We start from the raw sequence: 288358 nt of genomic DNA on the forward strand, positions 1-288358 counted from the left end.
TCAGCAGAGCACCATCGTTTGCTCCTGTATGTGCGAAAACGTTTCCCGTCCCGGTCCCCGAATTGTTACCTGAGGAATCCCGCGAGATTGTGCTAGCTGGAAGTTCATCATTTGCGTGGAGTAGCTCTTGGTGTTGTACGCTACAGCCGTTAACGCCACACGGTGCTGCTCTGCATCTGCCTCCATGATAACCAAGACACTTCCTGCACATTTTTCGTTCGTTTACGAAGGCTCTTCTTGCAGCCACAGTGGTGTTGAGGAATTTCGCGCACTGGTCTAAAGATCCGCAGCTCTTACCACATACTGCACAAGCCGTCGTCGGCAATTGTATTTGACTCATCGGGTCCAAAACACCATCACTTTCCTCTTGTAGAACCGTCGCGTTGCAGTAGGTAGGGTGAACTCGGCCTGTACCGTACGGTTGCTGTTGGTCGGGTCTCGCTGGCTGGAACCGCTGGGGGTGACTACGACGGGGCTGAAGCTGCTGCTGGTACCGATGTTGGTTTAGTGATGTTTCCGGCTGTCGCCGCGCTACGTTTTGCACTTCCGGGGATGGCGTCATATCGATGACATCACATAGATCACTGGCTAACACACTAATCCAAGTTCCGAATTCAATCATCGTCACCTCCTGCATCGTTTTTCTTGTTCGTGCCCAGTCGATGCATAAGACGGGGGGCAGCTTCCTCACCAGCTCCTTCAGCAAGGTCACGTCATACATATAGGCCAATAACCCGGTCGCATTTACCGCTCTAACCAAATGCTTCACCGCGAAACCGAACTGCACTACAGTGGAGAGGTCCTCGACCTAGGGAGCCGCCATTCCTCTGATCTTGCGGATCATGGATTCTACGATCAAATCAGGCCTACCGTAAAGTGAACGTAGCGTCTCAATCGCCTCATTCAACCCATCTGGGAAGGACAACAGATGCCCTACTGCGTCGAGTGCAGGACCTTTTAGTGCGTGTAGCAGACGAGTCACATTTTCATCGTCCGTGTAACCACAAGAGGCTGTTGTGCGGTCATAGGCCGTTATAAAGACTAGCCAGTCATCCACAACTCCGGAGAATATTGGTAAGTCCTTCGGTACCGGCTGGCGGGCCGCTATCTGACTTTGGCTCAGAGTAGTACTGTGTATTAGTGGCCGAGTGTTGTACTGTGTACCGTGCATTGTGTGGCCGTAGCCCTCGTGTGAAATGGGTGTGTTCCGCTGTGCCCTGTATGTCGTGCGAACGTAACCCGCGTGTGGAGTGTGTGCATGGTGCGCCGTATGCTCGTAGTGCAGTGCGTTTTCGGGATGGGTCGCATATCCTTCCTGTTTCCGGAGCCTAGGCTGCACCGCGTAGTCCGGTTGTGCCGCGTAATCCAATTGTGTCAATCGTCCGTACGGTGCAACGTACTTCGATTGTGTCGCGTATCCTTGTTGCTGTACGGGTGCCTCATACGTCGCATGGCCATGTTGTGTTGCGGAGTGCTTTAGTGTGCGTGTGTTACTCTCGTAGAGGTCATGGCCCTTCGCGAATTGGCCCACCACAGGGCTACATTTTTGACGGGCGGTCAGCTGCATAGAATTTTCCATACCGCGGATCCACTCTTCAAACTCGGCCTCCCGCCGGACGGCAGGAACACTGTTTCCCAGAGGCTGTTCGACGGGCCTTTCGCCACCTAGATCGTCTTCAATGTCGAGCAATCGCATCTCGTGTTCGAGAATAAGGCGCCTCCTACGCCGTTCTTCACATGACGTCGTGGCGCGCCCGACGCGTTCGATATCACCTTCTGATGCGGCGTGCACGACGCGTCGTCTGTCCCCTTCTATCGCAGCGTCTTCGACGCGTTTCATGGCCCCTTCCGACGCTGACCACGTCTCTTCATTATCTCGTATCGTGCTCTCCGTGCCGTACCCTTTCAACTCACCCGCCTTACTCCGTACCAGTGTATGAGGGGTCTTACTTCCTGCTTCGAGAATGCGCCTCTGGGTGTTCTCTTCCGACGGGATGAGCTCGTGCCGATGCATTTTTGCCGCCTTACTTTCAACGCACTCATAGGAGGTAGTGGCTCCTGCGTTGGTTACTTCCGACGGGAATGCAGCCGCGCGCAATGGTCTCGGGGTGGACGCTCCGCTGAGGCCGCTGGGAACGTTCTCGCGCTCTATCTGCTGATACGCCCCTGGGGTAGCTGGTTCCCCCCTCGGCATACGACGCGCTGACTGCTGCTCCATTGCACTCTTCACTTAACCGGGCACGGACACTTTTTAATCGAACGCGCGATTTACTTGTTTTCGATCCGCGAAACGAAATACGATACCTTTAATCGTTAGACAATTTAGTTCAGGCTAAATTTTTTTGGAATGTAGGAAAATGAAACCAACGCAGAAAAATTTCTTTCCCAAAACGATTTATTTAGTTTGCCAAAAAATTTGTCAAGATTCCGCGAGTGGTTTGAAATGGGCGCAAATCTTATGCTGCGCTCTTTTTATAGCTTTTCCCTCGTCACTTCGTGTCCTAATCGGCTTGCGCTTCGTGTCCGTTAACCCTCCTGGTTTAATACAGGTCGTTCAGTACCTGCGCTATGTGACAACAATTATCGTAAAGATACTTCCGTCCTTCTCAAACCTGTGTTGGGGTAAGAGGTGGGACTTATCATCATCATCATCATCATGTGCCTTAAGTCCTTGTACTGCTGTTGGGTCCGTCCCACTCTTGAATACGCTGCCGTCGTTTAGTCTCCACCCGGTATCACTGCCATGGCAAGGTTAGAGAAAGTCCAACGCAAATTTACCCGTATTGCCATTCGTCGCTTCCTTCCCGACCAGTCTTCTATTCCTCCATATCATGTCCGTTGTCGCCTGTTTAGTTTGGAACCTATCCAAGCCAGATATACTATCATCCAGTCCCTTTTTGTTGCCAATCTTCTCTCCTCTGACCTTGATTCCCCATCTCCCTTATCGCGTATACTCCTTTATTTCATTTCATTTCATTTCATTTCATTTATATAATACAATATCCGCCATCAAGGCTAAATATAATAGTCTTAAAACTAATTTAATACTAACAAATAAACAAAATAATTCATGAAAAACTAAGCCTAACTAACCTAGTCTTGACCTAGCAAAAAAGAAAAGAAAAAAAACAAGAGTAGAGCGTAGAGACTATCATAAACTTAACAAAAACAAAAAAAAGAGAGTAATAGAAAACTAAGGAGAATAATTAAAGGGAATTAGAAGAAAAAATACGGTTACGGAAAGAGTTAAGAGAGGAGTCGAAATCAAAGAGATAGTAAAAGTGGTTAAACAACCTGAAACAGGACAGAAGAGGGTCATTGAAAGTATAAAGAGTATGACGTGTTTCAATTGACAGAGGATCACGTGGACGAAGAGAACGAGAGGGAACATACAGCGAGATGGACGAGAGTAAATCAGGAGCATCAGTAGCAGAAAGTAATAAGCCACCAATAAAACATGCCTGAAACACTTGGCGGCGGAAGCTTAAGGAGTGATGATTGAATAACTGCAATCGCGTTTCATAGGGAGGTAGTGAGGCAGCACCGAACAAACGACGAAAGGCAATCCTGGTAAAGAGGCGCTGAATGCTTTCAATTCTCGAACAGCCATCAATAGTGGGAGGATTCCAGATGATACTTGCATATTCAAGAATAGGCCTTACCAAAGCACAATAAAGGATTCTTAGGATGCTTTGATCTCTAAAAATAGAGGTAAAACGTAAGATAAACCCAAGGGTTCGATTTGCTTTTAGTAGCACCTCATCAAGCTGCAGTTTAAAGTTAAGACGACAGTCAAGTATAATACCAAGGTCACGGATGGACATAACACGAGAGAGGGAAGCGCTAGAGAGAGTATAGTTAAATAAAATAGGAGAAAGAGAGTGAGAGAAAGAAATAACAGAACATTTTTCGGGACACAGGCGAAGTAAATTGGATGAACACCAATGAGCAAATGCATTGAGGTAATGCTGAAGTCTCAGACAATCAGAAGAAGAAGACACAGGTAAAAAGAGTTTGATATCATCCGCATAAAGGAGATGACCATCAGGAGGTAAAACATTACAAACATCATTGATGAACAAAGAAAACAGAAGTGGACTTAGCACACAACCCTGAGGGACACCTGACGTACAAAAAAACTCCTCAGATAAGTACGACCCGGTTTTAACCCTGCATGATCGATTACTTAAATATGAGGACAGCCAGCTAATAATGCCATCACCAAAACCAAGTTTAGACAATTTAGCTAATAATAAAGAGTGAGGTAAACTATCAAAAGCAGCATGAAAGTCGGTGTATATTGCATCAAGTTGGGTACCGGCCTCAAAAGATCTAAAAATATTGGAAATAAAAGACATGAGATTAGTTGAAGTAGACCTACCAGGCATAAACCCATGCTGTTTAGGGCTAATAGCTGAACTACAACTATGAAGTATGGTTGGAAGGATACATAGCTCAAAAGTTTTGGCTGTGGCGCAAGTTTGGGTTATCCCACGATAATTAGAAACAATGCTACGGCATCCCTTTTTGTGTACCGGAAAAAGCCAACAGGATTTCCAAAGAGCAGGAAAAACCCCAAGAGAAAGTGAAAGGTTGAAAATTTTAGCAAGGTGTGGAGCAAGCACGTCCTTATAGTTTATTAAAACAGAGGCAGGAATGCCATCTGGACCAGGAGTAAAAGAACGTTTCAACCCAAATAACACCTGTACAACTGTTTCAGAGCTAACCGAAATATCGGAGAGATTAATTAAGTTCTCTGGCGTGTAGAGTAGCCCACCCTCAATAAGGTTAGGGTCACTAACCGGTGGCTCAAACATTTGGGAAAAATGTGCAGAGAATAGCTCACAGATCTCAACAGGCGTAGAGGCAGTTCGAGAATCAAGTACCATTTCATTAGGTAACGTATTGCACCCTCTTCGAATCCTAACAAATTGCCAGAAGGATGCTGGATCAGAACGGAAACGCGATTGCAGTCTACTCGAATAGGCCTCAAAACGAGCCCTGTTGTATAGTCGATGCGCAGAGGCAGCGTACTTAAATAAACGAAAGTTGAAAGCAGATCGGTTCAGACGATACCTCCTAAGATATTTCATTCTATCCTTTTTCAGGTTGCGAAGAGTACGATTGGACCAGGGAGGATTAGGAGGGGAACGAAAAATAGGTGTACATGAAAGGAGTGCAGAGGTTAACAAAGCATTAAACGATTGAACAGCCTCGTCGACCGATGTACATTGATAAAAAAAAGACCAGTCGGAACGAGATAGAATTGAATTAAGTTTACGATAGTCTGTGAGCCGAAAGTTATAACGAACACTCAATGAATTAGGAGCAGAAGGTAATACATTCATAACCCTACTAGCCCTAAATAAAGAAGACGGTAACGCAATTTCTAGAGCAGGATGATGGGCATCCTGAGGCAGGAGCAGTGACGAAGCAGGATACACAGAACAACAAGCAGCTGCCGCAGAGTTGGAGAGCACCAGGTCCAAATAATGATTTAAATGGTTATGCACCCCGTTCAGCTGATAGAGTTCATGCAGGTTTAACATATCCAAAAAGCAGGAACTGGATGTATTCGAAGAAATATGTGGCACATAATGTCTTATAGCTGAAGATGAATCTGGCCTTACTGCGGTAGAAAGCGACCACCCTAACGCCGGTTGATTGAAGTCGCCAAGAAGGATAAGATGATCATTCGGTTTCATTTGCATGTATGCATCGCTGATGAAAGCAGAAAGGGATTCTAAATAGTTGCGGTCGCTGCTCAAATACGGTGGCACATAAACAATCCCCACATAAAGACGAAACTTAGAAAAAGAAACACGTATACATAAAGCTTCAAGCGTGGGTTGATTAATGTTAAGTGCCACAGAAGGATATCGAACGGAACATGCAAGTAGCACACCACCCCCACGCGAACGTTCGTTGTTTAACCTGCTTCGATCACAGCGGTATATGTTGTTGGCATCACTATCAAGGACCATGTTGGATGGAATCGATTCATTTAACCAGGTTTCAGTAAGGGCAAGCATTTCAAACCCTGATTCATTCGCAGAAAGGCGCAATTCATTGTATTTGGTGCGAAGGCCTCGAACATTTTGGTAATATATCACAAATGGGTCTATTAATTGTGAGCTATCCGTTTGGCAAACGGGCTGATCTGTGGTGAGCGGTTCGTGTTGCTGAGATTGGATTGTGATTGAAGCCCCACCCCCGGTGATAACTGAGGCGGTGTGGGAGGAAACTCCAGTTGAATAGCCTCTAGGATCTCGGTCATCTGGGATGGTGATAGAATCACGCGCTGTGGGGGTGGCGATCGATGTTCCAAAAAATGATCCGGATGAGCGGTAGTTTTTGGCACAGCTGAAGAGCAATTTTCACTATTTGTACGATGCGAAATAAGCTCAGAAGGGTCAAATCGAGCCCTTTCATGTACACGTTGCTTTGGTAGGCCACGAGCAACACCCTCCGTCTCGACCCTTACGCCCCAGAACTCCCCTCTACATAGAATTTCGCCGAACCCGTTACGGCCAAAATGACCCACTCCTACGAGCGTTAGCCACCTTCAATGACCACTCCGATCTCTTCGACTACCATATCTCACCCTCGCGTTTCCGCTCCCTCCTTCGCAACACTATCACCCTTCCCACTCCATAATTCGTTAACCCGTACATTCCTTCCTCTCCTTAGTTTTTAAGCAACATATTGTTAAGCCTTTGGCGGACAATTTAATTAAATAAATAAATAAGTATCAATTAACCCGCTGCGCAAAGCGACGGAAGACGTTATGGCGTTCTGAGAATTTTATCATGCCTTCCTTTTCTCTCCAACGGCAAATTTGTCAAGCAGGTCGTCGAGCTGCCCGTCCCTGGCTCCGCCTCATTCCCCTCGCCTGAGCGCGCTGTCGAAGGTTTGGATGTGTTGGTGCGTCAGACGGCCAATCGCTGTCAGCCGTCGTCCGTGCTTTTTCCCTCCATAGCGCTATCTCTTTCTCGCGTGTGGTCAATGCTCGCGAGCTGTTGTGGCGCCTAAAAATGCCGTTAACAAACATTTCGGCGATGAAGTTGCATTTTCACAAATCAAACAAAAAAAGCGCAATAAGTTAAATTGCTGCAATGTAAAAATGACTAACGAATCGCTAGTTTACACTGGAGGGTTTGCTGTGCAACGCGCTGAACCCTAATTCGCATTGACACGTTCAGCCCGGCGCTGATTTTCGCACTTTCCGTTCCACCAGCATCAAGAACGCAACCTGATTGTAAAACCAGCATCCTGGATGGAGGGGCGGGGGGGTGGCCATGGGACCCCTACGATCATTAGTCACAGGCCCTAAAATTGTTGTCGCCATGGGGGGAGGGGAGGTTCAAATGGTTCTCCAGCCACGGAGCCCTAACGACCATCTTTCCGGGGCCCCTGGTCGTTAATACATTGTCCACTTGTAGAGATCATCGGCGACCGCCTAGTCCGCCTACCGTTAGGTCCGCCGCTGGTTCATGACGGTGTTTTTTTTATCGTGGAGGTGCATCCTTCCCCCTGCCTGCAGCGTATGCATCGGGCAGGAGACAGTGTGGCAGTACCCCCGTCGTGGGTTCTAACCGCGTATGAACCGTCCGCCGTAGCAAGAGGTGACTATCCGGCTACGTCGTACTCAAGTGCTGAAAAGGCCGGCATGATCGCGTTGGCTATTACGCAGTCCACACCCGGGTCCACATAGCATAGCAGTCCACACCCGGGTAAGAGTTTGTTTTGACTTTGGTGCTGCCGGGCTACCGCTGTGGCACGACCAATGCACGGAATGCAATCGACCAAAACATGAACCTACCGATCCGAACTCATTCCAAGGCATTGCCGGCAATCGGCGTCATGATAACGACTACTAACCAACAAGCCACCAGATTCTGGACGGACATGTGCAGCACCATACGCGCACCGTAATAAACAAATCCAGAATCCTCTTTTGTATGGATTCAATTCGAAATGTTGTTTCCACTTGCGTCCGCTAGCTGAATTGGAAATAAATGTGCAACATATCACACGCACGTTTGCTTAGATCGTGTGTCTTTTTAATACCCCCAACAGCAGAGCCGATCGCAAAGATGCCAATGCCAATGGTTGTGTTGTCTCTCAGGTAGCGAGATCGAAAATGCATGGACTTTATAGCCGCAGCGGATGAAAATGTACCCATCAGAATCAAATAGTTTTGGGGTTTCCAAACGCACGCACACACACAAACACACAAACACGCGCGCGCAAACTCAGACACAAACACGCGCGCGCAAACTCGCACACACACACACACACACGCGCGCGCGCGCGCGCGCACATGCATGAACGCACGCACGCCAGCACGCACGCACACACACACACGCACGTACGGGCGCCCGCGAGCATGAAAGCGCGCACGCCAGCACGCACCCACGAAAGCGCGCTCGCCAGCACGCACCCCCGAAGTCGCGCAAGCACGCACTCCCCCCCCCCCACTAGACCACCCCCCCCCCCACTAGACCACCCCCCCCTCCACGCATGATCGATTACGGCTACCTTATCGGTAGAACGGTTGGTTCAGCTTTCTTGTAGCATCCTCATCCCTAGCGCCGGGCGGGGTGGGGGATCGCGACATGATAGAGTGAACGGCCACTTTCCCCGCGCTGTGTGTGTGTGTGTGCCGAGACACAAAAACTCGAGAAAGATTTCGGCACATTAAATAAATATATTTTTAGTCACTATACACTGTGCTTCATGATGCTTAGAAGGTCGTTGAAGCATTAAACATGTTCAAATTAAAAAATATTAGATTAGTGTTAGACGTTCTCCTACGCTTGTTTTAAATAGGCTTCTTCACCCTCAACTGGCAGCGGCATCGAATGGTCTCATCAGCAGCGGCACGAAATAAAATAAACCATCAATACACCGATATCACTTTGAATCCCAATCCAGCTTCTCCCACAGCGTCTCAAGGTCACACACAAATTAATAAATGCTAACACCCACCAATAACAATACACAACCACAATGCACATATGAGTATCAACGCATACACCACAACAGCCAATCAGCGGGCGGCGGAAGAAGGCACGGGCAGAAGCGCAAGTAAGGCAGGGCAGGGTGAGGGAGGGAGAAGAAGCGGACGAAAAAATGGGCGCCATTTTTTTAAAAATTTTTGACCGTTTTTTTTTTGCTCCGCCGCCATAAATAGTTCGTCCATTTCGCCCACAGATGGCGCTAAACTTGCTCGACCCACCGCGGGAATCGCTGAAGTCCAGCGCGGGAGACCAGGCCAAATCTGCGCTGGCCAGCGCAGATTTTGGTGCATTTTCTGCGCTGGAAACTGCTCGAATTTGCGCAGCGGGAACAGTCGTTTAATTATACTGCTCGATTTTTCCCCCGTATTTGCCTATATGCGATATCGAGCAGTCGTTAACTGTTTTGACGATCGTTTATTTTAACAGGAATGAACAACAAATGAACTCAGTTAAACCAAAATGAGCTTTAAACGACTGTTAAAAAGAGTTCATTTATTCGCGATGCCGGCTAGTATTAGTATTTATATTTAAGACATACAGGTGGTTATTTGTTACTATTTGTTACTTCAAGTAGCAGTCGACTCTATCGAAATGATTCGCACAAATCTCGCGTTAGCTAGTTTTCTTTAACACTGTTTATTTTGTAATTCACGAGCGTTAAACAATTCACTGTTCTCTAGCGGCTTTAGCGTACGAATGGGGTCAACAGCTTTCGGACGACGGCACCACGATCACTACGGATTATCCAGCTTCACGGACGTTAAATCGCCACGATCCTTCCGAGAACTGTTTACATTTCACTATTAGCGCCACCTGTCGTAGTCTAGCTGATCTAGTTACGATGACCCAGCTAGCCACCGATGCGTTTGTCGCAACACTATTACTATTGCCATTTACCAGTGTTTAACGATCATATATTCGTGGGAATAATGTAAAAAAATTTTGCAGCATAATTTTGTAAAAATTATAATTTAATGCTTCCGAAACCTAATGCAGAGCTACATCATGTTATTGAGGATTTGTTAGTAACATACATTCTAGTTCTTGGCATTTCTATTCTACGCGACAGCCGACAACAGATTTCTCTTATTATTTTTGCGGTAAGTGTATTAAGGTCTTTGATAATTGAGCTGGTAACGGGTAAAATTGGAAAATATCCTGAGTTTAATGTCAATCATAGACGACAAAGTGACTTTTGGGTAAGTATGTCGGTATTGTAGGTAAGAAAAAAAAATTAATGAAATTCTATACGGGAAAATTTATTGATAACCGTTAATGTTATTCGCGTCCGTGTTATGTGTTTTTTTTATTTTAGAAGAAAATTTGTAATTTTTTCCAATGATATTTATGACATAATTATCACCTCTTGAATTACAAATGTCTCGAAATTAATGCCAGATAGCTCTATAACACAGATGGCAGATAGGCCTGACATATAGCATTCTTTTTTCTACCGTTTTGACGTTACAAGTGACGTTCCCGTTCAAGTTACCGTTTGCAGACTGGATTCCATGAAGCAAAAATTGGTACATTAAGGCTGGAACAAGAAGCTGCATTAGCTATATTTTTCTAACTGCTCAAGCTGTCAAAACACACAAATTTAACCATATAAATAAATTAAACCGTTGTCTATGTTTGTTATTGAGGTTGAGGTTAAGAGGTTAAGGACATCAGTTTACCATCAATCTCATCTTTCATGTTTAGCCGGTATCCAACAAAAATATGGGACGAATTGATTTTGAAGAAGAGCTGAATTAGATTGTTTACATTTACTCCATCTACTGACTGCATCGGTTATGTGTCAAACACGGTGAACAAAAACAAAAAAACAAGACGAAATCTCCATCGACTTGACAGCTATTATCTTCTTCTTCTTAGTAGGAACAATCGTTGTTGGTCAAGGCCTGCCAGTACCACTAATGGGCTAGGCTTTCAGTGCCTTATTTATTACCATAGCAGGATAGTTGGTCCTATGTATGGGGGCACAGTCCATTCGGGGTTTCAACCCATGACAGGCATTTTGTTAATTCGTATGAGTTGACGTCTGTACTAGTGTTGGGAATTTCGTTGAAAAAAAGGAACGGAACGGAACTAGTTCATTTTTCAACAAGAACGGAACGTGAACCTGGGGTGCAAAAGAACCGACCCAGAGCTTAGAAGCCAAACTGTCATCCGGAGGGGGGGGGGGGGGGGAATTTTGCTACTTGTTACAGGATATGAAAAGGCGTTTCTTCAATCTGAAATCATATCTGACACCAAATCTAAATGGGTTCAACCGTTGCCCAGTAAGCTACCAGCTGTACCAGCTGTGCTATTATAAAGCATGCATTTATTATCTAGCATTTTTAAAACTTTTTAGATGCGACGACCATTTTCGGTCAAAGCCTTCCTGTACCACTAATAGGCTTGGCTATCAGTAACTTATTAAATGCCCATAGCAGGATAATCATCCCGGCGTATGGGGGTACGGTCCATTCGAGGATTTAACCCATGTCGATGTTATTGAGTGGTACGAGTTGACGATTGTATCACGAGATTGACTAATTATTTGAATTTCACTTACTATTTAAAACAAATTGTTTTTTTTTCACACAAATCGTTTACAAGATCACGGCACTCACACGGTTGTCGAATGGAATAGAATGCTTCGAATCGAATGGCCAAATATTGGAATCATGCCGAGTGCCAAGATCAAGTGGATATCGTGGCATAAAAAATAAATACATTTTATTTTTCGTTGTTCATACTCGCATATTATAATATATCTTTTCCAACGCTTTCTGCCATAAGAGTACAGATTTTAATTTTATAATAGTTATTTGTCTAGTTAAGACCAGCTAAATTATAACAAAAACTATAATAGATGTTACAAATTGCACGATAATACCAAATGCAACACCATTTTTGGTTTCGCTTATCACGATTTTTATAAACGATACGCGACGAAGTGCGATGAATATTTCTGTAAGCACAGGCAACATATACTGGCAACAGGCAACACATACTGTGTGTGAGAAAGAGTGAACAGTTATCTTGCATGCAGCAAGCAACAGCCGGACAAAGCCGGTTTTTTCAAAGAACGGAACGCACGAACGTTAGCACCAAAGTGGGTTTATTATACAGGTGGGCTTATCCCGAACAATTTGATAGCCGTGCTGTAGAAAAATGAAAACGAAATGACAGGAGGGGATTCGATCATTTGTTGTTGTATGCGTGAGAATTCCAATGGCTGTTTTGGTTGATGTGTCGTAGTGTGGGTGAAAAACTACGTATCACAATCGAATCCCCTTCTGTCATTCGTTCGTCCAATATGGCCTTCCCGCCAAACCTATAAGCCCACGTAGTCCTTATACCCACTTTGGTTAGCACCTTGCTAACAATATTGAAGCGGCAAAGATCGGAACGAAACGGAGTGAACGAAAAGAACGAATTGAACGGAATGAACGGAAAGAACGGAATGAACGGAAAGAACGAAATGAACGGAACGGAATGAACGGAATGAACGGAACGGAACGATTTTGTATAAAGGATCGGAACGGAACGGCCTACATAAAGAACGGAACTTTTTTACTAGGTTCAGACCGGAACGGCCAACACTAGTCTGTACCACCAGATCGGCACTCGACAGACCCCGCCGTGCATTTGACGGCGATTTTCGATGGCGCGCGAGGACTCGCACGCCATACAAGTTCACAGCCCCAGAGCCCTCGCTTTAAAAAGCTTGCGATCCTAGACAGTTTTTTCGCCCATAATATTAGCAGTTATAATAATAGCATCCCGAGGTCAGGAATAACGGTACGATTTGTAGCAAACTAAACACTTGAATTTTGACATTTTATTTTGAAAAAATCCACAAAAATTGAAAAAGTGATCACCGCGAAAAAATTATTTATGAATAATAAACAAAAAATATTTAAAATACCATAAGATTTCGAGCAGATGAAACTGCTCGCAACCCTCGCAATGTTTGACAGGATTAACCGATAACAAATTTTCGACTCGTCATATTCGATTCAAGTGCTTCGGACAGAATTGAGTGATCTATATAATATTACCTAATATTTAGTACAACAGGAGCAGTCCGGTGATTTATAAATCGAATAAACATATTATTCGGTTTTTACAACGCCAGGCAGTTTCGACTCCCAACTGGATCGTCCACTGGCAGCAAAAATTGACTAGCCGGCTGTGTGGAAATGATGTGTCTCGAAAGTCTGAATAGGTTGTGATGCGATAGTTTAATATTTGACACGCAATAATAATAAGTTAAATTAGTATTTACGCTAAACAAGCGTCATTATCAGAAAAAAAATGCATTTTACAGATAATAAATTTTTAGAACGTGGGCGACAAACCCAAGAGTGAATGAAATGCCACGAAAAAGGGTCACCTACAAATTCCCACACTAGTTTAAACGCGATGTTCTAAGGTATGACGTCGATACTCAGTGAAGCAACAGGATTGATACAAAATGATGTCAAAACATGAAAGAAACGGTGACAGAATGAGACGTAATGGGTTTTGGAAAAATGCTCTCAGTCATTCTTTTACCATCAGCGCAACAACTTGAGGGCTTCTGTGCGCAAGCGCCCACACCCTTCCCTATCCCGTATCTGTTTAGGTCGAAAACTCACACCTGACGCTCATTTTCCATTTCAATCTCTCAGGTCTACTGACTATCTGAGTGAGTGACCGTTCCGGTATACCTCCTACGTCTCATAATTGAAACACCCTTCCTCCTAGCAAAATTTGAACACCTCATGCACCAACTGTCCTGATACTTAGGAAGGAGTTCTTTCCATATTTTCCTTGGATCAACAGATTGAGTGAGCGCAACAGTATCAACATGATTTTCTTTTTATGACTCTCGTAAATGAACATTTTGAGCTGTCTCATTCTTTTTTGTTCTGGTTATATTTTCTTTTCTGATTCGACGACTAGCGGGTCAGTGTACGAATTGCTATTTTGTAAAACGATTACCATGTGAATATAAAGAATTAAACAAAAAATATAAAATAATATGTAATTTCATTGAGGGTTATTATGTTGTTTGCATGCAATGGTGTAGAAAAATGGTTATTAGTTTAAAACAACGAGAATGGTTAAAATATGAATGGTCATCTGCATTTTTATGGCGCAGAGAGAAAGACCCTATATGGAAAAAAATAATTAAAATGCGACAGATTTTTTTTTCTACTCAGGAGGGGAAACGACTGTAAAATAACATTTTCAGACATACTTTATGATGGTCTTGGCAACTATTATCTGCATCTGTTTGCACTGGATTTAGTATGCGTATATATATATTTGAGAGAATATACATCGGTAGGTGGATAATTATCAGGAGAGCAATTGTAAACCCATTCATTTTAGAAATGGTATGTAGGGGAAGTAGGGGTGATTTGGTTCCTGGGTTTGATTTGAGAACATTTAAATAAAAATATAAATGTATGTTTTTGTTGCACCAAGACTGAAATGCAGGTATCATACACCTTCATGGGGTAAAATCTACACCAAGTGGGATGATTTCGACACATTGGTTATAAATATTTAAATAAAAAATAATATAATGGCCGGTTGTATTTTATTTTGATTCAACAAAGCAAATTGTTCACAACAGTTAGAAGGAAAAAAAGCTCAAAATAGTATTTACATGCGAAAATGCAGTTGCATTCTAGCCTTGTAACCGACATTTCGTTACAAATAACATTGAATCAGGAATCCACCTTGTAGAAGCTGTGGAGGTAGAAAAGCGGTGTTTGAAAGGAAAACTTCGGATTCATTTAATGCGAAGTTATTGCTATAAATCTCTTATTTTTATTTGTTGTATTTTATATTTCTATACCTACTCCAACATCGGTTATTGCGATCCATTACAAGCGGTTCCCTAGGTCGTGTAGATGATACACTATTTCTCATAGTAGTGTAGATGCTGAAACGACTGCTCGATTGGAAACGGCTGTTAATTCGTATTGCATACGCTCTTGACAATCGTTTATTTAACGACGGCATAGGATACGTCGTTAACATTTACAAATGAACTCAATGCGATCGTGATGCCAAACTCGAGCAATTTGTAACGAATCTGGTTATTTTTAACGGCTGTTAATTTCAAACCATTTCTTTTGCGATATCAGAAAAATATTTTTAAATTGCCATGAGAACTTAATCGATTCAATGGATACAACGCTTATCCGATAAAACAAAAAGGACACACAAACCTCAACAACGATATTTTAGCAGAACCGGAATGTTTGCTGTTGTTACCTAAATTTGACGATCGTTTGTTTATCGATGACCTAGGACCAGTCGTTAAAATTAACAAATGAGCTCAATGTGTTCTTGATGCCAAATTCGAGCAAATTTTAACAACTCCGGGTAACTTTTAACGATTGTTATATTATAACCAATCGTTTCGTGATGTCTGCCTTGCTTTTGGCGTATTTTAAAACAAACCTCTGATCTGGTTACGCAATATAACACGAAATAGAACTTTTGAAACGGAATCGTGCCAAATTTTCAACTCAAGTCGAGTTTGAGAATATTTTATTGGCTTCCATTTCCAATAGTTTTAAAATAATAAAATAAATAACAGAGAATAGTAATCACTATGGCATTGATATTATTTACCTCAAAACAAATCTATTTAATCTTCAGAATTGATTATCTGTAAATGAAGTGTTGTTATTTTATTCATACGTACTAGTTCTATAAGTTTAAATTTGTCGGAAATATTCTCACCAACACTATCTTCAAAGTACTTGTAGTGATATCTCAATGACATTTGCTCGAAATTGTTTTCCCATATCTGCTCGATTAGAACTCGATACGCTTTAAATTGTGGATTTGTGTGTGATCAAGTGTGTTGAAATTGCCAATATTTGGTGTGTTTGTAAATTAGACGTTCCTCTATCGATGGACGATGCCATTGGACGAGGTTATTTTTCATTCATAGATAAGGTTTTTTTGATGAAAAACAAAAGCTAATTATGAGACGTTATTTTATAAAAAACGGATATTATTTAAGTATAAAATGGGAACATGGCCAACTATAACGATAGGAAACATCATTTCCAAGCGAATCTAGAATAAAGTAGTGAAAAAGCCGCATCACAGTTGATTTTAAAGGACTTTTCTGAATTGCCTTAAACTGGTGCAGTTTAAAGGAAGTTTAAGGCTCCAGTTTGAAGGAATTTGCTCGAATTGCCGATTTTTCGTGCTTGAAAATGTCAATTGGGATCATATTATCAACTACAGTAGAGCTCCGTTTATCCGGGTATCTGTTATCCGGCTTTCCGTTTATCCGTGTTATTGAGAAATGACAGTTCAATGCAAAGGTTACATTACGTTCTGAGGGGGATATTAGAAAAAGGTGAAAAACAGCCGAATAAAATGTACCCAGATAAACGGCGCTCCACTGTAATCATTTGCTTTCTCTTCCATACAAAATAACATATTTCTTGTGTTGGATGCAAAAAACTAAATTGGTCGTCAAAATCTATCCCTGAATGCATTTAGTTGCGAAAGCATGTATTTTGCTGGTAGCGTCGTACCATTTTTGATATATCAAGTGCTACAGTTGTGCTATCGTCTGAGACGATAAATTTATAATTTGTATGGTAACATATTATTTTGCAAACCGAAAGCTAGGAAAAATTTATCGAGACGTGCATCCTAAATTGCAGTATGCCTCAAATTGCCAAACAAATTTTAGGAGATGCATTTAAAATACGCATTTAATGTAAGAAATTTCCTAGAAAATCAAAAGAAATAATCTGTTTTATCTAACTTCACTGAATTAACCCCTTTTTTACTTTTGGTCCATTAAATTTTATTATACTGACGTTTGAATGATTTTCTTGAGTTTATTTTAACACAAAACAGTACTTAGTTTTCCATAGCAGAAAACAGGAATATTTTGCTTCAAAACTATCAAAATATCGTTTTAAATCCATTTCCCACTAGGTTTTTGATTTCCAGAAAAATTTGCTTGAATCGACAATAAAATCGAAAGAAAACGTAGACACTTTCATGTATAAAACTCGCCTACTTGACACATTTACATGGAAACCACGTAACCGAAACTATACGCGGGATACTTTAGTTGCAAAGTAGACCTGATTCCACTAGCAATATTCAACTCGCCGTCGAGACATCTCGATTACGAGAATAAGATAAACGTGATAATTTGACCGTGTTTGAAACAATTAAATTGTAGATCAGCAGAACATTATAATTTGTAATTGTCAGCTAAATTTGTAATTCAGGATAGGCCAGTCATAAGTCATAGAAAGCAGATGTGTTTCAATGTGTATGTGGGTTATTATCACACTTTGATAAAAAATACTTTTTATTGCGGAAATAGGACCAAAGAGAAATGAATTACATTATATTTGTTCCATTTCATACAGATTTAGGTTTAACATTAAAACATTGAGGTTGTGTAGTCTCTTACAGTTTTAATAACAATAAAAATTATCTAATGATATCCTAATATTCAAAAAAAATAATTCTTGTTATAAAACCATAGATTCTTCGGCCACTATGTAATGGAAAGGCACCGTTTAATTTGAAACCCCTTTGTAAAAGAGCAGAAAACATTTCACAAAAAAATATAACTAAATTACTCTTAAATTGTCATTTTAGTGCAATACCAATACTAATGATACTACCAACACACCTATAATTCACCCTATATTTTATCTTGAACAATATTAGAGCTCGTACAAGAAATATGGTGAGTTCTTGAAAGACTTTTTTTTACACGAACAGAATAACGAAAACACTCAATCGAAAAAATCATCAGCGATTACACTATGAACATTTTGCTTCTCGACATACCCGCTGAGGTCTCATTCCAATGCCCCTTTCTTCCGCTAACTGGTCAAGGCAGTGAAGAGAATTGAAAGAGAACTCTCCCGATCGTTTGTCAGAGCGTTTGGAGAAACCGTAGAACCCACCATTCAGCGAGAGTAGCACTGAGAATACCATCCGTATGGAAGTTGGGAGCCAGCAATGGTAAAACTGCTAAACTTTCAGTACGAACAAAGCTGTTCAATGTTTAAGACCGAGACACTCGTGCAAGTCGGGAGTTGCAGAAGGGGTTTGATGAATTGCAAGTGCAAAAAGCAACAGGATAACTGAAGGCGGTAGTCAAACTGACCACACTGCCCATATTTTAGTTACCTACCCGATTGAAGAAACCTTAGTTGCAAACAATACACGAAAAAGTGAGAAGGCACTACTAAAGAATTCAGTGGTGTTTTATTGTCTTCCGCTGTGTTTATTGAACTCCAATCAACCTCGGTGTGTGAAAAGTATCAGTATAGCCCGAAAAAAAGGACGCGGGGGTGTTCGAGTACGTGTCTATGCGTATGTGCATTTGCCTGTGTGGAAAAATATGTATATGGATATTCATGTATATGTGTGTATATATATATATATATATATATATATATATATATATATATATATATATATATATATATATATATATATATATATATATATATTTATTACAATGTATTATATAGTGAGTAGTGTGTGAGTGCGTGCGTGCGCGTTTTTATGTGTGTATGTGTTTTTTTCTTCATATCACACACTTCTATTCCCATTTCATTTTCAAAATCAAACAGTGTCGCATTCAACAAGTTTTTTTCTAAGAGTCTAATGTTATAGTCTCTTGGTAGTGGTATTCTCATGTTTTGCTTGGACTTGCTTTGATGTTAGGCTTTTCGTTTTATACTTCAACGTTACGTGCGTATCATATATCATTTATATATCATATCGTATATCACTTATGTATATATATATATATATATATATATATATATATATATATATATATATATATATATATATATATATGTATATATATATATATATATATATATATATATATATATATATATATATATATATATATATATATATATATATATATATATATATATACATATATATATATGTATGTATATATATGTATTTGTATGTATATGTGAAAATATAATTTAGTCACAAGATCATTATTTTAACATGAGTATAGTTTAACATATATTCTCATTTAAAAACTTTCTGATATAGGTTTGTCTTATGAATATGTTCATTCGTGTTAACATGTTTTTCATAATATCTTTGTATACCTTCCACGGAAAGTAAAGTTTTCTGGAATACAGAAAGAAATGACTGCGAGACACTATTTATATGAATAAAATGTCCCATTTGTTCAAAAAGATTGAAGTTTTAATGAGAAAAGGGATGCCAGTTAAGTAACTCTTCAGCTTACAGAATTTGCTGTAGCAGTATTGAATTAACACACTAACTCCCAAGAAACGGTGTAAGAAAATTCCTGTCCTATGCGCATGGAAACAGTGGAAAAGTTCAGCAAGTTTGCTGATCTGCGTTCCACATTCTGTGGTGCTCTGCCAGTATCGATCTGAAATCAAAAACAAGGGGGAGAGATAGCATGCCGGAACCTGTAGATACGTTATGAGGTGTAGTAGAGCATGTTGCGTTTGGAAATTTGTATGAGTACGAAAAAATGTGTATGTGTTTCGAACAGAAAGAGAACAGAAAGGTAGCAGGGTGTTATGAGCAAGAAGATTTTGGAGTATATATATGTTTGTACCATGTAGAACATAGTACATCCATATATATATCAATATATATATATATATATATATATATATATATATATATATATATATATATATATATATATATATATATATATATATATATATATATATATATATATATATATATATATATATATATATATATATATATATATATATATATATATATATATATATATATATATATATATATATATATATATATATATATTTAGCGTTTTGTTCTTGCTGTTGCACGTTGCACCTAAGTTTGCGGGACAGATACACAGGTATCACGCGAAACTTTAACGGTTATGACGGCGACGCGAAACAATAGGCAATTTCTTCGACGCACACTCAACACTTACTAACACATACACTCACAACGAATTTAAACATCACCGAGCTGCTGGTCATCACTTGTACCAGGTTAGAACGGCAGACTTCTAACCTGCAACTCACGTTCAACTGCAGGTGTTCCTTGGCGAATCGAGGGCAGTGAAAGATGACGTGATCCACCGTCCGCCCGCGTGTGTTTTTTTGTCCAAGGAGAGAAAAATCTTCGTAAGACACCGTAAGACATGAGGAATACACAGTATGTGTGTGTGAGTGTGTGTGTGTGTGTGTGTGTGTGTGTGTGTGTGAGTGTGTGTGTGTGTGTGTGTGTGTGTGTGTGTGTGTGTGTGTGTGTGTGTGTGTGTGTGTGTGTGTGTGTGTGTGTGTGTGTGTGTGTGTGTGTGTGTGTGTGTGTGTGTGTGTGTGTGTGTGTGTGTGTGTGTGTGTGTGTGTGTGTGTGTGTGTGTGTGTGTGTGTGTGTGTGTGTGTGTGTGTGTGTGTGTGTGTGTGTGTGTGTGTGTGTGTGTGTGTGTGTGTGTGTGTGTGTGTGTGTGTGTTTGTGTTTGTGTTTGTATTTGTGTTCGAGAGGGGCAAAGATGAGCCTGTGACTGCTTTACATACGTACTGGCTATATTTACGCCCTCGAAACAACGATTTTCTTACATGTTCTTCTTGGCTGGTGCGTGCGTATGTATGCACACTGGCATTTGATTTTGCGTATGGAAATCGAAAATTCTTACCAACGTTCTTTTTATTAGTTGTTCTATGAATTGACAAATTGAATTCTTATTATTCTCAAAACTCGTTTTACAACATTATAACTTGTTCAGCAGTAGTTTTATACACCTTCTACATTTACTTGGGCCTATTCATTATGATGACTTTGGTTTTCACGAACGTTATCTTAATCTTAATAGATTTCACCTATTTCTACTGATTTCCGAGTAGTTATGAGAAAAATGAAACTTTGAAGGGATTCGTTTTTTCGAATCTCAATCCAGGTTAAGATTCGAAACTGTGAATCCCAATCCCGAACCCAATGTGGTAAGCTGTTTATGGTAGTTTCCAGGGGGGGGGGAGTATATCTGAAACAAGAGGCGTTGACGTTGTGTGCAACTTACTTACTTATTTTTACTTATCCGGCGATACTACCGCTACTACCGTTACACACCTAGCTGTCATTATAACGCCTAGTATAGCTTGTCATTATAACGGCTCCTCCATTGTCCATCCACACATACGGAGCATAGGCAAGTATCCTTCTGAGTATCTTCCTCTCGATCGCAGCTGAGAGGGTTTCGTCAACTTTGAACAGTGTCCATCTCTCAGCGGCGTATGTGAGTTCCGGTACTAAATGGCTGCTATACAGTCCCAGTTACGTCCGTCGCGACTGGTTTTTTGAGCTGAACTGATTTTTCAGGCTGTAGAAAGATCGATTGGCAGCCAGCATCCTTGCGCGCAACTCAGCCTTCATGCTGTTTTCGTTGCTGACCTTTTGCCCGAGATAGGTGAATTGTGGGATGACTTCAAAAGCGCGTTTACCTATCTGTACGACACGCCTACGTAGGTTTGGATTATTGATTGGTAGCGCCGCTGATGTTGCCACCATCAGTTTGCTCTTTGCCTCGTTTATCTGCAATCCGAGGCTCTCTGCCGCCTGCTCAATCCCTTGGTAGGCTTCTGCTACATAGGAGAGCCGCAGACCAATGATGTCTATATCATCAGCGTATGCCAGGATCTGGGACTTATAGAAGATGGTTCCCGTAGTCTCCACCCTCGAGTCACGGATGGCCCTCTCTAGCGCCAGGTTGAATAGGAGACAAGCAAGCCCGTCCCTCTGGCGCAGACCTTTGTGGTAGCAAAAGGTCCTGAGAGTTTTCCATTTACCCTCACCTGGCAAGTGACGTTGGTCATAGTCATTCTTACTAGCCTTGTCAGTTTGGCCGGGATTCCAAATGAGCTCATAGCGTCATACAGTTTTACCCTGGCTATGCTATCATATGCGGCTTTGAAGTCAATGAAGAGATGGTATGTGTCGTTTCTGTATTCAGCCATCTTCTCTAAGATCTGCCGCATGGTGAAAATCTGATCAGTGGTTGATTTTTCGTTTCGTAATCCTCTTTGATAGTTTCCGACTATCTCTTCGACGTGCGGGACAAGGCGATCCTGAAGGATCAGGGAGAATATTTTATAGGCGGTATTCAACACCGTAACACCCCTGTAGTTGTTGCAGTCCAACCTGTCTTCCTTCTTGTATGTGGGGTAGATGATGCCGAGATTCCAATCACAAGGCATCGATTCGCTATCCCACACCTCAGCAACAATTTGATGAATCTCGTTTTCTAGTCTTGTACCTCCATTCTTGACCAGTTCAGCTGCAATTCCGTCGGTTCCGAGTGTCTTGTTATTTTTCAGCCGACGGATAGCCTTTCGTGTTTCTTCTATGCTAGGTGGCAGTAGCATGACACTATCTGCTAGTGGCGCTTCTAGCTGTTCGTTAAACTGGTCGTTGAGTAATTCATCAAAGTACTGAGCCCACTGTGAGAGGACCTCTGGCTGGTTATTGACCAGATCTCCATCCTTGTAGCGACAGCAGGCGTACAACGTTGTTTCGGTGAGCTGCTTGGTAAAACTTTCGTGTTGGCCCGTACGCCTCTCTGGTTTACTCGAGTTCCCGCATGTTTGGCTCTTCTCATGTGAGTTTCTTGGAGCGGTGAACTCGTTTCTCTTCGCGTATGAGCCGTGAGTATTCATCTGCGCATGCCCGTGTTGTGTTTTACTTTTAATTATTAAACATTTCATTTTTTTCATCATAAATAGTTCAGGTATTTGTTGAGATACGAGGTATCTTTTTACATGCGGATTCAGAGATACGCGGTTTTGTAAATTTGCTACTTCATTGAGAAAATTGTACTTGTTTGAATCATCAATTGTCACATTTTAAATGGTCTTATAAGATGAGATTTAAAAATCTTTTGATCTTCTTTATTGTTAGCTTTGTTCAAAATCAAATCAAATGGTCAATTATTTGGCTAAAACTACTCATTACATGCAACTATACTCGGGATTTACCAATATTTTGGATGGAAACTGCGTTGATATTTATCTCACCGCGAACGGAGATCAGCTTGGGTTTATTTTAATTGTGAATAAAATGTGTTAAACTTTATCTGTATGTAAGTGCTTCGTGTACAGATTCTTTCAATACGGCTAAAAATACTACCTTCGTGCAAAAAAAAATTGGCGCAACGGGTGGATACTTAGTTCACTTCACATAATGCGTGCATGATTTCCAATCGTGCAAAAACATTAGGCCTTCAACTTAGGCGGAAATTAGAGATACGCAGTTTCGTCTCAGTCCCCATTAATAGCGCATCTCGGGGACAGCCTCTTCTTATTTCAATTAAACTGTCAATTAGTCTTGTAGATAATACGGGATGAATGTAAAAAGATTTAAGTTTAATACAGTCAACTCTCTGGATGGATTAATCTGAGAACTCTCTTTTTTGAAAACCCCCTCTTGTTTCACAATTCCATCGCTTCTGAAATAAGCGAGCGTTGACTGTAAAAGATGATTTATTTCTCTGCTTGAATGCGTTCAAGAAAAAGTTAATTATACAATATATTTACGGAATAAAACTGGCATTCATTATGCTAAACTGTAAGACCCATAGGACGTAAACATAGGATTGAATCCCGGAGATGTTATGTCAAGTGACAAATTTCTTAAAATGCTCTAGATTCCACCACCTGCTCTCCTCAAAGCACCTTACTAAACAACTACATCTTGTTATGTTCATAACACAAAAGTCAAGGTCTGTTGAGAACATTCTTTTAACCGTTTGAACTATTCCATTATATGACTCGAAACCCTGTATCTATAGACCTATGAAATGAGTGAAAAAAAGCGTCGCGGCGAACGTTTCCCAGGAATGAACGAGATCACCAGTACAAAGCGGTCAATCCATGAGTTTCATCAACAGAATTTATCCTTGATATCGAGGAATTACATCAGGGTACAGGGTACATCAACAAATCACATAACGACATATCTTTCAAATGTGGGAGAACACATTAAAACAGTAAAATGTTTAACATTTTGCCCCCCTCGTAATATACTACATGGGTGACGAGTTTGGTCATCTCCAGGTTTGAATCTGATACTCAACGATTCTCTGTATTACGAATGAAGGAGGAGAGAAAGAACGAGAATGCCATGTGCTTAAGTACGTACTGTAATGAAACATAAGAGAGATAGAAATAAGTGGAGGAATTATCGCTCTCATCGCTCTCGTGCCATCGTGCTTCATGCTCACTAGAAATACTGCGATATCAAGGAATCACTGCAAGAGCTAATCGAGCGAGGCTCTCAAACACAGCGTCAACTTTGCTGTGTTAGATTGAGTGTGTTTTTTCTAGGAGAGAAAAGTCTTCATAGACACCCAGAGGGAGAACACAGAACCCTAACCTTGGGAAATGTTAATCTAACCCTAATGATCTAATGATAATAACAACAACCCTTGGTCTTTCGCACCCTCTCGCGGAATTATCCACCACACGGCATTTATTCGCAGGAGGGGCAATACTGTGGCCCTCAGTCTGTCATTTCACACGTGATAGCAAGAATTTTTACTCACGAATATAACACTAACTACGAATTTCACCAACCCAAACACTTACGCCCGCCTGTGCTCGACTAGTTTGCCACTGTCGCTCTAGCTTTGTCACAATCAGTCGTATTATCATGGCTGTAGTTATCAACATAGCGTCACTCTTCAGCATGAACTGTATCAAATTTGTTAAGCTTATCTCCATCCCATTTATGGTGTTAAGCTGCGGACGCTCCGAGATGACTCTGGGGCATCAAAATATGACGCGCTCCGCTGTCTCTGCAACGTCGATACATGATTAACACTGAAATTTGAGCAAATCAACTGCTAAAGCAGCCATGACCGAAAAGGATCGGCGTGACATAAAAGTCGACATCTCTATGCTTCTTGGTCAACCATGTTGCCGCATCCGGGATAAAGGAGAATATACGCCCCTCTTTTGCTGCGATATTACAATCATTCTGCAATTTTCTCATCGAATCTGTCCTTGTAGGATTCTTCACTATTCCACAGAACGTGCTTTCTCGAAAGTTCACTGAGTCCTTTTCGAGTGTGGAACACAATGGCGTAGTGTAGGATTGCGCAATACACTTCCTCTTCTTCTTCTTCTTTGGCACAACAACCGTTGCCGGCCAAGGCAATCCCACTGGTAATTTGGTTTGGCTTTCAGTGACTTTTGTTACCTTAGTAGGATACTCAAGTCCAACGTATGCGGGCACGGTCTATTCGAGATTTGAAACAATCACGGGCACGTTGTTAAGTCGCACAAGTTGACGACTGCAATAGAGATGGGTATTTCGGTTCTTTTAAGTGAACGAGAGAGAAGCGAGTCGTTCATTGATGTGAACGTATTTTCTGTTTATTCGAACTTCGCAAACCTGTGAAGTCTTGGAATCGGTTGAACTACAGATTAATTCGTTAGTCTGATCGCAGAAAAAGTATGCCAATTTGACCCTAGAAAGCGATTTACTCAAATATATTAAAATTGACAATTTCTTGTTTTTCTTCTAAATTTGCGTATGTTAGAAATTTTTCTGCTCATTATTTCAAAATGATTTTGAATATACCCAAGCGCCACAGATTAAGCTGCTTCACTAATTTGCACTAGTAAAAAAACGAAAGATGCATAGTTTCATTAGTTTGCTGAATATATGGCGTTTCATATCTCATTACAGGGTTTCACAATTTATCTAAAGACCGCGGGACCCCTTCCCGAATCTAGCTTAACCAATGCCAAGACTGCGGTATGGTGCTTGAAAACGCTGATGAAAACGTTGATACCTGTATTCATCGGATGCAATGCTGAATCTGCGGCACACTGTTTCTTTCTTTGGGCATTTCTCGAACACGCTGTTCACCTTACGGACATGCGGTCAAGCAAATTGTTTACACGTATAACCCTTGTATACAACAGTGTTCTGAAAACGCCTAACTATTCTTTTCTGAGATAAAGATAAAGTTGAGATAAAGTGTGAAACCCTGTATTATATTGCTATCTTTTTTTGCAATATGATTCACCTAGCCTATCTATATACCTGTATACCTTTCTAACTTTCCAAGCAAAAATCTATAAAAATAACCGTGGGGTCAGACACGCGGGTATCAACACCAACGAGCTTTACTCAAATCTCACTTGCTTCAGTCCTAATGATTTACATTAGCGTTAAGTATGTCAACAATCGCATCGCCGTTCTAGTTCTAGCGGTGCGTTCAATGCGAAACTATATTATTATTATTATTATTATTATTATTATTATTATTACTGGCTGGCCCGACAAACTGAGTTATTCCGAAAAAAAAACTAAAATATTCCATTATTGCTTTTTTACTTGGGATAGTTATATCGTGCGCGTATCCCCTCAGGATCCGATCATCGAGTGTAAACCGCCAGGCACCTTACACCAAGTGTCAAAGTGCTGTATACAACACAACAACAATCCTGCTCTTTGTATGGGAGTTAGAAAATCATTATTAAATTAAGTTTAGTGTAACATCTGAATGATTTTTAAGTCTAAAAACCTATTCTCATACCACCATAAGGTGTGTGCAAAGTTTCGTTGAAAATGATCCAGCCGTTTCGGAGTTTGCTCGCAACAAACACCGTGACACGAGATTTTTATATATATAGATTATAATAATAATAATAATTATTATTATTATTATTATTATTATTATTATTAATTTAATCTTCAACGGGACGTATGGCCTAATTAAGATGTAACAGTTCATTACAAAAAAAAACATAACAAAACATGATTTGCAGCGCAATTCACTGCGGCCATGGCAAAAGCCGGAGACGTTCTTTGAAGCACTGAGTCGAGATGTCGAAATCGAAGCAGTCCGAGACAGTATTGAAGACAGCCGACATGCGGAACATAGGGTCAGACCGACCAGCGCTGGAACGGGGTTGAGCGAGCCGTAGAGTTTCTCTACACCTAAGTGTTCGAGATGGTGCATAGATATCGACTCCATGCAACAAAGGCGATGAGTCGATAGAGCCATTTAGCAATCCAGCGATGAAAGAACACTGTGCATTGCGTCTTCTAACCGAAAGAGGTTCAAGGCCTAGAAGACGGCACCGCGCAGCATACGGAGGAAGATTATTGCGATCCTGCCAGGGAAGTAAACGTAGGGCATATCGCGTGAGATTACGTTGAATCGCCTCAAGTCGAGCAATTGAAGAAGCAGTAGTTGGGCTCCAGACTACGCACGAATATTCCAGAACCGAACGAACGATACAGTTGTAGATAGCTTTGATGCACATGGGGTTGCGGAATTCATTAGTTGCCCGGATAACCACGCCAAGTAATTGAGTCAAGCAGGACGCCCAGGTCTTTGGCATGATTTTGTCGATTAACTGCAGTGCCGTCCATGAAGTCGATATAGCAGTACAGAGGGACGCATAAAGCTATCAAAACGAGGAACGCTCCACTGGTTGGCTATCCCACTAACTGATGGCGCCACCGTCTTTTTTTGTTATTTTTAGAATGCACCAGTCGTTTGCCGTCTGCTAAACGAAATAATATTTAGATTCTTTTTAGGTTGAGAGCTTGAGCCGTTAATAACCTGTTTAGTGGCCGTTTAGTGGATTTGTGGCACTTAGGATGTTTGCACTCATTTTCATGTCTTTTTTTAATTTGGATGCATCAAAATAACCAAAACTTTCTTTCTTGAGAACCGGCTCATTCATTCTTTTAACGTGAACGGAATGAACTGTACGGTGCTGGTTCATTTGGTTCAATTGGTTGTAAACTGAATTTCATACACACTGCTGTTCAAGGTGCATTAAAAATATTAGGTGGTGGAAAAGGCTCTTTGGGAGGTCGCCATAGTTGAGGGACTTTATGTAATTTTAAAATCGTTAACCATTAGCTTCCACACACAAAGCATAGCAAATACAACATATTACTTTGTTAGTACGTGCATTTTTGTAGTAGTAGTAGTAGTAGTAGTAGTAGTAGTAGTAGTAGTAGTAGTAGTAGTAGTAGTAGTAGTAGTAGTTTATTTGGATTCGTAGCAGTTAATGTAATTATGTTTTTACAAATTTTTCTTATGATAATGGGTTCGACTCTTAAGCTTTCTTTATTAAAGTTTTCTGTTTAGTATTTGCAGGATTTTTCAATTTTGATTTGATGTTGAGTAGTAGCGTGGGAAAAATTCATAAAAAACCCACAATTTTTTTTTAGAATCTATCTTACCTAACTATGCTAACTAAACTAACTAACCTAACTATATAGCTATAGATTCTTTCAATGAATTCTTTAATTGTAGCCATATTTGTAATCTTATGAAGCTCTCTTGTGTTAAACCATGAATGGACATTAATTATAATTTGAAGGATTTTGTTTTGCTTAACTTGTAACGTTTTATGATGATACAGAGCGATTCCTTTCCAGGCTGGTGCAGCATATGTGATTATTGGTCGAAAAAATGCCTTATAAATAACTAATTTATTTTTTAAATGCAATTTCGATTTCCGGTTGAAGAATGGATTCTTAGTGTTAACCATTTTGTCTAATTTTATAAGGGTATTCTCAGTGTGTACAGGTATTCTCGTAGTACAGTCGTCAACTCGTACGACTTAACAACATGCCCGTCATGGGTTCAATCCCCAAACAGACCGTGACGCCATACGTAGGATTGACTATCCTGCTATGGGGGGGAATCAATTAGTCACTGAAAGCCAAGCCCACAAGTGGGTACAGGCAGGCCTTGACCGACATCGGTTGTTGAGCCAGAGAAGAAGAATTCTCAGTGTGTATCTTGAATGTAGAACGCTGTTCAAAGTGCAAACCAAGGTATTTTATACTCCTTTTTCATTGTAAGTTTTCTTGCCTCATCACTAGATCTCTTTGGGGAAGTCTTCTCATACACGTATTCCTTGATAAAAAGATTGATTCTGGCTTGGCACTATTAGTTTTGAGCTTCCGGTGTATACAATATTTAGCATACGCCTCTAATGCGATGTTAAAGCGGCTAATGATTGTTTAAGGATTTTCCGCTTAGGACGAGATAGCGAAATCATCAGCACAAAGGAAATTAGAACAATAGCCGGCATCGCGAATAAATGAACACATTTTAACAGTCGTTTAAAGTTCATTTTGGTTTAACTGAGTTCATTTGTTGTTCTTCTTCTTTCTTCTATGGCTCAACAACCGTTGTCGGTCAAGACCTGCCTGTACCCACTTGTGGGCTTGGCTTTCAGTGACTAATTGGTTCCCCCCAATAGCAGGATAGTCAGTCCTACGTATGGCGGCACGGTCTATTTTGGGGATTGAACCCATGACGGGCATGTTGTTAAGTCGTACGAGTTGACGACTGTACTATATAGACCGGCAAGCAAGGTGGAATGTATAATGAGGTGTAGTTATAGCGCTTTTGGCGATCCCCCCCCCCCCCCGGGGCTCCGATTTTGACAGATGGTTTTCCGCTTGTATATGCATTGATGGATTGTTTACGTGTTGCATGGTCAATATTTGGTGGAGATCAATTTGGGTGAATATTTTAGTTTATTAGAACACAGTCCGTGATTTAAAATGGAAATTTTTCTTCGAGAACTTAAAGCGTTCGCCAAATGCGGAAAACTAACTGTCAGTTTTCTTCGTCGATTCTTCTTCCACCTAGCTGTCAAAACGGGCTTATAACTTGACCTGATATCTTTACGGTCCTAGCCGGCAAGTCATTTGTTGTTCATTCCTGTTAAAATAAACGGATGACAAAACAGTTAACGACTGCTCGATATCGCATATAGGCAAACACGGGGAATAAATTCGAGCAGTATAATCACCCGGCGCTCTAGCACCAATCGAACACGACATCGAACATAAAAAATGTATGGGATTTGACATGTTTGTCTTGTTTGTTTGTTTGTGTGTGACAGTGCACTACCTTATGATTACGGCAATTATCCGCAGTACGCGATACTCGATATACGTGAATTCGCAGTACGCGATTCCTGTAAATTTGACAGCTCCATGTGTTTTTGCAATTATTTTAATTTTTTGAATATGTTATGCTATTTTTGAATTTCTTTAATGTTCTTAATGCATTTTGCATTAAATTTGTGCAAAATATACCTATTTTATAACAAACAACTTAAATGAAAAACTCTGTGGCGATATTTTTCAACCCTCTAACCGGTAGTGTAAACTATTTTTCCATAGGAATCCGCTATACGCGAAAACTCGAGATACGCTAATGCGCTCTGCCCCGTACGATAGCGTATATTGGATAATGACTGTATCCCGCTGCGCAAAGCGACGGAAGAAATCATGCCGTTCGGAGAATTTTATCATGCCTTCTTTTTCCCTCCAACGATAAATTTGTCGAGCAGCTCGTCGAGCTGCCCGTCCCTGGCTCCGCCTAATACCCCTCGCCTGAGCGCGCTGTCGAAGGTTTGGATGTGTTGGTGCGTCAGACGGCCAATCGCTGTCAGCCGTCATCCGTGCTTTTTCCTTCCATAGCGCCATCTCTTTCTCGCGTGTGGTCAATGCTCGCAAGCTGTTGTGGCGCCTAAAAATGCCGTTAACAAACATTGCGGCGATGAAGTTGCATTTTCACAAATCAAACCAAACAATCGCAATAAGTTCAAACGCTGCAATGTAAAAATGACTACGGAATCGCTAGCGCACGATACAGGGTTTGCTGTGTGACGCGCAGAACCCTAATTCGCATTTACACGTTCAGCCCGGCGCTGATTTTCATCAACTTTTCTATCCGCCGGCATTTAGAACGCAAGCTGATTGTGAAACCGGCATACTGGAAAGCTCACTTGCAGTCCCTGGGGCATGTCTTCGTGCTGAACGTGTTAAGCATTAAACATAACTTTGTCACCCTAAGGTTTTGCTTTCGTATGCTGTAGATTACACAGATATCCTGAGCCGACTGCGCATGGGTGCGAGTGTGCGTTTGTGAGCAAAACTGTCGCCGAATGTGTTTTCTTCCGGAATGTTATGATCCATCGGTCAAAGAAAGGAAGGTGTTCATGAAAGGCGGAAAGACGAATTGATGCCCCTGTCAATGTTAACTGATAACCGGGAGCAGGAAGATTGAACGATGTACTTAAATTACCGGCGGATGGTGGGATGGGGGGGGTGGCCATGGGACACCTACGATCATCGGTCACAGGCCCTAAAATTGTTGTCGCCATGGGGGGAGGGGAGGTGCTAAGGGTTCTCCAGCCACGGAGCCCTAACGAACATCTTTCCGGGGGCCCTTGTCGTTAATACTTTGTCCACTTGTACACATACAGTATACTACAGCCTAGAGATCATCGGCGACCGCCTAGTCCGCCTACCGTTAGGTCGACCGCTGATTCATGACGGTGTTTTTTTTATCGTGGAGGTGCATCCTTCCCCCTGCCTGCAGTGTATGCATCGAGCAGGAGACAGTGTGGCAGTATGCAAGTTACCCGCTGGATAGGAGCGGTCACGCGGCAACGCCATCATTCCGCACATCTGCATGTCGGATCGGTAGGTTCATGTTTTGGTCGAGTGCATTCCGTGCATTTGTCGCGTCACAGCGGTAGCCCGGCAGCAACAAAGTCAAGACAAACTCTTACCCGGGTGTGGACTGCTATGCTAAGTTCTTTTTATAATTTTTTTTTTTTATTCAGGAGTAACGGTCACAAAAGGCGGTATTGCTGAAGAGTAGAAAATACAAAGGTAGTTCATGGCGCTACAATCCATATTGGCAGGGAGACATTTCCTTCTCTGAGCCATGGAAGGGCACCTTATCCCGGGTGTACTCGGACGGTTTGGTTTTGATCAATCCAGTCCATGATTTTTGGTCCTTTAAGCGTGGCGAAGGTCTACATTAGGCATGGGCAAAACGATTCTTTTCACCGAACGCGAACGAACTAGTTCGCTCACCAAAAAGAACCGAACGCGAACGACGATTCTTTCGTTCTTTGTTTCATGAGGTTTTTATTCACAAAGAACGCTCGTTATCTTTTTCATTTACCCACCATAGACGCATACTGTAGCCAAAGAAGTACTCATTCTGCGGTTGAAACCAATCATTTAAAAACATTAAACACTCGGCTGTCTGGTCAACACAATCCATCGCAAAACCGACCAAAAACTAGCATGTAAAAAACTAATACGAGCAAAAATGTCTCCTGCATATATTGTACCCCATGCCTTATACACACTTAAGGATTCTATTTTAAAAAACTACTTAAATATGGATCAACATGATGAGCGCAATCAATTCAGTTCAGTTCATTCGCGAACAATGACTAATCCGTTTGAACGGGCTCGATCTTTTGAATTGTATAGGTATAATTTCCATGCCAACAGAACACAGATCGAACACCAGTTCGAACGCGTTCGATGAATTCAGTTGTGTAGGTACGATTTACACACCAACAGAACACAGATCGAACACCAGTTCGAACGCGTTCGATGAATTCAGTTGTGTAGGTACGATTTACACACCAACAGAACACAGATCGAACACCAGTTCGAACGCGTTCGATGAATTCAGTTGTGTAGGTACGATTTACACACCAACAGAACACAGATCGAACACCAGTTCGAACGCGTTCGATGAATTCAGTTGTGTAGGTACGATTTACACACCAACAGAACACAGATCGAACACCAGTTCGAACGCGTTCGATGAATTCAGTTGTGTAGGTACGATTTATACACCAACAGAACACAGATCGAACATCAGTTCGAACGCGTTCGATGAATTCAGTCGTATAGATACGATTTCCACACCAACAGCACACGTATCGAACACTGCTGGACAAATTCGACGGCGTTCGAGGAATTGAGTTGTATGGGTACGATTTCAACACCAACAGGGTACATTTTGATCTCTGACGACCCGTTCGCACGGTGCGAGAAAGAGCGAGAAAGCAATATGATTTTGCACGTTTTATTACCACATTTATGTGTGCCGTCGAACACTGAACGGAACGTTCGAACGCGTTCGGTGTAGTCAGTTTCTTCCAAAAGTCCTGGTCGTTCTTTTTGTTAAGAACCTCGTTCGTTCGTGCACTTTACCGAACTGTTCGAACGGTGCGATTCTCGTTCATTTTACACATGCCTAGTCTACATCATTCGGGTTTCGACGATGTCTATTCCAGTTCAATATTCCAAATGGCATTGGGGGGGTCTGTATCGTTTGGAATCCAGGCATTTCGTTAAATCCATCCATCCGAAGTGGTCCGAGTGTAGTCCAGTTTAGTGGCCCAAATCACATTGCGAGGGTCTGTATCGTTGTAGTCCTTTCCATCAGTGGTCCGAGTGACATGGCGGGGGTCTGTATTGTTCCAGTTATCTAATAAATCCTTGCAAGAACATCGTTCAAGCAACGATCTTCTGTCTGCCGTCAATGCCGATTACTCAGCCATACACATTGCACTCATTCATTCTTACATTCATGCATACATCCATCACAAACATACAAGCGATGTACAACATGTAACACATAGACAAACAAGAGGAAATAACATAGGATGCAAGATTGCTGTTGCCAACAATGTTGGTTGGTTCACAGACATTTTGCTTAAGGAAAGTTACACAGTTAAGCCGTTCTCTCTACAGAAATCGAATATGGCCCTTAGGAATTCCCAGTCCGATGCCGCTAATATATCCCGAATCGGAATATCAGTACATTTTCCCAGTTTTTCGACCGCATCCAGCAAGGCAGGTCGAGCAGACTCGTATTCCACGCAGGACCACAAAAGATTATCCATGTCGTGGAATCCAAGCCCGCAGCCACATACCTTGGAGTCGACCAGTCCTATACGCTGGAGATGTGCACCCAATGCGAAATGATTAGACCTAAGTCTAGACATCATTCGAATGAACGCACGATTGCCAGGGGTGTTATGGAACCAAGGCTTCAAGCTTACACGAGGAGTGATTGTATACAGAAACCTTCCGGGTTCATCCGAGTCCCACAGATTTTGCCAACGTGCCATGCAAAACGCCTGTGGGGCCTGCAAGTACTCATGAGGAAGGATAGGCCTATCAAAGAAAGACCCTTCTGCAGCTCCCCTTTTGGCCAAATGGTCTGCCTGTTCATTTCCTGGTATACCACAATGAACAGACAACCATACCGGAGATATGCGAAACGACTTTTCAAACAGTGAGCTTAAAACCTTTACAATTTCTTTCACAAAATGGTCTGGGCTCTTAACAGCCTTTACGGATTTTAATGCTTGAATAGCGCTTAAGCTGTCTGAAAAAATTACATATTGATCCGCAAGGCATGCACTTATCAGTAATAAGGCATAAAAGATTGCGGCGAGCTCCGCTACATATACTGAGTATGGTTTGCGTAATTTAAAGAATGCTTCGGAGCACGTGTTGTATACACCAAATCCAATGCCCTGCTCTGATGAGGATCCGTCAGTATAAAAATGGTTACTGTTAGTATGGCCATGTTTCTCCACAAATTTGCTGGGAATTGTCATCCGGCGAAGGTTATCGGGGATACCTTTAATTTCCTCCTTCAATGAGGTATCTACACTTAAAATGGAACTGCAGGACTCTGGTAAGCTGGCACTAGTTATACTTTGAGAAGTACTAGGGTGCACCTGTAAGGAAACAAAATCATGATAGACCTTCATGATTTTGCATTTAGAACCTATCTCTTGCAGTGTTTCAAAGTTCTCGATTATCAAGGGATTTGATACTGTAGAGCGGACGAAAAGGCGAAGCGATAGTAGCTCAAAACGTAGCTTTAGCGGCATCACTCCGGACATCACTTTGAGTGACATGTTATGAGTCGACTTCATGCTACCTAGCGCGATTCTAAGACAGCGATACTGAATCCTCTCAAATCGGATTAAATGCGACTTGGCTGCCCAGTGGAAGCATATGCAACCATACTCCAAGACGGACAGTATCGTAGTCTTATATAGGTTAAGGACGTCTTTGGGGTGTGCACCCCACCAGAGTCCGGTAATCGTTCTGAGAAAATTGATTCTTCTTGTACACTTCTGTACCAGATAGTCAATATGTGTCCTCCATACATTTTTGCTATCAAACCAAACCCCTAGGTATCTAAAAGATCTGGCAATGGATATCTTTTTACCATATAAAGAGATATCGACCTTTGGGTCAACCAAATTCAAGCGTCTATTACTCTCAGTGTTGTAAAAGAAAGAGAATAACAGCATTTCCGTTTGCTCTGGAGAAAACTCGACACCTAGGTTTGAGGCCCATACTTCTAAATTGTTGAGTGTGGTTTGCAAAGGACTTTGAAGGTCGGCGATGTTTTTGCTGGCGACTGATACAACACCGTCGTCCGCCAATTGCCTTAGGTTACAGCCAGGTGCAAGGCATGCATCAATATCGTTCATATAAAAATTATACAACAAGGGGCTCAAACAGGACCCTTGTGGTAGTCCATAGTAACTGACTCTCCGAATTTTCATGTGGCCATTGTCGAAATTCATTGCCTTTTCCGAAAGGAGGTTGAATAAGACGTTATTCAGTCTTGGGGTTAAACCCGCAGATTCTAACTTTTGACACAGAACATTGACTGATACTGAGTCAAAAGCCCCCTTGATGTCAAGAAATGCAGATGCCATCATTTCTTTACGAGAATGAGCCATCTCGATTTCGGACACAAGCAGCGCCAAGCAATCGTTGGTACCCTTGCCTTTGCGAAAGCCAAATTGGGTACTTGACAAGAGGCCTTTGGATTAAAGCCAATTGTCCAGTTTAAAAAGAATCATTTTCTGAAATAATTTTCGCAGACAAGATAACATTGCTATCGGTCGAAATGAGTTATATTCTGATGCCGGTTTACCAGGTTTCAAAAGGGTGACTACTTTCACTTCTCTCCACTCCAACGGGACGGTGTTAAGCTCCAACATAATGTTGAATAATCTCAATAGCCGTTTCCTCGCCAGATCTGGCAGATTATGGAGCAATTTGTTCCGAATCTGATCCAGTCCTGGGGACTGGAATTGTTGCTGGAGTACACAGCAAGCGATAGCTCAACCATTGAGAACGGTGAATCCATTTGCGGATCACTCCCATGCTGCTTGAGGAGGTGCTTGAGCGAAATCAGGGCAGACTTTTTGTGCAAATGGCTCTAGCCATGCCCCAGAAACCCTTTCGCTCTCGTTTGTTGCTTTGCTGTTGCGCATCCTTTTCGCCATGCTCTGAAGCTCCGTTAGCGAAGTGGAAGGCTTGAGGTTTTTGACATACAGTATCGGACATTAAGATAGGACCCTTTTTTTCAATGCACCGTGCACTTGTTTTGCCACGTTACTCGTGTTTGTGTGTGTGTATGTGTGTGTGTATGTGTGTGAGTGTGTGAGTGTGTGTGTGTGTGTGTTTGTGTGTGTGTGTGTTTGTGTGTGTGTGTGTGCATGTGTGTGTGTGTAGTAGTAGAAAGTGAGTGTGCTTTTTAATGTGTATTTGCAAGTGCGCGGGTTTGTGTCTGAAAAACATAGCTTGCCATGATGTCATATTGCGTTGAAATTATTCTTATTATGTGTGTTATCATGTGAAACATTGTGCGTTTACACTTGGATAAAAACTAAAGTTTGCATCGACAGCAGCCCTTGTTCCTCGGACGAAAACGCAGGTGTGCTGTTTCATGAATGTGAATGCGACACCGGTGCGAAATGGACACACGCACAATAGCAATGAACTCGGCATTCTCTCACAGGTGTTTCTCCAGTGCACGCCATTGAAAGGCCTTCGTGCATCTCTGCGTTGCACGTTGTGTGCGAATGGTAAACTTTGTGCGTGCATTGAGCTGGCGCGCAGTTGTTCTTTTCAATGGGCGTTTTGTTTCATGAGCGCGGCAGTATTCTGTTCTCGATTTTGAAGGGAAGACGCTTACTCGCGTACTCGTTGATAGTTTTTATCCATGCGATGTTTTCGCTGCTCGACAACGATGTAATTCATCGCGTATAGAAGTAGAACGCAGGCAGAGCACGGGATCAGCCGTGTCCAAGTTTTTAACCAGCGCGTTCTTGACGGTCCAAGCAAGCAATGTTAGTAACAATGGGTCGAGGTAAACGTTGTACCGATTATCAGCGCCATATGTAAAAGCGAATGGCTGCTGCTGGCATTAAGCGCAAAAGGATCGAGTTCGTAATGGAACGATCGCGCACTTTTGTGGCAAACGCGCTTCGGACAACCGAAACGTGCTTAGACAACTGAAACGCGCTTGGACAACCGAAACGCGTAAGTCAACCGGTCGTCCTCAGAAGACCACGGCGAAAGAAGACCGTAACATTGTTAATATATCGAAAACACACTGATCGTGAGGGCGGTGGTCCTGCTTATCACACCAAAAACCTAACCCAAAACACAAAAAAGCTACTTACAAATCTATCCGAAACGACCTACTTGTGAAACAAACACACACATCAATACACATTCAAACATACATCCACACACACACACACATGCACACACACATACACACACACACATACACACACATACACACACACACACACAAACACAAACACATACAAACCACACATAAACTTGGCCCAACGGGTGCACGGTGCGTTAAAAACCCAATGCCCTATCTTTCTGTCCGATACTGTACCTCGGCCAGTATGACCTTTTTTTTGCTTTAAGCAAGTTTTTGCACCTACGCTCCAGGCCTCTATAATGAACGTATAGATCCATGGAACCGGTGTCTCTATACCTGGAAAAAGCCTTCCGCTTCGCTGAGAATGCCGCTTTACAATCCGCGTCCCACCAAGGAGTGGGTGGTCTTTTAAAAATCCTTGCCTGGGGGGGCGGCCTCGTTTGGGCACCGAGGGTGCACTCGTTTATCTTCATAACGAGATTTGTATACTCCTCATTTACGGTGAAAATCGGGTTTTACGCGATTTAGCAAAGCGGACATTTGGTCGCCGTATTTCGTCCAGTCGATGTTCCTCGTTAAGTCACAATTAGCGGGGACTTGATCGACTGTGCGACTCCTCTTGATAATCGAGATCTTTATTGGCAGATGGTCGCTACCAAGCGGGTCTTGGATTACCTTCCACATAGAATCCAGCCCTAAAGACGACGAACAAAGAGAAAGGTCTATTGCGCTGGGTCGTGCCATAGGTGAGGGCACCCTAGTTGCTTCACCAGAGTTTAGAATTGTCAAACTGTGTGTGTCGCAAATATCCCTAATGATTGGTGCACGATTATCGTCATGCGTGCAACCCCAATCTGATCCATGGGCGTTAAAGTCGCCCAGGATGAAAAATGGTTTCGGTAGTACCGTTACTACTGTCTCAAGATCCTTGTTGATCTTCTTTGGATCCAGATTGGCTCCCGGTGGGATATAAATTGAGGCAATAGAAACGTCAAGATCCCCTAGCTTTGCCTGTATCGCGACGTATTCGATTACCTCGGGTGTGGGGAGGGGTATTCTGCTGAAGCTGTGACTGCTACGAATACCAATTAACACTCCCCCACCACGCCTATTGCTAGTTGGATCATGTCCATCTTGACGAATAATATTATATCCCGGGAAGGTAATATTTTTATCGGGTGAGAGCCAAGTTTCACTTAGGGCAAATGCATTACAATTATATTGCCCTAGTAATACCTTAAAATAATCTATTTTACCCAAAAAACTTCTGCAGTTCCATTGTAGTGTAGTAGTCATTGGAGGCATTAATCATCCAAACGGACCATCATACTTAGACATGGCCATTTTGATAACCATTGCCTGACCATTCCTCTTAGGAAAGGAAATACCAGGGGAATCAATCCGGTAAGGGGTTCCGGGAGGTGGAGGGAGTCAAGGAGAGAGTGTAAAATCTCTGTCAGGCTTGGGAGGGATGGCCTGGAGAAAGATCTGGGTTCGCTAGGGAACGCCAGTTTGCTGGGATTGGAAGGGTTACGGGAACGTGGATGGGTGCGAGCGTCACGGGGGGGGTTTGGAGCCCTGGGGTTGGCGTGGGGTCGCGTTGTCGTGACGTCGAGTTTAGTCGTGCCTTTTTGGGTGAAGCTTTAATATTTTTTTTATTGTCTTTTTGTTTGGTACCCGTGTTGTATGCAATCTTTTAACTCCATTTAATGGTGACATATTGGGCAACGGTTCATTACCCTCCAATATGGAAAGGTTATCGAACGGATTCACACTTGAGGTGGACTTCAAAACATCGGCGTACAATCCTCTTGTATTCTGCAAGACGGCCCGTTTGTGTTCTGATTGTTTTTTTCGGTACACAGAACACAACGACAGTTCATGCCATTCCTGCTTGCAGTGAATGCATTTCTGAGTTTCGGCCTTGCATTCGGATGTTGAGTGCGATCCCTTGCATTTGCCACACTTCACGGAGTTTGTGCAGTAAGGCTCTGAATGTCCAATCTGGCTACATTTTGTGCAGCATGCTGTTTTTTGCACAAATGGTCGACGGATGGGCACTCTGAGTCCTTCAATGTACAGCATGTTTGGCATGACTGTACCCTCGAAGGTGATCCGGAGTCAGGAAGTCTCACGGAACACCTTCTTTCCATCGACCGCACTTGAAGCGTAAAGTTTTTTTAACTTCAAGGACCTTTACCCGAGGGGAAGATTGGTGCAGAAAAGCCCCTTGTCCGTACTTTAGGATGTCCTCTAAGGGGTAATCTAAGTCATCAATGACACCGACGACTTCCACCAATCCACCGGGACGGTGGATTGGTATAGGACGGATCGGCCGCAATAGCATTGGCTTGCATCCGGTCGTTTGCGGTAACCCGCAGCTTGTTTGGACGCGGGCGAATAATGTCTAAGACACCAGGATAATTTTTATAAACAGATGCCGTAATTGCTCTTACATCGTGCTGTTTATTTTTCGGCATGAAAAATACATCATGTATCCCGTTATAAGATGCGGGATACGCTCGGAATCTGGGATTCCCCTTCAACGATTGACCCATCAATTGATCACGGGACGTTGAAGGTAAGGGCTCGTTACTAGCCTTTTTTCGCATTCTGTCCTGGATCGGAACTTTTTCGCTTCACTGTAGTAAAGCCCTCCTCCGATTCATCCATCGGCTCCGCCTCCATGAGAGAGTCGGAGCGAGAAAAAGAAACCCAACTGTGTGACGAGAAAGGATAGGTAAACAAGAGAGGATCACTTACCACAAATAGACACACGAGAGCGAGAGTACACGACGAACGAGCGCTACGCACCTGTCCGACGAATGCGCTCTACACTCACAAACCTACACTACAGTACACACGCAGCGCGTATACACGCGCTGCACACAACTCTACGCACTACTCACTGTACGCACTATACACTACGCACAGATCGCTTTCCGATCGTTCTCGCACGTATTCCCTTGCAGTGCGTATGGTCGAGGTCAGTGGCTTGTTGCCCGGCAAAAAATCCATCCACTTGGAGCGCGTATCGATCACGTCTGATTCGCTTCGTGGTTGGGGAAAGAATGATTCTTTTTATTATTATTATCATTATTATTGGCGTAATAGCCAACGCGATCATGCCGGCCTTTTCAGGACTTGAGTACCACGTAGCCGGAGCTGGTGACTAACCCCTTTCTACGGCGGACGGTTCATACGCGATTAGAACCCACGACGGGCATGCAGTTGTGCGGAATGATGGCGATGCCGCGGGCCCACTCCTATCCAGCGTGCAACTTGCATACTGCCACACTGTCTCCTGCCCGGTGCATAAGCAGCAGACAGGGGGAAGAATGCATCTCCGCAGTAAAAAAAAACACCGTCATGAACCAGCGGTGGATCTAAAGGTAGGCGTACTAGGCGGTCACCGAAGATCTCTAGTCTGTAGTATGCCGTATGTCTGCAATTGGACAGAGTATTAGCGATAAGGACCCCCCGGAAAGATGGTCGTTGGGGCTCCGTGGCTGGAGAACCATTTGCACCTCCCCTCCCCCCATGGCGACTACAATTTTAGGGCCTGTGACCGATGATCGTAGGGGTCCCATGGGCACCCCCCCTCCTTCCCCCCAATCCGCCGGCAATTTAAATATACTGTTCAATCTCCCAACGGCTGTGTGCCAGTACCCCCTCCTCCCGGTCATCAGCTACCATTTACAGGGGCCTCAACTTGTCTTTCCGCCAAGGGCCCCCGATTTCCCTACTCTGCCACTGTCATGAACCCCTTCCTTTCTTTGACCGATCGATCATAACATTCCGGAAGAGCATAGATTCGGCGACAGTTTTGCATACACACATGCGCAAACTGCTCAGCATATCTGTGTAATTTACAGCATACGAAAGCAAAAGATTAAGGTAGCAAAATTATGCTTAATGCTTAACACGTTCAGCACAATGACATGCCCCAGGGACTGCTAGTGAACTTTCCAGGATGCCGGTTTCACAATCAGCTTGCGTTCTAGATGCTGGTGGAAAGGAAAGTTGAAGAGGTTCTGCGCGTTACACAGCAAACCCTCCAGCTTGAGCTAGCGTTTCCTTGGTCATTTTTACATTGCAGCAATTGAACTTATTGCTCTTTTTTGGTTTGATTTGTGAAAATAAAACTTCATCGCCGCAATGTTTGTTAACGGCATTTTTAGGCGCCACAACAGCTTGCGAGCATTGACCACACGCGAGAAAGAGATGGCGCTATGGAAGGAAAAAGCACGGATGACGGCTGACAGCGATTGGCCGTCTGACGCACCAACACATCCAAACCTTCGAAAGCGCGCTCAGGCGAGGGGTATGAGGCGGAGCCAGGGACGGGCAGCTCGACGAGCTGCTCGATAAATTTGCCGTTGGAGAGAAAAGGAAGGCATGATAAAATTCCCCGAATGCAAGGTGGAATGTATAATGAGGTGTAGTTATAGCGCTTTTGGCGATCCCCCCCCCCCCCGGGGCTCCGATTTTGACAGATGGTTTTCCGCTTGTATATGCATTGATGGATTGTTTACGTGTTGCATGGTCAATATTTGGTGGAGATCAATTTGGGTGAATATTTTAGTTTATTAGAACACAGTCCGTGATTTAAAATGGAAATTTTTCTTCGAGAACTTGAAGCGTTCGCCAAATGCGGAAAACTAACTGTCAGTTTTCTTCGTCGATTCTTCTTCCACCTAGCTGTCAAAACGGGCTTATAACTTGACCTGATATCTTTACGGTCCTTGCCCGTATGCCATAATTTCTTCCGTCGCTTTGCACAGCGGGAATAACAAATGAACTCGCGTTTGCGATGCCAAATTCTAGCAATTGTTTATTTTGTTATTTTTCTCGACTAAACCATTTAAACTTATATTAAACCATTTCTTACGCGATGCCAGCTATTTTGACGGGGATGTATACTTTCTAGGATAGTAGACCATGCCTGATTCCATTCCAGAGTCATCAACTACTCAATTTTCCGTTGAAGAAAATAATAATTGTTTTGGTATGAAACATCTAATCTGGGTCTTTGCCAGTTTTTTGTAAATTTGTTTCTAAGTTTTATGAAGGTTTTTATATGATCAGGAAGTATAATGTTATATTTAACAAGAATCACGGTCGGTATAGCTCTGTCATGTGTTCTGGTTATATATGAAGTAAATTTTTTAATCATTGCATCGGTTTCAGATAAATTATGAATATTGAATAAATGCGTTGAGGTTAAGTCAAAAGATTGATTATTAAGGGATTTAAAATTGTTCCAATCTGCTTTGCTATAGTCAGGAACCTTATAATTAGGAATTATATTTGCTTTAGAATGGTAAATTGTAAAGGAAATCGGTAAATGATGGGAAGCTAGCGCTGTGAATAATTTAACTGAGAAAAAAGGTTAACGTTATTAGTTAAAGCTAGGTCAAGTAGGGGGCGGTCCCGTGGTACATTCGTCAACTCCAATGACTCAATAACATGCCCGTCGTGGTTTCAAGCCTAGAATGGACCGTCCCCCCGTAGCACGATAGTCTAAGGGCGGACATTAGGCACAAATAAAAAAAATGTATTATTCAAAAATTAAGTAGTACTACTAAAAGTAGGATAGTTACTTAGTATAAATCCAAAAAGTCACTTTTTTTCGTCGATTATTTTTAAGATATGAAGATTTGAACTAAAAAAATGCAAAAGAAATGTATTTCATTTGAAATATTAGAGAATGTTTTTACTTAAATTTTAATTATATCAAAGCAATCACCCATGGTCGAAAGCACGACTTTTCGTAAAGGTTTTTTTCTCCTCTCTCACGTAGTGTTATTCAAAGTTTTGTTTTATTATCAAACAATTGAGATTTTATATAAAAAAGTCAAATAAGCCCAAGCATTATACATCACTGAAAGTTTAGACACTTCGCATTTTTTTCCTGTAATCTCCTGTTCTTGAAACTTTGCAAGTTATTGAATCAATGTGTTGTTAACATATTCTGAAAATTTCAGCTGCCCCTAGCTGCCCCTTTTGAAGTTATTAGCTTTAAAGTTGAACCATCCCATCCTATTTTGGAGAAATTCGAAGGAGTAGATGCAGAGGAAGATGATGAGTAAAATAATTCCCTAGATTAAATTTGTGGTAGTGTAGACCAAGTGAATGAAACGCATATGAGAGGAACTGAATAATAGGAAAATATTGTAACGTTTTGGAGTGGTTTGGTAATGGAGAAATGAAACACAATTCCGTACTAGTAAATAAAATGAAAGTAGAGCAATGAAAAAAAATGTTGCTGAAGTGAAATAGATTGTTTGGCTGGATCGAGCTGAATATATTTTCAAACATTTGTATGCTATAAAACACACACACTCACACACACACACACACACACACACACACACACTGTGCGTAGCAAGGATTGCCTATCTGGCTACGTGGTAATGAATAAAGTCTCGAAAGCCTGTATAGGCCGGCATGTCTACCTAGGACGTTACGCCAAATAGAAGAAGAAGGTCAAGTATTGATGAATTTCTGTAGGGGTCTCTAGGGACATAAGTTTGTTTATTTGGGTAATAAATAGAAAATTGACCTCTTCGTGATTTCGCAAAAAGGATTTTTCCTGCTTGATTACGAGAAGCACAATTTCACATTTTGTGGTGAGCATTAAGATTACCACAGATGAAAAAATATCTTCTCTTGACGTTAGTTTTATAATGTCATTTTTGAATACCTGCATATTAACATTCGAGCCGGGATGATATGCAGTGATTAATGTTAAACTATTTTACTTCGTGAAAATTGTAGCTCCTATTGTTTCAATTATTGAGAAGTTTGAGTGTTTCATCAACTGGTGTTTCATTTTTTTACTAACAAGAACCATCACTCCTTCTTTGAGGCCCAATAATCTATCTAGTCTAAAGCTACAATATCCTGACATGTTAAACACGTGCACCGGTTTTAGGAACGTTTCCACTAACATCATGTGATGCTGATATTGTTTTCATTTAAAAAATGGGTCAACTCTGTTTTTTAGTAACAATGCCGTCGGCATTCTAGTATGATACTCGTACGCTACCTTCGAAATCCATCACGGGAAACAAAATTTTGCAACCACTTGGAAGATTGCTGTTATCTGGAGTTTGCTTCTGCATCAATATAGCTTTTTGAATACTTTCTCAACAATGGAAATTATTTGTTCTACGCAAAACAGCTCCTCAGGAGCCGTAAATCTTTCACCCTGACCTATGCGCGTTGGTATCGAATTAGATGTGTGTTGCGTAGGTTTGTTTAATCGTGAATTTACTTTGGAAGTTTAGGAAAGTTTCCTAAGGTCGGTCGATAGCCTTTCGTAATGTTTGTAATGCGTTTTGCTACAAACGGGACGTTTTGGACAGTCCAAACAGCCCGGTGTGTGGTTTGCTTTGCAATTGGCGACGTGCATTTTTGTATGGATTTTATCGAAAAAAATGTGTGTGTGTGTGTGTGTGTGTGTTTTCGTTTTTGTTTTTGTTTTCTCAACGTAACCTATTTTCTAATCATATTTTAACCATTTCCTTCCACAGGCACATTTACCTTTCCCAACAAATTTGTTATTAACAAGTTGCAACTCGGGTTTTTGCAGTGATTTACAGAACCTCACGATTCCAACTTTTGTTGTGTTCGAAACAATTTGCTTACAGTGCATTTTTGTTCATATCTTCATGTTTAAATCGTGCAAACCGTGTGCGGCAACTATACCATCTTCAACTAGCTCTCCTATCAAACGTGCAACTATCATCTCGTATTCCATTAGTTTTGAAACAAACAACCGGTACACATTTTATTTATTTGGTCTCACTTTTGTTTTGGTGTCAAAACGGTAATTTGAAGTTCATTCAAAGTGTGCGATTTCAACTTATCACCGCTTTATGCCGTCAATCTAGTGTATCAAATTAACACCGTTTTCTAACTACAAGTAACATCAGCAGTATTGACCCATTTTCGTACACAACAACAACAACTAAGGATACTAATAATGGATACGGTTTGGGCTACATTTGTGTTATTCAATATCGTCATCATTTATGGACAAACGTGTAAGTAGATATTTATTTATTTAAAAAAATTATATAGATACAGTGTCGGACAAATCGATAGGACCACTTATCAATTTATTATTCACTTATCATATTTCATGTTTTAAAGTGAATCAATCTTTACCAAACTTTCATGAAAGCTTTATTAGAATGTTTACTTTAAGAATGTTCTTAAAGTTTGGTGAAAAGTTAAGAAACAAAAAAGTTATGATAAGAAATGTAAAAATAACCCAAAAATTATGCGCCAAAATAATAGGACCAGTTCAGAAAATTTTAAAATTTTCAAAACAAAAACTAATTTTGTGTGACGTTATTCTATAAAAAATATGTATTTTTTAAATATAAAATGGGTACATGACCAACTATAACGATAGGAAACACCATTTCCGAGCGAATCTAGAAGAAAGTAACGAAACAGCCGCATCACAGTTGATTTTAAAGGACTTTTTCTAAATTCCCTTAAACTAGTTCAGTTTAAGGGAAGTTTAAGGCTCCAGTTTAAAGGAATTTGCTTGAATTCCCGATTATTCGTGCTATAAAATGTCAGTTGGGACCCCAAGTGACATTTGCTCGAAACTGTTTTCCCATATCTGCTCGATTAGTAGCCGATACGCTTGAAATTGTGGATTTGTGTATGATCAAGTGTGTTGAAAGGGCCAAGATTTGGTGTGTTTGTAAATTAGACGTTCCTCTATCGATGGACGATGCCGTCGAGCTCATTTTTCACTAGTATCTCTGGGTTTTTGATGAAAAACAAAAGCTAATTTTGGGTGACGTTAATCTATAAAAATTAATATTATTTAAGTATAAAATGGGAACATGACTAACTATTTCCGAGCGAATCTAGAAGAAAGTAACGAAAAAGCAGCATCACAGTTGATTTTAAAGGACTTTTTTCTGAATTCCCTTAAACTGGTGCAGTTTAAGGGAAGTTTAAGGCTCCGGTTTAAGGGAATTCGCTAAGCTTCACGGACGTTAAATCGCCACGATCCTTCCCAACTGACATTTTCTTCTTCTTCTTCTTTGGCTCAACAACCAATGTCGGTCAAGGCCTGCCTGTACCCACTTGTGGGCTTGGCTTTCAGTGACTAATTGATTCCCCCCCATAGCAGGATAGTCAGTCCTACGTATGGCGGCGCGGTCTATTTGGGGATTGAACCCATGACGGGCATGTTGTTAAGTCGTACGAGTTGACTGACATTTTATAGCACGAATAATCGGGAATTCGAGAAATACTATATATATATATATATATATATATATATATATATATATATATATATATATATATATATATATATATATAGCGCGGAGCCATCGCGTTGGGACGTAAAAGTTGAGGCTAGAGAGCAGCGCCGGTGAGTCAATGGAGTTGTCCAGCAGTCCCGCAACAAATAACCTCGCGCGCACATCGATCGTCCTAGTCCACTTAGATCCTCCAGAAGCGCAAAGCGAACCTCGTGAATCTGCGCTGAATGTCAGCGCCTACACGTGTGATCCAAAACAGCCAAAGTCATACAAAATCATGAAAAAATCTGCGCCCTCTCATTCCAAATAGTTATGTTTAGGCATGGGCAAAACGATTATTTTCACCGAACGCGAACGAACTAGTTCGCTTACCAAAAAGAACCGAACGCGAACGACGATTCTTTCGTTCTTTGTTTCATGGGGTTTTTATTCACAAAAACGCTCGTTATCTTTTTCATTTACCCACCATAGACGCATACTGTAGCCAAAGAAGTACTCATTCTGCGGTTGAAACCAATAATTTAAAAACATTAAACACTCGGCTGTCTGGTCAACACAATCCATCGCAAAACCGATCAAAAACTAGCATGTAAAAAACTAATACGAGCAAAAATATCTCCTGCATATATTGTACCCCATGCCTTATACACACTCAAGGATTTTATTAAAAAAAAAAAACCACTTAAATGTGGATCAACATGATGAGCGCAATCAATTCAGTTCAGTTCATTCGCGAACGATGACTAATCCGTTTGAACGGGCTCGATCTATTGAATTGTATAGGTATAATTTCCATACCAACAGAACACAGATCGAACATCAGTTCGAACGCGTTCGATGAATTCAGTTGTGTAGGTACGATTTATACACCAACAGAACACAGATCGAACACCAGTTCGAACGCATTCGATGAATTCAGTTGTGTAGGTACGATTTACACACCAACAGAACACAGATCGAACACCAGTTCGAAGGCGTTCGATGAATTCAGTTGTGTAGGTACGATTTCCACACCAACAGCACACGTATCGAACACCGCTGGACAAATTCGACGGCGTTCGAGGAATTGAGTTGTATGGGTACGATTTCAACACCATCAGGGTACATTTTGATATCTGACGACCCGTTCGCACGGTGCGAGAAAGAGCGAGAAAGCAATATGATTTTACACGTTTTATTACCACATTTATGTGTGCCGTCGAACACTGAACGGAACGTTTGAACGCGTTCGGTGTAGTCAGTTTCTTCCAAAAGTCCTGGTCGTTCTTTTTGTTAAGAACCTCGTTCGTTCGTGCACTTTACCGAACTGTTCGAACGGTGCGATTCTCGTTCATTTTACACATGCCTAGTTATGTTCGTTAAACATGTGTGCGTATCAGGTAGCAGCATTTGTACAGCTTACCTGCCGTATGCTGCTGTGATACCGAGCGAGACGCATAGACAACGCATCAAAAGGACATGTGTAGCCGTGAGGAAATTTTTCTGTGTCTCTTTTGCCTTGTCCTTGCCGTTAGATCCTGATGAGTAAAGCATGCATACCTTTCGGGTACGTTCGGGGTATAAGCTCTGTCCCTCTCATGTTAATAGTGAAGATAGAATCGTATGCCATCAGCTCTGCCTTCGGGCGTGGGCAGGCCTGTGGACGCCGTTTGTTCGCAGGCTTTGCCTGCCATGTCCACGTGCTGCATTTTTTTACCCGATCGGTGTTCAACTTCAAACACAAAATCTTGTAAGAACATCACCCACGGTAACACTTCCTGCGGCACTTCAGATTTTTTCAATGTACACTTAAACGCTGCACAGTCAGTAACTAATTTAAAAGGACGACCCAAAAGATACTGCCGAAACTTTTTAACCGCTAAAGACACTGCTTTAGCCTCGAGCACGTAGCTATGTTTGATGGATTCCGATTCACTTGTCTTTTTACTCCAAAAATACACTGGATGCAATTTTCCTTCTACCCATTGTAACAATTTTGCACCAAACCCTGCTTTTGAAGCGTCTGTATGTAGTTCCGTTTTTGCTTCGGGGTCAAATAACCTTAACACTGGTTCTTTTATAAATTCCTCCTTTAGCCGTTTTAAGGCTTCCTGATGTATCTTTTTTCAACAAATCCGTAAGCGGCCTGGCGATTTTCGAATAGTCTTTTACAAACTTCCGGAAAAACCCCGTTAATCCCAGGAACGCTTGCACTGCTTTAACGTTCTGCGGTATACGAAAATGTTTCACTGCATTTATTTTTTCCACACTTGGCGATATCTGTCCAGTTTTCACCCGATGACTCAGAAACGTTATTTCCCTTTGCATGAACTGGCACTTTTTCCTTTTGATGTTCAAACCGTGCTCTGCTGCCACTTTTAACACTCTTTTCGTTTTCCATAAACATTCTCGTTCGGTTGAGCCAGGGATAACCATGTCATCCATGTACAAATCCAGTAGATTGTTTGTAATTAGATCCCGAAACACATGATTGACATACCGGATAAACACTGCGGGCGAGATACACTAACCAAACGGCGCGCGATTAAACTCGTACAACCCTCGTCTCGTTGCAAACGCTGTATATTTTTTACTGGTCTCTGCTACCGGCACATGGAAAAATCCATTCTCCAGGTCCATAATAGTGAACCATTGTGCACATTGTAGTTTTTGCACGACATCATCGATTACTGGTATCGGGAATCCGTCTTTCAAAATCATCGAATTCAATTTCCGATAATCGACACACACCCGGTTGCTCCCGTCTTTTTTCTTCACTACAACTATACGGCTCGCACAATTCGATACAGAAGGCCTAACAATACCCTCTTTAAGCCACTCATCCACTTGCGCATCCACTGCTTCAGATTCCGTAAAAGACAATCTGCTTGGTGGGTGGCGGAACGGCATTATCTGTCCGTCTGGAACAATTTCCAACTTTACTGGACACGTTTCTTTTTTCTCACTGCAGCTGGTTTTGTTGTATGTCTCGATTAATGTCATTATCTCGCCCCGAAATTGAGACGGGATAACCGGTTCCATTGTCTCGCTGGCGCACATTGTGTTCATCACTTCGCTTAAAATATTGTTCACATGTTGTTGTCGTTCCTGTTCTTCTTCATTTCTCTGTATCCCCAACACTTGCTCGTTTCTTCGTGGCTCGATCATGACCGTTTCGTTGTTAATAATGTAATTAACTTCTTCTTCTTCTTTGGCTCAACAACCGTTGTCGGTCAAGGCCTGCCTTTACCTCTTGTGGGTTTGGCTTTCAGTGACTAATTGATTTCCCCCCATAGCAGGATAGTCAATCCTACGTATGGCGGCACGGTCTATTTGGGGCTTGAACCCATGACGGGCATGTTGTTAAGTGGTACGAGTTGACGACTTTACTACGAGACCGGCCAATGTAATTAACAGAATGCAAAAAATCCATACCTACGATAAGGGGTGTTCTAATCGCCTCGTATGGTACCAGAATCCACTGCACTTGATATACCCAATTGTCTATGTTTACGGCAAGTGTGGCTTCGCCGAATCCATTTTAAGGCACTCCACCTAGCCCTCTCAAAATGTGGTTCGATTGTTTCCATTGTTTGAACTGCGGTGGAAGTCCCGCGAAAACATCTTCACGCATGAGTGATACCTCGCTCCCGGTGTCGATCAGAGCCACATATTCCTTCCCGCACACGCTCACTTGTTTTGTTGGTAATTCTTTATTTGATTCCTGGATCTGACCTCCCATCACGCTGTAGCTATTTTTATTACAGTTTCGAGTTAGGGTAAATGTACCAATAGTGGTGCAATTTGTAGTGGTACCGATGTGTTTTAATGGATTTAAAGTGTCAGGAACAACAATTTCTGAATATTTTAACACATAGCAATTGGAATATGTTTTATCTTCGCAATCACAACCATTTTTACCATGAAACACATTAAATTTACGAAAAATTACATATTTTTGTGATTGCTTCGTTGTACCTATAATGGTGGTATGGTTCCTATAGTCGTCGTATTGTGTTCCTATAGTGGTGGTAAACAAAGATGCATCAAAAACGGTGTATAATATCAATGAAACTTAGTTTCGAAGCTGTTTTCGTATGAATAGCAACGATTACTGCCATAATGTTGGTTTCTTGCGTAATTTGATCGTAAAAAATGTATAAATTTGCTTGATGAAACTATTCACTAAAGTACTGCATCACACCTGTCGTCAACCTACACCCGGAAGAGTGTGCTTGATTTGAAGTCATTTTTTCATTCAGCCAGATAAGCGAATTTTGGCCTGTTTTTGGTAAATTACCTACATAAAAATCATTTCTGTTGCTAATTTTAGTGAAAACAGTACCTCATGCCAAAAATTTCCTCGAAACAATCTAAAACGACCTGCATTTATTGATTTTAGAACTATAACCACTGTAGGAACATGCCTGTTTTGTGTACCTATAATGGCACTATGGTAAAAAACACTTAAAAATGCATAAATATGGTGAAAAGGCAAATAATTTTAGTAAAACAATAACATTACATAACAGTTATGTTGAAAAACTAATAATAGCGTGGTTATGTGGTCGTTTAGAACGTTAACAGAAAAATGAGTTTCGTTATGAAATCCTAAGAATTTTGGAAAAATGTTGACCCATTTCACAAAATAATGGATTTTTCGATCACTAAGCAACGGAATGGCCTCATTTAAATTTTAAACCCTTTGTAAAAGGCTAAAGAACATTTAACACTAACTTAAATAACTTAATTATTTTTAATTTGCCCTATGAACCGCATTTTAGAGCAATAGCACCACTATTGGTACTACCACCACTATAGGTACATTTACCCTATATGCCCCACGCCTCCACATTTGAAACACTTTACCGGAGATCGCTCATTTGTTCTCGGTTCAATAGCGCGCGTGTCAGCTATAGTGATGGGCAAAACGGCTCCGAAGCCGGCTCCGGAGCCGGCTCCGCACCAACGGCTCCGGAGCCGGCTCCGCTCCGACGGCTCCGGAGCCGGCTCCGCTCCGACGGCTCCAGAGCCGGCTCCGCACCAACGGCTCCGGAGCCGGTTTTAACACAAAGGACCAAAAGAACTTTTTCAATGAAGTTTCAATCGAGGAAATCCGTAAATAACGGAGTACGTCATGTTTAAAATAATTTATCAAAAAAATATCGATTAGTGTTGAATATTGTTAAGAAAGACGAGACTAACGAATGCTACACAACGTCATGCATGTCAATACTGCAATCATATCGTGTGTTAGCTTCCACACGTGCGAGAATATATATTCATTTTTCAGTACGCTATGATACAATGATGTCTCCATGTCTCCATCCGCTATGATACAATGATGTCAACACTTCGCTTAAAATATTGTTCACATGTTGTTGTCGTTCCTGTTCTTCTTCATTTCTCTGTATCCCCAACACTTGCTCGTTTCTTCGTGGCTCGATCATGACCGTTTCGTTGTTAATAATGTAATTAACTTCTTCTTCTTCTTTGGCTCAACAACCGTTGTCGGTCAAGGCCTGCCTTTACCTCTTGTGGGTTTGGCTTTCAGTGACTAATTGATTTCCCCCCATAGCAGGATAGTCAATCCTACGTATGGCGGCACGGTCTATTTGGGGCTTGAACCCATGACGGGCATGTTGTTAAGTGGTACGAGTTGACGACTTTACTACGAGACCGGCCAATGTAATTAACAGAATGCAAAAAATCCATACCTACGATAAGGGGTGTTCTAATCGCCTCGTATGGTACCAGAATCCACTGCACTTGATATACCCAATTGTCTATGTTTACGGCAAGTGTGGCTTCGCCGAATCCATTTTAAGGCACTCCACCTAGCCCTCTCAAAATGTGGTTCGATTGTTTCCATTGTTTGAACTGCGGTGGAAGTCCCGCGAAAACATCTTCACGCATGAGTGATACCTCGCTCCCGGTGTCGATCAGAGCCACATATTCCTTCCCGCACACGCTCACTTGTTTTGTTGGTAATTCTTTATTTGATTCCTGGATCTGACCTCCCATCACGCTGTAGCTATTTTTATTACAGTTTCGAGTTAGGGTAAATGTACCAATAGTGGTGCAATTTGTAGTGGTACCGATGTGTTTTAATGGATTTAAAGTGTCAGGAACAACAATTTCTGAATATTTTAACACATAGCAATTGGAATATGTTTTATCTTCGCAATCACAACCATTTTTACCATGAAACACATTAAATTTACGAAAAATTACATATTTTTGTGATTGCTTCGTTGTACCTATAATGGTGGTATGGTTCCTATAGTCGTCGTATTGTGTTCCTATAGTGGTGGTAAACAAAGATGCATCAAAAACGGTGTATAATATCAATGAAACTTAGTTTCGAAGCTGTTTTCGTATGAATAGCAACGATTACTGCCATAATGTTGGTTTCTTGCGTAATTTGATCGTAAAAAATGTATAAATTTGCTTGATGAAACTATTCACTAAAGTACTGCATCACACCTGTCGTCAACCTACACCCGGAAGAGTGTGCTTGATTTGAAGTCATTTTTTCATTCAGCCAGATAAGCGAATTTTGGCCTGTTTTTGGTAAATTACCTACATAAAAATCATTTCTGTTGCTAATTTTAGTGAAAACAGTACCTCATGCCAAAAATTTCCTCGAAACAATCTAAAACGACCTGCATTTATTGATTTTAGAACTATAACCACTGTAGGAACATGCCTGTTTTGTGTACCTATAATGGCACTATGGTAAAAAACACTTAAAAATGCATAAATATGGTGAAAAGGCAAATAATTTTAGTAAAACAATAACATTACATAACAGTTATGTTGAAAAACTAATAATAGCGTGGTTATGTGGTCGTTTAGAACGTTAACAGAAAAATGAGTTTCGTTATGAAATCCTAAGAATTTTGGAAAAATGTTGACCCATTTCACAAAATAATGGATTTTTCGATCACTAAGCAACGGAATGGCCTCATTTAAATTTTAAACCCTTTGTAAAAGGCTAAAGAACATTTAACACTAACTTAAATAACTTAATTATTTTTAATTTGCCCTATGAACCGCATTTTAGAGCAATAGCACCACTATTGGTACTACCACCACTATAGGTACATTTACCCTATATGCCCCACGCCTCCACATTTGAAACACTTTACCGGAGATCGCTCATTTGTTCTCGGTTCAATAGCGCGCGTGTCAGCTATAGTGATGGGCAAAACGGCTCCGAAGCCGGCTCCGGAGCCGGCTCCGCACCAACGGCTCCGGAGCCGGCTCCGCTCCGACGGCTCCGGAGCCGGCTCCGCTCCGACGGCTCCAGAGCCGGCTCCGCACCAACGGCTCCGGAGCCGGTTTTAACACAAAGGACCAAAAGAACTTTTTCAATGAAGTTTCAATCGAGGAAATCCGTAAATAACGGAGTACGTCATGTTTAAAATAATTTATCAAAAAAATATCGATTAGTGTTGAATATTGTTAAGAAAGACGAGACTAACGAATGCTACACAACGTCATGCATGTCAATACTGCAATCATATCGTGTGTTAGCTTCCACACGTGCGAGAATATATATTCATTTTTCAGTACGCTATGATACAATGATGTCTCCATGTCTCCATCCGCTATGATACAATGATGTCAACACTTCGCTTAAAATATTGTTCACATGTTGTTGTCGTTCCTGTTCTTCTTCATTTCTCTGTATCCCCAACACTTGCTCGTTTCTTCGTGGCTCGATCATGACCGTTTCGTTGTTAATAATGTAATTAACTTCTTCTTCTTCTTTGGCTCAACAACCGTTGTCGGTCAAGGCCTGCCTTTACCTCTTGTGGGTTTGGCTTTCAGTGACTAATTGATTTCCCCCCATAGCAGGATAGTCAATCCTACGTATGGCGGCACGGTCTATTTGGGGCTTGAACCCATGACGGGCATGTTGTTAAGTGGTACGAGTTGACGACTTTACTACGAGACCGGCCAATGTAATTAACAGAATGCAAAAAATCCATACCTACGATAAGGGGTGTTCTAATCGCCTCGTATGGTACCAGAATCCACTGCACTTGATATACCCAATTGTCTATGTTTACGGCAAGTGTGGCTTCGCCGAATCCATTTTAAGGCACTCCACCTAGCCCTCTCAAAATGTGGTTCGATTGTTTCCATTGTTTGAACTGCGGTGGAAGTCCCGCGAAAACATCTTCACGCATGAGTGATACCTCGCTCCCGGTGTCGATCAGAGCCACATATTCCTTCCCGCACACGCTCACTTGTTTTGTTGGTAATTCTTTATTTGATTCCTGGATCTGACCTCCCATCACGCTGTAGCTATTTTTATTACAGTTTCGAGTTAGGGTAAATGTACCAATAGTGGTGCAATTTGTAGTGGTACCGATGTGTTTTAATGGATTTAAAGTGTCAGGAACAACAATTTCTGAATATTTTAACACATAGCAATTGGAATATGTTTTATCTTCGCAATCACAACCATTTTTACCATGAAACACATTAAATTTACGAAAAATTACATATTTTTGTGATTGCTTCGTTGTACCTATAATGGTGGTATGGTTCCTATAGTCGTCGTATTGTGTTCCTATAGTGGTGGTAAACAAAGATGCATCAAAAACGGTGTATAATATCAATGAAACTTAGTTTCGAAGCTGTTTTCGTATGAATAGCAACGATTACTGCCATAATGTTGGTTTCTTGCGTAATTTGATCGTAAAAAATGTATAAATTTGCTTGATGAAACTATTCACTAAAGTACTGCATCACACCTGTCGTCAACCTACACCCGGAAGAGTGTGCTTGATTTGAAGTCATTTTTTCATTCAGCCAGATAAGCGAATTTTGGCCTGTTTTTGGTAAATTACCTACATAAAAATCATTTCTGTTGCTAATTTTAGTGAAAACAGTACCTCATGCCAAAAATTTCCTCGAAACAATCTAAAACGACCTGCATTTATTGATTTTAGAACTATAACCACTGTAGGAACATGCCTGTTTTGTGTACCTATAATGGCACTATGGTAAAAAACACTTAAAAATGCATAAATATGGTGAAAAGGCAAATAATTTTAGTAAAACAATAACATTACATAACAGTTATGTTGAAAAACTAATAATAGCGTGGTTATGTGGTCGTTTAGAACGTTAACAGAAAAATGAGTTTCGTTATGAAATCCTAAGAATTTTGGAAAAATGTTGACCCATTTCACAAAATAATGGATTTTTCGATCACTAAGCAACGGAATGGCCTCATTTAAATTTTAAACCCTTTGTAAAAGGCTAAAGAACATTTAACACTAACTTAAATAACTTAATTATTTTTAATTTGCCCTATGAACCGCATTTTAGAGCAATAGCACCACTATTGGTACTACCACCACTATAGGTACATTTACCCTATATGCCCCACGCCTCCACATTTGAAACACTTTACCGGAGATCGCTCATTTGTTCTCGGTTCAATAGCGCGCGTGTCAGCTATAGTGATGGGCAAAACGGCTCCGAAGCCGGCTCCGGAGCCGGCTCCGCACCAACGGCTCCGGAGCCGGCTCCGCTCCGACGGCTCCGGAGCCGGCTCCGCTCCGACGGCTCCAGAGCCGGCTCCGCACCAACGGCTCCGGAGCCGGTTTTAACACAAAGGACCAAAAGAACTTTTTCAATGAAGTTTCAATCGAGGAAATCCGTAAATAACGGAGTACGTCATGTTTAAAATAATTTATCAAAAAAATATCGATTAGTGTTGAATATTGTTAAGAAAGACGAGACTAACGAATGCTACACAACGTCATGCATGTCAATACTGCAATCATATCGTGTGTTAGCTTCCACACGTGCGAGAATATATATTCATTTTTCAGTACGCTATGATACAATGATGTCTCCATTGAACCGTTAGTGCGGAGCCGTTGGTCCGGAGCCGTGGGTGCGGAGTCGGCTCCGGAGCCGTCGGAGCAGAGCCGGCTCCGGAGCCGTTGGTGCGGAGCCGGCTCCGGAGCCGTTGGTGTGGAGCCGGCTCCGGAGCCGTTGGTGCGGAGCCGGCTCCGGAGCCGTTGGTGCGGAGGCGGCTCCGGAGCCGTCGGAGCGGAGCCGGCTCCGGAGCCGTTGGTGCGGAGCCGGCTCCGGGAAAAAGTCGGAGCCAGCTCCGGAGCCGGCTCCGGAGCCGTTGGTGCGCTCCGAAACGCCCATCACTAGTCAGCTACCAGTCGTTTCTTGGTAGAACAATCCTTCGCCCGATGCCCCGGCTTACCGCAACTGTAACACTTGCGCACACCTTCTTCCAACCTCGGCTCTTGCTGCACACTGTTCTTCTTTACCGCACTTTTCTTCTCTGCTCTTTCCATCAGCACAAGTTCTTCTTTTAATTCGGCTAAACTGCGCGCTCGATAAAGGGACGCACGCACTTTTGCATCGTAAGACACACCATCCACGATGTACTCAACAACGCTACTATCATCGATTTCCGTGTCACGAGCTATGCGCTGCATCTCGTACACGTATTCCAACATTGTCTCTTGCGGACGTTTTACTCGTGCCATAAGTCGCCTATGCACGTCACTCGACCGCACTATTTTTCCAAATTCTTTAACACTAGAACCGCCGGGCTTTTCAACCTCACTAGAACCGCCAGATGGGACAATTTTGTCCCATTAATTATGTGTAAATATTTGGACATGTTTATTATTACCTAAGGATTTCTTGTGGATAGATAATTAATAAACATTATAATTAGGTATAATGAAGCTTCATTAGTAACTCAATCAATGATAAAATCGAATTGTGATCATATGAACCGCATACCAAATATATCAAAGCCAGTATTCTGTAGAATAATATAACATTACAGAGCTTCTAGTGATAAACTCCTTATGATAATTATATTATAGATAATTATTGCTTACAGGGTTGAACAACAGTAAATTTAGGCTTATAGCTATAAATTATTTAAACAATCAACTGATAAGTAGGGTTTTTATGATAAGGAAACAAGTCTAATGTTTAAAGTTGTTTGAGTATAGACAAACGTATATGACTCGCTTTAGAAACATTACAAAAATTCGATGTCAACACAGCTCTAAATGGTCAAAAGAAGAGGACAAGGCTTTTTTTCGAAAACAAAAGGAACACCTAGATTAATTATTTCAAACATCTAAAACACATCTTTGTTCCATCAGAACCTGGCTCACATGAAACATGAAAGTTTTTTGCCTAGCTTGATAAGAAAATCGCGTCTAGATATCTTTTCTGTTGTAAGTTCTTTGCACAAAACCCAATCATTGATTCCCGCCAAATCCAGAATATTAAAAAAATGAATGAACAGGCCATCTTCTACTAGCACTTTTTACGGAGCACTGTCTACGCATACTTTCTACCCAGTGCTTCCAAGCTTGCAGAAGCACATCCGTCACTCGTTGACAGCAGATATACCAGCCACTACTAAGTATTTTGCCTATGGGACAAAAATGTCCCATATGGCGGTTCTAGGATAAAAATGATTTTTTTAAAGAGCCATATGGGATACAATTATTTTTATGAGCGCATTCGAAAGATCGTTCAAAATAAATAAAAGTCAGAAAATTTCAATGGTTTGTCACGACGGCAAGCGGAATAACACACCTTTTTCGAGTGCGATGGGACAAAAAAGTCCCATCGGCGGTTCTAGTGTTAATCAGCTTCAATCTCATAGCTGCATACGATGTTATGTTTCTCTCCGTCGAGAGAAAACTTCGCGCAACACCAACCATTTTCCGGCGGCACATGATAAACATTTGTTCATCGGTCCAATGCGCCATACTTGCCACTCCTTCAAAATCATCAAACCACACCGCAATATCTTTGGTGAGGTCATTACCATAAGGCTCAATACCTTCTTCCACATCACGGAACGAATAGGGCTGCACAAACGGTGCATGTGTTTCCCTTTTCGCAATTCTTGGCACCTCCGCCCTTTGTGACACCACCTCTGCCACGATCGATCTTGTCTCCGCGGTAACAGCAATAGGACCACCCGCCGCAGTCGTCCCACTGTTTCCCGTCTCGCTAGCCTCCGATTCCGCATCCACGTCATAATAACCCAACGCGTTAATTTCCCCGGAATTTTCTTCGCGCTGCTCATCGCTCGTTATACCGAAACCGGTACGCCAGGGAACATGCTGAGAAATACCCTCGTGCCGTACGTGGCATCTTGACTAGCACGTATGTCGTCGACTATTTGGATAGCTTTGGAACATTTGAAGAAGCCAGTCGAGTATCCAGAGAAGTCAGGGGAATTTTCTGTAATGGTGGGTTCGTACTTCGGAACTGGGTTTCCAACAATCCGGTTGTTTTGGATCGGTTGGGCGGCGAAAGCTCCAGTCCCGGTATGAAGAGTTTGACGTCTACGGCGGATGATGGAGAATGTGTGCTCGGATTGCGGTGGAACCCGAGCTCGGACCAATTGTCCTTTTACACGCAGGCGTGTGTGGGAATGGCGGAGATATTTGAGATGGAGCGTACCCCTACCTACCGAGAAGTGCTCAAATGCGTGATGTCACTTTTTGATCCGCTTGGACTGTTGGCAAATTTTACCATCCATGGAAGTATCTTGATTCAAGACCTTTGGCGAGGTGGTACCGGTTTGGATGAAGCCATCAATCACGGTAAAATGCGAGATTGGCGTAGATGGGAAGACGTTTTTTCTCTGATAGCCCGGCTTTGGATTCCGAGGAGTTACTTCCCGGAGGCACGAGAGAAAGTGTACGAGAATGCGGAGCTACACTTGTTTGTGGATGCCAGCCAGCTAACGTACGCATGCGTGCTGTATTTACGGGTCATCGATTCTGCAGGAGAACCGCATTATACCATGCTATGAGGTAAGCCAAAGGTTGCTCCTCTGCAGCCCTTGACGATATCGAAGAGGGAGTTACAAGCCTGCTTGCTAGGTGCACGGCATCTGAAGTCCACGGAACAGCATCACCCGATTCCTGTTAAAAGACGGGTGCTCTGGACGGACAGTACGGTGGCGCTATCAGGGATACATGCCGACCCTAGGAACCACAGGCCATTTGTCGCGAATAGAGCTGCGGAGATTCAGGAAAACACCAACGTGAATGAATGGCGATGGCTGCCCACTCATGACAATCCAGCAGACGAAGCTACCAAATGGAAAGGGCGGGCGAACTTTAACTGGGGTGGCATTTGGTTCCAGCGTCCCTCATTTCTGCTGCAGGATGAAGAGTCTTGGCCGACGAGAAGACTCGTTTCAACTACTCCGGAGGAAGAGATACGGCGGGTCAACCTTCACCGCGAGAAGTCGAACCCTGGACACTTCAGCCGCCTGGAAAGGATGACCAGGACGTTGGCGTAGATTGTCAGGTACGTGGATAATTCGATGAGAAAGGTGGGAGGAGCCCCTCTACACCTTGGGATCCTCTCTCAAGACGAATTTGAGAAAGCCGAGACGATTGCGTGGAAGCAAGCGCAAGGAGTATTTTTTCAGGATGAAATACGAGTCCTGAGTGTTAGTGAGGGAACTGGAAGGAGTACTTTGCCTTAGGATAGTCCTATCTATGGCACCTTACCCTACGCGGATGAACGTGGTGTTTTGCGCATGCGAGGACGGATTGGAGCAGCTCCGGAACTGCCATATGATGCCAGGTACCGTATTGCCGTATTACCGTATTAATCGTATTACGACGCGACGCATAACTCACCTGTTGGTGGACAAATTTCTTCGCCGGATTAGACACGCCAATAACGAAACCGTGGGGAACGAACTGAGGCAGTATTTTCACATACCAAAGATGAGACGGTTGGTTTTGAAAGTGGTGCGTGTTCCGTCATATTCGACGATCATTGCCCCAGATCCCCCTCATGGCTCCATACCCGAAACAACGGCTCACTGCATTCGTGAGGCCGTTCACATTTGTGGGACTAGATTACTTTGGACCGCTTCTGGTGAGAAGAGAAAGAGCACAAGAGAAACGATGGGTGGCGCTTTTCACATGCCCAACCATCAGAGCTATTCATTTAGAAGTTGTTTAATATGTTTAATATGTTTATTGATTAATCCATCGGGATCTTGAAGATCCTACATGAATGTACTTAAATTAGTGCTTATAGACTATATAAGGTACATAAATCGATAGGAGAGAACAGGTGCACAAGAATAGAAAATGTATTTTGAAAATAAAATTATTACGTAAGTTGTGTCCTGAGTCTATCTCTAAAAACATTCTGTGGTATGTTGAAATCAAATAAATCAAAGTTACTTATGAAAGTTCGACACATAGCTGACATAGGATCGGACTGGCCAAAACGAGTTCTATAATGAGGGACGGATATGAATTGACGTGTACGTAGATTCCTAGATGGCGCGTTAAATTCTATCGTAGCTAATAGAGTAGGAGCATCAATATGGTGGTTAAGTAGTCCTGATATAAAAAGGCATTTAGCTATCTCACGGCGTTTTTTCAACGACTGAATCCCTAAAAGCGGACACCGGGAATGGTATGACGGTAACACATCTGTTGCCATGGTAAGAGTCTTACAGCATATCTAGTCGCTTTTATTTGGATGGCCTCGATTCGATTACTCCATTGTTCAGTACAGGGGTCGCTAACAATACTGCCATATTCTAACACTGATCGAACGTAGGCACAGTAGATGGTTTTTATGGTCATAGGATTACGGAAACCTTGCGTTGCCAACCCAGTAGTTAGTTCCCTCTGGATACTATATTCTCTAGGTGATCGTTAAATGTTAGACGTGTGTCGAGAATGATCCCAAGGTCGCGGAATGTATCGGTGCGTTCAACGGATATGTTATCGATCTGGTAGTTGAATCGTGTGCAAGACCGAGAACGGTAAAAAGACAAAACACAACATTTTTCGAAACATATCACCATTGCATTATCACGGCACCATATGCTAAATAGGTTGATGGCGTGTTGAAGATTGATGCAGTCATTGGTATCGTTGATAGGAGCGAACAGCTTAACGTCGTCGGCAAACAGAGGAAAACGGTGTTCCGCTAGCAATTGCCCTACATCGTTTATATAAAGAATGAAGAGCATCGGGCCCAAATTGCTGCCTTGAGGCACTCCTGAGGTGCCAAGCACCTCTCTAGATGTATGGTCGTTTACCTTGATCTTGTATGAGCGTTCTGTGAGGTAGGAATGCAACCACTTAACTATTTGTTCCAAAAACCCTAACTTCTGCAATTTGGCGATTAAAATGTCGTGTGAGATGTGGTCAAAAGCAGCTTTGAGATCGGTGTAAATAGCATCCACTTGACCTCCGGAGTCGAGATTACGTTTGCAGAAACTAACGAATTCAGTAAGAATCGTTAATGTTGAACGTTTGGGTACAAACCCGTGTTGGTTATCCATAATGTCATTCGATGTAGCGGAGAGCATAGGGCCGTAAAGCAGAAGCTCAAAAGCTTTTGATACCGCACAAAGTGATGTGATACCGCGATAGGTTGAAGCACATGAGCGATCCCCTTTTTTAAATATTGGTACCATCCACGAGGTCTTCCATAAGCGTGGGAAAATACCGGAACTCAGTGACGTGTTGTATATGTTTGTTAATACAGATGCTAGGGACTGATAGCATTTACTGATGATGTAACTCGGAATGCCATCGGGACCAGGAGCTGTAGAGGGTTTAAGGCTTTTGAGGCACTTTTCTACTGTGCGTATATCAAACGTAGGAATGGTATAATCAATCATGTTTAGAGGTGTGTAAGATGTGGCCCTTGAGATCACCGTTTGATCTACAATTGGGGTGGAGAAGGCATCGGAAAATCGTTCAGCGAAGATGTTGCAAATATCTTCGGGTGACGTGCCCACGGAATCATTATATTTGATTGTGCTTGGAATTACGTTTGAACGTCGTCTGCTGTCAATGAAGCGCCAAAATTTTGGGGAATGTCGGAGAAGGTACCTTTCGATTGAAGATATATATTGCTTATATCTTGATCGGTTATACTGACAGTATGCATGTATCGCGTTGTTACGATTTTCCCTAGTGATATTACTTCTCATAAAACGGTGTCGACTAATGGCTTTGTTTTTGGCTCGTTTGAGGATGATAAGCCTGTTATTAGTCCATGCTGGAGAGCGTTTCTGGTGCATAATTGGTGTACAGGATTGTAGAGCATCTTTCATGAAAATCGTGAAGGCATGAACAGCGTCGTCAACAGATGGAAAGTTGGAGCAGTTAAAAGTAGAACCGAATAGAATTATTCTTTCCTCCAGTTCGAAGATATTAGCCTTTGAATAATTTAATCGTTGCTGATATGTGTTGCTTGGATGGGAGCTAGACGCATGAGGATCATAGTAACGTATTGACCATTCGAGTGCAGGATGATAATTGTCGAGCTTGAGCAGAGCCGGTTCGGATTTAGACACGGCAGAACAGATCTCAGCGGGGTTGGAGTTAGCAAAAATTAGATCGAGTTGTCGGTCTATGGAATTTCTAACGTTGCTTAATTCATAAAGGCCGTTTGCTGCCATACCATCGATGAAAATATGATTATTTCGAGACTTAGATGACGGTTTATAGTACATGAAAGTGGAGCGCAATGGTACATCCTCGACATCGGCTGGATTGAGTTTGGACAACGTAATGTCCCAAGTTGTGAGTAGTCTTTCCACAGATTCCTGTATTCTGGCAGTGAGACGCTTTGTGGCCAGGAGAGGCGCTGCTATCGAGGTGTTCAGCGACAACGGGACGAATTTCGTGGGAGCCAGCCAGCAGCTAAGGAAGGAAATCGACGAGCGCAACGATGCCTTAGCTGCGACCTTCACCAACGCGAACACCCGATGGACATTCAACCCCCCAGGCGCACCCCATATCGTAGGGGTGTGGGAACGTATGGCGCGATCGGTGAAGGCTGCGATGAGTACGATGACGGAGCTTCAGCGTACACCCGATGACGAGACGCTGCTTACGGTGATAGTGGAAGCGGAGGGAATGATCAACACACGCCCTCTGACGTACATCCCGCTGGAATCGGCGGATCAGAAGTCTCTTACTCCTAATCACTTCTTCCTGGGCAGCTCATCGGGAGTGAAGCAGATGACACCGACTAGCCTTCAGACGGGGTTACGGAGCAACTGGAAAATGGTGCAACATATCCTGGACGGAATTTGAAGACGGTGTATAAGAGAATATCTTCCGTTGTTGGCTTTGCCGCGCCAAATGGTTTGAGGCCGTGAGAGAGATTGAGGTAGGAGACATGGTTCTGATAGTCGATGGTGGTGTTAGGAATCAGTGGAAGAGAGGGTTAGAACGAGTGGTTTCGGGAGCTGACGGGCGGACACTACTAGTGATGGGCGTTTCGGAGCGCACCAACGGCTCCCCTACGGGCAAAGAGCGGGTAGTTTTTATCATGGTGTGCGTAAAAACCTAGAGTTAAGCCAATGGAAGATTTCCTAGGCTTAAAAAAGGGGGAGGGAACGGGTACCACGGTTCTCTCCCGCTTCCATACAAAATACACGGTGCGCTCTCTCAATGCTCGCGCGAGCATCCTTTCGTGTGCTTGTGTTTGTTTCTTTTGTGTTGCGCTGTGTGCGTTTCTTTCGTTCAGCGATCGCTCATACTCGCTGAGTATTTTTTTGTTATCTAGAGCTAAACAAAAAAACAAACACGTGTAAATCTTTTTTTCATCACTTTATTGAAACATTTACATAACTTTACACGATTTCACACATTTACATACACAATCGATGCAAACGTTGAAGTGGCCGGATATCTGCGTAGATCATTTTGTCACACGTTGATTACTGTAAAAAAAGTACGAAATAAAGCTGCGCGATGTACATAACATGCATTACAAATCATTCGCGCAGCTTCATTTCAATTCGCACAACACTTGAACACTTGAGCACTTTACAAAATCATAACACCAATCGTCCAGGACTTAGAGTGACATACGTGCGGCCGCTCGCTGCGGATCCTTGAGCTGTACTGACGATTTCATGTGGTAGCAAGAATGAGAGCACACAGAGGAACTTTCGGTGCAGCAGTGCATGCGAGACACCGATATCAGCACAGCGCTGCGAGCAGATCAAACTGAGTGCACTGGCGGAAAGTAAACGTACACACTTACACATGTGTAACTGTGTTAGTGTCAAGAATGTGTATAAACCAAAACGCGCTCTCGCATCCTTGTATTTTACACCGTTTCTCCGCTTAACTCTAGGTTTTTTCGCACACCATGATAAAATATCCCGCTCTTTGCCTGTAGGGTCCGGAGCCGGCTCCAAAATTGTCTGGAGCCGGTCGGAACCGTTTTGCCCATCAATATACACGACAAGCTTAGGTACGAACAAACACAGGGACGCTCAGTAGGCCGGTAGCTAAATTTGCCTTATTAGAGATAAGAAAGGATGACCAATAGCGTATTGGTCACGGGCTGGGGGATGTTACAAAAAGAACCTAGGCGAGGCCTGCAACGATATCTACCGAACCGGGCGAATAGAAATGATCGGGCGAACTCGATCGTGGCCGTAACACGATGAACACCACACGTGTGTGGGAGTGAGGGCTCCAGAGACCGAAAACTAAAAGGTTCGGGTTCAGGATATCCCAGAGCATTCGGCAAGCGTACGAGCAGGGAACAAGTTGGAAGAAAGCGATAGGCGAACCTTTTTTGTAGTTTTGCTTTGTTTTACTTGGTTTGATTAAAATAATGTAGAAATCTTCAATACTAATAAAAGCTGGCATGAGATTTACTCACATAATTTCAATCACAACTGCTTTTCTGACCAACATCTCCTCCGGAAGTCTTGCTGAAGTTTACGGAAGTTACAGCCAAGCATGAGGACGATGCTGATATCGAAAAGAACTGATCCTGAATGATGTCGTCATGTGATGCGTGAGGTTGAATCAATCTCATAGTGGGTGTAAGTACTGCTCCCGCTGATCGACATCTCCTCCAGAAGTCTTGCTGACGTTTACAGAAGTTACAGCCAAGTATAAGGACATGTCGATCGGGATGAACCTGAATACTGAACGACACCACGATGATTGTTGTTCAACAGCTCAGTAGGCTACAACCGATGCCACAGCACTCGAACATGACGCGGCGGTAGAGGGTGATAGCGGGGTCAATCCATAAAGTGGCGGAAGGTAATCCACACGGTCAATCGGAGGTGATGACAACACGGCATGCGGTGCACATGCAGTAACAGAAATTGTTAGAAATTCTAACATGAAATTAATAACCACATTTTTTAGGCTGGTGGACGAGTGCCAAAAACTTAGTTTTTTATTGTACACTGGTCGAAATCGTGTTAGAGAAAGGCCGAAAGTTGACACCTTTCACCTATTTATATGTTTTTGTCCCTCATAACGCTGACAGTGCCGTGGAACCTTATAAATGTTCCAACAGAAGTGATGCGAGAAGCTTTTCCAGAATTCCAAGTATAAGCGATGATAAAAGAATAGCCAGCGGCCGTATTCATACTAAATGGCGGCATCGTCATTGCCATGTAAGATGAACAAGATGGCGGCCACACTAAATGCAAGTGCTAGATGGCTGGTGTCTTTGGGGTTGCAGGGATCGAGATCGTTGAGGCTGGTGAATCTGGCGTGATCTGGCCTAGCCATGAGGCAATCGTTGCCTAAACATCGAATTGGCTGCCTATACCGGCAAGCACACACATAAGATTCTCGTTTTATCGCATCGTGATGGCAGATGGTCGACGATTCCTTCGCTTACACTCACACTGATAGCACGTACTACATTTCGCTCCGCGTTACAGGGTTTTCCAATTGAGTTTAGACTAGCAGCATACTTTTTTTGAATAGTCGCAATAGATTCTTGACTAGCATCCTCTATTTTTGATTACGAGCAATGGATTATTCACTAGGAGCAATTGATTTCAGCAGGCCGATTGCTGGCGCGGAGTGACCAGATTGTTTTTAGAGGTTATCGGTAGGAAATCTAAAGCAAATTCGGTAATTTTCGGTAAAAACAACTTTTTATTCACTCACAAAATTTATTAAATTCTAATTTTACGTTGAACGGTGAATACTTAGAAAAACATTTGATTTTTGGTTAGAAAAATTGAGTTATAGTGCGCTCAATTGTAAACCGATATTCGATCGAAAATCGATAGAACTACATATGGTCACTCTGAAAAACTTGCCCAATCTAGCTTTTGGTTAGGTTATGCCTGTGGGTCCACTACTGCATATTTCAATTCAGCCGTTAAGTGCTTTTGTGTTGTATTGTGCATTAATAAAATCAAAACAATAGCACCGAAAACCTATCAGATAAAATATATCTGACTTTGTGGATGATATATAGTAGTAAAACAAGTGATTTAAACAAATGGGCGGATGAAATTAAATATTATCCACAGATTATTATTCAAGTCGATCTGTCACACCGGATGTTATAAACGCGTCGCTCTTAGGCTGTCATGCAGGGATCTGCTGAAATCAATTGCTCCTAGTGAATAATCCATTGCTCGTAATCAAAAATAGAGGATGCTAGTCAAGAATCTATTGCGACTATTCAAAAAAAGTATGCTGCTAGTCTAAACTTAATTGAAAAACCCTGTATTTGCGTTTTGTGCACTTGTTTTCGCAAATCCCGATCTGGTTCTATCATTGCACTGTGTTTTGATTATCAGTTGTGCAAGCCTCAATAAACTGTTCATATACTCAAGTGCTCGAAGCCTGTATAAGTGACATAAAGTGTATACTCCTTGGCGCGGTGAGCCTATTGAATCGTCATGGCTGATCACTGTTTGACCTGCGCCCGTGCTTCGTCATCCGAGGAACTTACTTACACTTGCGACGGCTTCTGCAAGCGATGGGCTCATCGTTCGTGTCTTGGTGTGAGTAGTGCCGCAGTCAAGGATCTCATCAAAGAAGATTCTCAAATTCTGTGGCTTTGCCACAATTGTTCGGAGAATCGCCGCAACGGACACTCAGTGATGATTGCTGAGCTAACGGCGGCACTCACCGATCTCAAATCTCAGCTGTCAGCTGAGTTCCAAACACGTATGGATGCTGCCGCGGAATCGCTAAAACGCACGATGCTATCCTCACTCGATCAACACACAGATACTCGTCCTGCTTCACACACTTCTACATTTACCATTCAACGCAAGACATCGACATCCAAAGCACCAGTTCTTTCGTCAACACCAGCCACCGAACTTAGCAACCCGGCAAAACGTCGTTTAATGGACCGTTCTCCGCCGTCCGTTGTCGCCACCTCCCCGCTTCTAAATGGCACCGCACCCATCGCCACTTCAGCTCATGCCGCATTGCTCCTACCACCAGAAATGCCTAAATTCTGGTTGTACTTGTCGCGCTGCCGCCCGACAGCCACAATCTTAGAAGTGGAGACTTTCGTCAAGGAGCAAATCGGCATCGAAGATGTCACCGTTTTTAAGCTGGTGCCACTTAACCGCGATGTCCGCACTCTGACTTTCTCTTCGTTTAAAGTCGGTTTGTCGCCGGATTATAAGGAGAAAGCATTATTATGCTCATCGTGGCCGATCGGAACTGTCTTCAAAGAGTTCACGGATCGTAGGAATGCTCCTATTTCTACATTGTCGGCAAATCTCCTGACCACTACCACTACAGCACCAACAAATACACACGTACCTGTCACCACAAACACTGATGTATCTATTCATATGGAAACAAACAACAACATTACTGCCTCCACCAACAACACTGCAGTCTCGACGTCACCTCCTCGATCATCACAGCAGCAATAGCAACACTACTTACACACTCGCACTCTAAATCTCCGTTAAAATTTTACTATCAAAACACTCGCGGTCTCAAAACCAAACTTTCGGATCTTCGCATCTCTCTCGAAGTTGTGAGTTATGATGTCATAATACTAACTGAGACATGGCTGGACGATTCGATTCCTTCATCCCTCTTCTGTGACCGAAAGTATACCGTCTATCGTTGTGATCGTTCAAGCGCTAACAGTACCTGCTCTCGCGGCGGTGGTGTACTCATTGCCTGTTCCGCTAAGCTCTTGTCGCTGCACATTGAAGTATCCCAATGCTCGTTAGAACTTTTATGGATTCAAATAAAACTGAACGGTCACTCACTCTTTGTTGGTGGTGTGTATTTACCTCCAAACCTCAGCTCGAATACTGACACGTTAGACTCATTCTTCAATACAATTACATTAATACAATCTCGCATGAAAGATAGGGATTTGTTTGTCTTATGCGGTGATTTCAATCAACCTGGACTATCGTGGTTTCAAAATGAGGATTATTTCGCACCGCTTGCCGTTAACCCTGCCTCATCCTACTTTATAGACGGATAAGCTGAATTCAATCTGCGTCAACTTTCAGGGGTCGTAAATATTTTTCGGAGGCCACTAGATTTAGTTTTTGTTAATGAGTTAGTGACATATTCATGTTCACCAGTTTCTTGTAGTATTGACCCTATTGTTAAATAAGATCATTATCACCCACCTCTGGAATTCGTAGTAAATGTTCCTTTACCGCATAATGGTAATAATGTTAGAGATAACAAATCTGAGTTGAATTTTCGGAAAATGAACTTAGAAAAATTTAGGGAAATCATAACCAACTCTGATTGGATTTTTTTAGAAATAAGAACCGACTCTTCCTCCACTGTGGACGTAGCGGTGGAGCAATTTAGTAATATTGTTAAGGCAGCTCTCCCTTTATGTTGTCCTCGTTCTAAACCCTCCTCTCGCCTTCCTTGGTACGATGCTACATTGCGGTCATTAAAGGCGGATAGGACACGTGCCCTCAAAAAACTCGGTTCAACTCCTTCTGAGTATAATCGTAGAGTTTTCAAATATGCCGCTTCTGCTTTTCGTATTTATAATCGGGCCAGTTATAGGTTGTATCTTGGAAGGCTTCAATGCATGTTATACCGTAATCCTAAACTTTTTTGGTCTTATGCCAAGAAGCGTCGTAATCCCTCTTCCCTTCCTACTTCCATGTCGCTCGGTTCGGTCACTACGGACAATGCTGCTGACACCTGTTCCCTATTCGCTGAGCATTTCGCCAATAGTCTGTCTAGACCGGAGAGTCAACCTTTGACAGAGTCTGAGGGCATATGGCCTGGTTTAAACTCCGTCGCATGGGCTGAGGGTATTGTCAATGTTACAGGGTTTACCTAGCCAATCGGGCATCGCCAAAGCGTTATCGGGCGCCGTAAATACTTATTCAGGCAACGTAAACCCTCAATCGGGCACTGTCATTTCTATTCGGGCCCTGTTCAGTATGAATCGGGCAAAGTCAAGAATGAAAGCGTCCTACTCTGGATCGGTGGCTCCGATGTTTTAGATCCATTAAGCTGTCAAATCGGTGGCTCCGGTGTATAAGATCCATTAAGCCGTTAAATCGGAAGCTCCGGTGTGTTTGATCCATAAAGTATACAAATACAATGTTGCGTTTTGTTTCACTAATTATTTGTTACAAAATTTTATACAGTTAAGGTAAATTTCTATTTAAAATGTTTAAAATGACCCTTACATAATAATGATTTTGAAGTCATGAACATTTAGCGGAATATGATTTTGCGAATTTGTAATTCATCAATCTGTGAATATAAACTCAGTCGTGTGTGCTTACAGTGAGTGGAATTAGTTTAGGAGCATTTCATATTTATCCTACGTGATATGCACACATTTTATTCATAAAAAAATATAGAAGTAGTAGAAAAAAAAAATTAGGTTGGTTTCAGAAGGTTGGATGTGATTTTTTAGAGATTAATTGAAATCTAAAGTTATGTAAAACTGGAAAAAAAAGAAACTAGTTTAAATTTTAAATTTATGTAATGTGTTAATCATTTTATTTATTGCCATCACTGTACTCACGATTGAAAAGAAGGTAAATATTCTTCGAAAATTCAGCTATTGAATATTGAGCGCGTTTAATGTTGTATGAAAAACACTGATCGGAGACAGTTGCTAACATTTTTATAACTTCTGTGCTGTGCTATTTTTGCTATTTGCGTTGCTATTTTTGTGGAACACTGATACTCGTTGATACCAAAGCTGCTGTAAGTACCTACAAACGGATGTTTTCGTTTAAACGTTTGTTCTTAATAGGTTATTTTATATTACAGATAATGTCGGAACAAGAAGAGCACCAAAAAAGAACCTACCGTACCACCACTAAAGCCGATAGAGAAAGAGTGATAGCTGCCCATGAAAATGGAAATCGAGTTGGAGCAATTGCAAGAATGTTAAATATGAAGCGACAAACAGTTGCAGGGATTATAAAGAAGTTCAACGAAACATCTGTTATAGAATCCGGTCTTCGTGGAGGAACAAGAGCCAAAAAATTAAGTACAGAACAAGAAGAACAGATCAGAGCTTGGATCGATGAAGATTGCAGCATTTCATTAAAAAAATTGGCAGCTAAAGTGCATGAAGCATTTCAAATTACAGTTTCAAAAACAACAATAGCTAAAGTAATCGAAGGCTTCAATTACACGCTAAAACGTGTACATAAAGTTCCCGTTAGACGAAATGTTGACGAAACAATAGAATCCAGACGGCAGTACGCTGTAGAGTACACAACGCTAGGAGGCAGATATCCCCAATATGAAGTTATATTCATAGACGAAGTGGGGTTCAATGTTTCGATGAGAGATACTAGAGGGCCCGGGAAACCGGCAGTTAAGGAGTTACCAGCACTACGAGCACGAAATATTTCGGTGGTATGTGCTATGAGCCGAAATGGAATTGTGCATTACGTGTCTCGAACACGTGCCATAAATAAGGAATTTTTTGTTAGTTTTATAGATGAGTTGCATGATAAATTGGAAGAAAAGCTAATAACCAATGCGATATTAATATTAGATAACGTAGCATTTCACAAGTCTTATGAGGTAAAACAAAAAATTGAATCATATGGGTACAAAATCATGTACTTGCCACCATACAGCCCGTTCTTAAATCCGATAGAAAATATGTTTGCCCAGTGGAAGCAAATTACAAAACGAGCCAATCCTAATAATGAAACAGAATTAATGCATACAATTGAAACAGGAGCCACTCTAATCACATCAGCAGACTGTGAAAATTATTACAAACATATGTGGACATACCTTCCACTTTGCCTAAATGGCGAAAGAATTGATACATGATCGCGAATTATTAAATTAAAATAGCTGAGAAGCATAAAATCCACATTGCTGTGAACTTCATCTACAGGTGATAAATGAAACTACATATAAAATGAACTTTTTTTTATTGAACTACTATTTTTAAAATCGAACATTGTTTCAATAAAACATCTGTTTTGGTGACCAGCTCATAGTATTTTTTTTAAATATTACATAATTAGTGAAACAAAACGCAACATTGTATTTGTATACTTTATGGATCTTATACACCGGAGCCACCGATTTGACAGCTTAATGGATCTAAAACATCGGAGCCACCGATCCAGAGTAGGACGCTTTCATTCTTGACTTTGCCCGATTCATACTGAACAGGGCCCGAATAGAAATGACAGTGCCCGATTGAGGGTTTACGTTGCCTGAATAAGTATTTACGGCGCCCGATAACGCTTTGGCGATGCCCGATTGGCTAGGTAAACCCTGTAATACAGTCTCTGAAGCTCTTAAAAAACTTAAGCCATCCTTCTCCCCTGGACTGGATGGAATACCAGCCTCGGTTTTAAAAAAGTCACCTTTTCTATTCGTCCCTCTATTGGTAAAATTGTTCAACCTATCTTTGTCCTCGTCTTCATTCCCTTTACTGTGGAAGCGAGCATGGCTAGTTCCCATTCACAAAAAAGGTAACCCGTCTGTCATTTCCAATTACCGTGGCATCTCAATACAATGCGCAATAACCAAGGTATTTGAGCATATTATCCATACCTATGTGTTTAAACTCACCTCTTCTACTATTATCCCTCAGCAACATGGCTTTTTTCCTAACCGTTCTACAACAACTAACCTTATGTCCCTCACCTCTTTCGTATCATCCCAGTTAGAGTCAGTTAAAGAAGTTGATACTATTTATACTGACTTCAAATCTGCATTTGATCGTATTCCTCATTCCTTACTTCTAAATAAAATTTCACAACTTGACGTCAATAATCTGTTTGTATCTTGGTTACGTTCTTTTCTATGTGATCGTTCCTATAGTGTGTAGGAGGCGAGCTGAACGTAGGGACATAAGGACGTAAGGACAGCAGACACAGATTCACGTGTTTTTCTGTTAACAGTTCAGCGTGAATTGACTTCTTTATTATTTTTGTTGACAGTTCACATCTTTTTGACATTTGTATAAATGCAAAGGTATGTACATATATGTCATTTGACGTTTAATGCCTACACATGACAGTTCGGATTCTGTTTGTCTACAAGTGTTAAATTTAATGATATGTTTTCGACTCCCTTTTCATGTAGTGCAGGCGTACCGCAAGGTAGTGTTCTAAGTCCTTTGCTGTTCATAATTTTTATTAATGATGTCCGTACCACCCTCCCTCCTGAGTGTTTCCTCTGCTAAGCAGACGACCTAAAAATCTTTCTCCCAGTTTCGTCTCCTAGTGATTGCATTTCCCTACAAAATATTCTTGATCGTTTTTCGTCTTGGTGTTCTAGTAATTCCCTCACATTATGTCCTGATAAGTGTAACGTCATTTCGTTTAGTCGTTCGCAGTCTCCAATCACTTACTTGTACGTCCTAAATTCTGTACAAGTCAATCGTGTTTGTGTCGTAAAAGACCTCGGTGTCTTGCTTGACAGAGGCCTCACCTTCAGCCACCACATTGACTCAGTTGTCAATCAGGCGCGGAAAACATTGGGTCTCCTAAAGAAAATTGCTTGCGATTTCTCCGACCCAATGTGCCTGAAGACTCTGTTCTGCTCTCTGGTCAGATCGATTTTGGAGTACTGCTCAGTAGTCTGGTCCCCTACAGCTCGAACCCACGTGGAACGTATCGAGCGGGTGCAGCGATCGTTCACCAGGTTTGCTATATGTAAAATCCTGGGTAGATTGTCCTCCCCCATACCTCCTTACGAGGGCAGGTGTCGGCAGCTTGGCCTGGAACTATTGGAAAACCGCCGTTCCCATGCCCAATCCACCTTTATTGCCGCATTACTCCTTGGTAATATTGATTCTCCTTCCCTTCTTTCTTCTATCCGTTTCTACGCCCCTAACCGTGTTCTTCGAAACCGCCCTCCCCTAGTGATCCCTTCCCGCCGAACTGCAGTGGGCCGTAATGACCCCCTTCTTCGTGCAATTCGTCGATTTAACTGTGTATATTCTATGTTTGATTTCAACCTTCCCTTATCCTGTTTCCGATCCCGCATCAGAACCCTCCATAATCCCGTGCTGCCTAAATTTTTAATTTTTAAATTTTAGATTCTAATTTTCTAAAAAAAAAATTTTCTCAAATTTTTAATAATTTGTGTTAATTTTTGTTAGGTTAGGAACATAGGTAATAAGTATTATTTAAGTATTTGTGTAACCAAAAGGTAGACAAATAAATATGAATATGAATATGAATATGAATATGAATATGAATATGAATATGAATATGAATATGAATATGAATATGAATATGAATATGAATATGAATATGAATATGAATATGAATATGGTAGCGTCATCTCACACACAAACACACAAACTCTTCGATTCACAATGTTGTACCGTGGTGGTTTCGACAGCAAAGCAGGTGCTGGCGATAAGACGTATCCCACTTCTGAGATGTAAAACCTCGAGTTTTATCAATTTGAATTAAACATTGAAGTTATAACAAAGGTACAAAATCGCAAGGCAGAAGAATAAACAGAAGCCTGAATGTGTTGTCAGTACAATCATCCGTAAACGAATGATCTTTACAGGGATTCTTCTTCTTTGGCTCAACAACCGATGTCGGTCAAGGCATGCCTGTACCCACTTGTGGGCTTGGCTTTCAGTGACTAATTGGTTCCCCACCATAGCAGGATAGTCAGTCCTACGTATGGCGGCACGGTCTATTTGGGGCTTGAACCCATGACGGGCATGTTGTTAAGTCGTACGAATTGACGACTGTACTACGTGCCGAATCTGACAATTGCTAATCGAAGGCGAAAATTGTGTTATTGAATTGGACAGAGTAGCTTACACCATATGACGTGTGAGCAAGTGGTAGACAACGGTATCTATTCAAAACGACTATTGTTATAAACAAGTGGACAGTTGTTTATTATGCTGGTAAACCCTGTAATAATAATGTCATGAGATTTGGCGCGCCTCGAACGCGGTGTTGTATGAAGGCTGTTGATGAAAATACACTATTCATAGACACACTTTTTCACATCTCCAAATCAAGTGTAATATTTTCAACAAACTTACCTTTGTGCTTGAGGTTCAATTATTCGCCGACTTTGAACGCTAGTGCACACAGTGTCGCACTTTTGAAGAGAGTTGAGGAACAGCTGGCGGTAGCAGCACACATCGGAAATTTATCAAGCGCCAGTTTTAGTTAGAATAAATGTCACATAGCACTAGACACTTAGAAAAAGACACTTACACATTTCGTACGAAGCCAACTGGAGCCACCCGGAGTCACTAGTAAACAACAGGTGCCATCGAAGACGATTTGTTTGTATCGTCAGAGCCGCATGCGGCCGTCCTGAGTCGTCTTGAACTGTCTGGAGCTACTAATCTGCAGCCGGAGCTGGCACCGGACCGCTGTAGATAGCTCCGACAATTCCGGTTACCGACTAGCAGCTCCGGATGGCTCCAGTAGGTTCAGGTCGCCTGCAGATGGTTCCTTACAGCTCCGGATGGTTCCAGGTGGTTACGGACGGCTTCAGATGATTTCGGGTGGTTTCAACGATTCTGATGGCTCCGTTCGCCGAAGCCTGGACCCTTCTTGGTGTAATACCTTCCCGCTGCGCAAAGCGATCGAAAACTTCTCAAACTCTCGCCCAATGTAGCTAGAGTGCTAGAATAATTATAAAGCGAGGTGAAAGGATGGGGTAGAGGGGAAGGAGACGAGAATGATAACTTGGGTGTGAACTATTTTTCGGCCGGTATCATTTTTGCACCAACACGGTCACGTACCGGAGCTTTTTTTATTAGAAAGAGATATACGCTTCAATCAATCAAGAGCTTTGACTGTTTCTTCGGACGTTTCTGCTCGCTTTCTCGATCGGTTTCGGCAGAAAACGAGCTAGAAACCGAGCTCAACAACTGCTCGAATTTGTTGTGCGGGCGGGTTGTCAGGCCGTATTCCATGATCGTGAAGTCATGCATCAAACCAAGGTGGAATTAAAAATATCAGGTGGTGGAATCTCCTCAGTCAGACAGGCTTCTGTTAAATTACCCATTCGAGCAGTTTTGTGTCTTTCATAACAGTAATTTAAGAGCAATTTAGCGGTACGAAGTGATGTCGTTTGTTGTCAGTGAAAAGATGTAAATTAGAACAAGAAATGTATTGTTTTAATGATCTTTTAGTGGAAGAAGACATTGGCGGTGAGTTTAAAACTATACAATGTAAAAAACAGCCGAGAAATTGCATTTATTAGTGCTATTTGTGCACCACCTTCTCCGGGTGAAGCGGCTGTTCATGTCGAGTGTGCTTAAAAAATACATTGTAATCGTTTGTATAAGTTAAGGACAATGATTGAATAAAAGCATTTAACTGTAATATAATACATTTCGTGTTTTTTATTAACAATTTGGCCGACAAAAATAAAAATAAAATAGAGGAAGGAATAGGATCTGTTAAAACTGCTCGAATGGGTAAATTAATGACTGCTAATTTGCCATTAAATTACTCTTAAATTACCGGTAATTTAGCGGTAAGATAGGGGTAAATTAAGTCCGATTTGTCTGACTGGGTAGAGCATTTTGACAATTCGTCACTTGACGTAAGGTCCTCAGGATTCAAACATTGTTTACATTTTTTAAATGGTTCATTTTATTTTTCTACCACTTTTTCTCGATGAAATATTCTTTAAAAATATATTTTGGGCTTTGGAAAATGTATATTATATGTGACGCGAACACAATTAATATAATTAAAATTTATATATTAACAATAAAATCAACTATCACGACACACGTCTGCTCGCAACCAAGCCCGAATCAAGAGAGAGCGATCTGTCCATCTCCCAAGCCCTGCACGGCTCTCCGAATTCCAATTCTAATCAATACGCTCTCATTACACAATTACACCTAATTAGCCGCCTTCCTAGCATCATGGTCCGACACTAGTCATGAGCGACACTAGTCAGGGGAGTACAACTCGCAGCCACAACAGTAACGACCAAGCGTTTTACGGGTGGCGGAAGGTTAATTGGCTGTGTTAATAAGATTTAGCACAATTCGGGAGAGCACACAAATAATTATACGCAGAAGTCAGTGGCTTACGTCTGTTCAGTTCAATGTCGCGCCAAGAAGAGAGCTTTGTTCTATGACAGTTCATCTTGCACACCGGGTGCTCCAGCGGTCAAAGCATAATGCGTTTATACTGCTGCGTTCGGGGTTCGGGTTGAGTGCACAGTGGGCGATATTAGTCCGGACGTTACACGAGTATATATTTACCATTATAACATAAATTTAAGTGTGTTATTTTGTGTTATTCCGTAAATTTATTGTGTTTGTGTATACGACATTTTTGTGGATAAAAACTAAGAAATTACATATTTTTTAAAATTTTCGCATTAATTCCTCATTATCTACGAGTCGTATGGACAATTTACATAAGATAAGAAATCATACTCACATGATTTTACATTTCGTGCATAAACAAATCATCAAATTTTTTGTTAATATATCTCATTTTTTTGATAACATCAATAGAAACACAAACATGCACGTAGTAACAAAGAAATATTTTCTATTTGCTATGCTTTGTGTGCGGAAACCATTGGTTAACGGTTTTAAAATGACGTAAAGTCCCTCACCTATGGCGACCCCCCTAAGGCCCTTATCCACCACCTGATAAAATTAATCCACCTTGTCTTCAAACGCTTGTGGGTTCAACTTCACCACTAAATAAACGCCACATTTGACGTCTAACTGAAATACTAATACCCTTCTGAACTTTGTTCTATCGTAACTAAACAAATGATACCCCCAACTTGATCCGTTTGCTGTATGGAGTTTAGACTTTTGTGTGTCCCACTGCGCAAAGCAACGGAAGAAATCAAGGCGTTCGGAGAATTTTATCATGCCTTCTTTTTCTCTCCAACGGCAAATTTGTCGAGCAGCTCGTCGAGCTGCCCGTCCCTGGCTCCGCCTCATACCCCTCGCCTGAGCGCGCTGCCGAAGGTTTGGATGTGTTAGTGCGTCAGACGGCCAATCGCTGTCAGCCGTCGTCCGTGTTTTTTTCCTCCATAGTGCTATCTCTTTCTCGCGTGTGGTCAATGCTTGCGAGCTGTAGTGGCGCTTCAAAAAGCCGTTAACAAACATTGCGGCGATGAAGTTTTATTTTCACAAATCAAACAAAAAAAGCGCAATAAGTTAAATTGCTGCAATGTAAAAATGACCAAGGAAACGCTAGCTCCAGCTGGAGGGTTTGCTGTGTAACGCGCAGAACCTTAATTCGCATTTACACGTTCAGCCTGGCGCTGATTTTCATCAACTTTCCTTTCCACCAGCATCTAGAACGCAAGCTGATTGTGAAACCGGCATCCTGGAAAGTTCACTAGCAGTCCCTGGGGCATGTCATTGTGCTGAACGTGTTAAGCATTAAGCATAATTTTGCTACCTTAATCTTTTGCTTTCGTATGCTGTAAATTACACAGATATGCTGAGCAGTTTGCGCATGTGTGTATGCAAAACTGTCGCCGAATCTATGCTCTTCCGGAATGTTATGATCGATCGGTCAAAGAAAGGAAGGAGTTCATGATAGTGGCAGAGTAGGGAAATCGGGGGCCCTTGGCGGAAAGACGAGTTGAGGCCCCTGTAAATGGTAGCTGATGACCGGGAGGAGGGGGTACTGGCACACAGCCGTTGGGAGATTGAACAGTATACTTAAATTGCCGGCGGATTGGGGGGAAGGAGGGGGGTGCCCATGGGACCCCTACGATCATCGGTCACAGGCCCTAAAATTGTAGTCGCCATGGGGTGAGGGGAGGTGCAAATGGTTCTCCAGCCACGGAGCCCCAACGACCATCTCTCCGGGGGCCCTTGTCGCTAATACTCTGTCCAATTGTAGACATACGGCATACTACAGACTAGAGATCTTCGGTGACCGCCTACCGTTAGATCCACCGCTGGTTCATGACGGTGTTTTTACTAGCTGAATTAGAAATAAATGTGCAAAATATTACACGCACGTTTGCTTAGATCGTGTGTCTTTTTAATACCCCCAATAGCAGAACCGATCACAAAGATCCAATGCCAATGGTTGTGTTGTCTCTCTGGTAGCGAGATCGAAAATGCATGGACTTTGTAGCCGCAGCGGATGAAAATGTACGCATCAGAATCAAATAGTTTTGGGGTTTCCAAACGCACACAATCACACACACACACACACACACACACACACACACACACACACACACACACACACACACACACACACACACACACACACACACACACACACACACACACACACACACACACACACACACACACACACACACACACACACACACACACACACACACACACACACACACACACACACACACACACACACACACACACACACACACACACACACACACACACACACACACACACACACACACACACACACACACACACACACACACACACACACACACACACACACACACACACACATACATACACACACACACACACACACACACACACACACACACACACACATGCACGTGTACGTGCACGCACCCGCGAAAGCGCGAACGCAAGCACGCACCCACGAAAGCGCGAACGCAAGCACGCACCCACGAAAGCGCGAACGCAAGCACGCACCCCCATCGGAACCCCCCGCCCCCCCCCTCCCTACACGACCGAGCACGGCTTCCTTGTCGGTAGAACGCCTTGTTCAGCTATCTTGTAGCGCATCCTCATCCAAAGCGCCGGGCGGGATGAGGGATCGCGACATGATAGAGTGAACGATTACTTTCCCCGCGCTGTGTGTGTGTGTGTGTGTGTGTGTGTCGAGACCCGAAAACTCGAGACAGATTTCGGCACATTAAAAAAAATATTTTATAGTCACTATACAGGGTGCTTCATGATGCTTAGAAGGTCGTTGAAGCATTAAACATGTTCAAATTAAAAAATATTAGATTAGTGTTAGACGTTCTCCTACGCTTGTTTTAAATAGGCTTCTTCACCCTCAACTGGCAGGGGCATCGAATGGTCTCATCAGCAGCGGCACGAAATAAAATAAACCATCAATACACCGATAACACTTTGAATCCCAATCCAGCTTCCAGCAGGGGGAGTGCGTGCTTGTGCGACTTCGGGGGTGCGTGCTCGCGTGCGCGCTTTCGTGGGTGCGTGCTGGCGTGCGCGCTTTCATGCTCGCGGGCGCGCGTACGTGCGTGTGTGTGTGTGCGCGCGCGCGCGCGTGTGTGTGTGTGTGCGCGCGCGCGCGCGTGTGTGTGTGTGTGTGTGAGTTTGCGCGCGCGTATTTGTGTGTGAGTTTACGCGCGCGTGTTTGTGTGTTTGTGTGTGTGCGTGTGAATGGAAAACCCCAAAACTATTTGATTCTGATGCGTACATTTTCATCCGCTGCGGCTACAAAGTCGGTGCATTTTCGATCTCGCTACCTGAGAGACAACACAACCATTGGCATTGGCATCTTTGCGATCGGCTCTGCTGTTGGGGGTATCAAAAAGACACACGATCTAAGCAATCGTGCGTGTGATATGTTGCACATTGATTTCTAATTCAGCTAGCGGGAGCAAGCGGAAACAACATTTTGAAGTGAATCCATACAAAAGAGGATCCTGGATTTGTTTATTACGGTGCGCGTATGGTGCTGCACCTGTCCGTCCAGAATCTGGTGGCTTGTTGGTTTGTAGTCGTTATCATGACGCCGATTGCCGGCAATGCCTTGGAATGGGTTCGGATCAGTAGGTTCATGTTTTGGTCGAGTGCATTCCGTGCATTTGTCGCGTCACAGCGGTAGCCCGGCAGCAACAAAGTCAAGACAAACTCTTACCCGGGTGTGGACTGCTATACTAAGTTCTTCTTCTTATTATTATTCTTATTATTATTGGCGTAATGGCCTACGCGGTCATGCCGGCCTTTTCAGGACTTGAGTACCACGTAGCCGGAAAGTCAGTTCTTGCTACGACGAACGGTTCATACGCGGTTAGAACCCACGACGGGCATACAGATGTGCGGAATGATGGCGGTGTCGCGGGCCCACTCCTATCCAGCGTGCAACTTGCATACTGCCACACTGTCTCCTGCCCGGTGCATACGCAGCAGGCAGGGGGAAGGATGCACCTCCACCATAAAAAAAACACCGTCATGAACCAGCGGTGGATCTAACGGTAGGCGGACTAGGCGGTCACCGAAGATCTCTAGTCTGTGATATGCCGTATGTCTACAAGTATTAGCGACAAAGGCCCCCGGAAAGATTATCGTTGGGGCCCCATGGCCACCCCTCTTCCCCACCCATCCGCCGGCAATTTAAGTATACGTTCAATCTTCCAACAGCTGTGTGCCAGTACCCCTTGCTCCCGGTCATCAGTTACCATTGACAGGGGCCTCAATTCGTCTTTCCGCCTTTCATGAACACCTTCCTTTCTTTGACCGATGGATAACATGCCGGAAGAAAACACATTCGGCGAAAGTGTTGCACACACACGCACGATCACACCCACACGCAGATGGCTTAGCATATCTGTGTAAGCTACAGCATACGAAAGCAAAAGGTTAAGGTAACAAAGTTATGCTTAATGCTTAAACGTTCAGCACAATGACATGCCCCAGGGACTGCAAGTGAGCTTTCCAGTATGCCGGTTTCACAATCAGCTTGCGTTCTAAATGCCGGCGGATAGAAAAGTTGATGAAAATCAGCGCCGGGCTGAACGTGTAAATGCGAATTAGGGTTCTGCGCGTTGCACAGCAAACCCTCTATCGTGCGCTAGCGATTCCTTAGTCATTTTTACATTGCAGCAATTGAACTTATTGCTCTGTTTTGGTTTGATTTGTGAAAATAAAACTTCATCGCCGCAATGTTTGTTAACGGCATTTTTAGGCGCCACAACAGCTTGCGAGCATTGACCACACGCGAGAAAGAGATAGCGCTATGGAGGGAAAAAGCACGGGCGACGGCTGACAGCGATTGGCCGTCTGAGGCCGCGGGGCCATGGGGATTCTCAACGCTCATTTTCTCAAGCACTCATGAGTGCTTTAGAGAAAACCTCGTTCTCAGCGTTTGTCGAATCGGAACAAAATCGGTTTTGAGAATCTTTGAGAATCTTTGAGAAAGTTGATGATGCAGCGATCGGCTAACTGAAATATGAAAAATTGTGCTATTTGTTCATCAGAAATCATTTTGGAAAATGTATTCAATGTTTATAATTAAAAACGTTAAAAAATATGCGATTAAAAACTGTTTTTCTATTTAAAGCTCTAAATAAAGCTTGAGTGTCTATATCAGTCTCTCAGGGTGAGAAAAAACTGACGACGGCTACGGTTAAACCTCAGGCGAGGGGTATGAGGCGGAGCCAGGGACGGGTAGCTCGACGAGCTGCTTGACAAATTTGCCGTTGGAGGGAAAAAGATGGCATGATAAAATTCTCCGAACGGCATGATTTCTTCCGTCGCTTTGCGCAGCGGGCAGAGCGATCGAAAACTTCTCATACTCAACCTGCAAACATATTTCACAGCCCATGGCTGTGAAATATTTCGCATTCAAAATTGTTGCAATTCAAAAGCATGCATCATCATCATCATCATCATCATCATCATCTAATATTTCGAAATTTTCAGCGCTGAAATTTTTGGATTGAAATATTTCTTCGATCGGAATCCAAACGTTTTCCCTGACATTTCTGCTCGCTTTTTCGATCGCTTTTCACGGAAAGCGATCGAAAATCCGAGCTCAAAACTGCTCGATTTTGTCGTGCGGGTCTTGATCGATTGAAGCGTTTACGGTCGCTCGAGAGAGCGCGCTGTGTTTATGTGTTTATCTCTTTCTGACAAAAAGCTCCGGTACGCGACCGTGTTGGCGCAAAAATGATAGTGGCCGGAAAATAGTTAACACCCACGATCTCCTTCTCCCCTCCTTCTCCTCTTCCCCATCCTATCACCTCGCTTTATCATTATTGGTTCTTGCTCTCTAGCTACATTGAGCGAGAGTTTGAGAAGTATTCGATCGCTTTGCGCAGCGGGTGTGTATGCAGCGGTCTCATCCGGTTTCAGTATTTTTTTTTTTTACTGAAACGGTTCAGTAACAGAATCTTTAACCGGTTTTTAGCATGTAAGTCAAGGTTTTACTAACTTTCAGAAAAATAATTTACTGAATGCATTTCAGTAATTTGCCTTTTCCTGTAAACCAGTAAATTAAGTGTCAAATTAGTCGTTTCACTGGATATCAGCGAAACAAATAACTGAAAATGCAGCAATTCATTCTGTCAAAACGACCTGTCAGTCAGAACATCAAAACGAAACAATACGGGGCCCACTTGGTCGTGATGCTCAAGAAGTTGATATGGTACGCGCTTACAGAGACCCTGGTAAAATTTCAGGTGAGATTTCGGCTTGCGGTATTAATTTGAAACAATTGACACTCGTGTTTTTGTGTAAGAGCGTTTCTACATGCACCGAGAAAGCAGCTGAGAAAATAACTGACAGCATACTTTGACAGCGACTGACAGCATTTTCGGTGAGAGAAATCTCCTCAGCATGCAAAGAACGATGGAGCTGAGAAAAAATTAAATTGGCAGTTTATGACGAACGATCAATTTTAGTTTGCATTTTTGCAGTCTAATAATCGTAGAGATATTATTAGAAAGTAAAAGTAAGTTTTTTGACCTCAGTTTAGCGACTAAAATGGATTTTTTCAACATCATTTTAAAAGCCTCATCTCGACGCATTTCGGAGCTTCTACACACACCGGCGTGAGAAACCGGTAGTCAATTTTCTCACAGCCATCTCTCACCTGCAGCCTCGGTGTATGTAGAAACGCTCTAACATCTTTGCACAACAAAAACCATGTATGAACATGAAATGAGGGACTGGCAATCTCTACGCCTCAATAAAGTACTCAATTTTAAAGAAATGTTTCGTCACTTTTTAACCGTTATCAATCAATGAAAAATCAGTAATATGAGAATAGCATTACTGTGATTTCATTAAACAAGCTGTCATTTTGGTGAGCACCGAGCATTACTAAATGATTCCGTAAACATTATTTTTACTGAAAAGATTACTGAATTTTCAGCTAAAAAAACTTCGGTATAATTTTACTGAAGTTCAGTAAAAAAGTGTTCTGTGTACGGTTTGTGCCGGTACACACATAGACAATTTTTGCTTACACGTGTAGCTATGAAGACTGCAATGTTCGTCGAACGCGCGTATTGTCACATTCTTCCGGTATCACGGTATTAATACACGATGCGCAATCTCAGATTTCGCATATGTTCGTTTTATCAAAACATATGTCATTTCGCGTAGTCAACTCTGAGCTTTAAACGTCATTTCCATACAATTTCAGATTGCGCCAAGATTGCGTATAAATTTTCAAGATTAAATGTCCGAGATATATAAATTTATTTTGACAGATAAATATATCAAACCGATCCGTTTGACAGATAAATATATGCGCAATCTGAGATTGCGCATCGTCTATTTAGTCATAGATGTGTGTGATATATTTAGTCATAGATATATATCTGTGAATTCACAGAAAACACTTTCCTTTGTGCCAGGTGCCAGATTTTGAATGACATTGGGGTCCTTTCTGTTTTAAGTTGGTAGGCTGAAATTTCAGGCTGTCAGCTGTTTGCATTTTATAGCAGTTTTTGAGCTGCTATCTAAGTATGTATAATATAGAGGTGGGCTTATCCCAAGGTGTGTGCACTTAAAAGGCTGATTTTTATCGCTTCTGTTTTGAATGAAGATTTTAAGACTGTTTTATGTATTCGCCAAGCCTCCAGAAAGCTTGTTTGAACAAAATATTTCACCCATCCTGTCTGTTGGAACCTTATAACAGCGGCTTAGGGTGGTTCCAACGACCTGTCAATATTATCGTTAGGAAGAGAGAAAAAGAGGAAAACAGAGGAGAAAAAGAGAGAGAATATGCAACAAAATAGCATAAAAAGGGTTCGGAAGACAAACCGCGGGAGTATTACCAAATAACCAGCGGAATAAAGAGACCAATTTTTTGGCAACATCTTACGAGTAAAACTAAAACTATCGAAGTGTTCGGCATTAAATTATTTTTCCGCTTGGTTTTCTAAGGCCGCGGGGCCATGGGGATTCTCAGCGCTCATTTTCTCAAGCACTCATGAGTGCTTTTGAGAAATCCTCGTTCTCAGCGTTTGTCGAATCGGAACAAAATCAGTTTTGAGAATCTTTGAGAATCTTTGAGAAAGTTGACAATGCAGCGATCGGCTAACTGAAATATGAGCAATTGTGCTATTTGTTTTTCGATAAGCACTTTGGAAAATGTATTCAATATTAATAATTGAAAAAAAATAAAAAAACCTGCGATCTAAAACATATTTTCTATTGAAAGCTCCAAATAAAATTTGAGTGGCGTTATCAGTTTCTCAGAGTGAGAAAAATTAACAACGGTCACGAGCTCGCGTCTGAGAATAAGTTTTGAGTACTTGAGAAACTTAAATGAGTGTTTGAGAATGTTTTCTCAGCTTGAGGAAGCCCCATGGCCCCGCGGCCTAACACTGTCAAAAAGTGATGTTCAAATTTGGCTTTAAAAACTCATGCTATAAGACCACCTGGACCACATACATTTTGATTCTGGATTCGATCACCAGACTCCCCAGATGAGGCCACCCAGTCAGACAAATCGAACTTAATCTACCACTATCTTACCGCTAAATTACCGGTAATTTAAGAGTAATTTAATGGTAAATTAGCAGTCGTTAATATACCCATTCGAGAAGCTTTGACAGATCCTCTCAATTACTCTATTTTGTTTTATTATTTTATTCGGCCAAATTGTTAATAAATAACACGAAATTTATTATGTTACGGTTTAATGGTTATATTCAATCATTTTCCTTGACTTATACAAACGATTACAATGTATTTTATTTTGGCAGACTCGACATGAACAGCCGCTTCACCCGAGGAAGGTGATGTACAAATAACACTAATAAACGCAATTTCTCGGCTGTTTTTTACATTCAACAGTTTTGAACACACCGCCGACGTCTTTTCCACTAAAAGATCATTAAAACAATACATTTTTTGTTCTAATTTACATCTTTTCACTGACAACAAACGACATCACTTCGTACCGCTAAATTGCTCTTAAATTACTGTTATGGCAGACACAAAACTGCTCGAATGGGTAAATGAACAGAAGGCTGTCTGACTGGGCAGACTCTATAATGCACCTTGGGATAAATGTAAACACCACATTGTGTTGCCATTTTTTTGAGCAGGTACTCGAATCTAATTCTAGCTTAGAGCCAGGTGTATGGATATTAGGAGGTGAAGTGCTTCAGAGCAAATTGACAAATCACGACTTATAACAATATATAACAATATATACAATATAATACACGATATAACAATACTATGATCTCTGGTATTAAAATCGGGAAGGGCTGAAGGGGGGTATAGAAAATTGTATGCAATTTGACATAACAATTCTCAATGATGGTGCCAGGCTAATGTGCTAACAATTCACCTTCTTAATAAATACACCTTGGCATTGAGGCTACAATAATCTAGACTGCAAATTGCAGGCTAGTTTTTTGTGTGGTTTCGTATGGAGTGTTTACAAGATGTCAGCCTCCAACAGCCAAACTCCATACAAAAAGCTGACTAGAATCGTGAACGGCCCCATTGGCAGTTTCCCGCTTTTTTTGTTTCTATCTTGTGAATCGCGTCTAATCGCCTCGCAATAATCCGGTTTCAGAATGCTTGGGTGTAGCTAGTGTAGACAATACCAAAAAAGAAAATAAATTTTAACATGTTTTAATACAAACTAAAAAAATCACAGAAAAATGAGTGGCGTTTTGGATAAGATGGATGAATGATTGATTTGTGTTGAATCCTAATTGTTATTTTCTAATTTTTTGCAGATGGACAATCAACAGTCAATGTTCAGCTCGTATTAAGAAAATACGTGGAAAGGGGTAGTGCGGTGGCACTGTATTGTGAAAACGACGTATTACCCGATATTTTGTACAAAGTAAGCGATCATGTCTTGTGTATTTCATGTTGATAAAATGTATGTGTTTGTTATGATATGTATACATAAATAAATAGATAAATATATATAATAAAGAATATATATATATATATACAGGTCAAGGCCTGCCTGTACCCACTTATGGGCTTGGCTTTCAGTGACTTATTGATTCCCCCCCTAGCAGGATTGTCAGTCCTACGTATGGCGGCGCGGTCTATTTGGGGATTGAACCCATGACGGGCATGTTGTTAAGTCGTACGAGTTGACGACTGTACTACGAGACCGGCTCATATTTATATTTAAGGATGGCTCTATCCCGATAGGTCGACCCTATCGGGATAGAGCCATCCTTATATGGCTCTATCCCGAAGGTGCTGCGGACGCTCATGTACTTGAAGGAAGCAAGCCAAGTTTGGACAGTCCTGGAAGTATGCTTAGAATCGTTGTCTTGCATAAACATCCCAGACCGAGGAAGGTTTTTCCTAGCGTGTGATAGCAAATGAGTATCAAGAATATCTCGATACCCAAACCGATTCAAATTACCGTGGATTCGAACCAACGGACCCATCCCATAGTAGGAGAAGCATCCCCACACCATGAGACTACCACCGCCATGCTTAAAAGTTTTGAAGCAGTATTTTGGATCAAGAGCACAATTAACAGGGCGCCGAACCAACCTGCGTCCGTCCGACCCCTGTCGATTGAATTTCGACTCGTCTGACCACAAAACCCTGTGCCAATCCTGTTCATCGAAGAACATGTGCTCAATTGCAAATAACACCCGTGCGTTTTTATGCGCAGGTGTTAAATTGGGCACTTTGAGTGGCACTCGCGCGAGTAGCCCGGCACTGACCAATCTTCGCTAAACTGTTCTCGGCGTCACCGCCAATTTCAGTCTGCCTCGGATCTCTGGTGCCGAGCTAAACAGATGTTTCTTCGATATGTTAACAATCATACGGTCTTCCTCCGCCGTGGTCTTCCGAGGACGTTCGTGTGACTTGCGCGTTTCGGTTGTCCGAAGCGCGTTTGCCACAAAAGTGCGCGATTGTTCCATGACGAACTCGATCGTTCTACGCTTAATGCTCGCAGGCGCCATTCGGTAAATGATGTGGCGCTGATAATCGGTACAATGTTTACCTCGACCCATTGTAATAAAAATTGCTTGCTTCGTTCGAACACACACACACACAAACACACACACACACACACAAACACATATATATATATATATATATATATATATATATATATATATATATATATATATATATATATATATATATATATATATATATATGTATATATATATATAGTGCTATCTCTATAAACTTCTCAAGTTCAGAACGATGGAGTCTATCAGCTGTTGCCTGTATCGCAGCAATAACAACAACAACAAATTCTGCAGTTACAACAGCAGATTTAGCAACTACAACAGCAGATACAAATGTTGCTCTCAGCACAGCCCCTGCAGCAACAGAAAGTGCAGCAGCGGCAGGCTCCGCAGCAGGTTCAACAGCATCAGCCTCTGCAGCAGGTTCAACAGCATCAGCCTCAGTAGCAGATTCAGCAAAAACAATTTCACTAGCAGGTTCAGCAGCGAACGCACCAAGAAGCAGCCGAAAATTCAACAACATGCAACAGCGTCACACAACACCTGTAGAAAATTATACCGGGTGTGAAAATGAGAGGAAAATTGTGATATTGGGAGTAGGATAAAATAACGTGTAGGCGGTTGATTTTACATTTATAATTCATTATATAGTTTAGCTAATCTTCCTCTAATTCCCTGTTTATATTCTAGCCTTCAACTGTTGTCTGTTCCTAAAGGCACGGTCTATTCGGGGCTTGAACTCATGATGGGCATGTTGTTAAGTCGTACGAGTTGATGACTGTACCACCAGACCGGCCGTTACATAATCCCGTTACGATAATCCCATAATTCATGCCATAATAAAATATAATTCAAATAAAATACATAAATAGAAATTCAAACAACACCCCTGTGCATGAATTCGACATGGACACATAGCCTTCAACGTCATCACAATTTTTCGCAAGAAACTGGAACTCATTACCTTTCTAACAGATCAGGATATCGATACAATGACCAACACCGAAACACACTTAAAGCCAAACCTAAGCTTCAGTTTGTCAGGATATAGTTTTATCAGACTGGACCGACCTTCAATGCGAAAAGGACGAATTGCTATTTTCGTGAAGAGAAACATCTAATTTAAGGCGCTACCTTTACCAAATGTAACGTTTGATGAAGCTGCTGGCGTTGAAATAACTTCAGATCAGGGTAATTTATACGTTTATAAAATTCAATTTATAAGTTTTACGCTGTATACTGTCCCAGACAAGCCAAAAAGTCGAATGGTACCATCGCTGCGCTTAAACAAGACCTAATACTGCTCGCTGGTCTTAATCGGAACCTGATTATATCCGGAGACCTCAATGCGAAACATGTGAACTGGAGAAATGCTCGCAGAAATAAGAACGGTGAAATACTTTTGGAGGTGCTGCAAACAGGCCTTCTATCAATGTCTTTCCAAGCGTCGCCAACCTTCATAAATGGCAGGAGTTACTCAACACCAGGCTTCTTTCTATCTAACATGGAGAGAAAATTAGACGACCCGACAACGGTACAAGCACTATTATCCGACCATCTTCCAATAGTTGGGACCATCTCTGAAGTAGCCAGAATCAACACAAGATGACGAATAAATTATCGTGAGGCTGATTGGAATAGATTTGAATCATGGGTGGAAACCTATATCGTAACAAATGCTCCTCTCAACAACTTAAGCGAAATCGATGCAGCTCTTGTGAGTATAACGAACATCTTCAAAGATGCTGAGGTTCAGTCTATTGTCTACTGTTAAATCTCGTGAACAATTACTTCAGATTGACAGTGGTACTAAGCGCTTCATTTCTTTGAAAAACTATCATAAGAAGTGTTTTGCACGTTCAGGAAATATGTCTCACTATATTCTGTATAGCTCCTAAGAAATGAAAACTTTGCAAATAGTATAAGAAATTTAACAAAAGTTTCCCATCCATTAAAGAAAGCTGTTTAAGTTCTCAAAACTCGTCCAAAACCAATTCCTCTTCTCACAAATGATGCAAGGGTACTTTTCACTCCCAGCGAAAAGGCAAAAGGGTTAGCAGAAAAGTTTGCTGCAGCTCATGTAACTGGAAGCAACCTGCAAAGCACTCATGAACAGGAGGTCACTTTAGCTAGATCTAGGATCATGGAGGCTCCAATCATAGTGCCTGACTCTGAACTAACTTACCAGTCAAGAGTTGTCTCAATACCTAAGATACATTCCAAATTTCAAGGCACCAGGAATAGATCAAATTTTCAACATAATGTTAAAACCCGTAGGAAACAGAGCTATCTACCTCATTTCAAATATTTTTAATACCTGTCTACGGCAGGGATACTTCCCCAGGGATTGAAAATCGGCAAAAGTTTTACTAGTTACCGTGGAATCTCATTGTTATCAGTGCTGAATAAACTGTTTGAGCGAGTTATTTACTCCAGAATTAATAAATTCTGTGAAGAGGGTAGTGTGCTGGCTGAAGTGCAGTTTGGCTTTCGCACTGGTCATTCCACCGCTCAACTATTACAGCGTGTTATTAACATAATCAACGAAAAGAAGCGCTCTAGTTGTTCAACAGCTATGGCGTTGCTTGAAATTGAGAAGGCCTTTCTTAAGTATGCCATAAGTAAGTATTGTATGCCATTAAGGCTTACTGTATAAACTAAGTAAGTATAACTTCTCGGTTTATATGGTAAGAATAATCAAAGACTATCTCGATGATCGTTGCTCTGAGGTTCACATTAGTTGTGAAAAATCGCAGTGGTATTCCAACGGAGCAGGTTTTGGGTCCACTTTTGTACAGCTTGTACACCTCAGATCTTCCTGATCTGTTGAACAACACTCAACTATGTCTTTATGCTGATGACACTGCAATTCTTTACTCACATAAGGTAAGATCCTTCCTAAAGGGTGCTCTTCAGTGAGGACTTGATACGTACACAAAGTACCAACAAGACCAGAAAATTCAAGATATTATAACACGCTGTAATATTTGAGCGGTGGAATGACCAGTGCGAAAGCCAAACTGCACTTCAGCCAGCACACTACCCTCTTCACAGAATTTATTAATTCTGGAGTAAATAACTCGCTCAAACAGTTTATTCAGCACTGATAACAATGAGATTCCACGGTAACTAGTAAAACTTTTGCCGATTTTCAATCCCTGGGGAAGTATCCCTGCCGTAGACAGGTATTAAAAATATTTGAAATGAGGTAGATAGCTCTGTTTCCTACGGGTTTTAACATTATGTTGAAAATTTGATCTATTCCTGGTGCCTTGAAATTTGGAATGTATCTTAGGTATTGAGACAACTCTTGACTGGTAAGTTAGTTCAGAGTCAGGCACTATGATTGGAGCCTCCATGATCCTAGATCTAGCTAAAGTGACCTCCTGTTCATGAGTGCTTTGCAGGTTGCTTCCAGTTACATGAGCTGCAGCAAACTTTTCTGCTAACCCTTTTGCCTTTTCGCTGGGAGTGAAAAGTACCCTTGCATCATTTGTGAGAAGAGAAATTGGTTTTGGACGGGTTTTGAGAACTTAAACAGCTTTCTTTAATGGATGGGAACCTTTTGTTAAATTTCTTATACTATTTGCAAAGTTTTCATTTCTTAGGAGCTATACAGAATATAGTGAGACATATTTCCTGAACGTGCAAAACACTTCTTATGATAGTTTTTCAAAGAAATGAAGCGCTTAGTACCACTGTCAATCTGAAGTAATTGTTCACGAGATTTAACAGTAGACAATAGACTGAACCTCAGCATCTTTGAAGATGTTCGTTATACTCACAAGAGCTGCATCGATTTCGCTTAAGTTGTTGAGAGGAGCATTTGTTACGATATAGGTTTCCACCCATGATTCAAATCTATTCCAATCAGCCTCACGATAATTTATTCGTCATCTTGTGTTGATTCTGGCTACTTCAGAGATGGTCCCAACTATTGGAAGATGGTCGGATAATAGTGCTTGTACCGTTGTCGGGTCGTCTAATTTTCTCTCCATGTTAGATAGAAAGAAGCCTGGTGTTGAGTAACTCCTGCCATTTATGAAGGTTGGCGACGCTTGGAAAGACATTGATAGAAGGCCTGTTTGCAGCACCTCCAAAAGTATTTCACCGTTCTTATTTCTGCGAGCATTTCTCCAGTTCACATGTTTCGCATTGAGGTCTCCGGATATAATCAGGTTCCGATTAAGACCAGCGAGCAGTATTAGGTCTTGTTTAAGCGCAGCGATGGTACCATTCGACTTTTTGGCTTGTCTGGGACAGTATACAGCGTAAAGCTTATAAATTGAATTTTATAAACGTATAAATTACCCTGATCTGAAGTTATTTCAACGCCAGCAGCTTCATCAAACGTTACATTTGGTAAAGGTAGCGCCTTAAATTAGATGTTTCTCTTCACGAAAATAGCAATTCGTCCTTTTCGCATTGAAGGTCGGTCCAGTCTGATAAAACTATATCCTGACAAACTGAAGCTTAGGTTTGGCTTTAAGTGTGTTTCGGTGTTGGTCATTGTATCGATATCCTGATCTGTTAGAAAGGTAATGAGTTCCAGTTTCTTGCGAAAAATTGTGATGACGTTGAAGGCTATGTGTCCATGTCGAATTCATGCACAGGGGTGTTGTTTGAATTTCTATTTATGTATTTTAATTGAATTATATTTTATTATGGCATGAATTATGGGATTATCGTAACGGGATTATGTAACGGCCGGTCTGGTGGTACAGTCATCAACTCGTACGACTTAACAACATGCCCATCATGAGTTCAAGCCCCGAATAGACCGTGCCTTTAGGAACAGACAACAGTTGAAGGCTAGAATATAAACAGGGAATTAGAGGAAGATTAGCTAAACTATATAATGAATTATAAATGTAAAATCAACCGCCTACACGTTATTTTATCCTACTCCCAATATCACAATTTTCCTCTCATTTTCACACCCGGTATAATTTTCTACAGGTGTTGTGTGACGCTGTTGCATGTTGTTGAATTTTCGGCTGCTTCCAATCGCTGCTGAACCTGCTGGTGAAAATGTTTTTGCTGAATCTGCTACTGAGGCTGATGCTGTTGAACCTGCTGCAGAGGCTGATGCTGTTGAACCTGCTGCTGAGCCTGCCGCTGCTGCACTTTCTGTTGCTGCAGGGGCTGTGCTGAGAGCAACATTTGTATCTGCTGTTGTAGTTGCTAAATCTGCTGTTGTAACTGCAGAATTTGTTGTTGTTGTTATTGCTGCGATACAGGCAACAGCTGATAGACTCCATCGTTCTGAACTTGAGAAGTTTATGGAGATAGCACTGGCATGGCACTATCAACTGCATCTGGAGATAGTAGTGAGAGCTGTAACAGTTGGTATGGCAGGCGATAAAGGTGCGCTCCACAAAAAAGGATTAATCAACGCTGGGGTCGCAGGCTTGGGAGCCGGTTTATACTTGTTCTTATTACTAGGAGCTTGCTGTTTTGCTGTTGCACGATTTTGGACGAATGCGACGCGTGTTTTGCAGTTTTTGTTAAAGGGGCTGTGATTACAGTTGGCGCACCGGCGCTTATTTTCCTGCTCAACAAAACAATGCTTTGCAAATGTGATCCACCACATTTTAGACAGCGTGTTTTCATGGCGTAATTAGTTTGGCCATGTCCAAAACGCAGGCAGTTTCTGTATTGGATGACGTCATCTCGTTTTGACATGTAACGTTCCCACTGCATGCTGATCGAACCTAGCCGAGATACTTGAGGCACGCCAGGCTTGGTGATTGCTCCTTTGACAAAGGACACAAAAAAGTTCTTGAACGAGGCTAGCCTTGCCCGTTCACTGGAGAGAAAGCGCACTTCCGCTGGTTTAGGCAGCCCTGCTTCTTGCGTCCACTGTTATACCGTTTCAGAGTTTTCGAAACGCTATTTTTTCACAATAACTTTGAAGAACTTGTCTCCAGGAAAGTCATGCGAGTAGAAATCGCGTTGAAGTCCGGTGAGGCGATTTTTGAATAGTTTCCTTTTAACAAAACAAACCTGGCAGAAAGTTTACAAGAGTTTACCAACGCTGTAAGTGTATCAAATTCCTCCTCCGAAAGGTTGAATGCAACAATCGGAGGGATTTTTTCTTTCATCTCACTCACACTAGTCCCATTTTGAGGAAGGTCATTCCTTGAATCCGACGGTTCAACAAAAAAAAAAAAAAAACACGAAAAGGATAATTGGGTGTTTCTCATACATTGATGTACACAAAGGATATCCGTGTAAAAAAATATTCGACCGCATGTCCTCGGCGCGGAACAGTGTGTTCGAGAAATGTGCCGCAGATTCAACATCGCGTCCGATGAATTCAGGTATCATTAACGTTTTCAGGTATCATCAACGTTTTCAAGCATCATACCGCAGTCTTGGCTTTGGCTAAGACATATTCGGGATGGGGTCCCGCGGTCTTGAGATAAAGTGTGAAACCCTGTAAGCTAAGATATTTTTGTCTAGAATATATATATTTATTTTTTTATATACTTTTAAAGATATAATAGGTATCTAGTCTTCAAAGTTCAAGCTAAGAAATGAAAAACCAACATAAAAATCCTTTTCTGCTAATCCTTCTCTTTTATGCAACCTTTCGGCACGTTTAGTAGACATAATCAGGAGACCGTTATCAAGAAATTTTCATGGCTACCATTTTCATATCACACCACATGACACAGAGGCAAGTGACGGCATATTCGAATCGTTTCCGACACGTGGATGCAACGAGATTTAGAAGACGGAACACGAGGTGCAAGAAAGTATAAGCAACTCCTACCCTTTGGAGTGGCGTGTTCCAAGCGGGATTGTTGGCGTATTATTGCACCTATCGAAGGTGCTTACTTGTACCTTCCGGAATATCTCCAAAACTCTGGGTCGCTTATGGATGGCTACAGCCCAGGAATGTTCAGATTGACTCTTACTAAGTTCCACGCCTCGTGGCAAACGCGTCATCCAATGATTTTTTTTGTTCAATTATTTAAAGCAATTTGTACACTTGAATAGCTTCTCTACTGAATCACATAGATTACAATTTTAACGTAGTTATTTTATTTTTATCAAATCTGACGAAATTATCTTGATCCCTTATGCGTGGAAATACATTGGAGAAGCCAATATTACGTCGAGTAATACGAGATGTACGGCGACTTCATTGTCGTATCAAGCTCGCCAAGCTTTAATAGATAGGCCATGCTAACAGGTTGGCTGATAAGTCCCCGGTCTGACACATAGATGGCGCCGCTAGTATTAAATGTATATTATTTTTATATAGTACCAACCTTCAAACGATTCGTGTTAAAATTTAACGTCTGTATGTCAATTAGTTTGTGAGACAGAGCGTCTTTTGTCAAGCAACTTTTGTTATTGTGAAAAAAATGGAAAAAGACAACGCAACGTGCGAAAAGTCATTGAAAATGATGGCAAAAATTCATGAATTGGGCTTCGAATTGCTTCCCCACCCACCGTATTCTCCAGATCTGGCCCCCAGCGACTTTTTCTTGTTCTCAGACCTCAAAAGAATGCTCGCAGGGAAAAAATTTGGCTACAATGAAGAGGTGGTCGCCGAAACTGAGGCCTATTTTGAGGCAAAACCGAAGGAGTACTACCAAAATGGTATCAAAAAATTGGAAGGTCGTTATAATCGTTGTATCGCTCTTGAAGGGAACTATGTTGAATAATAAAAACGAATTTAGACAAAAAAATGTGTTTTTCTTTGTTAGACCCGGGACTTATCAGCCAACCTGTTACATCCATGGAAACGGACGACCCAGTCCGTAAACTGTTCTTTGGAACAGTGGCGGATTTAGCGTGTTGACCCTAAGGCCCAAAGCGGTAAACGGAGTAGGGCCCCCCTTAAGGTGTTGAACGAGGCTGGGGAGTGATTAGCTTTCTTCACGTGGTTTTGGATCAAGCACACTTTAATGTTTTGCCTGGGGTTTTGCTGGGGTAAGGGGGTTGGTCGGGCTCACTCCTTATTGGGCCCCCTATAGTCTATGAGTCCCTTAGTCCATGGAGCCTCTATCGTTCACGGAGGCCCGCAATGAGACTACTGTACACACCATATATGCTGGACTTTTCATCTACGGGGCCCGCTGCGGTCACTCAGTCTGCTTACCGTTAAATCCGCCATTACGGAGGGGGCGTAGTAGGTTTAATTTGAAGTGGCCAGATGGCACGGAGGCTTCAGCCATTAAGGCCAGTATAATGAACTGGCGAGGGCGAGAGGCCGTGAGCGGATTCGGACACTCCTTATTGCACGAAATAATTGTACAGCGTTGTTTCAATAAATTTGTTTGCACGAGAACGTAAAATACAGACGTTTACGTATCCAGCGTTCGCGGTGGCTGGAGTTGATGGGCGTACTTAGTACATGGCACAGGACAAGGGTCAGTGAAGGCGGCAAGTGCAGAAAGGATTCGAACTTCGTCATCCAGTTCATACAATTTTGTTTCATCTAAACTTGTTCAGCCAATAACCCGTTTTACATTTTACCTCTAAAATTTGAATAGGTCTACCGTCAGTACTGTCTAAGACCACTTCAGATTCTTGACTAGATAGTCCGTAACTAAGCCAACTTTACTATTTTATTCATTCCGCAAATCAACACCTCTAAACGTAAACAAAAGTGTGAATGACAGATAGCAAAACCAATGGCTACTCGAATCTGAAAGACCCAAATAACCAAATCGGCCTTAACCCACTGTAAAGCTACTTCAAACCCACGTGGATAAGTTGTGGTCGATTCAGTCGTTAATCCACCAAATTTTAGAACAATTGGAACTGTCAGTTCCGATCATATGTATTGACCTTGCACGCGCTTGGCTCATCTTTTCCAAACATGTTGACGAGAAAAAGATGGATCAAGGGGCTAAGGTCAAATGCTGAACATGATTTTAAAACATCTATTACTTTAACTCATTCACTTACATCAAAGCATAACTTCGGCATTATTATTTATAAATAAACTGTGCACTGACCAGCGAAATGAAAGAGTCCATTTGCAAGTCAACAAACACACACATCCACATCTTACACAATTATGTTTCACAACAAATGAACTTAAACACACACGTTTTATTGCTTCATTGCACAATTGTACACATTTTGGGATGATACATGTTGAGTAAATGAATTACCCGTGCATAAAAAACTGATTTTAACAAATATTGAAGTGGCCGCTTCTGTAGATGTGTGGTTTAACCCACCAAACTGACATTTTTTTGGCTTTTTTCAATGCAAATGGATTTTTAGTACAAGAAATTGGTGGCGTTTTCAATATCTTGGTTATTTGGGTAGTTATCCACCAGTAGAGAAAATTATCCACCAGTGGAAAACAAACTCCACCGGTGGATCGAACATATTAACCGATCGTATAAATTTTATCGACTTTCGTTGGCGATCAGGCCCAATGGTAGAAAATACATATGCGTACGAAAAATGGATTGGGCGGCAAGGAGACGTATAATTTATCTGTGAAGCTTGTATTGCAGGAAAACTCATTTGAACGCAATTTGTGACAAGTGAAGATCGAAGATCCAACAGATTATTGGAGCTTGTTCATTCTGATATTTGTGACCCTAGCACTCTTGTCGGTTTTGATGGTGAAAAATACTTTATTACCTCCATAGATGATTGGAGCAAGTTCAAAATGGTGTTTTTACTCAAGGCAAAGAGTGAATCTTTTGAAAAATTTCGTGACTTTGAAGCCATAATTTCTGCGAAATTTGGATAAAAAAAATCTAATTTGCGGTGTGATAACGGTACAGAATACACAGTATTAAATTTTTGATTTTTGCTAAGAAAAGGGAATACAAATCGAGGTTGTAGTTCCTTATACGCCGGAACAAAACAGTGTTAGTGAGCGGAAAAACAGAACCCTTTTAGAAATGGCTCGTGCTATGATGAAGGACTCCAATGTGGAGAATAGGCTTTGGGGGCCTGCAATCCAAACAGCCACTTACTTAACCAATAGATGTCCTGTGAAGGCTTTAGCTTCCAATTTGACACCATATGAAATTTGGAGCAAGGCAAAATGAAATGTTGACAAACTTAGAGTTTTTTGTGTAAATGTTCACGTGCATGTTCCAAAGGAAGTAATTGCACTACCAAGCCCAGTAATGGGCCGCAAGAAGCACATTATTGTCAAGAGGCGACCCGTTGTCCCTCTAAATGTGTTTCTTAACTTAGTGAATAATACTGGGAACTCATCAAAGACCGGAAGACAAGCCGATCAAAACTCTTTCGATGTATTAGAAACGATCGATGATCAAGAGATCAATACAAGCAGAGAGGTCATAAGCCCAACGACAAAACTACCACCACCGATCTTTATCTCAAGCACAATCGTAAGCGACGTGCACAAAAAAATAATCGCAGCTAGTGTAGTGATATACACCACCGCAGTTACAAACAACGGCACTCTGGTACGCACCACTACCAGTAATGATTTTAGAGCGGTAGTAAACTACCTAAAACATCGAACGCAAACTTTCATATGTAGGAACTGGACGAAGAGAAAACAACAAAAATAGTTTTGCTGGGCCTTACCGGTAAGCCAATCGAAGAGGTCACACAAATACTTAAAGATAAAAAAGTCACACCAGTGGCGATCAAAAAACTGGGCATAAAAAAGAAGCGGTACGACGACCAAGCTGTGTACCTTTTACACTTTCAACGAGGCTCCGTGGATATGAAAGTGTTGCGTTCGATAACAGCATCTGAGCATCAAGTAGTGAAGTGCCGCTATTTTTCAAACAACAATTCAATCATGCTGTTGCCAAAGCAGTTCTGAAAGCCGAACTAGACCACCACGATCAGCCAGGTTAAAGCCGCTCCCGAATATTGAGCGAATGAAAGCGAGTGGCACCGCAAGAAGAAGTGGCCAGTTGCGATCAAGAATCGAGAGAAAGAACACGGGATTTTTTTAACGCGCGTGTGTGCTAGAGAAAAATAAATACTTTTGCTGGATTAAGGCAAGCAGCGAGATTAACGCGAGTCTTTTATTTTATCACTAGTGCGTTGTTAAAGAAACCGTCAATATTTAGTCGCAAATTTCTACATTAAAAAAATCCCCTGTGTTTATTGTGTTGAGCATAAGCTCGGATTAAGAGCAACACAACGTATCTAAACTCGGATCAAGAGTAGCAGTACGATTAGTCTACAATCCAGGGAGATGACGTGGCATACGTGTGAGCTGTTAGAGGATAGAGCAAAACCATCAACGTCTCCAAACCCAACGAAGACAACCAGAAGCTTCCCTATGAGTATAGCTCGTCAAAATATGTTGCTAAATCTGTTAGCTATAGAAGAAACAATGGAACTGGCCGAGCTAGAAAGACGAAAACAGTCAACAAGACGTAAATATGAGGTCCTGCTGGCTGAATTGGACAAAATGGAGTCGCTGGTAGATTTGCCACGGATCCGTGCCACCACGGATCACGCTATTTCCGCGTGGATTGAACCTGAAGAGCCAAGGCACGTTAGGCGGCAACCGGGAGAGCCAAGGTTCATTCGGTGCAAAAAACCCGAGCTCCATTCCACCCCCCCACTCCATTCTTCCAAATGCCTCTGAGGTAACTGAAACGTTTAAATCGACCAGCTTATTATAGCTTGTTTGTATGTGCGTGAATCTGGAGAAAATCAGCTTTTTTATTAATCTATGAGGATGATGTGCTTTTGATTGGACAAATGCAACAATTGTCACTTATACTTCTTTTAAATCTTAGTTTTTTCACAAACTAAGCAAATGCTTTTGACACCTGTTTAAGTTCATGTAAAGACTTGTTTGGACGACATACAAGACTATTCCCTGTTTCCAACCCTTCGGGTTGTGTCATGTCATTTGGTGCATTATCATACCCTTCTGATTTGCCACTGCTAAGATCGTTCGCAAAGTGTCAAGTCTAGTAGAGGGTGAATATGTTTCAAAATAATCAAAACCTTATCGTTGGCTAAACCCCCTCGCCACCAATCTTACTTTATAGTGATCTTCAGAATATAGTGTGATTAAAAAATTTTGGAAATTTAAAATATGCCAGCAATATGCCATATCGTATCGAAAGCCTTTGTTGAATCTAGTAATACCAATCCGGTTGATTTTTTTAAATTCCTTTTAGCAACTATGTCACTCTTTAGCCTGTCTAGTTGATGAATTGTAAGTCCTGGTTGGAAATCATATTACGATTTTTGTTATCTGTGTGCTTTCTTAATTTGTGGGACATTATTGTCGATTGTGGAGGGATTATTGTTAGTATTTATTGGATGGTATGTGGGTGAGTCTGGATGAAATATAGAAAATTGACCTTTTTGCTATTCATCAAAGACAGATCATCAAGATCTGTCTAATCGATATGATTTATAGTTAGCGACTTTAAATGTTTGACCAGGTTGGAGAAATGTTTCACACACTACCACAACATCAATATTATATTTTGCTAGATAAATTATAAGATCCCCTTTTTTTTTGTTGGTAATGCTATTAGCATTTCAGTATGAAATTACAACGTCGGTTTGACTTTCCATCACGGAAAGCGATATTTTGAACAATCTTGAAGACAGTGGTCTTGATCCTAATGAATTTGATCCTCCTTATTTGTACAGTTTCTCTAGCAAGAGAAAGTTTATTTAACAATTTCGATTATTTGATCGGAATTAAATAGATCGTTTTGGTTACTGCTCGAAGTTTTGGCGTAGGAACTAGCACATTTAACTTTGTGCTTAGGTATAACTCCATCCGTTGAGTTCTTAGCCACCGCACAGTTTGATAAACCATGATGTTCGGCACATTTAACGCACATTGGTGAACGGTAACAATTAGCTGCTACGTGTCCAAAGTTTTGGCAGTTCTTGCACTGCGTGATTGAATTGCTGTTTGAAAAATAGCACCACTTTACTACTTGATGCTCAGATGCTGTTATCGAACGCAACACTTTCATATCCACGGAGCCTTGTTGAAAGTGTAAATGTACACAGCTTGGTCGTCGTACCGCTTCTTTTTTATGCCCATTTGTCCTTCAATACCAACCAGTGTCAACTTAGATTGAGAATCGTTTGCAAATGCTAAAGGATGAAAAATGCAATAGGGTGGATAAGCTATATCGAGAACTAATTGGATGCTTAATGTATGGAACTTTGACAACTAGGTCGAACTTGTGTACAGCAGTGCATTATTTTAGCCAATTTCAATGTTGCCCCACAGACCAAGATTGGTATCATCTAAAACGAGTATTGCGCTACGTGCATGGTACTTTGGACATCGGTTTACATTTCGAAGGTAATGAGAATCTTTCAGCTATCGAAGCATATTCGGATACTGATTGGGGAAACAATGCGATCGATCGGCGTTCGCTGACTGGCTATGTTTTCAAAGTTTACGGTAGTACGGTGAGTTGGTCAACAAAGAAACAAACAACATTTATATAATCTTCAACAGAAGCAGAACTTATAGCATTGTGCATGACGGCATGCCAAGGCATTAGGCTAATACGATTGCAGGAGGATCTTGACATCAAACTGGATATTCCTGTACTGTACCATGAAGACCAACAATCGGCGATTCGAGTCATGGGCGAGGAAAAGGAAATCAGTTGTCTAAAGCATATAGATATCAAGTTTCACCTTGTGCAAGATCTCATCCAACGAGGAATCATCGAACTGAAGTATATACCGACAACTGAACAAGTGTCGGATATTATGACGAAGGGTTTACCTGTAAAGCCGTTGGTTCTACATCGCATGGGTTTGGGTTTATAAGCACAAACGATAATTTTAAGTTGTCTCTGTAGGAAAGATTCCCTTTTTTAAATATTCGTTCCACTAGTCGATAGACCCGTGGATTTTCCATAAAAGATTTACGACTTTAAATGTGCTTTAGAGGAATAAATAACATTCGCCGATTTTGTGTTGATGTCGTTTGGTATTATGATTTCATTCGGATGAAAATAAAATAATGTTGTAGCATGCACATGCACATGCTATACTGTTTTCAATCAGTTCACACACATTTCTTATTACACTTAATAAACACAAAATTGTCAACACAACACAACACACAAAAAGACCAAATTCCAACCACTCAAGATACCAACACAACCCAAACCACATAAATAACCTTACGTCAGGAATTGTAAGTCAGCAGAAAAACCCTTATCCAAAAACACTTAAAACACACAAGCGACACACAACCCCGGAGGTGCGAAAAAACCTTACCCAGCACAAAACGCTTCAAGTGGGTAAAGCGTAAAAACACAGCATTGCATAATAGCAACCAACAGTTAATAAATAATGAAATAGGAGACACCGTACCTCGTGTGTACAAACAGAACCGTAAGCGTAGGAAACAAAACACCGCGTAAGCGTCAGAACCCAGAACTGACCTTACATAATAAGCACAACCATATGTAAACTCAAAACTTGACATTCAGCATAATTGACACAAAATAGAAAGTAAAGTAAAACCAAATCTAACTAAAAGGAAATGAATCGTATAAATAAAGATGTAAGATGAGACCGAGTGCTGCTCAGTTACACACAGTACGCACAGTGACACGGTTCAGTGGAGCCGTTCAAGTCTTATCGTAATTCGCACAAACAACACAAATATGTTAAATTAATTCATTGTGTCCACTCGTTACCTGGAGCCCTGATGGCTCCCAGTGATCATCCGAAACTAACGCTTTGTTTTTGACGAATTGACCTCGCGAGTGATGTTTAATCCTTCTGCACCGCTGCTCTAACAATTGCAACCTGATACAGAATATTACATGGCGACCGTGACTTTTAAACTGTAATCTTCGGATGTGCAAAAAAAAAGTGACGAATGAAACCTCAAACACGGACAAAAAGTGCAAAGTGGAAACGTTTTATAAAAATCGCAAGTGCTTCTGAAATGACTTGGAAAGTGATTAATTACCAACAATAGTGAGCTACGAGTGAAAACCAATCATTTTCAAAATGGGAGGCAAGGCTGCAAAACCTGAAACAAATATAAAAGGAGACCATGATCTCACAATAGTTCAAACTCAGAATATTCATACAGAATATCATCTGACTCAGGATTTAAAACTAAACATTATTTTAGGGCTGCTAATCACCCTGTGCATTGTTAAAATAGCGAAAACTTGTTACAAACACCTTCGTAACCAAGCGCAAAAACACGCTTTAAAAGTGCTTACGCTACCAAAGTAGCAACGTAAACATTGAATCGAGAACAGTGAATGAATGATATACGAAAAAGGTGATATGCTATTTGACCCACAAAAATAGGTAAAGGCTGTAGGAAAGTACCGTAAGTTCACCAATGCAGCTATTGACCGCGATTATGAAAAACAATTATGCGCGTATGAGAACCTACCTCAACGTGTAAAAACACTGTGACCAGCGGTATGGTTTGGAACAGCCGTTCCCAACGCGGAAGACGAGAAGAATAAGGCAAAAATGGACGGTTGCTCACTGTCGGACAGACAGGTGAAAGAAGAGATCCCTGGGCCAAGGGACAGCAGTTCACCGAGCACCGGGAACAACGTAGCACCGTGAGCAGCAACAACAACAAATGTATTTAAAAAGGTACCGTACACATGCAATTTTTGCGGATGAAGCTGCATAAATATGCAAAAGCTGTTAGAAAAAATAGAAATACTAGATAGAACGTATGATCAGGTTAGACAACTAAACAAATGCTATAGGCTCTGCGCGTTAACCACACTAAGAAATAACACTAAGGAATTATATGACGAAATACAAGAGCTTCTACGAAAGCACGAATTATCCATTAAAGACGAAATATTAACAACCTTAGTTAAAAAAAGTAGACACCTATATTACGAAATAAATAAGTGCATTAAAATACATTTCGAAAGACATCCAGATTCGTTAAATACAACATTATCATAAAACCAGTTCGACATAACGATAGAAACTAAATCTGACAAAATGGCTGACATTATAGAACTAATTAAAATCACCACTTCTCTCATATCAAAGTATGATGGTAATGAGAAAGATTTAAAAGGTGTGGTGTCAAATTTAAATGTATTAAAGAAAATAGTGAAGCCGGAGAATAGGGAAACAATAATAGAGCTAGTATTAGGACGTCTGACAGGTAAAGCGCGAATTGTTGTAGGAGAAGCCCCAAACTCAATAGAAGATATAGTTAACAAACTACAAGACAGATGCAGCATAAAGGTAACACCAGAAATAGTAGTATCCAAAATGGATAATACGAAACAGACCGGAACAATAGAAGATTTCGGAAGCATTATAGAAAAACTAACGCAGCAACTTGAAGAAGCATACATAGCGGAAGAAATAACACCAGAAGTAGCCAGGAAAAAAGCAACTAAGTCTGGAATTAGCGCATTGAGTTATGGACTTAAGGATGGCGAAACCAAAATAATAATGAGATCAAGTAAATTCGAAACCCTGCATGAAGCAATAGAACAAGCAGTAAAATTGGAACTAGAAGACAGAACGAAAAAAGGAAAGAATGAACAGACAAAAATTTTACATTCAAACGCTACTAGGAACAATAGAGGGTATGGTAACAACTACCAGGGAAGGAACAATTACAATAGATTCTCAAATAATAATAATAATAGGTATCAGACACAAAACCCACCCAGGTTCCCACCCGCAAGATATGGACATAACAATAACCGAAACAATAATAACTACAGAAATAACAACTTTAACAACACTAGAAATCAGCACGCAAATCGACAAAATAATTCCAACAGAAATCAGTACGTACAATCCAATCAGAGAAATAATAGCAATTTGCAAAATAATCGAGCGCCTATTCATAACACAGTAACAGCCGAAGAACAGAATAATTTTTTAGGGCAACCTCAAGCATCGGAAAATACCCAATACTAACCATAAATCCTGATGCAGATAATTTTGTTAAAGTAAAAATAGAAATTACAAAGGAAATCTATAGCACACTCATCATAGATACCGGAGCAACCGTATCCGTACTTAAAGATAGTAAATTAAAACCAGGTTGTAAAATCAATACATCAAAAAAATTAACCTTGATAAGCTCAAGTGATCATGAATCAGAGACTTTAGGAACTGCTATGACAACAATTCACTTTGGCGATTATTCCATTATGCACGAATTTCATATAATAGAAGATGTAGAATCCATTTTTTCCGACGGACTATTAGGAAAAGACTTTATAAAGCACAGATGTATTGTTGATTATGTTAATTGGATGATATACTTCTCATCTGATAACGGATTGAGTTCACACCCAATAGAGGACAATGTAAACGGAAATTATATTTTACCAAAACGAAGTGAAGTAGTACGAAAAATAAGTATACCAAACTTGACAGAAGATTCAATCATCTTATCACAAGAAATCCAACCAGGGGTATTTTGCGGAAACACAATAGTCTCAAAACGTAATCAGTATATCAAATTCATTAATACCACAGATAAAGATGTTTCTTTTAACATAAAATCTTATACACCAGAAGTTGAACCATTAAGAGAGTATGAGCAATTACAGAAGAAACTTGACACATCTAAGGAACGACTTCAGAAAATTCATAACAAAATCCATATAGAAAATATTCCACAAATAGCAAGAGAAGAGTTAGAAAATCTTATCACAAAATTCTCGGATATATTTTGTTTAGAAGATGAACCGGTCTCTACTAACAATTTTTATACCCAGGAAATTTCATTAAAAGATAATATTCCTTCTTATATACCAAATTATAAACAAATACATTCACAAACAGAGGAAATGCAATCACAGGTAGAAAAGATGTTGAAAAATAACATTATAGAACATTCTGTTTCATCATATAATTCACCGATACTATTAGTACCGAAGAAGTCAGGTGAAGGAAAAAAGAAATGGCGTTTAGTAGTGGATTTTCGGCAATTGAACAAGAAAATTTTACCAGACAAATTCCCTTTACCTCGCATAGACACGATACTAGATCAGCTAGGAAGAGCCAAATATTTCAGCACATTGGATTTGATGTCAGGGTTTCATCAAATCAAACTTGATAAAAATTCGAGAAAATACACAGCTTTTTCGACACCTACAGGCCACTATCAGTTTACAAGAATGCCATTTGGACTCAACATTAGCCCAAACAGCTTTCAAAGAATGATGGCTATCGCTATGGCTGGTTTAACACCAGAGCTAGCATTTGTATATATAGATGATATTATAGTTACTGGATGCAGTGCACGGCATCATATCAGTAATTTAGGTAAAGTTTTTGATAGGCTAAGAAAATATAACCTTAAACTAAATGCAGAAAAATGTTGTTTCTTCAAAACAGAAGTAACGTACTTAGGTCATAAAATAACAGATAAAGGAATTTATCCAGACGACGCGAAGTTTGACACAATTAAAAACTTCCCGATTCCTACTAATGCTGATGAAGCAAGACGTTTTGTCGCATTTTGTAATTATTATCGTAAATTTGTACAGAATTTTGCTAAGATAGCTAAACCAATTAATAATTTGATTAAGAAAGACGTTAAGTTTGCATGGACTTCAGAATGTCAAGCAGCTTTTGATACATTGAAACAAAGCTTACTCTCACCCACAATTTTACAATATCCAGATTTTAAAAAACAATTCATTATTACGACAGATGCATCGGATATGGCATGTGGTGCAGTGTTATCACAAATAACAGATGGAAACGATTTGCCAGTCGCATTTGCGAGTAAAAGTTTTACACCAGGAGAAAAGAATAAGCCAATTATCGAGAAAGAACTTACAGCTATACATTGGGCAATTAATTATTTTAAACCTTACGTATATGGACAAAAATTTATAGTTAGAACAGATCATAGACCATTAGCATACTTATTTGGTATGAAAAATCCTACTTCTAAGCTTACTAGAATGAGACTAGATTTAGAAGAATTTGACTTTGAAATAGAATATTTAGCAGGTAAAGCTAATGTTGCGGCAGACGCACTATCAAGAATAATCCTTAACTCAGATGACCTAAAAGCATCAATACCAAAATCCAAAACGATTTTAATGGTTAATACAAGAGCCATGGTTAAGAAAAATAACGCACAAACTGATATAAACAAAGACGAACCAATCGCAACAACAGGGACTGATCACCCCGCGATGTGGAAAACAGATAGACCTTTAGAAGTGAGAAAGGTACTAAAAATAGGTACGCAGAGAATTAAGAACAACGTTGAATTCATAATATACAACCATTCATACAGTAAAGCACTAGGAAAATTTCTTTTGAGAAATGATGTAAATGGAAGTCAAGCATTAGAGTTTGCTCTTCTAGAAATGTGCAAAATCGCGAAACAATATGGAAGAAATAAGCTAGCATGGTCAGAAGAAGATCATTTATTCGAAGAATATTCCCAACAAACTATTAAGGAAATAGCCAACAGAGCCATAACCAAGTTTGAAATAATCCTGTTTACTCCAACTAGATGGATAACAACAGAAAAAGATAGGCTGAGAATAATTTCAGATTATCATATGACCCCTTCGGGAGGACATATAGGCCAGTACAGACTGTACCAGAAAATAAGGGAAAAATATAAATGGAAAAATATGAAAGATGATATCAAGAAATACGTACGAAATTGTAAAGCATGCATAGTTAATAAGACGACTAGACATACTAAAGAAAAAACAGTTGTAACTACAACACCGACAAAACCATTTAACATAATTTCAATCGACACAGTAGGACCTCTAACAAAAACTAACAAAAACAACAGGTATGCAATAACCATACAATGTGACTTAACGAAATATATCGTAGTAATACCTATCCATAACAAAGAAGCAAACACTATAGCCAAGGCATTGGTAGAAAACTTCATCCTTACATTCGGAACATTTATAGAATTAAAATCAGATCAAGGACTAGAATATAACAATGAAATATTACACAAAATCTCAGAAATTTTAAAAATCAAACAAACTTTTAGCACAGCTTACCACCCACAGACAATAGGATCATTAGAGAGAAATCATAGATGTCTAAACGAATACCTAAGAAGCTATACAAACGAACATCATGATGACTGGGACGATTGGACAAAATTTTACGAATTTGTTTACAATACAACAGAACACTCAGACACAAACTACACACCATACGAACTAGTATTTGGTAGAAAAGCGAATTTACCACAAGATATATTTAAAACAAAAATTGAACCAGTTTATAATATTGACCAATATTATTTCGAAATGAAATATAAACTCCAAAAATCAAACGAAATTGCCAGAGAAAATTTGATAAAAGCAAAAATTAAAAGACAGCAAACCTTAAATAAAGATACAGTACCACTTATTATAAACTTAGGAGATCAGGTATATTTGGAAAATGAAAATAGGAAAAAATTAGATCCAGTCTACATTGGACCTTTCACAGAAGTAAGTGACCAAGGGCCTAATTGCGTAATACAAAATAATACAACAAAGAAAATCTCTACAGTACACAAAAATAGATTAATTAAGTACACAGGAGAATAACTTCAATCATTGTAATTCATTACGTTATTCTATTAAAGGGGGGAGGTGTAGCATGCACATGCACATGCTATACTGTTTTCAATCAGTTCACACACATTTCTTATTACACTTAATAAACACAAAATTGTCAACACAACACAACACACAAAAAGACCAAATTCCAACCACTCAAGATACCAACACAACCCAAACCACATAAATAACCTTACGTCAGGAATTGTAAGTCAGCAGAAAAACCCTTATCCAAAAACACTTAAAACACACAAGCGACACACAACCCCGGAGGTGCGAAAAAACCTTACCCAGCACAAAACGCTTCAAGTGGGTAAAGCGTAAAAACACAGCATTGCATAATAGCAACCAACAGTTAATAAATAATGAAATAGGAGACACCGTACCTCGTGTGTACAAACAGAACCGTAAGCGTAGGAAACAAAACACCGCGTAAGCGTCAGAACCCAGAACTGACCTTACATAATAAGCACAACCATATGTAAACTCAAAACTTGACATTCAGCATAATTGACACAAAATAGAAAGTAAAGTAAAACCAAATCTAACTAAAAGGAAATGAATCGTATAAATAAAGATGTAAGATGAGACCGAGTGCTGCTCAGTTACACACAGTACGCACAGTGACACGGTTCAGTGGAGCCGTTCAAGTCTTATCGTAATTCGCACAAACAACACAAATATGTTAAATTAATTCATTGTGTCCACTCGTTACCTGGAGCCCTGATGGCTCCCAGTGATCATCCGAAACTAACGCTTTGTTTTTGACGAATTTACCTCGCGAGTGATGTTTAATCCTTATGCACCGCTGCTCTAACAATTGCAACCTGATACAGAATATTACAATGTATTTACAAAGATAAATTCATCTTACTTTCTTTTCAGGTAACCTTTCTCAAAGAAGACAACAAAATATTTGAATATATTAAAGGACGTAGCCCACCATATCGAAATTTTAGCATACCAGGAGCTGAAATTGATGTGAGTATTTAGCAAAATTAATTAACACAAGTTGACAAAGCAAGCAACTGTCACCAAGTGATAAAAACTTATTAAGTTCGGATCAAACAAAGTGGCCTAAGAATATTTATTTTGCTAGTGATTTCCAGAGTTATTGGAAGCAAAGTAGAGAGAGCATAACGTATAACGTCTCGGATAACGCAGATATCTTTTCCAGCTGTTATAACTCGTGGAAGGAAGACACATGTGTTTCGTTCGTAGTTCAGACACAGAGTGCCGTTTATTCTCACTGACAGCTGTTTGCTACCCAACTAGCAGTTTCTGTCGATGGACAGCTGTCAGACGTATATGACAACTCTCTCCTCCTAACAATATAAAGTGATTACTTGCTAAAGTGTGAAAGACAATTCATATTTATATTCTAAATTAAAGTAATAATCCCTAATCACGGTATCGAATTGGTGGTTGTCGAGTTCTTGTTGATCTCCTAACTTGAGTTTGAGATTCTTCTCCACAAGCTAAATCTTCATTGATATTATCAGATCTAACCATCTCCGTTTCTGAATCATGAGGGAGTTGAAACTCTTCCATCCTATCTGGCAGATAAACTGATTCATCTATCCAAGGTTCTATGTTTTGGTTACTACTATGGTGGATTGATATTTCTTCAGGACCAGATCTCATTTGGTTTATGTGCCTTTTCCACATCCTTCCATCGTCTAATCGTATTTCGTAATGCAGTTTTCCTAGCTTCTTTGTAATCGTTCCAAATTTCCACTTTTCGGTCTGGGAAAGGAAATCTCTTGCTGCTACTCTTTCGTTTGCTGCAAATGATCTTGTCGTTTTGTGTACTACTTCGGGATTGGATTTCTTTTCGATTTTTGGTACCATAACATCAAGCCGAGACCGTATCTGTCTGTTTAACATTAACCGCGAGGGACTTTCCCCTGTGCTTGGATGAGTTGTTTTCCTGTACGCTAGCAGTATGTTTTGTAACTTTTTTGGAATTTCAGATTTATGGCATTGCATAGTTTTAATTTTATCTTTAATTGTTTGTACATATCTTTCTGCCTGACCATTTGTTGCGGGATGGTAAGGAGCTCCTGTTTTATGGGTTATTCCGTTAGATTTTAAGAATGTTTGGAATTTTTCTGACATGAATTGTGTACCTCTATCGGTCACTAAAATTGATGGCAAGCCAAAAGTGGCAAAAATTTCTCGCATTTTGTCTATAGTAGTGTCTGTATTCATATCCGGTGTTATTTTTACTTCAGGCCATTTGCTGTACGCATCTACTAGAATAAGAAAATATATACCCATAAATGGCCCAGCGTAATCCGCATGTACTCTTTCAAAAACTGATTGTGGACGCTTCCATACATGAGTTGGTACTTTAGGAGGATCTTTTCTTACTTTTGCACAAGAAACACAGTTTTTTGATAATCTTTCTATGTCGTTATCCATATTTTTCCACCAACAATAAGATCTAGCAAGAGATTTCATGCGTGATATGCCGAAATGGCCTTCATGAAGTTCGTCTAAGACTCGATTTCGTAATTGAGGTGGAACGTAGACCCTAGCGCCTCTCATAAGACATCCCTTTTGAAGAGAAAATTGTGTCTGGTCGATTCCAAAACGATCGTTAATGGATACTGTTCTCCCTGAATTTAATCCGTCTATTAGTAATTGAACATTTATGTCTTTGCTAGTCTCTTTACTAAGTTCTTCTACTGATACGGGAAGATTTTCTATTTGATTTAGTTCAATTTCATCGGGTTCTTCTGTATCCTCCAGCTGAATGTCTCGGATTGGCAATCGTGACATTCCGTCAGCATTTCCGTGTTCTTTTGATGGTCGATATCTAATCTCAAAATTGAATGATTCTAGAAATACAGCGTAATGTTGCATGCGAGTTGCTGATAGCGTTGGCAAACCTTTCTGTGGTGATAGAATTTGAGAAACTGGCTTGTTATCGGTTATTAAGATAAATTTTCTTCCATAAAGATATCGGTAAAACTTTTTAACTCCGAAAATAATCGCATATGCTTCTTTATCCACCTGAGTATATCTTTGTTGGGTTGGTGATAGTGTTTGAGATGCGTATTGAATTGGATATTCTTTGCCATCTGGATAGATGTGACTTAAAACGGCGCCAACTCCGTAGGGCGAAGCATCTACTGCTAGAGCTATTGGTAAGCTAGGATCGTAGTGTACCAAGATCCGTTCAGATTGCATTTCCTTTTTGATCCATTCAAATGCGTCCTGGCAACCTTCATGCCATTCGAAAGGAATTTCGTTTTTAAGTAAATTATTTATGGGATAGATCTTTTCACTTAAATTTGGGATAAATCTCGCGTAATAATTCACAAGGCCTACAAAAGCTCTTACCTCATCTTTGTTCCTTGGTTTTGGCATTAGTTGAATGGCAGTAATTTTCTCCTTTATTTTGTGAATACCGTACTTGTCGATCCTGTATCCACAGTCCACATTCTATGCAATCTGCAAGGAAATTACATTTGCTATCATTCACTCTCATATTATGGTCTTGAAATCGTTTTAAAACAGTGCGCAGTCTTTCCACATGGGTCTTGTCATCAGGAGCTGTTATTTTAACATCATCTAAAAATACAGAAACGCCTGGAATTCCTTGGAGAATCTGTGTGATTTCTCTTTGGAATATGGCTGGGGCAGAAGCAACACCGTACATTAACCGTGTTGGTCTGAATAGTCCCATGTGAGTGTTCAGTGTTAAAAATTCCTGATGTTCAGGTTTAACTGTCATCTGTAAATATGCCTGCGCTAAATCTATTTTCGAGAATTTTTCTCCCCCAGCCATGTTAGCAAAAAGCTCCTCTATTGTGGGCAAAGGAAACTCGTCTATTACCAAGTTTTTGTTCACCGTTAATTTATAATCTCCACACAATCGTACACGGTTTCCTGATTTTTTTACGGGTACTATTGGTGTAGCCCATTCACTGCGATTGACTTTTATTAAAATTCCTTGATTTACTAAATCGTTAATTTCTTTCTCGACACTTTCTTTTAATGCAAATGGTATAGTACGATTTTTTAGAAATATTGGCAACGCATTTTCTTTTAGGATAAGAGATGCTTGAATATTTGAAATCTCTCCTAATGACTTACGAAAGACTACCTCGAATTCTTCTTTTAATTTTTTTATCACTTCTTGATTAGTATTAGAATGGGTGACAATTTGATTTACGTACGAGTTCCCCTTACTTAATAATTCGTTCCAATCAAATTTCAAATCTCGCATCCATGTTCTTCCTACAATAGGTCCTCTTTTAGACTCTACCACAAATAGTGTTAATTTTGTTTTAGCATTTTCCACTATAACACTAATTGTACCAAATAACTTTATAGATCCTCCACAATAGCTTTGTAATTTTATATCTGATTCTCTAATAGGGATATCTTTAAAACATCTTTGTTTGTCGTTCATACTGATAATAGAAAACGGGGATCCTGAATCTACTTCAAATTGAATTTTAGTATTATTGACTTTTAGTGTTATGTATATTTTTGCGGTATGGTTTGCATTTTGGTATAAATTGTTGATCAAAATTGAGTTTACCTCTTCGTTCTCCTCGCTGTCTTGATGTTGTTCATCAATTAACCTCACACTTTTGCTTCTATTGTTCGTGCGACAGACGCGCTGCAAATGTCCAATTTTCCCGCACTTTTTGCAGACGGTTCTTTTGTGCTTGCATACATATGCAAAATGTGATTCTCCACATCTATAACACTCGACGTTTTTCTTCGTTGTGTTGCTCACGATGTTTACTTCTTTCACTTCAGCACCTCTGCTATTCAGCACTTCAGCACTTCTGCTATTCAGCACTTCAGCGCCATCTCCGGCGGCTTCCATGGCTAAAGCAATTTGCTTAGCTTTTTCCAGTGTTAGATTTCTTTCTTCAATCAGCCGGTTGCGTATTCTTGGATTCCGTACACCAAAAACTAGCTGGTTCCTGAGCGCCTTTGTCAAATATTGCCCGAAATCACAATTAGCCGCCACTTTTTGCAAAGCCGTGATGAACTCCGTTACAGTTTCGCCTTCAGTCTGAAGTCGTTGACGAAACTTCCATAGTTCCACCATTTCGAGGGGTTTCGGGTCGAACAGCTCATCCAAACACTTCACTATTTGTTCGTATGTTTTGTCTTCTGGTTCTTCCGGAGAAATATGATCACACAATAAATTGTATGAATCAACACCCATGTAATGCAGAAGCATGGCTTTTTTATTATTCGATTTAACCTCAAATACCGACATTGCTCCTTCGAAGCGTTTCACCCAGCGGGCCCATTGCATGAGCCCTTTGTTAAAAGGTTCCATATCGAATTTTGCCATTGTGGTGCGTTGTTCACTCTGTGCGATGTTCTGCTTTGTACCACTGCTTGTTGGTTTCTCTTCGATCATGACACTGTCTCCACTTATACCCGATTGTTTCAGCTTTTCTTTAACTGCGTACCGCTAGCGTTCCAGGGTTCTCAGAATTTGTCACTCGTCGCCAATTGTTATAACTCGTGGAAGGAAGACACATGTGTTTCGTTCGTAGTTCAGACACAGAGTGCCGTTTATTCTCACTGACAGCTGTTTGCTACCCAACTAGCAGTTTCTGTCGATGGACAGCTGTCAGACGTATATGACACCAGCATACTCTTTATTTTCTTCCACATATACTTTTATACTTTTCCCACATATACCTTTTTTAATACTTTTCGAAGGATCTTTTGAGGATTTACTCAAATTGTAATTATGTTGTCCATTGAATTTTATTTTTAATCTATATATATAAAAATCTCGTGTCACGGTGTTTGTCGCGAGCAAACTCCGAAACGGCTGGATCATTTTCAACGAAACTTTGCACACACCTTATGGTGGTATGAGAACAGGTTTTGAGACTCACATCATTTTCAGAAGTTGCACTAAACTTAATTTATTAGCAATTTTCTAACTCCCATACAAAGGACATCATTGTTGTTGTTGTATACAGCACTTTGACAGTCGGTGTGAAGCGCGGTTTACACTCGGTGTAAGGTGCGGTTTACACTCGCTGTGAAATGCCTAGCGGTTTACGATGCTGTCACAAATATCCATAATGACAAAACAGAGATGGAGTACTTTAGTTTGGGAATAATGAATTAAAAAATACATGCTATTTCGCTTTGTCCTGTTTGCTATTTAATGTTCCAAAACGAACAAATATGCTTGCTTTAATAATTGTAACATAAACATGTTTGGTTACTGATGTTAAGCTCGCAAGTGTAAACAACATTTTTCGTTATGGTGTTTTTTTTTCGGTCTGCCCGGCTGCGGTCTTTCCCGAGGTCAAACGATGTCTGTTTGCGGTTTGGACTTACGAACATCGTGTTTTTCGCATGGACAATTATATGTGGCATGTTTCGCGTGGGTAAACCTTCCAATCTATACATACTAGCTAAAGAAAGATTAACCAAAAATATCGTCCATTCATTAGCGCTTCGAGATTTGCATTAGAGATTCATAGTAGTTATATGTGTGTGACAAGTATGTAATTATTTGCATGTAAATAAATCAATCTACGTAATTCTACACTGTTTTACTGTTCCAAATTATGTTCTTAAACATATTATTTAAGTAATTAACGACAATGACATCAATGAAAACAAATAAAATGAATAAAAAATTAAATGTGAATTTAAACACCTATATTTGCAACTTAACGGACTGGCAGACGAAGGCGAGAGACCGTGAGCGGTTTCGGACACTCCTGAGGCAGGCCAAGACCGCAAAGCGGTTGTAGTGCCGGATAAGTAATTTGCAACTTCAAATACTTAATCGGCAACTAATAAAATGTGGGGTAAAACTAGGTTTACCGGGCCAGCTAGTTTAATTAATATATTAAATTTTTTTTTTATCGTTCGCAAAAATTACAAATTTTATTCTTCCTTCCCCCCTAGTGCAACAAACTGTAACGTTAGAAGAAACTCCTACTCAAAAATACGTAACAGTATCTCAGTGTGCAAAATGTTATTCCATCGATCTGATATTTTATTTCCATCATAATAATTTTAAATTTCTTCAGCATGATTTTCAACAGTTGATCCAGAAAACTGAAATTCGATGGGATATAGGGGTATCATATCAAATTCCGCCGAAATTTGGCAGAAATGATCGCATCGGGTTTCGGCGTCATTGCTTGCCTCTGCACAACCAGTGGCCACGGTTTCTGCCTTATATGTTTGTTCGTGTTACCCAGCTACTTTTTCACTGTTTGGTCTGGTGTATCCAAACTATCCGTAAGTCTTCATTTTCAGCTTACTTTGGATCCTATAGTCGTTCAGGGTTTTCTGCTATTCGGAATCGGGCTTTTTTACACTCTTATTGTTGTTTAATATTTCCAAGATGTCAGAACATGCTTACAGGGTTTACCAGCATAATAAACAACTGTCCACTTGTTTATAACAATAGTCGTTTTGAATAGACACCGCTGTCTACCACTTGCTCACACGTCAGATGGTGTAAGCTACTCTGTCCAATTCAATAACACAATTTTCGCCTTCGATTGCACAACGGTCGGATTCGGCACGGTTTCATGTGGTTGTTGTATAATTAACAAAATTAATGTTTTGATTTATTGAAATGTATGGTTTATACTGCATATCACTTGTCACTTGTCACTCAAAGCGGCTGGTTGTGCTCTCTCACTCTCCTATTTCCAAGTTGATTTTTTACCGCGATTTTCTTGTTGATTAAGGCTTGAATTGTTTTAGTTCGGTTAATTTACACTCGCGCGTTCACGTATCCCAAATTTGTGCGGCACCTGTGAATTGTACGGTTCAACATATAAACATTGCAATCCGCCTGCGGTTGTTGTGATCACTCACTGTTCAGTCGAACTTTGGTCTATTTTGCGATGGCGTCTGTGATCTGTAAGAAATTTGAAGGTGCTATTAGCAACGATCCAATTCCGTGCTTCGGTCTTTGTGAACACTATTACCACGATAAGTGCATTGGACTTTCAACCCCGCTCCTGCGTGATTTTAAGAAGTCACAACATTTATTCTGGGCTTGCGCGGATTGTGCTCAGCGTTTGCGGGCCGTTGACACTTTACGCTTCTCGCACGGCCTTTCTCGTGATGCTGCCTACCTGTTGGAATCGTTGCAGTCCGATTTCCGCGATACCTCACGTTCTGTGTAGGCGACATCAGCTGGCTTGCGACTTGAACTTTCCTCTTCACTGGATTGTTTTAGAAACGAGATAGCTTTGATGAAACAGGAATCAGCATCGTCAATTCGTTCCGTGAAAGATTTCATCGACTCACTTACTGCTTCTCACTCATTGGAACGCAACTACTCACAGGCTCCACTACTCACAACGCTTGATGAAGTTAAGCATGGCATCAAGGAGCTTGATCTCATGCACCGTGAGCTTCTCACTTCCTTCAACTCACTAATGAACAAGCTCAACTCTCATCTTGCCACGCATACCACTACATCGAGTGCTCACCATTCTGCGATTCCTGCTACGCACTCAACGACCACGATTCCAGTTGCGGCCTCTAAGCTCACCCATCAAGCTGTTGGTGAGAATTCTTCTAAACGTCGATTGTTGGATCGCTCTCCCGACCCATCGCCTACCAATACCGTTACACGCGCTATGCTTTCATCGGGCACAGGGTTGTCCTGCAATAATATTACGACCGTTCCTGAACGCCCACCCCGTACTTGGGTCTTTATCTCCCGTATTGCTCCTGATACTCCGATTGAAGCGATCCGTGAAATGGCCTGTTCTAACATAGGGACAGATGACATCTTGGTATATAGCCTTGTACGACGCGACCGGGATCTTTCTACGCTCTCCTACGTATCTTTTAAAATTGGTGTACCGGATTCGCACCGGGCTATTGCTTTGGCTGCTTCAACCTGGCCTCGCGGGATCTCTTTTAAGGAGTTCATCGACCTAAATCCCCGCACCGTCAATGTTTGGCGACCCACTACTGCAGCATCCCTTGCACCTCCTGCGCCTATTAATCGTGAATCGGATCATCCTTCCTCGCCACCTTCTATCAACCACACGACACAACTGCGAAACGCTGATTTCACTATTTCGCCAGATCATGGCCCTATGAGCTTGCCTTATACGCAGTACTTTCAGCAAGCGTAAACCGGCTGATCCGGCTGAAGATTCTCATGAACTACCGACTTTACCCGAATTGATGGAAGCTAACCCTGCATCTAATACACATAATCCGTCCGACTCTCTTTCGCCGTTAATAACTTGCAGCGAGAGCACTCCCGGCGCATCTCGCTCTCTCATTCCTTCGATCGATCAACTAAACATCTACTATCAAAAAGTATGAGGATTGCGCACAAAACTAGACGAGTTACGCCTCTCTGTCTATCTGAGCTTGATATGGATGTGTTTGCATCGTGCGTTAATCACTTCATTCCTACTGGTATATCTCGTGAAAATGTTTCTCTGCTTGATGGAATGTTGGTAAACGGTTTGCCGCATTTATCTGGCATAAAAAATATACGCGGAAGTCAATTGGACCTTCTATTTGCCAATACTGCCAATGTTATGCCTTCTTGGAGCGCTGCTCCCCCGTCATAGCTTCACCTGTTCCACTCGTCGCGCTAGACAATCATCATCCTGCTCATGAGACAAGTGTGCTCCTTACGCACTCTCGCCCTGCATCCTCTCAACGAATACCTACGGCTCGTATGTTCAATTTTAGGAAACTGGACTACCAAAAGCTTCATCATATTTTAGCCGGTACCGATTGGTGCTTTACTGATGATGACATAAATCAAGCTGTAGCAGCGTTTACTAATGTAATCACTTCCGCCTTCCCTTCCTGCTGTCCTCTCCTATCCTGTCTACCGATCCCGTCTTCGCTCCTTTTCCGTACCATAAACTCCTTCCTACTCCTTCGTGAATAATTGTATACTATAGTCAGTAAGTACTATTGCTGTAACCCAACGTGGCCGAGCAATTAATAAAATAAAAATAAATAAATAAATAAATAAATAAATAAATAAATATATCTTGAATAAAAGAAACATGTTTGAAAATGTTTTGTTTTTGCAAAATTTGTCAAAACAAAACAAACTGTGCCGAATCTGACAGTTGCTTCGATCGCTTTGCGCAGCGGGTATCAATCCAAAAATTTCAGCGCCGAAAATTTCAAAATATTTCATTTCTAAATTTGCAACAATTTTGAAAGCGAAATATTTCACAGCCATGGGCTGCGAAATATGTTTGCAGTTTGAGTTGGAGAAGTTTTTGATCGCTTTGCGCAGCGGGATGTCAAGGAAAACGCTTGGATTCCGCCAGAAGAAATATGTTAAATTTTATGTTTTTCATATAAATTTGTTACACTGCTGAAAATTTTATAGAAAAATATCACAAAACATTTTCACCATGTAAATAACGCTTATAATTCTTTAAAATAAATCAATCAGTATTTTTATCCATTTTAATTAAGTAAATCCAATCCTGTCGTCCCTCCTAAATTTGAACTAAGTTTAAATCAAATTTCAAGAAAAGTGAGTAAAGCTGCCTTATAATTGATAACAAATCATCCAATAATGATGTAACGAATGAAATCCAATACCAACGGCAGAAAATATCAAAATTCAGAACTTTACCATCCTTGAATCGTAGAAATAAACGTCTTTAAATGCTTGACAGTTGTATCTCATGGTTCTCATTCTCTCATGAGGAATTCGTCGTTCGAAGCCGGTACTCGTCCCGGCGGTTAGAATCCACGACGGACATGCAGATGTGCGGAATGATGGCGGTGCCGCTGGACCGCTCTTATCCAGCGAGTAACCCGCATACTGCCACACTGTCAGCGGGAAGGATGCAACTCCACTATAAAAAACACCGTCATGAACCAGCGGCGGACCTAACGTTAGGTGGACTAGACAGTCGCCGAAGATCTCTATTCTGTAGTATGCCGTATGTCTACAAGTGGACAGAGTATTAGCGACAAGGGCCCCCGGAAGGATGGTCGTTGGGGCTCCGTGGCTGGAGAACCATTAGCACCTCCCCTCCCCCCATGGCGACAACAATTTTAGGGCCTGTGACCGATGATCGTAGGGGTCCTATGGCCTCCCCCCCATCCGCCGGCAATTTAAGTATACTGTTCAATCTTCCTACTGCTGTGTCTCAGTACCCCTCCTCCCGGTCATCAGTTACCATTGACAGGGGCCACAACTTGTCTTTCCGCCTGTCATGAACACCTTCCTTTCTTTGACCGATGGATCATAACATTCCGGAAGAAAACACATTTGGCAAAAGTGTTGCACACACAGGCACGCTCACACCCACGCGCAGATGGCTCAGCATATTTATGTAATCTACAGCATACGAAAGCAAAAAAAGCTTAGTATAACAAAGTTATGCTTAATGCTTTACACGTTCAATTCGATGGCAAGCCCCAGGGACTGCCAGTGGACTTTTCAGTATGCCGGTTTTACAATCAACTTGCGTTCTAGATGCCGGGCTTCGAACGACGAAATCCGTTCGCCGCGATTGTCAGAAGGTGCTCACTTGGCACTCAGTTTTAAAATAACGTACCATTGAGAGACCGTAAGAAGCGCGTGAAAGAATGAGTTCTACCAGCCGGGGTCGAACGTTCCCGTTTGTATGGGGAGAAATCCGCGAGGTTTTGCGCTGCGGATTTGGAACGAATGTTTTTTTCAATGTAACGTTTTGCTTTACATTTAGCTTTAAATGTTTGAAGTGAATTGAACTTAGAGGTATGTAACATTTTGAAAATGTTTTGTGATCTATTTCCAATAAAAAAAATTTTCATCAGTTTTGAAAATGTATATAAAAAAACATAAAATATATCGGAATATAAATATACATACAAATATCTATAATAATACAGTGAAATAAATACATTATATATATAATTATAAGTCGTGGACAAGAATTCGTTACGTTTATTCGTCACAAAGGTCCGAAAATAAAAGAGGACGATCCTCTTACTGCAGGTCGCTGGCGGTCTTCTTCTTTATCATTATAGGATAAATGCGCTGAAGGCGATTTATCCGTGTTGTTTAGGATTGTGGGTTTGATCCTATAATTATATATTTAAATAAATCTTATATATATAATATTAAATATACATATATGTTATATATGTTATATATATAATGTATACATATATATCATATATATATATATATATATATATATATATATATATATATATATATATATATATATATATATATATATATATATATATATATATATATATTTATATATATATATATATATTTATATATATATATATATATATATATATATATATATATATATATATATATATATATATATATATATATATATATATATATATATATATATATATATATATATATATATATATATATATATATATATATATATATATATATATATATATATATATATATATATATATATATATATATATATATATATATATATATATATATATATATATTGCGTACCGGAGCTTTTTTGTCAGAAAGAGATAAACACATACAGCGCTCTCTCTCAAACGACCGTAAACGCTCAATCGATCAAGAGCTTAAATCGTTTTTTCGGACGTTTCTGCTCGCTTTCTCGATCGCCCGCTGCGCAAATTCGAGCAGTTTCCTGCGCAGGAAATGTACCAAAGCCTGCGCTGGCCAGCGCAGATTTTGGCTGGTCTCCCGCGCGGGACTTCAGCGATACCTGCGCAGGCCAGCGCCGGGTTAGCGCCATCTGTTGACGAAATGGACGAACTATTTATGGCGGCGGAGCAAAAAAAAACGGTCAAAAAATTTAAAAATATTGGCACCCATTTTCTCGTCCGCTTCTTCTCCCTCCCTCGCCCTGCCTTGCCACACTTGCGCTTCTGCCCGTGCCTTCCGCCGACCGCTGATTGGCTGTTGCGGTGTATGCGTTGATACTCATATGTGCATTGCGGTTGTGTATTGTTATTGGTGGGTGTTAGCATTTATTAATTTGTGTGTGACCTTGAGACGCTGTGGGAGAAGCTGGATTGGGATTCAAAGTGTTATCGGTGTATTGATGGTTTATTTTATTTCGTGCCGCTGCTGATGAGACCATTCGATGCCCCTGCCAGTTGAGGGTGAAGAAGGCTATTTAATACAAGCGTAGGAGAACGTCTAACACTAATCTAATATTTTTTAATTTGAACATGTTTAATGCTTCAACGACCTTCTAAGCATCATGAAGCAGAGTGTATAGTGACTATAAAATAATTTTTTTAATGTGCCGAAATCTGTCTCGAGTTTTTGGGTCTCGTCACACACACACACAGCGCGGGGAAAGTGGCCGTTCACTCTATCATGTCGCGATCCCCCACCCCGCCCGGCGCTAAGGATGAGGATGCTACAAGAAAGCTGAACCAACCGTTCTACCGATGAGGTAGCCTGAATCGATCATGCGGGTCGGGGTGGGGGGGGGGGGGGGGGGGGGGGGTGGGTTCTCGTGGGGGGTGCATGCTTGCGTTCGCGCTTTCGTAGGTGCGTGCTTCCGTTCGCGCTTTCGCGGGTGCGTGCCCGCGTGCAGGCGTACGTGTGTGCGTGTGTGCGTGCGTGTTCGCGTGCATGTGTGTGTTCGTGCTCGCGTTCATGTGTGTGTGTGTGTGTGTGTGTGTGTGTGTGTGTGTGTGTGAGTTTGCGCGCGCGTGTGAGTTTGCGCGCGCGTGTTTGTGTGTTTGTGTGTGTGCGTGTTTGTGTGTGAGTTTGCGCGCGCGTGTTTGTGTGTTTGTGTGTGTGCGTGCGTTTGGAAACCCCAAAACTATTTGATTCTGATGGGTACATTTTCATCCGCTGCGGCTACAAAGTCCATGCATTTTCGATCTCGCTACCTGAGAGACAACACAACCATTGGCATTGGCATCTTTGCGATTGGCTTTGCTGTTGGGGGTATTAAAGACACACGATCAAAGCAAACGTGCGTGTGATATGTTGCACATTTATTTCTAATTCAGCTAGCGGGCGCAAGTGGAAACAACATTTTGTAGTGAATCCATACAAAAGAGGATTCTGGATTTGGTTATTATGGTGCGCGTATGGTGCTGCACCTGTCCGTCCAGAATCTGGTGGCTTGTTGGTATGGAGTAGTTATCATGACGCCGATTGACCGGCAATGCCTTGGAATGGGTTCGGATCGGTAGGTTCATGTTTTGATCGAGTGCATTCCGTGCATTTGTCGCATCATAGCGGTAGCCCGGCAGCAACAAAGTCAAGACAAACTCTTACCCGGATGTGCACTGCTATGCTAAGCTCTTTTTATTATTATTATTATTATTATTATTATTATTGGCGTAATAGCCAACGCGATCATGCCGGCCTTTTCAGGACTTGAGTACCACGTAGTCGGAGCCGGTGACTAACCCCTTGCAACGGCGAACGGTTCATACGCGATTAGAACCCACGACGGGCATGCAGATGTGCGGAATGATGGCGGTGCTGCGGACCCGCTCCTATCCAGCGTGCAACTTGCATACTGCCACACTGTCTCCTGCCCGGTGCATACGCAGCAGGCAGGGAGAAGGATGCACCTCCATGATAAAAAAAAATACCGTCATGAACCAGCGGTGGATCTAACGGTAGGCGGACTAGGCGGTCACCGAAGATCTCTAGTCTGTGATATGCCGTATGTCTACAAGTATTAGCGACAAAGGCCCCCGGAAAGATTATCGTTGGGGCCCCATGGCCACCCCCCTTCTCCACCCATCCGCCGGCAATTTTAGTATACCGTTCAATCTTCCAACAGCTGTGTGCCAGTACCCCTTGCTCCCGGTCATCAGTTACCATTGACAGGGGCCTCAATTCGTCTTTCCGCCTTTCATGAACACCTTCCTTTCTTTGACCGATGGATAACATGCCGAAAGAAAACACATTTGGCGACAGTTTTGCATACACACGCACACTCACAACCATGCGAAGGATGCTTGGCATATCTATGTAATCCACAACAGACGAAAGCAAAAACTTAGTGTTAGAAACGTGTTAGAGCGAATTAGGGTTCAGCGCGTTGCACAGCAAACCCTCCATCGTGTGCTAGCGATTCCGTAGTCATTTTTACATTGCATCGATTAAACTCGTTGCGCGTTTTTGGTTTGATTTGTGAAAATGCAACTTCATCGCCGCAATGTTTGTTAACGGCATTTTTAGGCGCCACAACAGCTCGTGAGCATTGTCCACACGCGAGAAAGAGATAGTGCTATGGAGGGAAAAAGCACGGACGACGGCTGACAGCGATTGGCCGTCTGACGCACCAACACATTCAAACCTTCGACAGCGCGCTCAGGCGAGGGGTACGAGGCGGAGCCAGGGACGGGTAGCTCGACGAGCTGCTCGACAAATTTGCCGTTGGAAAGAAAAAGAAGGCATGATAAAATTCTCAGAACGCCATAACGCCTTCCGTCGCTTTGCACAGCGGGTTACATTTATCCCAAGGTGAATTAAAGAGATCAGGTGGTGGAATCTGGAATCAAAGTGTATGTAGTCCAGGTGGTCTCATAGCATTTTTATAACCAATTTTGAACATCACTTTTTGACAGAACGAGTGAAAACTTTTGTTCCAACGAGCTTTCTGGAGGCTTGACGAATACTCAAAACAATCTTAAAATATTCATTCAGAAGCAGAAGCGATAAAAATCAGCCTTCAAAATTAATACACCTTAGGATAAGCCCACCTGTATAATATACTCACATAGATAGCTGATTGAAAACTGCTGTACAATGCAAACAGCTGAAAGGCTGAAATGTCAGCCTACGAACTTACAACGGAAAGGGTCCCATTATTGGTTCTTGCTCTGCAGCTATATTGAGCGAGAGGTTGAGAAGTTTTCGATCGCTTTGCGCAGCGGGTAGGCACAAATTGATAGACACCTCAATCCGATACAATGTATAAATTGCACCTCATATCTATAACCTTTAACCTTCGTTTCTATGACCAAAAATACACCCTCATCTTTATGACCATCTACCCGGGTAGGTAAAAGATTTTATAAGGGAATTGGTATTTTTATTGGTCAAAAAGTGTCTTATTTAAATTATTCTATGCAGCTATAACAATACTTATTTGTATGTTATTAATTTATGACGAATGGCTTTTAGTTACATAACTTGAATGCATAGCAATTAGTTCAATGGACACTAATACACTGCCATGTTTTCCTGACTGTCGGGGCAATCATTTCAATTTATCTGATTTTAGAAGAATATCAAGAGCTAGAAAACTTTTGGAATAGATTCTATAAATATAACTACATGCATTGCTATACATATCATTACAAAATTAGCGACTAATTGAAACCAAAATCCTTTATTGTATGTATTACCTACCCGGGTAGGTGGTTATAGAAGAAAGGGGTAAAACATGATTTTAGTTTTTAAAGCACATTCAAATAATTTGAAAATTTCTGAATTATTTACCACTTTTTTTAAAACATGTTTCTCTAGGCAATCTAATTTTTTTGGATCGGTTCGATAATCCCATAAAAAGTTATCATAAAAAGAATAAGCAAAACATACCCGGGTAGGTGGTTATAGAAATGAAGGTTAATTAGGACAAAAACACATTCCAAAACCAAATGTACTAAACCCATTGAGTATAAATAAAACCAATTCCGTCTCGTTAGCCAACCGGTCACATCAAGCGTTGGTAACAATAATGAAAATAAAGTCTGTTTTTTCTATCATTCGAAAGATCCACTTCTTTCTGAAGTGTAAGAAAGAAAGAAAAATAACTCGCGCAACATGATCACTACAGGCGTAACTGTAGCAAAGTTGACAAACAGAGAACGCATAGCAACTTATCGCTAAAAGCGCAGTTTACGCAAAGATCGACGAACGCACCTGTTGTCACGTGAAACTTTCCAGAACTTTTGTAAAAACACTAAAAGCGCCTATGCTCGAAATGACAGATACCTCACTCCGATACAATATTTAAAATGCACCTAATTTCAATAACCTTTAATTGGGACGAAAACACATTCCAAAAAATCTTTTGAGTATAAATAAAACCAACTTCGACCGTGGAAAATTAGATTTGTTCGGACTGTCAAGATAGGACGTTACGCTGCCTAAAAACTTCGTCTTCCAACTTGTTTCAAGAGTTTAATTGTGTTCTCCTACCCACGGTAAGGCTTCTAAACTCCATGTTTCCAGTAAGGGAAACTCCTTCTGGGTTTCTATGGTCGGCTGGGCGATCTAGTGTTGAAAAGTCCGCTTCGACCAAAGTTTTATTCTACCTCGATACATGTCAGCGAAACTATCAGGCCTATTATATTGCGTTCGGCATTCGAGAAGATTCACTCGCAAGTTCATTATGTTCATTTTCGTATCGTTTTGCTAGCGACGTTCCGTTTCGAGTAACTCATCGGCAGATTCGAGTCGACGAAGTAAAAATCGGTACCGTATTGCTCGAACAGAAAGGTGCATTCGAGAGATTTTCTGCCGACAGCTCAAGCTGTCGAAAACGCGCAAATTTAACCTCACAAAGAATTTAAGCCACTGTCTACGTGTGTAATTAAGTTTGACATAAGTTTATCAACACTCTCATCACTCTTATTTACCCCATTTTCATCAAAATTATGGAAAAAAATGATTTTAAAGAAGTGCTGAATCCGTTTGTTTACACTCACTCCGACCGTCAGTTGCTTCGACCTACTGTCAAACACACTAATGCTAGAACAAAAATGTCGACGAAACCTTCATCGATTCGAATGGCGAAAACGATACCAATTTATCTCCCGCTCGACTCGAGTGCTTCCGACGGAATCGAATGTCATTCGAGTAAAATAATAGGCCTGTATGTCCCTTTTTATATTAATCTTCATTTCTATAATCACCTACCCAGATATGTTTTGCTTATTCTTTTTATGATAACCTTTATTGGATTATAGCATCGATTAAAAAAAATGAAATGCCCAGAGAAACATGTAATAAAATAATGGTGAAAACATTTCTTTTTTTTTAAGTTTTTTAAAAGTACTTTTAAAAATAACATCAACTTTTACCCCTTACTTCTATAATCACCTACTTGGGCAGGTAATACTTACTTACTTACTTATCCGGCGCTACAACCGCTTTGCGGTCTTGGCCTGCCTCAGGAGTGTCCGAAACCGCTCACGGTCTCGCGCCTTCGTCTTCAAGTCCGTTATCCCGGCTTTAATGGAGGACGCCTCCACGCCATCTTGCCACCTCAATTTTGGCCTACCACGCGTCCTCTGTCCTTGTGGACGGCCTAAAAAGACTTTACGGGCTGGGTCATCCGTTTCCATGCGTACAACATGGCCAGCCCACCGGAGCCTGGCGAGCTTAATACGCTGTACGACAGTGAGGTCGCCGTACGACAGTGAGGTCGCCGTACATCTCGTATAGCTCGTCATTATAGCGGCTCCTCCATTGTCCTTCCACACATACGGGGCCAAGTATCCTTCTGAGCATCTTCCTCTCGAACGCGGCTAAGAGGGCTTCGTCGGATTTGGACAGTGTCCATGTCTCAGAGACGTATGTGAGTACTGGTACTATATAGGTACTTTATAGTCCCAGCTTCGTCCGTCGCGACAGGTTCTTTGAGGTCAACTGCTTTTTCAGGCTGTAGAATGACCGGTTGGCAGCCAGCATCCTTGCGCGCAACTCAACTTCCATACTGTTGTCGTTGCTGACCTTTGACCCAAGATAGGTGAATTCTGGGACGACTTCAAAAGTGCGTTCACCTATCTGTACATCACGCCTACGTAGATTCGGATTATTTATTGGTAGGTCCGCTGATGTTGCGTCCCGTCACCCTGGCGCAGACCCTTGGTGGTAGCAAAAGGTCCTGAGAGTTTTCCATCCACCCTCACCTGGCATGTGACGTTGGTCATAGTCATTCTAACTAGCCTTATCAGTTTGGCCGGGATTCCAAATGAGCTCATAGCGTCGTACAGTTTTACCCTGGCTATGCTATCGTTTGCGGCTTTGAAGTCAATGAAGAGATCTCTTCGACGTGCGGGACAAGGCGATCCTGAAGGATCAGGGAGAATATTTTATAGGCGGTATTCAACACCGTAACACCCCTGTAGTTGTTGCAGTCCAACCTGTCTTCCTTCTTGTATGTGGGGTCGATGATGCCGAGATTCCAATCACAAGGCATCGATTCGCTATCCCACACCTCAGTAACAATTTAATGAATCTTGTTTTCTAGTCGTGCCCCTCCATTCTTGACCAGTTCAGCTGCAATTCCGTCGGTTCCGGGTGTCTTGTTATTTTTCAGCCGACGGATAGCCTTTCGTGTTTCTTCTATGCTAGGTGGCAGTAGCATGACACTATCTGCTAGTGGCGCTTCTAGCTGTTCGTTAAACTGGTCGTTGAGTAATTCATCAAAGTACTGAGCCCACCGCGAGAGGACCTCTGCTACTGAGCAGGTAACCTTAGGTACAACGTTGTTTCGGTGACCTGCTATCCCTTGGAAAACTTTCGTGTCGGTCCGTACGCCTCTCTGGTTTGCTCGAGTTCCCGCATGTTTTGCTCTTCCAAAGCATGCTTCTTAGAGCGGTGAACTCTTTTCTCTTCGCGTCTGAGACGTGAATATTCCTTTACGCATGCCCGCGTTCTATGCCGTTGCTGTATTGCTCGGTATGCAGTATTCTTACGTTCGGTCACTTGTCTGCATTCATCGTCGAACCAGCCAGATTTGGTGTTGCCACGACGTGGTGGGAGTATATTTCTTGCACAGTTTATTATTTTTGTTTTTAGAGCGTTCCACCTCTCGCTCGAAGTTTCATAACTGTTTTCTGGTAGCAGAGACTCGTCTAAAGCGGCTTTGAATTCCTGTTGGACAGTAAAGTCCCTTAGAGAGTCCGTGTTGAGCCGAGGCTGCGTGTTTTCTCCGCCCCCATTGTCGCGGGGGCGGGCGATTCTACAACGTATCACTTAGCCAACCAAGTAGTGATCGGAATCGATATTGGCTCCTCGATAAGCTCTGACGTTTAACAGGCTCGACTGTCGTCGGCGGCTTATTAACACGTGGTCGATCTGGTTGAAGAATTCTTCATCCGGGTGCGCCCATGTAACCTTGAGGATTTTCTTCTTGCTTTAGTTTGGTACTTCCTACAACCAGATTGTTCGCTGCGGCAAACTGGACCAATCTACTACCATTATCGTTACTGTGCTCATGCAGACTGTGACAGCCAGTGTATTGGCGGTACATTGGCTCCCTACCGACTTTTGCGTTGAAGTCCCCCAGGATGATTTTGAGGTTTTGCCTTGGGCACGCATCTATAGTTCTAGCGAGGCGGCCGTAAAAAAGGTCCTTCTCCTCTTCCTCTTTCTCTTCGGTAGGGGCGTGAACGTTTACGAGGCTTATAGCGAGTTCTCTAGCCACCGAATCTCTTGTAGAGCTACGAGGTCCATGCTCAGTGTGGCTAAGGCGTCATCAAGTTGTTTCAAGGCTCCGGCTTTGCTAAGAGTGCGTACGTTCCATGAGCCCATTTTAATCGTTGTCCGGGGGCATTGCGTTTGGTCGGTATCGTTAAGTCCGTTTCGTATCCTTCTGATGCTTTCTGTAGTCAGTTGTTCCATGAGACTGGGTGTCTGGCCCTGCGCCCACGTGGCCGTTTTATTTAGCGTCGGGTTGCCCCCCCGACGTTCAGGCACCCGGTTTCCCGGGATACCCACCCCCCTCCTGGTTCCCCATATGTAACCATCCGTCCAAGGGGTTGGATCTAGCCCGTGTACACAAGCTAGGATATATGGAGGCACATGTTACCACTCTGCACGACGAGGACGTGTCGGAATAGGAGTTGGATGGGAGAGCCTGTGTTATCTCCCGGAGGGTTTCGGATCCCATCCCATTACAGAGCTAGGGTAGGTAATAGATACATTAAAAGATTTTGGTTTCGATTATTCGTTAGTTTTGTAATGATATGTATAGCAATGCATGTAGTTATATTTATAGAATCTTTTCCAAAAATTTTCTACCTCTGAATATTCTTCTAAAGTCACATAAATTGAAATGATTGCCCTGACAGTAAGGAAGACATGGCGGTGTATTAGTGTCAGTTGAAATAATTGCTGTGCATTCAAGTTATGTAACTAAAAGCCAAATATCATAAATTGATAACATAAAAAAGTAGTGTTATTTTTTTATTCAGGAGTAACGGTCCAAAAAGGCGGTATTGCTGAAGATTAGATAATAAAAAGGTAGTTCATGGCGCTACAATCCATATTGGCAGGGAGACATTTCCTTCTCTGAGCCATGAAAGGGCATCTTATCCCGGGTGTACTCGGACGGTTTGGTTTAGATCAATCCAGTCCATGATTTTTGGTCCTATAAGCGTGGCGAAGGTCTACATCATTCGGGTTTCGACGATGTCTATTTCAGTTCAATATTCCAAATGGCATTGCGGGGGTCTGTATCGTTTGGAATCCAGGAATGTCGTTAAATCCATCCATCCGAAGTGGTCCGAGTGTAGTCCAGTTTAGTGGCCCAAATCACATTGCGAGGGTCTGTACCGTTGTAGTCCTTTCCTTTAGTGGTCCGAGTGACGGGCGGGGGTCTGTATTGTTCCAGTTATCTAATAAGTCCTTGCAAGAACATCGTTCAAGCAAATATCTTTTGTCTGCCGTCAATGTCGATTACTTTTAAGCAATACGGCCTTTTTAGACCGTTACTCCTGAATAAAAAAAATAAAATGCCGATTACTCAGCCATACACATTGCACTCATTCATTCTTACATTCAAGCATACATTCATCAATCACAAACATACAAGCGATGTACAACATGTAACACATGGACCAACAAGAGGAAAAAAGATAGGATGCAAGATTGCTGTTGCCAACAATGTTGGTTGTTTCACAGACATTTCGCTTGTGGAAAGTCACACAGTGATTGTATATAGAAACATTCCGAGTGCATCCGAGTCCCACAGATTTAGCCAACGTGCCATGCAAAACGCCTGTGGGGCCTGCAAGAACTCATGAGGAAGGATAGGTCTATCAAAGAACGACCCTTCTGCAGCTTCCCTTTTGGCCAAATGGTCTGCCTGTTCATTTCCTGGTATACCACAATGAACAGGCAACCATACCGGAGATATGCGAAACGACTTTTCAAACAGTGAGCTTAAAACCTTTACAATTTCTTTCACAAAATGGTTTAAGCTCTTATCAGCCTTTACGGATTTTGATGCTTGAATAGCGCTTAAGCTGTCTGAAAAAATTACATATAGATCCGCAGGGCATGCACTTATCAATAATAACGCATAAAAGATTGCGGCGAGCTCCGCTACATATACTGAGTATGGTTTGCGTAATTTAAAGAATGCTTCGGAGCACGTGTTGTATACTAAATCCAATGCCCTGCTTTGATGAGGATCTGTCAGTATAAAAATGGTTACTGGTAGCATGGACATGTTTCTCCACAAATTTGCTGGGAATTGTCATCCGGCGAAGGTTATCGGGGATACCTTTAATTTCCTCCTTCAATGAGGTATCTACACTTAAAATGGAACTGCAGGACTCTGGTAAGCTGGCACTAGTTATACTTTGAGAAGTACTAGGGTGCACCTGTAGAGAAACAAAATCATGATAGACCTTCATGATTTTGCATTTAGAACCTATCTCTTGCAGTGTTTCAAAGTTCTCGATTATCAAGTGATTTGATACTGTAGAGCGGACGAAAAGGCGAAGCGATAGTAGCTCAAAACGTAGCTTTAGCGGCATCACTGCGGACATCACTTCGAGTGACATGTTGTGAGTCGACTTCATGCTACCTAGTGCGATTCTAAGACAGCGTTACTGAATCCTCTCAAGTCGGATTAAATACGACTTGGCTGTCAAGAGGAAGCATATGCAACCATACTCCAAGACGGACAGTATCGTAGTCTTATATAGGTTAAGGACCACTGAGGGCGCACTCGTTTATCGCCATAACGAGATTTGCATACTCTTCATTTACGGAGAAACTGGGTTCTACGTGGTTTAGCAAAGCGGACATTTGGTTGCCGTATTTCGTCCAGCCGATGTTCCTCGTTAAGTCACAATTAGCGGGGACTTGATCGACTGTGCGACTCCTCTTGATAATCGAGATCTTTATTGGCAGATGGTCGCTACCAAGCGCGTCTTGGATTACCTTCCACATAGAATCCAGCCCTAAAGACGATGAACAAAGAGATAGGTCTATTGCGATGGGTCGTGCCATAGGTGAGGACACCCTAGTTGCTTCACCCGAGTTTAGAATTGTCAAACAGTGTGCGTCGCAGATATCTCTAATGATTGGTGCCTGATTGTCGTCATGTGTGCAACCCCAATCTGATCCATGGGCGTTAAAATCGCCCAGGATGAAAAATGGTTTTGGTAGTACCGTTACTACTGTCTCAAGATCCTTGTTGATCTTCTTTGGATCCAAATTGGCTCCCGATGGGATATAAATTGAGGAATAGAAACGTCAAGATCCCCTAGTTTTGTCTGTATAGCGACGTATTAGATTGCATCGGGTGTGGGGAGGAGTATTCTGTTGAAGCTGTGACTGCTACGAATACCAATTAACACTCCCCCACCCTGCCCATCATTTGTTCGATCTTGTCAGGCTTGACGAATAATATTATATCCCGGGAAGGTAATATTTTTATCGGGTGAGAGCCAAGTTTCACTTTGGGCAAATGCATTACAATTATATTGCCCTAGTAATACCTTAAAATAATCTATTTTACCCAAAAAACTTCTGCAGTTCCATTGTAGTGTAGTAGTCATTGGAGGCATTAATCATCCAAGCGGACCATCATACTTAGACATGGCCATTTTGATAACCATTGCCTGACCATTCCTCTTAGGAAAGGAAATGCCAGGGGAATCAATCCGGTAAGGGGTTCCGAGAGGTGGAGGGAGTCAAGGAGAGAGTGTAAAATCTCTGTCAGGCTTGGGAGGGATGGCCTGGAGAAAGATCTGGGTTCGCTAGGGAACGCCAGATTGCTGGGATTGGAAGGGTTACGGGAACGTGAATGGGTGCGAGCATCACGGGGGAGTTTGGATCTCTGGGGTTGGCGTGGGATGGCATTGTCGTGACGTCGAGGTACCTTTTTGGGTGAAGCTTTAACACTTTTTTTATCGTCTTTTTGTTTGGTACCCGTGTTGTATGCAATCTTTTAACTCCATTTAATGGTGCCAGATTGGGCAACGGTTCATTACCCTCCAATATGGAAAGGTTATCGAACGGATTCACACTTGAGGTGGACTTCAAAACATCGGCGTACAATCCTCTTGTATTCTGCAAGACGGCCCGTTTGTGTTCTGATTGTTTTTTTCGGTACACAGAACACAACGACATTTCATGCCATTCCTGCTTGCAGTGAATGCATTTCTAAGTTTCGGCCTTGCATTCGGATGTTGAGTGCGATCCCTTGCATTTGCCACACTTCACGGAGTTTGTGCAGTAAGGCGCTGAATGTCCAATCTGGCTACATTTTGTGCAGCATGCTATTTTTTGCACAAATGGTCGACGGATGGGCACTCTGAGCCCTTCAATGTACAGCGTGTTTGGCAGGACTGTACCCTCGAAGGTGATCCGGAGTAAGGAAGTCTCACGGAACACCTTCTTTTCATCGACCGCACTTGAAACGTAAAGTTTTTTAACTTCAAGGACCTTTACCCGAGGGGAGGATTGATGTAGAAAAGCCCCTTGTCCGTACTTTAGATGTCTAAGACACCTGGATATTTTTTATATACGGATATCGTAATTGCTCTTACATCGAGCTGTTTATCTTTCGGCATGAAAAATACATCATGTATCCCGTTATAAGATGCGGGATACGCTCGGAATCTGGGATTCCCCTTCAACGATTGACCCATCAATTGATCACGGGAGTTGAAGGTAAGGGTTCATTACTAGCCTTTTTTTCGCATTCTGTCCTGGATCAGGACACGTACCCGTGTTGCCTGCCTTCTCTCCTCGTTCTTCCTTTCATCCAGCTTTGCCTTCGTCGAGTGGTGTGCACGCGTTAAAAATTCTTCCTGCTTGCCTCCTTTTCGCTGCTCACACATACTGCGCTAGCGCGCAGTCGTCGCATGATCGTTTCTACCTTCCTGCCGCTTCTCCTCTGCCAGGCGCTAACACGTTGGAGGATCGTTCCTGTCTTCCTGTCGCTTCTCCGGCGCTAGCGCGTTGAATGATCGTTCCTGCTTTCTTTCCTCTCCTGTTCTGTTGTTGTTGCTGCGAATCGTAAACAAATAGAGAATTTTGCTCGTGTACGATCTGCTTCATTTTGCATTTGCTCGTGTACGATCTGCTTCAGCTCTTCATTCTTGTCCAGTTTTCGCTCTAGAGCGTATAGCCTCTTCGTGGCCATTGCTATGCTATCAAGAAGGATTACGTCATCAGGTTTCCATAGCAGACCAGTTTCGAAATGATCGTTCCGCCGCTCGGTCGTACTTTCAAGTAGTTGTCTGGCTCGCACTATTTCTCGCTTTTCTGGCAGAAATTCGCTGTAGTTGGTTACAGCCACTTTTTCTAGTGTGAAGTATTGACGGAGCATTTCGTTTAACGTTGTGTCGCTATCGTCGATTTGCTGCTGCTGAACGCTGTGTACGAAGCTGGCCGCCGGCTGGCTTCTCGCGTTTTTAGTCGCATGAGGGCCGTAGACCGCCCATCCTAGCACGGATTTTACGGCGATCGGTTGCCCTGGCTGGCCGGATCGGGTTTCCAGTGGTGCCATCAGGTCGACGTTTTCCAGGCCTATCAGGATTCTCGGAAATCCATCCACTCGTTGTTCATCTGGTAGACCCTGCAAGTCACTTATCAGCGAATTAAAATCAACCTGTTCCCAGAATGGAACTACAAGCAGCACTTTTGGGAGCGAGGTTAATGCGAACTATTGTGGACAGCCATACACTTCCGATCAACGGGAAGTATATCCACACAGACTCAGAGGTAGTACTGGCATGGGTTAGATCTCCCTCTAGAGACTTCAAACATTTTGTCGCTTGTAGGATCGGCGAGATTCTTTCGCTAACTGAACCATCAATGTGGCGACATGTTCCTACGAAAGACAATCCGGCCGATTGTTTAACGAAATGGGGAAAAGAAACTCAGAAACTAGAGTCAAATAGCCGCTGGTTCAATGGACCAGCATTCCTCTACCTTCCACCATCGAAATGGCCAATGCAAAAAACAGTAGAAGAGACCCTAGAAGAGCGAAGAACTGCCCACCTATTAACGCATCATCAAATTGGCGAACAACCCTTCATAAAGGAAGAACGTATTTCTAAGTGGAAAGCACTACTACGAACTGTGGCAATGCTTTTTCGATTTGTAGCTAATTGTCAACGCAAGGCAAACAATCTACCACTTGAGACCATACCAGCAACAAAAAGACAAGCACAGCATATAAAGCGAAATGTGCTATCACACCAAGTCCCAGTTAAAACTGAAGAATATAGTAAGGCAGAACTAGTGTTGTGGCGCATGGTCCAGCAAGAATGCTACCCAAATGAAGTGAACCTTCTGAATGGAGATAAAAAGAAGCAAACCCTACCAACTAAAAGCATCCTTCACTCATTAACATCCGTGGCAGACGAATATGGTGTGATACGCGTCGATGGTCGTACAGCAAACGCAGAATATACTGCATTCGATACGCGTTTTCCTATCATCTTACCGAACCAACACCGCGTAACCTGCTTGTTGATAGAAGATTACCACCATAGACTGGGACATGGAAACCGAGAAACGGTTGTAAACGAGGTCCGTCAGCGTTTTCATATACCAAATCTGCGGGTACTAGTTGATAGAGTAGAAAAAAACTGCCAACGCTGCAAAATAGCAAAAAGTAAGCCATACACTCCTAGAATGTCTCCCCTACCCGTGGAACGACTCACCGCTTGGGTACATCCCTTTAGCTACGTCGGGGTCGACTTTCTAGGACCGGTCGACGTCACGAACGGTAGGCATAACGAAAAGCGATATGTGGCAGTGTTTACCTGCCTCGTTACACGAGCCGTGCACCTTGAGATGGTGTACAGCCTCTCAACCGACGCCTGCATCATGGCCATACGGCGATTTGTTACACGTCGAGGTACACCAATAGAGATTTTCTCTGATAATGGCACCAATTTTGTGGGAGCGAGCAACATCCTTAAACAAGAGATATCGTCAACAATTTATAAATGTGCCGATACAATTACCAATTCCTGCACAAGTTGGTCCTTCAATCCGCCGTCTGCACCACACATGGGAGGTGTCTGGGAGCGCATGGTGCGAAGCATGAAAGCAGCTATGCACACTCTAAACGATGGTCAACGGTTGAATGATGAGATATTGTTGAGCGTGTTAGCTGATTCGGAGAATTTGATCAATTCCAGGCCGTTGACATATACGTCGCTTTCGTCAGATGTAGAATCCATCACACCAAACCACATTCTACTCGGAAGTTCAGCAGGCGCCCAGACTCATATGCGCTTCTGTCCGAGTGTAACACAAGCACTTAGATCGCCCCACTTATCGCCCCGCCACTTATGGGATCGTTGGGTAAAAGAATACTTCCCATCGCTAAACAAACGGCCAAAGTGGCACGACGACCAGGTTCAGCTAAAGGAAGGCGATTTGGTGTTTGTAATTGAGGGAGATCGAAAAGAATGGACTAGGGCAGTAGTCGAAGAAGTCCATGCAGGACGAAACGGGCGGGTAAGACAAGCGATTGTTCGTACAGCAACCGGAAAACAACTAAAGTGATCCACGGTTAAGTTAGCTGTATTAGATGTGGAAATTAAGGAAACCGAATAGGAGAGAGATATTGCACAGCTAAAGTAAGAGATAGTTTACGGATCGCGAGAGCACATGGAAAAGTGAACACGGTATGACAGCAAGCTTGACGGGTAACCAGTTCACGGGGTGGGGTGTTGCTGCGAATCGTAGACAAATAGAGAACTGTCACCGCGGCTGACAGCAAAACATTCAGCATTTGCGATCGCGAGAGATTCTACACTCTCTCGTACAGAGGGCACTGTAACGGGTTCCGATACGGTGAAGGCGAATGACCTCAGGATCGGGAATCGGGTTCCTCGCCATCGCGATTGCTTCAGTAGCATCACGACAGCGAGCGAATATAGTTGAAAAAACTTTTTAAAGGTATACAAAAACCGCGATACAATAAAGTTTCCACCCAAAGCGAAACTCGGCGTTTTAACCATTTTTGATTCCTACGAAGAAGTGAATACTATATCGCTACGCGATTAATTCGGGAGCTAACAGTTGTTTTCGGCACTCCTAAGGATAGAGGGAAATATTACCTACTTTGCCAACAGCTGTTCAATTTAACACCAAGCACAATACTTACCAACCAATTGAATATTGCTTCTATCGTAGTCCGTGCTCACTTCCGTTCGTGCGTGTGTTATGATTTCTTTAAAAAACGAAATTGATTTTATATTACAATTATCAATGCAATTCAGTTTGATAAAGATTGATATAAACCTTTATTAAAAACTGTACTTACCAAATAGTTTTTCCGTACTGGTTTCACGCGAGAGAAAAAAAAAACGGGTACGCATTGTTGAGTTAAGCTTAATAAAAGGAATAAATCCAACAAACGCAGTGGTTCCGTTCTTGCTGACGGTCTAAGCTCAACCACAAAGTTCATTTAGGCGGCGCTCTGGGACCAATCGAACGAGACAAACAAACACGACTCTGTTCGATAGGTGCTCTGTCAGCTGTTCGATGTCTTATAGACCTGTCATGATGCACTGCAATACGCCTATCTTATCAACTCGAAAATGAAGCATTTTCATAGTTTAAATGAACATCCATCTGCAGGGGGAAGATTCAACAAGTAATATACTAGTTATTCATATCAAAAATAACATAAAAATCATTCAAATTTATTATTGAAAAATGTAAACAAACGTCCATGCCAAAACACATACAGTGCTTATACATGCATTGTGTACACGTAATAGTTTTATACGTTTCAAACCTGTATATTGGATGTTATAATTGATTGTGAAGCATTGCAAATATTATTGATAGCTATTCTAAATATTTTGTACGCAATTTTAAGAAGAAAAAGAGACAAACTACGTAAAAAAAACTTGAAAATGTCCCGCATTGAATTCTATCTACTGTAGCTGTGAAGCGTTTGACAGCCAAGATACTCACAGCACAGGTGGGTATCGAACATCACAGACAGAATCAACTGACATGTTCGACTCGAGGTTTGTCTTGTTTGTTTGTTTGTGTCTGACAGTGCACCTCCATATGATTATATGGGTTTGTTCGTGTCTTATGTCGTGTTCGATTGCTGCTAGAGCGCCGCCTTATTGGCTGATCAAGATATTTACATAGTACAAGTCAAGGTAACAAAATAAGGAAAGGTGTGAACGCAAAGGTTAATATAAACTATAAGGTGTTCACACTACTGTCAGATTAGGCGTCGGTACAAACTCCAACACGCATTGACCCAAGCGATTCAAAACGCTCCAAAGTAGTGAGGAAAATAGAATATGAAGTAGCCTTCTACTTCCCGTTCTACTTTGGTTGCTTAAAATCAGAAGAATGTAGAACATGTAGGTTCCAGGAAAGAGCAAAAAAATGAGTTCTCGAGAGTGTTCAACACACACACACACACACACACACACACACACACACACACACACACACACACACACGCGACGACTCACGCACGCTTACGTTCTGTTCTACGCCCTCCCCCCCCCCTCCTCTCACTCGCCCACAGATCTTTTTTTAGATCATCACACCACTTCTCCATCGACGGCGGTCGATGTGACGATATGTGTCGTCGCGTGTGTGTTGTCGATTTGGTCAGAAAAACTTTTTCTTTCACACCAAATCTCTGACCTGGAGTGTCGGCGTTCCGATTGAACCATCGCGACTTTGATCAGTGCGCGCGGTTAAAACGACCTTTTGTATTGTGTTGTACGTAGCGTGCGCGCCAAAATATTAAGAGTGCGCGGAGAGTGAATGTGGTTTTTTGGGGGTGGGGGAATGAGATACAGAGACAAATTTCGCTGCACATTAACACATACATTCTCACTGTACGGGTTGAATTGCGAACTCAGTTTTGAGAGAATATACTCTTGCGCTCGCGCATGAGTGCAAGCAAGCCCGGCATACAGGATAGAGGGAGACAAACGATTATTTTGCTCCAAGCTTTCTACTTTTGTTCCGTTGGGGACGCGTCCTACCGCTAGTAAACTTGATTTCACACTACCACATTTTCATGTGAACGCGAAGGAGTGCCTTCCTCGTGTGGCTATACTGGTATTTCCCGATGTACGCCATACTCGATATACGCGATTTCTCTTTACGCTTTTTTTTAACTGACGGTTCTTTGAGTAAATTGTACTAATTTGAGACATCGAATGTCAAATGCAAAAGAAATTCTCTTTTGGTTCAATATTAAAAACCATTTCAAAAGGTATAAAATTGTAATATTCAGTTGAAATCAAATCAAATAACTAATTTAGTGGCGAAAACCTACTACTTCATGCAAAATTATACGAAAATTAGCTATAATTTGACTGAAATCCTCGAAAATCGACTTACGCTAACATTCGAGATACGCTATTGCCACCGGTCCGCATTGATAGCGTACATCGGAGAGTACAGTATCGGACAATAAGAATGGACCTCTTTTTATCATCGCACCGTGATAAAAAGCACTTGTTTTTTCGTGTGTGTGTGTGTGTGTGTGTGTGTGTGTGTGTGTGTGTGTGTGTGTGTGTGTGTGTGTGTGTGTGTGTGTGTGTGTGTGTGTGTGTGTGTGTGTGTGTGTGTGTGTGTGTGTGTGTGTGTGTGTGTGTGTGTGTGTGTTGAAAGTGTTCTGATAATGTGTGTTATCATGTTAAACACGACAGCGACAGCGATGCGAAATGGACACGCGCATAACAGCAATGAATTCGGCATTCTCTTACAGGTGTTTCTCCAGTGCACGCCATTAAAAGGCCTGCGTGTATCTCTGCGTTGAACGTTGTGTGCGAATGGTAAACTTTCATGAGCGCGGCAGTATTCTTTTCTCGATTTTGAAGGGAGGACGCTTACTCGCGTACTCGTTGATAGTTTTATCCATGCGATGTTTTCGCTGCTCAAAAACGATGTTATTCATCACGTATAGAAGCATTACGCAGGCAGAGCACGGGATCAGCGGTGTCCAAGTTTTTAATCAGCGCGTTCTTGACGGTCCAAGCAAGCAATGTTTGTAACAATGGGTCGAGGTAAACATTTTACCGATTATCAGCGCCATATCTAAAAGCGAATGGCGGCTGCTGGCATTGAGCGCAAAACGATCGAGTTTGTAATGGAACGATCGCGCTTTTGTGGCAAACGCGCTTCGGACAACCGAAACGCGCTTAGACAACCGAAACGCGCTTGGACAACCGAAACGCGCTTGGACAACCGAAACGCGCAAGTGAACCGGACGTCTTCAGAAGACCACGGTGAAAGAAGACCGTAAAATTGGTAATATATCGAAGAAACATTGATCGCGATGGCGGTGGTCCTGCTTATTACAACAAAAACCAAACCCAAAACACAAAAAAACTACTAACAAATATATCCGGAACGACATATTTGTGACACAAACACACACACACCAATACACACTCAAACATACACACACACTCACACACACACACACACACACACACACACACACCAATACACACTCAAACATACATACACACTCACACACAAATGCACACAAACACACACACACACACACACACACACACACACACACACACACACACACACACACACACACACACACACACACACACACACACACACACACACACACACACACACACACACACACACACAAACACATATAAAACACACATAAACCTGTCCCAACGGGTGCATGGTGCGTTGAAAAAACCAAGGCCCTATCATTATGTCCGATACTGTACCTGTACAATGATACAAAGAGCGGGCGAGAGGAGAACGCTTGCGTGAACGATTGATGTAGCAAGCGAAATTGGAAGTCCCAGAAAAGCGAGACGCAAGAGTTTCTCTCCAACGATGGAAAGGGATGAGCTAGATGAAACATGCGAATCGTTGATGTGACACAGCCAAGTCGCAAGCAAATACAGACCAACATCCAGAAGAGCGAGGCAGAATGAAAAATTTTCTGAATTTTAGAATGAGAAAAATGATAAATACACATAAAAATCGTGCGATAATGCGGTTGGGGAGACACACAAGCGCGAGAGTACACGACGAACAAGCGCTACGCACCTGTCCGACGAATGCGCTCTACACTTACAAACCTACACTACAGTACACACGCAGCGCGTATACACGCGCTGCACACAACTCTACGCACTACACACTGTACGCACTATACACTAAGCACAGATCGCTTTCCGATTCTCGCACGTATTCCTATGCAGTGCATATGGTCGAGGTCAGTGGCTTGTTGTCCGGCAAAAAATCCATCCACTTGGAGCTTGTATAGATCTCGTCTGATTCGCTTCGTGGTTGGGGACAGAATGAGTAATGTTATTATAAATGCATAGAATAAGTTACATAACACATTTTTTACCAATTGAAAAACAAATTCCCATATAAAATGTATTATCTACCCGTGTAGGTGGTCATAAAGATGAGGTTGTATTTTTGGTCATAGAAACGATGGTTAATGTAGGAAAAAGGAGAAAAGAGGTAGCTTTATTCAGTTCAAATTTACAAAAATGGTTTAACACTAGAACCGCCGATGGGACTTTTTTGTCCCATCGCATTCGAGAAAGGTGTGTTATTCCGCTTGTCATCGTGACAACTCATTCAAAATTTCTGACTTTTATTTATTTTTAACGATCTATTGAATGCACCTATAAACAAAATTGTATCTCATATGGTAATTGAAAAAAATCATTTTCAACCTAAAACCGACATATGGGACATTTTTGTCCCATAAGCAAAATTAATTGTGATGGCTGGCATCCCTGCTGTCAACAAGTGACGGGTGTGCTTCTGTAATTCTGGCAGCTCTGGCGTGTACGCGTTTTCGTGACAAGGCATGTCAATACGAATACAACAATAAAAGTGCGCAAAAGTATTCAATTCATACGTGCTTTTACTTTTGCTTACTACGTGCTTATGTTTTCGCTATATTCAATCGACTAGTCTATAAAAGCATTCTACCGTACACTCTAGCGCAATTTCATTAGTAGCAATGGTTCGTCTAAGTGTCCCTTATAAAGATTTATTATACCTAATTATAAAGTTTATCAATTATTTTGCAACATGAAACCCTTAGTAAATAATAAACATGTCTAAATATCTACACATAACGAATGGGACAAAATTGTCCCAAATGGCGGTTTTGGTAAGATTTGAAAGTCCGGCGGTTCTAGTGTTAAGTTCTTCATATGTATGTTTCACTTTGATCTCCTTGTGCGATTGTCCGCATTCGCTGACCGTTCTTCCATAAGCTGGTCTTTCGTCACTCATCATACATAAATTGTATGAAAAAATGCCTCCCGCATAACGAGTGAGTCATTGGAACGGATTAAACCCGTTGTTGGGGGTTCCGCTGTATTTGATTTTTTATTTAAATTTTATGGAAATAAACCATCCGCATTACCAGTGAATAGCTAGAACGAATTAAACTATGCAGCGTTCCGCTGTTGTTTGATTCAACCTTAACTAATATGTTTACTGTTTACGATTAACATTAAATAAAAAAAAGAAAGTTAAAATTTTAAAACTTTCTGTTTTTATCTTTTATATCTCGATTGCCAGTGGAAAAAGGTTACTCCATCAACACTGACTCTGAAGAATCTAGACTACGACGCATCAGGCTCGTACTATTGCGAAGTATCAACTGATACGCCGATCTTCACCAAGGCATCAAACGATGAAGTATTGCACGTCATGCGTAAGTTTCAAAAATTGTGTTTTCATGTTATTTTTGTTGCCAATTTTGACACTAATAATTTCAATTTCAGTGCCACAGAAGGGACCACCAACGATTGAATTTGCAAAAAAACAGCTGTATTATGGTGATATGCTTATTGCAAATTGTACAACATCACGAGCTCGTCCATCTCCTCACATTACGTGGTTGATCAATGGCAAACCGGTAAAGCATTTTTTTTAAATCAAGTCTATTCTACTCAAAATGTGTATTGTTACTATTTCAACTCTACCGTGTTGACTAATACAAAGTTTGCAATGTGACTTTTGTCAACCTAAATCCTTCTCATAACTAGTTTCCGACTATCTCTTCGACGTGCGGGACAAGACGATCTTGAAGGATCAGGGAGAATATTTTGTAGGCGGTATTCAACACCGCAATACCCATGTAGTTGTTGCAGTCCAACCTGTCTCCCTTCTTGTATATGGGGTAGATGATGCCGAGATTCCAATCACAAGACATCGATTCGCTATCCCACACCTCAGTAACGATTTGATGAATCTCGTTTTCTAGTCGTGCACCTCCATTCTTGACCAGTTCAGCTGCATTTCCGCTGGTTCCGGGTGCCTTGTTATTTTTCAGCCGACGGATATCCTTTTGTGTTTCTTATATGCTAGGTGGTAGTAGCATGACACTATCTGCTAGCAGCGCTTCAAGCTGTTCGTTAAACTGGTCGTTGAGTATTTCATCAAAGTACTGAGCCCACCGCGAGAGGACCTCTGGCTGGTTACTGACCAGATCTCCATCCTTGTTGCGACAGCAGGTTACAGTATCGGACATTAAGATAGGGCCTCTTTTTATCATCGCACCGTGCACTTGTTTTTCGTGTGTGTGAGTGTGTTTTTTGTTTTTTTTTTACAATGACGGGGAATCTTCGAAAGTCTCCCGTTGTCGCACGGGTGTTGACATATGATTTTTACCCAGTAAACCCCCTCCTTGGGCCATCTACCCTTCTCCATGGGTTCACCTTTCGGTATGCTTCTTGGGGCAGGGCTATGCATTAGCATTACATCTCGCTATTGCAACTTGGACCACATTCGCGAGACAGAATGATAAACCTGGAGACACTCGTAATACCACGCAAAAGCACAGAAAGTACGCATTCACTTGAGTTACAGGCTCACTTCAATTCGTGTACAGATACACTAAACACTTTCACAATACGCACAACACTGTTTACGAACGCCCAAGTCGATGATCCGCTTTCCATAAGGCTTACAGCTTCAACAGTATTGATCGCATGCCGTTTGCTATGACTTCCCATGTTCCCGCATTCTTTAACATCACCTCGGTCAGGTTTGTTCCGTTGATTGTTGTTCCGCACTTCACGGTGATTTCATGACGTTCCTCAGCAAAACGAGGACGATGAAAAAGCACGAGTTCTGCTGAATCCACGATGCTCACACACGCTGGGCAGTCTGGCGAGCTTGCGTGACGGTACTTGTGAAGATAATTCCGAAAACACCCATGGTCGGAGAGGAACTGAGTCATGTAGAAGTTCACTTCGCCGTGTTTTCTGCTCGTCCATGCAGCGATGTTCGGGATCAGTGCATGTGTCGTACGCCCCTTTGTTGAACAATCCCATTCAAACTGCCACTTTCGCATAGAGAGCTGCTTTGCTGAGGATCTGGATAATCCCGCGTTTGAAACTCCGGAAAAACTGCAACACTCAGAATCCTCTGCTAATATGAGGCAGATGGGAACCATGCTTGCGATAACACAAACTGCCACGTGCGATATTGTTTTGTAGGCACGAACAACTCTCATAGCTAGCAATCGGTGCACTCTGTTCACCAACTGTCGGTTTTCCTTTTGCACCAGAACATGTGCCCAGATCGCAGTGTTATAACGCAACCGTGAGATGGCCACGTCAGCTAGAAGTCGCCTGCAGCTATTCTTGGGCCCTCCAATGTTCGGCATTATTTGTATCAACGAGTTTGCTGCCTTAAAGACGTTGTTACAGGCGTACTCGACATGCTTCCGGAAACTTAAGCGGTCATCGATGATCACACCAAGATATTTTAGATGACGTATCGACTCAATACGTTCATCACCGACCTGGATGCTACCTGACTGCACTGTCTTGTGGCTACTTATGATGAGGAATTCCGTCTTTTTATGGGCGATTTCTAGCCTCATTTGTTGCATCCACGACTCGATTCTGCTTACGGAGTCGGATGTGAGGAGTTCAATCTCTTCTATTGACTCACCAAGGACAGTAAGAGCAATATCATCAGCAAAACCTATCACTTCAGCTCCTGGAGGAAGCCCTAGGGTCAAAACTCCGTTGTACATAACATTCCAGAGAGTTGAACCCAAAATCGAACCTTGAGGAACGCCAGCGGTGATGCTCATTTTTTTGATTCCCAGATCTGTGTCGTATAAAAGCATACGGTGATCATAATAGCTTTTCAGCAGCCTACAGAGGTACGGTGGAACCATCATCTTGGAGAGAGCTGCATGTATGGCCTCCCAGTTGGCACTGTTGAATGCATTTTTTACGTCAATCGTAACGATCGCGCAGTATCTGTTTCCTGTCCTCTTTTTTAGCAAGGCGCTTCGTCCTTTCTTTAAAACAGCTGCGATCGCTTCACCAGTAGACCGCCCCTTTCTAAAGCAAAACTGTCTGTCCGACAGTCCGTGTTCGCCTTCTGTATAGACAACTAATCGGTTGAGTATTAGGATTTCTAGTATCTTTGAGAAATTGTCTATCAATTCTAAAGGCCTTAGTGCTGATGCGTCGTCGGGGGGCTTTCCAGGCTTTGGTAGAAGAACGAGGTTTTGTCGCTTCCAGGGTATCGGAAAAAAGCCAGTATCGAAGCAGTTCTGGAACACTGATAAAAAAGCTTCCAGGTACGCTTTGATAGCTGCTTTGATCGCTTCAATGGGAATACCGTCCGGACCAGGTGCCTTCCCCAGTTTGAGATGGTCTACAGCCTTCTGTATTTCATCAGCGGATATTGACACAGGTTCAACATCAGGATTGCGGGGTATATCACGTGGAGTTTGTGGCTCATGGACAACTGTTCAATGATAGTCTTGAGCACGGTTGGGTTCCTTTCCCTAAGTAGGTCTTGGCCGACCATCTTACCCATTAGCGTTCGGTAAGCACCAGTGTGTGTGTGTGTGTGTGTGTGTGTGTGTGTGTGTGTGTGTGTGTGTGTGTGTGTGTGTGTGTGTGTGTGTGTGTGTGTGTGTTTGTGTGTGTGTGTGTGTGTTTATGCGAGTGCGCGGATTTGTGTCTGAAAAACGTAGCTTGCCATGATGTCATTTTGCGTTGAAAGTGTTCTGATAATGTGTGTTATCATGTTAAACAGCGTGTGTTTACACTTGGATTAAAGCTAAAGTTTGCATCGACAGCAGCGCTTGTACCTCGGACGAAAACGCAGGTGTGCTGGTTGATGAATGTGCATACGACAGCGATGCGAAATGAACACGCGCACACCAGCAATGAACTCGGCATTCCCTCACAGGTGGTTCTCCAGTGCACGTCATTGAAAGGCCTAAGTGCATCTCTGCGTTGAAGCTCGTGTGTGCATAGGAAACTTTGTGCGTGCATTGAGCTGGCGCGCAGTTGTTCTTTTCAATGGGCGTTTTGTTTCATGAGCGCGGCAGTATTCTGTTCTCGATTTAAATGGGTAGACGCAGGCAATGCACGGCATCAGTCGTGTCCAAGTTTTTAACCAGCGCGTTCTTGACGGTCCAAGCAAGCAATGTTTGTAACAATGGGTCGAGGTAAACATTGTACCGATTATCAGCGCCATATCAAAAAGCGAATGGCGGCTGCTGGCATTGAGCGCAAAACGATCGAGTTCGTGATGGAACGATCGCGCAATTTTGTGACAAACGCGCTTCGAACAACCGAAACGTGCTTGGACAACCGAAACGAGCAAGTGAACCGGACGTCCTCAGAAGACCACGGCGAAAGAAGACCGTAAAATTGTTAATATATCGAAAAAACACTGATCGCGAGGGCGGTGGTCCTGCTTATAACATCAAAAACCTAACCCAAAACACAGAAAAACTACTAACAAATCTATCCGGAACGACATACATTGTGACAAAAACACACACACCAATACACACGTAAACATACACACACACACTCACACACACACACACACACCAATACACACTCAAACATACACACACACACACACACACACACACACACACACACACCAATACACACTCAAACATACACACACACACACACACACACACACACACACACACACACACACACACACAAACACAAACACATACAAACCACACATAAACATGTTCCAACGGGTGCATGGTGCGTTGAAAAAACAAATGCCCTATCATTTTTTCCGATACTGTACCTGCTTGCCGGAGACTTAGACCACCAGGGAAGTAGTGTTTTAGTTGACGGCGACAATCTCGAGGTAGTCACAGCCGCCAACTAGACAGCTCATTAACCAAAATTCTTGGAGGGGTTGGGGGAGGCATGCATTGCAACTGCCACCGTGACTTGGCCAAAGGAGTGGGAGGATAAAAAACCCGGTGTTTCAATTCAACCGGAATTGCCACAGGGAGGGAATGGAATGATCCTGACTAGTTTTTAGACGTGCTGAACTTACTTGGTCGAGGGAGGGTAATGGAGAGAAAACGACTGTTCGTTGGACTTGTCGAACTGATCGAGTAAGGGTACGAGGATAAGGAAGGGCAAAGGAAAGGGAGGAGATGAAGCAAATTAATCACCAAAGAGCGTTGCTGTAGCTACCAGCCAAGGATTCGTAAGCTGTGCCGAACTGAAATAAATTTCTGCTTCAAACAATTTGCTTTTAAAATCGCATTAGGGTAAACGTACCTATAGTGGTGCTAGTACCAATAGTGGTGGTATTGCACTAAAATGCGTCTCATACGATAAATTAACAGTAATTAAGTTATTTATGATAGTGTGAAATGTTCTCTAGCCTTTTACAAAGGATTTAAAAATGAAATGGGGCCATTCCGTTTCTTAGTGACCGAAAAAGCCATTATTTTGTGAAAGGTATCAACATTTTTCCAAAATCCTTAGGATTTCATAACGATACTCATATTCTTGTTAACGTTCTAAATGACCACATAACAACGCAATTATTAGTTTTTTAGCATAATTGTTATCAAATGATATTGTTTTATTCAAATTCATTGGCTTTTGACCATATTTACGTATTTTTAAATGTTTTTTACGATAGCGCCATTATAGGTACACCAAACAGGCATGTTCCTATAGTGGTCCTAGTTCCAAAATCAATAAAAACAGCTAATTTTAGATTTTTTTCGACGACATTTTTGACATGTCGTACTGTTTTCATTAAAATAAGCAACAAAAATTAGTTTTCTGTAAGTAATTTGTGAAACAAAGGCCAAAATTCGCTTATCTGGCTGAGTGAAAAATCGACTTCAAATCGAGCAAACTCTTCTGAGTATGGGTTGACGACAGGTGTTATTCAGTACTTCAGTAAATATTTTCATCAACCAAATTCATACATTTTTTACGATCAAATTACGAAAGATATCATTATTATGGCAGTAATCCATGCTATTCATACGAAAACTTAGTTTTGAGGCTAAGTTATATTAATATTATACACTGTTTTGAGGCATCTTTGTTTACCACCACTATAGGAACACAATACGACGACTATAGGAACCATACCACCATTATAGGTACAACGAAGCAATCACAAAAATATGTATTTTTTTCGTAGATTCGATGTGTTTTATGGTAAAAATGGTTTTGATTGCGAAGATAAAACCTATTCCAACTGTTATGTGTTGAAATATTCAGAAATTGTCGTTTCTGACACTTTAAATCCATTAAAATACATCTGTACCACCACAAATTGCACCACTATTGGTACATTTACCCTAATTTACATTTTTTGCGCTCCTCATGATTTAAAAACAGTCATGCTTTTCTAGCGATTGTTCGTTAAATAGTTACATTATTACATGGTGGCTTCTTAACGAAGGAAAATTGGGAATGTTTAATGATATTGCGCTTGAAAGAGTAGAGCCACGGATTGCTTAACTGCGGAAAAATATATTTTGTTATGTTTTAATGTTTCTAGAAACAATTGTTCAGCCGGGTAGAGGTTTCATCCGTATGAATTAACTAAAAAGGTAATTTTCTCATCTAAAATATAACGGTTTGTTTTATTTTTAATACAGGTTGATGATGCTCATGTTAGACAGTTACATCACAATTCCAAAAATAGTCACCGGTCGAAAGTTCAACAAGGCCTCGGACAACAAATTCCTGTTTACCACGGGAAGGTTATCGGTTCTGGAATCAGTTCTTCTGGGAGTAGTAGTTTAAAGGAACTCAAGCAACGCACCAAAGGTAATTTCCAATATATGGATGATTTTAAATATTTTTTTTTTACGATTTCTGTACGAATCTTCCGGACTTGGAACAGTTCTGTAGCGCCAATTTCAGCTCGAACGACTTTACAACATGCCGGTTATAGATTCAAGCCTCATTTGTACCGTCTGACCGAAGAAAAAAATGAGGGAATGATAGGACCCTGGTTTTTTCAACGCAGCATGTACCCGTTGGGACAAGTTTGTGTGTGTGTGTGTGTGTGTGTGTGTGTGTGTGTGTGTGTGTGTGTGTGTGTGTGTGTGTGTGTGTGTGTGTGTGTGTGTGTGTGTGTGTGTGTGTGTGTGTGTGTGTGTGTGTGTGTGTGTGTGTGTGTGTGTGTGTGTGTGTGTGTGTGTGTGTGTGTGTGTGTGTGTGTGTGTGTGTGTGTGTGTGTGTGTGTGTGTGTGTGTGTGTGTGTGTGTGTGTGTGTGTGTGTGTGTGTGTGTGTGTGTGTGTGTGTGTGTGTGTGTGTGTGTGTGTGTGTGTGTGTGTGTGTGTGTGTGTGTGTGTGTGTGTGTGTGTGTGTGTGTGTGTGTGTGTGTGTGTGTGTGTGTGTGTGTGTGTGTGTGTGTGTGTGTGTGTGTGTTTGTGTGTGTGTGTGCGTGTGTGTGTGTGTGTGTGTGTGTGTGTGTGTGTGTGTGTGTGTGTGTGTGTGTGTGTGTGTGTGTGTGTGTGTGTGTGTGTGTGTGTGTGTGTGTGTGTGTGTGTGTGTGTGTGTGTGTGTGTGTGTGTGTGTGTGTGTGTGTGTGTGTGTGTGTGTGTGTGTGTGTGTGTATGTTTACGTGTGTATTATTGTGTGGGTTTTTGTCACAATGCATGTCGTTCCGGATAGATTTGTTAGTAGTTTTTCTGTGTTTTGGGTTAGGTTTTTGATGTTATAAGCAGGACCACCGCCCTCGCGATCAGTGTTTTTTCAATCTATTCACAATTTTACGGTCTTCCTCCGCCGTGGTCTTCTGAGGACGTCCGGTTCACTTGCGCGTTTCGGTTGTCCACACACAAACACAAGTAACGTGGTAAACCAAGTGCACGGTTAGGGGTTAGGGGAATCGGAGGCTCTAGGCGGAAAGACGAGTTGTGGCCCCTCAAACAGTGGCGGATTTAACAGTGTGCGGACTGAGTGACCGCGGGGAGCCCCGTCAATGTAGTGTATGGTATGGTGTATGGTTATTCCAGCATATAGAACAGTGTTTACAGTAGTCTCAGCAAGAGCTTCTGTGCTAGATATGGACCCCATGGATGAAGGGGCTCATAAACTATAAGGCCCAGTACAGCAATCCTGATCACCCCCCCCCCCCTCCCGCGCCAACAACCCATTAAAATGTGTTTCATTCAAAACCTAATGCAACATAATGCACCCTCCCTCCCCCGCTCGACACCATCCGGGGGGCCACCACTCCTTTTAACTCCTGTAAATGGTAACTGATGACCGAGAGGAGGGGGTACTGGCACACAACTGTTGGGAGATTTAACAGTATACTTGAATTGCCGGCGGGAGGGATGGGTGTCCATGGGACCCCTACGATCATCGGTCACAGGCCCTACAATTATTGTCGGCATGGTGGGGGGGGGGGGAAGATTCTCCAGCAACGGGGCCCCAACGACGCTGGGGGCCCTTGTTGCTAATAGTCTGTTCACTTGTAGACATACGGCATACTACAGACTAGAAATCTTCGGCGACCACCTACTCCGCCTACCGTTAGATCCGCCGCTGGTTCATGACGGTGTTGTTTTTTTGTGGAGGTACATACATCCTTTCCCCTGCCTGCAGCGTATGCATCAGGCAGGAGAGAGTGGGGCAGTATGCAAGTTGTGCGCTGGATAGTGGCTACGCGTGCGCTGGTGCGCGGCACCGCCATTATTCATGCCCGTCGTGGGTTCTAACCGCGTATGAAACGTCCGCCATAGCAAGGGCTGACTATCCGGCTACGTGGTACTCAAGTCCTGAAAAGGCCGGCATGATCGCGTTGGCTAATACGACAATAACAATAATTATAAGTAGAAGAAGAACTTAGCATAGCAATCCACACCTGGGGAAAAGTTTATCTTGACTTTGTTGCTGCAGGATCTATCGCTACGGTGCGACAAATCAACGGAATGCAATCGACCAAAACATGAACCTGCCGATCCAAACCCATTCCAAGGCATTGCCGGTCAATCGGCGTCATAATAACGACTTCAAGTCAACAAACCGCCAGATTCTGGACGGCCAGAAACCTCTTTTGTATGGATTAAATTCAAAATGTTGTTTCCACTTCCCGCTTCGCAAAGCGATCGAAAACATCTCAAACTCAAAATACACACATATTTCACAGCCCATAGCCGGCATCGCGAATAAATGAACTCTTTTTAACAGTCGTTTAAAGTTCATTTTGGCTCATTTGTTGTTCATTCCTGTTAAAATAAACGACCGTCAAAACAGTTAACGACTGCTCAATATCGCATATACCCGCTGCGCAAAACGATTGAAAACTTCTCAACTTCTCGCTCAATGTAGCTAGAGAGCAAGAACCAATAATGATAAAACGAGGTGAAAAGATGGGAAAGAGTGGAAGGAGGGGAGAAAGAGATCGTGAGTGTGAACTATTTTTCGGCCATTATCATTTTTACGCCAACACGGTTGCTTTTTTGTCAGAAAGAGATAAACACATACAGCGCGCTCTCTCGAACGACCGTAAACGCTTCAATCGATCAAGAGCTTCGATCGGTTCTTCGGACGTTTCTGCTCGCTTTCTCGATCGGTTTCAGCGGAAAGAAAGCTCCGATCGAAAACATTCTCAACCTCTCGCTCAATGTAGCTAGAGAGCAAGAACCAATAATGATAAAGCGTGGTGAAAGGATGGTGAAGAGGAGAAGAAGGAGAGAAAGAGAACGTGGGTGTGAACTAGTTTTCGGCCATTATCCCCACTGCGCAGAGCGATCGAAAACTTCTCATACTCAAACAGCAAACATATTTCACAACCCATAGCTGGCATTGCGAATAAATGAACTCTTTTTAGTAGTCGTTTAAAGTTCATTTTGGTTTAACCGAGTTCATTTGTTGTTCATTCCTGTTAAAATAAACGACCGTCAAAACAGTTAACGACTGCTCGATATCGCATACAGGAAAACACGAGGAAAAAATTCGAGCAGTATAATTAACGACTGTTAATTTGTATCGCATACGCTCCTGACAGTCGTTTGTTTAACGGCGGCATAGGACCAGTCGTTAAAATTAACAAATTAACTCAATGCGATCGCGATGCCAAATTCTAGCAATTTTTAACGACTCTGGTATATTTTTAACGACTGTTTATTTTAAACCAATTCATTCGCAATGCCAGCTCATGGCTGTGAAATATTTCGCATTCAAAATTGTTGCAATTTTATAAAAGAAATATTTCGAAATTTTCAGCGCTGAAATTTTAGGATTCATACCCGCTGCGCAAAGCGATCGAAAACTTCTCAAACTCAAACTGCAAACATATTTCACAGCCCATGGCTGTTAAATATTGCGCATTCAAAATTGTTACAATTCAAAAGCATGCATCATCATCATCATCATCATCATCATCTAATATTTCAAAATTTTCAGCGCTGCAATTTTTGGATTGAAATATTTATTCGATCGGAATCCAAGCGTTTTCCCTGACATTTCTGCTCGCTTTTTCGATCACTTTTGGCGGAAAGCGATCGTAAATCCGAGCTACAAAACTGCTCGATTTTGTCGTGCGGGGGCCTTTTTGCGATACCCTGGAAGCGACAAAAACTCGTTCTTCTCACAAAGCCTGGGAAGCCCCCCGGCGGCGTGTCAGTACTAAAGCTTTTAGGATTGATATACAACTTCGCCAAGGTACTAGAAATCCTAATACTCAACCGACTAGTTGTCTATACGGAAGGCGAACACGGACTGTCGGACAGACAGTTTGGTTTAAGAAAGGGGTGGTCTACTGGTGAAGCGATCGCAGCTGTTCTAAAGAAACGACGAAGCGCCTTGCTAAAAAAGAGGACAGGAAACAGATACTGCGCGATCGTTACCATTGACGTTAAGATTGCATTCAACAGCGCCAACTTGGAGGCCATACATGCAGCTCTCTCTAAGATGATGGTTCTACCGTACCTCTGTAGGTTGCTGGGAAGCAATTTGGATCACCGTGTGCTTTTATACGACACAGATCAGGGAATTAAAAAAATAGCATCTCCGCTGACGTTCCTCAAGGTTCGATTTGGGTCCAACTCTCTGGAATGTTATGTACAACGGAGTTTTGACCCTAGGGCTTCCTCCAGGAGCTGAAGTGATAGGTTTTGCTGATGATATTATTCTCACTGTCCTTGGTGAGTCAATAGAAGAGATTGAACTCCTCACATCCGACGCCGTATGTAAAATCGAGTCGTGGATATAACAAATGAGGCTAGAAATTGCCCATAAAAAGACGGAATTCCTCATCATAAGTAGCCACAAGACAGTGCAGTCAGGTAGCATCCAGGTTATGAACGTATTGAGTCGATACGTCATCTAAAATTGCTTGTTGTGATCATCGATGACCGCTTAAGTTTCCGGAAGCATGTCGAGTACGCCTGCAGCAACGTCATTAAGGCCCCAAACTCGTTGATAAAAATAATGCCGAACATTGGAGGGCCGAAGAATAGCTGCAGGCGACTCCTAGCTTCGTATTTTTGGTCAAAAGATAACCTTTCGAGTACACATAAACCATTGTTTTCATGAATTGGGCCGGTCTGGTGGAACAGTCGTCAACTTGTACGACGTAACAATATGCCCGTTGTTAGCTCCCGAACTAATCGCTGGCAGCATTATGCTCCTCTGCTCTCTCTTCGTTTACGCGACGTTCTAATGCTGAGCATCTTGAAGACGTCGAAACTTGTTCATGCTTCGACAAACTTGCTTTGCGGCCGTGTTGGGATGAGCAAGGCTCATCATTCGGGTGGAGAGGTTTATCCTCGCGCTTTTCGCTTGCCAACACTTGCGTGGCTGCTATATCCCGATTTTGGCTGGCCTTAGCCGCCATTAGCCTCTCGCTCTTGGGTCGAGTAACTTTGGCTGTTGCCGCGGTAGCGGTCTTTTCTCCCACATCACTCCGCACTTGCGGTGCATTATCGCGGTCAGTCGCTGCACCGGTGATTTTCATCGCTTGCTGGGACATTTTCTCGGATGCACTAACACTCGAAAAATATCACTCCCGGCACTTTGATTTTAGATATTCGCGATAAAAATCTTTGCACTTATTGCAAAAAAAACTTTTTTAAAGCTTGTTAGCTCCCGAACTAATCGCGTGGCGATATAGTATTCACTTCTTCGTAGGAATCAAAAATACTTAAAACGCTGAGTTTCGCTTTGGGTGGAAACTTTATTTGAATCGCGGTTTTTGTAAACCTTTAAAAAGTTTTTCAACTATATTCGCTCGCTGTCGTGATGCTACTGAAGCAATCGCGATGGCGAGGAACCCGATTCTCGATCCTGAGGTCATTCGCCTTCCCTGTATCCGAACCCGTTACAGTGCCCTCTGTACGTGAGAGTGTAGAATCTCTCGCGATCGCAAATGCTGAATGTTTTGCTGTCAGCCGCGGTGACAGTTCTCTATTTGTTTACGATTCGCAGCAACACCCGTCATTATGCAGTCTCAGCAGCTGATGGGTAGCAGAGTGTCCAGCTCGGAAGCCAAATTGTTCAGGTGGCAAGATGTTGCTCTCACAGACAGCATCACGCAATCTCCAGTAAATTACCTTCTCAAATAGCTTACCCCACGCTGCAAGAAGGCTGATATGTCTGAAGCTTGCTAGAAGTGTCGGGTCCTTCCCAGATTTTAGGCCGGGAATGACCTTAGCACGCTTCCAATATTACGGGGAGTAACCTAACTTAAAGCACTTTGAAAAGATGTTGGCGGGTAGCTGAAGTGCTCGAGAGGGCAATCGTTTCAGCAGCAGATTGAGTATCGCATTGAACCTTGGTGCTTTTATGTTTGCCAAGGTGGTCAGGGCACCTTTTACTTTAATTCTGGAAACATGTGCTTCGAGTGATGGTGTTAGGAGCTGGTGATTGAGTTGGAGTATAGAGGCTGCTACATCAGCTTCCTGAGGGCTGTTTATAATGGATCCAAGTTGATGGGCCTGGATGATCTGATTCACAAGAGCAGATGATTTTTTCGGGGCTGTAATAACAACAATATCATTAAATTTGAGAGGAAGAACAGGTCTGGGTTTCTTCCTCAGAATCTTGGCGAGCTTCCAGAATGGGGTTGCCCTCGGGTTCAATCTTTTGATCATGTTAGCAAAGTTATTATTGCAAATCATATAGACGCGATCAGCAATAATTCTTTCCAAAATGGAAGAGCGTTGTTTCAGCACGGGGCTACCAGTGCTTTGATTTTGACGCCTTAGCATGTGTCTCTTAGGCGATTAATCCCTTAGTCAGTGGGACCAGGGTGATCACAGCCTTCTTTGCATTGTATGTGGAGATCGATTTGGCCGTACCTTATAGTACCCAGTTGACGAGTTTATAGTTCCGTAGTATTGAGGGAGGTACACATGGAGTGTTAAACTCGATTTCTGTAATTACTGGAATATGATCGAAGTTTAATCCGTCAGCTGTTACTGGTTTACTGATAGGACTGTTGGTCCAATACAAGTCCAGTGTTGATGGAATGCCTTTGTGAGATATAAACGTTATTTGGTCAGAAAACTCAAAGGTGATATTGCCACTTAGAAGGTGTTCTGCAAGATGGAGACTGTTGGTGTTGTTACGATGATTGCTCAACATCTGGTGACAAGCATTGAAATCAGCGCCAATAACAAACAGCGTAAAGAGCAAATCATTTGTCCGATTTTTTTTTTTTGCGCAGATCCTCGTTGAAGACAGTCACCAGATTGTTGAATATTGCACACTGTCTGGGACAGTAGGCAACCAGGAGAATAAGGTACTTCGTCTTCGTCGCATTGTCTTCGTCGCAATCCAATTCTTGCTGCTTCGCGTTTGAATCGGGTGTACACCTCACGCACCTTTGCTGTTGCCCTGCCGATGATGTCGATGTCATCCGCGAAGCCATGAAACGGGAGAGATCGGTAGAGGATCGTGCCACGGATGTCGTTGTCTAGCCCCGCGCCTCGAATGACACCTTCCAGGGCGATGTTGAAGAGAAGACAGGAGAGTCCGTCGCCTTGCCTCAGACCCCTGTGAGATTCGAACGATCCCGACGTCAAGTTCGATACTCTTGTAATATGTTTGATGGCTGTTACGGTCGCCATGTGGTATGTTTTGAGATAGTCACGGTATGTTCGATTTTGGAACGGTTGCCATGTAGTAACTCTGAACTCGCGTTGGTCAGGGTGGCCCTTGTCATCGTTTGCCGAATTAAGTAGAACTGAGGTGGATACTGTTTCGAAGCGGACGTTCGACACTTGATCGTCCAGGCGATCATAGAAACCTTTAGGAGGTTTCCCTTACTGGAAACGTTGGAGTTTAGAGGCCTTACCTTGAGTAGGGGGACATATCTAAACTCTTTAAATGAGAACTCGATAGATGTAGGATGGGCATATTCCTATCCTGACAGTCCGAACGAATCTGACTTGCCATGATCGGAGTTGGTTTTATTTATACTCAAATGAAGTTAAGGGTTTCTCACATTTGGTTCCGGGTTGTATGTTGGAAAGTTATTGTTTTCACTAAGCTAGTTACGTTTGTCTTTTGTTGATAAGAACGATGGTTCTTGTCACTAAGTTCCTGTTTTGGGTTTAATGCTTCTACTGTTCCTGCTTTGGGTTATAAAGCATAAACTGTTCCTGCTTATGTTGTACGTTTCGGTTGGTTCTGTTAAGTGTGTCACAATTGTTTTTATATGAACGGTGTGGCCTGAGCTCTTCCGGGTGTGTATGGTATGATCTGATTTACTGAATGTGTTATAATGAATGTGTTACAATGGTGTGACTTGGCTTTCCAAAGTGTGTTGCTTTCCTATGTGTCTATGGCTGATAGTGTGTATTACAATATGTTCTGTGTAGCAGATATGCTACACCTCCCCCCTTTAATAGAATAACGTAAATAACGAAATTGTTTGAAGTTATTCTTTACATTTAATTAAATTGATTTTTTTTGCTATGCTTTTTGTTGGTTTAGTAATAAAATCATTTCTTATCTCTTAAGGTGGGTAATATTTTATGTAAATAGATCTATTGTTTAGAGATAAAGAATTGGGAATATTTAATTTTCCTATAAAATATTTAGATTTTCCTATAATTTGTTTGTTTGGTTCACATCTAGAGTTTTCTGCTTTTATAGATATTATGACTTTTAGCATGGAGATAACATTATGAAATTTTACTAGGAGCTCTTTTAGATACTTTTCGTAAGCAATAGTTCTTCTTGGTTCTTTTATGTGTACATCACATAATGTGGAATAATTCATTTTTCTAGCCTTTTTATCCTGGCAACATAATTCATTGTTTGATTCATTTATATAATTCTTCTTTGATTTGATGCTACGTTTTCTTCTCTTTAGATGTTTTAGCTCGGTTGTATGATTTTTGTTGCAAGAAATCTCTTCATTTATTTCCATTTTGTCTAGCAGTAATAAACTATCTGTCACTTGTTCTTCAAAAATATTTTTCTCATTGTCATTACTTGTTGTAATCATTTGTATATGTTGTTTGTTTTCATGTTTATAATCATGTTTAGTATCATTTTCATATTCTTTTGTTAAAGTATTATTTTCTTCTAATATCATTTCAGAGTCGTCTCTTGGCCCTTTCATATCATTAATTGTTTCATTATTTAATGCATTTCTTCTTTTTGATTTATCTTCAAGTTTTCTGTTTAAATAGTTCGTTTTGCTTTTAATATTTTTATAATCTTTTTGAGTTCGATCGTTCATTTGAATAGTATCTGTATAGTCTTCGTAATTTTGATTATTGAATTGTGTATGAATGTTTTGTTCTGTTCTTACATAACAGCATTGGATTTTATTGGAATTGTTCTGACTATTGTTTTTATAGTTGTATTCGCGATTATTGTATCCTTGGTTAATTTGACTCATACTACTACAATCGCTTAACTGATGGTGGCGTTTATAGAAACTGAAATTGTTATTATTTCTATAACTGAATTTGTTGGATGGTGTTTTAGTTGTTATTGATTGATTAAAATTTGGGTAAATTTGATAATTAACTTGGGTATCTTTGTGTTGAAAATCCCTATTGTTGTTTCTGTTGTTGTTCTGTGCATATCTTCGGGTGGGAACCTGGGTAGGTTTTGTGTCTGAAATCTATTATTATTTTGGAATTTGTTGAAATTATTCCTTCCTTGGTAGTTGTTTCCATGCTCTCTGTTGTTCCTGTTAGCGTTTGCATATAGGATCTTTATACGATCATTATTTCTCTTTTTCATTCTGTCTTCTAGCTCCAACTCTACTGCTCGCTCTATTGCTTCATGCAAGGTTTCGAATTTACTCGATCTCATTATAATTTTGGTCTCGAAATTTTTGAGTCCATAACTCAATGCACTGATTCCTGATTTAGTTGCCTTTTTTCTTGCTACTTCTGGCGCTATCTCTTCTGCAATGTATGCTTCTTCTAGTTGTTGCGTTAATTTTTCAATAACGCTTCCAAAATCTTCTATCCTTCCAATCTGTTTAGTATTGTCCATTTTCAATACTAAGATCTCTGGTGTTACCTTTATGCTGCACCTGTCTTGTAATTTGCTAATTATACCTTCGATTGAGGTTGGGTATTCCCCTACGACAATTCGCGCTTTTCCTGTAAGACGTCCTAATACCAGTTCTATTGTTGTTTCTTTATTTTCCGGATTTACTATTTTCTTTAGTACGTTTAAATTTGACACCATACTTTTTAAATCCTTCTCATTACCATCATACTTTGATATGAGAGAAGTGGTGATTTTAATTAATTCCATAATGTCAGCCATTTTGTCTGGTTTAGTTTCTATTGTTAGTCAAATTGCCTAAAGAGGCAGAGCCTACATTTGTTCAGCTGTTTCGTCTGATCATAATTTATGTCTGATTCTTCTATCTTCTCTAACAATTTTTGCATCGTTCAATTTGTTATTGTTAGTATTGTCACAGTCTATAGACAATTTAAGTAAATTCCTAGTCTGTTTTTGCTGTTTTTGCAACTTTATGCAGTCTGATCAGTAAAATTTCGTATTTACGGTACCTTTTTTTAAATACATAGCATATATCTTTGTTGTTGCTGCTCATGATGATGCCTCGTTACCGGTGCTCGGTGTTTAATCGATGCTTGGTGTTTACTCGATGTCTGATAAGAATTTCTACGATGTCATCAGTCGTCACTCGACGTCTTGTCGAGGTTGGGACCCTATGTCCATTCGCGCATGCCAATCCATATTGGGCAGTGAACTCGCCTTGTCTTCTCGTCTTCCACGTTGGGAACGGTTGTTCCATTCAATCACACTGGTTACATCTCGTGGACTGTATTCTCGCCATTCATTCTATCACCTTTCCGATGAACATCACTTCTACATAGGTATTGCTTATGGTTTCACTGCACTGCTTCTCATTACTCATGACATCATTATTTCCGTTTACTTTGGTTTTGGGGTCGATGCGATGTTCCTCACTTCAAGGTAGCTCTAGTTTGCAAACTGATCGCCTAAGGGTTTATTCATAATGTTGTTGCATTTTTGCACGTTGAGGAAGGTTGTCACAACACTTTTTTTGCATAATTGCATTATATCACACTTTTTTCGCCCTTCAAACGGTTCATCACTTATATTTTCGATGAGTTGTCATTTTGTACACCACACTGTATTTGCTTTTGGTCGCTCATTCATAGCGATTGTTTTTTTTTATATATGGGTCACTTGTGCCAGTTGCGTTGTTCAATACAAATTTGCACATTTGACACTTTTTCCGTCGTTTACCGGTTATGGTCAAAAACGCACTTTTTTTTACACTATTTGATGCGTTAGCACGACACTGCTGTACGTTACCGTTGTACGTATCACAAATAATTTGTTTAAACTTCTGCCCGTCGATTGCAGATTAAGGTCACGGTCGCCATGTAATATGTTTGATTGCTGTTACGGTCGCCATGTGGTATGTTTTGAAATAGTCACGGTATGTTCGATTTTGGAACGGTTGCCATGTAGTAACTCTGAACTCGCGTTGGTCAGGGTGGCCCTCGTCATCGTTTGCCGAATTAAGTAGAACTGAGGTGGATACTGTTTCGAAGCGGACGTTCGACACTTGATCGTCCAGGCGATCATAGAAACCTTTAGGAGGTTTCCCTTACTGGAAACGTTGAAGTTTAGAGGCCTTACCTTGGGTAGGGGGACATATCTAAACTCTTTAAATGAGAATTCGATAGATGTAGGATGGGCATATTCCTATCCTGACAGTCCGAACGAATCTGACTTGCCATGATCGGAGTTGGTTTTATTTATACTCAAATGAAGTTAAGGGTTTCTCACATTTGGTTCCGGGTTGTATGTTGGAAAGTTATTGTTTTCACTAAGCTAGTTACGTTTGTCTTTTGTTGATAAGAACGATGGTTCTTGTCACTAAGTTCCTGTTTTGGGTTTAATGCTTCTACTGTTCCTGCTTTGGGTTATAAAGCATAAACTGTTCCTGCTTATGTTGTACGTTTCGGTTGGTTCTGTTAAGTGTGTCACAATTGTTTTTATATGAACGGTGTGGCCTGAGCTCTTCCGGGTGTGTATGGTATGATCTGATTTACTGAATGTGTTATAATGAATGTGTTACAATGGTGTGACTTGGCTTTCCAAAGTGTGTTGCTTTCCTATGTGTCTATGGCTGATAGTGTGCATTACAATATGTTCTGTATAGCAGATATGCTACACTCTTACCTTGTACTCCACCCCGTTCATGGTGGCCTCTAACAGCCGGATCAACTTCCCAGGGAAGTGGCACCGCTGCATGATGCTCCATAGCTTATTCCGGTCTATGGTGTCGTAATGATGACTTGTTAATCGGCACCCATTGTTAAGCGGCACCCAATGTCTGATGACAGCTCCACAGTACGCTTGCAAAATTCCCCTAATCGATTGCAACACTCCCCTATACGATTGCAAACATCCACAGCTAGCATGCAATATTTACAACCCTACCGATTTGCAACATTCCCTAAAGTGATTGAACTATTCCCTTATATTACCCGATTTGCAACATTCCCCTAAGTGATCCCTTATATGATTCGAAACCCTATAAGCTGCTTGATGACGCTGGCAATCTCATCCAGAGATGGCGGGGGCACCTCCTCGTCTTCGCCGATGCTGTCGCTGTTGCTACTGCTGTGCTGCTGCTGTGGAGGTTGCCTTGTTCTGCCACTTGCGTCAGCCTTTCCTGGCTCTGATCCATTCAGATGTCCTTCGTAGTAGCACGTTCACCTACGCTCGTCCGCCAGGAGATTTCCTTCCGCATCCCGGCACATTGCGGTTTTAGGATCAAACCCGCTGCGTGCCTCCTTTAATGTCTTGTAAAACAAACTGGTGTCCCTTGACTGAGAAAGCTGCTCCAGCAGCTGTTCGTCTGACTCTTCAAAACGGCGCTGCTTGGCATGGAAGAGCAAGGGAAGCTGGCCGCAGCTTTACCATGATCAGGAAATGGTCCGAGTCGTCGTTTGCGCCTCTATACGTTTTAACGTCGATAATATTCGAGAAGTGCTTTCCATAAATCAGAACGTGGTCGATTTGGATATTTAAATCACTCCTTTTGAATCCTCCTTTTTGATTACGAGCAATGGATTATTTATTGGGAGCAAATGATTTCAGCAGGTCCCTGCATGACAGCCTAAGAGCGTCGCGTTTATAATACCCGGTGTGACAGATCGACTTGAATAATAATCTGTATATAATATTTAATTGCATCCGCCCATTAAATAGTTGAAAGCATTTGTTTTACTTCTATATTTCATCCACAAAATTCGGTCTAATATCGGTTTACAATTCAGCACACTAAAACTCAATTTTTCTAACCAAAAATCAAATATTTTTCTATGTATTGATCGTTCAACCATTTAATTTGAATTCAATCAATTTTATGAGTGAATAAAAAGGTTTTTTTTACCGAAAATTACCGAATTTGCTTTAGATGTCCTACCGATAACCTCTAAAAACAATCTAGTCACTCCGCGCCAGCAATCGGCCTGCTGAAATCAATTGCTCCAAGTCAATAATTCATTGCTCGTAATCAAAAATAGGAGATGCTAGTCAAGAATCTAATGTAACTATTAAAAAAGTATGCTGCTAGTCTAAATTCAATTGAAAAACACTGTATTCACGGTTTTTGCACACCTTTTTAAATATCTGGCCTTTTATGTTCGCTGTCGTGGTGCTAATGATCGTGCATATTTTAGATTTGCGATGACGAGAAACCCGATCGCCAAGTCACCGGTCATTATCTTCCCTAAATACGAACCTTCAGGATTGCCGCCCTCTATCGGTCAGATTCTGTTTATATTCTGATCTTAGCTGCTGAATGTTAGCAACGAACTGTCTCAGTGACAGTCTGACTCGTTTATTTGTTTACACGTCGCCGCTACCGAGCGAATGCTTGTTACTTCATCAGGTTGCCACCTGATTGCTTTGCTGCTTTTAAAAGAAGACCGCAACGAGGCAACGCTAAATGAGATGATGATCCTGCCCAAACAGCCAGAATTGCTTAAGCAGCTCATTTTGGCACGCTAAAGATCGCTGCTCTAATTCGCCTTTTGCAGTAGATAAACAGCATCAAAGTTCTATGTGGGTCTTTCAAATAGCGCCTAAGCAGCTTCCTTATGCCACGATGCCAGGGATTATTTTTCTTTGTGTTTTATTTTCAAGCAAGCGTCATCGATGAAATAAACAACAAGATTTGTTTCGTTTAAACACATATGTATATTTTTAAATCCTTTGTATTGATGATTACACAAAATTTTACACAATTTGCTGATAATTCACAATCACTTCACTCAATATTCATTCTTCAATTAACGAATCTAACTTGTGCAGCAGCAATGAGATTATTGCCGGCCTCCGTCTTTGACATTTTAACAAGAGCCACCTTGTACCGATGTCAGGCATTAAAAAGCTATAAAGTTCCACCAAGTTCAGTACCCTTTCTTAAAAAGCCTTCAAGTTCCATCATGAACCCTACGCATAGTGCTAATCACCCACAAAGTTCCAAAGAGTACCATGTGCCTGTTAAAAAGCTCCATAGTCTATCTCTTAATCAGCCACAAAGTACGACATCGGAACGATTTTTCGTTAAACAGCCCTAAATCAGCTAGGGGCCGTCCATAAATTACGTAACGCTGAAATTGGGATTTTTCGACCCCCTCCCCCCCTATCGTAACAAAACGTAACGTTGGAGGAGACCCCCCTTCCAAAATTACGTAACGCATGATCGAACACCCCCCCCCTTAATTTGGTTTTGCATCAACAAATACAAAAAAATATGGTTTTATATTTTTTTATTTGATTGCTTTTATAAAGTATGCAGAGTTGTTTTAATTAATGTTTAATTAAAATTAATGTTTAATTAATGAAAGGAAAGTACGGTAAAAAATTTATAATTAAAGAAACGCATAATATATATGTTGAGCATTTTTAGACATCTTGCCAGATTGGCTTCAATTGTTCAGTAATGTTTATGATGGTAACACTATCTATTTCGATTACATTGGCATCTTCTTTATTTCATATGGCATCTTCATTATGTATGTGTATTACTTCTTTAAACCTACCATCATTCTTTTGTTCTGAAGTAAGGTTTTTTTCCCTTCTCCTTGGCTAGCATGCATTCTCAAATGCTCGTTTAGCAAAACATGTGATGCAAAATACATTTCACATTTTTTACAATTTCGGTTTTGTATAATCTTTTGGAAAGAAGGGCAATATAAATCGTATGGCTGCTCCCTAAACGAAAGCAGCAATTTTGGAAGTATTTTAGCAATAAAAAGGTGAATATATATATATATATATATATATATATATATATATATATATATATATATATATATATATATATATATATATATATATATATATATATATATATATATATATATATATATATATATATATATATTTATATATATATATATATATTTATATATGTGACCGTAATTGTAACACAAGTAGCCATATGCGTGGTCTAGGTGTTATGATAGCATTCCCAGCGTCGGTGCCGTCACAAGATATCTCACATCGTTTATAAACTCTCGAGCTCGTGTGGGTTAGGAGGCGTCCATAAATTACGTAACGCTCAAAGGGGGGGGAGGGGGTTCCCTGTAGCGTTACGGTTTGTTACATTGGGGAGAGGGGGGTTCACATTCTGTTACGTAACGTAATACAATCCTATCACTGGTCACTGACAAATGATCGCCCACCTTTTTATTGCTAAAATACTTCCAAAATTGCTGCTTTCGTTTAGGGAGCAGCCATACGATTTATATTGCCCTTCTTTCCAAAAGATTATACAAAACCGAAATTGTAAAAAAATGTGAAATATATTTTGCATCACATGTTTTGCTAAACGAGCATTTGAGAATGCATGCTAGCCAAGGAGAAGGGAAAAAACCTTACTTCAGAACAAAAGAATGATGGTAGGTTTAAAGAAGTAATACACATACATAATGAAGATGCCATGTGGAATAAAGAAGATGCCAATGTAATCGAAATAGATAGTGTTCCCATCATAAACATTACTGAACAATTGAAGCCAATCTGGCAAGATGTCTAAAAATGCTCAACATATATATTATGCGTTTCTTTAATTATAAATTTTTTATCGTACTTTCCTTTCATTAATTAAACATTAATTTTAATTAAACATTAATTAAAACAACTCTGCATACTTTATTAAAGCAATCAAATAAAAAAATATAAACCCATATTTTTTTGTATTTGTTGATGCAAAACCAAATTAACGGGGGGGTGTTCGATCATGCGTTACGTAATTTTGGAAGAGGGGTCTCCTCCAACGTTACGTTTTGTTACGATAGGGGGGGAGGGGGTCGAAAAATCCCAATTTCAGCGTTACGTAATTTATGTACGGCCCTTTAGGTTATAGTTATATCGTTCATCACTTTACATCGATGCAGTATACATTCCTTCCGCATTAAGTAATAATGTTAGTGTGCATAACAAGTTAGGCAGCAGTATAGGGCTGATTCTTAGTCGATTAAACCTGTCCGACTCCATCCTGGTGTTAGGCGATTTTATTTTACCACTACTGTCGTGGGACACAGTTCCAGGCTCGCACACGGATGTGAACGGACGTACGCGAACTTTTATTCACTTTATACCTAACATGAATTCCATCATGTCTTCTACAACCGGTTTCGAAGATAGTGTGAATGAAAATGACCTTGCTCAGATCTCTGGTGTTACAAATATAAATAATCGCTAACTCGATTTAATTGTATTGCTAACCGTAATGCCGCTTCAATTTGTAATAATGATCAGCGCGTCTGGTGATTAATGATGATTCACACCATCGGTCTATTGAAATAACATTAGCGCTAACTTCGAACATGTTAGTAGCCAGTAGACCTCAAACCGATTAATTTGAAAAGCTATATAACTTCAGGAAAATGGACTTCAATCAGTTCAACAGCTTATTTATTTATTCGACAGACTAAATCATGATATAATTCTGAAACAAACCCGAAAGGCTAGGATTCGGCGACCCGGTTTTGCCCTGGCTTGCCTCTTTTTTAAAAGGTCGGTCTTTTCAATTAAGAACAGGGTCGCAGTTCTCCAGGATTAGTCCAACGTATTCGGCGGCAGTACACTAAGTACAATACACCTCATGGCAGTACACTAAGCCCTTTACTTTTTGTGTCGTTCATAAATGACTGTGTCAATGTTCTTCCACCAGATGGCTATTTATTATTTGCGGATGATATAAAAATTTTCGTTCCGATTTCTGTCCACAATCAGGCCTATTATATTGCGTTCGGCATTCGAGAAGATTCACTCGCAAGTTCATTATGTTCATTTTCGTATCGTTTTGCTAGCGACGTTCCGTTTCGAGTAACTCATCGGCAGATTCGAGTCGACGAAGTAAAAATCGGTACCGTATTGCTCGAACAAAAAGGTGCATTCGAGAGATTTTCTGCCGACAGCTCAAGCTGTCGGAAACGCGCAAATTTAACCTCACAAAGAAATTAAGACACTGTCTACGTGTGTAATTAAGTTCGACATAAGTTTATCAACACTCTCATCACTCATATTTACCTCATTTCCAACAAAATTAAGAAAAAATGATTTTAAAGAAGTGCTGAATCCGTTTGTTTACACTCACTCCGACCACCGGTTGCTTCGACCAACTGTCAAACACACTAATGCTAGAACAAAAAAGTCGACGAAACCTTCATCGATTCGAATGGCGAAAACGATACCAATTTATCTCCCGCTCGACTCGAGTGCTTCCAACGGAATCGAATGTCATTCGAGTAAAATAATAGGCCTGAATATCACTAGAAGTGAATGAACACACCAGTACCAGACTACAACATGCGATGTCAGATGTTGCGTTTAGAAACGATCAAACCCCTTCTTAGCCAATGTTGTATTGATCGCAAACGTTATTTTTAATTACATAGACTCTCCTTGTCTTTTGTCTAACATAAAATTTTACGTGTCGTTTTGTCGTCCACGCGTTCGTCCTCCTTTGTCTATTGCGAACCGTATAACTAGTTTTGATCGAAATGAGTCATTGGTGAGAGATTTTAAAAGCTTTAATGAAGCCTCTGATAGGTTTGACTATTACTATTATTAGACTGTAGAAAGATAACTGAAATAGATCGTTCACCATAAACTGCAAATTATTTTTTTTCTCACCTTCATCGTTTTTTGCACGCCGAGGAGATTTCTCTCACCGAAAATGATGCCAGTCGCTTTCAAAGCATGCTGTCAATTATTTTCTCAGCTGCTTTCTCGGTGTACGTAGAAACGCTCTAAGGTGTGTGCAAAGTCTCGTTGAAAATGATCCAGTCGTTTCGGGGGTTGCTGGCAACAAACACCGTGACACGAGATTGTTATTTACATAGAGATAAAATAAAATAATACGTAAAAAAATATTACAACTGTATCCAACCAAATTGTATTGCTAGTTTTTTTAATGCATTTTTGATCACTAATTTTTCATTATCCTTATCTTCTTCTTTCCCTACAAAATGATTGCACGTTCTTGTATCCTGTAGCGGTTGAGACAGATTTCCAAGATAAACTATCGAAATCTACTATCCCGATGGGGATGGGTGCAGGCGTAAACAGTGGTATCGAAGGATATTCTAGAAGCTTCGAGATACAGCCTAATATAGCGTTCAACAATTTCGATGGTGGCTACAACTATGGCGTTAAGATGCATCATCCTGGCCGGGAAAGAAATGGAGGAAATACAATTGGATTATTAACTGGAGCTTTTGGAGGTTCTGCGTACGGGACTTTTGGTGGTATGGCCGGGCTTGGATCGCTAGGCACTGGACCTGGACTTGGTGCAGCTGACATAATCGTAGAGGAGGGTAATAAAAAGATTTGGCAGCGAAATGACTACAACTACAATAACAACAACCACTACGACAATAAGCAGCTACAAGAGCAACAACAACACTATGACAATGGATATAGGAAACATCGGTAAGTTAAAGAAAAAAAATCTAAATACAATGTCCATAACGCACTCGCAATATTTTCTGAATCTAAGGACATGCAATGGACTTAACTGCAACTCCAACTGCAACTGCCGTTGGCGACATTTAAATTTTATAAAATGATGTTCGCTTTCTTTACATTGTAAATATTATGTTGTGTATGAGAAGTGCTATAGCTAGTTGTTTATGTTATATTGCCAATTGTTAATTCGTGATTCTGCTTCAAATGGTTTTAATGAATATGGTTGTTGATTAGGTTGTAATTTTATTTTGCTGCTATGAAAAAAAAACCTTAGGCGATTTTATACTAATCCTCTTGACGTGGGAGTTGTTCAAACAAAATTCCTATTACTCTAGAGTCCATATCCCCAAAACAAAGGGCTATTCTATGTTTTATCGTGATGTGAGTTTTGCTTTAGAAATTTGGTTCAATTGTTATTTGAAAGTTTTAGAGGCATTCTCGAGATGTGTGGTAGTTGGTATACGCGGGTTGAGAGATTTTTTAAATTTTCCCAATTCTTTCTAAATGTCTCAAAACTTTTGGTTTGCGGTTTTTTGGTCTGTGTGCGGTTTTCTGAATGACAGTTCCAGATTTAGCTAAATCAAGGATGTTGAAAGAGACCAGGTGGTAGAATAGCCTTTCAGACCATTGGAGATCCCGCTGTCACTTATATCAAGTGTCAATTATTAAAATAACGATCAATCTTCATTTAAATAAAAATTAAGAATCATTACGAAATGATTTTTCTTATCCGACTCAACAGTTTTTTTTTCGTTAAATATATTACAAAAACATAAAATTATTTTAAAAATAATTTAATGGCAAAATTATTTCCCCTTTGGTCAAATTTCATATATCCTTAAAAAATGTTCAAAGGATAAAGTTTGGTCTGAAAAAGAGGTGTAAAAACCGGACCTTTTCGAAGATCGGTTCATTCTGTTCATTCATCAAGGTGGTCCAGATCATTGAATCGGATCAATCATTCAATTGCTCGTTAATAAATGAGAATAATAATGCACGAACCAACGAATAAATCGTGGAAATGTTGTATCCACTGCTGTTCGAGCTTCACTGTATAAATGGACGATGTGCAATCTCAGATTGCGCATTTATTTATTTGTCAAAATGCTCTATATGATACATTTATCTGTCAAATCAAAATTTCTCGGATATATAATTTTTAAAAGTTATTCACAACTTGGCACCATCTGAAAATGTATGGAAATTGCGTTTATAGACCAGGATTGGCTACACGAAATGATATATATTTTCACAAAACGGTTAAAAGTAAGGCTCAGCCATCTACGTTACGCTAGCGTTACGCGTAACGCCTGTTTATCACAAACCCAAGCAACATTTTTGAATGCCTGTTTTAACCGCCGTCGATGAGCAAATTAATAGATTATCATGTCTTAATGTTGCTTTTTTTACATGATAATTAGAAAATTTCCCCCAGTCCCCCGTGGTCGAACAGGTCGCTTAGGGCTTTGAAGGCCGATAAAAACCGCATTCTCCGGGCATATAATCGTTCGCGTCATCCATATTTCCTACGGATCTATAAATATGCAGACAAAGCTTACCGTACATATAACAGTGCTTGCTACGCGTCCTATGTTGTGCGCCTACAGGACCGATTCTCGATGGATCCAGGGTCCTTTTGGCGCTTTGTCAAATCCCGCACTTCTAAATCGGAATATCCCTCTACCATCTTCTTTGACGACGAAGTCGCTTCCAGCACTCAGGACAAATGCAAACTTTTTGCAAAGTACCTGTCAAGTGTGTTTGTCGATCCTACCACCCATCAGTTCCCTGTATCCGGAGGACTTTCTACAACGCCTCCCGATGTTTTCTCATGCAACAATGTGCCTATTACCACGCAAAGTGTCCTTGCCGCCATGAGTAAACTGAAGCCTTCGTTCTCTCCTGGTCCCGACGGTATTCCATCTTCCATATTAAAACAATGTGCAACGTCTCTTGCTCCCCTTCTGTCCCGTATTTACTCCAGATCAATCCAAGAGGGTTCCGTTCCCACAATATGGAAATCCGCATTTCTTATTCCCATTCACAAAAAGAACGATCGCTCTTTATGTTCTAATTACCGCGGTATTGCTATACTATGCTCAATGTCCAAAATTATGGATTCGATTGTTCATTCGTACCTGTCTCCTATTGTCTCCAGCTATATATCTCCTCTCCAGCATGGCTTTATGCCCCAAAGATCCAGCGTTACAAACCTTATGTGTCTATTATCTGTTATATATCCGGCTCTTTCATCCGCAAGCCAAATTGACGCCATATATACCGATATGAAAGCAGCTTTTGATAGCATACCAATCAATCTCCTGTTAGTTAAGCTTGAGAAACTTGGCTTCGGAGGTTACTTTTTAGATTGGGTCAGATCTTACCTTTCTGGCCGTTCCTACAAAGTACGTGTCTGCGATAGTTTCTCTGAAACATTCGCAGGTCTCTCTGGCGTACCTCAAGGAAGCGTGCTCAGTCCTTTGCTTTTCATACTGTTTGTCAACGACTGTGTATCTCTGCTCCCTCAAAATAGCTGTCTTCTCTACGCCGATGATGTAAAAATCTTTTTACCTGTTGCCTCACCTCATGACTGTAATGTCCTCCAGCATGTGCTGGACAAATTTTCTGATTGGTGTTGCCTCAATGGTCTCCGTTTATGGCCTCAAAAATGCTCTGTTAAATCGTTTGGTCATTCATCCCACAAAGTTCTCTGGAACTACTACATTTGTGGCTCTCAACTTGTTCGCGTCTCATCATTGAAAGATCTCGGTGTATGGTTGGACGAAAAATTACTGTTCAATGTATTTGTCGAATTTGTCCTAAAAAAAAGCCAACAAAGCTCTTGGATTAATCCTTCGTTTAGCATGCGAGATAAGAGATCCAATGTGCCTTAAGTCCTTGTACTGCTGTTGGGTCCGTCCCACTCTTGAATACGCTGCAGTCGTTTTGTCTCCACCCGGTATCACTGCCATGGCTAGGCTAGAGAAGGTCCAACGCAAATTTACCCGTATTGCCATTCGTCGCTTCCTTCCTAATCAGTCTTCTATTCCTCCATATCATGTCCGTTGTCGCTTGCTTAGTCTGGAACCTATCCAGGTCAGACATTCTATCATCCAGTCCCTTTTTGTTGCCAATCTTCTCTCCTCTGACCTCGATTCCCCATCTCTCCTGTCGCGTATACCCCTTTATGTTCCGTCTCGACCCTTACGCCCGAGAGCTCCCCTCTACATTGAATTTCGCCGAACCCGTTACGGCCAAAATGACCCACTCCTACGAGCGTTGGCCACCTTCAATGACCACTCCGATCTCTTCGACTACCATATCCCACCCTCCCGTTTCCGCTCCCTCCTTCGCAACACTATCACCCTTCCCACTCCATAACCCGTACATTCCTTCCTCTCCTTAGTTTTTAAGCAACATATTGTTAAGCCTTTGGCGGACAATTTAATTAAATAAATAAATAAATAAATAAATAAACAGGAAAAGCAACAATTTTTGAACAAACATAAAAAAGAACATCAATCGCTAACAAAGATAAAACTCATTGATAATTGATGAGTATAAATAAATTATAATATTAGGCCATCATTTTTAACAGCAATCAGAGTTGTAACAACTTCAGGTATTACAATTAATAAAAATCTTATACATTAGAAAGGGTTACTTATAAAAAATGATTATTTTTTTTATTTTCCCAGCTATTGATAAAGCAGGATAATGAAATACAGACAAGTATTTATTAACTTCATTAACCTAACTTTAAAAAAAGAGCCCTTGCACCTAAAGTAATGGTTATTCAAAATGGCCGGAAACATAGATTGAATAGGTAATAATTATAATTTCATATATACAATTTATTTTTAAATATTTCTATTATATTATATTTTCTAATCATAGGAAATGTTACTATAATTGAAAGCTTTTGAAATTTTTATGAACTTCCTTCTTTCAGGCTATTTTTCATAAATCATAATGCAACAATGAAAAATATTAAACTTGTGATATACTTGTTATTTAAATATTAAATCGCGTAGAAATCGACGGAAGGGCGTGGCCACGGAAGCGAGAAAGAGGGCGTGGGATTGAAATATTTTTCGGCCACTATCAATTTTGCGCCAACTCGGTCGCGTACTGGAGTTTTTTGTCAGAAAGAAATAAACATACACAGCGCGCTCTCTCAAACGACCGTAAACGCTTCAATCGATCAAGAACATCGATCGGTTCTTCGGAAGTTTCTGCTCGCTTTCTCGATCGGTTTCGGCGGAAAGCGAGCTAGAAACCGAGCTCAAAAACTGCTCGAATTTGTTGTGCGGGCTCTAGCTACATTGAGCGAGAGTTTTAGAAGTTTTCGATCGCTTTGCGCAGCGGGAAGTTGAAACGTAGACACACTCTACCCGCTGTGCAAAGCGACCGAAAACTTCTCAACCTCCCGCTCAATGTAGCTAGAGAGCAAGAACCAATAATGATAAAACGAGGTGAAAGGATGGGGAAGAGGGGAAGGAGCCCCGTACAACAAAATCGAGCAGCTTTTGATCTCGGTTTCTAGCTCGCTTTCCGCCGAAACCGATCGAGAAAGCGAGCAGAAACTTCCGAGGAACCGATCGAAGCTCTTGATCGATTGAAGCGTTTACGGTCGTTCGAGAGAGCGCGCTGTATGTGTTTATCTCTTTCAGACATAAAAGCTCTGGTACGCTTTTTAGGAGTGAAAAATAAATTGAAAGAACTTTTCGGATGTTTAATGAGGCCGAGCTAAGCACCATGACAAAATCATTTGCTTACTAAGGTTCTTTGGAGGTCTTTGGGAGGCTGCCGTCAGGCAAAACATCATCCTTGAGAGCACAACCACTTTCCTTTGAGGGCTACTAGACGATGCAGAAATAAATCGCGGCAGCTATGAATTCCCGTCCCCTGCTTCCGATATCTGATGATCCTTGTGATTTAGATACACTAATCCTTTCTCATTTCTTAATATGCTCGTCGATAGTTGCCTTACCAGAGCTCGATTTCCAACACGTACAGTATGGGACAATAAGATAGGGCCTTTTTTTCATCGCACCGTGTTACTTGTGTGCGCGCGCGCGCGTGTGTGTGTGTGTGTGTTTTTTTTTTTTACAAGGACGGGGAATCTTCGAAAGACTCCCGTTGTCGCACGGGTGTTGACATATGATTTTTACCCAGTAAACCCCCTCCTTGGGCCATCTACCCTTCTCCATGGGTTCACCTTTCGGTATGCTTCTTGGGGCAGGGCTATGCATTAGCATTACATCTCGCTATTGCAACTTGGACCACATTCGCGAGACAGAATGATAAACCTGGAGACACTCGTAATACCACGCAAAAGCACAGAAAGTACGCATTCACTTGAGTTACAGGCTCACTTCAATTCGTGTACAGATACACTAAACACTTTCACAATACGCACAACACTATTTACGAACGCCCAAGTCGATGATCCGCTTTCCATAAGGCTTACAGCTTCAACAGTATTGATCGCATGCCGTTTGCTATGACTTCCCATGTTCCCGTATTCTTTAACATCACCTCGGTCAGGTTTGTTCCGTTGATTGTTGTTCCGCACTTCACGATGATTTCATGACGTTCCTCAGCAAAACGAGGACGATGAAAAAGCACGAGTTCTGCTGAATCCACGATGCTCACACACGCTGGGCAGTCTGGCGAGCTTGCGTGACGGTACTTGTGAAGATAATTCCGAAAACACCCATGGTCGGAGAGGAACTGAGTCATGTAGAAGTTCACTTCGCCGTGTTTTCTGCTCGTCCATGCAGCGATGTTCGGGATCAGTGCATGTGTCGTACGCCCCTTTGTTGAACAATCCCATTCAAACTGCCACTTTCGCATAGAGAGCTGCTTTGCTGAGGATCTGGATAATCCCGCGTTTGAAACTCCGGAAAAACTGCAACACTCAGAATCCTCTGCTAATATGAGGCAGATGGGAACCATGCTTGCGATAACACAAACTGCCACGTGCGATATTGTTTTGTAGGCACGAACAACTCTCATAGCTAGCAATCGGTGCACTCTGTTCACCAACTGTCGGTTTTCCTTTTGCACCAGAACATGTGCCCAGATCGCAGTGTTATAACGCAACCGTGAGATGGCCACGTCAGCTAGAAGTCGCCTGCAGCTATTCTTGGGCCCTCCAATGTTCGGCATTATTTGTATCAACGAGTTTGCTGCCTTAAAGACGTTGTTACAGGCGTACTCGACATGCTTCCGGAAACTTAAGCGGTCATCGATGATCACACCAAGATATTTTAGATGACGTATCGACTCAATACGTTCATCACCGACCTGGATGCTACCTGACTGCACTGTCTTGTGGCTACTTATGATGAGGAATTCCGTCTTTTTATGGGCGATTTCTAGCCTCATTTGTTGCATCCACGACTCGATTCTGCTTACGGAGTCGGATGTGAGGAGTTCAATCTCTTCTATTGACTCACCAAGGACAGTAAGAGCAATATCATCAGCAAAACCTATCACTTCAGCTCCTGGAGGAAGCCCTAGGGTCAAAACTCCGTTGTACATAACATTCCAGAGAGTTGAACCCAAAATCGAACCTTGAGGAACGCCAGCGGTGATGCTCATTTTTTTGATTCCCAGATCTGTGTCGTATAAAAGCATACGGTGATCCAAATAGCTTTTCAGGAGCCTACAGAGGTACGGTGGAACCATCATCTTGGAGAGAGCTGCATGTATGGCCTCCCAGTTGGCACTGTTGAATGCATTTTTTACGTCAATCGTAACGATCGCGCAGTATCTGTTTCCTGTCCTCTTTTTTAGCAAGGCGCTTCGTCCTTTCTTTAAAACAGCTGCGATCGCTTCACCAGTAGACCGCCCCTTTCTAAAGCCAAACTGTCTGTCCGACAGTCCGTGTTCGCCTTCTGTATAGACAACTAATCGGTTGAGTATTAGGATTTCTAGTATCTTTGAGAAATTGTCTATCAATTCTAAAGGCCTTAGTGCTGATGCGTCGTCGGGGGGCTTTCCAGGCTTTGGTAGAAGAACGAGTTTTTGTCGCTTCCAGGGTATCGGAAAAAAGCCAGTATCGAAGCAGTTCTGGAACACTGATAAAAAAGCTTCCAGGTACGCTTTGATAGCTGCTTTGATCGCTTCAATGGGAATACCGTCCGGACCAGGTGCCTTCCCCAGTTTGAGATGGTCTGCAGCCTTCTGTATTTCATCAGCGGATATTGACACAGGTTCAACATCAGGATTGCGGGGTATATCACGTGGAGTTTGTGGCTCATGGACAACTGTTCAATGATAGTCTTGAGCACGGTTGGGTTCCTTTCCCTAGGTAGGTCTTGGCCGACCATCTTACCCATTAGCGTTCGGTAAGCACCAAACGGGTGTTTTTAAACCTCATCGCATAGGGCTAGAAAGCATCTCCTTTTACTTGCCTTGATCTTCCGTTTTAGATTTGATCGTGCCAGGATGTACAAACGTCTCAGATCCTCCCTTTGTTCCGAGGATTTGGCTCGATTCATCTTTCTGCGTGCTTCGATGCAATGGCTTCGGCACTGGGCTATTTCGGTAGTCCACCAGTAAGCTCTCCGTCGTGGGTAAGGTCCCCCTTTCCTTCGTGGCAAAGAGGTGTCACAAGCGTTGGCGATCGCTGACGCTAGCTTCAATGCTGACGAGGTGTTTGAGAAATCACCAAACCTCAATGCCTCAATAAACAGTTCTTCGTTGAAGCATTGTGTTTTCCAGGCTGGAAAACCGGAGCCCTGGGCAACCTTGTGGCTCTTGCTTCCTGCCGTGTAGCGTATCACTCGGTGGTCGCTGAGGGTGTAGGCGTTGCTTACCCTCCAGTTCATGGAAGAAGCCAATGCTGGACTACAGAACGTAAGGTCTATAATGGAAGTTCTGCTATTCCTTACAAATGTGGGACAGAAGCCAACATTTACCAGTGCTAAGTTCAGTCTAGAAAAGTGCTCCAACACGGCGTTTCCTCTGGCGTTTGTGCTTTTACTGCCCCATTCCGTGGCCCAAGCGTTAAAATCTCCTGAAATGATGATAGGATTAACATCGTACACCTCATCTGAAATCCTCTTAAGCATTTCTTCGAATTTCTCTAGATCCCATCTTGGCGGAGCGTAGCAGCTGCAGAAGGTTATTTTGTTGATGACTGCAATCACATGTCGATTTCTGCTTGCTCGCTGGACAGAAAACTCCGCTGGTATGATGCATGTTTGTACCCGGTGGACAAAGGACACATCTGGGAGGTTTGACGCATGTTTTGGCAAAATGCCCTGTTTCACCGCAACGCAGACAGCAGTCGGTCCTATCTGGGCCTTTGCAATCGCGGGAGAAATGGCCCGTCTCCCTGCATTTGAAACACCTCCTGTTCGGTATTTGTATTTTTACCGGGCAGATTGACCATCCAATCCTAATCTTGTCACGTGCTGCCACTAGCGTTGCTAGTTTCGTCGGGAGCTTCACTGAAGCGGTCTGCATTCCGTTGAAGGATTTGGTCATCTTGGTCTCGAAAGTTACCCCGTCCAGCTCGGTGAACAAATCCCGAAGATCTTTTTCAACGTCGCTGGTCTGCGTCTCTGCGTCGATGTATCGAATTTCCACCGTTTCCATTTGGCCTAAGGTCTTTACTGTCCCATTGTTGCCAATGGAATTCTGAACCACCTTTGCGTAGTCGACTCCGCAATCATCATCGCTTTTGCCCAGTTCGAATAGCAAGCCTCCATTTTTTGTTCCTTGAATTCGCACTACTTTCTTACCGAAAGCTTGAAGCTCAGGATCTGCTTTTAGCTTGCGGAGGATTTCCACATGGGTAATATTTTAGCCGGGCGCCACTAGTACGGCTTCGGTTTTTGGACGCCTCGGCGGAAGCGCCTCCCGAGTAGATGCAGGGTGAACTTGCTTTGCGCCGGTGTCATCCGGAATGACACTTTCCTTCGGCTTCCGGCGATTTTTCCGCACGACCGTGCTCCACGACCCCTCTGTCTCGTTCATTTCGGGGCCACAACCGGCACTCGCGACCAGCGAGCTGCCAGAGGGGGCATCATTTTTTGCTCTCTTAGCATCGTCCGCTTCCTCAGGCGACCTCAAATTTCTGCCCCGTTTACCATTCACTGGCGTCTCGGTTTGGGAGCAGCCTTCTAGCGCCTCTTTTAGGGACTTTTCAGCCCTTTCCGCTCGCAGCCGTGTCGTCATGAGCTCACGTTCAACACAGGCTAACGCCGATAAGATGCTCACTGCCATCTTCTTGATCGGATGGTGAACGTTATTCCGATCTTTCGTATAGGCATGAAGTTCTCCAGCCACCTTTAAAGCTTCCTGCAGCTTGTTTCCACCGACAACAAGCGCTGGCTCTTTCGATGAAGAAAACGATTCCACTGGTTGCGAGGTCACGGAATCCTCTGCTGCCATCACATTTTCCTCGCCGGTTACCGCTTCAACAACAGCAGAATCGACCGACGTACTGGCAACTACTTCAACCGCAGGAGAAGCTGAACACTCTCCGAGATCCGACGGAGGAGATCTAGGCGTCTTGCTACTACGGCCAAAAAAGCGCCTATATCCTTTAAGGCCGACATCAGAGGACGGGGAGGTAGCAATTCGTTCCCGCTCATTGGTGGTTTTGCTCAACCGAATCCCACATGAAGAAAATCAATTTACGAGGAACTCACCTAGCGAGCCTAGTGTATAATCACCTAATTTGCGGACACTCACACAACACAAACGAATGAAGGGCCTTTGCACTGTAACTCACGCAACACTGATAATACCAGTGCCTGGTAACTTACAGAACTGGTAACTCACAGAACTGGTAACTAACAGTATTAGTAACTCACAGCATGATAGGCACAAACACACACGTTGCGTTGCTCGATAAAGTGTGCGTAGTAGCAACTACTAGAGAATCGCACATTTAACACACACTATGGAAAAAAGTACGTTTGCTGCACTCAAGAAAACAGCGTCACTGTCAGCCAAATAGCACCCGTAGGAACAGCAAAGTAGTGCACAAATAAACAAAGCGCACAAAACGCACTCCTATGTCCAACGCATCAGAACTGCCGAAATCGAGCCGCCAATAACACTCCCCGCCATAGGATCGGGCAAGACCCTCGCGACAGGGCCCACCGGGCAAGGCGAGCCGCTCAAGCGGCACCGCCGGCACCACACCGCAGAGCGAGGACGTGCAAATCGCTTCGCCGTTCACACCAATCCAAAAACTGTCCTTCAATAAAAAAACCGCACTTCACAGTGCACCACAATGTAGCAAAGAAAATGGTAATGGCAAAGTCACTGGCGCACAGAACCAAAAACACTTTGAAAATACACTTTCGCAGCGGAGCTAGAAACAACACGTCCTTGATGACTCGATACTCGACTGACTCTCTACACACACACTACACACACATCAATTTTTCGTAAAAATCGCAAAAACTAGCACCCAATTTTAGCTTGTTAAATAGCCAGAAGTCGTCTGGTGCCAAATCTTTCAATATGGGTGCTAGTTTTTGCGATTTTTGCGAAAAATTGATTTTCGACCGGCTTTGGCGACCGTCCGTTCGGGGAGATAATCCACCGACCGACCGACGACACTGGTACATGACGCAGCTCCGAAAACAATTTGTCACTCCTAGCCGGGATGATGTAGTGACTTGAAATTTGGCAGATATGTAAAAAACATACATATTGACAAATGAAAAATAAAAACATGGGGCTACTTTTGGCGCGCTAAATTTTACATCCAATGTCACCTTACGTTTTAGACACAGTATTATACGTTTTTAAAACACCTGCAGAAGAAGTATCTTCAAGATACGCAGAGAATCTCGCAATCGCATGAGCTAATGACATCCATTCTCGAATGATGGTGATTCTGCTCGACGAGCCTCTCCCAACCAAGCATTGGCCGCTGGTATAATTGATTTGCACCCCTGATCGGAATGTCTTTTGCGTGTGTTAACGTTGCGAACCGCCAAAAATAGTTTACGCGTACGATTGCAAAGAATTGTGTTTTATCCACTGGTAGCCACACAGTTAAGAGAATCTTAAGTAGAAAAGCACATGGTTACTAGAAGCATATCTGCTTTGATCTACGTTTCGTGTTATTAAAAGCTCATAGTGCAAGGAAGTGAAATTTATCGTTCTTTATGTTTCTTGCTTTCTTTGCATACGAGTTACTGGGTTACCGGAAACTTCGGCGAATGACAAAGCATTTTACATTGATGATTTGTAGAGTTTAAGTTTTCTTCATATTCAAAAATACAACACAATGTAGGGACTTGAGCAATCAGCATGTAAGGAACTGTATTGACCGGAATAGAATTTTCCCGATAAACGCGCACTAAGAGCGAAAACAGAGAAAAAATAAACTTTGGTCTTTGGATATTTGGAAAAATATCTAGCATTAAAGATTCACGCACAAGAGTGAAAATTTTTTTATGGAAAAATTGATCTTTTAACCCTCTTTCGAACGATAGAAACAGGTTAATGTTTAGCAATGACATCATAAACCGAACTTAATTTAAAATAAATATTTTTTTCATCTTCTCTTCCCTGCAGTCCAATGTATGATCACAAATACCGACGGCATGTCAATGAGGGCGAAACACGTAAAAGTCACAGAGTTTTTGCCTCATACAGTCAACTATCTATCCGCATAACAGAGGCTTTAACTAACAATGTGGGTCGGATAGAAATCACCTGTTTAGCAACAATTCCAGCACACGTGGAGCCGGGGGAGCAGTATGCTGACTATAAGACCTCGTTAATTAAACGTAAGTAGATCCTAATACTCAATACATTACTCTACGGATAATGTGTAGGCTTGGCCGGTCTCGTGGTACAGTATCGGAAATTAAGATAGGACCCTGGTTTTTTCAACGCACCGTGCACTTGTTTTGCCACGTTACTTGTATTTGGATGTGTGTGTGTGTGTGTGTGTGTGTGTGTGTGTGTGTGTGTGTGTGTGTGTGTGTGTGTGTGTGTGTGTGTGTGTGTGTGTGTGTGTGTGTGTGTGTGTGTGTGTGTGTGTGTGTGTATGTGTGTGTGTGTGTGTGTGTGTGTGTGTGTGTGTGTGTGTGTGTGTGTGTGTGTGTGTGTGTTTGTGTGTGTGTGTGTGTGTGTGTGTGTGTGTGTGTGTGTGTGTGTGTGTGTGTGTGTGTGTGTGTGTGTGTGTGTGTGTGTGTGTGTGTGTGTGTGTGTGTGTGTGTGTGTGTGTGTGTGTGTGTGTGTGTGTGTGTGTGTGTGTGTGTGTGTGTGTGTGTGTGTGTGTGTGTGTGTGTGTGTGTGTGTGTGTGTGTGTGTGTGTGTGTGTGTGTGTGTGTGTGTGTGTGTGTGTGTGTGTGTGTGTGTGTGTGTGTGTGTGTGTGTGTGTGTGTGTGTGTGTGTGTGTGTGTGTGTGTGTGTGTGTGTGTGTGTGTGTGTATAGGAACAGAGTATGGTTTTTAATGTGTATTTGCAAGTGCTCGGGTTTGTGCCTGAAAAACGTAGCTTGCCATTACGTCATATTGTGTTGAAAGTATTCTGATGATGTGTGAAAGTATTCTATCATGTGCAACATCGTGCGTTTACACTTGGATAAAAGCTAAAGTTTGCATCGACAGTAGCTCTTGTTCCTCTGACGACAACGCAGGTGTGCTAATGGATGAATGTGCATGCGCAGCGATGCAAAATGGACACGCGTACAATAGCAATGAACTCGGCATTCCCTCACAGGTGTTTCTCCAGTGCACGCCATTGAAAGGCCTTCGTGCATCTCTGCGTTGAACGTTGTGTGCGCATGAGAAACTTTGAGCGTGCATTCAGCTGGCGCGCAGGAGTTCTTTTCAATGTGCGTTTTGTTTCATGAGCACGGCAGTATTCTGTTCTCGATTTTGAAGGGAAGACGCTTACTCGCGTACTCGTTGATAGTTTTTATCCATGCGATGTTTTCGCTGCTCGACAACGATGTAATTCATCGCGTATAGAAGTAGAACGCAGGCAGAGCACGGGATCAGCCGTGTCCAAGTTTTTAACCAGCGCGTTCTTGACGGTCCAAGCAAGCAATGTTAGTAACAATGGGTCGAGGTAAACGTTGTACCGATTATCAGCACCATATCATTAAGCGAATGGCGGCTTCTGGCATTAAGCGCAAAAGGATCGAGTTTGTAATGGAACGATCGCGCACTTTTGTGGCAAACGCGCTTCGGACAACCGAAACGCGCTTAGACAACCGAAACGCGCTTGGACAACCGAAACGCGCAAGTCAACCGGACGTCTTCAGAAGACCACGACGAAAGATGACCGTAAAATTGTAAATATATCGAAAAAACACTGATCGCGAGGGCGGAGGTCCTGCTTATTACATCAAAAACTTAACCCAAAACACAAGAAAACTACTAACAAAACTATACGAAACGACCTACTTGTGAAACAAACACACACACCAATACACATTCAAACATTCATACACACACATGCACACACACATGCACACACACATGCACACACACATGTTCACACACATACACACACATGCACACACAAACACACAAACCACACATAAACCTGTCCCAACGGGTGCATGCTGCGTTGAAAACACTAGGGTCCTATCATTTTGTTCGATACTGTACAATCGTCAACTCCTACGACTTAACAACATGTACATCATGAGTTCAAGACCCGAAAGGACCTTGCTTCCTGCGTAGGAGTGACTATCCTGCTATGGGTAATCAATAAGTAACTGAAAACTAATCATTCTTCTCGTGACAGCTCAAGAGTGCAGACGTGTTTTACCTCGCACTCCTTGACTGACCCAAAATGTCCAAGCAGTGCAGTGCTTGAAAGTGTTGTTAATAGCCGGTATCGCGAATAAATGAATTCTTTTTAACAGTCGTTTACAATTCATTTTGATTTAAATGAGTTCATTTGTTGCTCTTGACAGTCGTTTGTTTAACGGCGGTATAGGACCAGTCGTTAAAATTAACAAATGAACTCAATGCGTTCGCGATGCCAAATTCTAGCAACTTTTAACGAATCTGATTATTTTTTAACGACTGTTAATTTCAAACCCTTTCTTTTGCGATGCCAGATTACATAAACAGAGCGCAGTTCAACAACGGCTCACTCTCGCTTAAGGTGTTGTTGTTGTTTTATTTTTTTACAAGGCTTTTTAGCATTTGCCTGAATTTACAATTCCGAAACCACTAATACTATTTGCGATAAAAAAAGATGTAAAAGTTCAATAAGAAATAAAAATCAAGAGTTCTTATGGTAATGGTGAAAGGTGAAAATGTTTGTAAATTCTAATGCTTTTTCATTTAAATTATGTTTTTATAAATATTTTTATCTTTAACTTTATCTTTATATTTATTCCAATACTTATTTCTAAAGATAAGTGTCCTTTAAAAAATTCAAAAGTTTTTCAATGTTATTGTTATTGTTGGAAAGTACAATTTTCAAATGCTCTCCAAGTCTGTGTCTCTTCCTTTCTGCGGAATATCCAAAACAATCCATTAATATGTGTTCCACCGTTGTATCACATCTACAAAATGGTTAGATTAACGGTGATTCCTTTTTAAGTTTGTACGTATGCGTAAGTCGGGGGTGTCCAATTCTAAATTTTGTTAACACTTTTTAATCGCTATGATCTAGTGGTTCATTCCAAGGTGCCGTAGTTTGTTTTATTTTTTTAAGGTTGGTAGTGGGTGATTTGTTCCATATGTTTTGCCAGCTCTGATTTATTCATCCTTTCCACCACAAGGATGCATCACTTCTGGAGATAGTTCCATCTACATGATCTTTGATCATTCTACCTTCATTCGCAAGACGGACAGCTACTTCATTTCCTGCGATGCCTTTATGTCCTGGTATCCAATAGAATTCGATTGACCTGTCTTTTGATAATGATTCGATAGATTGTATATAAGGGTTTCATATGGATACTTTCTGAAATGTTTTCAGAACACTAGCGCTATCTGTGAAAATAACGTTAGGTCTGTCATTTACGGTCGCTTCTTCAGTTGCTATCATAATAGCAATAGCCTTTGCTGAGCATATTGATATATTCTCCGAAAGCTTAATACTACAGTGAGCATTTGGCGATGTTATGCCACAGCCAGCAGAACTATTGTAGACCGAGCCATCAGTATAATTTTTATTATATATTTTTATTTGTTGGCGATGAGCATTTGATAGCTTTGTACTATTTATTGTTCGTGTTTGCTTAGTTTTTGCAATGTCAAGTCGATTGTGGGGATTTTGTGGTACCAAGGTCTAGTCGAACAGCTTGTGAGTTTAGCTATGTTGGGCATGCTGTGACCTGTTAGTTGTTTTAACACCTTGTTGGCTCTATCTACAAAAGGATTTGCTTCGATTCCTTTTTCAATGAGTCTGCCAGCTAGGTTTACTAATTTAAGGACTACAACATGATCGAGAGGTAGTTGTCTACTTTCACAAAGTACTGCGGTGTTTGGGCTAGTGATTATAGCTCCTGTAATTTTTTTCATAGCAGAGTGATACATTGGGGCTAGCTTGCAGCCATAGTTGGCGTCGTCCATGGTATTGAATTGAATGCCGTACAATTATTTTGGAACAAACCAACTGTTAAAAATAGTAAGAAGTGTGCATCTTGCCGATCTCTTATTTCCTCAACCTAACATATGAAGAATGTTTAATGTGCTTTTGATCATTTTTTTTTACGTAGAGAAAGTGTTGTCGGAGTTGTCAATGATATCTCCTAAAATTTTGACTGCTCTTGTGTTTGGAATGATATCTGATTTAATTTTTATATGTTTATTTGCCCTTTTATGTGAGTAATTGCATATATGTAGAATTTTACTTTTTGTTGTTGATGCATGACCTGTTAAGCAACACCAACGATGAAGTTTATTGAGTGCTTTTTGTAGTTTGGTTCTCTTTTTTGTTTCTGATTTGTCTGGAGTAATTAGTATTATGTCATCAGCATAAATGAATGAGTCTATATTAGTAGGTATCGTTTGTAATAAAGACTCCGTGCTTATTAGAAAAAGCGTAGGTGATAATATAGCACCTTGAGGGACACCGTTCTCCAAAACCTTGATGTTAGAGATATATGCTCCAATTAGTACTTTACAGATCCGGTCTGTTAGGAAACTTTTTACAAAGCGCGTTAGACTTCCTCCAAATCCCCATTTCTTCAATAGCTCAAGGATCGCCGGACGCCAGGTACGATCGAAGGCCTTTGTTAGGTCAACTACTGCACAATCAGTGTGATAATTTTTATTTTTGGCCTCATTGAGAACGTTTTCTAAACAAGCGAAATAAGTCTCTGTACCACTGCCAATTCTGTCAGCGTGCTGTTTGTCGCTCAACACATTTCTGCTCTTTAGCTCTAGTCGCTTTACAAGAAAAAATGACCATACCAAACTTAAACAGTTCTCCATTCAATAACTACACTTACCCTCTAACCTAATAACTACAATAACAGACCCTCTAACCTTATTAATATTTCTACCAATATACCCGGAATAGCTGTGAAAATAGCTTCACCAATAGAATCCACAATTATTAGTCGGTACCTGGCCCTTTCTTTATCCCCTTCTATTGCTTCTCAGGAGATGGAAACTGTGTTACCTTGAGTCCATAGCTATCTACAAACCCACAGCCCTCATAAACGCCTCAGGTGCAAATATGAGGAGGCTGTCTGGGAAAAATACAAAATAGAAATGACATACACACTACACTTAGATGATCCTCTTTCCCTTACACGCTTTACAGAGACACTAACAAATGCAGCCTTAACTAGTATCTCTCTTACAAAGGGTCCAGTTGGCAGAAAGTTCGTCCCCTGGTGGAATAAAACAGTTACCCTTGTCATTAAGACTCGACGAAAAGCACTAAAGAGTCTTCAACGCTAAAAAAAAAGACAATATTTTTACTCCGCTCTTGGCCGATCAATACCGAGAAACCAATCGGGAATTAAGAGAAACCGTAAAATTTGCAAAATATCTATCGTGGGGTATTTTTTTTAAACTAATCATAAGACAACCACCAGAGTGATATTCCAAAAAGTACTATTTTTATCTGGGAAAACCACAAATCAACTCTAATCATTCTAAAAACAGAAAACACCATCATTCCACCAACAGAAATACCTGAAGCTTTAGTAAAATACTTTTATGATACATCTGCAACACATACAGTATCGGACATTAAGATAGGACCCTTTTTTTTCAATGCACCGTGCACTTGTTTTGCCACGTTACTTGTGTTTGTGTGTGTGTATGTGTGTATGTGTGTGTGTATGTGTGTGTGTGTGTGTGTGTGTGTGTGTGTGTGTGTGTGTGTGTGCATGTGTGTGTGTGTGTGTAGTAGTAGAAAGAGAGTGTGCTTTTTAATGTGTATTTGCAAGTGCGCGGGTTTGTGTCTGAAAAACATAGCTTGCCATGATGTCATATTGCGTTGAAATTATTCTTATTATGTGTGTTATCATGTGAAACATTGTGCGTTTACACTTGGATAAAAACTAAAGTTTGCATCGACAGCAGCGCTTGTTCCTCGGACGACAACGCAGGTGTGCTGTTTCAAGAATGTGAATGCGACACCGGTGCGAAATGGACACGCGCACAATAGCAATGAACTCGGCATTCCCTCACAGGTGTTTCTCCAGTGCACGCCATTGAAAGGCCTTCGTGCATCTCTGCGTTGAACGTTGTGTGCGAATGGTAAACTTTGTGCGTGCATTGAGCTGGCGCGCAGTTATTCGTTTCAATGGGCGTTTTGTTTCATGAGCGCGGCAGTATTCTTTTCTCGATTTTGAAGGGAAGACGCTTACTCGCGTACTCGTTGATAGTTTTATCCATGCGATGTTTTCGCTGCTCAAAAACGATGTTATTCATCCCGTATAGAAGTAGAACGCAGGCAGAGCGCGGGATCAGCCGTGTTCAAGTTTTTAACCAGTGCGTTCTTGACGGTCCAAGCAAGCAATGTTAGTAACAATGGGTCGAGGTAAACGTTGTACCAATTATCAGCGCCATATCTAAAAGCGAATGGCGGCTGCTGGCATTAAGCGCAAAAGGATCGAGTTCGTAATGGAACGATCGCGCACTTTTGTGGCAAACGCGCTTCGGACAACCGAAACGTGCTTAGACAACTGAAACGCGCTTGGACAACCGAAACGCGCAAGTCAACCGTACGTCCTCAGAAGACCACGGCGAAAGAAGACCGTAACATGGTTAATATATCGAAAACACACTGATCGCGAGGGCGGTGGTCCTGCTTATCACACCAAAAACCTAACCCAAAACACAAAAAAACTACTTACAAATCTATCCGAAACGACATACTTGTGAATACCAACACACACATCAATACACATTCAAACATACATCCAAACACACACACACACACACACACACACACACACACACACACACACACACACACACACACACACACACACACACACACACACACACACACACACACACACACACACACACACACACACACACACACACACACACACACACACACACACACACACACACACACACACACACACACACACACACACACACACACACACACACACACACACACAAACACATACAAACCACACATAAACTTGGGTGCACGGTGCGTTAAAAAACCAATGCTCTATCATTCTGTCCGATACTGTACCTTTTCATTTCATTTTCTAAGCCATAAATTCATATCTGATTCCAGGCCCCTTGCACCCATTGACGATTTCGAACAAAATTACAATAGTAATCGGGCTGGTTGCAACAGTCTCATTGCCAATCGTCATTTTGCTGAACTTGTTCAGCAAAAATACCATAACCATCATCTGTTCTTCACTGACGAATCAGTACAAAATGGTTCCACGGGGTGTAGAATCTACTGCAGCATCGACAATAGCGCCATCCGGCTATTAGACCATAATTCAATCCTTACCGCAGAAGCAATAGCCCGGGTTATTCCTGCTGACGAAGGCCTACGCAGAGACAAACCCAACGTAATGTTTGCCGACAGTGCATGTCTTGCAGGGCTGGTATCGCAGTTCATTTGTCAATTCGTATGACTTAACAACTTGCCCGTCATGGGCTCAAGCCCCAAATGGACCGTGCCGCCATACGTAGGACTGACTATCTTCCTATGGGGGGTCATCAATAAGTCACTGAAAGCCAAGCCCACAAGTGGTACAGGCCTTGACTGACAACGGTTGTTGAGCCAAAAAGAAGAAGAAGAAGCAAGTGTCCTTCAAGCACTTGCATCTGGAACCACCAGTGACCCCAACATCCAACAACTATGCAATATACCGAATTCACCCCAAGTCACATTCTGCTGGATTCCTGGTCACACAGATATTCAGGGAAACCAAATAGCAGATCGATTAGTCTACGCAGGTCGTAATAACCCGGCCTGCTGCCATAATACTCTTGCACGCCGTAACTTCATTAGCCTTAGCATATTCATCATCGCCAATAGCTGGAATGGTTACAGGGTTATCAGCGGCCGCTCTTCCCTGAGAACCATCAATACCACAACACTAACATGGAGAGACCATCAATCACACAAAGACCAGAGCAAAAAAATGGATGAAAGAGTACAGATGTTGTTTACACGTGCAGCTACAACTTTGGTTGATAAATAATATCCATTTTTTCAATGCTTGTAACACAGGTGTTAAGCAGCAGGTAGCACCAAGTGAAAATAAAAACGTTAACAGTTTTTAATAAAAACAGCTTTCTATAGCTGCTGTTTTGTTTTCCGGATTCGTATGTTCATGCAAAAGGATGCAAGTATATTCCTTGGCCTCAAAATTGAAGATTCAGGACGGCGTGTGGACGTCGTGCGGACTCGACCAAGCGAGGTTACTCGACCAATTGAAGGTTTTTAGACGGCTTTTAAGCAAAAATTGTGGAGGTCTCCCTGGGTTGTTGTATAAAATAGCAGCCACAAAAATAAATTTTATGGATGGCTGGAAAGAGATGAATATTGTCCTCCCCCTCATTCCAAGCTAGACGGTAGTTGCGATCACACCAGCTGTTCATATGATAGTGGTGGAGGAGGTGATGATATCGCTTGTCTGCTGGCTTCTTTATCAGTTGTACCAGATCATATACATTTTCAAAGATGTCACTTCTTCACCTCCTGCATTCTCCCAGCAGTATTGGAGAATGTGTGAGCGCTTGACTTGGTTATTGTTTTTTCCTTCCCGTTTTTTTCTGCTTGATGCATTGCGCGATAGCTAGAGCCGTCGTTAGATTCCGGATTTGATAAACGCTCAAGTTTTCGTGTGGATGTAAGAATCGGTTTGCCGTAGGAGCTATTTGCCGGATCTATTGAATGCATGCTTTGTACGGGTTTTATGTTGTAGATAGTTGCGCTTGGGCAAAAAAAACAAGCAATTCAAACAAAATATCATTCAATGCACTAGTGCGCTCATGTGAAGCCAACCAATGCATAGTTAAAGTCAATGGGATATCAAATATTTAAATGAGGGATGGTTACATTGAACACATTTTGTCTTTCCATTTAATGTTTTATTAATAATGCACAGCCCAATCCACTCCCACCTCCTCCTTCCTTCCTTCCCATCCAATCGGGATTGCAGGTAGGGATTCATCCCACCCCATCCCCTTAAAACACCATTTACCATTTACAGGAGGCCTCAACTAGTCTTACCGCATAGGGCCTCGATACCCTTAATCCGCCACTGGCTGCATGCTCCACGCGTCCCCGCATTCTATGGATGGCTTGGTTGGTTTCGGCTGCCCCTCGTTGTCGTGCTATATGTACACAACACAACAACATACCTGTCCTAGGTTCAAGCCCCGTATGAACCTAGTTGCCCAGGACTAGCTATCCCGCTATGGGTTAACCAAGAACATCGACTAACAAAAAAATGTATGTTTCTCTGTTCTTTCAAATTTTATTCTACTTTGACGTAACGAGCAATACTATGGACCGGGCTGTAACGGCTTCTTTACCTTTCTAAACCCACGTTATCGGATACCTTTTGATACCTCGGCTCTTGATACCTGGAGAATGGTCCAGATAAGAATCGATCTCGCCTGGTCTCGTAGGAAACGGTCTAATCACAGCATACGTTCAATGAGTCGGTGTGCATGTTGAATACAGCAGCAGAATGATGATTAAAAAGAATTCTGCCGTGTAGTTTAAAAGGTATACAATATGCGGCATTTAATTGTTGCTCGACCGCAGAAAAAGTTTACCAAAATGTGTCACATATATGCTCATATCATAATGCTAGTCGGCATCGCGAATAAATGAACACATTTTAACAGGAAGCTCATTTTGGTTTAACAGAGTTCATTTGTTGTTCATTCCTGTTAAAATAAACGATCGTCAAAACAGTTAATGACTGCTCGATATCGTTTATAGGCAAACACGGGGGGAAAATCAAGTAGTATAATTAAAGAACTGTGAATTTGTATCGCATACGCTCTTGACAGTCATTTTTTCACGACGGAAATTAACAAAAGAACTCAATGCGCTCGCGATGCCAAATTCTAACAATTTTTAACGACTCTGATTAATTTTTAACGACTGTTAATTTAAAACCATTTCCTTCGCGAGCTATCATTTTTGCAAAAAATACAAACAGGGTAAACGTACTAATAGTGGTGGTATTGGACTAAAATGCATACGGCAAATTAAAAGTAAATAAGTTATTTATGTTAGTGTGAAATGTTCTTTAGCCTGTTACAAAGGGTTTAAAAGATAATTGGGGCAATTCCGTTACTTAGTAACCGAAACATCCATTATTTTGTGAACTATGTCAACATTTTTCCTGAATCCGTAGGATTTCATAACCAAACTCATATGTCTGTTAACGTTCTAAATTACCACTTAATCATGCAATTAATAGTTTTTCAGCATTACTGCTATGAAATGTTACTGTTTTACTAAAATTATTAGCCATATTTATGCATTTTGAAGTGTTTTTTACCATAGTGCCATTACAGGTACACAAAACAGACATGCTCCTATAGTGGTTGTAGTTATGAAATCTTATTAAAACAGGTCATTTTAGATTTTTTCGAGGATATTTTTGACATTCGATGAGTCGGTCTGGTGGTACAGTCGTCAACTCGTACGACATAACAACATGCGCGTCATGGGTTCAAGCCCCGAATGGACCGTGCCCCCATATGTAGGACTGACTATCCTGCTATGGTAACAATAAATCACGAAAAGCCAAGCTCACTTCACTAGTATGTACAAAGGCAGGCCTTGACTGACATCGGTTTGCTCATGATATTTTCTTGAAAATCGCGCTGTTTATCACACTATTTTCCGGTTTCTGTATAATCACAGTATTTTAGAACATCGTTCCATTATCTTCCAAAAGTGCGTTTATCTCTGCTGACCAAAAAATTCGCGAAGATTTCGTTTTTCGGATCGCATCTGAGTTCGCGCGTCCTAACCGCCATCGCTCTTGTTGCTGCAACGAAAACCTACACCGCTCCCATACAATGGCCCGTATTTGCAACGCCTGCACTATGGAAATTGTGGAGGCATCTATCAGCTGCTGCCTGTGCGACTCTCCATTTCATCAGCGCTGCACTTCGGTTTCTGCTGATCTGTTCCTGCGCATTGCGGAATATAAACAATTACACTGGTTTTGTATTGGTTGCAACAACGTATTTATGAATCCGCGCACCAAGTTCGTAAAAGACGCAGCCATGCAATCTGGTTTCCAGACGGCAATAACAACAGTCGCCGAAAGCATCAAGACCGTTATGGAGCCATTGACTAATGAAATTAAAACTGGGTTTGCACGGATGAGCCAGCTCGATCTAAAAACTCCATGAAGTAGCCACCCCCCCGCTAAAATTCGTCGCATAAATCGGTCAAAACGTTTGTTCTCGGATGTCGCTACTGACAACCATACGTTGTTTACATTTGGCGCCAGAACCATCAACACCCAAAAGAATAACAACCAGAACCAACATAATAAGCCGATTGATGATATGTATCGCAAAAATCGAGCTCCACCCATGATCACAGGCACAAACAAAGATACAACTACATTTCGGATCAAAATAGTCCCCGGTCAGTCTACAGTACAAAAGTGCGCATTGTATATTTCCCGGCTCGCTCCGGATACGTCCAGTGACCAAATAGTGCAATTGGTCAAACAAGCTTTGTTCATTGAGGATGTCACTGCATATTGCCTTATACGACAAGGCACAAACACAGCAACACTCTCATTTCTATCGTTTAAGGTGTTAGTGCCTCTTACTCAACGTGAACGCTTGGTCTATCGGTGCGTGAATTTGTCGACTACCGAGCTCAACAACCAGGTGAAAAATTTCGTCTACCGCCAATGAGACTTTCAACACCTACAACCCTATCTACAGCGCAGGATATTCGATCACTACAGCTGTTGGATCACACAATACTTTCAGCACACACTCCACGCACTTCACCCACACCGCAAACCCACTAATTATAAACAGCGATAAACAATTCACACACATCACGCACACTCGCACGCTCGCTAATCAGCTGAGCACCGCATATGAGCCAAATAACGCCGAAACTTTTGTTGATTACGCACTCACCTGATGATTGTTCCTCCAACAACAAACAACTTTACCACCACTGAAGCAGTCCTTAGTAACAGCATCTCGTGCACGCTACTTAACGATCGTGAACCAAACACTACGGAACATCAGCAGCACTATTGCTACAGTACAGATCCAACACTCACACAAACGCATGACGGTCATGTCATTCCTGCAGGGGTTGCCTCCTTAAATTATACTGACGATTTGTTATTTTTATATCAAAATGTTAGAGGACTAAAAGCTAAATGTCATGAGGTATTCGATTATGTTTCTACTACTCATTACGACGTCATTATCCTCAGTGAAACATGGTTGGACTCCTCTTTTAACTCGTCACAGTTGTTTCCGGACCATTATATCGTCTTCAGAAAGGACCGTAATGACAGAAGTAGTAGGAAAACCAAAGGTGGTGGGGTTCTCATAGCTGTCGCCTCACATTTGCGAGTACTCTTATGTTCTACATCAGACACTGTCAAGCAACCTTGGTTAAAGATTTACAGCATTAAGTAAACGTATGTTATCGGCGCAATGTATGTTCCTCCTGACAAGGCAAATAACATGTCGGTTATTCACACAATCTGTTCAACTATTGACGACGTAGCGTGTAAAGCTAATGAAATGTGTTTGTTATTCGGGGACTTTAATTTGTCAAACCTGAATTGGATACCCGATGAAACAAATCCACTTATGCTCCAAGCTGACTACGAAATCTCGAGGATCACGGACAACTGTCGCCTTCTTCTTGATTGTATGAATAGCAACGGACTGTACCAGATTAACAAAATTCATAATGCGTCGAATAACTACCTCGATTTGATCTTTGTTTGCGACGATATCCTGCAACAATGCTCTCCACCGGCAATAACACCCTTCCCCATAGTTGCTATTGATTGCTATCATCCGCCTATAGAGCTGTGCCTGCCGAACGGCTTGGCCAAAGCAGAACATCATACAACATCACATCAAGAATCAGGCATGCTCGACTACAGTTGCACTAACTTTTTGATCCTAAATGATTTACTTCAATCCTCTGACTGGTCATTCCTTGATGGAAACTCGGAAGTAAACTGTGTAGGATTGCGCCCCACACTAGATAGTTTAAACTTGCGACTCGAGTTTTCCAAGGGAGCAAAAATCAGCACAGTTACCATATTCACCGGAGAGCGCTAACAAGTGTCAAGCAAGAGTTACCCGCCAAGGACTCTATGCAAGATTTGCTAGCAAGGTGATATGAAGATGTAGAATTAAATTCTGGCTCCAAAATCTGTGCTGTTAACTGAATTCTGAATGTATTTCTTGGGGTACTTATTACAAAGTGCTGTGTTCCGTTAGCGATGTTTACATTTTTTGGTTTGTACGCTGGCTTAATTTCCCCTCTTTCCGTGGACATACAAATGTTTCCTAATTATTAGCCAATATCATCACCCTGTGGCCCTATGATATGCATAACTAATCACGCAGATGGCGCTACTGTGAAGTTGGGAGTAATTGTGTCATTGCCTCGAGATGGCGCTGCTATTGGGTTTATGGCTTAATTCACGTGCACAAAAATTGCCTACATTTGGCGCATTTCAATCCCAAACATACACCATGCACTCGATACGTTCAATCGGAAATGTATGGAACATTTATCTGCCTGTTGCCCTATAAAACGTCCACGACAGGGTCCACCGTGGGGTAATGCTCAATTACGCCGCTTAAAACGAAACAAATCTTCCTGCTATCGGTTTTACAAAAACAGTGGAACACAACAATCGAGATTGCGGTTCATCGCTGCACACAATGTATATAGAAGCTATAATAGACAACTTCACTCTCGTTTTTTGATTCGTATACAGTTCAGCTTAAGAAGAAAACCGAAAACATTTTGGAGGTATGTCGACACAAAACGGAAAAACAGCTCCTTGCCAGCTATAGTTTCCTTTAATGGAATAACTTCGTGTACCAAAGAGGAAACCTGCAATTTATTTGCCGATCGTTTCATGAGTCCGTTTGCCACTGAAGCTCCTGGCTTCTCATTGGATGCTTCTCTCAACAACGTGCCCTCCGACGCTGTCGATGCTAATGTGCGTGACATAAACAATTCCCGAGATTCTGTGCTAAAGGCGCTAAAGCAGGTCAAATCATCCTACAACCCTGGACCTGATGGTATTCCAACCGCAGTTCTTGCCAAATGCACCGAAGTTTTGGCCGGACCTCTGGCTCGTATCTTCACACTCTCGCTCAATCAGCGTATGTTGATGGAAATCGTCCTACATGTTTCATGTGCATAAAAAGGGGGATAAGAGCTTAGTGGAAAACTACCGTGGCATTACTACTTTGCCTGCAGGCGCTAAGGTTTTTGAAGTCGTCATCCAGAACTCGCTCTTGAACTGTTGCAGCTTGCTGATATCAACACGCCAACACGGGTTCTTCCCTCGCCGCAGTGTGACCACCAATTTGGTGGAGTTTGTATCTCACTGCCATGCTGCATTCGCTTCGGGAGCCCAGATGGATGTCATCTATACCGACCTTAAGGCTGCCTTTGATCGGCTGAATCATCGCTTGCTGTTGGCGAAGCTTGCTCGTCTTGGATTCTCTACCCCTTTAGTGGAGTGGTTCGAATCTTACCTCACCAATCGTCAATGTCGCGTCAAAGTTGAAAGTATGACATTTAGGGAATTCGTGAGTTGTTCAGGCGTGCCACAGGGTAGTAACCTTGGACCCTTGCTGTTTTCTCTATTTTTCAATGACGTTACCTGGTGTCTGAACAACGACCTACAAATTTCTGTTGATAAATGTTCGTCCATGTCGTTTCACCGTTCTAATTGTCCAATAGTGGGGCCCTTTCCGTTGTAAGTTCGTAGGCTGAAGTTTCAGCCTTTCAGCTGTTTGCATTGTATAGCAGTTTTCGATCAGCTATCTATGTGAGTATAATATGCAGGTGGGCTTATCCCAAGGTGTATGAATTTATAAGGCTGATTTTCATCGCTTCTGCTTCTGAATGAAGATTTTAAGAGTGTTTTGAGTATTCGTCAAGCCTCTAGAAAGCTTGTTTGAACAAAAGTTTTCACCCAAGCTATCAAAAGTGATATTCAAATTTGGTTTTAAAAAATATTCTATGAGACCACCTGGACTACATACACTCTGATTCTAGATTCCACCACGTGATCTCTTAAATGCACCTTGGGGTAAATGTAAACAACACCGTGTTTTCGAGCAGGTACTCGAATCTAATTCTAACTTTGAGGCTAGAATAATCTAGTCTGAAAATCGCAGGCTAGTTTTTCGTGTGGTTTTGTATGGAGTGTTTACATGATTTCAGCCTCCAACTGTCAAACTCCATACAAAAAACTGACTAGAATCGTGAAGGGCCCCAGTGTTTAACTACTGCATCTCCGGTACACAATTACAACGACACAGTGCAGTAAAAGACTTAAGAGTTACTCTTGACCGTAAACTTGACTTTCATGTGCACCATAACGAAATTATTGATAGAGCGAACAGATAGTTATAATGCCCGGTGTTTAATTTTTGGACTCGAGTCTCTCGCTACTCGTCGCGAAACGGCGCAAATCATGTTCATGAAAAAAAAAAAATCATCCTAGGAGAGATAGATTCACCGGACCTTTTAGCTAGAGTTAATTTCCACGTACCTGCTCGTATTTTAAGAAACTATGCGCTACTAAGAGTTCGCGAAACTAAAGGTGCATATAACGATAATTAACCTTTGACTGTGATGGCTATCAGATTTAATGCGCACTATGACTCTTTTGACTGGAATTCCCTAAGTTAACCTGTTTTCTTGCTGTGATACTCTTTGTTATTTATTTTGTGCTGATGTTACATTGTAACGTGATGCTTTATGTTACTATAAATTTAGTTTATAAGATCAGTGGTAAGGCCAATGATGACCAATCACTTAACATTTACAAATAAACAAATTATACATTATTTTGGAGAGATCTTTGTTTACCATCACTATAGGAACACAATACAACGACTATAGGAACCATATCACCATTATAGGTACAACGAAGTAGTCATAAAAATATGTATTTTTTCGAAAATTTGATGTGTTTCATGGTAAAAATAGTTGTGATTGCGAACATAAAACATATTCCAATTGCTACGTGTTAAAATGTTCAGAAATTGTCTTTCCAGACACTTTAGATCCATTAAAACACAACTGTTTCACTACAAATTGCATCACTATCGGTACATTTACATGAAATTTACCCAAATGAAATAAAACCTATCTTTTTCACCTTCTATTTACAGTTGACATCGAACAAAACGATCAAACATCACCACAACCATCAATGAGTGGTATGGCTGCTTTCGGTAATTCTGGAGCGACGAAAAACAGTTTATTTTCGGTTCCATTCCGCATTCATTTAGTAGTTGCTGTAGGCAGCGTTCTGTTAGTCCTATGCATTGCTAATTGTTGCATAACTGCACTGTTTGTGTAAACCTCTCTATTTAATTAATATAACCATGAATGAGTGATCGAACCCGTGAAAGTTGATATGATTATATTCTGTGTTTATTTTTCACGATACGATTCAAGTGTCTCATTTTTGCTCGTTTGAAGCGAAGTGAAAAAAACAATATCGTGTGTTAAACAAGCACGACACATGTGTTAAGTAAAGTAAAAAAAAAATGCGACTGAACACTAACAAAAACTGGCCGCTAGAAGCATATTCATACGGTTTATTTTCTTCGGTTTAACATGTGCAATGCTCTTTTCAACACTTTACCGAAAAGAAACAAATTGCAGTAACATTGCTATTTCCTTGTAAAATACGCAACGTTCGGATCGAACAAATGAGGCTGTGAGAAGCTCCCAAAACCAAATAAAAAGTGAAGCAGTGCAAGTTGATAACAGTGTAGACCATTGAAAGGAATGCGATAATATGGAAATATTCTATCAACCATCAGCCAATAAACGTTTGAAAAAGAATCACAATGAACAACGAACAGAATTGCGCATGCAAGAGTTAATCGCAGTATGTAACACATTTTCATATTCAAGGTAGGTGAAAACTTGTATTGAAATAACTCTTTCTATTGCAAAGTGTGTAAAGCTTTTAAACCTTCTGTAGTTTTTAATTTTTTTTTCTTACTCAATAAGACTTAGCAATCGTATTTCTCACTCTATCTTTTGCTTCGGTTTGCTTTCACTCGTGAGTATTACACTATTCCCAAACAAACTTCTCAACGAACAGAAACACTCTATAGCGTAGCGGTTAAATATGCTGAAGACGACGCTGTCTATTTTAAAGCATCCCCTACAAACAACGAGCGGGATATTTTATCATGATGTGTGTAAAAATCTAGAGTAAGGTGGAGAATCGGTGTGAGATACACGGAGGCGAGAGCGCGTTTTGGTTTCTACACATTTTTGACACTCCGATCGAAGAAAAATTTCAATCCAAAAATTTCAATCCAAAAATTTCAGCGCTGACAATTTCGAAATATTTCATTTATAAATTTGCAACAATTTTGAATGCGAAATATTTCACAGCCATGAGCCGGCATCGCGAATAAATGAACACATTTTAACAGTTGTTTAAAATTCATTTTGGTTTAACCGAGTTCATTTGTTGTTCATTCCTGTTAAAATAAACGATCGTCAAAACAGTTAACGACTGCTCGATATCGCATATAGGCAAACACGGGTAAAGAAATCGAGCAGTATAATTAAACGACTGTTAATTTGCATCGCATACGCTCTTGACAGTCGTTTGTTTAACGGCGGCAAAGGACCAGTCGTTAAAATTAACAAATGAACTCAATGCTATCGCGATGCCAAATTCTTGCAATTTTTAACGACTCTGGTAAATTTTTAACGACTGTTAATTTTAAACCAATTCTTTCGCGATGCCAGCTATGGGCTGTGAAATATGTTTGCAGTTTGAGTTGGAGAAGTTTTCGATCGCTTTGTGCAGCGGGAAGCGCGTGGAAAGTTGACCGATACCACAATGTGTTTTCGAGGTTTCGGCGGTATGACGACAAAGGCACTTGGTGTGTTCACTATAGACGTCGATGTGGAATGTGTTTAGTTAGATACCCTTTTATGTGGTTCCGAACAAGAGCATATCATTCGATACAGTGTTGGTTAAGGATTCGCTGAATTATTTCGGGGTGACAATGACAACGGCGGGTGTCTAAATCACTCCGTGTGGCCTGACGAACGAAGTATTTACTATTATATGTGAAAAGGAGGAAGAACTCGATGTTTCTTCTCAATTCGCGAAAAAGATAAAAAGATTGGTTTCGGAGTACCAACCTATGGAGCAAGTGAAGAACCGAGTCGAGACAAAGATTATTTTGCACGATGAGACACCGGTGCGTTCAACTCCAAGGCGTTTCGCTCCGGCAGAAAGGGAAGAGTTAAACAAAACCATCGACGAATGGTTAGAGCCGGTGTATTTAAAGAAAGAGAGAGTGATTTTGCCAGTTCGGTTGTGATGGCACGGAATAAAGATGGTACGTTGCGTGTGTGTGTAGACCATCGCAAATTAAACCGTAGGGTGGTAAAGGATTGTTTCCCTTTGAGAAACATTGATGATCAAATAGATCGATTGAAATCCGCCAAGGTGTTTAGCACACTCGACTTGAAAAACTCATTTTTGCATGTCCCTGTGGAGAAATCGAGCCAACGATACACCGCTGTTGTGACGCATGCGGGACAGTATGAGTTTTTGCGTACACCTTTTGGATTATCAAACAGTCCGACAAGCTTCAGTCGATTTGTGGCGGATGTTTTCTGTGAACTGATAAAGAGTGGTCGGGTGTTAGTGTACGTAGACGATTTGATAATACCCCTCACCGATGGAATCTTACCTTCAAACGTTAAAGGATTTAGTGAAAATGGTGTACAGTTTAATTGAAAGAAATCACAGTTCTTGTAAAAAGAAGTAGAATATCTTGGGTATGTGATACACGACGGGAGTTATCGCATATCGACGAGAAAATTGCGAGCAGAAAAATGTTTTCCGGAATCGAAAAACGTGAAACAATTGCAAAGGTTTTTGGTCTAACCGGCTAGTTCAAAAAAAAATGTTGGGGGTTGTGCCACGATTTCAAAGCCCTTAACGAAGATGCTTCAGAAATGGTGGAATATGTGTTTGGAGAAGAGCAGCGCTCCAGCTTCAACACATTGAAACGAGTTTTGGTGACGGATCCAGTGTTGAAAATCTATGACGAAAAGGCTGAAACTGAACTTCATACTGATGCATCAAACTCGGCTATGGAGCTGTTTTAATGCAAAAAGATGAGTATGATAAGTATCATATCTACAAAAAGATGCGTATCATTTGGAAGTATTGGCAGTGGTTCGCGTGGTGGAAAAGTTTCGAGTGTATCTTCGAGGTATCAGGTTCAAAATCATAACGGACTGTGCTGCTTTCAAGCATACATTAAAGTCGAAAGAGCTTTCGGCCAGAATAGCAAGATGGGCTTTAATGTTGGAAGAATACAAATTCGAAGTGGTTCATCGATCAGGGACAGCAATGAAACATGTAGATGTCTTAAACAGGGCATCGGCTATGATAGTGACATGAGACAAAATGATGGAAGCACTTAGAAGATCACAGCGTAGTGATGAACGTGTGAAAGCCATTGTGGAACTTTTAAAAGGTCAACCGTTTGAGGATTACTTTCTCAGGGACGATTTGTTGATGAAAGTAATAAAAGGGAGAGAAGTAATAGTGGTACTGGCAGCGATGCAAAAAGAATTAATCCGTACGGTACACGTCAACGGCCATCCCGGTGCGCGCAAGTTGGAGGAAATCAAACAACAGGAGTTTTATATTCCCAATTTGATTGAGCTAGTGGAACGTACGATAGAGTGCTGCGTTAAGTGTATTTTAGCCGAGAGAAAAAGGGGTAAATCCGAGGGTCTGTTAATCCCCATAGTAAGGGGGCGTCCATTAATTACGTAATGCTCAAAGGGGGGGAGGGGGTTCCCTGTAGCGTTACGGTTTGTTACATAGGGGAGAGGGGGGGGGGGGGTTCACATTCTGTTACGTAACGTAATACAATCCTATCACTGGTCACTGACAAATGATCGCCCACCTGGGTAAGTTTTGCACTTTTATTTCTTTATATCTTTTGATAGGGAATACGAACTTGACATTTATAAAATACCAAAACAGAGGTTTGACAGAAAATTGTTATGAAAAAATCCACCGTGTAATACAGGTTTAAGAGCCGTGTGTCTCAGGTAAAGACTGTAGTTTTCAATCTTACCGTCAACAAAATTCAAACAGTTACATGTCATTCTACGCTAAACGCATCGACCTGTATATTCTTGTTGGTAAACAATAGTCGTGCGGTGCTGTCAATCAGGATTAGTTGGATAATTCGGCTGCCTCGATCATCGGCAGCGGTTTGGGTTGGGAGTGAGGAAATTGTGTGCTACAATAGAGCTGTCCGAGCTACATGGATACATGTACAACGTAGCGCTACTAAACGAATTGGTGAGTAGACTGCCTCCTAGTATGTTTACTAATTGGGCCGTTTTTAAACACACCAGGGACAAAGTCAACCTAACTGACTTCGGAAACTGGATAGGAGAGTTGGCCGATGCCATAGCCGGCGCAAGGGTTCACTCCTTCGGCAATGGCGAGACGAAGAGAAAGGTTGATGAACGCAGACAGCCTAAAGGGGAACCCTTCACCCACCCTCCTTTTTGTATTTGTTGATGCAAAACCAAATTAAGGGGGGGGGGGTGTTCGATCATGCGTTACGTAATTTTGGAAGGGGGGTCTCCTCTAACGTTACGTTTTGTTACGATAGGGGGGGAGGGGATCGAAAAATCCCAATTTCAGCGTTACATAATTTATGGACGGTCCCTAAAAGGTGACACTCCGTTGGTTACTTATCATTTGGATCAGTTGGGTCCTACGGATACGACGGAGAAAAGGTATAGGTTCGATTTTTGTTGTGGTGGATGCGTTCAGCAAATACACTTGAATTTTCTCTACCAAAATGACGAATTCATTCAAAGTGATTCAACAGTGATTGTCAGCACAGAGTGAATGTTTCGGTAATCTTAGACGTATTGTGAGTGACAAAGGTGCGGCGTTTACATCAAAACATTTCAAACAATATTGTGAGAGGAAAAATATGGAACGGGTTGAAATTTTTACAGGGGTTCCACCAGGGAACGGCCAAGTGGAAAGAGTGAATCAAGTAATAATGGGTATGCTTCCAAAGTCATATGTAAATGATCTGGCTAAATAGTACAAGCATGTAGCGAACATATAGCGTTGGATTAATTCCAGCCCGCATCAAAGTATAGGTATTACCCCTTTCGAAGCGATGTTTGGTGTACCAATGCAACACAAGGAAGACCTTCGACTCGACGTGCCGATGGAGTAAATCAAGGTCAATCTTTAGAAAGATTAGATCGGATCGGATCCCGTTTTTAGGATTTGAAACCCTAAAAGATTCCTTTGCGATTGGGATTTTATTACGATTCGAATGGCATTGCGATTCGTTTGCGAATCGATTGGGATTGGGATTCGTTTGGGATTGGTGATGGGTGTGATCGATCGATGATGAATGATCGATCGAGTTCTACCAAATCTCCATGTGGGAACAAGACACAATACTACAATACTCCAAGATTAATGCCTGATTAATGCACAATATAACGTTTTAATAGATATAGTATCGTACATAGTATACAAACCTAGGATTCTGTTCGCTAGTCTAATGATCCCGTCGTAGTGTTGCGTGAAACAAAGCTTGTCGTCAAGCGTTATACCAAGATCATTAATCACAGGACTGCGTTGTACGACTTGTCCAGCGATGGCATAGTTCCTTATAAAAGGGGTACGTGCACGAGTAAACCACACAACATATGGCGGATCTAACGGTAGGCGGACTAGGCGGTCGCCTGGGGCCCCGTAGATCACTAGTCTATAGTATTCCTATGGACAGAGTACTAGCGACAAGGCCCCCCGGAAGGACGTTGGAGCCCCGAGGCAGGCGAATCATTTGTAAACTGTAAATCATTTGTCAACTTGATCTTATATTCGGAAATACGATCGCTGCCGAGTTGTGCTCTTCAGTGCTAGATTCACCCCTACCCCATGTGGCGCTTGATCAACATCATCCTGCACTTGAACTATCCGTTAAGTTTGCAACCCCCGTCACCCAACAACATCAACCTAAATCACACCGATCTCGATACCGAAGATTTAACTTCATTCAACTTCATTTCACCGACTGGTCTTTCATCGAACAATGCAGCAACATCGACGAAGTAGTATATAAGTTCAACAATGTAATCACCTCCTCCTTTCCTCTCTGCTGTCCTCTCCTGAAACCCTCCCCCAGTCCCCCGTGGTCGAACAGGTCGCTTAGGGCTTTGAAGGCCGATAAAAACCGCACTCTCCGGGCATATAATCGTTCGCGTCATCCCTTTTTTCTACGGATCTATAAATATGCAGACAAAGCTTACCGTACATATAACAGTGCTTGCTACGCTTCCTATGTTGTGCGCCTACAGGACCGATTCTCGATGGATCCAGGGTCCTTTTGGCGCTTTGTCAAATCCCACACTTCTAACTCGGAATATCCCTCTACCATCTTCTTTGACGACGAAGTCGCTTCCAGCACTCAGGACAAATGCAAACTTTTTGCAAAGTACCTGTCAAGTGTGTTTGTCGATCCTACCACCCATCAGTTCCCTGTATCCGGAGGACTTTCTACAACGCCTCCCGATGTTTTCTCATGCAACAATGTGCCTATTACCACGCAAAGTGTCCTTGCCGCCATGAGTAAACTGAAGCCTTCGTTCTCTCCTGGTCCCGACGGTATTCCATCTTCCATATTAAAACAATGTGCAACGTCTCTTGCTCCCCTTCTGTCCCGTATTTACTCCAGATCAATCCAAGAGGGTTCCGTTCCCACAATATGGAAATCCGCATTTCTTATTCCCATTCACAAAAAGAACGATCGAAAAATCTTTTTTTCTGTTGCCTCATCTCATGACTGTAATGTCCTCCAGCATGTGGTGGACAAATTTTCTGATTGGTGTTGCCTCAATGGTCTCCGTTTATGGCCTCAAAAATGCTCTGTTAAATCGTTTGGTCGTTCATCCAACTAAGTTCTCTGGAAGTACTACATTTGTGGCTCTCAACTTGTTCGTGTCTCCTCATTGAAAGATCTCGGTGTATGGTTGGACGAAAAATTACTGTTCAATGTATTTGTCGAATTTGTCCTAAAAAAAAGCCAACAAAGCTCTTGGATTAATCCTTCGTTTATCATCCGAGATAAGACATCCAATGTGCCTTGAGTCCTTGTACTGCTGTTGGGTCCGTCCCACTCTTGAATACGCTGCAGTTGTTTGGTCTCCACCCGGTATCACTGCCATGGCTAGGCTAGAGAAGGTCCAACGAAAATTTACCCGTATCGCCATTCGTCGCTTCCTTCTCGATCAGTCGTCTATTCCTTCATATCATGTCCGTTGTCGCCTGCTTAGTTTGGAACCTATCCAGGTCAGACATTCTATCATCCAGTCCCTTTTTGTTGCCAATCTTCTCTCCTCTGATCTTGATTCCCCATCTCTCTTGTCGCTTATACCCCTTTATGTTCCGTCTCGACCCTTACGCCCCAGAGCTCCCCTCTACATAGAATTTCACCGAACCTGTTACGGCCAAAATGACCCACTCCTACGAGCATTGGCCACCTTCAACGACCACTCCGATCTCTTCGACTACCATATCCCACCCTCCCGTTTCCGCTTCCTCCTTCGCAACACCCTTCCCACTCCATAATTCGTTAACCCGTACATTCCTTCCTCTCCTTAGTTTTTAAGCAACATATTGTTAAGCCTTAGGCGGACAATTTAATTGAATAAATAAATAAATAAATAAATAAATAAATCCCAAACCCCCCCCCCCCCCACCCGGCAAGCAAAACTGCCGAGCCTGTTACTTATTATCTTAGGGGCCCCTCGACGGCATTTCAAGTTTACTGTTATTTATTATTTTATTATTTTATTTTATTAATTGCTCGGCCACGTTGGGTTACAGCAATAGTGCTTACTGACTATAGTGTACAATTATTCACGAAGGAGTTGGAAGGAGTTTTTGGTACGGAAAAGGAGCGAAGACGGGATCGGTAGACAGGATAGGATATGTTGAAATCGAACAGATCAGAAGTACTATTAAAAGACGACATAACTCTTACAAAAGGCTCATTGCAAGCAAAACGTGTACGACATATAGGTAACTGGAGACGAAAACGATAACGTAAGGTGCGACAAGGTGCATACAAATGTAAGCGCGACAGAAGTGAAGGAGTATCAATCGTATTGAGCAATATGCCAGCGACGAAAGAAGCCTGAGCGACCGAGATGCGGTGCTCCAACTTGGCAAGGCAGAGAGAGTGCAGAGAGTGCAGAGAGTGCAGTAATAGAGTGCATCTATCGTCATACGAAGGAAGCGGAATGGAGTGATGACCCAGCGACCTACGAAATACGATCCTTGTAAAACGTCTCTGGATCCTCTCAATCCTTTGGAGCAGAGATATTTGGACAGGAGACCAGATGACACAGGCATATTCCAGTACGGAACGGACCCAACAACAATAAAGGGACTTAAGACAAAAAGGATCACGAATTTCAGTGGACATGCGACAAATATAACCAAGACTTTTGTTGGCCTTGTTGATGACATAGTCCGTGTGCTCCTTGAAAGAAAGACTCGGGTCAAAGAAGACGCCAAGATCCTTAGACAAGGACGCACGGGGAATAGGGGCATCACAGACACTATAAGCATGAGTTATACTTGTAGAAGATCGGAAGAAAGACAAGACAGAACATTTTTCAGGACACAGGACTAAACCGTTAGAAGCACACCATGTAGAGAATTTACAGAGCCAGGATTGAAGGACTAGACAATCAGCTGTAGAAGATACAGGAAGAAAAATTTTAACGTCATCCGCATATAGCAAGAAGCCGTTAGGAGGAAGGATCGAAGTACAGTCATTGAGGAAGAGAATGAACAGTAAGGGACTAAGGACACTACCTTGAGGGACACCCGAAGAACTAAGAAAACATTCAGAGAAAGAGCCACAGATTTTAACTGCATATGAACGATTCTCAAGATAGGAGTTGAACCGAAGAGCCACCGAAACCTAGTTTTCGAAGCTTAGCAACAAGTAATGATAGAGGTATACTGTCAAATGCCGCTTTGAAATCGGTATAGATAGTGTCTACTTGCTTACCACTAGACAGATAGTGATATAGAGAAGACAAAAAACAAATTAGGTTGGTGGACACTGAGCGATTGGGCATAAAGCCGTGTTGTTCCGTAGAAATATAATTTTTTACACAAGGCATTACAGATAAATGGACAATTGACTCGAGGATTTTAGAACACGCACAAATAATAGAAATGCCTCTGTAGTTTGATGCTAGTGTGCGGTCACCTTTCTTATAAATGGGAACAAGCCAAGCTAGTTTCCATTGACTAGGAAAAATCCCTACACTAAGCGAGCGAGAAAAAAGACGAGTGAGAATAGGAGTGAGGGTATTGCCACATTTTTTCAAAACACAGGCAGGGATGCCATCGGGGCCTGGTGAAAACGAAGTTTTAAGTTTGGATAAAGCGGATTTTACTAGGCTTTCACTTACAACGACTGAATTACATGATATCACATCAGAGGGCGTGTAAGACAAGCCTACGTCCAAAGGAACCTTAATTGTACTAGGATCGACAAATATACTAGAGAAATGTTTGGCAAACAGGTTACATATATCAGGATTGGACGTAGCAGAGGACAGATTAAGAGACAGGGTGGATGGAAGGCTAGCAGAGCCTCGCCGAGAGTTCGCAAAACGAAAGAATGACCCAGGATCAATAGTGAATCGCATTTAAAGACGCCGAACGTAGCGACGATACAGATGGCGATTAAGAAGACGATAAGCCTTAGCCGCATATTTATATACACAAAGATTGTGTAAGGTATTATTTAAACGGTAGGCGCGATGAGCGCGGTTTTTGTCCGATTTTAATAGACGTAAAGCTCTGTTCGACCACTTAGGATTAGGAGCGGGTTTAAGGAGAGGACAGCAGGAAGGGAAGGCGGAAGTGATTACATTAGTAAACGCTGCTACAGCTTGATTTATGTCACAGTCAGCATCGATAAAGGACAAATCGGTATCGGCTAATATACGATGAAGCTTTTGGTAGTCCAATTTCCTAAAATTGAACATACGAGCCGTAGGTATTCGTTGGGAGGATGCAGGGCGAGAGTGCGTAAGGAACACGCTTGTCTCAAGAGCAGGATGATGATTGTCTAGCACGACGAGTGGTACAGGTGAAGCTATGACGGGGGAGCCGCACTCCAAGAAGGCAGCATTGGCAAATAGAAGATCTAATTGTCTTCCGCGTATATTTTTTATGCCGGATAATTGCAGCAAACCGTTTACCGACATTCCATCAAGCAGAGAAACATTTTCACGAGATACACCAGTAGGAATGAACTGATTAACGCACGATGCCGACGGTTGCCAGGAGAGTGATGGTGAATTAAAATCACCAAGTAACACCATAAGATCATTTGGTTTAAGTTTGCCAGCAACGAAACTAACACTCTCATGTAAATCGTCAAGGACTACTTCGGAAGAACGCAAATCGGGTGGGATGTAAACGGCGCCGATATAGATTGCAAGGTTTTGAAGCTTAACAATTGTCCAAACCGACTCCAGCGAGTCGAACGGCAGTGATAAAGTTGACGTGTTCAGCACGGAAGAGCAGGCAATGAGTACACCACCACCACGGCAACGGTTACTGTTGAGAGAATTGCGGTCGCAGCGATAGATGACATACGCATCCTCCGAGATAAGAGAGGACGGAATTGAGCCATCGAGCCATGTTTCAGTTAACACCAACACATCCATATCAAGCTCAGATAGAGAGAGGCGTAACTCGTCTAGTTTTGTGCGCAATCCTCTTACGTTTTGATAGTAGATGTTTAGTTGATCGATCGAAGGAATGAGAGAGCGAGATGCGCCGGGAGTGCTCTCGCTGCAAGTTATAAACGGCGAAAGAGAGTCGGACGGATTGTGTGTATTAGATGCAGGGTTAGCTTCCATCAATTCGGGTAAAGTCGGTAGTTCATGAAAATCTCGGTTTACGCTTGCTGAAAGTACTGCGTATAAGGCAAGCTCATAGGACCATGATCGGGTGAAATGGTGAAATCAGCGTTTCGCAGTTGTGTCGTGTGGTTGATAGAAGGTGGCGATGAATGATGATCCGATTCACGGGTAACAGGCGCAGAAGGTGCATGGGATGCCAAACATTGACGGAGCGGGGATTTAGGTCGATGAACTCCTTAAAAGAGATCCCGCGAGGCCAGGTTGAAGCAGTCAAAGCAATAGCCCGGTGCGAATCCGGTACACCAATTTTAAAAGATACGCAGGAGAGCGTAGAAAGATCCCGGTCGCGTCGTACAAGGCTATATACCAAGATGTCGTCTGTCCCTATGTTGGAGCAGGCCATTTCACGGATGGCTTCAATCGGAGTATCAGGAGCAATACGGGAGATAAAGACCCAAGTACGGGGTGGGCGTACAGGAACGGTCGTAATATTGTTGCAGGACAACCCTGTACCCGATGACAGCATAGCGCGTGTAACGGTATTGGTAGGCGACGAGTCGGGAGAGCGATCCATCAATCGACGTTTGGAAGGATTCTCACCAACAGCTTGATGGGTGAGCTTAAAGGCCGCAACTGGATTCGTGATCGTTGAGTGCGTAGCAGGAATCGCGGAATGGTGAGCACTCGATGTAGTAGTATGCGTGGCAAGATGAGAGTTGAGCTTGTTCATTAGTGAGTTGAACGAAGTGAGAAACTCACGGTGCATGAGATCAAGCCCCTTGATGCCATGCTTAACTTCATCAAGCGTTGTGAGTAGTGGAGCCTGTGAGTAGTTGCGTTCCATTGAGTGAGAAGCATTAAGTGAGTCGATGAAATCTTTCACGGAGCGAATTGATGATGCTGATTCCTGTTTCATCAAAGCTATCTCGTTTCTAAAACAATCCAGTGAAGAGGAAAGTTCAAGTCGCAAGCCAGCTGATGTCGCCTGCACAGAACGTGATGTATCGCGGAAATCGGACTGCAACGATTCCAACAGGTAGGCAGCATCACGAGAAAGGCCGTGCGAGAAGCGTAAAGTGTCAACGGCCCGCAAACGCTGAGCACAATCCGCGCAAGCCCAGAATAAATTTTGTGACTTCTTAAAATCACGCAGGAGCGGGGTTGAAAGTCCAATACACTTATCGTGGTAATAGTGTTCACACAGACCGAAGCACGGAATTGGATTGTTGCTAATAGCACCTTCACATTTCTTACAGATCACGGACGCCATCGCAAAATAGCGCAAAGTTCAACTGCACAGTGAGTGGTCACAACAACCGCAGGCGGATCGCAATGTTTATATGTTGAACCGTACAATTCACAGGTGCCGCACAAATTTGTGATACGTGAACGCGCGAGTGCAAATTAACCGAACTAAAACAGTTCAAGCACTTAAACACCAAGAAAATCGCGGTAAAAAATCAACTTGGAAATAGCAGAGTGAGAAAGCACAACCAGCCGCTATGAGTGACAAGTGACAAGACTGTTCAATCTCCCTACAGCAAGTACAGTGTCAGTACCCCCCCCCCCCCCCTCCCCCTTCGGGCAATCCAAGTTGTTTAAGCTTTGTTAGCGATATACTGTCGAAAGCGGCTTTACGATCGATGCAAATACAGTTCAATGGTTCATCTACATCCATCCAGATAAGACCATCCGACCATCTTTGGGTTTAGACAACGTCAGTTTCACTGTATTGGTATCGATATTGTACACGGGTGAATTAATAATATTACAGAGAGTGTTGCAAATTGCTTCTTCTATTCTAGCCTGATCAAATAAATGAGGTGGAAAGGCATCGCGAAAACGAGTTGCGAAAATTTCACTAATGCCCTGTTCTGCTGTTGCACCATTGTAAGATATTTCTGTAATCGTTTGTCTGTTTTTCTGTTTTGTTTTAACGTAAGCTCAAAAAGATTTAGGGTTGCTTCTGAGACTATATTGAACTCTAGCAACGTAACTATTGTATCGGTTATAAGTTCGGTCAGGTCTGGAAGAAGTGTAATATGAGTTGCGATTTGCGTTGTTTTTGCATTGTAGATATCGTTACTGCGCTGTTCTTTCATGTTTTTTCATCTGTGTAAGTAACCGATTGGTCCGGGGAGGTTCATGTGCTACGGCTTTTCTCGGTACTGCATGTTCAAGAATTTAATTAATTTTCTGTTTGAAATTTTTTACTGCACCATCAATTGTAACTCCATGTGCAAATAACGGTTCCCAATTTGTGTTTGAGATGGCTGCATCTATTGCAGTATAGTTGGCTTTTGTATAATCCAGGCTTAATCTTATTGTGTTTTTGTGACTCAGGTCTTCTTGTGGTGGTTACCTTTTCAATGATAATTGTTATTGGAGTGTGATAAGTGTTAGCAGGCACGAGATATCTTAAATGGTCTGTTATTGATGCTGTTTGGATTTGAATTTATCATACATTTTGTGTAGGAAAATTTGCTGCTTGGGTCATATTTTGACAGCTCAGTGAGGGATACAGTTCCGATCCGCACGGAATGATCGATTTCGCGGTGACGCTCATCACTACCATTTTTGTAAGGAGAAACCAGACGCTTCGTGAACTCGAGAAGAGAAAGACATACTTGTGCGCAACATTTAAAACACCACGGATTTTGTTCAGCCATTTTTCATTAACTTCACTAAAACTTGTAATTTGTAACACAACGTAGGACGTAAATAAAACTAGCAAACGTAATCAAACCCGTATAAACAGATGCATTAGCTCTGTTTTTCAAGTTTTCATTAACTAGTAAAAGATCTAAAATACGCGCATTATCGTTTCTCATTTGGTTGATTTGTGTCAGCAGAGTACTCTGATCGACTATGTCGACAATTTCGTTGCTGCCTCTATCAGCTGGGATTGCACCATTTGTGTTCCAATCTAGGTTACTTTGGTTAAAATCACCTTTTTTTGTTAACGAGGAGTGAGTGTATTCCATCCCCCTCCCCGACTTTCCCAACCCTGCCGGTACGCTGTGGTGCGTATTACTTCTTGCGGAGTCGTGCGTGCGGTGCACCCAGGTAGACGACGCACATCTGCTGCGGCGATCTGGTCTGATGTTGCTGCTTTTTACGCTGCTTTCCGTGGTGCGACGCGGACTCTACGTTCCTATTGCCTACAATTCGGTTGGCAATGGGGGGTCTGCATCGTTGGTCACCACTCCAAGCACGTAAGGCAGCTCTTCTGAAACGAGAATTTGATTGAGGGAAAAAGAAGGAGAGCTAAAGAGAGAAAGAGATAGTAAAATCCTGAAAAGAGAAGAAGAGGAGAGAAAGATAAGCTGGAAAGAAACGAAAAGAAAAGAAAGAACAGATTAGTTACTTTCAAGCTTACGGTGGACCTTGCGGCGCGGGTTGTTGCCGTGCCGCAGGGCCTGAAGGACCGCCATCTGCGTCCCTCAGCCGCCGTCTGGCCCGTTTGTGTCGCCTTGCCTTTGGTTGACGCTCCACATCTCATCTCGCTTGGAGAGTAGAGAAAATTGTCCTGGCGGCGGCGTGGACGGTCGCCCTCGTATCGCTACGGGCAAATATTTCTGACATGATGGTGTCCATCGTTACTCCGGAATGGAACCGCTGCTGCATCTCGTGCCGGACCCGATCGAACCGTGGACAATGGAACAGCACGTGTTCTACGTCCTCCACGGCGTCTCCGCACTCGGGGCAGTTGGGCGAGCCATCCAGGATGCCTTTTATCGACAAATTACGAACGCAAGAACCCGTGCCCCGTGAGGAGCTGGGTGAGGAAAAAGATGATTTCCCTATGCTTGCGGTCGACCCAGAGATTAATGTCTGGAATCAGCCTCCTCGTCTTCAGTCCTGGTGCTCCTTGTTCCCAGCACGTCAGGGCAATTAACCCGTAACGATGCTCTCGTCGAAGCGACGACGATAGGAAGCAACTCTAATCCTTTCGATCCCAAAGCCAACCAAATAAATAAAGCTTATTTCTTTGGCTGTGAGAAGTTCAATTTATTTGCTCATTTTTAATGCGCGAGCCCTTCTCGCAACGCGTGCTATTGTAGCGATGCGTAATTTACACTTACGTGAGAAGGCCGGCCTAACATGTTTCTTTACTTCCTAAACTAACCTAGTTTCCTAATTAATTAATTAAGCCTAAAATTCTACCTTACTAATCCTTAAATAATCGTATGACCCAACTTCCATTTCTTTAATTCACTTAATTTGATTAATTTCTTACTATTAATTAATCCAAATTAAACCTAACGCTCCTACGCTTATCCCTTATTTTACTTCCTATGCTCTCTATTGTCGCTTATTTCCGTAAGCAAGATAGGATATGCTCTCGTACGCATCTCGGGCTTTGCTCTTACAAGAAGAGCAATTCGAGAGCGGCGCGCCGTTGAGCCGATCCTAGCCGTTCGCTGATTTCTAGCTTGCCCTCTCCTTCTAACATGCCATTCTGCTACGTTTAACCTCTCTCTCCCATCCTAGCCTCCTGAGAGCGGCACATCAGCTGGTATCGCGAAAGAATTGGTTTAAAATTAAAAGTCGTTAAAAATTAACCAGAGTCGTTAAAAATTTCAAGAATTTGGCATCGCGATCGCATTGAGTTCATTTGTTAATTTTAACGACTGGTCCTATGCCGCCGTTAAACAAACGACTGTCAAGAGCGTATGCGATACAAATTAACAGTCCCCGCTGCGCAAAGCGACGGAAGAAATCATGGAGTTCGGAGAATTTTATCATGCCTTCCTTTTCTCTCCAACGGCAAATTTGTCAAGCAGCTCGTCGAGCTGCCCGTCCCTGGCTCCGCCTCAAACCCCTCGCCTGAGCGCGCTGTCGAAGGTTTGGATGTGTTAGTGCGTCAGACGGCCAATCGCTGTCAGCCATCGTCCGTGCTTTTTCCCTCCATAGCGCCATCTCTTTCTCGCGTGTGGTCAATGCTCGCGAGCTGTTGTGGCGCCCAAAAATGCCGTTAAGGGGCCGTCCATAAATTACGTAACGCTGAAATTGGGATTTTTCGACCCCCTCCCCCCCTATCGTAACAAAACGTAACGTTGGAGGAGACCCCCCTTCCAAAATTACGTAACGCATGATCGAACACCCCCCCCCCCCCCTTAATTTGGTTTTGCATCAACAAGTACAAAAAAATATGGGTTTATATTTTTTTATTTGATTGCTTTTATAAAGTATGCAGAGTGGTTTTAATTAATGTTTAATTAAAATTAATGTTTAATTAATGAAAGGAAAGTTAGATAAAAAATTATTAATTAAAGAAACGCATAATATATATGTTGAGCATTTTTTTCCCTTCTCTTTGGCTAGCATGCATTCTCAAATGCTCGTTTAGCAAAACATGTGATGCAAAATATATTTCACATTTTTTACAAATTCGGTTTTGTATAATCTTTTGGACAGAAGGGCAATATAAATTGTATGGCTGCTCCCTAAACGAAAGCAGCGATTTTGGAAGTATTTTAGCAATGCTTATGGAATTTCGAAGAAAAAGTGAAACATATGACCCGCTGTCAAATAAATTGGGGTTAACAGCTTTTAGTCCATCATCTGTTTGTTCGATGCGAATCGGTGCAGAAAAGAATTGCTCCGGCATTACATAAAAATAGCTACTTCTAGGTTTACTGCAGCATTTACGATTCGCACATTTGACAATTTGTAAAAAATACTGCGAAGAGCGTACATGGCTAGCAAACCATTTAGAATCCCAACAAGGAATTGAATCCGTTGATATCTCAGAGACAGCAGGATCAACATATTCGCATACCACGGAGAATCCATCGAACATCAGATCATTCCACACTTCTGCAAGCGTTTTTCCTGCATACCTGAAGTTTTTCTTTTCAAGTTCTACATCGGCAGTTTGCAATTTATCGTTCAGATGTGATCCATAATGATCATGTGGTAAAACTAGGCCAGCTAGTTCCCGAGATAATGGTGCCATCCTTCTTTCTACGCGGTTAAAGGCACTTCTGCGTGGTGCATTGGTCGCTAGAAATAGGGCATCTAGTTTATATATAAGGAAGTTTCGAATTGCCACGTCGATTACTTTTCGGTATCGTGGATTTTCATCTGGCCCTCCGTCCACAGTCACTACATGCACTGGTTTTACGTTGCCTTGATAGTGATCTAGAATTATGTCATCAAATTCAGGTAGATCTAGCAGTCTTTCATAGTCCAGACCATGTGAATATGCTGTTGATGAAGAATGTTTGCAAAATGCAAAACTTACCCAGGTGGGCGATCATTTGTCAGTGACCAGTGATAGGATTGTATTACGTTACGTAACAGAATGTGAACCCCCCCTCTCCCCTATGTAACAAACCGTAACGCTACAGGGAACCCCCTCCCCCCCTTTGAGCGTTACGTAATTTATGGACGCCCCCTAACAAACATTGCGGCGATGAAGTTGCATTTTCACAAATCAAACCAAAAAAGCGCAATGAGTTTAATCGCTGCAATGTAAAAATGACTACAGAATCGCTAGCTCACGTTGCTGGGTTTGCGCGCAGAACCCTAATTCGCATTTACACGTTCAGCCCGGCGCTGATTTTCATCAACTTTTCTATCCGCCGGCATTTTGAACGCAAGCTGATTGTGAAACCGGCATATTGGAAAGCTCACTTGCAGTCCCTGGGGCATGTCATCGTGCTGAACGTGTTAAGCATTAAGCATAACTTTGTTATCTTAACCTTTTGCTTTCGTATGCTGTAGCTTACACAGATATGCCAAGCATCCTTCGCATGGTTGTGAGTGTGCGTGTGCATGCAAAACTGTCGCCAAATGTGTTTTCTTTCGGCATGTTATCCATCGGTCAAAGAAAGGAAGGTGTTCATGAAAGGCGGAAAGACGAATTGAGGCCCCTGTCAATGGTAACTGATGACCTGGAGCAGGGGGTACTGGCACACAGCTGTTGGAAGATTGAACAGTATACTTAAATTGCCAGCGGGGAGGGAGGGGGATGGTCATGGGATCCCTACGATCATCTTTCCGGGGGCCTTTGTCGCTAATACTTGTAGACATACGGCATATCAAAGACTAGAGATCATCGGTGACCGCCTAGTCCGCCTACCGTTAGATCCACCGCTGGTTCATGACGGTGTTTTTTTTATCGTGGAGGTGCATCCTTCCCCCTGCCTGCAGCGTATGCATCGAGCAGGAAACAGTGTGGCAGTATGCAAGTTGCACGCTGGATAGGAGCGGTCCCGCGGCACCGCCATCATTCCGCACATCTGCATGCCCGTCGTGGGTTCTAATCGCGTATGAACCATCCGCCGTAGCAAGGGGTTAGTCACCGGCTCCGGCTACGTGGTACTCAAGTCCTGAAAAGGCCGGCATGATCGCGTTGGCTATTACGCCAATAATAATAAAAAGGACTTAGCATAGCAGTTCACACCCGGGTAAGAGTTTGTCTTGACTTTGTTGCTGCCGGGCTACCGCTGTGACGCGACAAATGCACGGAATGCACTCGACCAAAACATGAACCTACCGATCCGAACCCACTCCAAGGCATTGCAGGTCAATCGGCGTCATAATAACTACTCCAAACCAACAAGCCACCAGAGTCTGGACGGACAGGTGCAGCACCATACGCGCACCGTAATAAACAAATCCAGAATCCTCTTTTGTATGGATTCAATTCAAAATGTTGTTTCCATTTGCGTCCGCTAGCTGAATTAGAAATAAATGTGCAACAAATCACACGCACATTTGCTTAAATCATGTGTCTTTTTAATACCCCCAACAGCAGAGCCGATGGCAAAGATGCCAATGCCAATGGTTGTGTTGTCTCTCAGGTAGCGAGATCGAAAATGCATGGACTTTGTAGCCGCAGCGGGTGAAAATGTACGCATCAGAATCAAATTGTTTTGGGGTTTCCAAACGCACGCACACACACAAACACGCGCGCGCAAACTTACACACACACACACACACACACACACACACACACACACACACACACACACACACACACACACACACACACACACACACACACACACACACACACACACACACACACACACACACACACACACACACACACACACACACACACACACACACAATACACACACACACATGCACGTACGCGCGCACACTCACATGAACGTACGCGCGCACGCGAGCACGCACCCACGAAAGCGCGCACGCGATAACGCACCTATGAACGCGCGCACGCGATAACGCGCCTACGAAAGCGCGCATGCAAGCACGCACCCCCCACCAAACCTCACCCTCCCCTTCCGCTATCATCAGCTATCGTATAGCGCATCATCATCCAAAGCGCCGGGCGGGGTGGGGAATCGCGACATGATAGAGTGAACGGTCACTTTCCCCGCGCTGTGTGCGTGTGTGTGACGAGACCCGAAAACGCGAGACAGATTTCGGCACATTAAAAAAAATATTTTATTGCTACTATACATTGCTACATGATGCTTAGAAGGTCGTTGAAGCATCAAACATGTTCAAACAAAAAAATATTAGATTAGTGTTAGACGTTCTCCTACGCTTGTTTTAAATAGGCTTCTTCACCCTCAACTGGCAGGGGCATCGAATGGTCTCATCAGCAGCGGCACGAAATAAAATAAACCATCGTTTATTTTAACAGGAATGAACTTGAATGAATGAATGAATGAGAATGAACAACAAATGAACTCGGTTAAACCAAAATGAACTTTAAACGACTGTTAAAATGTGTTCATTTATTCGCGATGCCGGCTATCGTTAGACCAGAGGAGTCAAACTATTAGGGGGTGGCGAACCACTACCGGGCTAGCACAAATATTATAATTTCGTCAGCGACACTCCTAGTTTACCTGCTCCCATTGTCCACTGGTCTTGCCAGCGCCTCATTGTCTTCTAACGTTGCCCCTTCCGTATGTCTGATTGAAAACCACCACTTGCTACCCCGCTGCGCAAAGCGATCGAAAACTTCTCCAACTCAAACTTCAAACATATTTCACAGCCCACCCAACCCGCAAAAGCACATTTTTGCCGCGATTTACGACCAAGCGAAAATAAAAATTATACCATTTGTATGGGGCGAACACACACACACACAAATTATGGTGGCTGATTATGGATGGGAAGATTATGGTTCTGTCTTCTGTTTCGTTCTTGCTCACAGACGATGGTGTCCCGTCGCATACTCACCATGTTATAGGCGCAAAGCTGTGGTTGTTGCTGCTCTTTCTCGCACGTGAGGGAGTTTTCTTTCTCCTTGTTATTCCCATGTGTGGCATTGGCTGGGAACGATCATCATCCTCCTGTTCCGTTAGTAAGTAAAAGGTAAATTATTAGCAGCAATGGCTGTGGCACACCAAATGCTGAACAAATTCGTGCACGTTTATGTGCCAAACTGTACGGAAAACGTTTTGTGACTAGCACAACAACACAATTTAGCAACACAGCCCAGCCTTTGGTCCTGAATTAAAAAAAAAACCTTAAGCACATGTATGATGTTGTGTGTAGATTTGGTACATTTTATACGGATGGGCAACAATTAAATGCCGCATATTGTGTACCCTTTAAACTAAACGGCAGAATGCGATTTTAACGTCATTCTGCTGCTCTATTCGACATGCACTCCGACTTATTGAACGCATGATGTGATTAAACCGTTTCCTACGAGGCCAGACGAGTTCGATTCTCATCCGGACCATTCCTCAGGTATGAAGAACTGACTATCAGATAACGTGGTTTTAGTAAGGTAAAGAAGAAGCCGTTACTTGAATTGCTTTGCTCAGCCTCGGCACGTAAGGGAAGCAAGATCACCTGGTTAACAAAGAGATTAGGAAGATGGCAGGGAGCTGTGGGGTCTTATCGGAGATGTACTACAATCGATCACGTGGCTCCACGGAGCGCTGGTATGTCAGCGAGTGCAGTATGTAGTTCGCCAGCCACCATCCCGTCCCGTGGGAGTAACGAGCTCGAGTCGGCCCAAATGATCCGGATCGTTTACGGATGGTTCCCGCCCGGTAGGACGATCCGCACCCAGTGTCGGATTAACAGGTGTACAGGCCCTAAGCAGTGACACGAATGTGTCGAGCGAGTCGATTTTACTTTTGAGCGGGGGCCCCACACGGCCGCTTTATTTGCGTACTGGCAGTGGCGAATCTAACGGTAGGCGGACTAGGCGGTTACCTGGGGCCCGACGATTTAGGGGCCCCGTAGATTGCTAGTCTATAGTATGCCTATGGACAGAGTACTAGCGACAAGGGAATCCATCCCCCGGAAGGACAAGGACCCCCGAGGCTGGCGAATCATTTGCACACCCTCCCCCCCCCCCCCCCCCCAAAACAATTTTTTATTTACGTTTACTGTTAAATATCCCTACAGCAAACAGTGCCAATACGCCCCCCCCCCCCCCCCCCCCCCCCTTAGAACACCATTTACAGGGGGCCTCAACTAGTCTTACCGCCTAGGGCCCCCGATACCCATTATCCGCCACTGTGTATTGGTTAATCCGCCCTGCCCGTACCTAGTATACTAAACTATGCTAGCCTTATTGAACAGCAACACGAATCAAAAAGCAAAGAAAAGGGAAGGAAGTAAGGAAATGTTGGGCAAACAAGAGCGGAAGGAGGAGCGGGAAGGGTGATAGTCGAAGATTCACGACATCTCACAAAAAGATGAAAGCGTGGGTTGTGTGCAGCAGCGCACATTGTTCCGGAGCTACGATGGGTTCTAAACAATGGGGGACGAGAGCGAAGCGAGCTGGAGGGGGAACGGGAAGGACATACAGGAAGGGAGCAACATGCATTTTTGTAAGTAAATGTTCTTCCTTCCAGCCACACTTTGAAAAGAAATTTCTGTCAAAAATGAAATCAAACGTATTGTCTACATCAATCTTATGAGCGGAGGATCGTAGAAGGTTTATTTATCTTTTTCTTATTTTACACAACAACCAATGTTTTTTTACCTGCCTCAACAACTCTTGGGCGCGGATCTCCTGTTTTTTTTTTCATCTTGGCGTAACGCCCTGCACGTTCATGTCGGCAGCCGGATAGTTAGCCCATACGAGAATTGAACCAAAGACGAGCATGTTGTTAAGTCGTGCGAGTTGACGTTACTAATTGATTTACCCATAGCGGGATAGCCAGTCCAGAGCTGGACCATACTAGGCTTGAACCCAGGACGGGTATGTTGTGGTATTGTGTTTGGGTATCACGACAACGAGGGGCAGCCGAAACCAACCAAGCAATCCATAGAATGTGGGGACGCGTGGAGCACCTTGGCGCGTGAAAGGTCCGGCTGCATCGTCGGCATTTGAGGCTCCCGGGGGCCGGTCCTTCCCGAGCATGGTCCCCTATATGCGATATCGAGCAGTCGTTAACTGTTTTGACGGCCGTTTATTTTAACAGGAATGAACAACAAATGAACTCGGTTAAACCAAAATGAACTTTAAACGACTGTTAAAAAGAGTTCATTTATTCGCGATGCCGGCTATGGGCTGTGGAATATGTTTGCAGTGGAGAAGTTTTCGATCGCTTTGCGCAGCGGGCTTCGATCGGTTCTTCGGACGTTTCTGCTCGCTTTCTCGATCGGTTTCGGCGGAAAGCGAGCTAGAAACCAAGCTCAAAAACTGCTCGATTTTGTTGTGCGGGATGCCGTTGCGCTTTCTTTCGTTTCGTTGCGATGCAAAACATAGGCTGCAAGTGACGTTTCTTGAGCAGATATTCGTTTGAGTATCTTTCCGTGAGCATTTTCCAAGCTAGTGTATAGTTATTTGAGCTTATTGTTATCGACTCAATTACCTGTGCGGCTTCGCCTTTTACGGCAGCGCGCAAGTAGTGAAACTTCTGTATGTCGGAAAGCTCATCATTTTCGTGAATGAGACACTCATAGGTGTCGCGGAAGGTTAGCCATTGAATGTAGTCCATGCTGCCAGCCCTATGCTGCGACCCTTCGCTACGAGGAATTTGCCTATATTTTTCCTTCAAAGCAGCTTGCAGTCTTATGAGTCACGGTTCAAAATCTTCGCGCAGTGTTGCGTTATAAGTCCTTTCTTCAGCAGTGGTTGCACTTTCTTCCAGCTGCTGATGAATGCTTTCCAAATACTTACACATTTGCTCAAATTTGTTTATTCGAGTTTCAACCTCAATCGAGTCCCGCTCAGATTGGTAATCTTGGTTAAATTGTTCATATCGTCCCAAGATAGTTATCAAAATCGTTCTTCTCGACGCCAAAATCGTCGATTGCACGGACATTTTACAAGATTAGTTATTGGTATTAGTGTAATGTAAAGCCAGCCAAACAATGCGAGTGCGTGTACAGAAGGGTTAGCGTAAGCGCGCGCAGATAACATTTACTTTGTCGAAAAATTCTCGACTAATCCGGACACTACCCTGGTCACGGCACCAATGTTAACTCGAAGGAGAGTTTCGGATAAAGTCTTGCGCGTTTCTTTCTGTTTTATAAGCTTCCATTAGTAACCAATCTTGTAACGACGATTTGCCAGAGAAGAAGAGGACGAAAAAGCCTTTTCGTCATCTATTTATTAAATCTAAACCGCTAGTGATGTCAGCGTAAACAAGTTCAAAAAATGAACGGATTTGTTCCGCTCCGCTCCGAACTGCTCAACTCCAGCAGTTGCTCCAACACAAAGTTTCATTGTCACCTCTTTCTATTCTTATAAACTATCGTAATTCACGATTCTAATCGTTCACTTGTCACTTGTCACTCATAGCGGCTGGTTGTGCTTTCTCACTCTGCTATTTCCAAGTTGATTTTTACCGCGATTTTCTTGGTGTTTAAGTGCTTGAACTGTTTTAGTTCGGTTAATTTGCACTCACGCGTTCACGTATCACAAATTTACCTGTGAATTGTACCTGTGAATTGTAGGGTTCAACATATAAACATTGCGATCCGCCTGCGGTTGTTGTGACCACTCACTGTGCAGTTGAACTTTGCGCTATTTTGCGATGGCGTCCGTGATCTGTAAGAAATGTGAAGGTGCTATTAGCAACGATCCAATACCGTGCTTCGGTCTGTGTGAACACTATTACCACGATAAGTGTATTGGACTTTCAACCCCGCTCCTGCGTCATTTTAAGAAGTCACAAAATTTATTCTGGGCTTGCGCGGATTGTGCTCAGCGTTTGCGGGCCGTTGACACTTTACGCTTCTCGCACGGCCTTTCTCGTGATGCTGCCTACCTGTTGGAATCGTTGCAGTCCGATTTCCGCGATACCTCACGTTCTGTGCAGGCGACATCAGCTGGCTTGCGACTTGAACTTTCCTCTTCACTGGATTGTTTTAGAAACGAGATAGCTTTGATGAAACAGGAATCAGCATCATCAATTCGCTCCGTGAAAGATTTCATCGACTCACTTAATGCTTCTCACTCAATGGAACGCAACTACTCACAGGCTCCACTACTCACAACGCTTGATGAAGTTAAGCATGGCATCAAGGGGCTTGATCTCATGCACCGTGAGTTTCTCACTTCGTTCAACTCACTAATGAACAAGCTCAACTCTCATCTTGCCACGCATACTACTACATCGAGTGCTCACCATTCCGCGATTCCTGCTACGCACTCAACGACCACGAATCCAGTTGCGGCCTTTAAGCTCACCCATCAAGCTGTTGGTGAGAATCCTTCCAAACGTCGATTGATGGATCGCTCTCCCGACTCGTCGCCTACCAATACCGTTACACGCGCTATGCTGTCATCGGGTACAGGGTTGTCCTGCAACAATATTACGACCGTTCCTGTACGCCCACCCCGTACTTGGGTCTTTATCTCCCGTATTGCTCCTGATACTCCGATTGAAGCCATCCGTGAAATGGCCTGCTCCAACATAGGGACAGACGACATCTTGGTATATAGCCTTGTACGACGCGACCGGGATCTTTCTACGCTCTCCTGCGTATCTTTTAAAATTGGTGTACCGGATTCGCACCGGGCTATTGCTTTGACTGCTTCAACCTGGCCTCGCGGGATCTCTTTTAAGGAGTTCATCGACCTAAATCCCCGCTCCGTCAATGTTTGGCGACCCACTACTGCAGCATCCCATGCACCTTCTGCGCCTGTTACCCGTGAATCGGATCATCATTCATCGCCACCTTCTATCAACCACACGACACAACTGCGAAACGCTGATTTCACCATTTCACCCGATCATGGTCCTATGAGCTTGCCTTATACGCAGTACTTTCAGCAAGCGTAAACCGAGATTTTCATGAACTACCGACTTTACCCGAATTGATGGAAGCTAACCCTGCATCTAATACACACAATCCGTCCGACTCTCTTTCGCCGTTAATAACTTGCAGCGAGAGCACTCCCGGCGCATCTCGCTCTCTCATTCCTTCGATCGATCGACTAAACATCTACTATCAAAACGTAAGAGGATTGCGCACAAAACTAGACGAGTTACGCCTCTCTCTATCTGAGCTTGATATGGATGTGTTGGTGTTTACTGAAACATGGCTCGATGGCTCAATTCCGTCCTCTCTTATCTCGGAGGATGCGTATGTCATCTATCGCTGCGACCGCAATTCTCTCAACAGTAACCGTTGCCGTGGTGGTGGTGTACTCATTGCCTGCTCTTCCGTGCTGAACACGTCAACTTTATCACTGCCGTTCGACTCGCTGGAGTCTGTTTGGACAATTGTTAAGCTTCAAAACCTTGCAATCTATATCGGCGCCGTTTACATCCCACCCGATTTGCGTTCTTCCGAAGTAGTCCTTGACGATTTACATGAGAGTGTTAGTTTCGTTGCTGGCAAACTTAAACCAAATGATCTTATGGTGTTACTTGGTGATTTTAATTCACCATCACTCTCCTGGCAACCGTCGGCATCGTGCGTTAATCAGTTCATTCCTACTGGTGTATCTCGTGAAAATGTTTCTCTGCTTGATGGAATGTCGGTAAACGGTTTGCTGCAATTATCCGGCATAAAAAATATACGCGGAAGACAATTAGATCTTCTATTTGCCAATGCTGCCTTCTTGGAGTGCTGCTCCCCCGTCATAGCTTCACCTGTACCACTCGTCGTGCTAGACAATCATCATCCTGCTCTTGAGACAAGCGTGTTCCTTACGCACTCTCGCCCTGCATCCTCCCAACGAATACCTACGGCTCGTATGTTCAATTTTAGGAAATTGGACTACCAAAAGCTTCATCGTATATTAGCCGATACCGATTGGTCCTTTATCGATGCTGACTGTGGCATAAATCAAGCTGTAGCAGCGTTTACTAATGTAATCACTTCCGCCTTCCCTTCCTGCTGTCCTCTCCTTAAACCCGCTCCTAATCCTAAGTGGTCGAACAGAGCTTTACGTCTATTAAAATCGGACAAAAACCGCGCTCATCGCGCCTACCGTTTAAATAATACCTTACACAATCTTTGTGTATATAAATATGCGGCTAAGGCTTATCGTCTTCTTAATCGCCATCTGTATCGTCGCTACGTTCGGCGTCTTTAAATGCGATTCACTATTGATCCTGGGTCATTCTTTCGTTTTGCGAACTCTCGGCGAGGCTCTGCTAGCCTTCCATCCACCCTGTCTATTAATCTGTCCTCTGCTACGTCCAATCCTGATATATGTAACCTGTTTGCCAAACATTTCTCTAGTATATTTGTCGATCCTAGTACAATTAAGGTTCCTTTGGACGTAGGCTTGTCTTACACGCCCTCTGATGTGATATCATGTAATTCAGTTGTTGTAAGTGAAAGCCTAGTAAAATCCGCTTTATCCAAACTTAAAACTTCGTTTTCACCAGGCCCCGATGGCATCCCTGCCTGTGTTTTGAAAAAATGTGGCAATACCCTCACTCCTATTCTCACTCGTCTTTTTTCTCGCTCGCTTAGTGTAGGGATTTTTCCTAGTCAATGGAAACTAGCTTGGCTTGTTCCCATTTATAAGAAAGGTGACCGCACACTAGCATCAAACTACAGAGGCATTTCTATTATTTGTGCGTGTTCTAAAATCCTCGAGTCAATTGTCCATTTATCTGTAATGCCTTGTGTAAAAAATTATATTTCTACGGAACAACACGGCTTTATGCCCAATCGCTCAGTGTCCACCAACCTAATTTGTTTTTTGTCTTCTCTATATCACTATCTGTCTAGTGGTAAGCAAGTAGACACTATCTATACCGATTTCAAAGCGGCATTTGACAGTATACCTCTATCATTACTTGTTGCTAAGCTTCGAAAACTAGGTTTCGGTGGCTCTTCGGTTCAACTCCTATCTTGAGAATCGTTCATATGCAGTTAAAATCTGTGGCTCTTTCTCTGAATGTTTTCTTAGTTCTTCGGGTGTCCCTCAAGGTAGTGTCCTTAGTCCCTTACTGTTCATTCTCTTCCTCAATGACTGTACTTCGATCCTTCCTCCTAACGGCTTCTTGCTATATGCGGATGACGTTAAAATTTTTCTTCCTGTATCTTCTACAGCTGATTGTCTAGTCCTTCAATCCTGGCTCTGTAAATTCTCTACATGGTGTGCTTCTAACGGTTTAGTCCTGTGTCCTGAAAAATGTTCTGTCTTGTCTTTCTTCCGATCTTCTACAAGTATAACTCATGCTTATAGTGTCTGTGATGCCCCTATTCCCCGTGCGTCCTTGTCTAAGGATCTTGGCGTCTTCTTTGACCCGAGTCTTTCTTTCAAGGAGCACACGGACTATGTCATCAACAAGGCCAACAAAAGTCTTGGTTATATTTGTCGCATGTCCACTGAAATTCGTGATCCTTTTTGTCTTAAGTCCCTTTATTGTTGTTGGGTCCGTTCCGTACTGGAATATGCCTGTGTCATCTGGTCTCCTGTCCAAATATCTCTGCTCCAAAGGATTGAGAGGATCCAGAGACGTTTTACAAGGATCGTATTTCGTAGGTCGCTGGGTCATCACTCCATTCCGCTTCCTTCGTATGACGATAGATGCACTCTATTACTGCACTCTCTGCACTCTCTGCACTCTCTCTGCCTTGCCAAGTTGGAGCACCGCATCTTGGTCGCTCAGGCTTCTTTCGTCGCTGGCATATTGCTCAATACGATTGATACTCCTTCACTTCTGTCGCGCTTACATTTGTATGCACCTTGTCGCACCTTACGTTATCGTTTTCGTCTCCAGTTACCTATATGTCGTACACGTTTTGCTTGCAATGAGCCTTTTGTAAGAGTTACGTCGTCTTTTAATAGTACTTCTGATCTGTTCGATTTCAACATATCCTATCCTGTCTACCGATCCCGTCTTCGCTCCTTTTCCGTACCAAAAACTCCTTCCAACTCCTTCGTGAATAATTGTACACTATAGTCAGTAAGCACTATTGCTGTAACCCAACGTGGCCGAGCAATTAATAAAATAAAAAATAAAATAAAATAAAATAATCTATAAACCTTACTTTATTATTTATTATTATAAGATTGCTACAAATCTATCGAGAACCAACGCTCTAAAGGTTTTCGTAATATATGCTAGCGTTTTTTGAATACACCGTTTTATGATTTATCCGTTTTAACAAATCCATTACTGATAATTTTTTATATACTAAATGAATGTTTTTTCTCCTGTTTTCATTCCCAGAATATCTTGATGCTGCCGTCAGACGTTTGGTGGTGGTGGAAAACTTTTTTCACCAAACATATTTATTTATATCTCTTACATGTTCTGTACATCGATTCACATTTAACGCAGCAACAAACAAACTGAATTGAATCCCATGTGTCACAATTAATGTAATGTACGTTCTTTTGAATACGAATACGTTTGTATAAGAAAGGTAAATGTTAGTTATAATAATAAGACAAAAGTAAAATTAAATATTTTACGTTTTTAAAGAAAAATTATAACACCTCATTTTTAATACCACATATACGCTGATTATTATATCTGATGTTTGAGACAACAGTTCTAAATTGAGGTGTGACAACTTGAAACATATACTATACAAATGAATATGTGTACATGTAAATGTATATGTATATAATTTGTTAATATCGATATATAGATATATATATATATATATATATATATATATATATATATATATATATATATATATATATATATATATATATATATATATATATATATATATACATATTTTTAACAGACATATATATATATATATATATATATATATATATATATATATATATATATATATATATATATATATATATATATATATATATATATATATATATATATATATATATATATATATATATATATATATATATATATATATATATATATATATATATATATATATGTATATATATATATATATATATATATATACATATAGGTATGTTAAAAATCTGTGTGTATCAAACATCTTACGCATCTTTATCTATTTCGTTATAAATATAGAACAAAATTTTTCGAATTGAATGTTGGGTTAACATCCTTGGAGATCATATTCATTTAGAACACCCAACATAAACAATAGATAGAAAAGATACAGTTAGTGTTTTACGTTGGCTGACCTAGAGATTATTCTTAGTTTAGAACGCAGCTTTTTTTGTAGTTCATGGTGTAAATTAATTATTAGCTAGTGTGACTGTTATATTGACGGTTGTGTCGTACTTTCAAAATCCCTATTTCCAAGAACAAAAGCATAGGTGCTGTATTCGTTAGCAAATGGTATAGCATAAAAAGAGCATTTCCTGACACAATTCGGTTCAATAGGTTGTACATCCGTAGGATGATTTATAGGTGCTTTTTTCATATCGAAGGAAAAACCAATAAAACATATTTTTATATTGCTTACATAGAATTACAAATGCAGATACGTGTGTGCATTTCATAAAAATTAAAGCTATAAAAATATGCGAGAAAACACGTTTAAGTATTTTATAGACACCTTAAACACAATCAGACCGTGCTATGGCTCCTCATAATAATTTTGAAAACTGTGAATCTTAAAAAAAGAAACTTCGATGTTCATTAATGTATTGTAAACTTTAATCATAAGGCTGTTGAAAATCTGTCAGAAAATGTATGTTTCATTCAAAAATATATCGAAGAGCCAACAACATTTGTTATAACTCAAATTTTCAATGCCAATATAATTGTGCTAAAATGAAAGAGGATTTTTATACTGACCTACTTCACTTGTAGTTTCAATTTAACTAATATTTGTCAACATGGTGAAAATCATCCTACAACGTAAATCACCTTACCGCTCGTAATTGGAAAAGTTGTAAACTAAAAGCTAAAGCTAGTTGTATGCAGTGACAAATGACAAATACTTATTTTTCACTGTTTGCTAACTTTCCAAATCCTCACTGTTACATACATAGTATTTTGCTATATGATTGTATAGACTGACTACAAAAGCAATTTGTAGTAGTCATTTATCAATGCATTTGAGAAATAATGTTCTGGTCTTTATTTTAGTATGAACACAGTTATGCCTTTTTTCACCAACATAAACTTTTGCGACGTACCAAGGCAACTCTAAGTGCGTGAATTATGGGTTAGACTTAATGCACTCAATGTGTCAATATGTGACTTTCTACATTGTGTTCAAAATAACTTTGTGCGTACTGAGCTCTATAAAGCGCGATACACACAATCCAACCAAACCAAAACAGCTGAAACACAGCCCAAGTTATAAAATACAACCGTTCCGGCGTTTACCGCCGGCTCAAACACGAAGTATAACTAATATACCGTGTAATTAAGCGAAGAATGAAATAAGTAGGTATCGCGAAAAGAATGGTTTAAAATTAACAATCGTCAAAATGTTACCATCGTTGTTACATTTTGCAGGACATCAGCTTCATGAACGCATTGAGTTTATTTCGCGCTGAACATTGCGAGGGATTTGAATAAAATCCCATGCTCGAAGTCTCTTGCAATTCTTATACATTTTTATGTTTCTTCCTAATGTTTATATTCTTTGCGTCATATTTATCACTCACTGTATTTTTGTGTATTTTTAAACAAAAATATTAAATTTCCTCAAGTTAACTTTATTCTCAATTTAAACCATGATCTGCTCGAATGGTGCTCGTTATACCAAAAATTGTGGATCAACGCGTGATAAACCGTGTTGAAAGCACCAAAATTTCGGTTTTTGCGTGTGTAGGACCATGGTCTATCGGATGCCACATTTCGTGCGTTGTAAGCAACGAAAAAGCCACATCACCCTCGATTTTAAAAGCTTGTTCAAAAAGTCCCTTCAACTGGTACAGTCCATAAACCAAAATGAACTTAAAACGACTGTTGAAATATGTTTATTTATTCGCGATGCAAATAAATTATTCTCGCCAGACATTTTTAAATGTATCTAAATTTGTCAAACAAAGCTACTTGTCTCTGGCATACAGTCGAATTATCCAGATTGTTTATATTACAGAGTGTCCTGTTTATGGCTTTTTTGGGTCGAACTAAAAAAACTCAAACTCATTTGAACTTATTTTGTATCTGTTTATACATTAAAAAAAATCAAGTTGATTGGATGAATTGAGCAAATTTAATCTACGCGATGTGAAATTTATCAGAGTAATGCATCAATTAAAATCCATTTTATTTCATCGAATCCCCTGCGCAAAATATTGCGTTAGACAAACTTGACGATACGTCTGTTTGCACGGTTAGGCGTATACGGAGATAGTAATGTGTGTTAAGCGGCTGAGCGTAACGGAATTTGGGAAAATTGTGCCACCTTAAGCATTTCATGCTAGAACTGGCTAAAAACTGTTTATGAAAAGCGAATTAAAATCTCATAGTCATTTCCAATCTATTTTGTATCTAGCTATTTGACAAGATTGCTACACGTATGAAGCAGGCAGGCCACATAGATAAAATAATTTCTGGAATAATTGGTGATTTTTTCGCGTACGGGCACTATGTGTTCCTCAATGTCTTGAGTAAACTTTGAACCCTTTTTGGCCACGAACTTTATCACATGATGCTTGCTACAGGCCAGCTGTTCCAGGGCAGAATCCGTTCTTAACAGCGCACCATATCAGATTACTCCACAACAATGTTTAGATTGGTGACTGCACCTCGTCCCTGACATATGACAGTGAAGGTGAAAGTGGCACATAAGCCACAAATACAGGAAGCTGTTTTGCCCCAAATCTTATATTTTATTAAAGTTTAGATTTTTATATTAAAGTTTAGACATTTCTTAGTTTTCAACTAAACCCACTAACCGTTTCACTTTTTCTCTGCTGTTAGGTGGCATACATATTTTTGGTTCTTTGTTGCTATGTGTTTTGAGAGCTTATTTAATATGGCTAAAAAACTTCAACTTTATGCTAATTTTTACTACATTACATTACATTACATAAATATTGAGGAAAAAAACTAATCATTAAGAAATTCTGGGAAATTGCGACAAAATCATCTTTTCATTCTTGTGGTTATTTTACAAAAGTTTTATTGAAAAAATGGTTGGTAGCACTCTTGCCCCAAATTCCACTATCTGGGAGCATCAGTCACACTGCTTATCTCCCGTATGCCACCGTGATACCGAGTAAGACGAATAAAAAACGCATGAGGCGAACATGTGCAGCCATGAGGAAAGTTTTCTATGTGTCTTTTACCGAGTTCGATCGGAGGTTTTCAAACTTTTCCCCTAACTAAAGGCCGCTTTAGACCTTGCGTGAACGTGAACGTGAAATTTTCTTTTTTTTTTTTTCGTTATATTTTAATGAATATTAATAGGAATATTGCTCATCATTCACCAAAACAATGAAAATTCAATTCATTAACTACCCGTCGAACATTACGAGGGTTGCGAGTTCTATCATCTGCTTGAAATCTTATGGTATTTTCAACAATATTTATTTTGTATTCATAAATTATATTTTTTGCCGTGTTATTCGTCGAAAAGATAACCATATCCAGTTTAGTGGATTTTTGCAAAATGAAATGACAAAATTCAGGAGTTTAGTATGCTACAATTTACACTCCCGTTAAACATTGCGAGGGTTGCGTGCGGTTTCATCTGCTCGAGATCTTATAGTATATGAAATAATCTTTGATTTCTGCTCATAAATTATATATTTTTTCAGTGGTATTCATCAAAAAGATCACTTGTTCTAATTTTGTGGATATTTGCAAAATAAAATGTCAAAATTCAGGTTTTTAGTATGCTACAAATCGCACTGTTATACCTGCTCTCGGGGTGCTATAATTATAACTGCTAAAACTAGGGGTGAAAAAACTACCAAGGCTCGCAAGCTCTTTAATGCGAGGGCTCAGGGGCGGTGAACTTCTATGGCATGCGAGCCCTCGCACGCCCTCGCTGTCGATTGCATGGCGGGAATGTAACGAACCCGCTACGCAAAGCGATCGAAAACTTCTCAAACTCAAACTGCAAACATATTTCACAGCCCATGGCTGTGAAATATTTCGCCTTCAAAAATGTTGTAAATTTATAAATGAAATATTTCGAAATTTTCAGCGCTGAAATTTTTGGATTGAAATATTTCTTCCGTCGGAATCCAAGCATTTTCCTTGACATTTCTGCTCGTTTTTTCGATCGCTTTTGGCGGAAAGCGATCGAAAATCCGAGCTACAAAACTGCTCGATTTTGTCGTGCGGGAATAAAATGCGTTTCATCAACATTTCATGATGACCATTAGTTTTCACCGTGAACAAAACGTGAAATTCTGAATGGCGCGAAATGCATGTCATATTGTTGAAGCGGTTCAAGTTTATCGTTTCGATCCCGCACGACAAAATCGAGCAGTTTTGTATCTCGGATTCTCGATCGCTTTCCACCTAAAGCGATCGAAAAAGCGAGCAGAAATGTCAGGGAAAACGCATGGATTCCGATCAAAGAAATATTTTAATCCAAAAATTTCAGCGCTGAAAATTTCGAAATATTTCATTTATAAATTTGCAACAATTTTGATTGCGAAATATTTCACAGCCATGGGCTGTGAAATATCCCAAGTGACATTTGCTCGAAATTGTTTTCCCATATCTGCTCGATTAGTACTCGATACGCCTGAAATTGTGGATTTGTGTGTGATCAAGTGTGTTGAAAGCGCTAAAATTTGATGAGTTCGAAAATTAGACTTGCTTCTATCGATTGACGATGCCGTCGAGCTCATTTTACACACATAGCTTTGATTTTTGATGAAAAACAAAAGCTAAATTTGCGTGACGTTATTTTATAAAAAATCAATATTATTTAAGTATAAAATGGCTACCTGACCAACTATAACGATAGGAAACATCATTTTCGAGCGAATCTAGAAAAAAACAACGAAAAAGCCGCATCACAGTTGATTTTAAAGGCCTTTTTCTAAATTCCCTTAAAGTGGTGCAGTTTAAGGGAAGTTTAAGGCTCCAGTTTAAGGGAATTTGCTCGAATTCTCGATTATTCGTGCTCGAAAATGTCAATTGGGATGTTTGCAGTTTGAGTTGGAGAAATTTTCGATCGCTTTGCGCAGCGTGATCGGGCGAAAAATTTTAAATTTACCGTTTCACTCTACGAATGTTCTTTTTTTTTCGGAAAAAATATTTCGCCGTGAAAAATGCAACGGCTAAGATCCATGTGGTTCAACGACAGGTTTTTTTTAATTAATTTAAATCAAATCAATATAAGCTGAAAAATTCGATATGAATATATTTATAATAATATGTTACTTTATTTGATTAATATTTAACATCTTATTTATGAAAAACATTATAAAATAATAATTCTTTGATATTTATCTGCTATTATATTGCATAAGTTTATCAATCAAGTTTTGAATAATGAAATCATTAATTAATTGGAAACGAGTTTAAATGATCCTCCAGAGTCCTACATGCGGGTGAAAGGGTCCTAACGGGTCTTCTTTGAGTTTTTGTATTGTTTGTTTTGATTTAAGGTTGAATTTTTCACCGACAGAGCAACTTAATTCGCCAGATTTTAATGTAAAAACTAAATTGTCAACGTTTCACCAGGCGATTTCACGTTCACGTTCACTTCGACGCTTATTCTGCAACATAATAATGAGGACATTACAGGGTTTGTAGGACTATTCATGCAAATGTAATGTATAAAAGCAACACAGCAAAATGTGTTCGGATAACTTTGTGAACCAAACTGGAATTCATCGGAAAGGCTATGCTTCGTATCACCATGACAAGGATCCATTTCTTTCAGTCAAAGCTTCCTCGTTGGATAGATGAAAATCCAAATATTGGTGTCCCAACGAATGAATTTAACTAACAAACAAAAATACCCTACCAGTTAACCTGTATTTATACTGTAGTGATTCTTCTGATTAGTGTTATGATCTGTTCTGATATGATGGATAATAATTTTTGAATCGTTATTTTTAAGAAAGTAATAATCTAGTTATGACTCATTGCCTTTTACGAAATTTTGGATCAAACTTTCCCTTCCAAAAAGACTCAATAACCTTTAAGTAGACAATCGGATACCTGTTTTTTTTTTAAACTTTAAACTGAAATAACTTTTGATTCATTGCTTGTATTGACCTAAAATTTTCAGTAGCCTCCCAACTTTTGATTGCCGATTATTGTGTGCAAAAATTGTAATTTTCAGCAAGCATTAAGTAATTTATTTAGATTTTATTTAAAGTTTACCACGTAAGTTGGCAATAAACATACCCGGGTATTCCATATATTTTGTATGGAGAGTAACGTTTCTTCTTCTTTTCATATTGTGCTTATTTTTCAATCAAATTTAATCGAGTTCAATTTTAAACGGATCGTTAGATTGATCAAAACATAAAAAACATGATAAATGAAACGTTAATGCACCCAGAAAAAGAAAAACAGCGAAGACAGTATACAATAGGTTATAATACAATGAATTTTTATTATTTGTTTTTTATATCATAAAATGAGCGAAACCAAAATTATAGTATATACTTTTAAATCACAGTTATATATTCATTTAACATTTCGATTTATATAGAATCGCAGGATTATAAATAGATAAAAAGCATTGTCTACCTTCGTAACCTGTTAAGTGTATTCGTCAAAGTGTATTGGATACCCGGGTACCGGTTGTCAACTTACGCGAGTACATTTGGTTGACAACCGGTTAAACCAACTCTTCGGTTAGTGGTGAATGTACAATCGTATGATATCGGCTCTGCATTCGGGTGTGGGCAGGCCCGTGGGCACCGTGTATACTGCGCCTAAGTGCGTACTATGCGGCAAGTACGCGCCCTTGCGCACAGCGTTTGCGCACACACACACACAAAGTGCACTGTATACCGTGGAGCGAGTATTAATGTGTACGTGCTGAGCGGTGCTACCTCTGCCAATTTTAGTGTTAAGAGTGATACTTCATTTATCTGATAATTCTATGTTTACACCTATCTCGTTGAGGTTGAAGTTTTGAAATCTTTTTTTCTCATCTTTGTTTTTTCTATACGTTTTCTAATGCGTGTATCGCAACAGTATCGTGCAAAGGTGGTTTTATCAAACAAAACCAAGAAAAAATATAGAAACGCGATATTCAAAACAGGGGAAAAATAATTAAGATGTTTGAATGAGCCAATAAGCCCAGGCCCATGCAGTGGAAAATGTAGCAAAAACAACTAACGAAATCTTTCCAAAGGTCAATTAAATTTATTCCAAATAATACGCAACATGAACACAACGTTAACATACAAGCCACTTAATCGATAGGCGTTGCAAATAAGGCAAAATACCTTAACTTTTCGCTAACTATAAACACTATCAGTCCTAAATTTAATGCTGCTGCTATGAAAACTATAAATATATAAAACTATCAATATTCGTGTTGTTCAGATTTGAGCATTAATAAATGACTGTAAAAGATTTTCTGTCAATTTTTATTCTAAAATACAATCTTAGGCTTCAACAAGTATCAGCTGTTTCGGTGTGATATATGACTGATATAACACATTCAGTTTAAAAAATGCATCATGGCGGATCCACGGAAAGTATAACAAGTATAAGAAACCTAAATGAAAGACAATTAAATAACATTGTACATTGTACATGAAACAATGACATAAAATCAGTCAATTTACCAATCAACCATAGGTATAAACACAGGTAGCAACGGGATGAAAATTTATTTCAAGTAACGACACCCGTAGAACAAAAAAAAAAATCCCGAATCCTACTAAGCAAACTGAACTGGATGGAGATTAGAAAGGATAACACTGCTCATTATATCATTTAGTTTTTTCCACATTTTCATCAGACCATCAATCATAGGAATGCGTTTGCATATTGATGCAATGAAGTCACATTTTTTGTAATATTTTTATAGAAAGATACAGGAACATAATATGAAAAAGTCTAGGATAAATTACGTATGAAAATTGAATCAACAATAAATAAAGTTGTACCCAGTACTGGCAATGACCGAAATGTACACACAAAAAACACGTGCAAAAACTGATCTATTAAAACAAAAGCACATCAACACCACAAGACTTTGAAAACAGTTTTCCGAATTATATTTTACTGCAGAGCAAATTATTTTACAGGAATATTTATGCAAGAAAATCAAAAATTAATTGCAATTTTGAGTTCCACAATAACGTGGACATCTTAAGCATTCAAAATATACAAATTTTATTTTTTTCAATCATTGCAAATAGTACACTCCTTACACAATAAAAAAAAAATAGCGTGTAAGCCGTTTTTCTAAGCCTCAATTTTCAAACTGATTGTTTTAAATATGTTGTGTGTGTATGTGTAGTTATATTTATTCCAATATTCAATTTAAAAAAATCTTCCCAGAAATCAAGAAAAGATATGTTCTACAAAATTAAGATTTGTTAGATCAGCTGAAGGGTAAATAAACATTAAACAGATAAAAGTCAGTGAAGGTTAAAAAACAATAATATCATACTCAAACTGTAACAAATACCAAGAAATCTGAAATATGAAACACAACTAAAGCTTTAAATGTTGTTCGAACGTGAATACTTTAAGTAATAGGTTATAATGTAGTTCATAGGCGATGTAATAGAAATAAGTAAAACAAAAAATCGATGTGGTTAATAATTTTGCCCAGTATGAATTATTGATTCGTTTTTAAACTTCTAAGTACATGTTCGTGGCTAAGAACTCCGTAACAAGCTTACTGTCGGAAGGCATTGCTTTTTAAAGCAACATATAAATGCCCCGATGACTTTTAGAGACCGCCTTATGCTTCGATTTTTTTCAGTTTGATTTAAACAAAAGAACAAACAAATCATTCAACTATGGATGCACGAGCTAAACAAACCAATGAAACATTCCAAAATGAAGTAGTTAAACAAAATCTATCGTTTGAATTTTATTGACGATTTTTTCTAACCTTTCATCTTTGTAGCTAAAACTCTGTGGCACTGTGTATAATGAATTACAGGGGTTTCCAAGTCAGTTTCGAATGTAAACATTGTTCTTCATCGCATCCAAGATATTTTTCATAAGCTATCAAATGGTTTATTAGTTTCAACATGAAATTTCAGTTTCAACACATGATTTTCAACACATAACAAAGAACTGTCAAAATCAATCCAACTTGAGTGTTGTTGAAAATCATTCTGTAGAAATTAAAAATTATTTTGATGGAAAAAACGAAGTGGAACAACATTTTGCATAAACGAGAACAACATGTGGTACACCTCTCATCGCTTGAAGGAAGGATTGAAGGATTGAAGCTCAAAATAATGCACCGTTTATCCGGGTACCTTTTATCCGGCTCCCCGTGTATACGTGATGTTCAGAAATGGCAGCCCGCACAACAAAATCGAGTTTTTGAGCTCGATTTCTAGCTCGCTTTCCGCCAAAACCGATCGAGAAAGCGAGCAGAAACGTCCGAAGAACCCCCGCTGCGCAGAGCGATCGAAAACTTCTCATACTCAAACTGCAACCATATTTCACAGCCCATGCCTGTGAAATATTTCACATTCAAAATTGTTGCAACTTCATAAATGAAATATTTCGAAACTTTCAGCGCTGAAATTTTAGCATTGAAATATATCTTCAATCGGAATCCAAGCGTTTTCCCTGACATTTCTGCTCGCTTTTTCGATCTCTTTAGGCGGAAAGCGATCGAAAATCCGAGCTACAAAACTGCTCGATTTTGTCGTGCGGGAATAAAATGCGTTTCATCAACATTTCATGATGACCATTAGTTTTCACCGTGAACAAAACGTGAAATTCTGAATGGCGCGAAATGCATGTCATATTGTTGAAGCGGTTCAAGTTTATCGTTTCGATCCCGCACGACAAAATCGAGCAGTTTTGTATCTCGGATTCTCGATCGCTTACCACCTAAAGCGATCGAAAAAGCGAGCAGAAATGTCAGGGAAAACGCATGGATTCCGATCAAAGAAATATTTTAATCCAAAAATTTCAGCGCTGAAAATTTTGAAATATTAGATGATGATGATGATGATGATGATGATGATGCATGCTTTTGAATTGTAACAATTTTGAATGCGAAATATTTAACAGCCATGGGCTGTGAAATATGTTTGCAGTTTGAGTTTGAGAAGTTTTCGATCGCTTTGCGCAGCGGGTATGAATCCTAAAATTTCAGCGCTGAAAATTTCGAAATATTTCTTTTATAAAATTGCAACAATTTTGAATGCGAAATATTTCACAGCCATGAGCTGGTATCGCGAAAGAATTGGTTTAAAATTAACAGTCGTTAAAAATTAACCAGAGTCGTTAAAAATTGCCAGAATTTGGCATCGCGAACGCATTGAGTTCATTTGTTAATTTTAACGACTGGTCCTATGCCGTCGTTAAACAAACGACTGTCAAGAGCGTATGCGATACAAATTAACAGTCGTTTAATTATACTGCTCGATTTTTTACCCGTGTTTGCCTATATGCGATATCGAGCAGTCGTTAACTGTTTTGACGGTCGTTTATTTTAACAGGAATGAACAACAAATGAACTCGGTTAAACCAAAATGAACTTTAAACGACTGTTAAAATGTGTTCATTTATTCGCGATGCCGGCTATGAGCTGGCATTGCGAATGAATTGGTTTAAAATAAACAGTCGTTAAAAATATACCAGAGTCGTTAAAATTGCTAGAATTTGGCAACGCGATCGCATTGAGTTAATTTGTTAATTTTAACGACTGGTCCTATGCCGCCGTTAAACAAACGACTGTCAGGAGCGTATGCGATACAAATTAACAGTCGTTAATTATACTGCTCGAATTTTTTCCTCGTGTTTTCCTGTATGCGATATCGAGCAGTCGTTAACTGTTTTGACGGTCGTTTATTTTAACAGGAATGAACAACAAATGAACTCGGTTAAACCAAAATGAACTTTAAACGACTACTAAAAAGAGTTTATTTATTCGCAATGCCGGCTATGGGTTGTGAAATATGTTTGCTGTTTGAGTATGAGAAGTTTTCGATCGCTCTGCGCAGTGGGGATAATGGCCGAAAACTAGTTCACACCCACGTTCTCTTTCTCTCCTTCTTCTCCTCTTCACCATCCTTTCACCACGCTTTATCATTATTGGTTCTTGCTCTCTAGCTACATTGAGCGAGAGGTTGAGAATGTTTTCGATCGGAGCTTTCTTTCCGCTGAAACCGATCGAGAAAGCGAGCAGAAACGTCCGAAGAACCGATCGAAGCTCTTAATCAATTGAAGCGTTTACGATCGTTCGAGAGAGCGCGGTATGTGTTTATTTCTTTAAGAACAAAAAAGCGACAGTGTTGGCGCAAAAATGATAATGGCCGAGACATACCCGCACGACAAAATCGAGCAGTTTTGTAGCTCGGATTTTCGATCGCTTTCCGCCTAAAGCGATCGAAAAAGCGAGCAGAAATGTCAGGGAAAACGCTAGGATTCCGATCGAAGAAATATTTCAATCCAAAAATTTCAGCGCTGAACATTTCGAAATATTTTATTTATGAATTTGCAACATGTTTGAATGCAAAATATTTCACAGCCATGGGCTGTGTAATATGTTTGCAGTTTGAGTTTGAGAAGTTTTCGATCGCTTTGCGCAGCGGGTAGGGTCAAAAGTGCCATCAAGCATTGTTTCCATAAAAACTTTAGTTTAATGATTAATTGTGTATACCGATGAATGCGTTCCAATGATAAGGTATAACTGTGCTGAATTTCATATAGAACCATCTATTTTTCTCATTGTTTTGAACTTTGTTTTGAAGTTGTGTTTCAAAATTGAGCAGAACATTATAGTTTTTTAAACAAACCAAATCAGCTCTCAAAAGTCATGGGAACAATCCAACGAGAAAATATTGACACCACCGAAAAGCTGAGAAAACGTGATAATCGTTCTTTTTGTAATTAAAAAATCCAATTTCAAAAAAGTTACAACTTTTTGGACAAAAGAGCCACCAGTATTTGGGGCAAGTGTGATCTTTCATAGGCGCGAGCTGTCAAAAATGTGAACATTGTTGTAGCGTGCAGCAGTATGGTGCGTGATTACGAGCAGATTCCATCCCGGAAAAACAAAACAGTAACAAACCATATTGTGGTATAGTTGGTGGTCAAAAAGGGTTCATTGGTGACTCAAGACATGTAGAAATACATACACTAGTGCCACAAACGTAAATATTCCCAATTATCTAAGAAATACGGTTATTTTAATCAGGTGGCCGTCTTGCCCCAAACGAGTGGCACTCTTGCCAGTGGCGAATCTAACGGTAGGCGGACTAGGCGGTCGCCTGGGGCCCCGCCGATTTAGGGGCCCCGTAGATCGCCAATCTATAATATGCTGTACGGACAGAGTACTAGCGACAAGGGCCCCGAGGCTGATGAATCATTTGCACTTGCCCCAAATTCCGCTACGGACTCGTTCGTCAAAAAATATTTGTTGCTCGTGAGTGGACAGGGTTATACTAATAAGATGAGCAGTACAAAACCAAGACAGTTTTCTAATTTTTGATCAAGAAGGCTATGCAATGAGTGAAATTGAGCGACGCGGCGAATGTTTCCAGGAACGAACTAGTTCGTCAGTACTGCTAAATGCAAATTTAAAAAAAAAATCAGGTATTTGTGAGAAGATACATACTTTGACTCGTTATCCGTGTTATTTTGATTATCCGGTCGACGTCCAGTCCCGATGAGCCCGGATAAATGGCACTCGACTGTCCCGTTAAACATTCCAACCCGCTGCGCTAGCGAACGAAAACTTCTCAGCCTCTCGCTCAATGTAGCTAGAGAGCAAGAACCAATAATGATAAAGCGAGGCGAAAGGATGATGGAGAGGAGAAGAAGGAGAGAAAGAGAACGTGGGTGTGAACTATTTTTTGGCCATTATCATTTTTGCGCCAACACGGTCGCGTACCGGAGCTTTTTTGTCAGAAAGAGATAAACACATACAGCGCGCTCTCTCAAACGACCGTAAACGCTCAATCGATCAAGTGCTTCAATCGGTTCTTCGGACGTTTCTGCTCGCTTTCTCGATCAGTTTCGGCGGAAAGCGAGCAAGAAAGCGAGCTCAAAATCTACTCGATTATGTTGTGCGGGAATTCTATTCCCATATTAGCTCGATTAGTACTCGAAACGCTTGAAATTGTGGATTTCCCGCACGACAAAATCGAGCAGTTTTGTAGCTCGGATTTTTGATCGCTTTCCGCCAAAAGCGATCGAAAAAGCGAGCAGTAATGTCAGGGAAAACGCTTGGATTCCGATCGAAGAAATATTTCAATCCTAAAATTTCAGTCCAGAAAATTTCGAAATATTCCATTTATAAATTTGCAACAATTTTGAATGCGAAATATTTCACAGCCATGGGTTGTGAAATATGTATGCAGTTTGAGTTGGAAAAGTTTTCGATCGCTTTGCGCAGCGGGTTGTGTCCCGCTGCGCAAAGCGATCGAAAACTTCTCAAACTGAAACTGCAAACATATTTCACAGCATGGCTGTGAAATATTTCACATTAAAAAATTGTTGCAAATTTATCAATGAAATATTTCGAATTTTTCAACGCTGAAATTTTTGGATTGATACCCGCACGACAAAATCGAGCAGTTTTATATCTCGGATTTTCGATCGCTTTCCGCCTAAAGCGATCGAAAAAGCGAGCAGAAATGTCAGGGAAAACGCTTGGATTCCGATCGAAGAAATATTTCAGTCCAAAAATTTCAGCGCTGAAAATTTCGAAATAATTCATTTATAAATTTGCAACAATTTTGAATGCGAAATATTTAACAGCCATGGGCTGTGAAATATGTTTGCAGTTTGAGTTTGAGAAGTTTTCGATCGCTTTGCGCAGCGGGTATATTTCTTCGATCGGAATCCAAGCGTTTTCCCTGACATTTCTGCTCGCTTTTTCGATCGCTTCTGGCGGAAAGCGATCGAAAACCCGAGCTACAAAACTGCTCGATTTTGTCGTGCGGGATCACTCACAAATCCACATATTTTGGTATCTCGAGCACCATTCGAGCAGTTCTCGGTTCTTCGGAGGTTTCTGCTCGCTTTCTCGATTGGTTTCGGCAGAAAGCGAGCTAGAAACCGAGCTTAAAAATTGCTCGACTTTGTTGTGCGGGATATGGCAGGTACGGACCGGTCCTGTCCACCGGTCTTCAGGATTTTACCGCGGATCACGTTAAACGTATTTTATGTTTATGTTAAACTTTTGAATGCTTCAACCAATTTCATTTTATCATGGTATATTTCCCAATCGAGGCGAGATTTTCTGTACTTATGCATGGAATTAGCCGGTCTCGTAGTACATTCGTCAACTCGTACGACTTAACAACATGCCCGTCATGGGTTCAATCCCCAAATAGACCGTGCCGCCATACGTAGGACTGATTATACTGCTATGGGGGGAAATCAATTAGTCACTGAAAGCCAAGCACATAAGTGGTACAGGCAGGCCTTGACCGACAACGGTTGTTGAGCCAAAGAAGAAGAAGATGCATGGAATTTTAAGACTTACGTCCAACCTGGGTTAGAAGTTCTTTTTGCTATTCTTGTTGTCCCGTTTTGAACATTGTTCAAATACAACCAAACATTTGTCCACCCCAATATTCACATACGCCTATGTTACCCGGACTCGTTTCTTCGATGTGCATTTTGATGTAAATAAATTGATTGAAACGAGATTTTTATGGATTTTGTACTTAAGTAAAATTCAGTGAATAATATAAAAGGTAACGAGATAAATTATTGGCAAATAAATCGTAAATAATTTGGAAATGAAGACACAAACAAAAGACTAAACTCCAAACAACAAACGGATGAAGTAAAGAGTTCAACTTGTTTAGTTACTATTGAACAAAGTTCAGATAAGTAGCGGTTTTTCAGTTGGTCGTCAAATGCTTAGTTATAGTTCAATACTGTGCAAAAGCAGCTTAACATTGTTTATTTGGTCTTGAAAAATCTTGATGCTTTGTTCAATGCTGACTTGTTTTTGGAAAAAGACAGTTTGCTTTCAGTAGCATTCAGCTTCAGCATTCAGCATTCAGCCCATAAGGCTTCAATCATTCAAGAATGGCGTTAAAATTATTTATGTTCTTTAATCAGCTCATCTAAATGGCCTGCAGCTTCTCAAGATTTGAAACCATTGGAGTATTTGCTAGTATCTAGTATATATCTCAAGTATGTAGTATGTATGCAAGGAAAATTTGAGTTTAGACGAATCCAAGATTCCGTTTGTGAAGATATTGCAAAACGCTGTATTAAGATATTCAAATGCAAGGAAAAATCTTCTTAATCGCTTCAGACGTTGATTAATTCGATGAATAAAATGTTCTTTAAAATTACATGAACAAAATGCATCTCTCTCTCCTGGTCCCCCGGTTTACTTAAATCATCGAATTAAACAATATTTGAAATAAAAAGTTTGGTAACATATTTTCTACTGACTGGTTCCATATTAACCACATTCATGTTTCAAAATTACAACCTGATACTGAAAAGCAAATTTGAAGCATTTTCGTTTCAATCAACATAACATAAAAAAACACGATTGCAAACATGCAATGGCATGAAAACAAATGACTGGCTAACAATTTATGGCAGGTGCTAAAGGTAGAGTTGTCACAAAAATAAATGTAAAATTCACATGTTAGCGGGAACAAAACACGAATAAACTCCAAGAAAAAAAATCTATACACAAAAAAATCAAACTCTGTTAAACTTTAATATGTGTTTTGGCGGACAAGTGAATGCATAGTAATGTTTACATTTAATTTAAACTTAAATACAGAACAATATAAAAGGAACAAATACCAATTGATGAATTGACTTTAAGAACTGCAGATCGAGATAACATTCGTATGCATGAATGTATACTGCTTTATTGAAAATACGCTGCTTCCGTTTGTACATAATCGGCCAGACACAATAAAAAAATATTTTGAAAACTAACAAAATCTAAATGAAGATAGCAAAAGATAAACTCAAGGTGACAACGATCCAATCTTACGAAAGATCCAGAGGAATAGAGGGCTTGGGCAATTTATACATCTGTTGATATTCATCTGCAAATACAATCAACGAACCCAATTGCTTAAGCAAATGTCTTGAGGATATCAATCACAAAGTGTTAGCATAGAATACATCTCGATACGCATTACCTATGTGCTTGTGTCTGGAGCTCAGCCCCTAAAATATGCCAGAACTCGAACTTTTCAAGTAGATGGCAAATATTCGTCAATCATAGCAGAGCATAAATAAGTTAGAATCAAGAAAGTGAACGCAAACCTCGACATATCAGTTCAAAAGCAATATGTTGCCACCAAGTGCTTACCAAGAATCGAACGTCACTTCAAAGTCTCGATCAGCATGTAGGAGACATAAAATATTTCTGCCGATTTCTTAAGAACCTACAAATATTAAGGCTTTGTCCAGAATATGATCGGTTAGGTTCTTTGGACATTGGTTTGAAAACCAAAACATCATGACGCTGAGGGCTATTTTGTAAAAAAAATTTTTTTTTGTATAGCTGGTTACATAAAGCAAGGATCATTTAAGTACGTGGTTGCTGGTTAAAAGATAATGGCGCTACTATTAGATGATAATATAGATTATTGTGTGATTTGTCCGATTATGAATACCTACTACTGTATTGGATACATTTTTAATTCAGTTGCATCTTAATAGCGAATTTCTTTACTTTTGGTTAGTATTCCTATGCTATACTTTCATTTCGACCATCATTTAATGTTTACTTAATTTTTCCTGCTGTTTTGATCCATTAACTGAAGAAAAATGAAACAAAAATTAATATGACTTTTTTTTAATTTTTTTTTTTCGTCATGGCAACTGTGTAAGCGTTAATGGCCATAACGATCGGCACAAACAGTATTGCCGAAGGTTGAATGCTATCTTGTTTCATATTTAGCGACTTGCACATTCCAGATAGTTTAGCAACTTTTCAAATTGGCGCTACGAAAATGATGTTCGATTTTTTTATATTGACCCCCAAAGCAAACCCCAAACGACCACAGGCCCTACTACATTACAAAAATAATGCCGAAATTTATCTGTCGTTAACTTCATTTGACAGAAAAATCCGCTTCGCTAAAGTAATAATGCGTTCGGAATTATGGAACAGAATTTAAGGAAAAACATAACTTTTTATTTGAAATAATTGTTTTGTGCACGTGCAGATCTGATTTGTTTGTTTCTTTCTAAAATACCATCCTTTAATACCCTGATAGTAAAATTCTCTTACTTGACAGCAGCTGCATTGGTCAAGGCCAATTCGTTTTTCCCAAAGAGGTGAAAGCTGTCAAACGCTGTTTGACGTACCAATTATAAATTCTCTAACGTGATATATGTAGATTCTGTCAACATGAAGATTTCAATTGTCAAGTTGTAAAACGGTGTTTTATAGGAAGACGCAAGAGAGAATCTGAAAAAGTTTCATAATAAAACTGCTAAGGCAGAAAAAGGATATTTTAATTAGAAAGACAATTTTGACCTAAAATTCCGTTTTGAAATTCCGAGCGTGTTCTTACATAAGCGAAGCGGACTTTTCTGTCGAAAGCATTAAAATAACTGATCAAACATTTTCAACATTAGCCGACATCGTTAAACACTTCCAGGGTTGCGAGTAGTATCATCTGATCAAAATCCATCTACGTTCGAATCTCGTGCCATTTGCATCGAATCGCAAACCGCCTGCATCGAATCGCATGCCACTACGATCGAATGAGTGCATCTACGGTTGAATCGTGTTCCACTACGGTCGATTCGTGTGCCATTACGTTCGAATTGTGTGCCGCTATCATTGGATTTCTGAAAGGTAGAGCATAGTAAACTGTTTGTTTACGTTTGCAAACTGCTCCCTTCTTCGCCGATGGCAATTCGTTTGTACAATTCTAATAAAAGGTAATTATTCACTGATTACACGTAAAATCTTTGTTATCAACGAATATAGTGGTCCCTTATTGATGGTAAAATCCTTGTTTTCAACTAATATTCGGTGTTTGTTGTAGATGGTAAAATCCATGGTTTCAATCAATATTCGTGGGCTACCTATAATCAGAGAATTATTCCCTTCTATTAGTATTTTACAAACAAAACGCCGTCGGCGAAAGAAGAAACAGCTTTAAAACGTAAACAAACACACGATTCGATCGTAGTGGCCCGCTGCGCAAAGCGATCGAAAACTTAGGTACCTCAAACTCAAACTGCAAACATATTTCACAGCCCATGGCTGTGAAATATTTCGCATTCAAAATTGTTGTAAATTTATAAATGAAATATTTCGAAATTTTCAGCGCTAAAATTTTTGGATTGAAATATTTCTTCCGTCGGAATCCAAGCATTTTCCTTGACATTTCTGCTCGTTTTTTCGATCGATTTTGGCGGAAAGCGATCGAAAATCCGAGCTACAAAACTGCTCGATTTTGTCGTGCGGGAGCATATGATTCGACCATAGTGGAACGCGATTCAACCGTACTGGCACGCGAATCAACCGCCCCGCTGCGCAAAGCGACGGAAGACGTTATGGCGTTCTGAGAATTTTATCATGCCTTCTTTTTCTCTCCAACGGCAAATTTGTCAAGCAGGTCGTCGAGCTGCCCGTCCCTGGCTCCGCCTCATTCCCCTCGCCTGAGCGCGCTGTCGAAGGTTTGGATGTGTTGGTGCGTCAGACGGTCAATCGCTGTCAGCCGTCGTCCGTGCTTTTTCCCTCCATAGCGCTATCTCTTTCTCGCGTGTGGTCAATGCTCGCGAGCTGTTGTGGCGCCTAAAAATGCCGTTAACAAACATTTCGGCGATGAAGTTGCATTTTCACAATCAAACCACACAATTGCAATGAGTTCAAACACTGCAATATAAAAATGACTAAGGAATCGTTAGTTTACACTGGAGGGTTTGCTGTGCAACGCGCTGAACCCTAATTCGCATTGACACGTTCAGCCCGGCGCTGATTTTCGCACTTTCCGTTCCACCAGCATCAAGAACGCAACCTGATTGTAAAACCAGCATCCTGGATGGAGGGGCGGGGGGGTGGCCATGGGACCCCTACGATCATTAGTCACAGGCCCTAAAATTGTTGTCGCCATGGGGGGAGGGGAGGTTCAAATGGTTCTCCAGCCACGGAGCCCTAACGACCATCTTTCCGGGGCCCCTGGTCGTTAATACATTGTCCACTTGTAGAGATCATCGGCGACCGCCTAGTCCGCCTACCGTTAGGTCCGCCGCTGGTTCATGACGGTGTTTTTTTATCGTGGAGGTGCATCCTTCCCCCTGCCTGCAGCGTATGCATCGGGCAGGAGACAGTGTGGCAGTATGCAAGTTGCACACTGGATAGGAGCGGGCCCGCGGCTCCGCCATCATTCTGCACATATGCATGCCCGTCGTGGGTTCTAACCGCGTATGAACCGTCCGCCGTAGCAAGAGGTGACTATCCGGCTACGTCGTACTCAAGTGCTGAAAAGGCCGGCATGATCGCGTTGGCTATTACGCAGTCCACACCCGGGTCCACATAGCATAGCAGTCCACACCCGGGTAAGAGTTTGTTTTGACTTTGGTGCTGCCGGGCTACCGCTGTGGCACGACCAATGCACGGAATGCAATCGACCAAAACATGAACCTACCGATCCGAACTCATTCCAAGGCATTGCCGGCAATCGGCGTCATGATAACGACTACTAACCAACAAGCCACCAGATTCTGGACGGACATGTGCAGCACCATACGCGCACCGTAATAAACAAATCCAGAATCCTCTTTTGTATGGATTCAATTCGAAATGTTGTTTCCACTTGCGGCCGCTAGCTGAATTGGAAATAAATGTGCAACATATCACACGCACGTTTGCTTAGATCGTGTGTCTTTTTAATACCCCCAACAGCAGAGCTGATCGCAAAGATGCCAATGCCAATGGTTGTGTTGTCTCTCAGGTAGCGAGATCGAAAATGCATGGACTTTGTAGCCGCAGCGGATGAAAATGTACCCATCAGAATCAAATAGTTTTGGGGTTTCCAAACGCACGCACACACACAAACACACAAACACGCGCGCGCAAACTCAGACACAAACACGCGCGCGCAAACTCGCACACACACACACACACACGCGCGCGCGCGCGCGCGCACATGCATGAACGCACGCACGCCAGCACGCACGCACACACACACACGCACGTACGGGCGCCCGCGAGCATGAAAGCGCGCACGCCAGCACGCACCCACGAAGTCGCGCAAGCACGCACTCCCCCCCCCCCCACTAGACCACCCCCCCCCCCCCCCACTAGACCACCTCCCCACCCTCCACGCATGATCGATTACGGCTACCTTATCGGTAGAACGGTTGGTTCAGCTTTCTTGTAGCATCCTCATCCCTAGCGCCGGGCGGGGTGGGGGATCGCGACATGATAGAGTGAACGGCCACTTTCCCCGCGCTGTGTGTGTGTGTGTGTGTGCCGAGACACAAAAACTCGAGAAAGATTTCGGCACATTAAATAAATATATTTTTAGTCACTATACACTGTGCTTCATGATGCTTAGAAGGTCGTTGAAGCATTAAACATGTTCAAATAAAAAAATATTAGATTAGTGTTAGACGTTCTCCTACGCTTGTTTTAAATAGGCTTCTTCACCCTCAACTGGCAGGGGCATCGAATGGTCTCATCAGCAGCGGCACGAAATAAAATAAACCATCAATACACCGATAACACTTTGAATCCCAATCCAGCTTCTGCCACAGCGTCTAAAGGTCACACACAAATTAATAAATGCTAACACCCACCAATAACAATACACAACCACAATGCACATATGAGTATCAACGCATACACCACAACAGCCAATCAGCGGGCGGCGGAAGAAGGCACGGGCAGAAGCGCAAGTAAGGCAGGGCAGGGTGAGGGAGGGAGAAGAAGCGGACGAAAAAATGGGCGCCATTTTTTTAAAAAATTTTGACCGTTTTTTTTTGCTCCGCCGCCATAAATAGTTCGTCCATTTCGCCCACAGATGGCGCTAAACTTGCTCGACCCACCGCGGGAATCGCTGAAGTCCAGCGCGGGAGACCAGGTCAAATCTGCGCTGGCCAGCGCAGATTTTGGTGCATTTTCTGCGCTGGAAACTGCTCGAATTTGCGCAGCGGGCGTGCCCGCACGACAAAATCGAGCAGTTTTGTAGCTCGGATTTTTGATCGCTTTCCGCCAAAAGCGATCGAAAAAGCGAGCAGTAATGTCAGGGAAAACGCTTGGATTCCGATCGAAGAAATATTTCAATCCTAAAATTTCAGTCCAGAAAATTTCGAAATATTCCATTTATAAATTTGCAACAATTTTGAATGCGAAATATTTCACAGCCATGGGTTGTGAAATATGTATGCAGTTTGAGTTGGAAAAGTTTTCGATCGCTTTGCGCAGCGGGTGGATGCACGCATTCGATCGTAGCGGCATGCGATTCGAAGCAAGCGGTTTGCGATTCGAACGTAGCTGGAAACAGGTGTATATAATCTTTGATTTTTATTCTTTTTTTTTTGGTGTGTTTTTTGTCGAAAAGATCACTCGCATGAAACATTGCGAGGGTTTCGAGCAATATCATCTACACGAAATTTGAAGGTATTTTAAATAATGTTAGTTTTTATTCATAAATTATTTTTTTCGCGGTGTTTTTCGACGAAACAATACTACTTCTTATTTTGTGGATTTTTGAAAAATAAAATGTCAAAAGTCAGGCGTTTCGTTTAGATGCTACAAATCGCACTGTTTTCCCGTCAAACATTGCGAGGGTTGCGAGTAGTTTCATCTGCTCGAAATTTGATGGTATTTTAATTAAATTTTGTTTTTTATGCATCAATTTACCAAAAAATATCAAAAGATTTCGAGCAGATAAAACTACTTGCTACCCTCATAATGTTTGACGGGATAACAGTGCGATTTGATCATACGAAACACCTCATATTTAACATTTTATTTTTCAAAAATCCACAACTTAAGAAACAGTATATTTTCGACGAAAAACATCGCAAAGAAAATAATGTATGATTAAAAACTAAAATTATTTAAAATACCTTCAGATTTCGAGTTGATGATACCACTCGCAATCCTCGGAATGTTTCACGGGAGTGATTTTTTTGACAAATATCACCGCAATAAAATAATTAATGAATAAAAATTAAAGTTTATATAAAATACCATAAGATTTCGATCAGATGATACTACTCGCAACCCTCGCAGTGTTTGACGGAAATGTTAAATTTTCGTTTCATTTGATCGTGCTCTATTTCCCAATCGGTGCGAGATTTTTATGACATTTTCATTCAATCTTAAAGGCCAGGGGACATTGTCCGTACTTGCTAATGTGTTTTCGATTTTCACTAACACATCTGGCAGCGCCATTCCTCCACAAGGGTATTCAATTTTGGTGGATTTTTCAGAAATAAGTATCATATTTCAGCTGTTTAGCTAGATATAATTTGTGCTTTTTAAACTGTTCGTGAGGTGCTATAGTTATAACTGCTAAATTTATGGGTGAAAAATCTGGATGTTCTCACACCCTTAAAATCTTAACTCGAATCTGGAAAATGTAAGTTTCTTGCTCTGTCACTGCTACACTGTATGCATGGATTCGAATTGTGTGTACGGTATTGACAATTGTTCAACGTTTAGGAAAAATAGTGTTACTATATTGAGCTGGGCTGTAATCATTAAATCGGGAACTCTTCAGTTTCGTTTTGATTATGGATTGATTACAGATGTTTGAATGATGAAATGCAGACATAGTGCAACCACTCAGAACGAGTTCCCTTTATAGCGAGTTTTTCGCATAATGAGCAAATCCTAATGCTCTACAAATACCCCTTTTAATGCGTAAAATCTCGCATAACGAGCAATTTAATTTTTGATCCCAATCCGAAATCATGAACATTTCAATCCGAGACTCTCAAAGTTTCAATACCAAGAATCGTTACATATAAAGCTATTTCCAAAAGAGCTATGTATAAGTGTGAAGGAAAAGTGTAAGTGAGGTGACACAAAAACGCCCACAGTCAGTCCAAAACTCACGAGGTTATACAAAAATCGACTTCACGTCCAAATAACTCTGTTCATAATCATATTCATATTCATTCTGTTCAGATCAGATAGCGGAGCTGAGAGTTTTGCTGTGCTTATTGACAGGAGCAGTAAGTGAGGTAGTGTCTTAAGTTTCCATCTATTTCCTTCCAGTTTCAGCTCCATCTATTTCCTTCTTATTTGACAATATTGGAGGCTCTCTTCGGCTTCGGCAGTGGAAGTGGGTAGGACGTGGATTTTAGTGTGTAGTGTACCTTCCTTAGAAGCGTATATCACAAGTTTGATGTGTATTGATGAGTGTGATTTTGCATGCATTCTTCATCTGCTTGCTCGTGAAGGCGAGAATTTCAATACTAAGAATTGATCAATGCATTACTGTTTCAACTTAGAGGTTGTCCGTATGGTTTTGATCCAAATAATTTATATAAACCTCCTTTTTCTTGACCTGGAATCAATTGTTTCACTTTTCATACAAATTGTATGCAAAAGAGCCTACCACATAACGAGTTTTTTGCATAACAATTGAGTCATTCAAACGGATTAAACTCGTTATGAGGGGTACCACTGTATAAGGGGGTTATGAGGGGTACCATTGTAAATGAGTGTAGGCAGGTGCCATATTCAATATAAAACAAGGCAACAGAGTTAGGTATTGTTCAAGCCAGGTTCAAAATGTTTCATAGGGTTCTAGCACGGTCTAACGAAGACCGACGGTTAGATGCTTTGAACATTTACAATATAACTAGAATGCGAATGTGGCTGTTGCATATTCATTCAGAGAAATATTACTTTCCATTTATTTCTGGATATTTTAACATTTATGGTTATCAATGGATTATTCAATAAAAAGAACAAAAATATTTTTTTGCGAAAAACAAATTTATAACGAGGTCATTACATGTCATGATGTTGTAATATTTCAATGGTAACTGTTTGCTTTTGTACAAAATATTGAGATTTTCAATTAGTTATCTCTGGCTATCCTATATGATAGCAATAGGCCCCCAGTAAATTGTAAAAAATGAGATTAGCACATTTTTAATTATCTTTAAAATCCATGTAACTTTTATGCAATCAATAAACGTTTTTGGCCATCTGTTTTGTATAGCATCTTCTTCTTCTTCTTTGGCATAATAACCGTTGTTGGTCAAGGCCTGCCTGTACCACTTGTGGGCTTGGCTTTCAGTTACTTATGAATTATCCCCAATAGCAGGACAGTCAGTCCTACGTATGGTAGCACAATCTATTTGAAGCTTGAACCCATGACGGGCTTGTTGTAAAGTCGTACGACGTTGTAAGACTGTACCACGAGATCTGCCAAATTTGTATAGCTACACTTGAATAAACTACGAACGAAGGTTGAATTAACTTAAATTCCATGAACTTTTTTCATTTAGTACTATGTTGTTGCATTGTATGCATTTTTCACTGCATTTTTTCTGTTTGGCCTACTATTTACCACATTTTTCAATGTTTTTGACAAACTTTGTTAAAGATGGCTCTAGAAAATCTGATAAAAAATTTTTATCATTTCCTGAATTAATTTCGAAACCTAAACTTTTGCTATGTTTGCCTTGCTGACGCCAGAATTGTTGAAAGAGGGTTCCCGTAAAAGTACTGGGTCATTTTGGTACGTGGATGCTGCATGCCATAGTACTGGGTATAAAATAAATTCTTATTCTTCTTCTTAATATTATTTGGTACAACCACCGTTACCGATTAAAACTTGCCTGAACTATTAATGAGCTTGGCTTTCAATTACTTATTGGTCACCCATAATAGGATGGTCAGTCCTACCTTTGTTCAAATATCATTAAAATTTGATTTTTTTTCTGTAACACAATGCCAGTTACGGATAAAAATCTTTTTTTTTAATTGACCTTTTCAAAATTTTGATCTCGATTCGGAAGAAAATAATATGAAGATAAAATATTGGACCATTTGGACAATAGTATAACCAACATTATTTTCTTTGCAACGAAAAGTGGAGACAATAAAACGAAATATAGATAAATGAATCAAATCTATGAAATTGAAGTGAAATCAACCTTCTAGTAGAGTAATTTATTTTATTACAACTATGGAAACTAGACAGTCAAAATAACATTTATTAGTTATTTTATAAGCTACTTGGTTTCAACAGTTAAAAATTCCCTTAATTCCTTTTTCACTGATACTAACAAATACCTCATAATGACCGATCATATCTTTTGAAGGTATAGCAAAATCACTAAAAATAGGGGTGCGGTTATAGAAACTAATCACAGTTTATAACTGGCTATCATATATGATAGCCACGGCCCTCCAGTTGTTAAAAGGTAGAGTGTAGGTTTAGTTTCATTTTGCTCTTGCAACCAATTATTTAAATTTGTGTACAAATAACGCAGAAAATTGCTCTTGCATAACGATCGTATAATATAACAGTATTTCAAATGTGTACTTGATCAAAAGTGCTGTAATTCATTGAGTCTGTGGCATATTTTAGTACATCACTTGTTAATTTCAATTGGTGAAACCGAAAATGGCAGTATGGAGAGCTAGTGGATATTTTTTTAGGGGGCGTCCATAAATTACGTAACGCTCAAAGGGGGGGGGGGGGACGGGGGTTCCCTGTAGCGTTACGGTTTGTTACATAGGGGAGAGGGGGGGGGGGTTCACATTCTGTTACGTAACGTAATACAATCCTATCACTGGTCACTGACAAATGATCGCCCACCTGGGTAAGTTTTGCACTTTTATTTCTTTATATCTTTTGATAGGGAATACGAACTTGACATTTATAAAATACCATAACAGAGGTTTGACAGAAAATTAACGTTACGTAATTTTGGAAGGGGGGTCTCCTCCAACGTTACGTTTTGTTACGATAGGGGGGGAGGGGGTCGAAAAATCGAAATTTCAGCGTTACGTAATTTATGGACGGCCCCTTAGACAATCACGTTATATTAAGGGGAAAACATGCAGGTTATTCTGCATTTTAGGTTTTATTTCATAATTTAATTTGTTTATCATGAAAATGAGATTTATTTTGAAATACATTTTTTTTTTTTTTTTCTTTAACTCAACAACCGATGTCGGTCAAGGCCTGCCTGTACCCACTTGTGGGCTTAGGCTTTCAGTGACTAATTGATTCCCCCCCCATAGCAGGATAGTCAGTCCTACGTATGGCGGCGCGGTCTATTTGGGGATTGAACCCATGACAGGCATGTTGTTAAGTCGTACGAGTTGACGACTGTACTACGAGACCGGCTCACATACATTTATGTGTTATTTATGAAATACATTTATGCAACAAAAAATTTAATTGACATATTTTTTATTTATTGAATATTTCCATTAACTCCAAAACTCTCAGTTCCGTACAGACTCATTTCCTTATTTTTTAATTAATTCTATAATTTTGTTTTGAATTTTCAGTCAAAAATAAACCAAAAATTAGATTATAAATGTTTTTATTGTTGGTATACACATAGCAACTCAAAATGCTGCTAGGAGAATGATTTTTTTTATGAAGACGGTTGCACATATTCCAGTGAAATAGAGAATGGGCATCGTTGTATTGTATAATTGTCAAGCACTATTTTTAAATCTAAGTAAAAGTAAAATAATGATCTCAATCGCCTAACGCAAATATGGTTTAATTGTTTAATAAAACATTACGGTTTAATCCCGTACATGTGACCTGTTAAAATGTTTTTCAATATAGCCTTGTTATAAACCCACCTGTGTATTATACCTACTTTGGAAAAAAAATGACGCGATGAGATGGATCAATCAAATCGATCATTCATTCCATATATATGGTTTCCAAAGTCAATCCTGTTTCTCAATTATGGATAAATATGGAAAAGCATGAACTAAAGCGATAAAATGCCATTAAACGACCAATTGGTGTAATTAATCAACTTTCAACATGCAAAACAACATGTATATAAATCCCATAAACTCTACATGTGTATTACGTACTATAAAGCGTAAGTACAAAATTATGACGAAATGCTATTGAAAGCAGAATGACGACTATTCACATAACATGATAGGACAAAATATGATCTAATCTAGTTTACGATACACGATGCTGAGATCACTGCAAAAAACACGTAAAAAATCAGAATGAACACGACAAATATATACACAGAATATAAAACGATACTACAAAAAAACAAACAAGGAATCCTACTAATAAAACTTTGCAGAAAACAATCGGAATCTATTGTGAGAAAATATAATTTTGTACATCATGTCTAATGCAGGTATTAACGTCTTCCTATGCTATGCTGTCTATTATTAATATAAAAATGAAGGATAGTAAACCAATAACTGTGGAATAATATGTAAGAAAAAACTGAGATGTTAAAATTAAAGACAAAAGCTACTTAATATGATAAACATTGTCCTATGACGATTGATAGTAGACGACGAGAATCATTTTGAAAAATCCTACCCTACATAACAAAAAAATAGATCGATAATAATGCAATTTGAATGACAGAGCAAATTCGTTTGAGAACGAACTATTATATAAAATTATACATTTGAACAGCTATTTGATAAGTTGCACCATTATAATGCTTTTAGGGCAGGGGTGTTACATGATAAAGAAATATAAAACGTACAATTAACCAGTTAAAAAAACCAGTTCAGAGTATAGAAGCGTAACCATCGGTTCTACATTTCATCACTGATGTTGTGTATTTCCAGTGGTTCAAATATTGGGTATAAAACAATCACATGCTGAATGTAGAACTCAAAAGACAAGCACAAAAATACGAAGACATGTAACGTACATCATGACCGTGGTAGTTAATAATATATTGAACACTTACAGTCGATTGAGGATATCTTTTCTACAGGTGAAATGTGGTTGAATGCAATAGCATAATGAAAATATATTTATAAAAAGATATGAATACATAAATATTTATTTATGGTAGGGGAACACTATAAAATGGATGAAAAGCAAAAGAATAAGTGTGTGTTCGAAAAAAGCCATCCAAATATAGAGAAAATTTTACAAACTGTGTCATACGAATCCATCATTATGTGGACGTGCGGCATCTCAAAACATACGGACGACATAACTTGAAAAGTTAGGTGTACTGTTGTGTCCTCCGATCTCCAGTCGCACAACCAACGAAAAAAGAGGAAAATTCATGATAAATATATGAAGACTTGCAAAACTAAGAATGGCTACGTGGCTGATGATGATTGTAAATTCTTGGCTTTGAGAATTTAAAGGAAAATACAAACATACACACTCAATCAAAACTAATAGATTGGTGAGTAACTATTGTTGTAACTATGAAGATGTCAGAATAAAAACAAGAACATAAATACTTTTATCAGATACGCCTATTTTATTGAAAGAAATGCTTACATGAACACGTTTAGCGTAAGTATAAAAACAAATAAATAATACAATCAAACACAGTAATTTACGAAATTTATCAAGACTGTATAATAGGATCTAGGATGGGTGGCATTCAGATATGTGATTTTTCTTCTTCCTTTTAGTTTTTCCTACGCCAAGACTATTTAGACCAGCGATCGGCAAAGTCCGGCCCGCGGGCTAATTGCGGCCCGCGGCAACATTCAATCCGGCCCGCGAAAGGATATAACTGATTTTAAAAGATGGGAAGAAACGATTCGTACACAAATTACTGAAGATGTTTTAGTATACCATATTATACCATCGTACTTTTTCAACTTTAATTAACGTACTATGGAATGACGGATCGTTCAGTATGTCCGAATTCGAGGCCAATATCCCCGTAACCTTTGCATGAAAAAATGTGCCATTTTCGTCTGGCTGTTTGAAAAACCAGGAAAGATAATTTCTTTACATTTACATATGTTGAAAGGGAATAATTTAAGCTTACTTGCACAAATAAATTCAAGACTTTGCGAATTGCCTTTCATCAGTTATCAGGAATTTTCACGATGGCGGACGAAGACATGCATGATTTAAGATTCTTTCGATTTTCATCAATTCCTCCTAAATTTTCGCTACAAAATTGTTAGAGTAAAGTTTTTCAATCACGTTGGTGCAGAAAACATCGATTTTACACAGGTGACGGATGTTGGACACACGGAGTCCATTTCCACGCTACGGGGTGCCATTCTGTGATCACACACACTTTTGATTCACTTGTTTGGCCATCATGGTTCGATTGATAGAGGTGTCAAATTTTGTCTGCTAACTAATGGGATACTACTTCACAAAGTGCAATTAACTTTTTGTTAGTGCGGGTTAAGATAAACCCAAGAAAAATGGAAAATTGTTGTCCACCACACGACAGTATTAACATTTTTTTAACACCACAATAAGACTATCGAAATTAAGGTCGCATACGAAATTTTTTTAAGTATAAGATACACTAAAGTCTGGTTGCAATGAATTTGTTTGAAGTTTTGCATGCGACTGTCACCAACTTAATACATGGAAAACAAAGTTTTGGATGTAGTGAAGTAGCTGCATAGAGCTATTCGTTCTTCTCAAATTCACACCTATCAGTTTTTTTCTTTTTTATATGCTATTGGAATATTTTTCATCGTATTTGAAAACATATAAGAACATTTTAATAAACCCATGCTGTTTTAACGAGAACGACGATTCCACGCTGTTGTTGTTGTCGAAGTGCTAAAGTTATTCATAAGGAATCATTAATCAATGTATCTAACATGGCATTACTTGTCCATAAATAATGTTTATAGTTACTAAATGCCCGTTTGCATCAATTATTTTTCAATCAATAACACTTTTGTATCATCCCCAGAATAACCTTCATATTTTTTACGGCGTGGGAGGATGGGGTCACCAAGAAGCGATATTACTTGAACTAAAATACACTTTATATTACTAAAACAAACTAGTTTTTTAATCGTTACACCGTGTTAATCTCAAATTTTATTCAGCTTTCTATCTAGAGAGCAAGAACCAATAATGATAAGCGAGATGAATGGATGGGGAAGCGGGGAAGGAAGGAAGAAAGAGATCCCGCTGCACAAAGCGATCGAAAACTTCTCAGCCTCTCGCTCAATGTTGCTAGAGAGCAGTGGCGCGTTAAACGGTGGGCGGACTGGGCGGCCGCCAAGGGCCCCGTCGATCTAGGGGGCCCCGTCATTGTGGATGTTTGACTTCGTACCGATTCTACCCCCCCCCCCCCCCCCCCCCCTGGATGGGACTTTCACCATCTATTTCAAAAAGACACATTTTTAATTAATTCATTTTTCCCATCGCTTTACTCACTGTATTTTGTCGAGGGCCCCGAACTGCAGAAAACCGGGGCCCATACTACTCAAAGCAGCACATTAAATGTTCTAAGAAATCTGCCAATACTTGCATCAAAGCTGCGCTGCGACACGCGCGCACAGCTCAAATCAATACCTCATCATCGTTGGCGCAAAGTATTGGACAGAGCGAGAAACCGTCAATTTTTGCTGGTGTGGGTGGCCTGTGCACGAGACACCCAAACCCACAACCACGCAGAGCAACTTGCTGCTAAAATGGAATGCACAGAACGCTGCGCTTAACTACCACCGAAAACCCGTTACACAACACAAGCATACAACACACCCAAACAAAAGTTTAAAGGCCCCGAAACACAATATCAATACACCGGCTCGTAGCCGGTAAAATTAGCAGGAAAAATTGACTAACATCAAGCAAGCAACGGTGCTCCAGTGGGTAGAGGTTTCATTCGAGAAACGATTCCATCGATATCGATGTGTGCGCTTTTCAATTTGGCTGGGATGAAACGTGCCTGCGCTTGTCTAGGGGCCCCTATACTTGTTTTGCAGATGTGTGCCGAAAACAGACAGCTGTTTTCACGCAAAAAATGGTATTCACATCTCAAGCCTGAGATCGTGGAGCGTGCCTGCTTTTAACGCAAAACCTTAACTTTTCACGCGGGGCCTTACTCAACTTTTGTGGTCAACTGACAAATAGGGGAAATCGGGAAGGGGTGGTATTTATATGTCCAAAAAGAAACTGTGCCATGTTAATATTAAAATGATGTTTTATCACTATTTACATACAACTTTTTACGTGAAGACAAGATAAAAAAACGTTACAGCTATGCTGAAACTAAAACTCAAAGGTGATTTACGAGGCCCCAACTATTATGTGGACTCTTCGATTTAGGGGCCCCGTCGGTAAGGGCCCCCGTCGGTAAGGGCCCCCGTCAATAAGGGGCCCCGTGCATTTGGTGTCTTGGTGTGGATGGTCGGTGCACGAGCTCACCAAAAAAAAAACGCGGAGACACTTGCTGCTAAAATCCAATGCACGGAACACAGAACAGAACGCTGCGTTTAACCACAAAGAAAACCCGTTTCAACAGCCACAAGCACACATCATACACAGACAAAATTTAAAGGCCCCTAAACAAAATTTCAATACACCGGCTCGTAGCCGGAGAAATTAGCAGGAAAAAATGACACCAAGCTCGCGTCGCTTTAAAAAGCCTAGGAAGGTCGTTTGGTCAACGGCGGGTTCAGTGGGTTGAGGTTTCATTCGAGGAATGGTTAAATCGAAGTCATTGTGTGCGCTCTTGGCTGGGATGAACCGTCCTGTTGTTGTATACGGGGCCCCTGCTACCGCTTTGCGATTCTGTGCCAAAAGCAGACAGCTGTTTCACACGAAAAATGGTATTCACATTCCTGGCCTGGGATAGTGGATTGTGTGTGTCTTTTAATGCAAAAACTAAAATTTTCATTCTTGGCCCTAATCGAACACATCCAGTTTGTGGACCGAAGAGAAGCGGAAATGGGAAAGGTTTCAGTTAGAAGAAAGGGGGGAAGGGTATAAAAATACTCAAGGAACCTATGGAACATGTTCATTTATATATGGTTTTTATCGACTATTTCAAGTTTTGCGAATACAACAAGACCAAAAACCGTTACAGATGCATCTACATACAGCCATATACAGCCATAATACGAAGAACAATCTCCATTGCCTCGGCCATTTGGGGGCCCCGTTGATGATCCCGTCGATTGAGGGGCCCCTTCCATTTGGTGTTGTCAACCCAATATACCCCCATTTTCCCCCCGGGGGTTATGTTTACAATCAGATTTACTATTACTACCAGACCTATCAGAAGCATATTTATTTTATTTATCATAAGCATTTTACTATCAGAAGCAGAAAACATTTGCCTTTTTAACATGTGCAATGTTTTTGTTTAACACGTGCACCTTATTTGGAAGCGTACAACGCTGCGATACATGCCAACAGCTCAAAACAATATCATTTCATCATCGTTGGCCCAATGCATTGAACGTTATGCGCGAGTTGGGTAAAGCGAAATCCGTTACAAGAGATGCCTCACGCAAACTACTTGCACATACGACATTAAAAGGTTCCAAAACCGATCTCAACACAACGGTTCGTAGCCGGAGAAATTAGAAAGAAAAATTGGCTGACACCAAGCACGCTCTTTTTATCTGTTGAGGTTTCATTCAAGAATCGATTCCGATGTCGATGTGTGCGCTTTTTAATTTGGCCTGTTTCTATGTTATCACGCAAAAACTAAGAACTCGTGCCCCTGCTATCTTTTGGGGACTGGACGAAGTGATGGTGGAAAAGCAAGCTGTTGAAGGGTTTGGGTCAAATTTGGAAGGGCCGGGGTCAAATTTCGGCGGAAAGGAAATATCGATATGAATGATCGCGTAAAATTTGACGGCAGCGGTCGGCAAAGTCCGGCCCGCCACAATATGCAGTCAGGCCCGAGAAAATATTTGCGCGATTTTGAAAGATAGGAAGATCCTATTCATTACAAATTAACTGAACATATTTTAATATGACAATTCATATCGTTGAACTATTCCAAATTTGATCACCATAACATGGATTGTCGGACCAATCAATATGGTCAAATTTGAGAAGAAATTATAAAACAGAAACGAATAATTCCATAAAAACCTGACTGTTGATTTTACGAGAACAATTGTTACACACTATTGCTTTTTAAGGATGCAACGATTTTCTTGGAGCTTTTTTTTAAAGAAATGCACTATCAATTGGTCTAACCTGGCCTTACTTGTCCGTGGCCTCATAATAGTACTGAACGATTGTACGTTTGTCTCGATAATTTTTCAGCTGTTAAGGTTTTTGTACCATCTTCAGATATATCCTGAAAACATTTTGCAACATGGAAGAAAGGGTACATTAAGAAGCGATATTGCGATTTTGCTTAATTGTTTGGAACTTTTTCTGACTTTTGCACACTATGCTGCTGACCCATAATTGAAGAATCTTTACAATCAATTTTAGTTATTTAATAAAATGAATTTGAAACTTGCTTGGATGATATAATAATTTAAGAAAACCAATAACCAATCGCATTGTTTAATATCATAAACCAGTTATTTGGGTATTAACTGTAATAATATAATAATATATGTGTAAAAAAATGCATTCTCCTGGCCCTCACCGCTCGATCATTTAGAAAGCAGCTGATCTAAAGCAGTGGTCTCCAACCTGTGGTCCGTGGATGACTTGAGGCAAACATACTGCAATACAAGGTATTTCCAGTTACTTTCGAATGAAAATATTGTTTTTCCCGCGTGCAACAAGTTATCGCTCTGACCGATTGAAAATGAAGTGGCCGTAATTCGAAGCAAGACGGTACTTCAGTATTCATTGTAAAGGTAAACACCAACGTAAAAGCAAAATATTGTTTTCATGTTATGCTCACGATGACGATTTTAAATCAAATCGTCCGTATTATGAAACACGAGCTAGAAACTGTAAAGTGGGAAAGAAAATATCGTTTAGAACCATCGTTCTTGTCAATAAAAGACAAATGTAACTAGCTTAGCGAAAACGATAACTTTCCGACCTTTAACTTCTTTTGAGTATAGATAAAACCAACTCCGATCATGGCAGGTCAGATTTGTTCGGATTGTCAGGATAGGACTAAGCCCATCCATCATCTATCGACTTCTCATTTAAGGAGTTTAGTTATGTCCTCCTACCCAAGGTAAGCCCTCTAAACTCCAACGTCCTAAAGGTTTTTATGATCGCCTAGACGATCAAGTGTCGAAAGTCCGCTTCGAAACAGTATCCACAGTACCCAAAATTTGAACATACTACAAAGCCTTTCTGATATTACTGATTGTTTAGTCATTGATATCGATTAAAAATTGGCGAAAAAAAGTATTGAAATTGGGGTTTTTATTGATGCGCCGGTGGCAATCCATGCTGCTCTTGTTCATCTCTGTTTCATAAAGATTTATACAGATGTGAACTGTATTTTGTCGAAACAAGTTTGTTGATTTGGTACGCACTCACGGTTATCATGAAATTTCAGCAAGGACAGCAAAGTGGTGTGAAGATTTTTCTCAACCAAAACGTTAATTCTGCAAGCCGAATACGCACCTAAAATTTATCGGGGTGTAAGCGGTTACCAAATCAAAGTTTTGTTCATCACGAGCAAGTGGGCATCGCATTATGTTTTCTTTTGAAGCTCAGAAATGTCGTTTTGACAGAATAAATAGCAATAAATAAACAGAATAACTAGGGCCTCGGAGAGGCTTGACCCGCCGCTGCTAGAGAGCAAGAACCATTAATGATAAAGCGTGGTGAAAGGATGATGAAGAGGAGAAGAAGGAGAGAAAGAGAACGTGGGTGTGAACTATTTTTTGGCCATTATCATTTTTGCGCCAACACGGTCGCTTTTCTGTTGTTAAATCCCGCTGCGCAAAGCGATCGAAAACTTCTCAAACTCTCGCACAATGTAGCAAGAGAGCAAGAATTAATAATGATAAAGCGATGTGAAAGGATAGGCAAGAGAGAAAGAAGACGAGAAAGAGAACGTGGGTGTGAACTATGTCTCGGCCAGTATCATTTTTGCGACAACACGGTCGCATTTTTGTCATAAAGAGATAAACACATCCCGCTGCGCAAAGCGATCGAAAACTTCTCAACCTCTCGCTCAATGTAGCTAGAGAGCAAGCACCAATAATGATAAAATGAGGTGAAAGGACGGCGAAGATGGGAAGGAGGGGAGAAAGAGAACGTGGGTGTGAGCTATTTTTTGGCCATTATCATTTTTGCGTCAACACGGTCGCGTAGCGGAGCTTTTCTGTCAGAAAGATATAAACGCATACACCCGCTGCGCAAAGCGATCGAAAACTTCTCAAACTCAAACTGCAAACATATTTCACAGCCCATGGCTGTTAAATATTTCGCATTCAAAATCGTTGCAAAATAATAAATGAAATATTTCGAAATTTTCAGAACTGAAATTTTTGGATTGAAATATTTCTTCGATCGGAATCCAAGCGTTTTCCCTAACATCCCGCTGCGCAAAGCGATCGAAAACTTCTCCAACTCAAACTGCAAACATATTTCACAGCCCATGGCAAGTTCCTTGTAATTCCTGCGAGTTTTCCTATTTGAATTAATATTTGAAATATTAATATTAACCCAAAATCAAACACGTTTAATTATTTCTTCTTCTTCATTGGCACAACAACCGTTGTCGGTCAAGGCCTGCCTGTACCCAGTAGTGAATTGGGCTTGGCTTTCAGTGACTTATTGTTATCATAGCAGGATAGTCAGTCCTATACGTATGGGAGCACTATCTGTTCGGGGCTTGAACCTATGACAGGCATGTTGTTAAGTCGTACGAGTTGACGATTGTACCACCAAACCCCCGCTGCGCAAATTCGAGCAGTTTCCAGAGCAGAAAATGCACCAAAATCTGCGCTGGCCAGCGCAGATTTTGGCCCGATCCCCGCGCTGGACTTCAGCGATTTCTGCGCTGGGTCGAGCAAGTTTAGCGCCATCTGTGGGCGAAATGGACGAACTATTTATGGTGGCGGAGCAAAAAAAACGGTCAAAAAAATTTAAAAAAATTGGCGCCCATTTTCTCATCCGCTTATTCTCCCTCCCTCACCCTGCCCTGCCTTACTTGCGCTTCTGCCCGTGCCTTCCGCCGCCAGCTGATTGGCTGTTGCGGTGTATGCGTTGATACTCATATGTGCATTGCGGTTGTGTATTGTTATTGGTGGGTGTTAGCATTTATTAATTTGTGTGTGACCTTTAGACGCTGTGGCAGAAGCTGGATTGGGATTCAAAGTGTTATCGGTGTATTGATGGTTTATTTTATTTCGTGCCGCTGCTGATGAGACCATTCGATGCCCCTGCCAGTTGAGGGTGAAGAAGCCTATTTAAAACAAGCGTAGGAGAACGTCTAACACTAATCTAATATTTTTTTTGTTTGAACATGTTTGATGCTTCAACGACCTTCTAAGCATCATGTAGTACAATGTATAGTGGCAATATAATATTTTTTTTAATGTGCCGAAATCTTTCTCGCGTTTTCGGGTCTCGTCACACACACACACACAGCGCGGGGTAAGTGGCCGTTCACTCTATCATGTCGCGATTTCCCACCCCGCCCGGCGCTAGGGATGAGGATGCTACAAGAAAGCTCAACCAACCGTTCTACCGATAAGGTAGCCGTAATCGATCATGCGTGGAGGGTGGGGAGGTGGTCTAGTGGGGGGGTGGGGAGTGCGTGCTTGTACGACTTCGGGGGTGCGTGCTCGCGAGCGCGCTTTCGTGGGTGCGTGCTGGCGTGCGCGCTTTCATGCTCGCGGGCGCGCGTACATGCGTGTGTGTGTGCGTGCGTGCGTGCTGGCGTGCGCGCGTTCATGCAGGTGTGCGTGTGTGTGTGTGTGTGTGTGTGTGTGTGTGTGTGTGTGTGTGTGTGTGTGTGTGTGTGTGTGTGTGTGTGTGTGTGTGTGTGTGTGTGTGTGTGTGTGTGTGTGTGTGTGTGTGTGTGTGTGTGTGTGTGTGTGTGTGTGTGTGTGTGTGTGTGTGTGTGTGTGTGTGTGTGTGTGTGTGTGTGTGTGTGTGTGTGTGTGTGTGTGTGTGTGTGTGTGTGTGTGTGTGTGTGTGTGTGTGTGTGTGTGTGTGTGTGTGTGTGTGTGTGTGTGTGTGTGTGTGTGTGTGTGTGTGTGTGTGTGTGTGTGTGTGTGTGCGAGTTTGCACGCGCGTATTTGTGTGTGAGTTTGCGCGCGCGTGTTTGTGTGTGTGTGTGTGCGTTTGGAAACCACAAAACTATTTGATTCTGATGCGTACATTTTCATCCGCTGCGGCTACAAAATACCACGCATTTTTGATCTCGCTACCTGAGAGACAACACAACCATTGGCATTGGCATCTTTGCGATCGGCTCTGCTGTTGGGGGTATTAAAAAGACACACGATCTAAGCAAACGTGCGTGTGATTTGTTGCACATTTATTTCTAATTCAGCTAGCGGACGCAAGTGGAAACAACATTTTGAATTGAATCCATACAACAGAGGATTCTGGATTTGTTTGTTACGGTGCGCGTATGGTGCTGCACCTGTCCGTCCAGAATCTGGTGGCTTGTTGGTTAGTAGTCGTTATCATGACGCCGATTGCCGGCAGTCCTTCCCCGAGTGTGGACTGCTATGTTAAATTCTTCTTCTCATTATTATTATTATTATTATTATTATTATTATTATTATTATTATTATTATTATTATTATTATTATTATTATTATTATTATTATTATTATTATTATTATTATTATTATTATTATTATTATTATTATTATTATTATTATTATTATTGTCATTATGGCCTACGCGATCATACCGGCCTTTTCAGGACTTGAGTACCACGTAGCCGGATAGTCAGCTCTTGCTACGGCGGACGGTTCATACGCGGTTAGAACCCACGCCGGGCATGCAGATGTGAGTAATGAGGTGCCGCGGGATCGCTCCTATCCAGTGGGCAACTTGCATACTGCCACACTGTCTCCTGCTCGATGCATACGCTGCAGGCAGGGGGAAGGATGCACTCTACAGTAAAAAAACACCGTCATGAACCAGCGGCGGATCTACCGTTAGGCGGACTAGGCGGTCGAAGAAGATCTCCCGAGAAGGCCCCCCCCCATCCCCTGCCGGTAATATAAGTATACTGTTCTATTTCCCAACAGCTGTGTGCCAGTACCCCCTCCTCCCTGTCATCAGTTACCATTTAGAGGCGCCTCAACTCGTCATTCCGCCTAGGGACCCCGATTCCCCTAATCCGCCACTATCATGCACACCTTCCTTTCTTTGACCGATGGATCATAACATTCCGGAAGAAATTACATTTGGCGACAGTTGTGCACACACACGCACGCTCATACCCTTGCGCAGACGGCACAGCATATCTGTGTAATCTACAACATGCGAAAGCAAAAGCTTTGCAAAAGCAAAAGCAAAAAAAAAGTTATGTTTAATGCTTAACACGTTCATATCGATGGCAGGCCCCAAGGACTGCCAGTGAATTTTCCAGCCTACGTTCTAGGTGCTGGTGGAACGGAAAGTTGATGAAAATCAGCGCCGGGCTGAATGTGTTAATGCGAATTAGGGTTCTGCGCGTTGCACAGCAAACCCTCAAGCTTTAGCTAGCTTTTCCTTAGTCATTTTTATATTGCAGCAATTGAACTTATTGCGCTTTTTTGGATTGATTTGTAAAAATGCAACTTCATCGCCGCAATGTGTATAAACGGTTTTTTAAGCGCCACAGCAACTCATGAGCATTGACCACACGCGAGAAAGAGATAGCGCTATGGTGGGAAAAAGCACGGACGACGGCTGACAGCGATTGGCCGTCTGACGCACCAACACATTCAAACCATCGACAGCGCGCTCAGGCGAGGGGTACGAGGCGGAGCCAGGGACGGGTAGCTCGACGAGCTGCTTGACAAATTTGCCGTTGGAGAGAAAAGGAAGGCATGATAAAATTCTCAGAACGCCATAACGTCTTCCGTCGCTTTGCGCAGCGGGCAGTTTGAGTATGAGAAGTTTTCGATCGCTCTGCGCAGCGGGTGGGCTGTGAAATATGTTTACAGTTTGAGTTTTAGAAGTTTTCGATCGCTTTGCGCAGCGGGATGTATCGTCAAGTTAGGATTAGGCTTTGGTGCGTTTTACAGGGTTTACCAAGTCACTTTGCGATGTGTGTTGTCAATTCATCCCACTTGAGACGTATTTTTATTTTGACATGCTTCTTCATTTTCTATTCAAATGATAAATTATTGTCTATTCCATCGCATTCATGTTCATCCATTACATGGAGTTTTTTTCCACAGGGTTTCTTAGCTGGAGCCGTCCGCGATGTTCCAACTTTTTTTTAATTAAATTTAAGGGCTGTTTTGTTTTGTTTTGTAAGGGGGCTGTGTTGTTTTGTTCAAATAATTTTGTTATTTTATAATAAATATAAGATATTTACAAGACAGCGATCAAAGATGTAACGTATATTAAAATACAAACTAAAATGGATATAGATTATTTGGAATATTTTAACTACGTCACATTCGTTTGCTGACAACATAACGCAACTGTATGAAAAGAGGACGTTCCATTCTAGGTATGAACCCATGATGTTATTGAATCATGAACTCGCACGACTTCACAACATACGTAGCAAAGGACTGATTATCCAGATGCATGGTGCCTAATAAGTCTCTAAAGCCTGTATAGGCTGGCATTAAAACAAACTGGCAAACTGAAGAAGAACGAGTAGATTAAAAAAATACTATACTTTATTCGTTACCTAACAACATAACGGAAATGGATGATCAGTTTCATTTTAAAATGTTGTCTAGAATAAATATTAAAAGCTTTACAATCCACAAAACTACAATCCCACACACAAAATGTATAGTTCTGTACAGGTAAGCGGTCGTAGAAATACGGTAAGCCAATTTCCAAAATTTCAGAAAAAATGTTTCAACAACAAGAACTTCCAGCTTTGCTCAAAATGTCATGCAAATTCAACGGGAAGATAAAAAAAAATAGCATTTGAATCCGCTAAACTGCAATCTCCCTTACAAAATGTATGGTTCTACCCGGGTAGGCGGTTGTAGAACAACGTTTTTTTTTGTCATAAGCACTACGGTTAAATGTAAGGGGGACAATTACAGGCGGTCCTCGAGATACACGGTTAATATGGACCGAAAACGGCCGCAAAATACCACGTATCTCGTATTTCCCCGTAAGTTGAATCTCGTGATTTCCAGCCAACATTTCGCTAATTTTTGTATAACTTTGCAAGTAGGGGGTCGTTTTGGCCTATTAATGAATAATTTGATATGATTAAGTCTGAATATAATTATTTCAACGATACCACTCGTTCTCCTGAAATACGAATTCGCAACACAGGCCGGACAAAAATAGATTAAGTTAAATCTGAAAAACGACAGGGATACGGAGAAAGGGTAATAGCAGAAGCGACCAACAGCCAAGTAACACTGAATACGGTGAAATACGATTGTGAGAGGAACTAGATTCAGTTAGCAAAGGAACAGTTAAGAGTTAGGGACGTGAAAAGTAAGTGAAGTGAATGAAATGGAAGCACCTTTTAATTCTTCTTAATAAAGCTTCAGAACCGTTTCAAAGGTTTTTGGCAGTTTTATCATTTGGTTTTTGTTATTCTTGGAGCGTTACAGTTTTTAAGTTATTTTGAGACGTTGTAATATTTTTTTTTTACATTTGCCACCAGTAAAAGCACCGATTAATGTACAAATTTCTGCATTGTATTGAAAAATTAAAGTATAGATAAAACTGTCTAACATGTCCATGTTGCTCAGCTTTCCCAACTTCAAGTGATACACGTTCCAGCCAAAACCAAAACAACCCGTGCCGCATCTGACGTGTGTTTTCGAAGACGACAATTGTGAAATTGAAATGCACAGTGTACCAAAAACGGCTTGACTTGTTTGTAAGTGGTAGACAATCGTGTTTTTCAAATCGAGGATTGCTAGTAGACTGTGGACAGTTGTTCATTGGAATGGAAAACCCTGTACCACATGATAGTGAGGTCGGATTTTGGATCGGCTGCCGAACTTGCTCATGTGAGTTGAACTACGTGCTGCATGGTGAGGTGTGTGGTTGTGTGGTGTATGTGGATACCCGATGGAGGTGAGACAATGAGCCGCGGTAGTTTAAAGCGCCAAAACACTTATTGTTCACAACACTGCACTTGTCGCTCGGCGAATTAATTTACGTTTCATATCCAAGAACATTTAACATTTTTAGGACTAATATAGTGAAAAACAATTGCTGAACGATTTAACGTTGCGCCAAAGCTAATTAAATTTGTTTTGCTCTTCAAAAAATCGTTCAACTAAATCCTATTGTTTAGAACATTAAAAGTTCCGAGGAGTGTTGGTTTTTTTCCTTTTTGTTCTTCTTTTTTAGGTATAATTAAAAATGTTCCCGAAAAAATTAAAACAAAGTGGATTGCTTTATAAGAAAGCCGCAAAGCTGGAAGAACTGCTTGAGAAAGAGTGGCGATGAACGACGATGACGACCGTATCAGCGATGAAGGATCCATCCAGAACGAAGATACCGACGGCGAAGAGTATTTGGAGGGAGAGTTTTTGCAGGAGGCGAGCCTGGAAATTGATGCAGAAAGCGCGAAGCTACGAAACTCTTTGCGAACTTGGTTGATTCTCTATAAAGTTGCTCGTAGCGGAAGCAATAGTTTACTTGCAATACTGCGAAAAGCGTCTTCTCTTTCTGCTTTTTCATCTCTTCCGCAGGATGTTAGGACATTACTGAAAGCTCCGGTGAACGTCAACCAGCAGATAACTAAGGTTCCAGGTAGAGGTTAAATGTGGCACCAAGGCGTTGACTGTTGTTTTCAGCATTATTTCCGGTAAACTATTTATTGTTAAAATAATAAAGTAATGCCTTTCTAACGTTACTATCATTTTCTTTTATTTTTATCCAGTGGTGTGGACGTATCAGAAGATGAATTTGAGCTGAATCTTTCAGTGGATGGAATACCCATTTATAACCGTAGCGCTATACAAATGTGGCCTATACTGATGCAGTTGCACAATATGCCGAATGTTCCTGTTATGGTGGTAGGGATATTTTGCGGTACTTCAAAACCATCCGATGTTGAGCCTTTCCTGAGACCTTTAGTGGAGGAACTTAATAGGCTACATGATAACAAAATGACCCTGAATGGCAAAAAATTATCTGTTTCGTTTAGAGTTATTATCGCTGACTCGCCTGCACGAGCATTTATTAAACGTAAGTAATTTTTTTTATAAAATGTTTTATTAAAAACTTGCTTAGGTTCTATTTAACATTAATATTTACAATGAACAACGCAGAACTTATATGTCAATCACAGCATCATTGTTTCCAATGATGTGGATGACATAGTTCGCTTAGGATACTTAGGATATAGCTGCGTTTACCTGCACTAATATCATTTATTACAGGCAAACGAAACAAACCGAACAATAACGTTGACGAAGACGGACACCCTGAAATTACAACGTTCATTCGCTGGTGCAGAATCTGCCAAGCATCAGCAACTCTTCTGCAGCCAGCGAATTTGTGTTCCAGGGTGTCTATTGCAGGACAAAACGAACATGACGGAGATGGGACGCGGTTCATTCGATGCAGCAGCTCTCCATGGCTGATCAAATGAAATTCTGATTTTATTAATAATCAGCATATTATTGCCCTCAGAAATCCATAGAAAGTTTAGGTCCCTTAATTATTTGCACTTTTGGAAAGGTATCGAATTTGGTAGTTTTTTGCATTACGCAGGTATAGTTGTTTTGCAAGATAGAATAGGAAAACTAGCATATGAACATTTTAAATTATTGTATTGCGCTATAACGATGTTATCGTCTCGGGCATTAGAGGATCAGTGGGAATATGAAGGAACATTATGAACATTGAAGGAATATGAAGCAATTTGTAGAGGATTACAGTGTTGTTTATGACCGTGTACATCTTGTCAGTAACGTTCATCTTTTGCTTCATGTATACAAAGAGGTAGACAGATTAGACCCTTTGATAACTTTTTCGACGCATGCTTGTGAAAATATGCTACAGATAATCAAATATAGCTACGTAACATCTGGTTATAGAAGTTGCCATCAAGCTTTAGGAAAAATTATATTATTGCGAGATATAGAAACTGTTAGTAACCAGGAAAGTATAACGTATCCTACACTTAAAGTAAAAAAGGATGAAACAATTTTACAAGTTAGGCAGGGTTTTTTGTTAAGGAAACAGTTAAGGAATTATTGTTTTTTAACTAAAAAGAATATTATTTTTTTTTATTCAGGAGTAACGGTCCAAAAAGGCCGTATTGCTTAAGAAAAAGAATATTATATTCAAGTACGATAAAGCCATCGAGGAGTCAGGACCTGTAATTATACATGGTTATCCTTTAGAAAGGCGTTTTCAGGCATTCGCAACTCCTTGCGCATCCGATAAAATTTATAATTATATCGGATATGAAAACGACACTTCACCAACGCTTCGAAACATATCTATAAGTGACATTAAATGTAAAATGGTAGCTATTAAGACAATACGAACTAGTTCTAAACTACATTTTACTCCATTATCACACACTTTAACAGAATGAGGTGTAAGTAGGTTAAATAGGCTAAATAGGATAACTAAGTTAAGTAGGTTAAGTAGGTTAAGTAGGTTAAGTAGGTTAAGTAGGCTAAGTAGGTTATGTTATAGATATTAGGCAACCGAGTAGACTTGGTATAAGATCGGACTTAATCCAGAGACAGAACTAAATACTCTGTCTCAAAGTTGCCTTAAGAATATTGTAAATTTACAAATAATATTGAAAAATGTAAGATATATGTTCAATAAAAGGAATGTTTATGTGAATTGGAAAAAAAAAGTTTGAAATATTCTGAGAAGAATCCAGTATATATTACGATTATTTATACAGAGTTTATAGTTAACATTTTTCTTAATTGTGATTACATTTTTAATACAAAAAACATTATAAGTTGAGGTAGCTTAATTACTTCTTTAAAATAGTAATGTTTTAACTTTGTACATAATACATTACTAATATTAAACATCAATTTTGTACAGCTCTATTTCTGTTCTTTTTCATTATGTTTAAAAAAGCCAATGATTTTATCATTCTAGCCAAAAACAGGATACACGAGTCAAGTGATTTGATTGCTTATCGTAAATCTCTTTGCGGATTGTAGCCAGAATGAAGATTCGTCATCTTCCCACCATTTCCTTAGCCACATATTCAATTCATTTTAGAAGGATTAAAGCTAAAAATTTTTAAATTCAGGCAATCTTTGCCATATCGAAGCTTTAGTTTAAAAAAATCTTCCACGTCTTTTTCAGTGGCCTGTTGGAAGGAATTGCTACCTATGGCTCTAAACAGTTCTAATATGTTTGAATATGTGATTAAGGGAATTTTGGGGTTATAAGAAGGACCACCTTTCCAGTTGCAACCTGCAAACAGTTCTGGATCAAAAATCAAATCGCGTGCCTCGTGCATCCTGTCTTTTACTTCCGCTTTCTTTATACTTTCATCCAGCCATTTGTGTATATTATCCTTGAAATTATCTTCCGTTCATAAACTTTGGTTAAAATTATCCATACCGTCTTATGTTTTTAGTTTTTGAAACCCTTCTCGGGTTGTTGATTGAGCTCCTACACCTTTCCCTACACATACCACGTTGCTAATTTGTTCAACAAAAACTTGAACATGCGTAATTTTTTTTCTTTTGCTTCGATAAACTTTCTAAAATACCGTTTTGGCTATTTTTCATTTCCAAAATTTCTTCTCTCTGACTACGCAATTCAACAAGGATAGCTGCTTGATTTTTTTAAATTTGTTTCAATTGTCCCATCACATCGCTTGAAGAATATGATGAGTCCTTTTCTCCGTCACATTCAATCAATTCATCTTCAAAATCGTCTATCGATGAAATATGTTCCCCATCGTCTTCTCGTTGATCAGCTCCATAATCACTCGAATTCATTTTTCTTAAAATTGTTAACAATAACAAAAAAAGGTGTTATACAGGATATTAACATATTAACATATTAACAACAATACAATATCATCATACATATTTCACACACGCAAAACACTAACTGCTGCTTTCGAACGTCAAGTTTCTGAATCAACTCACCTTTAAAAATTTTACGCTGCTGCAAAAGCACCGGGCAATTATACTGAAACTCCTTTTTATCGCTCTGTGCAGCTCGTCTGGCACGATCCGGAATGGTGTAACACGCAAGATGCTGGACTAGCATTTAATCACACGAGGTTCGGTTTACGGCGATTTCTATAGAAAAAAAGGTAAGTCCTTCTGATGTTAATCTATATATAGGCTGGTATTATTGAATCCGTTCGTAGCGGCGGCGTACGTCCCGACACTCATTTTCCTAACGTACTAGATGGTTGCTACAGTTATTCTCCGCGGCGTTATAGGGCCGGGCTGATGAGATGTGTTGCCATCCTTAGAATTTCATGTGAGCGCCGTACGTTCCCGCTACGAACGGATTCAATAATACCAGCCATATGCTTCTTCTCTTCCAATAGCTCCTGCTCCACCACCTTACACCTTCCTGATAAACAACTCCTTAGATGACACACAGCACTTGGCTCCTAACATACACATGTACAATTCCCCAAGAAGCAAAATATTTTTTCTTTGTTTTCGGTTGGCAATCCTGCAATTTTACGTTGCTTTCAATCCACCTCGTTTTTCTCACTTTCCTTCATTATCACGTGAGAATGTACATTCTCCCACTACTCACTCTTCACTTCTCACTCATTGGTTCGCCTCACTGGCAGAAGTTCGGATTTTCTATTCAATCCGATCCAAAATCCGATCCTGTCAAAATTTGACATTTTTGGCCAACTTTTAGGGGTTCCCATTGTCATTTGGGGATATAAGAGACAGCCTGTATAACAAATTAATGTAATATGAGAGGGCTACCCCCAAAAACGTCAAAATGACAGCTAGATTGCGAAAGCATCACTGTAACAATACACGATGCGCAATCATTTCTTATTCTTCTTCTTCTTTTCCTTCTTCTTAATAGAGTTGGTAGTTTGAGGCCTCCTTTTAGTTACCTACTTACTTATCCGGCGCTACAACCGCTTTGCGGTCTTGGCCTGCCTCAGGAGTGTCCGAAACCGCTCACGGTCTCGCGCCTTCGTCTTCCAGTCCGTTATCACGGCTTTAATGGAGGACGCCTCCACGCCATCTTGCCACCTCAATTTGGACCTACCACGCCTCCTCTGTCCTTGTGGACGGCCTAAAAAGATTTTACGGGCTGGGTCGTCCGTTTCCATGCGTACAACATGTCCAGCCCACCGGAGCCTGGTGAGCTTAATACGCTGTACGACAGTGAGTTCGCCGTACATCTCGTATAGCCCGTCATTATATCGGCTCCTCTATTGTCCTTCCACACATACGGGGCCAAGTATCCTTCTGAGCATCTTCCTCTCGAACGCGGCTAAGAGAGTTTCGTCAGATTTGGACAGTGTCCATGTCTCAGAGGCGTATGTGAGTACCGGTACTATATAGGCACTATATAGCCCCAGCTTCGTCCGTCGCGACTGGTTCTTTGAGGTGAACTGATTTTTCAGGCTGTAGAAAGACCGGTTGGCATCCTTGCGCGCAACTCAGCTTCCATGCTGTTGTCGTTGCGGACCTTTGACCCAAGATAGATGGATTATGGGACGACTTCAAACGTGCGTTCACCTATCTGTATATCACATACATAGATTCTGATTATTTATTGGTAGGCCCGCTGATGTTGCCACGATCAGTTTGGTCTTTGCCTCGTTTATCTGCAATCCGAGGCTCTCTGCCGCCTGCTCAATCTCTTGGTTGGCTTCTGCTACATAGGAGAGCCGCAGTCCAACGATGTCTATACAGGGTTTCGAATCATACAAGAGAATAGTTCAATCACTTAGGGGAATGTTACAAATCGGTAGGGGAATATTGCATGCAAGCTGTAGATGTTTGCAATCATATAGGGGAGTGTTGCAATCGATTAGGAGAATTTTGCAAGCATACTGTGGAGCTGTTATCAGACTATGGGTGAGTTCTCGAACTAAAGAGAAACTGTGGCAGCATATAGAGAATGCTTGGTACAGTATTCCGCCATCGACTTGCAAAGATTTGGTGAAATCCATGCCTAAAAGGATGCGAGCCTTCATCCGGAACAATGGGTATGCTTCCAAATATTACATGGTGCCAAGTTAGCCCAGGATAAGGCTGTTTTGTTATTTTCTTTAGTTTTGGAAATGTACGGGCTGGCCACATCGCGAATTAAAAGCCGGAGCTGTTATGTAATAATGATAAATAGTTAAAATATTAAAATTTTCTGTACTGGTCCTATTATTTTGTCGCATGATTTTTGAATTTTTTATCATTTCTTTTCATAACTTTTTTGTTTGTCAACCATTTATCAACAAACTTTGAAAGCAGACTTTAAGCCAACATCCGAAAAGTACTTTCATGCAAATTTGGTAAATATTGATTCACTTTAGGTAATGAAATATGGTAAGTGAATAAAAAATTATGAAGTGGTCCTATTGATTTGTCCGACACTGTATAGGGCGATAATTTTGACAGTTACATTTTTGTTTATAACTCGTGATCGAGTTGGCATAGGAAAACAAGCAATACGTCATTCGACAGCTAAAAGTGTACGGAACAAGCAGCAAAAACATCCCGTTATAAAAAAAATGTCAAAAAAGAGTGCATTGTGGAAGCGGATCACATCCATCATGATGATCCGCGCCGGACGCGACAACCGCGACATCATGCAGTGCGTGCAGTGTTCTCCGAACACGATGAAGGCGATTCGGAGTGAGCTGGGAGAAAACAGCGACGACGAAGCGGTGGCAGCGCGAAAACCACATTCTCAGCGGCGGGATTGCGTGCGGACCGACGCTTTCCTGGCTGACCTCCAGGCGCGTGTGATGGAAAATCCGGGGATCGGAATTCGGCCGTTGGCACGTGAGATGGGGGTGGCACCATCCACGATGAAAATGGCCCTGAATGACAACTGGACACCGTCGTGAAGCCTTGGATCACGAGAGTGGCTAACGGCAGACCGTACGTGTTCCAGCAGGATTCCGCTCCGTGCCATACAGCCTCCAAAACGATAAAGTGGTTGGCGGCCAATTTCAACGACTTCATCGCGCCGAATGTGTGGCCTCCCAGCTCCCCGGATCCAATGGATTATTTTATGTGGGGCGCGGTGGAACGGGACCAACAAAACCTTCAGCAACACCAAGGCGGAGCTGATGGCGAAAATTAGGTCCGTTTTCGCGGCCCTACCCCGCGAAACTGACGCTAGGGCTTATTCCCGGTTTTGAAGACGGGTGGAGGCCGTAATAGAAGCCGTGGGCGGATATTTTGAATAAAATGAATAAAATACATGGTAAGCTACTATTTTCAAAACAAAACAAAATTCCCAGATGGGGCCGTCCATAAATTACGTAACGCTGAAATTTGGATTTTTCGATCCCCTCCCCCCCTATCGTAACAAAACGTAACGTTAGAGGAGACCCATCTTCCAAAATTACGTAACGCATGATCGAACACCCACCCCCCCTTAATTTGGTTTTGCATCAACAAATACAAAAAGGAGGGTGGGTGAAGGGTTCCCCTTTAGGCTGTCTGCGTTCATCAACCTTTCTCTCCGTCTCGCCATTGCCGAAGGAGTGAACCCTTGCGCCGGCTATGGCATCGGCCAACTCTCCTATCCAGTTTCCGAAGTCAGTTAGGTTGACTTTGTCCCTGGTGTGTTTAAAAACGGCCCAATTAGTAAACATACTAGGAGGCAGTCTACTCACCAGTTCGTTTAGTAGCGCTACGTTGTACATGTATCCATGTAGCTCGGACAGCTCTATTGTAGCACACAATTTCCTCACTGCCAACCCAAACCGCTGCCGATGATCGAGGCAGCCGAATTATCCAACTAATCCTGATTGACAGCACCGCACGACTGTTGTTTACCAACAAGAATATACAGGTCGATGCGTTTAGCGTAGAATGACATGTAACTGTTTGAATTTTGTTGACGGTAAGATTGAAAACTACATTCTTTACCTGAGACCAGTGTTGTTAACTGTTGACATTTTTCATGACAGTCACCGTAAACAGCCGGTCAAAATAATTTTTGGCTGATGACATTCAATGCTTCCACGACACGACTGTCATTAAACGAAATTCATTCGTGTCGCTACCGTCAGGGCTGATGCAATGACATGAAATGTAAACAATGTAGTCTGAATGTCATTTGACATTTTTTGAACAACACAAGTCGATACGATCGGAGGATTATTAAGTGTATCATCGCTGAATATGGGGATTCAAACAAACGTTTTAACAAACATTTGAGGATACATTCTTTCTCATAAAATAAAAGAAGAAGAAGAAGAAGAACATTATCTTGAAGTAACTGAACTGAGGTGAAGTAACTTTTTAAAATGAATTTATTTTATCTATTAAAATTTAATATTGATGAACAGAACATTTAAGTGCATTTTTACACGTTCGTTATGGAAGTTGATTACTTTTGGCTATGGAAATGTGAGCATTATTCACACCATTTAAAAAAAATCATTTTGAATTCTTTTTATTTTATGCTTTTTATTATAATGATGTTTCAATCAATCGCCCAACAGCTTTATTTCGACATTAATAATCCTATAAAAGTAAAAATATTACCAACTGATGTTTTATAGCCTCTTAAGCCTAGTTCGGATTCTACACCTTTGCAATAGAATCGCTATTTGTAATCACTATTTACAGCTCTGCTGAGACAAAAACAATTCAATATACAGCAGCAATATGATGTATTCAGCAAAAACTCTAATATAGATTCTGTCGTCGATGATTTGTGATAATGCCAGATTTGAATAATGATTTGGGAGTACATCATTAACTTGTACGACTTAACATCATGCCTGTTGTGGGGTCAAGCCTCGCATGGACCGTCATTCCGTTGCAAGGTCTGACTATTCAGCTTCGTGATTCTTGCTAAAAAGTCTCCAAAGCCTGTATATGCCGGAATAACTGTATTGTGCAAAGAAGAAGAATATTGGGTTCAACAAGTATGAAAATAATTTCTGGCACAAAGAGTATTAAATAGAATAAACGAAAGCAAATCATTTTCCAACTCCCAATTGAAATAGCTTAGATGATCGTTTTATACCGTTCATTTCTTTCTAGAAATAATACAGCATTGTTTTGTGGTTTCCAAACGGCATTGCTATTGTTATCTTTTTTTTGTTGATAGTTCAGTATAAATCATAATTCAAGTCATAATTCACAGCATTTACATAGATATAGGTATACTTAAAGTAATGGAAGTAATTACACGAAGTTTAATTGGTTATTCAGTTCGATGATCACAGATTTTGCACAGATATTTTAATGTATTATTGTACAGATTCTAATTAATAGCTCAGTTCCATTTTCACAGCCTTTACCTAATTATTTGAATGTTTAAAGCAATATCATGAACAAAAAAATAATTGTGAGATTAGATACGGTCTTCTATCTATCTTAAAATAAATAGGTATGTTTTAAAAAATGTGATCGTATTAAGTATAGTAAAGTAATATTACAGTTTGTATAGTTCATTCATAATAGTTCATAGTTTTTCGTACGTTCAAGTAATATTACACTTCGCAATTCACAGCCATTCATTAGTTTACGCAAACCTATCAAAACTTACTATAAATTTTCTTCATTCCATTGATAAAGGGTAGGGAGAATCTTTTCAAATGTACATTTGTTAAGTTTAATTAATAGAATATTTTCCAGGGTATCGTCGTTTAGCTTTGTTCGTTTGTCTGAAAGGACTAAACTAAGAGCGCTGAAAGCTCGCTCCACCGACACTTGATTCGACGGAACTGCTAGAAGTAGTGTGGCTATCTCGCATAGTTCAGGGTGTGTATATTTCCGCGACATCCAGTAATGCCATACATCAAATGTAGAATTTTGATGGGCTTCTAAATCTAAAGCATTAAGCTGCCGAACAAATCTATCGGGAGATAATTGATCAGATTCTACACATGTTGCTGGCAGCGATCCTCCATACAATTCTGTGAAGAAAATGTCAAAATCGCTAGGGCTGTTTTGTGTATTATTGTTGCATGTAGATAAAGACGGTTGTGTAGATGTCTGGAGTCTAGCTTTGAATTTTTGAATTCGTTCTGATGTGGCAATGATAAATGCCTATAATTAAAAATAGTAAAACTTTTGTAAAACTTAACAAAATAATAAAAAATTATTGTGTTCAAGTCGAATTGAAACACTTACACGAATTTCCTCCTTCTCTTCCGGGCCAAAAAACCTGGAATTCAAATAATTTATCCTAGGATCTATAAGTAGTGCTGCTTTTACAACGATGTTTTCTTTGAGAACTTTAAGTCGCTGTTTCAGGGCTTGAGTTAGAGCCTCAACAAATCTATTGTTTTGAATTAAACTAATCTGCATGATAGTCTTCATCCACGTTTAATAAAATTCATTTAATGATGTATGTACAGCCTGCATCTTTTTCGTTGCTATGTACACTGGCTCAAACGCTTCAACATATTCTTTTATGAATTGCCATTGTTCCATAAGGTCTGTAAGTAGAATAAAATTTCAAATTATAGTTAAAACCAACCTTATGATGAGTTTAATAATACAACCTAGCTCCGGGTACTGTTGGCCCAGGTCACTGAATAGTTCCTCACGCTCACTAAAATATTTTAGCATTTCAAAAATGCCTCCCCATCTCGTTTTGGAATATAGCGGTGGAAGTGACTCTTCGCTAAACACAGACTTGTATGCTATTTTACGGCAGTTGTTTGCCACCAATGTACATTTGCGTAGTTCCACATCGTATGCCTTGATGACATCACTCACTGAAAGCTGCATAGTATGTACAGCACATCTCACTACAGTTATAGTGTGACTGAATTCTCGTTCTACGGATTCAGTCCACTCCAATTGTTCGTCAGGAATCGTGCAGCCATCGTCGTCCGTTGGTGTGTTGAATAGGGTTTGAAGTTCGGATTGTAATTGCTTAACAGCAGCTATCATGTTCGCCCCGTTATCGCATGTTACCGTGAATATCTGCTCTAGTGAAACATGGTATAGAGCGAGTATTTCCAATATCTTGCTTTTCAAAAATATTCCTGTGTGTCTATTGTTTAATTCCAGCATGCCTGTAGAAGTATTGATATTTTCATTTTGGAAACATGTGCAAAGATTGAAAGAATATAAATGAAATTGAAATTATTTTTGCGTTTGATAATAATTTGTAATTTTGTAAGACATATTACCTATGGTGTAAATAACAATATCCTTTTTCATTGTGTCATAAAATTGTATGTTAACACCTAATATGTGTCGTCCGAGCCGGGTTGCACTGTCGATCTTGAGGCAAAGTAGTTTTCCTTTAACTACCGAGGATATTTCACTCCTAACTTTTCCTGCAGCAGCTCCTAGGTGGCAGACAAGGTTCTGACGATTCAGCTGAATTTTTAATGCATCACAAATTGGTTGAAGGATTATCCTCAAACCTTCCCATTCTACGCAGAGCATGGGTACATTATGCATGCATATCAATTTTATCATGCCTTCTAATAATTTTTGTCGGTCGATGATTACTGGAACTTTTGTAATTTTTTTTTGCTTCGATGGAGCTGCAGCTTCTTCTTGTATGAGTCCACATGACTTAGCCAACACTGGGTGAGCCGTTCGTATGTGCCGGATGAAGTTCCCCGGATCATATTTTTCGCTCTTTTGGCGGTATTTGCAACCATTGACATTGTCAATAGTGCACACCATGTGTCCATTTTCCACAGCCACGCAGTCATCGATCAGTATACTGCGTAGATTTCGTTTCCCTCCCGATGTGCTCGCCGTAATGTTTTCGACCATTGCTCTAATGTTTTGTATCACTATATCACATTCAAAATTATCCACTTTTACACTTAATATTACACTCAACTTGCTACGTGTATTTCGTTTTGATGAAGATTCGAGCGATTATTGTATTGACACAAACAAAAACTAATGAATTGAAAGCCTTTTCACCGCACGCTCTGTTGTAGTTTGACATGAATACGGCCATTTGCAATACGACACAGTTCACGATTCATACAGGTTGGCGAATGTCAAATGAATGTATCTTGAAAATGTCTTCATGTCAAATGACATTTTTTGACGGGAATGTCAAATGACAGAGAGAGATGGGAATGGGAAGCTTCAAATCGAATGAATGTCTACAATTTTATGTCGATGAACGTCACCGTTCGCAACACTGCCTGAGACACACGGCTCTTAAACCTGTATTACACGGTGGATTTTTTCATGGCAATTTTCTGTCAAACCTCTGTTTTGGTATTTTATAAAGAAATAAAAGTGCAAAACTTACCCAGGTGGGCGATCATTTGTCAGTGACCAGTGATAGGATTGTATTACGTTACGTAACAGAATGTGAACCCCCCCTCTCCCCTATGTAACAAACCGTAACGCTACAGGGAACCCCCTCCCCTCCTTTGAGCGTTACGTAATTTATGGACGCCCCCGATGATTAATTCTGCCTTCATTTTATTTTTCTTTCTGCGTAGGTGATAAAATCGCATGCGAAAAAGCGTTGTCACCACCCTCATCTTCTGTTGTCGGTGTTATCATCCTGTCTAACGCCACCTGGTGCTCGGTGCGATAACCAGCCCGAAATATCGCGAATGGTCAAGTGACAACCGATCTTTATAAACAAATCGCTGGCAAACCGCATGGCAAACGTGCCTACACTCCACCCCGTCAATCTTTATCGCTTTCAAGGATTTACTAAATAAAAAGCGCGTTTGCTCTGTGACGATAAAGATGAAGTGTTTGAAGGGTGGTACACTGGTGGACATAAAAATAGGAACTTTTTTCTGTGACCGAAAAACATAGTTCTTGCCGGAAATATTTGGTAGCCCTGAAAAGGACTGTTTAAGTGGTTGTTGGGAGGTGGTGTTGCGGTGTTCCACAGAGCGGAAACATATTCTAACTGTCAATGTGTTGACCGTTATTCGCTATCACTTCCTCACAGCGTAGGGCCATATCGCCGATGAGGTTACGGCATTCGCTTCTGTCTATACGTTTCCACATAGCCTTGCAGCGTCTCCATAGCGAATCAGCAGAACGTGCTGGTTCTTAAGCTGACGCTTGAGAGTTGACCACAGATTTTCAATCGGGTTTAGGTCAGGACTCAACGCAGGCCACGGTAGAACTTGCACATCCTGGTTTGCCAAATAACATTTAACTGTTCGCGATGTGTGCTTAGAGTCGTTATCATGCTGAAAGATGTAATGCTCTTCGTCTCCGAATTTTTGTCAGGCGTATGGCAACATCTTAAGACTAAGTATTTTTCTATACCCTTCCGAGTTCAGTGTCCCGTTGATACGGAACAAAGGACCCGGGCCGTGCCAGAAGAAGCAACCCCACACCATTACCAAAATTCGTCCGCTTCCACGCAGGTCCGGGATCAAAAAGAAAGCCCTATTTCGCAGTCCATGCGGTCACCGGCTATCCGTCAAACGCTCGGTCGATCCCTTTCGTTCAGTCCGAACGTTTATCGTCCAGCCCGAGACCTCTAGCGGCCGCTAGCTGAAGTACGGACGCTCCTTGTCGATCCTCGAACGATCGCGTCGTCACCATATGTGACAGTAATATTCCATAATATATGAACAAAATATAATAATTTTGAAAAAGATAATATTTTTTGCTTTGTATAGGACAATTGTAGCTGATTCTCATCACTTTAACTAACAGTTAGTACAAATATTAAAAATTTACATACACAATTTAGGGGGATGCTATTAAAAGCTCCTGACGTCTAGTTCACATTTCTAAAGAACTGAATAAAGGCATTTGAATAATTAGATAGAGCAGGTACATTGAAATAAAGTAGTTCAGAAATTAGTAATGAAAAGCAGAACATATTGTTTGTCTTTGGAGGTTAAAATTTTAAATCTGTTGTTTAAAAAAAATAGGAATTACACATTTTCCTGAGCATTGATATCACACAATATTCATCCAATACTTTTCCAAGTGCCTTCAGAAGAGGTAATAATACTAAAAATCTGATGTTCTTGGTTTTACAGCTTTTTGAAAAAATCAGAATTCAACGATAACTACAAATAAAGTATTTACTTCATTTGTAAAATTAAACTGTGCCTTTGTTTTAGTGCGTGTAGCTACTGTTATTGAACTGGTTAACGAATCAGATGAATACAGCTCATTATACAAAATGTCCTTCTGGATGCATTTTCTTTCTTGCAAAATATTCTTTGTAGCATACTCCCCTCTATCCTTATATTTAGTTTGTCATGACTTTTGGGAGTTTCTTCTCCCTAAACGCCAATAGATGCTGCTGCATTCATAAAATTTTCCTGTTATGCGTATAATTTTAGAATTATTTTCCTTACATCCGTCTATAATCTAGAGCAGGACCAAAAAGTATTTGGTTCTGATTTGCTTTATTATATTTAATAATAAAGCTCGGTTAGAATAGAAATTTACATATTAGATAAGTGCATGAGCTGAAACTAAGATACACAGCTTCGTAATGGAAATTAAAAGTGATCAAAAGCACGTAGAATATATTTTTGTAGAATACACGTAATACGCTACAATAGGCACCTATGGAGCCGCCTAGTTACGCATGTGTCTGTTTTTAGAAAAAGTTGATGTGAAAAAACTTCAATAAAATTCGCGTTCGCAAACTTTCGCAGAATATTTCTTCACAGATTCATAGTATATATATATAACACTATTATGTGACATATACGAGACAACGCCACTCTACGCCACTTTCATAATGGCATCAAGTTAAAGATTAAAATAATGAAATTTTTTAAGAAGTTTCTTCAGTTATGATAGTATATTTTTGGATAAAATTAACTAAACTTAAAATCTTTTATGTGTTTATCTAGCTGACTAAATATACTTTTTAAAATGTCTAAATTTATCAAAATCGGTTCATATTTGAAAATGTTACAAAGGTTCAAAGTTTTCCAAAAAAATGAAGATTTTTCTGCGTTTTTTTATTAAGTCTCGACTTTGAGAGGTCTTTTTTAGAGAACCAGAAAAGATAAAGAGCTCATATTTGGTATTTCTTCTTAGTTTAACCGTTAGTTTTAAAACCTATTATTTGGAATTGCGCTATTACAAAGTTGATTTTTTGAATTTCATCCCGGCAAATGCCCATAGTGCACTGATGGAAGAATGAAGCGCAACACGGTTTGGCTCTTCTTTTATACTGCCGCAAAACGCTGCCGGCACACAAAACGCAGATAACTAGCGCACCAAAAATGAGAGTATAAAAGGCAAAAATCGGCTATTGCAAATTCAGTACGCCTCCAACTGTTGGCGATGACACACCTAGTGAACGCAAAAAAAAACAGACAATTTTTTTTCCTATTTTTATATCCACCAGTGTACCATAGGAAAAGAAGCATTGGCCATAATATGGGGTATCAATAAATTTAAACCATACCTGTATGGTAACAAATTCACCCTTTTTACAGACCATAAACCATTGCAGTACATAAAAAACTGTAACAAATATTTAAAGATTCTTAATTGGAGAATTGAACTAGAGAATTATGACTACCCATCATGTACAAGGAAGGAAAGACAAATGTCGTGGCAGATGCCTTGAGCAGAAAAATAGAATGTAACAAAAACGAAACTAATCGAATTTTTTCTATTACAGATACGGAGGACAGCCAAAGTGAAGAGAACAATAATCCTCTTCTCGATGAAAACCATAACCCATCGCATGAAGAAAACAATACCCCTTCTTCTTTTTTAGCACACAACAACACAAACGGTTCAGAGAATATGATAATACAATCATCTTCATTACAAACGATTCATTCAGCGGAAGATTCGTCGGATTTCAACATTCATTCAAGTCTGAGACCAGTGAACTACTACAAAAACCAAATCATTTTTAAAATTGACCATTCTAGTTCGATCAGTGTAGAGTCCCCTTTCGGAAACATCAAAAGAACGATAGTTATTCAACCAGAATTCACAATACAGGATATAACGGGCTACTTACTGAAATATCTTAACGGAAAACAAACTGGAATACTCTCACCTGAAATGTTGATACAAACTATTCAAGAAGCATTCAAAAGAAATTTAAAAGTTAAAGGACATTTTGTAATGTGCTTCTTTCTAGTAGAAGACGTCATAGAAACAAACAGGCAAAATCTATTAATATCAACAGAACACAATCGTGCTCACAGAGGAATCACTGAGGTAGAAGCTAAATTAAAAAGATCTTACTTTTTCCCAAAAATGCAACGCATAAAACAATTCACAAATAGTTGCGAAGTGTGTAATACACATAAATACGAGCGAAAGCCTTACAACATTAAAATAAGCCCAAGGCCCATAACAGAAAAGCCGCTAGATAGAGTGCATATAGATATTTTCATAATAAACCACGAAAGCTTTCTCTCTGTAATAGACGCTTTTTCAAAACTCCTCCAAATGTATTCACTTAAACATAAAAACCTAATAGATGTACAAAAGGCTATGACAAAATATTTTAGCACCTTCGGTTCACCACGTCAAATTATAACGGACCATGAGACAACTTTCCGCTCACTTCAATTTAAAAATTTTCTAACCCAGTTAGGTACTTCTTTAGAATACGCATCTTCATCGGAGTCCAACGGCCAGATAGAAAGAACCCATTCAACAATAATAGAATTGTACAATACCAATAAGCACAAATTTCCACGTGCAGGAACAAAACAGCTAGTAAAAATCGCCGTAACTCTGTACAACGAAACGATACATTCCGCAACTAAATTTACACCTAATGAAATAATATTCAACCAAAATAGTGAACTAAACCCAGAACAGATCAGAAGCAATGCGCAGAAAATTTTTGAGGAAGTCAAAAACAATCTCCTTAGGTCACATAATAGAGTAATTAAATCTAATTCAACAAAAGAAAATCCGCCTAAGATTGATGAGAATCAGGACGTGTTTGTACTACCAAAAATAAGAACCAAAACCCAACCGAGAGCTCATAAAACTACAGCACATCAAATAACTGATAAAACATTCAAAAATATTAGAGACATAAAACGAAACAAAAGCAAGATAAAAAGATTCAAGAAAAATACCTAATTTATAAATTTTACTGTGTATCTTTACAGATGATTTTAGCTCTGATTTCAACAATCATGTTTTTAACGGCAAATGCAACCACAAGCAAGCTAGAAATACGCAACTTAGGAAATGATCCCTTACTTTTGATTGAAAGAAAAGAATGTAAAATCGTAACTGGAGTTATTAAAGTAGTTCATCCCATTAATCTGACAGTAATAGCAGAAAGCATAACGAAATTCAACAATATCGCTAAAAGCTTAGATAAAAAATTACCATTGACCAAGATAGCCACTCGCCGAGTCGAAACATTAATGTACAATTTTTATGAAATCAAGCCACTAGAGCGAAATAAGAAAAAACGTTGGGACACCTTGGGAGCAGCATGGAAATGGCTAGCAGGTTCACCAGACGCAGGCGATCTTCGGCTCATCAATACATCAATGAATGAACTCATTTCTGCTAACAATCTACAAGTCCAAATCAACGACATGCTAAACGTACGGATTCAAAAGCTGGTGGATACCATAGAAGAAATGACGAAACAATCCTTACTGAACAATATCATAATGAAAGAGTACGAAACGATATTGTTTCTTCTAAATGTAGAAAGCCTCAACTCTATAATTCTAGAAATCCAGGATGCCATACTAAAAGCAAAAGCAAAACTACCATACAACAAACTTCTATCATTCAAGGAAAAATTATTGATTGAATCGATAATTCAAAAACAAGCAATATCAACTTCCTTTCCAGAAGAAGCGCTTGCCTACGTCACTACAAAAATAGCAACAAAAAAAGACATTCTTCTGTACATCATTGAAGTACCACAATTAGAAACCGGTGTTTCCGATATAATCACCATACATCCGCTTATCATCAATGGTACTAGAATAGTGAATATCCCTACAAGAATCATAAAGACAGCAGAAAAGTTATACACCACATCAAAACCAAACGATTTTGTCCAGTACCAAGAGTACCTTCAAGAGATTTATGACGAATGTTCAGTCTCCATTATACAAGGGAAAGTCAGTCACTGCCACATTACAAATGACAACAACACACTTATCGATCTAATTGCCCAAAATAAGGTGTTAATCAACAATGCATATAAGCTCTTACTCCGTTCTGATTGTGAACCGCATGACCGCTACATATCTGGTAACAGTCTGTTGACGTTTAGTAATTGTAGCGTAACCCTTAACAATCGGACATTCGTTTCTAAATCAATATTATCCACCGAAGAAGATATACAAGGAGCTTTTCTAAACCTGGAAGTTAACAGAAGCCTCTCACTCAACCTGCAGACCCTGAAGGAAGAAAACATGATACACAGAAAAATGATAGATCATTTGAAACTGTCACAGTATGAGCATAAAAACTGGATATTAAGCATTATTGGAGGTCTTTCGATAACAACAACAAGCTTGATTATACTAATAGCCTACATGTGCCTATGCCAGAAGAAGATAGTACGAAAGCATCGTTGCAGAAAACATAAGAATAGCCAAGGCCGAGGACGTCCTTCTTCAAACCCCGGAGAAGTCACACAGTCCATCGCTTACGACAGCGGTCTCCAGTGACAATCGACCGTGGGACCAGACGACAGTGGTCTCCAGTTGCAAGTCAGCGCAACGCGGCTCCCGCAGGCCACCTGGGCTTGAAGCGTGTTTACGAGTAGTTGTAATTTGGAGTTAGAATAAACAGGTTCTCTCTACTTTATATATTTATTTAAGCATATATATATATATATATATATATATATATATATATATATATATATATATATATATATATATATATATATATATATATATATATAAATAAATATATATATATTGTTGAGAGGTTGCGAGGAGATGTAATGCCAAACAAATAAATAAATAAATAAATAAAGAAATAAATAAATAAACACATTAAAAAATAAATCAATAAATAAATAAATTGTAGGAGGCGAGCTGAACGTAGGGACATAAGGACGTAAGGACAGCAGACACAGATTCACGTGTTTTTCTATTAACAGTCCAGCGTGAATTGAATTCTTTATTATTTTTGTTGACAGTTCACATCTTTTTTGACATTTGTATAAATGCAAAGGTATGTACATATGTGTCATTTGACGTTTAATGCCTACACATGACAGTTCGGATTCTGTTTGTCTACAACTCGGCTATCCTGAGTATTTAATTGCCCTCAATTAAATCTAATTTTAAGTGAATGTTGCCGTTAAGTTTTGTTGGTCTCAATAACCTCGGAAGGTTCTATCCATTTTCTTAATTTATTAGCTTCTAAAACTCCATCGTATGGAATTTGGGTTATCTGACAACCTTCTATATCCTTAATAAAATAGCGATCGTTGGGTAAAATCTTATGTACAATGTATGGCCCTTTAAATTTTGGAATCAACTTTTTGTTTTGGTTCACGGTGGTGTCAACGTTTCTTATTACAACAAAATCACCTATTTCGAATTCGGGAGCGGGTTTGTGGTTTTTACGGAAGTAGGTTTCATTGATTTCCTGAGATCTTTTTATATTTTCTGATGCTTTATTACGATTTTCAGCTAGGTCTCGAGCTATATCGGTATATTTTTTCTCATCAAGAAACTCGGTCAATTCATCAACATCGTGACATCTTTGTTCGACGCCAAAGAGGAGAATAGAAGGGGCAAAATTTGTAGATGCGTGCTTGGTATTATTCAATGCATATTCGGCTGCGCGTAAATGTGAACTCTAATCACAATGATCAGGACTATTTGAGAGTTTACTAAGAATTGGGCGAAGAATGCGGTTAACTCGTTCGACCTGTCCATTCGCTTGAGGTGAACATGTTGCATTTAAGACGTGTTTAATGCCATTATTTTCAAGAAAATTTTCAAAAAGATTGGAAGTAAAGCATGTTGCTCGATCGGTAATAATTCGCTTCGGACGACTGTAATAAAACATATATTGATTGAGAATGTTACAGACTTCTTGAGCATTTGTAGAGCGAGTAGCATAAATTTTAGTATATTTTGTAAAAGCGTTGATGACCACCAAAATATACTTTCTCTGCGACCTCACTGATGGCAAGGGACCCAAATGGTCAATATGAAGTGTATCAAATGGTGTTCCTTCCTTGGGGATGCTATGCAGATTTCTATTATTGATGCGGGGAGGGGCGGAATATACAATACATTTCAAGAAATTTCTTATAAAATGTTCCACTCGAGGCTTCATACAAGGAAACCAGTAATGATTGCTTATTTTGTCACATGTCTTATCTACTGCTAAGTGGCCGATCTTTTCATGGGTATGTCGAATGATGTTATCTATCATCTCATGAGGCACATAAAGTTGAAGTCCCTTGGTTGGAGATTCTCGATACACTAATCCATCTTGCAACGTATAACCATCAACAGCTCCTAGCTCCAACTTGGACTTCATCTGTTCAATAGCACGATCTCTCGCTTGAGCTAATTGCAATTGAAAATCTAAATCAATTTCATGAACAGCACAACTAGCTTGCAGTCTGCTCAGGGCATCGACATGACACATTGAAGCACCAGAACGATGTTGGATGGAGTATTCATAATTTTCGAGAAAAAGCGACCATCGAGCAATTTTTGCAGAGGAATTACGATTTTTAAGGGTTTCTACAAGTGAATTACAGTCTGTGATGATTTTTATCGGAATTCCGTGGACATAAACGTGAAATCGTTTTAATGCGTATATAATAGAAAGCGTTTCCAATTCATAACTGTGAAGCTTAGCTTCATCTTTTGTTGTGTTTTTAGAGAAAAAAGCTAGAGGATGGAATTTTCCATCATCTTGTTTTTGTAATAGAACTGCTCCAAAACCAGAAGAACTGGCATCGCAGTGTAGTTCCGTTTCACGCTTCGGATCAAAAATTGCCAAGACAGGAGACTGTATAAGTTTGTCACGTAGCGAACAGAATGCTTCTTCACATGATGAATCAAACTCAAAACGCTTATCATTTTGCAATAAATTGGTCAAGGGTTTTGCTATGTTGGAAAAGGAAGGGACAAATTTGCGAAAATAGGAGAAAAGTCCCAAGCACCTTCGTACTTGTTTGGTATTTGTTGGCATAGGATAATTTTTTATAACCGTTATATGCTTATCGCTAGGGCGTATTCCACATGAATTTGCTCTATACCCCAAGTAATCCAGTTCTTGTTGAGCAAACTGACATTTGTCTAGTCGAAGCTCCAATCCGTTATGTCGTATTTTTCTAAGGACGGCACTAAGTGTGTTCAAATGGGACTTAAAATCCGTTGAAGTAATTATAATATCGTCTAGATATACAACTAGTTTATCTGCTTCGATAAATTCCCGGAGTATCGTGTTGATGAAACGTTGAAACTCAGAAGGAGCATTTTTCAATCCGAAAGGCATTTTAAGATACTCATACTGACCATCAGGAGTCACAAAGGAAGTATACTTGGTGGAATCCTCGTGCATTTTTACTTGGTGAAAGCCGCTTTTTAGATCCAGCAGAGAAAAAACTCGTTTATTACTCAAATGCTCTAGACATGTCTCGATCAACGGCAGGGGGAAATTATCTCGGATCGTAATTTTATTAAGAGGTCTGTAATCAATACACATACGGATTTCTCCGTTCTTCTTTCTAACTAAAACAAGTGCCGAGGCATATGGCGAATTACTGGGACGAATTATTTTTTTTTTCTAAAAGATCATTTACTATTTCTCGTACTTGATTCCGTTCTCCGTAAGACAATCGGCGAGGTTTTGTATATAGAGGCATATCATGAATAAGACTGATTTTCATTCTACGATCGGGTGAAATGATTTTATCAGGCGGGTAATTAATGTAATTTTGATGAATGGAACTTAATAGAGCAGTATCTTCATCGCTACTAATATGTTTGCCTATTTTTAATTCTTCCACGTCATTCACGTCAGGTAAATCAATAGCACAAATTTCTGCAAATGCCTCACTTTGACTGTTATGATATTCTTCAGGACATAGTCTTTCTAGCTTAGTCGGTTTTGATTCTAGTGTATATTGAGCCAACGAAATACTGTGAGCAGGTGAAGACATGCATACATCGCTATTAGGAGTGAGATTTTCTTTATTGAATTCACTGTTTAAATTGCGTTGACAAAGAAAAATATTATATTTTTTTAATAGATCACGACCTATGATCATCGGCCAAGCAATACATTCACTGGGTAGGATAATAAATGGATGTTCTAATTGATTCTTCTGAAACTTGACTTGGCATAACACCTCACCACAGACGACTAATCTCTGGTTTCCGAGTCCCTGATATAGTGAAATTGAAGGTGGTTGCAAAAGAGTTTTGGGCACTACAGCAGAATCTATAAAGCTCACTGGGCTTCCTGTATCGAGAAGAGAACGTATGCATGTCATCACACTACTCTGACCTTTTTGATCTTTGAAGGCAACACTCACCTGTTGAAATTCTTCTAAATCCGTATTAAATGTTTCCTGCTGTACGTTATCCTGAACTGAGTGATGAGCTGCTGCCGATGGAATGATTATGTTGTTCGGGCAATTACGAGCAGCGTGTCCAGCTTGGTGACATTTGAAGCACGATCCTGGTGGTCTACGCGGCATTGGGCAGGAACTTTTATAATGCCCGAATTTCGAACAGTTGTAGCATCTTACTTCACTTTGTTGGTTGCTTGATGATCCTAACGGCTGGCAGATGGACCCTGATGATGATGGTGTGGCAGCATTACGTTTACGAATCTCCTCATATCTTTTCAGCAGTTGTTTTAAATTGCCCATAGATTTTGCAGAAAATCTAATCCATGCCTCGTTGATGGGATCACCGATTCCATCGATGATAATATTAATTAAATCCATTTCTGTGATGGGTACAT

The 288358-nt window shown here is 41.1% G+C and overlaps 2 protein-coding genes and 2 pseudogenes across 5 annotated transcripts; 3 read left to right on the plus strand and 1 right to left on the minus strand.

Annotated features, from left to right (window-relative positions):
- The first annotated feature begins 17973 nt into the window (after nucleotides 1–17973).
- Nucleotides 17974–224096, plus strand: LOC11175855 (uncharacterized). 4 transcript variants are annotated; one of them, XM_061641054.1, is made up of 11 exons: nucleotides 17982–18395; nucleotides 44931–45443; nucleotides 86816–86925; nucleotides 109432–109527; nucleotides 142274–142409; nucleotides 142480–142613; nucleotides 148632–148803; nucleotides 166996–167431; nucleotides 179027–179241; nucleotides 195286–196039; nucleotides 223684–224096. In XM_061641054.1, the coding sequence occupies exons 2-10, from the start codon at nucleotides 45383–45385 to the stop codon at nucleotides 195474–195476; spliced, it is 1551 nt and encodes a 516-aa protein (XP_061497038.1). In that variant the 5' UTR covers nucleotides 17982–18395; nucleotides 44931–45382; the 3' UTR covers nucleotides 195477–196039; nucleotides 223684–224096. The 4 variants fall into 4 exon arrangements, with proteins under 4 accessions (XP_061497020.1, XP_061497026.1, XP_061497033.1 ...); XM_061641036.1 differs by lacking the exons at nucleotides 195286–196039; nucleotides 223684–224096 and adding an exon at nucleotides 186152–187432 and having other exon boundaries at nucleotides 17974–18395; XM_061641042.1 differs by lacking the exons at nucleotides 195286–196039; nucleotides 223684–224096 and adding an exon at nucleotides 186152–187432 and having other exon boundaries at nucleotides 17974–18381.
- A 38736-nt stretch (nucleotides 224097–262832) lies between these two features.
- LOC133393205 (uncharacterized) lies at nucleotides 262833–268129 on the plus strand (annotated as a pseudogene).
- A 6918-nt stretch (nucleotides 268130–275047) lies between these two features.
- On the minus strand, nucleotides 275048–277246 carry LOC133391300 (uncharacterized; annotated as a pseudogene).
- Nucleotides 277247–282917: 5671 nt separating this feature from the next.
- On the plus strand, nucleotides 282918–284142 carry LOC133393551 (uncharacterized). Its single transcript, XM_061658945.1, has one exon. The coding sequence runs from the start codon at nucleotides 282931–282933 to the stop codon at nucleotides 284071–284073; it is 1143 nt and encodes a 380-aa protein (XP_061514929.1). The 5' UTR covers nucleotides 282918–282930; the 3' UTR covers nucleotides 284074–284142.
- The last annotated feature ends 4216 nt before the right edge of the window (nucleotides 284143–288358 follow it).

Source organism: Anopheles gambiae, chromosome X (genome assembly GCF_943734735.2).
Source record: "Anopheles gambiae chromosome X, idAnoGambNW_F1_1, whole genome shotgun sequence".
Lineage (NCBI taxonomy): Eukaryota > Metazoa > Arthropoda > Insecta > Diptera > Culicidae > Anopheles > Anopheles gambiae.

Bases quoted from the DNA above. Each gene is read 5' to 3' on its own strand.
- LOC133393551 (XM_061658945.1), top strand. From the start codon at position 282,931: ATGAATGAACTCATTTCTGCTAACAATCTACAAGTCCAAATCAACGAC.
- LOC11175855 (XM_061641036.1), top strand. From the start codon at position 45,383: ATGGATACGGTTTGGGCTACATTTGTGTTATTCAATATCGTCATCATT. The intron at 86,926-109,431 runs GTAAGCGATCAT...CTTTCTTTTCAG, and splicing joins TACCCGATATTTTGTACAAA to GTAACCTTTCTCAAAGAAGA. The intron at 109,528-142,273 runs GTGAGTATTTAG...CTCGATTGCCAG, and splicing joins TACCAGGAGCTGAAATTGAT to TGGAAAAAGGTTACTCCATC.